The sequence below is a fragment of the Schistocerca cancellata genome, chromosome 3 (assembly GCF_023864275.1).
Source record: "Schistocerca cancellata isolate TAMUIC-IGC-003103 chromosome 3, iqSchCanc2.1, whole genome shotgun sequence".
NCBI lineage: Eukaryota > Metazoa > Arthropoda > Insecta > Orthoptera > Acrididae > Schistocerca > Schistocerca cancellata.
The window spans coordinates 240,822,185-241,110,542 of record NC_064628.1 but is presented as its reverse complement, the minus strand read 5'-3'; the positions used below and the strand labels follow the sequence as shown (position 1 = coordinate 241,110,542).

Sequence of the window (288,358 nt, the reverse complement as noted above, 5' to 3'; positions counted from 1 at the left end):
CCAACTGATCTAATCTCTTTTTAGGTTGGTGATAAGACCATTGTGGTAGATCTGTAGAGCTTCTTGATGTCTCTGAAATACTACCACAGTCAGCAAGTTTACACAGTGTATGGCTCAGCATTTATCTTCTCAGTGATCATCGAACCAGAGTATTTTAGCTACTGAATTGCACTACAACTGATAACCCGCATAGGCCACTACTAATTCACACTGAAGTGACCCTGTACAATTATTGATATTTGTTGCTTAAGAATGAACAAGGTCTGGAACTAGTAGTGGTAACATACGCGATCATGCTTGGCATTTATATTACTCCTTTGCTACTAACTCTATCCGCAACACATTTCGTAGACAGTATCCCGATGAGTGTACCTACGCAAACATATCACTGTGCGACACATACTTCAAGAGGTATGACGTCATAAACACTGAAATGCGTGAAAAATTGACGCATCATGCATGAAGCTTTAATACATTTATTCTTTACTATCAAGGCACTCCCACAGTCTACTCAAATGAAGAAAATGCCTGAGACACCTGGCAGCGCTTTTGACAGTTTTAAACTGCGGTTGTAGGAGAAAAAAGATAGCCATCTATGGTGCTATGAAGAGACTTTGCCTTAAAGACGTCTATAAAACCACATAGTACACATGCGAAGAGGCTGCTCCCATAGTGCAGAAACAGGGTGTTTTCACGAATACTTAGAAATAAATTTTTGCAACCTTACCTTAAAAACACAGCTCATTTTCTTGTTTTCATTTCTGATATAAATTTGGCGAAATGAATACTCGGATATGCTTCGTTTGTCAGCTAGTTTATACTACAATGTTACTTGTATTTTAACAGAGGATTTTATAGGATGATTAAGGAGCGTTTTTTATGCTCGTGGTTTATTTTGGGAGTGGAAAAGGGGCAGAATGGGTCAAATTTCAGTTAAGGACGTTACCTCTCAGTATACACTTTCATATATTTAAACCATATTCGTCTCTAAAAATATTAGTAAAGAATCTGCTGACCGTGATAGTCAACCATACCACCATCACCACCGCTTGACAGTGGGCGACATGAACAGAATACCCGCCTTCTGGAAGCAATTTCTTATCTTCCGGTCACATTGAAGGACACGGCAGCACGACGACATTGCTACCTAGAGAATGCAGTACGGAACAACAATGATTGAAAGTAAGAAATATAACCTGATCTGCCATTTTTCAAGTCATATCCACCAAGGGATACCGCTTATGTCTCGCAGATCCATGAAGAAACTGTGTGATGGTGTGAAGATATTTCCGCAAGCTCCCGCGCATTCAGTGTATCGTAGTGGTTAGCGTTGATGCCTGGCGTGCTCGACATCGCCAGTTTAAACCCGACTGACAGCAAATATTTATTAGTTAGTATTTATAATATCTGGAAGGTTTTGAGATGTCTTATGTTTTTACATTTGTATAAGTACCAGCATTCTTGAATACGCGATGTTTGTATAAATAGTTGCATTGTCCATCCAGGAGGGCAGTTCTGTTCTGGCTTTACGTTGGTGTCAGTAATAAAAGTCCTTTCAGTTGCAAGTGAGATATTTTGTTGACTATCCTGCCCTCGGATTTGGACTTGACTGTAGCTGCGAGGTGATAATACAAGAGGAGATCGGAAAGTAAAGCACAATAATTTTATTACCAAAACGTTTAATAGGTAACTAAATAAAAGAAAATTACAAATAAGATTACATCTTGTACCTGCTTTTATACACAGTCATCAAAGTTGTCAACAAATTTCTCCCATCGTGATACTAGTTTCAATAGGCCTTGTTTGTAGAAGGCCGTTTAGTTGGAGTATAGCCAACTGTGGACTGATGATTTCACTTCCGCCTCTGCCGCAAATCGTTGGCCGGCCAGGAATTTCTTCGTGGAATGAAAGTCCGAACGGCGCAAGCTGCGGACTGTATGGTGCATTCTGGAGCACGTCCCTCCCAAATTTGGCGATTTTCTCACGAACAGAAGTGGCAACACAGGGGCGAGCATAGTCGTGAAGTAACCTGACTCCATCAGCATTAACGTTGTGGCGTTTTTCACGAAGGGCACGACGCGACTTAACCAAAGTTTTGATGTGGCCTACAGGATTTACAGCCGCGCGGGGTAGTCGCACGGTCTTGGGCGTCTTGCCACGCTTCGCACGGCTCCCCCCATCGGATATTCGCGTCCTCCCTCGGGCATAGGTGTGTTTGTTGTGCTTAGCGTAAGTTAGTTTCAGTTAGATTATGTACTGTGTAAGTCTAGGGACTGATGATCTCAGCAGTTTGGTCCCATAATTTCCAAAAACTTTGCCAGTATTTACAGCACTTCCGTGTTCAGCAGAGTCCACCAGTAACACACTATGCATGTCACAGAAAACAGTCACAAGCACTTTCCTAGCAGACTGAATCATTTTGAATTCTTTTCACAATGATGGGGAACCAGTATATTTCCACTCCATAGAGGTCTGCTTGGTTTCGGGCATTTAGCGATATTGCCTCCCCCCCCCTCCCCCTCATGACTCATCGCTCATCGTCAATGACGCTTGCTTTCAGAAAGTCTGCGGAATAACGCGTTAAGTGATACACACTTTTTTTCCTGTATGTAGACTGAAGCGGCGAGTGATAATTCGTACCAAGGGCGGGAATAGAACCCGGGCCTCCTGCTTACTAGGCAGGTGCGTTAGCCACTAAGCTACCATGGCAAAGGTGTTCATGCAACTGCACGGATTACCCTGGCACGCCTCACCTCTCGATCCAAATTCTCACTGCCGCCCTAACCTACTGTAAGGAGAAATTTATAATAGAGAGAAGACAGTGAGAATTTGGACTGAGGAAGGAGGCATGCCAGGATAATCCGTGCACTTGCGTGAACACCTGTGTCATGGTAGCTCAGTGGCTAACGCACCTGGCTAGTAAGCAGAAGACCCAGGCTGGATTCCTGGCCGTGGTACAAATTTTCACTCGCCGCTTCAGTCTATATACATAAAATCATGTTTGTATGAGACCAATAAAGTCTCTGAAGTTGTTTCTTTTCATTTGATACAAGGTTGTCATCATTCGGGCTCTTGTGGTTGTCAGTCGGATTCTTAGGCACCCAGCGAGCACTAACTTTACGAAATTTCAGTATGCCGTGAACAATATCGTAGACCGCACCTCAGGAAATGTTAAATCCTGCGATGAGGCTCGCAGTTGCACATTCCGGTCGTTCAAAATTTCTGCCTCAATAGCTCCGACTTTCTGCTAAGTTGCAGTTGTTACCGGCAGCTGGAGCGTGGTGCATCACTAAGGTTCACACGACCCTCTTGGAAGACTGCACACCACTTGGAGACATTGCTATTCCAAATATTTTTTTGTTTCCTTTACTGCTTGCTCAGTGTACAGATGGTGATAGGCTACTACCCAGTCTCACTCCCTTCTCAATCACTGCCTCCCTTTCATGTCCCTCGACTCTTATAACTGCCGTCTGGTTTCTGTACAGGTTGTAAACAGCCTTTCTCTCCCCATATTTTATCGCTGCTATCTTCACAGTTTCAAAGAGAATATTCCAGTTTAACCATACAGTACAACTGCATGGCTTTTGAAAAAGTTGCGGCCACAGTTTCCCCTTGCTGCCAGCCGTTCGCAGTACCAACACGGTAAGTTTATTTTGGTTGATGTTACAAGGCCAGACCAGTCAATCATCGGGATTGTTGTCCCTGCAGCTACCGAAAAGGCTGCTGCCTCTCTTCAGGAACCACACGTTTTTCTGGTCTCTCAACAGATAACCCTCCGTCGTGGTTGCCTACTGGTTGTATCTTCAATCTTATCTTGTTTACACATAGGGTAACATTTGGAAGAGATACAATACTAAATTTTCATTCACGAATTTTGTTGTCAAATGAACAATGAACATACAGGCTAGAAGTTAGCAGTTTACGATTAATGTACGCGCTGAAATTACAGGCGACTATTTGGTAGATTCATACTTACGTATCTCAATATGCCTTAGAACAACTTTATTTAAAAGCATACTTCCAGAATTGCTACAGAATGAGTCTCTGATAATAAGAGGAAACAAGTTGTTTTTGCTTGATGAGGCTCCATCACAGGGCTTCAGCCCCTTAGACTATCGTACAACTTGTACGTGCAATAAACATTCCTTATACAGAGACATTTCATTAAAGTATTTTGGAAACCTGCAAAAACATTAGACACAATCAAGAGATGTTTCAAAGTTTGTGACTCCCCACGATCCAAGAAGTGCTTTCTGAGCTGAGAACTTCGATTTAAATATCTCCTTATGTGCTGTTATAAATCTAAAGTTGACCTCAGCTCCGTATGGGAGCAATATGTAGGGGATTGAAGTATGTTCCGAGGGTCATCATCTAAAGCCGGTTCTTGGAAACTTATAAATAGGCTTTCTAGGGATAGTTAACGACTATCTTCAAGAGTCTGCCAGTTCAGTTCTTTCAATATCCCTGTGACCATACGTGCTGCCCTACTCTCTTCACGTTCAACATCCCCTGTTAGTCCTTTTTTACAGGTCCCACATGCTCGAGCATACATTAGGATGGGTTGTACAAGTGACTTGGAAGCGATAACCTTTGAAACTGATTGCATTTCCCCAGTATTATATCAATAAACCGAAGTCGTCTAGCTGGGTCACCAATGACTGAGCCAATCTGATCGTTTCATTTGATGTTATTTCAAAGTGTTACACCCTGTATTTGCACGACTTGGCCGATTCCAACTGTGAGTCTTTAATATTGTAGTAATAGGGTACTACATTTTGTTTTGTTTTGCGAAGTGCACAGTTTTACATTTAATAACATTTAAAGCAAATCGCCAAACTTTGCATCACTTTGAAATCATTTCAAAATCTGACTGAATATTTGTGCAGCTTATTTCAGGCTGTACTTCTTTATAAATTATTGCATCATATGTGGAAAGTCTGAGGTAACTATTAATATTGATCGAAAAATCGTTAAAATACAACAAGAACAGCAAGGGACCCAACACACTTCTCTGGGCACATTGGAAGTTACTCAAACATCTGTCGATGTCTCTCTGTCCAACTTTTCTTTCTGAGACCTCCCTGCCAAAAAAAGATCCACGATCCAGTGACAAGTTGCGCTTGATACCCTAAACGATCGTACTTCTGATAATAAGAGTAGGTGTAGAACTGAGACAAATGATTTTCGGAAATCGAGAAATACTGCAGCTACCTGACTGCCTTGATCCATGTATTTCATTATCTTATGTGAGAAAAGTGCGAGTTGACTTTCATATGATCGATATCCTCGAAATTCGTGCTGGATGGTATGGAAGAGATCGTTCTGTTGGAGATACCTCATTATGTTTGAGACTAGAACATGTTCTAAGATACTGGACAGTAGTTTTGTGAATAACTTCTGCTTCGCTTCTTGTAGACGGGTGTGATCTGTGCTTTCTGTCAACTACTGGGCATTAATTTTTGTTCCAGGGATCTACGATACATTATAGATAACAGACGGGCCAACTCAGTCGTTATAGATTATGATAGGAAAACCATTGGGCCCAGGGGTTTTGCTCAGTTTTAATGTTTTCAGTTGTTCCTCAACGCCACTGACACTAATATCTATTTCAATTATCTTTTCAGTAATACGAGAATTAAATTTGGGCAAAAGCCCTGGGTTTTCCTCTGTAAAAGAAAATTTGAAAACTGAATTAAGCTTTTCTGTTTTTGCTTTTCTACCCTCAATCTCATTTCCTGTCTCGTACGTGACTAGGCACTAACCTTGGTGCCATTAACAGGCTTTAAGCACGTCCATAATCTCTTTGGGATTTGTGAAAGTTCTTTCGGCATTATTCTCCTACAGCTTGACAGGCAAATGCGTTTCATTCAATATCTCTTCATCTATAGCCCTACGCTTTGTTTGATACATAATATTAGATAATACCTATTTCTTTAGAAATTCCTTTACGGCTGCTGTATTCTACTGGATGATTATGAACCGTTCTACTGTGTACATATCTATCCAGTGCAAGGTCAACTTTTCTTTAAGGAGAGCCATTTTTCTTTTACATTCTCCTGTCCTGTGTTACAAGTTTCATGTTCCTCGTTTACAAATGGCACTACTGATTTTTTGTCCAGTTTGCTGAGCATATAAATCTTTCAACCTGTTTTAGTTGTCCTTTGTTCTTTGGTTATTATTGTTGTTTATGGTCACTGATGGTCATTAGACCTCACATATTCCCATCATGCATGGGAATCGGATAATGCATTTAGTAATGTTTCACAGGGAGCCTCGCCATGCCCACCACTAATAGAACTATACTACTGATTCTTGGGTGTTTAACGTCCGCGTCGATGACTGCAGTATGGTTATGGAACTTACGTAGAAGTGAACTTGCGTTTTCTTTTTCTTTTTTTTTTTTAAGTTTTTGGTTGCGTGTGGTGGCCGATAGAAGGATTCAATTATAATTTTATACCAAATCTTTGGTACTGAGTCTTTCCCAAACAATTTCGCACGCGTCTTCAGTTTCCCTCTCGGTCATGTGATTCTTGTCTCAGTAGCGTTCTCGCTTCCCGCGCCCGGGTTCCCGGGTTCGATTCCCGGCGGGGTCAGGGATTTTCTCTGCCTCGTGATGACTGGGTGTTGTGTGGTGTCCTTAGGTTAGTTAGGTTTAAGTAGTTCTAAGTTCTAGGGGACTGATGACCATAGATGTTAAGTCCCATAGTGCTCAGAGCCATTTTTTTGTTTCTTGTCTGCTGAGACAAATACACCACCTTCATTTCCCATTAGCTTATCCTTCCGGTATATACTTATATTTCACCCAAAAAATTCCACTGCTGTCAACTGCAGGTTTTAAAAAGTTTTTTATTTCTTGTATCATGTGAGCTTCACTACTTTTTAGGAGCGCTTCAAGCCCTGGCACCCTGCTGAGAGTGTTTCAGCAGTTAACTACTGGGATTTTAGTATCGTTACATGAGGGGTAGAGGAGAGGCTTATGTTCGCGTCTTACATTGATACTTCTGGGTTTCCTACAGCTATCGATAACTGGACTGGATGGAGAGTCTCCTAATTTAAAATACTCTCGCGTACAACACAAACGCAGCCTGCTACTTGGGTAATAGCCGCTGATGTGTACAACGAATCTGACGTGTTTACGGGGACCCTACGGTTTTCAACAGTATGACGCAAGTCACGGCCTAGTTCGCTACAGAACTTTCACGGTCTCTGGTTCAGACCTTCCTCTCGACTCAAAAGCGACCTGCTCTGGGGACTATGCTGCAGATCATGAGCTTCATTAAAACTTTGTTTGCAAGGCTAGTATTCACAACCTTCTTTGCTAGTCGCTGGAATGACTCAAGATTGGCATGCACCGTTTTTTTCCAACGTGCGCCACAACCTGTAGTTGGTTGCACCCTGTTCCCACAGTGGTTGCCGCAATAGGCTCTCCAGCGCTGAATGAGGCCGTTAGGCCCACACAAAGAGTGCATTTCACATTCCTCCCCATTTTCTGCTGCCATTTTCCTAGAGGGTGTTATTACTCGCCTTATATTTGAACTGCCAATGATTAATAGACCCCCTACCCATTTGCATTCGCTTCCTCTTAACGCAGGACACAACAGGTTTCGCAACAGGTGAAGTGTACCTCACTAGATTATTTTTATTGGAAGGCAGCACCTCGAACTTGTTGACTGGTTGCATGGGTGTAACGTCCTGAGTTCTCTCTGATCCCTGTCTCCCCTGTGCAAGACACCTAGACCTACCATAAACATGCTACTCACAGTTAAGTGGACGAGTAACTACTGATCCTGTATTTCCTGCAGAAGCAACAATACGCACAGGAGAAAATAGTTCTTGAGATACCTTTGGTACGTGTGGCACATGATTCTCTGTAGCCCTCCCGAAAAATCATTTCGCAGCAACTTCCAACGACTGATAGTAGGCAGGGCGATTTCTAGCTGCTTATTTATAGCAATCAACTCATCCACTGCCTGATAACAACACAGGGAGGCTGCATTTTAGCGGAGTTAGAAAATCCGGTTCTGGGCGAGGTACTGATCTTATCACTTCCGGTGTTAGGATACACAACCGGTGTCAGATTACAAACTTTGCTGACTTACATTCAAGGTGACCCCTCGCCCTGTCCCTGGGGAACCACTAGGAACTGATCAAGGTCACCCGAGGAAACCATCTCCCCCTCCTCTTACCCCCTCTCTCCTCTGGGCCAATAGGCAGACTGGACCAATAGGGGACGACCTCGCCCCTCCCGTTCTTATATCACGAACCCAGTTGTTGGGGTCTAATATTCATAGTGAGAGGATAGTGAAATGCCAGCAGCTGCGCCCAGCCATTGCTCCTAACCACAAGAGAAATAATACTGTTGGATTTGAAAGTAAGTACCTATTAATAATCTAATTAATATTGTTATTAGAAACTGTATGTAATTTTGGACATACTTGTGATTTGTTAATGTTACAACAGCGCATTGCAGCCCCTTAACCAATGATAGCGCAGCTGCTGGATGAGGTCATCCACTTACTACAGGCCACACTACAATAGCAGGAGACTGCAGATGGGCTTCCTGATTTATCATTCGTGGTGTCGTTCAACTATACTGTACCATTGCCGCAGCAGCAGCAGCCGCCACCCATCCATTGATGGAGCTGCAACAGCTTACAGAACAATAGGCAAGTACCACCTCAACAGTACTACTGTTGGCTAGCACATATATGAGCAGTAATATGGGTTGTATATAGAAGAAATTGACGCATGGGTATCCCATACACCAACTGATGTTCAAATTTTAGGATGTAAAGTCACCATAGTCGTTATATATGGCAAGGCCATGTCAGAATCAACGTCTTGTGGCCGGAATATATGCTAAAAACATTCAAGTGGTGTGACAGTAGATGATATGTACTGTGCACGCAACAAAAAGATTGTGCCACTGGCAGCCAAATGTAAGCGCCGCTTACTACGACTTCATAGACGATTTGAGCAAAAATTGTGGTACAGTAAGGCTAGCAGAGTAGTGTACAAATTGCTGTATATCCGCTGTGTCAAAGTGTATAACTGTAGAACCAGTCTATATTGTAGACAGTGTGTTCACAGATGGAACTCCTATGTGAATAATGCCACCTATTGGCTTGAACGCCACACAGGCCAAATTTAGCGCCTACAGATGGCAACTACACTCCTGGAAATGGAAAAAAGAACACATTGACACCGGTGTGTCAGACCCACCATACTTGCTCCGGACACTGCGAGAGGGCTGTACAAGCAATGATCACACGCACGGCACAGCGGACACACCAGGAACCGCGGTGTTGGCCGTCGAATGGCGCTAGCTGCGCAGCATTTGTGCACCGCCGCCGTCAGTGTCAGCCAGTTTGCCATGGCATACGGAGCTCCATCGCAGTCTTTAACACTGGTAGCATGCCGCGACAGCGTGGACGTGAACCGTATGTGCAGTTGACGGACTTTGAGCGAGGGCGTATAGTGGGCATACGGGAGGCCGGGTGGACGTACCGCCGAATTACTCAACACGTGGGGCGTGAGGTCTCCACAGTACATCGATGTTGTCGCCAGTGGTCGGCGGAAGGTGCACGTGCCCGTCGACCTGGGACCGGACCGCAGCGATGCACGGATGCACGCCAAGACCGTAGGATCCTACGCAGTGCCGTAGGGGACCGCACCGCCACTTCCCAGCAAATTAGGGACACTGTTGCTCCTGGGGTATCGGCGAGGACCATTCGCAACCGTCTCCATGAAGCTGGGCTACGGTCCCGCACACCGTTAGGCCGTCTTCCGCTCACGCCCCAACATCGTGCAGCCCGCCTCCAGTGGTGTCGCGACAGGCGTGAATGGAGGGACGAATGGAGACGTGTCGTCTTCAGCGATGAGAGTCGCTTCTGCCTTGGTGCCAATGATGGTCGTATGCGTGTTTGGCACCGTGCAGGTGAGCGCCACAATCAGGACTGCATACGACCGAGGCACACAGGGCCAACACCCGGCATCATGGTGCGGGGAGCGATCTCCTACACTGGCCGTACACCACTGGTGATCGTCGAGGGGACACTGAATAGTGCACGGTACATCCAAACCGTCATCGAACCCATCGTTCTACCATTCCTAGACCGGCAAGGGAACTTGCTGTTCCAACAGGACAATGCACGTCCGCATGTATCCCGTGCCACCCAACGTGCTCTAGAAGGTGTAAGTCAACTACCCTGGCCAGCAAGATCTCCGGATCTGTCCCCCATTGAGCATGTTTGGGAGTGGATGAAGCGTCGTCTCACGCGGTCTGCACGTCCAGCACGAACGCTGGTCCAACTGAGGCGCCAGGTGGAAATGGCATGGCAAGCCGTTCCACAGGACTACATCCAGCATCTCTACGATCGCCTCCATGGGAGAATAGCAGCGTGCATTGCTGCGAAAGGTGGATATAGACTGTACTAGTGCCGACATTGTGCATGCTCTGTTGCCTGTGTCTATGTGCCTGTGGTTCTGTCAGTGTGATCATGTGATGTATCTGACCCCAGGAATGTGTCAATAAAGTTTCCCCTTCCTGGGACAATGAATTCACGGTGTTCTTATTTCAATTTCCAGGAGTGTATTTCCGAAATTCTGTACTACCACTAAGCAATGGAAACTGTACAAAAATGATGAATAAAGCAAGGTGTGATTTCTACAGAATCGTTTCAGACACAGATCCCCACATCCTTGTCCTAAATCCGACTGCCCGCTAAAAGAACGTGTAGGTTCTTACCAGGAGTCAGAGTCACCTCCAGTCCAGCCGGCATCACCACTGCGCCACAGTCACTACGGCTACCACAACCGACGTCACCACTCGCTGCTGCCACCTGCTGCCATCCACCACCGCCCCCTGCTGACACCGCCGTAAAGTTGAACAGATGTGAGTGATAGTGTGATGGGGAGCAAGTGCTGAGAGCCGCAGCCTAGTGGCCTGTCTGGCCCCCAATAAATGGCCTTTACTTGACCCTGAGCTTGTTCATATCTCAGTAGTGGACTGACTGGCGCAACGATCAGCTGTGTCTCATTAAAATTATAGTTGTGGCTTAGTTGGTACTTGCTAAACCAGTGTGTCCACACACACACACACACACACATAATTTTAAGAAAATATATTGAACAGAAAATAAATCGTTTATTATTTTCCGTTTTACAACCAATTTAGTGCAGTCTATTGGGAGGCCATCAAGCATTCATAATATATATAGCATGGCTCATATATAGAAAGAAGTACATCATTCCAGAACGAAATTTTTACTCTGCAGCGGAATGTGCGCTGATATGAACCTTCATGGAAGATAGAAACTGTGTGCCGGACCGAGACTCAGAACGGGACGCTTGCCTTTTGCAGTCAAGTGCTCTTCCAAATGAGTTAACCAAGTACAATTCACGACCTATTCTCACAGCTTTACTTTCGCCAGTACCTCATCTTCTACCTTCCAAACTTCACAGAAGTTCTCCTGCGAAACTTGCAGTACTATCACTCCTGGAAGAACGAATATTGTGGACACATGGCTCAGCCACAGCATGGGGGATGCACTTGCCTATGAATGATAAAGGTCCCGAGTTCGATTCTCGGTCCAGCGCACAGTTTTAATCTGCCAGGAAGTATAATATCAACGCACCCTCCGCTGCAGAGTGCAAATTTCATTCTGGAAACATCTCTCAGGCTGTGGCTAAGCCATGTCTCCATAATATCCTTTCTTTCAGGAGCGCTAGTCCTGCAAGGTTCGCAGGAGAGGTTCTGTGAAGTCTGGAAGGTAGGAGACGAGTTAATGGCGGAGGTAAAGCCATGAGGACAGGTCATGAATCGTGCTTGGGTAGCTCAGTTGATAGAGCAATTGCCTGCAAAAGGCAAAGGTCCTGATTCAAGTTTCGGTCTGGCACACGGATTTAATCCGCCCGGAAGTTTCACGAACATCACTTTTAAATACTTAGTAACGTAAATCAGTGTGAAATGTCACATAGCAGAGGTATTATCTGTATAGGAAACAGGTAGTAGTCTCCAGCTGTCAAATTCTTACATCTTTCAGTAAGTTTCCTATAAAGGTCCAAAACGAATTACAAGCATTTCGCGGTTTCAGCCACTCGAACATGGAATATGCAGTAGTCAGTCACCGTCTTGGAAGCCATGGTCCTGCAGAAGAATCCCTATAACATATCCAGAATATGCAGAACGTCTTGGTAAAGTAGTTTTCTTGAATACACCAAAGTTGTGCAGTCAGTGTTCTCCCTAAATTGCGAGATAATGGTTTGCACATCAGCGGACCTCACTCACCGCATACACTCACTGCCTTCACGTAAGTTAACGATAAGCACAATGGCTCCGCAAGAAATGTAACCATATTTAAGTCTGTTCATATATCCTGCAGTATGTAAGTGCTTATAAATTTATAAAACTTTAGGAGCCACATGTGTTGTTTTCTGTAAAATACCCTGAATGCCAATGCGGGTGCATAATCATCGTCATGACGAAATGGACGAAACATCCCCTTCACAAGAGTCTTGTGGTAACCGACTGCTCCTGTACCGATGATAGAAGCCAGAGGAAGAAGAAGAATAGTTCATTACTTCCCGGTAATATATGTGCTTTAACTATAGGACCTTCAGACTGTAGGAAGAGTAATCTTCTAACTTGTCAACACATCCTGAGGCGCTCCACTTTCAGAAACTTTTTTGTCAGATACTCGTCTCACCCAAAATATCAGCTACTGTAGGAGATATTGCATGGCTTGAAGGAGATACATACTAGACGTTCAGTGAAAGCAGCGATATTCCACCGCCTGAAAAAGTTAAGCCAAACATTGTATTCATATTTAAAGACACTACTGTGGAAATCCTGGGTGAGATCCGAGAATATTTTTCCTTTGGCCGTCATATGTAGGTCAATACATTTCATTTGAGCCAAACGTACCCTAGGATGACAAAGCAATTGATCGAGAAGAATGCGAAACTTATTATCTCTTTCAAACAGGATTGTCTGAATTTAAGGCATGTTTACCAACAACATGTAGGAAGTGACATGTCATTCAATGAATTCGTCACAATATGTGGCGATTGCTGGAATAACTCGCAATATGGCTTTCTGATTACTGATAAAACTAGGAAATTGAATGAGTATTCCAAAATGTAACCCCGTCAGTATACTGTGGGCTATTGGCAAACATGCATGGATGCAGTGTGCTCATCCCAACGGGATAGAGCTCAAGCCAAACATACGTTTATTCGATGACAGGAAAATGAAGACAATCAACGCAGAATAATAGCAGTGTCAAGGCATCAGTTGTGAAAGCTAAATCACAGCTGAATGATAAAATCCAGCGAAATGAGCAAGCAATAAACACAAAGTCAAGCGAACTGGATAGCATTATCAAGGCAGCAGTTGAGAAGGTTGAAGAGTTAAATGACAGAATCCAGCGATGAGAGACATACAGTATATAGAGGAAAAAATTCAAACAGGCAACAGAAGTGTCAATAAATTACTAACGGAACTGAATGTTTATCAAGCAAATGGCTGTAAAAACTAAGTTGTAAAAGTCCCTCATGGGGAAGATTCCATCGGCATGACTCTGATATAGATTTATGAAGGTGGGGTTTATAGGGTGAGTCACTAACTATTGCCACCAAGAATAGCTCCGAAAGTATGACAGAAGTTGAAAAGTTTGTGGGACAAAAGTTGCATGGGACAACGGGGTCATCATATGGCGTTGGTTTTTTGTTGCTAGGTGGGGTCGCTTCAGAGATATGACAGTCAACTTCGTTTCTTTTAAAATGGGATGCTATAGTTTGGTACTTATTTTCTGATAGCGGCTATCGAGACGAATCCAATGAAGTGTAACAGTAAGGTCTTTGAAGGTCAACGAAGGTCACGAAGGTGGCATGAACGTCCATTTACAGAAGGTGTTCGAAGTTATGACCATTGGTATCAATGCAGTGCTGCAATCTTCTAATCGTGGATTGAGTGGTATTTCTTGTCACTTCGGTACTTATCAAAGTGCATGCTCTGACAATTCTCTCTCGCATATCTTCAGGTGTAGTTCGAACGTCTTTATAAACAATGTCTTTTACGAATCCCCACAAGAAAAAATCCAGGGGCGTCAAGTCTGGCGAACGAGCTGCCCACGACGCATCTCCTCCGCGTCCAATCCAACGATTTGGGAATTGTCTCTGCAACTCATTTCTAGCCATCAGCGAAAAATCCGGCCACCCATCGGGCTGATACCGCATTCTGTTCCTTGTTCCTAAAGGTATTTCTTCCAATAACAGACCTAATGTTTCTTGCAGGAATGTGGTGTACTTCCTACCATTAAGATTTCCTTCGATGAAATAGGGGCATATAATAACCACGGTTTTTGGGTGCAACTTGTCGCAGCCAACATGGGTTTTCAGTTGCCCAATAATGCATGTTATGCGAATTAATATCTTCATGATTCTTGAACGTAGCCTCGTCAGTAAATAAAATCAAATTAATAAATGTGTCATCCCTCTGAATCTGAAGTTGAGCCCATCGGCAGAATTCAATGCGACGCATACAATCTGTACCAGTTAATTCTTGGTGGAGACTGATACGAAAGGATGATATTTATGGCGATACAGAACACGAATAACACTACTTTGGCTCATGCCAGATCCCTTGCGATTTGACGTGAACTAACACAAGGATCTCGAACCAAAGTGGCAAGAGCACCAATTTCAGTTTCCTCGTTAGTAACTTTCCTTTGCCGGATATGTTTGGTTCAAATGGTTCAAATGGCTCTGAGCACTATGGGACTTAACATCTGAGATCATAAGTCCCCTAGAACTTAGAACTACTTAAACCTGATTAACCTAAGGACATCACACACATCCACGCCCGAGGCAGGATTCGAACCTGCAACCGTACCGGTCGCTCGGTTCCAGACTGAAGCGCCTAGAACCGCTCGGCCACACCGGGCGGGTCGGATATGTTTCCGATGCGTTAAAGATGCAGTTGTTCTCAATTTATCGTAAACATCTTTAAATGTACGACCTGTAGGGTGAGTACGTTGAGGATATCTTTCAGCGTATAAGTCTACAGCTCTCACTGAATTTCGTTGGCATTCTCCGTAAATGAGAAGCATATCGACTTGTTCTTTGAAGGAATACAGCATTCACATTCGCTTGATTGGACGATACTAGTCTTACTGTTCCTATTAGTGTTGTATTCCGAAGCCGTCAAATGCTGTTTACATGTCGATGGTACGTTAGAGGGGTACGTCGTATTCGGCGAATATTTACTATTTGCATAATGTACGAGAGAGAACTGTCAGAGCATGTGCTTCTATAAGCGCTGAAGTGATAAGGAATACCACTCAATCCATGATAAGAAGATTGTAGCACTACACTGATACCAATGGTCACTTATTCTGTAAGTGGGCGTTCATGCCATCATTTGACCTTCGTTGACCTTCAAATACCTTACTGTTACACATCATTGGATTCGTCTCGATAGCCGCTATCTAAAGGTGGCAGGGGTAAAATACAGGGAGAGAAAGGCTATTTACAATTTGTACAGAAACCAGATGGCTGTTATAAGAGTCGAGGGGCATGAGAGGGAAGCATCGGTTGGGAAGGGAGTGAGACAGGGTTGTAGCCTCTCCCCAATGTTATTCAATCTGTATATTGAGCAAGCAGTAAAGGAAACGAAAGAAGAATTTGGAGTAGGTATTAAAATCCATGGAGAAGAAATAAAAACTTTGAGGTTCGCTGATGACATTGTAATTCTGTCAGAGACAGCAAAGGACTTGGAAGAGCAGTTGAACGGAATGGATGGTGTCTTGAAGGGAGGATATAAGATGAACATCAACAAAAGCAAAACGAGGATAATGCAATGTAGTCGAATGAAGTCGGGTGATGCTAAGGGTATTAGATTAGGAAATGAGACACTTAAAGTAGTAAAGGAGTTTTGCTATTTGGGGAGCAAAATAACTGATGATGGTCGAAGTAGAGAGGATATAAAATGTAGACTGACAATGGCAAGGAAAGCGTTTCTGAAGAAGAGAAATTTGTTAACATCGAGTATTGATTTAAGTGTTAGGAAGTCGTTTCTGAAAGTATTTGTATGGAGTGTAGCCATGTATGGAAGTAAAACATGGACGGTAAATAGTTTGGACAAGAAGAGAATAGAAGCTTTTGAAATGTGGTGCTACAGAAGAATGCTGAAGATTAGATGGGTAGATCACATAACTAATGAGGAAGTATTGAATAGGATTGGGGAGAAGAGAAGTTTGTGGCACAACTTGACCAGAAGAAGGGATCGGTTGGTAGGACATGTTCTGAGGCATCAAGGGATCACCAATTTAGTATTGGAAGGCAGCGTGGAGGGTAAAAATCGTAGGGGGAGACCAAGAGATGAATACACTAAGCAGATTCAGAAGGATGTAGGTTGCAGTAGGTACTGGGAGATGAAGAAGCTTGCACAGGATAGAGTAGCATGGAGAGCTGCATCAAACCAGTCTCAGGACTGAAGACAACAACAACACAACAACAGCCGCTATCAGAAAATAAGTGCCAGGCTATAGCATCCCATTAAAAAAAAGACGAAAGTTGACCTTCATATCTGTGATATGACCCCACCTAGCAACAAATAACCAACGTCATATTATGGGCCCCATTGTCCCATGCAATATTTTTCTCACAAACTTTTCAGCTACTATCATACTTTCGGAGTTATTCTAGGAGGCATTAGTTAGTGACTCACCCTGCATAAGATGTGTACTGTCTTGAAGTGTGATCAGTATGCGACATATGTCGACAAAATGGAAGGTCACAGAGGTAGAGAAAGCCATTCATCGCGAAACTGTGACTCTTAAAATTGGGAAACCTGGATCGTGAACAGTCTCTTTCTCTCTGAAATGTTTAGACCCATAACGGAAAGTACTAAAGTACTCACACACTCGCCTGTTAGCGTCAGATGGTAGCAGAAGAGGAGGAGGAGAAGAAGAAAAAGAAGCCAAGAAAGGATAGTCTATCACTTATTTCATCAAACGTCACAATGTTAGCGAATTAGATACGACATATAGGATCATTTAGGAACAGCTGTATATGCTAAGAAAGCTACCTATATGCTTAATGAAGGACATCATCCACGTTGGAAACAGAGACATTGAGCAGGCACCTGGTTTAGTGGAGCTAATATTTCTAAAAACATCGAACTCTCAAAAGTATTTGCCAAAAATAAGAGATCATATGAAGATATTACCAATGACTAAGGCACATAGATGAGACAACGCTGCAAAAGGACGATTAAAAAGCACAACAATAGGAAATTCACCAGCGTTATTAAACCAGTGTTTGGCGGTGAACATAGCGAAGGCCGTGGCGCTGACATTCAGCAAAAGAAGCTGAACACATTGCCTCTGGAGTATATACAGGGTGAGTCACCTAACGTTACCGCTGGATATATTTCGTAAACCACATCAAATACTGACGAATCGATTCCACAGACCGAACGTGAGGAGAGGGGCTAGTGTAATTGGTTAATACAAACCATAAAAAAATGCACGGAAGTATGTTTTTTAACACAAACCTACGATTTTTAAATGGAACCCCGTTAGTTTTGTTAGCACATCTGAACATATAAACATATAAACATATAAACAATACATATATACAAATACGTAATCAGTGCCGTTTGTTGCATTGTAAAATGTTAATTACATCCGGAGATATTGTAACCTAAAGTTGACGCTTGAGTACCACGCCTCCGCTGTTCGATCGTGTGTATCGGAGAGCACCGAATTACGTAGGGATCCAAAGGGAACGGCGATGGACCTTAGTACAGAAGAGACTGGAACAGCACATTACGTCCACATTCTAACACCTTTTTATTGGTCTTTTTCACTGACGCACATGTACATTACCATGAGGGGTGAGGTACACGTACACACGTGGTTTCCGTTTTCAATTAGGGAGTAGAATAGAGTGTGTCCCGACATGTCAGGTCAATAGATGTTCAATGTGGTGGCCATCATTTGCTGCACACAATTGCAATCTCTGGCGTAATGAATGTCGTACACGCCGCAGTACATCTGGTGTAATGTCGCCGCAGGCTGCCACAATACGCTGTTTCATATCCTCTGGGGTTGTAGGCACATCACGGTACACATTCTCCTTTAACGTACCCCACAGAAAGAAGTCCAGAGGTGTAAGATCAGGAGAACGGACTGGACAATTTATGCGTCCTCCACGTCCTATGAATGCATTCCAGACCTCGATCTTCTTACTATGAGTGGGATGAATTTGGATGTATGCTAAGCCCACGGAAGTTTAAAGAAATAGCACCAGTTGCTGTGATTGATGGTATCAAGATATAATCTTGAAGATTATAAGTGCCCAACTATTTGGAGACTCAGGAAAAATATGGTGACGGACATTTAAGTGATTATAATTGTGCCTCAGAAAATGTAAATATACTTTTAAATTAGATTATGGGTAAAGGATAGTGTCTTTATTTTAAACTGTATGTTTTTTAATTCACATTGTCTTCCTCCTCTTACAGGGTTCAGTATTCATTATAAACTGCCTGTCTGTTTCACTAACTACCGGAGTTACAATTCTTGAAGCTTCCTCAGTATGTTTTTGGAAGCACCACCTCTTCACAGCTGCCTGCACCCAAAGACCACCATGAATCTCTCTGCACACCGCACAATCAATTAATACTTGAGCTGAGTACACACCTCTGCAGGAAAATTTATGTTCTTTCTCACCATCACTGCGATGGCTACTCGTATGTGAGCGCAGCATAAATGTGAGCGCAGCACAACAGAGAAAGTGCTCGGCACAGAGCCGCCTCGCTCGGCCATGCCCGGAGTAGCATTCAAGTCTGCACTGGCTGCCGGCGACATCGCAGCCAAACGGGGGTGCCTCTTGAGACGGCGATGGCCGCAAGGCCGCTGGCCAATTGCCTGCTGGTGCTGGCACATGAACAAGTGGGTCGTGATTCAACCAAATCGGATAAGTCCCGCAAACTATTGGAAGAATATTCGCCGGATGCAGTGCAATACATGTAAGACCTTGAATATGATATAATGCACATCTTCATTGAAATATAATAACAGTACTGATGTTGGAAAGCGGCGGAAGAATGTACTATTACTTTGATCATAGGACTGAACCTGTAATACGTGCGGGAGGAAAGGGTGTAGATATGCAGTACTAGCCTTTAGCACTCGAGACTGTATAACACTCCCTAGACACAAAAACGGGGCTGGATATTTAACGACCGTGTGCCTAAACCCACGTACCTGGTCCTTCCCGCAGCAGTTGGTCTGCTGCTCTCCGCACTGCCTGTCAAGATGTGTCCTGTAATAACTATTGTCTAGCAGGAAGAGGAGCCACTCACACCAACAACACCACGCTGATCTGGTAGAATTCACTGTATTCTGTTAAACGCTCACACAGGGTGGAGCTGCAGCTGCACTGTTCACAATGGACCTGATCAGTATTTGTACTCCAAGTACGTCTCCATTGCGACGTATAAAGTTGTTGTCTAAACGATGGCATCCAATGCAAAAAGAAAAAGAAAACACGGTGCGTAGAACATAAAATAATCACTGTTCAAAGGACGTTTTATCAGTCAACGATTGGCACAGTTCTTACAACAGTACTAAACAATTCAATGGCCTGTAACACGATCATGCGCGTGACCGAATCGCGACGCGGATGCTCCATAAAATTTCGGGTACGATACACGATCGAGAAAGTACCTGCACCCGTGATATGCAGCCTGTCAAAACGATATGCGTTTCTTTCACTTAGAACTTGTAATTAGTATCATACTAGTCCACATTATTTTTCCGTAACCGTCGCGATGCGGTTGATTGTTGTTTTCCGACATGACACACGAAACCGAGAAACATCACATTTTGGATAAACATTGATACTACGTCGTGAGCACTGAAATTAAACGCAAAACTTGTGTGGCAAACATTTTCAATTACTTCACCATAACATGTAAGATACGTGCTGCAGCCACGGCATCAACACAACATAGAGGCGACTATCGATAGTCAACGATAAAATGCTTACATTCCCGCACAGAAATGTTTTCGAAATCTACTAGAGAACTGCGAAAAAAAAAATTAACCCCTCTGATGGTGGCGATTGGGGAGGGGGGTTTGTGGAACACTCCGTCCCATGGATAATGTCACAGTCGACTGATTACCGCAAAGCCATACCATGACATGCAAACAAATGTCAAGAAATTTAATATTATAGCACATACAAGAAATCATAAACACTTAAAAACCTACCTACAGCGCAGCCAACTACGGAGAAGAGTAATTACAATTATAAGATAAAGACAAATACCAAAGCAAAGTAGAATATCATTTAAGTTCCTGAAGAAGAAGACATAGATGCATAAACACAGTGATTTTAAATACACCGCTGACACCGTCAGAACAAGAAAAAAAAAATTTTTTGCACTTACACATCAGCACTTGGTCTTCCACACGCACAAAAAAAATTCATTAATCACAGTACTGCACTCCTATGGCGTTCATTACACGGAAAAATAGAGAAAGGGTTGGTCTTTTGCAGCGCTGCCAGCTCGCAGCTGCAGATTACATGACCGCTGAAACAGCAATACCGTACTTGAACAACCAGACATCAGATCCCCACCCTCGTCTCATGGTGTACATGAAACAAACGTAACAATCCCTTTTCAGTGTTGACCTACTCTTAAACTACGCATCCCATCTTCAACTTACATCTACTCACAGTAGCCCTTACAGTTTGCTCAACTAGCTTTAACGGGAATCCGTGAATTAAAGTAGTATCTACAAAATTTTAAATGAGCCTACGCCCACTGCAAATACTGTGCCCACTGAAAATGTACTTTGCTGTGCCTAAGCACGATTGCACCTGGTCGCCATAGTGGAGCGAGGAAAATGCCATAATGCCATATTTCAGAGACCAGTGAAAGATTTACGTTTGGATGAGGTAACATCTGTCCGAAGTGATATACTTCTTGCAGTAGATGCACAGACCTTCATATAACTGTTTGCTTGCGCGTGTCCTAATGGCATGACAATGTGTAGTTACTTTCATTCTGAAGAAGGTTGGGCTATCCCAACTTAAACCTAGATAAATCTAAGTAAACTTTGCAACTGAGGCTGTTGGTTTTTAAAATTTAAATTAATATTTATACAGTTGCTGACAGGGCCGCGAAATGTTGAAAATATTGAAATTCGAGTGTTCCACAGCCATCATCTTCAAGGTCTTGGGCGCAGACAGTGCGACAGATCACTGGTCACCTACACATCACCGTGCTTCAACCATTTTCCACAGATGCTCACGACAGCAGCATGCATGAGTTGCTTGGTCCCAGGCGCCAGGCCACAACAACTTTTCTTTCGTATGTCAGTGGATTTCCCCATTTGTGGCCTGTATCGTCGCTAGAATAGTTCCCCACTGGTCTCTGCTCTACTTCATACTATCCTTACTGCCTCATGTGCCTATGATGCCATTTGGCAACATTAGATCCTACAGTAGGCACACGTCATAAACTTATGGCTCATCAGTGTCATTTAGTGCAAAGACTTCATCTTCTGTAACAGCCTCAGCCAAAGCCGGTGCCAGTGCCGTTCTGAAGTTTGACACGTTGCCGTCTGATACTAGAAGGACGCCTGTCACCGACCCTGCCCCAGATGGTTCAAGGGGACACACGGACATTGCCCTTTCGCATGGTCAGCGCCGATCGACAGCATTTAAACCCCGGCCCAGCCGAGTATACCAGACTCGGCACAGAAGGGCTTCATAAGGCCAAATACATTCTGGGATGCAGCCAAAAAAGGGTAGGGCGGGTCAACGCAGAGAAAGAAATACTTTTGCGACACAGTATGTGCGCATATTGGGCCTTACGGGGCCTTCCGTGTGTCGGTTGTCGTTGTGAGGTCTACTGACACAGCCACTGACACTGCTGGGACATCTGCCTGACTGCCCGTGCCCTTGTAGCCAGCACGCTACCGCCGTCTCGACGGGACTCCTCGCCATCGCTGGAGTCCATCAGCCACCTGACGCCGCCCTCCAACTATCGGTTTCGCGTTGATCTCCTGGCAGTGCCACGACCTGTCTCAGTGGAGAAGAAACTGCTGTCTGTTCCGTGCCGCAACGCAGCTGAGCCGTGTGCGTTGTTACGGACGCCACTGACGACACAGACCCAGCGTGCCTTTGTGATGCCTGGACAGTAAGCCACCGCTGAAGCAGCGCTTAATGTCCGCGCGCCTTTTATCCCTTGCCTGGTGCTACAAGACCACAATATCACGAGAGAACATTGGGCCATGCCAGAGAGGAGGATGCACTCAAAAAATTCAGTAAACTGATTAGATTATTGTTTGTATAACAAAAATATGTCCATGCAGAGCGTAATTACCCTGAAAAGGAATAGTGACGATGCAGTGAGGTCTGGTGCTTTTTATGGAGTTGCTTATGAGCACCATAGGAAGCAAATGATTTCCTTATGATCAAACTGATCTCTGCTGTTCTTGGGCTGTGAGCATCAACATCACTGCCGTGGGCACCCATATCAGTGATTGACCAAGGGTGATTCTAGTCAGTAGATCAAGCTGGTCACTCCGTACTGAGACAGGTCTATGTACTAGAGTGTTGTACACTCCTGGAAATGGAAAAAAGAACACATTGACACCGGTGTGTCAGACCCACCATACTTGCTCCGGACACTGCGAGAGGGCTGTACAAGCAATGATCACACGCACGGCACAGTGGACACACCAGGAACCGCGGTGTTGGCCGTCGAATGGCGCTAGCTGCGCAGCATTTGTGCACCGCCGCCGTCAGTGTCAGCCAGTTTGCCGTGGCATACGGAGCTCCATCGCAGTCTTTAACACTGGTAGCATGCCGCGACAGCGTCGACGTGAACCGTATGTGCAGTTGACGGACTTTGAGCGAGGGCGTATAGTGGGCATGCGGGAGGCCGGGTGGACGTACCGCCGAATTGCTCAACACGTGGGGCGTGAGGTCTCCACAGTACATCGATGTTGTCGCCAGTAGTCGGCGGAAGGTGCACGTGCCCGTCGACCTGGGACCGGACCGCAGCGACGCACGGATGCACGCCAAGACCGTAGGATCCTACGCAGTGCCGTAGGGGACCGCACCGCCACTTCCCAGCAAATTAGGGACACTGTTGCTCCTGGGGTATCGGCGAGGACCATTCGCAACCGTCTCCATGAAGCTGGGCTACGGTCCCGCACACCGTTAGGCCGTCTTCCGCTCACGCCCCAACATCGTGCAGCCCGCCTCCAGTGGTGTCGCGACAGGCGTGAATGGAGGGACGAATGGAGACGTGTCGTCTTCAGCGATGAGAGTCGCTTCTGCCTTGGTGCCAATGATGGTCGTATGCGTGTTTGGCGCCGTGCAGGTGAGCGCCACAATCAGGACCGCATACGACCGAGGCACACAGGGCCAACACCCGGCATCATGGTGTGGGGAGCGATCTCCTACACTGGCCGTACACCACTGGTGATCGTCGAGGGGACACTGAATAGTGCACGGTACATCCAAACCGTCATCGAACCCATCGTTCTACCATTCCTAGACCGGCAAGGGAACTTGCTGTTCCAACAGGACAATGCACGTCCGCATGTATCCCGTGCCACCCAACGTGCTCTAGAAGGTGTAAGTCAACTACCCTGGCCAGCAAGATCTCCGGATCTGTCCCCCATTGAGCATGTTTGGGACTGGATGAAGCGTCGTCTCACGCGGTCTGCACGTCCAGCACGAACGCTGGTCCAACTGAGGCGCCAGGTGGAAATGGCATGGCAAGCCGTTCCACAGGACTACATCCAGCATCTCTACGATCGTCTCCATGGGAGAATAGCAGCCTGCATTGCTGCGAAATGTGGATATAGACTGTACTAGTGCCGACATTGTGCATGCTCTGTTGCCTGCGTCTATGTGCCTGTGGTTCTGTCAGTGTGATCATGTGGTGTATCTGACCCCAGGAATGTGTCAATAAAGTTTCCCCTTCCTGGGACAATGAATTCACGGTGTTCTTATTTCAATTTCCAGGAGTGTATTTTGATGATGATGTCCTCCTCGCCGTGTCCGGCGACAGCGACTCCGTCAGTCTTCTCTGTCCTTGTTGTGGTAGGCTCGGATGTGGCTCGCGGATACGAATTTCGCTTTGAATATCCTGTTGCATGAAGCACAGTGAAGTTGACCAGCAGAGTTGTAAGTATACGTGTAGACAGGCTTGAGCTGAGATTTTCGGAGCTCTCTTTTAGCATCCTGGTTCATTAGACGCTTTTGCTCGAATTGTTCGATGCTCTTATGTACAGTTGATCGCCACTCCGATCGGCGCAATGCTAGCTCCTCCCAACGGTTGCTTGGAATGCCACAGGCTGCAAGGTGGCGTTTAATGGTGTCTTTATATCGCAGGTGTTGACCACCTTTCCTCCTCTTCCCGCACGAGAGCTGCGAGTAGAACACCGCTTTAGGTAGCCTACTGTCATCCATGCGTACTATGTGACCACTCCATCTCAGTTGATGTTTCATTATTAAAGCTTCAATACCAGCCAGTTTCACGCGGCGCAAAATCTTCGTGTTTGTGACACGGTCTTCCCATTTGATGCGCAGAATTGATCTCAGACATCGAAGATGAAATTTATCTAGCTTCTTAATGTCAGCTTTGTAACAGCACCAGGTTTCCGAGGCATAGAGTAAGGTGGATAATACTACTGCTTTGTAGACTGCAATTTTTGTTTGTAGTTTGAGATCATGTGATTTCCATACTCGGCCATTAAGCTTACCGAAGGCTGAGGCTGCGCTGGCTATACGCGCTGCGATTTCCGTTGTCAGGCTGTTGTCACTTCTAATTTGGCTTCCCAGGTATGTGAAATTTTGACACATTTTGCAAGAGTTTGTTATTTATCTCAATACTGGAGTTATCTGCATTAAGACCTCTAAGTGGCTGTTTGAGAACTTGCGTCTTAGTGATGCTAATGGCTAAGCCAAATCTTCTGCAGGAGGCATTTAGCAGATTTACGTAAGTCTGAAGAGTTTCGCAAGAATTAGCCATCATGTATACATCATCCGCGTAGAGAATCTCTAAGATGGATAGTTTGGTTACGCGACTTTTTGTTCTGAGGCGAGAGATGTTGAAGACACTTTTGTCTGTCCTTGTGTCGAGACTAATTTGATTACGACAGGCTTTGGTTGCGTCTCTCATAACAACTGCGAAGTAAAGTGAGAAGAGTGTGGGAGCCAGAACACAGCCTTGTTTTACACCACATGTCACGGGAAACTGTTCTGAGTGCTTGTCCTCATGGCGGATTTTTGCCATCATGTTTTCATGAAACTGCCGAATCAAACTGACAATTTTGTCAGGGCACCCAGTTTTCTTTAGTATGATCCAGAGAGCTTCCCGTGGGACACGATCAAAAGCTTTTTCCAGGTCTACAAAGCACATGAACAAAGGCCGATGTTGCTCTAAGCTTTTCTCTTGCATTTGTTTGACAAAAAATATGTCATCCACTGTGCCTCTGTTTGGGCGAAAGCCACACTGGGTCTCTGGTAGCAGTTTTTCTGCAAAGTGTGTTAACCGGGTGTTAATTATGTGGGCAAGGACTTTTCCCGCTGCTGAGAGAAGAGAAATGCCCCTGTGGGAGCTGCAGTCTGATATGTCACCCTTGCCTTTATAGATCTTGGAAATACAAGCATCTTTCCAGTCTTGTGGAATCATTTCATACTCCCAAATCCTTAAGATCAGAGCAAACAGTGGTTTCTTGATGTTTGGCCCCCCATATTTATATAGCTCTGATGGCAAGTTATCTAATCCTGCTGTTTTGTCATTTTTCAGCTTAGCCAGTGCTGAAATGAATTCATCGTAGGAAGGGGCATCCGCAAGTTGTTCCTCAACTGGCAGGTCTTCAAGTGCTTCTATGTATGGAATATCGGTTGTCTGATGGTCGGGATTAAGAACGTCATTAAAATGTTCCGCCCACCGAGACAGGATGTCACTCTGTTGCGTCAGCCGACAACTTTTATCTTTGTTATAGACTGGTGCTATCTTCCCAACTCTTGGACCAAAGATAGTTTTCAGGGACTCAAAGAATCTGCCCGTTTGGTGTGTGTCGGCATATAACTGTATTTCATTTGCTTTATTTGCCCACCAACTGCCTTTGAGAGCACGTACCTTCACTTTCAGATTGTAATGCGCTGCTCTACGCTTGTTATCATCAGGGGTGCGAAGAGAGGTTCTGAAATCATTAATTAGCTTTCTGATCTCTGGATCTGAGTCATCAACCCAGTCCTGGTGCTTCTTCTGAGGCTTTCCCAAGACTTCTGAAGCACAGCCACGCAGTCTGCTAGCGTATGCACTCCACTGTTCATCCACAGGGGCAGATTCAGATATCAACAGACCATCGACACCAAATTTTTCATCCAGTTTAGCTCCCATAGTCTGATCATTGGCCAAGATTTTGCAGGACAATTTTGTTGGTATTTTGTGTGAAGCTCGGCGTGGTGCCTTCAAAGTTATCTTTAATTTGGACCTCACGAGTCGATGGTCTGTCCATCCCTGAGCGCCTCTCATTGCACGTGTGACCAGTACGTCACCATGATCTTTTTTCCGTACTATCACATAATCCAGAAGGTGCCAGTGTTTAGATCGCGGATGCATCCATGTCGTTTTATATTTTTCAGGCAGACGAAAATATGTATTTGTCAGACAGAGTTCAAACTCGGCACATAGAGTTAGAAGATCCAAACCATTCGAGTTGCATTTTCCAATCCCATGGCGACCGAGGACTCCATTCCAAGCACTGAAATCATTCCCAACACGAGCATTAAAATCACCAAGTAACAGAAGTTTATCTGCTGAAGGAATATCCCTAAGGACACGTCGGAGGTCTTGGTAGAACTTGTTCTTCTCTTCATCCGGAGATGGCAATGTAGGTGCGTATACATTGATCAAGTGAAGATATTTCTTGGATGCCAGGTGAAGTCTGAGTGTTATTATTCTGTCACTGATACCTTTTGGGAGTTTTGTTAGTGAGCATGCCAATTTATTGCGTATGGCAAAGCCTACCCCACTTTCCGCCCTTTCAGTGGATGATTTTCCACTCCAGTAGTAGGTATAACCTCCGAGCGGTTCACATAACTGTCCAGAGTCACTAAGATGTGTTTCACTTATGGCGGTAATGTCGATGTTATATCTAGCCAATTCCTTTGCGATAAGTCCTGTCTTTCTCTCTGGGCACTGATTATGGTCGTTATCCTGTAAAGTACGGACGTTCCAGACTCCAATCATTAGATATTTAAGGTAACTGTTTATTTTATTATTTTTTTGACCGCATATGTTAGTGAACAAGTGACCGCAGTTTGCCACTTGTGCTGGGTTGAGACGGGCTATGTTTAGGCCACCTTTTCTAGGCCCCTCCCTGGATTAGGGAAAGCAGAGCGATCCTAAATAGGGCTGCTTTGTCGTCTGACGTGCTGCCGAACCAGTCCTCCCGTCTCTCACGAGTACCTGAACGACCGTCACCGTCTGACCGCCTAACGTGCAGAGCACCAACTAAGGTTCAGGTACACCAAACCCTTGCCTCACCATCAGTACTCCATCGCCGCAGGACTTTCAAAGCTCACAGTCCATTGAAACTTTGCCTTAGTCATCTGCGCGTGAAGGTATTTAAAGTGGACAAGCAGTTGCACAGATGCAGATCCACTCTCTCGTCCTCTGCCTCTGGTTGGCAGTGGATCGTAGGACCGATACGACTGGCAAGAGGCAGGGGATGCAGTGAATGGCCATATGCCACTGGAAGTATCCTGACATACGCCCTTAAGGCACATCACAGGTGCCTTGCTTCGTCGGTACAGAAGCCGTGAGTGTTTACCTATCGATATTACCCGCCTCCTACACCGATGAAGAGACTGACAGAAGGGAAGAAGGAAAGGGAAGGGACTGGAAGGGAAAGGGAGGAAAGGACGGTAGGTCGTTGTGAGGCACACTTCGTCTGGCTCCTCTGCTGAGACCTGACCGGCTAGGTTGAACCTGCCAGTAGCTACGCTACCACCGGTATAGCTCTCAGCATCACAGGAACACGCAAACTCTCCCACCCGCACGGACAGTGCTACGATAAGGTTGTGCCTCCAGGGAGAGGTTGTATTTTAGGTTGTAATCCAAACACATTGTCATACCATTAACACACGTGCAAGCAAACAGTTTTATGTAGGTCTGTGCATCTACTGCAAGAAGTATATCACTCCGGACAGATGTTACCTCATCCAAATGTAAATATTTCACTGGTGTCTGAAATATGGCATTACGTCTTCCTGCCAAAGAGGACCGCATCTGTTGTCAGGCCCTGCTATTATAATAATAATAATAATTGTTTGATATGACATTACACTGCACTTCAGTAGGTGATAGGAAAGCTTATTTTACTACTGTGGTCTATACCACCTACTGGAGACATCAGTACACGCTTCTCCTCCTTCCTTGGCAATATCCTATACAGAGATGCTGAAATATTTCAACACAATGTGAAGTTCGACACTGAGGGAAATGTAAGACAGTTCTCATGACATCGGCTTTGATCATACAATGAAGTCTTTCACGATCAGAATGAAGTTTTCGCGATCAGATGTCTTAGTCGCCAGCGAGTCTTCTAGGTTATATGACCAAAGCCCATGAAACTTTTCCGTTTCTAGTGCTTCATCCAAATTTGCACTGGACGTCTTCAGAAGGGCTCCTGGGTCCGCTGATTCGGCAAGACTCAGCAGAATGAGCGGTGATTCTGAAGACATCCATTTCAGATTTGGACAAAGCACTGAGAATGGAGAAGTTTCATGGACCATGGCCATACAATCTGGAAGAGTCATCGCCAAATATCAGTTCTATTCTGAGATTTGTTCTTTATCAGGCCGACACCGTTCACAGACTGTCGTCACTCAAAAATGTGAGTCACGTTTACAGCCAAACCACACAAGTCCACTGACTGATTTCTCATAAGCATTATGACAAGCCTCCTTGTTCATCAACACGTCATGGCCGATGTATAGGAATATACATTTGTAATATACAGAAATTGGCTTAACTTGTGCACTGAACGCATCGTTGGCACTATTACATGGCACACACGTACACTCACCCAAGTTATTGCCATTTACCACTCAAATAAACTTTTTAACTTTCCATTATTCTCTATAGGGGAATCCCAAAACACCTTTCCTTTTTGCGGCAGCCTCCAGTGATCGCGCGCCACAGAAAGCAATGCAGCGCTAACGGCAGACTGACGATATATACGACGATATGCAGCTTAAAATCCGGATTCATGCGTGAAGGGAATGGTCCTCCATTCATCTTCAACAAACTTTGTATGTTGCCAGTGTGAAGCAGTGAGCACTATACTTGTGTACTTATTTTCCCAAACAGCAAAATCTTTCTGGGCAAAGATAGTAACTGTTGCTATGAGGCAAAGTGCGGGAACCGGCTGAAGGTTGCTGAAGGTTAATTTTGCCGAGGTATGTATTTTGCCAGCCAAAGATACTCATTATCAAAAATCATTGTGAAACATTTTACAACCTAACATAGTGCTACTGCCAGACAATATTGTTGTGAGTATGCACATTTCCAATAGAAATTTAATCTGTCATTTTAGGTTCCTGGCTAACCACATCATCGGAAACTGTGATATATTCAGAAAAAATGGCCAAATATTTGCGACAGTCAAGGAACACGAATATCATTCCTGGTCCTTTCACTGCTAACATTTAAGCTGCATTCTTAGGCTCCTGACTAACCATACCTATGGAAATCGCGACATATTAGAAAAAAAACGGCCAAATACTTGTGACAAGCAAGAACGGGAATGTTATTACTGGTTCTTTCACGCACAGGAATTTCATCCTTCGTTTTCTAATTAGAGAAAAGTTACAAAATCTAAGAAATCCATTCCTGAGAAGGCGCACTCTTATATGTAAATTACGTATCATATTGTACAACAAGCTTCTGTTACATGAATAAGGAAATCCCCAGAATATGTTACAAACGCTAAGATAAAAAAAAATAGCGTGTAGCAGGACCTGTATCTACTTCCCCACACCCCATAATACACAATTTACAATATTGCCAGCGCATTACACTGAAGGTTTGCAATCTGCAACTTCAGGATTGTCCCTCTAAGAGCCACTTGATGCTTTTACCTCTAACGCACCATTATTGGCATTTAATTGTAAGAAACCGGGCCGATGGTGAGGTTTTTGTGATAAATCTTCAGTGTGCCGTTGCCTTGAAACGGCAAACTATAATAAAAACACTGCGAAATACAACGAATCAACATGGTGTCTGTCCCATGGACGCATCGAGTGACATGTCATTTTGACGTCAGCTCCTAGTACACTGAGTATGGCGCTACGTTCATCCTCTACAGAAGCTCTTGGTACAGAAACTTTTAGCTGAGAAGCCGCTCATTGGCTAACAGCAGAGCGAATTTATAACAACTGCACTGCATACCTCACTGCGGCCCTTTACAGACGCGTCACTATCAGCGCACAAAGATACTACTCGCCTGGTTGCAACAGCAGGGGCAGGCCACAATGATACGAGTAGTTACATACCTCGTACTGGATTACCGACAAGCACTGATAATTGGCGGGCGTCGTAGATGTTGGTCACTCTTGGCTGATTCGCTCCGAAACCGAAATCGACGTCAGAAATTGTTGCCATAATCTATGAATAACGGAAAGATAAACACTTAAACAACAGAATACTTCAGTGTTCGAGTTGCTTCTATTCCGTCAATGACCTTCCATCGCAGCTGCTCCAGCAAATGTCCTCTCGACATTGTTCGATGAGACTGACTCTCCTACCCGACTTACCTCACCGTCACAGCACTGCTGTTCTGTGTTGTTCACCGCTATGTACTGATGATGCCAGAGAGATGGGAGCCGTTGGTTTATACCTGGTAATTTTGTGCAATGCTATTGTAGAAAAGTACAAGTAATTTTATATTTTCCTGAGTGTTTTTTCATGATTTACAGCAAAGTTATTAAAACCTGTGCATAATGACAATAATGTCAGAAAGTTACGCCCCGTCTGTTAACCAGGAAGGTATCGAGTTAAGTCTGAGAGTCGTAGAAGTTTCCACATTTTTTACTACCGAAAATTACAATCTGTCTGCACTGCAATCCTTCCAGAGGTTTCTCACAGCTGTTAACGGTCGCTCTAGATCTCTTGGTATGCTGTTTTCGCATTTGGTCTTATCTTCGCCGGAAACGTCTAAGCGGACTCTACCGGTCTTGATAAGCCCTCCAGGTAACTCAGATCAGTATTTGCTGCTGTTTATAACACTGAGTCACTTTACGATTTCTCATGTCCTCCTCCTGATATGAAACTGGAAAGAAAAGAAGCAAAGATCGGTTACCATTGACACAATTTATAATACACTAGCTTAGCGCCCCTTGCTTTACTCGTGTGGATTGTATGATCTGCACAGATGTTTTCTGTTCCTCTATAACCGAATTTGTAAGTTATTACGCCCATTGCTGATGTGTAAATCTACAAGCTATAAAAGAGTTTGTGATTTGTTATATGGCTGCCAGTCTTTGTATAATTAAAGTGTCTCAACAGGTTCAATTCAACTGCATATCGCAAGTTAAAGAACGAAAGAGACAAATCGGATAAATGGTGCTATCGTTACTAGCGCAAGTCATACACCTGATGCCGAATTCTCTCATCTCAAATGGATGTTACAGTACATGGAATCGCGTTTAACTACGTTGTTATATTTGTCACCAGTAGTGATTAATTTGCACAGTAATTACAACAAACACTACTTTATAAACATATATTACGCCCTCTGAAAAACTGATGTATTTAAGATCCGTTTTCTTTCTATGCAATTCTGACAAAACTGATTTATCGTGGTGACTTTCAAATAGCTTTCTCTTATTTAGTTCGCAAACTGCAACACCTTCTGAACTTTTCACGCTAATTAAGGCCGTAGAAGCATGTTCTTTTCCGAATGTATTTCTCAGCAAAAAGCGAGACTTTTCATCTTGTATTTCACCCCTTTCGGTGTTGAATTTGGAAAAGCACTGAGACATTAATTTTTTTATTTGTAACCAAATATTCAAATACCAGTTTTCGTGTATGTACCTTTATAATGATTTGGTATTTCTCCAATAACGACTAATTTTAAAAAAATTCACGTATTATTTCAGCCCCTTAGGAGCTGAATTTCCAAAAAAGCTCAAGCACGTCTTTCTTGATTTCTGACCGAGAAACCAAATACCAGTTTCCGCAGTTCCAGCTTAAAAATTGCTCCAATGGCGACATATTTTCAAACCCTTATTTCACCTCCTTAGGAGTGAAATTTCGAAAAATCCCTTCTCAAACAATACCTGTAGTATGAGATCAACACCCTTTATGTCTGAGTTCAACGAAATATTTTAATAAAAATTTTCATCCCCCATTTCACCTCCTTAGAACTTGAATTTCCAAAAATACTGAAACAAGTTTTTTTTATTTACTATCGAAAATCCAAATACAAATTTTCATAGATTAGCTTCAAAAATGCTTCTAAAAGGAAATATTTCGATAAGAAATAGATTCCCTATTTCACCCCCTTAGTGGTTGAATTTCGAAAAACACAGAAATACGTGTTTTTTTTATTTCTAACAAAAAATTTCACGCACTGTTTCACCCCCATAGGGGTTTAATTTTCGTAAATGCTGAAGCACGTATTTTTTATTTGCGACAAACAAATCAAATTAAAAATTTTCATAGTTCTAGCTTCAAAACTGCTTTAATACCAATATTTTTCAAAAAGCTTTTCAGCCTTTATTTGGTCTCTCACGGGTGGATTTTCGAAAAATCTCTTCTTAAACGATGCCTTCAGTGTAAGATCAACATTCTCCCAAAATTTCAAGTGTCTGTCTTTAGCGATTTCGGCTGGACGGTGATGAGTCAGTCAGCCAGGAATTTCCTATTATATACAGAGAAGATGTTTCAGAAGTATTCGTCCGATTCCACGAGAGTATATCATCTACATGAATGAACGCGCAAACTAGGACTAAATTATCATATTCGAATCGAAAATGCAAATATAGCTTCGGGGCAGTTGTAAGCTTCTGGTTCGTGTGGTTACCGCTAGGGTTTCCTTGGTACAGCCAACATGCTCGTTCTTTGCCAAGTGCGCTTCGAACTGACATGGCGCTCATACAGCGGCAGAAGGCGTTCTGCGTTAACTGATTCAACTGGCGCAATCCAGTTACAAACGTACGACGTAATTTTCGTAAAGGGTGTTGCAGTGCAGATCCTACAGCTCAAAGCACTCTACGATGGCACCAGCATTTTCAAGACCGGTTGATTATGAAAAGTAAAATCCACAAATCGTCCGCGTGTGCTCCTGGAAGACGTACAGCACATTCAACAGCTGATACACGAAGCCCACAGAAGTCTACTCTTCGTTTCAACAGACATCCATTCATCTAATATCTGTTTGGGATGTTTTGCCTTTAACATTTGTGCTTCAAACCATATAAGGTTCAGTTATTGTAGGCCGATAACAATGATAATAGACACTAAAGTGTTGAGTTCTGTTCATTCATTCAGGATGCAGAGAGGGAAGATAATACACACATCAAAAAAAGTTTTGCGTCACCCTGGTTCCCAGAACTCCGGAAGATAGACGTTGACTGTGGATATTGTATCACAGACACAGTCCCTTTGACTGTTCAGAGATGTCCTAACTAAACCCGTCCAAAGATGTAAACAACTATGCATGAGGAGCGCTTTAGTCAGCTGTAGTGCCAGTACTGCCAGTGTCGTCGTAACTGCAGTCTGCTTCACATCTCCTTGCAGCAAGCTACGTAAATTTAAGTATTAACTGTGTTTTTCTTACTTGTCACTTCTTTTCCCGCGTGTTTTTGCTTTTAGGAAGCTTTAATTTTCGATTACTAGTAATAGTGTTCCATAGAATAGAAGCTTTCGAAAAGTGGTGCTACACAAGAATGCTGAAGATCAGATGGGTCAATCACATAACTAACGAGGAGGTATTGAATAGAATTGGGGAGAAGAGGAGTTTGTGGCACAACTTGACTAGAAGAAGGGATCGGTTGGTAGGACATGTTCTGAGGCATCGAGGGATCACCAATTTACTATTGGAGGGCAGCGTGGAGGGTAAAAATTGTAGAGGGAGATCCAGAGATGAATACACTAAGCAGATTCAGAAGGATGTAGGTTGCAGTACGTACTGGGTGATGAAGCAGCTTGCACAGGATAGAGTAGCATGGAGAGCTGCATCAAACCAGTCTCAGGACTGAAGACTACAACAACAACAAGAGATTTCGTGTTTGTTTCGAATACAGTCCAGAGACAGTTAGTGCTTATTTTCATTCTTTCCAACAGGAAGTATCTAGTGACCACAGTTTAGTCAGCTATTAACCGCCTTTAGTGAATTAGCTGTCTAGTTAAAAGCTGATTACTTAACTCTCCACAGTAAACGGTTGATTTCTTAGGATGGATAGGATGTGAGACTGCTGTGTACGGACGCAGGAGGAGCTGGCCACTGTTGGCGGACAGCTGAACGTGCTGATGGCCACGGTCAGCCGGCTTCAGGCTGCTGCCTCGGAGTGTAGCTGATTCTTACAGAGTAGATTTCTAGCCTCAAGAGAAGTCATTATATTAGAACATAATAAGTGTAAAATTCTACAACTTATCGACATTAGAGATTTTGGTCTATAGTTCTGCACATCTGTTCGACGTCCCTTCTTGAAAACGGGGATGACCTGTGCCCTTTTCCAATCTTTTGGAACGCTACGCTCTTCTAGAGACCTACGGTACACCGCTGCAAGAAGGGGGACAAGTTCCTTCGCGTACTCTGTGTAAAATCGAACTGGTATCCCATCAGGTCCAGCGGCCTTTCATCTTTTGAGCGATTGTAATTGTTTATCTATCCCTCTGTCATCTATTTCGATATCTACCATTTTGTCAGCTGTGCGATAATCTATAGAAGGAACTACAGTGCAGTCTTCCTCTGTGAAACACCTTTGGAAAAAGACATTTAGTACACTATTGGATATTAAAATTGCTACACCACGAAGATTACGTGCTACAGACGCGAAATTTTACCGACAGGAAGAAGATGCTGTTATATGCAAATGATTAGCTTTTCAGAGCATTCACACAAGATTGGCGCCGGTGGCAACACCTACTACGTGCTGAAATGAGGAAAGTTTCCAACCGATTTCTCGTACACAAACAGCAGTTGACCGGCGTTGCCTGATGAAACGTTGTTGTGATGCCTCGTGTAAGGAGGAGAAATGTGTAACTTCACATTTCCGACTTTGATAAAGTTCGGATTGTAGCCTATCGTGATTGCGGTTTATCGTATCGCGACATTGCTGCTCGCGTTCGTCGAGATCCAATGACTGTTAGCAGAATGTGGAATCGGTGGGTTCAGGAGGGTAATACGGAACGCCGTGCTGGAGCCCAACGGCCTCGTATCACTAGCAGTCGAGACGACAGGCATCTTATCCGCATGGCTGTAACGGATCGTGCAGCCACGTCTCGATCCCTGAGTCAACAGATGGGGACGTTTGCAAGACAACAACCACCTGCACGAACAGTTCGACGACGTTTGCAGCAGCATGGACTATCAGCTCGGAGGCCATGGCTGCAGTTATCCTTCACGCTGCATCACAGACAGGAGCGCCTGCGTTGGTGTACTCAACGACGAACCTGAGTGCACAAATGGCAAAACCTCATTTTTTCGAATGAATCCAGGTTCTGTTTACAGCATCAAGATGGTTGCATCCGTGTTTGGCGACATCACGGTGAACGCACATTGGAAGCGTGTATTCGTCATCGCCAGACTGGCGTATCACCCGGAGTGATGCACGGACCTTGCTGAAGGAGCGGCCACTTGTCCACTCACAGGCAGAGCGGGCGATGCCACACGGCCAGCCTCCACATTGACCCTCCGCCTCGTGCACCGCGAACGCCGTTGAACCCGCCACTCCCCTTGGGGAGAGGGTGGCCCAACCGCGCGCGGTACCCGCGAAGATTTCTCGACAGCAGGGACCGTGGGTGAAGCATGTAACACCTGAGGTGTACCATGCGACGCACCAGACTCCCCACTGCCGCTACACTCCGAGGCAGCAGCCTGAAGACGGCTGACCCTGGCCATCAGCACTTCTGAGGTCATCAGTCCCCTAGAACTTAGAACTGCTTAAACCTAACTAACCTAAGGACATCACATACATCCATGCCCGAGGCAGGATTCGAACCTGCGACCGTAGCTGTCGCGCGGTTCCAGACTGTAGCGCCTAGAACCGCTCGTCCACCCCGGCCGGCGGTAGGAAGACTTTTCTGTTTAGCAAATGTGACAAAAAGCAGATTTCAGAGTACTTTACGGCTCAACATACAAGTTTTATCTCAAGTACAGATAGTGTTGAGGGTCAGTGGACAAAGTTCAAAACCATCGTACAATATGAATTAGATGAGTATATGCCAAGCAAGATCGTAAGAGATGGAAAAGAGCCACCATGGTACAACAGCCGAGTTAGAAAACTGCTACGGAAGCAAAGGGAACTTCACAGCAAGCATAAATATAGCCAAAGCCTTGCAGACAAACAAAAATTACACGAAGTGAACTGTAGTGTGAGGAGGGCTATGCGAGAGGCGTTCAATGAATTCGAAAGTAAAGTTCTATGTACTGACTTGGCAGAAAATCCGAAGAAATTTTGGTCTTATGTCAAAGCGGTAGGTGGATCAAAACAAAATGTCCAGACACTCTGTGACCAAAATGGTACTGAAACGGAGGATGACAGACTAAAGGCCGAAATACACTACTGGACATTAAAATTGCTACACCAAGAAGAAATGCAGATGATAAACGGGTATTCATTGGACAAATATATTATACTAGAACTGACATGTGATTACATTTTCACGCAATTTCGGTGCATAGATCCTGATAAATAAGTACCCAGAACAACTACCTCTGGCCGTAATAACGACCTTGATACGCCTGGGCATTGAGTCAAACAGAGCTTGGATGGCGTGTACAGGTACAGTTGCCCATGCAGCTTCAACACGATACCACAGTTCATCAAGAGTAGTGACGCGTATTGTGACGAGCCAGTTGCTCGGCCATAATTGACCAGACGTTTTCAGTTGGTGAGAGATCTGGAGAATGTGCTGGCCAGGGCAGCAGTCGAACATTTTCTGTATCCAGAAAGGCCCGTACAGGACCTGCAACATGGGGTCGTGCATTATCCTGCTGAAATGTAGGGTTTCGCAGGGATCGAATAAAGGGTAGAGCCACGGGTCGAAACACATCTGAAATGTAACGTGCACTGTTCAAAGTTGCCGTCAATGCCAACAAGAGGTGACCGAGACGTGTAACCAATGGCATCCCATACCATCACTCCGGGTGATACGCCAGTATTGCGATGACGAATACACGCTTCCAATGTGCGTTCACCGTGATGTCGCCAAACACGGATGCAACCATCTTGATGCTGTAAACAGAACCTGGATTCATCCGAAAAAATGACGTTTTGCCATTTGTGCACCCAGGTTCGTCGTTGAGTACACCAACGCAGGCGCTCCTGTCTGTGATGCAGCGTGAAGGATAACCGCAGCCATGGCCTCCGAGCTGATAGTCCATGCTGCTGCAAACGTCGTCGAACTGTTCGTGCAGGTGGTTGTTGTCTTGCAAACGTCCCCATCTGTTGACTCAGGGATCGAGACGTGGCTGCACGATCCGTTACAGCCATGCGGATAAGATGCCTGTCGTCTCGACTGCTAGTGATACGAGGCCGTTGGGCTCCAGCACGGCGTTCCGTATTACCCTTCTGAACCCACCTATTCCACATTCTGCTAACAGTCATTGGATCTCGACGAACGCGAGCAGCTATGTCGCGATACGATAAACCGCAATCACGATAGGCTACAATCCGACCTTTATCAACGTCGGAAATGTGATGTTACACATTTCTCCTCCTTACACGAGGCATCACAACAACGTTTCATCAGGCAACGCCGGTCAACTGCTGTTTGTGTACGAGAAATCGGTTGGAAACTTTCCTTATTTCAGCACGTAGTAGGTGCTGCCACCGGCACCAATCTTGTGTGAATGCTCTGAAAAGCTAATCATTTGCATATCAGCATCTTCTTCCTGTCGGTAAAATTTCGCGTCTGTAGCACGTAATCTTCGTGGTGTAGCAATTTTAATGGCCAATAGTGTACTAAATGTCTTTTTCCAAAGGTGTTTCACAGAGGAAGACTGCACTGTAGTTCCTTCTCTAGATTATCGCACAGCTGACAAAATGGTAGATATCGAAATAGATGACAGAGGGATAGAAAAACGATTACAATCCCTCAAAAGATGAAAGGCCGCTGGACCTGATGGGATACCAGTTCGATTTTACACAGAGTACGCGAAGGAACTTGTCCCCCTTCTTGCAGCGGTGTACCGTAGGTCTCTAGAAGAGCGTAGCGTTCCAAAAGATTGGAAAAGGGCACAGGTCATCCCCGTTTTCAAGAAGGGACGTCGAACAGATGTGCAGAACTATAGACCAATATCTCTAATGTCGATAAGTTGTAGAATTTTACACTTATTATGTTCTAATATAATGACTTTTCTTGAGACTAGAAATCTACTCTGTAAGAATCAGCATGGGTTTCGGAAACGACGATCGTGTGAAACCCAGCTCGCGCTATTCGTCCACGAGACTCAGAGGGCCATAGACACGGGTTTCGAGGTAGATGTCGTGTTTCTTGACTTCCGCAAGGTGTTTGACACAGTTCCCCGCAGTCGTTTAATGAACAAAGTGAGAACATATGGACTATCAGACCAATTGTGTGATTGGATTGAAGAGTTCCTAGATAACAGAACGCAGCATGTTATTCTCAATGGAGATAAGTCTTCCGAAGTAAGAGTGATTTCAGGTGTGCCGCAGGGGAGTGCCATAGGACCGTTGCTATTCACTATATATAAATGACCTATTTGATAACATCGGAAGTTCACTGAGGCTTTTTGCGGATGATGCTGTAGTATATCGAGAGGTTGTAACAATGAAAAATTGTACTGAAATGCTGGAGGATCTGCAACGAATTGACGCATGGTGCAGGGATGGCAATTGAATCTCTATGTAGACAAGTGTAATGTGCTGCGAATACACAGAAAGAAAGATCCTTTATCATTTAGCTACAATATAGCAGGTCAGCAACTGGAAGCAGTTAATTCCATAAATTATCTGAGAGTAGGCATTAGGAGTGATTTAAAATGGAACGACATTTACATTTACCAAATAAAATTAATCGTCGTTAAAGCGGATACCAGACTGAGATTCATTGGAAGAATCCTAAGGAAATGCAGTCCGTAAAACAAAGGAAGTAGGTTACAGTATACTTGTTCGCCCACTGCTTGAATACTGCTCACCGGTGTGGGAGCCGTACCAGATAGGGTTGATAGAAGAGATAGAGAAGATTCAACAGAGAGGAGCGCGCTTCGTTACAGGATCATTTAATAATCGCGAAAGCGTTACGGAGATGACAGATAAACTCCAGTGGAAGACTCTGCAAGAGAGACGCTCAGTAGTTCGGTACGGGCTCTTGTTGAAGTTTCGAGAGCATATCTTCACCGAGGAGTCAAGCAGTATATTGTTCCATCCTACGTATATCTCGCGAGGAGACCATGAGGATAAAATAAGAGAGATTAGAGCCCACGCAGAGGCATACCGACAATCTTTCTTTCCACGAACAATACGAGACTGGAATAGAAGGAAGAACCGACAGAGGTACTCAAGGCACCCTCCGCCACACATCGTCAGGTGGCTTGCGGAGTATGGATGTCGATGTAGATGTATTAGACGGAGGGTGTCCGACAGCCGATCAGTTCCACCAGGAAGGAGGTACACGGCTCGTGTTGTCTGTAGTTCAACCATGCCTAGACGATCAATAACGCGATTCGATTACGTCCGCATTGTCACTTTGTGCCAGGAAGGGCTCGCAACAAGGGAAGTGTCCAGGCGTCTCGGAGTGAACCAAAGCGATGTTGTTCGGACGTGGTGGAGACAAAGAGAGACAGGAACTGTCGATGACATGCCTCGCTCAGGCCGCCCAAGGGCTACTACTGCAGTGGATGACCGCTACCTAAGGGCCCAACAACATGCCGATGGACCGCTCAGGATTGGCATCACGTTCTCTTCACCGATGAATGTCGCATATGTCTTCAACCAGACAATCGTCGGAGACGTGTTTGGAAGCAAGCCAATCGAGCTTGACGCCTTATACACACTGTCCAGCGAGTGCAGCAAGGTAGAGGTTCCCTGCTGTTTAGGGGTGGCATTATGTAGGAGCTACGTACGCCGCTGGTGGTCATGGAAAGCGCCCTAACGGCTGTACGATGCGTGAATGTCATTCTCCGACCGCTAGTACAACCACTTTGGCAGCATATTGGCGAGGCATTCGTCTCCATGGACAACAATTCGCGCCCCCATCGTGCACATCTTGTGAATGACTTCCTTCAGGATAACGACATGGCTCGTCTAGAGTGGCCAGCATGTTCTCCAGACATGAACCCTATCGAACATGCGTGAGATAGATTGAAAGGGGTGTTTATGGACGACGTGACCAACCAACCACTCTGACGGATCTACGCCGAATGGCCGTTGAGGAGTGGGACAATCTGGAGCAACAGCGTCTTTATGAACTTGTGAATAGTATGCCACGGCGAATTCCGGCATGCATCAATGTAAGAGGGCGTGCTACTGGGTATTAAAGGTACCGGTGTGTACAGCAATCTGGATCACCACCTCTGAAGGTCTCGCTGTATGGTGGTACAACAGGCAATGTGTGGTTTTCATGAGCAATAAAAAGGGCGGAAATGATGTTTATGTTGATCTCTATTCCAATTTTCTGTACAGGTTCCGGAACTCTCGGAACCGAGGCGAGCAAAACTTCTTTTGATGTGTGTAGTTCCCCCTAGTGTTCAGTGTTCAGTGATGAGGCAAGGTTCCATTTAAGTTGAGAAGTGTATTAGTGCTGCATGTTTTACTAACTATTTCTATCTTTTAAACATCAGTTTCATTGGCTATTTTTGCAACGCAGTTCATATCTGTTCATATGATGCAATCGGACTTTAGTAAATGTGTAGTGATAGATTCTGCGATATACAGGGTGAGTCAGGAGGAAAGGTAAATGCTTTGAAGGGTGATAGTATTAGTGATTCTGAACAGAAGACTACATATGGAAGTATGCCCTATTCCGAATGGTTTCCGAGATAGAACATATTTAATATCATTTTGTACGTTTTATCTTGAATAACTCGAAAGCTGCACCCTCCAGCGAAAACGTGTCGCAGTTCAAAATTGAACTACATTAAATTTCCTACAAAAAAGGTCCGACAGATTTTTTTTCTCTAGAGCTAATCGTTTGTGCGAAGAGAACGTGAGAATGTTGAAAAAACTGCTCGACGCGCATGCGTTGTAGCTTACGTAGTTTTTGTAGGCCAGTCTGAGGTCGTTTCCCGACTTGATAGACCAAAAGTGTACCGTATCAAACTGTTCGTGTCAACTTGCTACCTCAATATGCTACCTCAAACTGGCCTACAAAAACTACGTAAGCTACAGCGCATGTGCGTGGAGCTTTTTCAACATTCTTGCGCTCTCTTCGCACAAACCATTAGTTCTAGAGAAAAAAAAAATGAATAGGACCTTTTTTGAAGGTAATTTAATATAGTTTACTTTTGTACTGCGACACGTTTTCGCTGGAAGGTGCGGTTTTCGAGTTACTCAAGAAAAATAAACAAAAGTGATATTACACATGTACTATCTCGGAAACCATTCGGAATAAGGCATATGTCCGTATGGAGTTTTTTTGTTCAGAATCATTATCACCCTTCAAAGCATGTACCTTTCCTCCTGACTTAACCTATATAATATTTGATCTCGAGCGATGAATTCCACAGTCTTTATTTTGAAAGAGTGTCCCGATTTATCTTCTATACTTGGACAAGTATTCTCTTACATGTGTGTATATTCCCTTTGTTACCTGCAACGTGTTAGTAACCTCTGGTTGAGTACATCAGGACGATGCTTAGTAAAAAACGATTCAGTGAATGAAGATACCTACGATTATAACTTATTATTTCCACTTTGGTGGCACCAACTGTTAACATACACAGTCCAGTCACATTAATATGACCACCGCCATGTTCGACGTTACCGTGCAATAGTCACTCGCAGATGGCAGCACTAGCAGTTGAAGTCATATAAAGCATTTCGGGGGAAGCGGAAAACAATGCAGTCGTCGTGATACGGAAACTGAGCGATTTATCTGACGTCGAAAGGTGTGTGATCGTTGGCTTCGGGCCAAGGATGGAAGCATTTCCGAAACCGCTAACTTTGTAAACTGCTGGCGTGCTGCCGTGATTAAAGTATAATGTGCATGGCAAACTGTGGCTATCCAGAACCAGCAACGAGGCAACTGTGGTGCACCCCGGCGATAGATCACAGGGTGAACGATGGCTGCGTCGAAGTGTATGGATGAATAGAAGTGTTAACTGTTGAGTAATTGATTGTCCAGGGCTACCGCGAGTGTTTCCTCAATGACCGTTCAGTGAAATTTGCTGCGTATGAACCTCCGCAGCAGGTATCTGGTTCATGCAGTTATGCTGACCGCTGTTCATCAGCGGCGAAGGCTGAAATTTGCATACCGGAACTGGACGTCAGCTGAGTGGCAACAGGTGGCCTTTGCAGATGAATCATGTTTTATGCTTCATCGGAAGTGAAACGTATGAAAGCAAACAACCGTTGAAAGGACCTAGGCCAGAGGAAGGGGTGTTTTCGTGGCATTCCCTAAATGATCTCGTCATTTTGGAAGGCACAACGAGTCAACACGTGGGTCCTTGGAACCACGTCCACTCCTACGTGCAGTTTGTTATTCCTCGGCATAGTGGCACCTACCAGCAGGGAAATGCAATGTCTCACGCAGCTCACAGTGTGTGTGCGTTGCTCAAAGAGCACCATGATCAGTTTAGTGTACTCCCCTGGCCATCGAACTCCCCTGATTTGAACCCACGAAACTCACACACAGATGACCACCGTGTCTGGCTGCCAAGGCCAGCTCGGCAACCAGAGATTTTGGTCATGTGTGTGTGTGAGTTGCGTTCACATCAGGTGTGTGTTGTCTAATTCTGATCAAGGCTATTTGGCCGAAACCTTACTTGTCTGACAGCCTTCTTGTTGTGCCTATCTGCGACTCAGCACCTCATCACCTAATCATTACTAGCCCTGCCCCCCCCCCTTCCACTCAGTTCCCCATTCTTCACCACCATCTCCTCCCAGTTGCTTTCCCTAGGTCTAAACCACCAATCTCATCCCCCTCCTCCTCCATTCAAATCTGTCAACATTTAACTCCACACACACACACACACACACACACACACAAACACACACAAACAAACAAAGAAACACACACACACACACACACACAAATTCATTAATAGACTGGCAATACTTACACAGAAAACAAATGAATAAATGTAGTGAGGACAGAACAAGTGCAACTACTGTTCTATTTTCTTGTGCAGTTTTACAAAAGTGAGGGTTCAAAATGGTTCAAATGACTCTGAGCACTATGGGACTCAACATCTGAGGTCATCAGTCCCCTAGAACTTAGAACTACTTAAGCCTAACTAACCTAAGGACATAACACACATCTATGCATGAGGCAGGATTTGAACCTGCGACCGTAGCAGTCACGCGGTTCCGGACTGAAGTGCCTAGAACCGCATGGCCACCGCGGCCGGCCAAAAGTGAGGGGAAGTCATGGCTGTGAAGTGGTGTTTATGTGCCAGATGGGTCAACATGGCGAGGTATAGTGTTTGGAAATGTCCATGGCCACACCGTGAACTATGTTGACTGATTTGTTGGTCTGTGAAAGTGAACTGTCAGACATGTCTACGAGAAATGTTGTACCAAATGTTCAAATGTGTGTGAAATCTTATGGGACTTAACTGCTAAGGTCATCAGTCCCTAAGCTTACACACTACTTAACCTAAAGTATCCTAAGGACAAACACACACACACCCATGCCCGAGGGAGGACTCGAACCTCCGCCGGGACCAGCCGCACAGTCCATGAGTGCAGCGCCTCAGACCGCTCGGTTAATCCCGCGCGGCAAATGTTGTACCACTCGCAGCCTTGAACACAGTGCACGAATAGTGATCGTAAAGAGATTCTAATCGAAATGGGCTGGAGACGAGTGCCACGCCTTGTCAACGACAATCCGGTTCAAGCCAGACAGGAACTGCTGCTGTTACTGCTGTCTCAGCCAGTTTCCAAGCGAATATTACGAGGGGAACTGCATGCAATGGACGTTTGGAGTCGAGTATTCGCGAAAGTCCATTCATTACTCACAGTAACACACAAAGCTGCATGTCTTCAGTGGGCCACACCAAACAGAAAATGGACAATATTTAGCTGTGGTCCGAATAGTCGCGATATTTCCTCTTTTCAATCAACATCCTTGCCGTCTGGTAGCTGCACGCGGTCTAATCATCACTGGGTGGATTCGATCGGCGTGGCGTATCAGAGATAACTTCCTCGCTGAGACGAGGCCATTATCGAGGCTAGAGTCAGTGTTACATGGTATTAGAGGCATGTCTCCTGGTGGCGACTAATTTAGTGTCTCGTGCGCTTACTCTTCACTTTAATAACATAGGTCAAGTGCGTTTTCCCTCAAAGGTTGTCAGTAGAGATTTTATTGAAACTGAGTCAAAAGCTTCACCAATATCTGTGCATCCCATTCACACTCACTACCCATCCTGTAGCTTCATTCAGGAGTTGCAAATCGTTCATTGTGCTACATGGATTTTTAAAGCCAGTTTAACCCTTTTCTGGCATTTATGTGGCTGCCTTTGAATAACGCAGCCACATCATACAAGTTCTCTGCAAACCAGGGGGCAATCCACTTTGTGCCGTTATTCGTTCTTCCTTTTGTGTTTGACTCGCGAATACGGCACCGTAGAACTGTTGACAAGAAGTTATATCTTGCTTAAGGCTGTAACAGGTTTTATTCTGCTACAGCAATTCACATTTTACACCATTGTGAAGCATAAATATTCGCTGTCTTGTCATGGCACAGGCATAAGTTGTAAATGATACTGATGACAGTAACATGTCTACTGTTGTGCTGTTAACATACAGATTGAAATACAACTAATTTAGTAACAAGTACAACAGTCAATCATTTTTGTGTTTTCTAAATTAACTGCGTCTACCCACTTTTATACAGTTTCGCGTACATTAGGCTTAGATATTTTATGGATATGTTTGAATTAAAATGCAAACCCCTAACACTGCAATGCATTATTCTAGTCATGTGCATTACTTCGAATTTAACTGTGTTCAAGAAAAGTTGGTTTCATTGCATCGAATAGCTATTACCGGTACGTCAAAGTCATTCTGAATTTTTCTACACTTAATCGACGAGGTTACTTTCCTGTCCAAAAATGAATAAAGAAAAAAACAATGTGAAAGTGGTGCTGAACAACCTGAGAGATCATGTATGTATATTGGTATCAACAGCAGCTGATTTACGCTTCTTTGGGGCACTCTCAAAGTTATCTCTATTTCAAATGAGTACTCGCCGGCCGCCGCCCAATCAGAAAGACATTTTTCAGATGGATCCTTTTAGCTGTGCTGCCAACGGCTTGGCTGCCACTTCTAAGACATTGAAAAACAGTTTTCACACATTCACAACCATTTGTATGATATGATCATGATACTCCATCATGGTGATGGACATGTGCGCAGTCCTATTAACGACTGGGATTGCTGCCGCGATCGCTCCTGCAAATTGTAGGTAAGCAATTTAGGCTGTGACTCGACTGAATGGAATGTTGTAGGGACATTGCGAGAAACGTTTGTTTAAGGACCTAACAAGCGGGCCATGCATGTCTAGGTGTAAGAAAGTGAGTGGGATACTACATACGAAAGAGGAAAGTGGGGTCAAACATTCACCTGGGAAGGGATAGGATACATTACAGTTTATATGATGTGTTGGCTTTAATGATGACTTCATGATGTAAAATGAGATGGTGATAACCTTGGTAAATGACTGGAGATGGTGAGAAAGTGGGATGTGTTGATACATGTGCGCAAAAGGTCGGGATTTCTAAAGACTGAGGATACAACAGTGTGTTGAGATTCGAGTGTACATGAGGGAAAAGATTTTGTAAAGATTTAAGGAAGTGTGGGAACTTTATGAACTAGTACAGAGTGTGTGCTGAAGAATAGTATAAGAATGGGATGGATTAAAGTCTTGCATTTGGAGAAAATTGCTGTAGAGGTTAGAAGCCATGTTCAGCTGGTTAGTAGTTTCATTGTATTGTTGACTTTGAGGTTAATATTGTTGATTTTGATGGTTAATAGGTGATATTTCAAATTAACTTTTCATCTAGTGTCAGTCCTGGGTATTTTAGTAAGGCGGTTGCAACGAGTGAACAGTTAGGTAGGGATCACAGAGTTTCACAGGGTTGATTGAGAAGTAGCACTGGTTATACAAAATGGTGAGGTCGCTTAGGTGGAGTTGAAGGGATTCTTGGAAAGAATGGAAGTTGGGATGGGCAGAGAGGAAGTCTATGTTGTCCATATCTTAGAGAAGCTGGACTGAAAGTGATGGGTTTGTGACACTATCTGTATGTACGAGATAAAGGAGTGGTGATGGAGTGAAACCAGGAATGACACTGGATGGATGTATATTGTTATATACTTTGGTCGCTCAGTTGGAAAGGCTATACGTAGATAGATGATAGCTAGTCAGAAGCACATTCCAATGGAATTTAAAAAGGAGGCAGGTATGCTACACAAGGCAGTGGGCTTTCTCAATGTCTAGAAATAGGAAGAGGGAGGATCGATGCTTGATATGTTGAAGGTTCAAGCAGTGGACTGGTTGCAATAGTTAATCACCTGCAGAGAAGCTGAAACGCAAGCCACACTTGGTGAAGAGGAGATATGGTTCGAGTTATCTGCTGATGTATTTGGGGAAGATTAATTCAAGGACCTTTTTGAAAACTGAAATCAGAATAGTGGGCCACTGTTAAAAAGTTTCATTGGGATGTTTATTTGGCTTTAGGAAGAGAAGAATTATTGAGGTCTTCCACACCTCTGGGTGGAAATACGTAGTTTAGAGTATGATGTTATAAAGGGTTACTAAGAATTTTAGGAAGGATACAGGACATTTATTAACGTGACAATACGTGATGAAGTAATGACCAGAATCTGCGTTTTTTTTTGTCTACTGTGTGTTTTATAGCATGTGCTATAATAAGTGTGTATAGACCAGCGTGTGGTATGGAGTCTAAGTGCTGGAAGTTGGGAGACAGAGACCAACAAATGTGTATGACGCTGTGGGCATATGAGGCAATGGTGGCATGAAGACTGAGACTGTGTAGAGATAAGTACTAAAAGGTTAGGTAGTCATTAAGGGTTTGATTGCTATGGAAGCGTGGGTAATGTGGAACAGATTATTTCATTATCTTGTGTGAGATACAGCGAGCTTCAGTTTTATGGTTGGGAACGACGGAGGCGGCAGGAAGATAGGATATATGTCAATACTACAAATAGGATTGTATTGTGGCCGCTTCCAGTTGGGTCAAAGAACTTTGCAGTTGTGTGTCCACAGAGTTTGGCAGATGCTGTTATCATTTCACAGCAAATCAAAACTCTGCCTTCTGGATCGATCGACTGCCACGCCACCCCCTGCCGATGCCTACATCCGATGCGCTATGGAGGGAGATGGGGTCAGCACACCACTTTCCCGGCTGTTGTCTGCTTTCTTGTCCTTGGAGCCACAATTTTTCATCCAAGTACCTACTTAAGTAGCACTATGAGGCTGAATGCACCCTGTCCCAGTCTTCCCACCAAGGAGAAATCCACGACAGTAATGGGAATCGAACCTGTGTGCATACTAGCCAGAGAAGCTGACCACTGAGCTATGGAGGCACACTACTGTGACTTCAGGTATGGAATCATTATGAGGGCAGATGTAGTAGGGTGGATGGGCTATGCCGCCAAAAAGGATAAGAATAAACTGATGCCACCAGCTGATTAGATATTTAACTGGCTGTGGATACGATAAGATTGTGTTCTGACTGTCACTCCAACTCTTCCAGCGGGCCACGTACAAGAACTTGCTAACAAACGTTTTGTGCTCATATCTCTGTTCTAAGAGTGCGACCCAGATGTAGGGATGGGGCGACTAGAGCCCATTAACATTTCCTCGAGCTTCTAGTTCTCAAGCAATTCCCGAGAAGCTCATAAGAAACGGCGCATCAGTGCGGACAACATGGGCGGGGAATGTTATTCAAAGTGAATGCTGATACCAGACAAAGACGCTCGCAGCTCGCTGCCGTAACTCCTATACCTCACGTTTCATTCTAATAAAGTTGTGATTCAAATCAATATGGATACACAGGAGTAGGATTCGTTATGAATAGGAAGTATAATGTCTCTTAGCAAAAGACATATTATGTAATAAAGAGAAAACATTGTGTGTCATGTTTTGTTCTTGTATGGAATTATGTACTGATTTTTTTTATTTAGATAATATCTGTGTCGGCGACTACTGAAACCGCCACAGACGATACTTATTAGATATCAGACAAAGATGAGAAGAGGTGACTAGTATAAATAGTAAAAAACGAACATTAATTTCTCTGTCGTCTTCTTGGGGTTACGTGAGTAGGATAGCCTGTGACGTTATATTGTACGCTAGCGTAACATTCTTTTGTCAAGATTGTGAGAGGGACGCCATTAGACACAGCCTTGGAAAGGTGTATAATAACTTGATTTGTTTAAATGTTTTGAATAGAGTTACTTAGTGAAACCTTGCATTATGATTTGTAATAAGGTTGCCTGGTATTTTATCCCATCCCTTTAAGACATTTTCAGTTATTTAAATATTATTCGTGGTGCAGAGCTGTGCTACGAACGAACGAGCCGCTGCCGCGGCGCATTCAAACTGCATTAAATGAAATCTATCATACCGCAAAGAAGCGGGCAGGTAATAGTGAAGTAAAATTATTTCTTTCAGCTTTCGGAATTGCAGAGCAGAGCAGCAGATTTAATGATGTGTTTTACAGGTTGACGCGGGCTGCTGATAATATATTACTAACAGTGTAAAAAGATAATTTACCTTCATAACATAAAAGAAATCTTGCTGTGCGTAGTTCTGGTCTGGCAAACCTTATAGTAAAAACGTCTTTTTCTCCGATAATAGTCTCATGTTCTCGTGTTAGTTGTGGTACTTATTGGTGTTTTACTGTTAATAAAAATCCACTGCAAAATTGTGATGTTGAACAATCATTGCGTACTGTAACATCAGTATTGATAACAAAGTAAGTTTCATTAACCTTTTCAATAACTATAAACTAAGGAAGATATGTTGAACTTTATAGTGAGTTACAGTAACGAAAAAATGTTCCTTTAATAAAAAGCCTGATCCATAAGAATAAGAACATAAAATATTTTGTTTTGTTGAAAATTAATGATCCAAAGAAAGTCACAGCACAGCATCACTAAAAGGTATTTCGGGGCTCTTTTCGTAGTAACATATTTTATTTCATATATTAGTTGTTACGCGAGTAATAATAAAACAAAGCAAATAACAATAGAAGAGCCAGCGAAAGAAGCTAGGGCCGGGAGTGAATTACTGTGAACAGTTCAATGATAGAGTTGTCCTCATCACAACTGACAGCGAACCAACACTGAAAATGACAATTCACGTACACATGCCGAAGGTGACAAGATAAAGTATTAGATTAGATTAGATTAATACTTGTTCCATAGATCATGAATACGACACTTCGTAATGATGTGGAACGTGTCAGGTTAATAAAAGGTGTCTGTACAAGATATTACATTACACAAAATATTGCATGACACTAACGTTTAAGTTTTTTTTATATATATATCTAAAAATTCAGCCAATGAGTAGAAGGAGTTGTCATCTAGAAATTCTTTTAATTTATTTTTAAATGTTAGTTGGCTATCTGTCAGGCTTTTGATGCTGTTTGGTAGGTGACTAAAGACTTTTGTGGCAGCATAATTTACCCCTTTCTGTGCCAAAGTCAGATTTAAGCCTGCATAGTGATGATCATCCTTTTTCCTGGTGTTATAGCTATGCACACTGCTATTACTTATGAACTGGGTTGGATTATTAACAACAAATTTCATAAGTGAATATATATACTGTGAGTTTACTGTGAGGATCCCTAGATCCTTAAATAGATGTCTGCAGGATGACCGTGGGTGGGCTCCAGCAATTATTCTGATTACACGTTTTTGAGCAATGAATACTTTTCTACTCAACGATGAATTACCTAGTATATGAGGATACCGAATGGGGAGGTACTTGGAAAAGGCCGGGAGATATGGAAAGATTTCAGTTAGATCAGGCAGAGATTCCAAAATTAGATATTGGATTTTAAGGTATACCAAAAAGCAGATATAGATGCAGATCACACTTTAGTAGAGATGAAGAGTAGGCTAAAATTTAAGAGACTAGTCAGGAAGAATCAATGCGTAGAGAAGTGGGATATGGAAGTACTAAGGAATGAAGAGATACTGCGATAAGGAATATTTCAGCGGGTAGTTCGGGTGAAGAAAAATGGACATCTCTAAAGAGGGCAATCACAGAAGTTGGAAAGAGGGACATCGGTACCCAAAAAGTTACCGCAAAGGAACCATGGCCAACAGAACAAATACTTCAGTTGATCGATGAAGGAAGTACAAAAATATTCAGGGGAATTCAGGAATACGGATATCCAAGGCATTTAGAATTGAAATAAATAGGAAGTGCAGGAAACCTAAGACGAAGTATCTGCGTAAAAATATGTAGAAATGGAAAAAGAAATGATTGTCGGAAGGACTGACTCGTGATGCAGAAGTCAAAAAATGTTCGATGAAATTAAAAGCAAGGCTGGCAACGTTAAGAGTGCATTGGAAATTCCACTGTTAAATGCAGGCGAGAGAGCGGACAGGTGGAAAGAGTACGTTGAAGGTTCCTGATGGGCAACGATTTTCCAATGACATAACGGAAGAAGAACCGAGAGTCAGTACAGAAGAGATGGGCAGCCAGTATTAGAATCAGAACTTAAAAGAGCTTTTGAAGACTTAAGGTCAAATAAAGCAGAAGCGATGGATAACATTCCATCAGAATTTCTAAAATAATTGGGGAAAATGGCAACAAAAAGACTATTCAAGTTGATGTGTAGAATGTACGAAATTGACGAAGTAATATCAGATTTTAAGAAAACATCATCCACACAGATCCGAAGATTGCAAGAGACGAAAAGTGCGAGTATTATTGCACAGTTTGCTTAACAGCTCTCGCACCCAAGTTGTTGACAAGAATAATATACAGAAGAATGGAAAAGAAAATTGAGAATCTGTTACATGACGAACAGTTTCGCTTTAGGAAAGGTAAATGTACCAGAGAGGCAGTTCTACGCCGCGGTTGATAATGGAAGCAAGACTGAAAAAAATCAAGACGTTACAGGATTTGTAGACCTGAAAAAAGCGTTTGACAATGTCAAATGAGACATTGTCAAGGTAAAGGTGGTAAGTCAAACCAATCGTTTCTGATATTTTTTATCGAAAAGGTAATAAGACATGTCGCCAAAGGCATAGAAGTAGCAGAATGTAAAAGTTGTGAGCGCTTACATTCTTACAAACGACGCAAGATGGCGCTTGTAGTTACGGTGAGCTAACATGCATATGGGAGTAAATCAACAAAGACACCGAGTTACCAGCATTTAATCTGTTCCATACAAACCTGTAAGTCATATGTTACGTCCGCAATGACACTTACTTCATTACATTCAGTGGTAAGACCCAGTTTTTTGCATTATTATGAAGTAACAGACTCGTTTACTTCCCATGTGCAGGCAACTTGTAAATGCGAAAATAACTGCAGTGGATTTGAAGAGCATGACGTACGAAAGCTACACTTAGAGTTTTTGAATCAAAACTGGATAAGTCAAGGTAATTTTCTTTTTGATTCAACCAAGATAGTGCAGATAAAACAAAGAATGCCGCGTAATATCGACGATCCTGTTTGGAACAGAAGACAAATCGATCACATACTGTTTGCCTTCAAAAGGTGGGCGTGTTCAAACGTGTGCGAAGACATTCAAAGATATCTTAGGATTATGAAAAAAAATCGCTTTTACACTTTAAGTAGAAAAGAAAGGAACGCATTGTTTTTATCAGATCAAAGGAGTAAGAGTCTGAGATCCCAGGCCCACAAAGTGAAATACACTGAAATCTCATACTTCGTCATTTCCTGCAGACGAAAGCCACCAGTCATGGCACAAATCTTCAAAACAATATTTGAATCCTGATCTTAATACCCAGGGAATGCATGGCTCATTTCTGACAGCGTACCCCGAATCAGACATCAACAAGCGATTTTATCGAAAATTTTTGAGGACATCGTTTCCCAAATTTTCCTTCCATTGCCCTTGAACTGACACTTGTTCGACATGTGACCTTCTGAAAACCGAAACAGTGTGCAGTAGGCTCAGAAAAACTGCGTCTTATTTTTAATAAAGAGTTAGCCTACATCTGAGGAGGGCTGAGAAATCTATGAAAATTTTGAGTGACGATAATGCTGCTACATGGATGCCCCGAAGTAACACACGTACCATCAGCATGGACATGCAGCAGGTGTTATTTAAGCCCACTCTCAAACACTCGGACGTTTTCCAGTCGTCACGTGTCGAACTTTAACCTCTCAATTCACGTTGGAGGTACTGGCAAGAGCGACACGTGCTTGTCGCACGAGGGCATCGCTGGTCGCGGAGGAAACGAGGTGGCCTCTTCTATTGTCAAGGCGCTCTCGTATGATTTAGCACAAACGGGAACTTCGTCTGTGTGGCGTGACAACTGCGCCGGCCAAAATAAAAATCGGATGTTTTTAATGAATTTAATCTATGCTCTTGCAAACAGTATGGTAGATAATATCAATTGTCGGGGCATTTGTACTTGCCTTGTGACCGAGATGTCGGCATAATAGAGAAGGGAAAGACGGTTTCACAGACAATGACTCTTGACGAAATAGCTCATTTGATCCGAGATGCAAAGAATGTACAACCATTCAATGAACGTTGTAAAGATGACGGAGAAAGATTTCTCTGTTTTCGACTCGGTATCCGAGACATTATTGCATACAGCACCAGTGAATGTCAGTTCTACTTCTTTGATTAGAACGGTGAGGGATACGCTGCCCACCATAGAAATAAAAGATTCGTTCAATGAACTGAAACGGTGGAGGGAGCACAAATTTTGAAAAAGGGCAAATCTGTCAAGAACATCTGTGCAGTTCGTTCTCTAATACCTACTGGACGAAGGCCCATCATTATTAGTGGTCAAAAAAGACTTCCTTGTCATATTCGACTACATAGGCATCAAATGTCACGCATTTTACATCAATCTCTGTACACCACAATCACATTTCTTATACAAATGTAACAGCTTCCTATAAAAACTCGTGTATTTATAAAGTTAATTTGGAGTTCCTGTAACCATTAGTAAACACAGCTTCGTTTTTCGTAGTGTCAAGACCGTTTTATTGCTTCTCATGTCGAATTTGCGTTTCATGACTTACTCCCTTCCCCAAGTCGACGCTTCAAACAGTACAAGACGTTCGAAATTCTGAAAAAAATATGGGTACGCTAGACGGAAAGACGAGTAATGTATAATATGTTAAGAGCCAAGAAGGAACAATAAGAGTGGAAGACCAAGAATGAAGCGCTCAGATTAAGAAGGGTATAAGATATGGATGTAGTCTTTTGCCCCTACTGTTCACTCTATACATCGAAGAAGTAACGACGGAAATAAACGAGAGGCTCAAGAGTGAGATTAAAACTCAAGGTGAAAGGATGTCACTGATAAGATTCGCTGATGAGATTGCTATCCTCAGCGAAAGTGAAGAAGAATTACGGGATTTGCTGAAGGGAATGAACAGTCTAGTGCGTACAGAATATGGATTGAGAATAAATCGAAGAAAGACGAAAGAATGAGAAGTATCAGAATTGCGGACAGCGAGAAACTTAATTTCAGGATTGATGGTCACGATGTAGATGAGTCTGCGGAATCCTGCTACCTAGGCAGCAAAGTAACCCATGATGGATGGAGAAGGTGGACATAAAAGGCAGACTAGTACTGGCAAAAAGGGCATTCCTGGCCAATAGAAGTCTACTACGTAGTATCAAACTTTAATTTGAGGAATAAATTTCTGAGAATGTGCTTTTGAGTACAGCATTGTATGGTACTGACACATGGACTGTGAAACAACTGGAAAAGAAGAGAACTGAAGCATTTGAGATGTGATGCTATAGAAGAATTTTGAAAATTGGGTAGACTGATAAGGTAAGGTATCGCCAATGAAAGAAATATATGGAAAACACTGAGAAGAAGAAGGACACCTGCTGAGCCATCAAGGAATAACTTCCACGGTACTAAAGCGAGCTACAAAGAGCAAAAATTGTAGAGGAAAACTGAGACTGGATTACATCCAGCAAAGGAAGTAGGCAGCAAGCTTAACTCTTGAGATGAAGAGATTGTCACAGGAGAGAAACTCGTGGAGGGCCGTATCGAACCAATCACAGATGATGACTCAAAAAAAAAAATGGATACACGAAAACGAAAGTCATGGAACTGGAAAAACTTTACGGAGGATGACGATAATGATTGTTGCAATATTTCTTTTAATAAACTCCGCAATGTTTGAAAAAAATACAGGAGCATGATTAGACATTTTAAATTTCACAGTTTATCGAGCACTGCAATATCACAGCGAACTGTGAGTGGAGTGGGATACACCTAATTCACAGTTTGTGGTTTTGTTAGGAGACTTCCTGTGACACAATGTCTCTCACGATCAAGCGACCCTCTAAGGTTTACAGTCACTTTAAAGAAACTCCTAAAGAAACAGTAAGTACTGCATAATAGGCGTAAAACAAACCATAGGGCTATAGATAGAGAGATACTAAACAAAACGTGTTTGGCTGTGAAAAAAGCAATGTACGAAGACTTCAGTGACTGCTGTAGTAGACTATTGTCAAAAGATCTTTCACAAAACCTGAAGAAATTCTGGTTGTGTGCAAAGGGTGTTAGCGGCACCAAAGACAAGACCCATGACCTGGATTTTCAACAGCCCCTTAATGCATATTTCTTCACAACTTCGCAAAAATTGACAATGTCGTTGAAGACACCAGCAATCACTAGCTTTAAAACAGATTTATTAGCTGTCTTGATTACATTAATTTTTTTAAATGACCAGTGTCAGTTCAACATGAAACGCCGACAGATCTGTAGACAACAATAAAACAATTAACCAGCAAATACCATGACGTAGCCGCACATCAAATGCACCAGCATGTACCCAGCTATATTAGTTATGAGTAAGCTGTCCAACTACCAGCAAAATTTACGTGTTATATCACAAAATTAAATAATGGTTTGGTAGAATCCGTATTATTACTGTAGTCCACAAGGCTACTGCCAACAGACGGCGACTGGTACATTTATCACATTTGAATAAAACAGGTTCACCCAAACCGAATTAATTATAATTATTGTTTGTTTGGTGAGCATACTGTTCTTCGGGATACGTAATTAAAATCTGCGGTTCATCAAGATTAATAGACATTATAAATAAATCATACTTTTTTTTATTTAAGAGATTGCCGCATCCTTATCCACGGCGATGTTGTAGGACTGTCTTTTAGTCGCTTACTTCCCCATATGATCGCTGTATTGTTGTTGTGCTGCAAGCTAACCAGTCGTTTGCTGACTACCACCATGGGCAGAAGGCTATGAAAGAATGACCCTTCACCAATGTCACGAGCAGCAAACATGTTACAGATGTCCCATTGCATACTTCCTTTCATCTGTTGCCGTGGACATACATATGCAACAAGTATCATCTTAGTAAGTTGTCATAAATGTTGAAATAAGCATTATGGCAGTCTTTCCCTCTCATCCTGTCTAGTAACTCTCTCCTGGCCGAGGGTTCTGGGCGATTCTTCCCATTTGGTGAACCTTACTAGTCCTTTTCCTACACCCCTCTTCCCTCCTCTTCAACCCTTATGCCAGGATGAGGAACCACTGGCTCTGAAAGCTTTCAAATTTCTGTACCTTTAAGTGTGTTTTTTTTTCAGCTGCCGCTTGGTGAGTAGATTATTTATATATTCAGTTACATTATACTTTAAGAAATTGATTACTTTCGTCGAAATAAACATTACGATCGAATTCGTTCTGTTCATTCAAAATTAGATTTGGATCTTGTTTTTTGATAGTTTCTTCTTTCTCTCCAGACTCTCCAAGACGTTAATGTATCGTCCTTTCCGAGCTCTGTGTAGAATGTCCAAATGTTGCTCAATGTTCGTGACTGAATGCTGTTTTGTTCTGAGAGTCTGACTGCTCCATTGATTTTTGAAGTTCCTCCCTGTTTGCCCCATGTACTGTTTACTGTAGTCATTAGCATTTGATCCTACAAACACATCAAACCTGAAACTTATTCCCGCTATTATGGATTGTTAGGTGGAGTCTGAATTTTAACATATTATTTGTACAAAAATCTAGTTTAATATTTACTTAACGAAACCATCTCTCAATTTTGTCTGAGGCCTTGCCATTGTATTTTTGTTATTGATATTCATAGCTGAGGCGTGTTTTCCACGTACCATAACTTGTTTTGTTGCCTTTTCTTATTATAAATTTGCACTAAATCCTTGCTCCTGCGCCCATTTGCCATGGCCACTTGCTTAACATTCAGTTCTTTTTTGCTTCCTGCTGGGTTAGCAGCAATCTTACAAGGGAACGTCCCCATTGCACCCCTCTCAGGTTCAGTGCTAAAAGGACCCAGTGGATAGCCGCCAAAAACTGGATACAGATCAAGCATGAAACCAAGGTGTATAGAAACATGAAAAAAGAAGCAAAATAGAAACTGTGAACGCTCCAAGCCCAAGATATGCAACAGGTCACGGTGCTGGATTGCAAAACAGGAGATCCGTGTTCAAATCTGCCTCATGCTCCATTTTTTTCCACAAATTTATGAACTGTCCATTTGGTCACTGATGTGCCTGTTCTTCTTCTGTAGTCTTGGCAGTCGTCATACTATACACTGGATATAGAATATGAGTCATGTGGTAAGAATATATTACCGTCGTAGGTAAATGTAATGAATAATGACAACAGGCGAGATGCTGTATACACCTCTCACAGAAATGAAAACAACAAATAAACAAATGTGAACTATGTTACAACAGAGGAATTCAAGAGTCAAAACCTCCAAAACGGAGTGCAAGATTCATTACACATGGAAGTTTACATTCTAATTTCACCCGGATTTGGTATTATTTCACACATTGTATGTCAAGAAATAGGAAAAATTGAATAATTTGGAACATTAGGTATACTTGTGTAGAACAGATAGGAGGTACGTACGTCTGGAGGTCCATCCTTCACACATCGCTGTTGCAAACGGACATTACACCATGACACACAGACAAATTTGAATATACTGAAATGACACGTCAATGACTGGGTAGACTACTCACATTTTCGTGAAAAAGAACCATTATGGTGCACAAGGGAGATTTTAAAGCTGATCTCCCCCTTCGCAGCACATGACCTAACCACAGCGCCATGCCTATTCAAATTTGCTCGAAGTTGCACATCTTGAGCTTGGACCATTTACTGTTTCTATTTTGCTTCTTTTTTTTTGCCGTTCAGTACATCTTCTTCCTATTTCCATGCTTGATCTATGTTCAGTCCTAGACGAGCTATCCATATTACTATATCTGAGGGGGTTTCAATGGGGAGTTTCCCTTGTTAGTAAACTGTATGCCATTGAACTGAAATATGCTTGTATGTTAAAATTCAGTGCACTGTTTCACAGCTGCTGAAATTCAAACCAAGCTGCCAACGTATGAAATTGTTCTTACTTGTTTTGAACACACATTAACTCTACTTGTCTCAACAGTGATGAATTTACTTACATGCTGCTGCACCTCAAAATATACCTTTAGACAGCTCACGTGTCGTATCTCTACCACATAAACTCTTAAAACTAAATGCACTAATAGTGGAAAGCAAAAAAAACGAAATACAACAAATTCATCTAAAACTGATAAGGCGGATACTAGAGCAAATGCCAGTAAAAATACAAGCATTTCCATCAACTCTATTTCACAGAAATGCATTTTGGGTTTGGTTTATTCATCTTTTCTCTATACTGCGTTGGGTTTCTGCACTGATACAAAGAATGAGGCTTTTGCCAGTTGGTATTTACTTCGACACTGCATGCCTGGGTGTGGCGTTAACTATGCAGGCATTGATCAATATGGCATGATGGCAAAGAGATTATCAATTGATGATTACTGAAATAGCGTGTGATAGGTTGAAATGATTCTGACTTGGAACTGAGTGGTCTCATTCCCTTAGTAGTCACCAGGGCTGGCTGTGTTTCCAGGCTTCGTTCCAATCATATGCCTCAACGTTTTGGATGTTCTGGTTTTTGTATGACAGGAAAGATAAAAATTAGTTATCATGGTTGTGTACCAATACTAAAATGTAGACTTTCACGGCCGGAAATATCATGTCCATTACGATTATCCGGGCTGTTATGCCGTGGTCGGTTGATGAATTCTGTGGTGATTCCCAACGTTTCGTCTCCGACTGCGGGAGACATCTTCAAGGGGGTCCGTAGCTCGATGGAAGGTCCAACACACACACTGGCTTGCTACTGACTGCCGCTAAATTCCGTGTCTGCGCGCCCCCGCGCCACGGCGTGACGTCACGTGTTTTGAAAACGTCAGTGCAATTGGCCGCTGTCCGTCGCCATCGATCGCCGTTGCCATCACCCAGTAGTGGACGGGTGGTGCACATCTTGAAGATGTCTCCCGCAGTCGGAGACGAAACGTTGGGAATCACCACAGAATTCATCAACCGACCACGGCATAACAGCCCGGATAATCGTAATGGACATGATGGTTGTGTACTGTTGGTGAAAGGGTGGGGTGTTCTGCTGTGTGATGCAAATGAGGGGCCCTGATGAAGTGTGAGGCATGTAATGGTCGCCACATAGCTGTATTCTTGCAGTTTCTGTATCTTGTTTGAAGCAGCTATAGGGATCCAATCCCAGCCTCTACAGTCATCAGGATAGAGCTGGACAGGATACAGTGGTGAGGACCTAGCTACACTCGAGATCATCACCATAATATTACTGATGATAACACATTTATTAAGCAGTAATGCAGAATTATCTCCCAATGCGTCATGCCACAGTCAGCGGCAGAGTGGCAGCCTCTTCAGCAGTGGGAGGCCGGCATGCACTCAGTTTGCAGCTTTGCCAGCACAGTGAGGCATTGGGTGCTGGTGGCTGTGTCACTGGACAGCCTTTGACGTGTGCACACTAGTGTTCGCCATCTCTGTGTATTAATCTCCCAAGTGCTCTCGTCGACAGAGAAGACTCATTCAGAAAACATGCCCCCATGTCTTCCTGGAGTACTTGCTGTCACGCAGGGGTCAGCTCTCAGCCCCCGTTTAGGAGACAGGAGACGACAACATTGATGTCTGTTACAGGAATGGGATGAGCAGCAGCAGCACTGGCCCTCCCTCTAGAAGGCGGATGATTGTCAGTGTCGTGGTCATGCAGGTCGAGCCTCCAGCAGTTTTGCAGGGTGATGGCAGTCTCCAAACTCCATCAGTGCTGCCCCAGAAGTTGTTACTGCAGCTGGCATCAGCAGTGTCCTTACAGCAGAACTTGTGGCTCCATAGACAATCGACGATGGCTAAGTGTGTCGAAGGTTGAATCCAACAGCCTCCCCTCTCCCTGGATAGCTATAACTGTGACAATTGTTAAGATGAGAGGGCTATTCGAAGTTCCTTTTCAGCCGCGCTCGCGAGTGGCCGCTGTTAACTGTTGCGCTGCACTTCAGTGTTTACATCGCTGTACTTGTGCTTCGCCGAGTGCCGTCCGTCCGTTAATCTCCGTGTTCGTTCCTGTTCCTTGTGATCTGATCGCTCTTTCTGGTCTTGCTGCTGTTACTTGGAATTTCGGTTGTTTAACCGAAATTGCTTCGCTGGATTAACCATGGCTACAAACCTCAGGAAGAATACTCTGGTATTTGCTTTTGACAAGGAATCCCGTCCTGTTCAGCCGACATCCCTGAAAATAGATGACTGGATTACACAGGTAATTGGTCTAAATTCTGAAACCGTTCATACCTGGCAACTGGATCAGGAAAAATACTGTGTTTTTGTCAGGTTAATCAGTGCTTCGACTGTTGATAAAGTGTTACGAAAGTGTGGCTATGAAGTAGATTTTGTGCATAGAAATGGTTATAAAAGTAAGGTTTCCATCTATAGAGCGGACATTCATTACAAAACCGTTCGTGTCTTGAATCTTCCCATTGAAATTGAAAATGATAAGATTAAGGAAGCTCTTTCAAACTACGGAGACGTTAAATCAATTGCAAATGAAAGATGGTCGCCTCGCTTTAAACTGCAGTGTTTTAACGGGGTCCGCTGTGTAGAGATGGATGTTAAGACGAATATTCCGTCTCACATAACTGTTTGTGGGTATAAGGCACAAATTGTTTATGCAGGTCAGGAAGCTAGATGTCATATATGTAACGAAACCGTCCACTTCAGACAGGAATGTCCGCGGCGAACTGTTGTTCTTAAAAGTAATTTCATACAGCGTCAGAAGCTTACCTTAAATGATCTGTTACCAAAGAATAGCCCGGAACAACTGGTTGAGGATGTTAACGCAGCGGGCCAAGCTGATGTTTCCCTTCACGATAACAGTCAATTTCCCCCGTTAACAACAAAAGGAAACCCTGTTGACACTACTCGTGAAACTGAAACGCAACCGAAAAATCGACCTCTGGAGATAACTGATAGTTGTTCAGAGGACGAGCTGTCTTGCCCCACTCCCTCACTTCGCAAGCAAAAACAGTGCGATGAGAAGGCAGAGGAACCTGAAGGCAAAATGCGAATGGAAACTAATGAACAGAAAGATAATACACATAAGGTACCAGAAAATGAAGGGGGTGTAAGCAGCATTAATTTGCAAGAAACAACAGGTGCAGTAGCCGATTGCAAAGATCAGCAGCTATCTATTCATAAACAAATTCAGGGAGAGGTTGCAAAACTGCCGTCTCCATTTCTTTCCCTCGATCAGGAAGTAAGTGAAATTAATAAAGAACGAGGAAGAGGTGGCCAAACTGAAATCACGGTCAACACCTCAGGGCAGGCGCCGGCAACCGAAATTGCTAAAGCGTCTGCTGCTGCTCCAGATAAGCCGCGAAGTAAAATACCGACGCAACCAAATGAGAATGTAGCTCGTAACCAAGGGAAGGGAAAATCCGGTAGGGGCGACCCAAGCCCAAAGAATGTTCAGTCCGAAATGGTCGTACACGAACCACTGGAGGAAAAATCAGAAAGTTTACCAGGAAATCAGTCTGCTTGCGGTACAAGAGAAAACATCAGAAGTAGAAAGAAACGGGACAGTAACTAATAAACTGATTGAAGTGTTATTCCATGTTCAGCCTTCCGAGAAAACTGTTACAGCTTAACTGAACCCTGAAACACAGTAAACTAAATTAGTTCAACAAAACAACTACATAGTGACAGCACAATGACGCTATCTTCTTCTGTCACCACTATAAACATAAATAAAATCACGACGGGTTTGAAATTATCGGCCCTTAAGGAATTTTTGTACGAATCCGCAACTGATATTGCCCTGTTACAAAAAGTTCTAATTTCAGATTTGGTAATTCCCGGTTATGTCAGTTACATAAATGTGTCTCCCGAAACAAGTGTTGGAACAGCTATTTTGGTGAGGGAAGGGATTACAGTAAGCGAGGTGGAACGTCTGGAATCCGGAAGGGGAATAGGACTAAATATCTATGATGTGACTATCATCAACTTGTACGCCCCTTCAGGAAGTTCTCATCGAGCTGACAGGGCACGTTTCTTCAAAGATGACTTGATATACTTGTTAACGAAATCGCCAAGACAGTTATTACTTGGAGGTGATTTTAATTGTGTTTTAAATCGAAAAGATCAGTTACCTAATTTTAATTTCTCAAGTGAACTAAAACAATTAGTTACTGGTTTAGAATTAAAGGATATATGGGAAATCAAATACCCCTCCACTGTTGAGTTCACTTACGTCACGGCAACATCACGTAGCAGGATTGATAGACTATATATTTCTAAAAATCTTGTAACTTCCGTGACAAAAGTAGAAACCATTCCTACGTACTTTTCAGACCATTCAAGTGTCTTAGCTTGCATAAATCTAACAAGACAGCCGGTTCGCCGATTCAAGAATCAGTGGAATTTGAACACTTCCTTGTTAGTAAATCATGATTTAGAAGATCTGATTAAAGAAACATGGGCAATATGCCTGCGAGCCCGTAGTAGATATGCCACTGCTATTGACTGGTGGGTTAAAATGGCGAAGCCAAAGTTGAGGAAAGTTCTTATTCAATACAGTACCCAGAGCGCAAGGGAAATGAAATGCACTACAGAGTATTACTATTCCGTTTTGAGAGATCTATATGATCAAGTCTCAGCAGGTTCCTCACTTCGGATAGCAGACATCAAAAAAGTCAACGCCAAGTTACTTAATATCAAGAGAAGTCAAATGGAAGGGTTGAAAATAAAATCGAAGGCAAATGAAATTACTTCCCTATATCATTTAGTGAAGCATATGAAAAACGGGAGAAGGACGTTTATTGAAGAAATTCGAACAAAACACGGTACGATTCTCAGAACCCAGCAGGATATCATGGACGAGATTCATCGCTATTATTGCGAGCTATATTCTGTACATCAAAGTAGTGATGCTTCCTTGGAAGAATTCCTTGACATCCTAGCTCCACAGCTAACAGAAGACGACAACGAAAATTTTCTCGAGGTTGTCAGTGAAGAAGACGTGTATAAGACTCTGTGCGCCTCATCACCAAAAAAATCCCCAGGACCGGATGGTCTGCCAGCAGAGTTTTACATCCGTTACTGGCCAATAGTAGGTGCGAAAATCACGGACATTGTAAATGAGGTTATTCAGGGTAAAATGATTCCGGCTGAGTTTAAGGAGAGTAAAATTGTTCTGGTGCCAAAAAATAATGGAAACAAAGATTTAAATAATTTTCGTCCAATTTCACTGCTGAATTCTTATTATAAATTAATAGCTAGAATAATAAACAAGAGAATTTCATGCCTTACAGATAAAATTATTAATCAACATCAGAACTGTGCGCAAGGCAGAACCATTTTTCAAAATCTAGCGGAATTCAGGAATATCACTGCAATAACTTCTGTAACAAACATGAAGTGTGCTTTATTGTTTTTAGATTTTTATAAGGCGTTCGATGTAGTAAACCATGAATATCTTCTACAGACATTGAAGAAAATAGGTTTCAACGATAGGGTTATACAGTTGATTAAGAACATAGCAACTGGAATAAATGCTAAAATAGCGGTGAATTGTCAACAATCCAGGCCGATGCAAATACAACGAGGTGTTCCACAAGGAATTTCGCTGGAACCTTTCCTCCGACATGTCCATGCTACATTAAAAGGCTTAACATTATCAGGAAATAAAACAGTTATAAGAGCCTACGCTGACGATATAGGGGCCATTATAAGGAATAATGACGAGGTAACCACGCCAGCAACAGTGATTGATTCGTACTGTAGAGCATCTGGAGCCAATGCGAACGGAAAAAAAAGTAAGATGTTAAATCTCAGAGCTTTTGATAATATCAACGTCGAGTGGGCAAAATTAGTCCGACAACATAAAACACTTTGGATCACCCTGACAGCATGCCCTATGGAAATGACGGCTTTAAATTGGAAAGTTGCAGCACATAAAGTGCAAGGAGCCATAGTAGAGAATTTAACTCGATATATGAACCAAGTTCAAAGAACACAGTATGTCAACTCATGCATCCTTGCTAAGGCTTATTATACTGCCCAGCTGTTTCCAATACCGAGAATGATAGCGAGGAGAATAATGTCCAAAATCACAAAATTTTTGTGGAGAGGTGAAGTGTTCAGAGTACCTGTTAAAGTAGCCACTTTAGATCCTAAAAATGGTGGACTAGGATTAACTTTTTATCAAAAGGCAAGTTAATTTAATAAGACTCGCGAGAAAGCATAACCAGCCAACTTTTCGAGATCATTAAACCTCCAAGCCTGCTTCCCCGATTGACGTGCAGAATATCAATAGTCGCTTAAGCACGTGACGATTTTCTATGTTGAGTTTAGTTATGTCAGTGTCGAACTCGGGCAGTCCCGACACTTAACATCAAGAGCCATAATGCGGGAACGAAAGAAAAGCGAAGGAAGAAACAAAATAGAACGACAGTTTCCAAACATTGAGTGGACTGAGATTTGGAAAAACATTAGTTCTAATGTGCTCACGTCTAATATAAAAACGTCATGGTACAAGACAGTTAACAACATAGTTAGCACCAATGAAAGACTGCACGCAATCGGACTCTGTGAAACAAATTTATGTCAACAATGCCATCTAGTTGACACAGTAATTCGTAGATATACTTGCAGTGGTCACATGAATAGTTGGAAGTGGATCCGGGAGCAAATAGCTCTGATTATAACATCCCCTCAGTATATATCGCTGTCATTGATACACAGGCCTGAAGCACGCTATTTCCCAGAAGCAAAAAATAACGCTGTGTACTGGTTGCTGGGAAATTTTGTTAACTACGTCCTTAACAAATTAGGATCCGATAGCATCTTAGAGTTCAAGGTACACATTCTGTGTGAGTTCCACAAAATTAGAAGCTATTCGAATCACAAGAAAAAGTTCGGTAATATGCTAAAAATTGTATTTGAAAGAATGGGCATTGGTTAATATAAAAAAGAAGACTGTGTTGACAGTGATGTATTGTAGTTACCTTAAGGATACTATTAAGATTTTACAGTATATTTATGATGTGTGCTTTTTCTGCTTCAGAGAGTAGTTTTTTGAAATTTGTAAGCTAATGTACAGAATTTATGTGACATTGAGATTGTGTGTCTAATAGTGCCAAACACAAAACATTAAAGGTGCATTATTGGCTTATACTAGAAATTTGGAAATAGACAGTTTTTATGGAAATGTCCTTATCGATTGGTTAAAACCATAAGACTCTATCTGATAAACGTAATATTCAATGGCTGGCACATTGCCCTGTTCATTTTTGCAGTGGAAGACTGATTATATGGATCTGATCACTTCAGATACTTAGATTCAATTAATGTCCAGAAAGTGTAGTTGGAAGGCTAGTCAACTTTATTATATATCTCCTTTCCGCCATTCTTAAGTATTTATATTTAATTTAATTCTTTCTGGTGATTTAGTCAGTAACACAATCTTCTGTTGTCTTTCCTTAACGTCAGCGCAATTGAAATGATCAAACCGTTTCGTTTAAATAACTTCATGTATGTATAACTTAGTATGTATTTGAAATGTGTAACATTTTTTTTAATAAAGGTTTATTAAAAAAAAGTGGTCAGCGCAGCAGTCTGTCATGCCAAGGGATCCGGGTTCGATGCCTGGCTGGGTCGGATATTTTCTCCGCTCTAGGGCTGGGTGTTGTGTTGTCCTCATTATTATTTTATCCTCATCAGTGGAAGGCAACTGGAAACCACCACTTTAATTACTCCACTAGACGCTCAAGCGGTGGATCTCTCTGACAAGGCTTCCCCTATGACAAGACCTGCCATAAGGCAGAACACGAAGTTTAAGTTTCAGTGTGTTCTGCGACAGTGGGGAGGCAATGAAATAATGCGTCCTAGCTTTCCCTCACTGACAACTCTCCTAATGGCTTCAGACATTAGCAACTTCATCTTTCATAGGCTCTCTTCTGCTGGTTCTGCAACTGAATCCATATTGTTGCAATGTTAAACCACCACTGTTGGGCACCTTCAACAAAGCTTCCACTGCAATGAAAGTAAATTTGATCAACTTTACACATTTGAATGTGATGACCTATTTTCTTTCCAAATTGTCAATTTAAATCCAATTGCATTCACTGCATGAGTAGTAAGTATTATGCAGTATAAACTTTTAAATTCGCTTTTATGTGCTCAGTCAAAATCTTGGTAAATTCTAACATTACAGTTGTCACATACTTATACTGAATTCACCAAATGTTACCACCCAAACCTCTGGTTGCCATGTCCATTATCTGTCGCATAGCTCAGATGATTGGTAGTAGGTTGTATGATTGCTGTAAGACAATGTTTTCTTTCTATTTTATGTAACAAAGTCAGGAAGTGCATGTCAGTCTCTTACTTAATGACATACATACACTATGTGATCAAAAGTATCCGGACACCCCCAAAAACATACGTTTTTCATATTAGGTGCATTCTGCTGCTACCTACTGCCAGGTTCTCCATATCAGCGACCTCAGCAGTCATTAGACGTCGCGAGAGAGCAGAATGGGGCACTCTGCGGAACTCACGGACTTCGTGATGAATCACAGTACACAGTGTGGCGATCCGTTGGCAGGGTGTGGGGATGGCGAATGCCCAGTGAACGTCATCTGCCAGCGTTTGCAGTGCCGCCAGTAAATACCGGAGGCGGTGGTGTTATCGTGTGGTCCCGCACGTTCACCGGATCTCACGTCCACGGAGTTCTTTCTGTGGGGAAAGTAGAAGGATATTTGCTATTGTGATCCACCGACGACACCTGACAACATGCGTCAATGCATGTGTGAACATTACGGAAGGCGAACTACTCGCTGTTGAGAGGAATGTCGTTACACATTCTGCCAAATGCATTGAGGTTAAGGGACATATTTTTGAGCATTTATTGCATTAATGTGGTATTTACCGGTAATCACACTGTGACATCATGCGTTCTCAGAAATGATAAGTTCACAAAGGAACATGTATCACATTGGAACAACCGAAATAAAATGTTTAAACGTGCCTAAGTTCTGTATTTTAATTTGAAAAACCTACCTGTTACCAACTGTTCGTCGAAAATTGTGATCTGTATGTTTGTGACTATTACAGCGCCATCTATCACAATGCGAACAAAGTGGTCCAACTAAAACATTCATATTTCTTTACGTACTACACGATTATGTAATACAAAATGGGTGTTCCTATTTTTTAAAAAACGCAGTTCATATCCGTTTGACCTATGGCAGCGCCATCTAGCGGGCCAACCATAGCACCATCTGGTTTCCCCCTTCAAGCTAGACAAGTTTTGTTCTTTGTTGTTTTTTCGTTTGACGCTTATTTCGTGAGATATTTGGCGCGGTCACGATCAATGGACCACCCTGTATATCCAGAGTGCATGCATATGGTGTGCTGCACTTTAAAGAATTCACAACTCCATTGAAACTAGTGTACTGATCCTTCTAAGGCTCTTACTATCTCTTTTGGCAGACTTGACATTTGTGCCAGAAATCACACTTTTGGTAGTTGTTCACTGATAAGACCGACCTTCTGGAATAAATTTAGCTCTCTATTTACATTTGTTCCTGCAAGTCCTCTTGTTTTCTGCTTCCATTTGTTCTTGCAAGTCCTCTTGTTTTCTGCTTCCGTTTGTTCTTGCGAGTCCTCTTATTATGTGTACAACTGAATTCCAATTTTTGGGCTGCCAGTTTCATTGGACATGGGTATAGCTATAGCCCAAAGTATTTGTGTGTTTCAACTACCAAATACCATATGCTACCTTTAACTTTCTCGTTTCTGATCAGTATGAATGCAGTTTTTAACAATTTTTTTGTCCCTGCCACTTGTTCAAAATTTTGCAATGCTTCTTGTACTCTTGGGAGGTCTGCCTTGTCTCGTATGAGGAATCCTGTGTCATCAGCATAGGCTTTATTACATTATACTGATTCTGGTGATTGTGGTACCGATTTTCTGCAGCAGGGGACCCACTGCATCGGTTTTGTATTATGAGCTTCTGTTGATGCCCTGGAGGTGGAGCTGTTAAGTGTGTTCTTTATTATTTGGATGAAAGAGTTTCCGAGGTCGAGTTTTTCTAGAAGTTTTTATCGACAGTCGTGGCTTGCTTGGAGAAAGCCTCACAGAAGTCCATCGACATGATTATGGCCTCGGTTTTGTTTACTGCTGTAATGCCTATGACTTCTCTATATTCAGCATTGGGCTCATAGATGGTCCCTCTTGGCATGGTGCACATCTGGTGAAGGCTTGTAATTTTCATCATCGCCATTTTTAGCTCGTCAACCATGAACCACACTGCTATTTTAAATCAATGTTTAGCAGGATGATAAGTCTGTGACCCTCTACTTTTCATCATGCACTTTTCTTAGAGATTACGATTATGTGTCCTTTTTTGAAATCTTTTGGTATTTATTGATCACCAATCTCATCATTCACGACTTCAGTTAAGGTCTCCCCAATGGTAGCCCAGTACATACAGTACAGTTCTGTGTGAATCCCATATGACTGTGGTGATTTTTCAGCCATGTTGGATTTAACAGTGCTATGGACATCTTTTTCTCCATGCTTTCTTCTAGATTTAATTTGTCTTCATACGCCAGAACATCGGGCAAGCTGTGTAGTGAATGTCTGTTTTATGTCACTCAGTTCCTCTCTCTTGAACAGCTGGCTGACGTATTCATGTATCTTCTCCAGCATCTCTGGTGTTGCTGTTATAATTCTTCTGTCTTCTTTTTGGAGTGCCTCAATTTATTTTGCTCTTGTCTTTCTAATATGTTGTATTGTGGCTGGATCTTCTTATATCATCAACATCAGTTGGCTTCTTGTTTTGATTTCTTTTGTTTCCTCGTTTTGCATGTTGACGAGTTTCGCCTCGATGCACCTTAGTTTATGTAAGTGCTCTGCCTCATTGTCTCTTGACTCATTTATTGCATCTTTCATGCAATGGGAATAAAAGTCTGCTGTGCAGCTTTTCCACATGGCCTTCTCTGTACTGTATTTATAAGTGTTTTTCTGACCATGCGTTTAGCATGTGTTGTCCACCATTCTATACATGTTTCTGCAGTCCCTTTCTTCCTGAGGCATAGTCTCCATGTACCGTTTATTTCCTTATGCAGTGATGAGTCTTACATGTCCCTAGTGGCCATTGTCCAAAAGCTTTTGCCTCAGCCTTCCTTTTGCATGGTAGGTATATTTTTGAAATCTGACAGCTGTGGTTTGAGAAGGCAACAGATCTGAGTTCTACAGAGGATATTTTATGGATTAGATTCTGAAATATGTACATGCTCTCAAGTCTGCTCTTTCCATTGTTGTAGAAGAATGTATTTCAGTTGTGTGTGGATGTTTTAGTCTCCATACATCTCTAAACTGTATTTTATAACACAGTTGAAGTCAGCTCCAACTAGTAAGTTGTCCTTGTTTTCATTGAAAAACCTGGCTCTTACTGATCTATTTTCGTTGTCACATGGATGTTTACAAAAAGTATACTGTGGGTATTTTTAGATACTCCCTGTCCATCTGGTAATCTTTTTACATCTCCAAGCTCAGTGTTGTTTTAAATTAAAATGGCTGTGCCACATTTCACTTCTGCACCAATGTTTAGTACCCAGCAATTTCTTCTGTACTTATTGTTATAATTTCTTGCATGGACAGTGACTGTGATTGTTATGAGCAGATGTGAGCCAAGTTGGTGACACTTCACTCTCAGCTTCAGGCTGTGATGGCTTCAGTTACACAGCTTGAGGCTACAGTGGATGGGCACCACTGTTGTGGACCAGCCGTGGGGATCCAACGGATATCCAACACGTCAGAGCCCTCTGGTCGGTCCTCACCAGTGACCAACCCAGTTCCTGCTCGTGCTGAGGCTGACGCCTCACCTGTGGTCGAGTGGGAGGTCGCCCCGGGGCGAAGCAGGCGGCGAAAGACTTCCCAGGCGACCGCACGTAAGGCCTCCCTAGTTTGTCTGACAAACAGGTTACAAGTGCTGTTGTGGCTGACACTGTCGCTGAGCCGGATGCTGTCTCCTGTCCTGTTTCAGAGGAAACCACTCAGCCTGCAAGATCCGAGCAATAGCAGAGGGTGGGACTATTGGTAGTTGGGAGCTCAAACGTCAGGCGCGTTATGGGGCCCCTTAGAGACTTGGCTGAAAAGAAAGGTAAGAAATCCAATGTGCACTCCGTGTGCATACCGGGTGGAGTCATTCCAGATGTGGAAAGGGTCTTCCCGGATGCCATGAAGAGCACAGGGTGCAGCCAACTGCAGGTGGTTGCTCACGCCGGTACCAATGATGTGTGTCACGTTGGATCACAAGAGATTCTCTCTGCTTTCGAGTGGCTAACAGAAGTGGTAAAGGCTGCCAGTCTTGCTTGCAAGATGAAAGCAGAGCTGACCATCTGCAGTATAGTCTACAGGACCTATTGCAGACCTCTGGAACAGAGCTGAGTGGAGGAGCTGAATCAGAGGCTCAGACAGTTCTGCGACTGTATAGGCTGGAGATTCCTCGACTTGCGCCAAAGGGTGGTTGGGTTTCAGGTTCCGCTGAATAGATCAGATGTCCACTATACGCAGGGCAACGGCCTTGCCGCAGTGGATACACCGGTTCCCGTGAGATCAGCAAAGGTAAGCGCCGTCGCGCGTGGTCGGCACTTGGATGGGTGACCATCCAGGCTGTAGTGCACTGTTGCCATTTTTCGGGGTGCACTCAGCCTCGTGATGCCAATTGAGGAGCTACCTGACCGAATAGTAGCGGCTTCAGTCAAGAATACCATCATAATAACCGGGAGAGCGGTGTGCTGACCCCACGCCCCTCCTCTCCGCACCCTCCACTGAGAATGACACGGCGGTCGGATGGTTCCGGTAGGCCACTCGCGGCCTGAAGACGGAGTCCACTATACGCAGATTTACACGGGTAGCAGGGGCTGTGTAGCGTGGACTGGGCAGTTTTTTAAGTTAGAGGTGTCTCGGGAAAACACAAAAAGGGCTTCGGTCACAAAGGGTGCAGGCTGAACACAGGAAGAACGTAGGTACAGGAACCATTGGTATAACAGTTGTAAATTGTCGTAGCTGTGTTGGGAAAGTACCAGAGCGCCAAGTGCTAATAGAAAGCACTGACGCTCAAATCGTTATAGGCACTGAAAGCTGGCTAAAGCTGGATATAAGCTCAGCCAAAATTTTTGCGATGAACCTAACGGTGCTCCTAAAGGATTGGCTAAACACAGTTGGCAGTGGCGTGCTTGTTGCTGTCAGAAGTACGGTAGTTTAACTTGTCGCAAAATTGAAGTAGATACTTCCTGTGAGTTAGTATGGGCCGAGGTCATTGTTGGCAACCGGATATAAAATAATTGGATCCTTTTACCGACCTCCCAGTTCAGATTACACATTTGCCGAAAGGTTCGAAGAAAACTTGAGTTTGATTTCAAACACGTACCCGACTCATACGATAATAGTTGGTGGTGACTTTAATTTACCCTCGATATGTTGGCGAAAATATGTTTAATTCCGAAGGTACGCATAAAACATCATCCGAAATTGTGCTAAACGGATTCTCTGAAAATTATTTCGAGCAGTTAGGTCATGAGTCCACGCGAATAGTAAACGGTTGTGGAAACACACTTGACCTCTTAACAACAGATAATCTTGATTTAATAACGAGCATCAAAACCGATTCAGAGATTAGTGAAAACAGGGTTGTTGTAGCGAGATTGAATATTGTAATCCCCAAATCTTCGAAAAATACGCGAAAAATATACCTATTCAGAAAAGCAGATGAAACTTCACTTGACGCCTTCCTCAGCGACAATCTCCACTCATTACAAATTAATAATATAAGTGTAGACCAGATGTGGCTTAAATTCAAAGAAATAGTATCGGCAGCAATTGAGAGATTTACACTAAATAAATTAACAAACGACGAAGCTGATCCTCCTTGGTACAAAAAACGGGTTAGAGCACTGTTGCTGAAACAACGAAACAAACATGCCAAATTTAAACAGACGCAAAATCCACAAGATTGGCGATCTTTTACAGAAGCTCGAAATTTAGCGTGGACTTCAATGCGAGACGCTTATAACAGTTTCCACAACGAAACTTTGTCTCGAAACCTGGCAGAAAAACCAGAGAGATTCTGGTCGTATGTGAAGTATGTTAGCGGCAAGAAACAATCAATGCCTTCTCTGCGCGATAGCAATAGTGATACTACCGAAGACAGTACTGTCAAAGCAGAGTTACTAACTAAACACAGCCTTCCGAAATGCCTTCACAAAATAAGACAAAGTAAATATTTTAGAATTCGAATCGAGAACAGCTGTCAACATGAGTAACGTAGAAATAATTATCCTCGAAGTAGTGAAGCAACTTAAATCACTTAATAAAAACAAGTCTTCTGGTCCAGACTGTATATCAATTAGGTTCCTTTAGGAGTATGTTGATGCGTTAGCTCCATACTTAACAATCATATACAACCGTTCGCTCGCCGAAAGATCCGTACCCAAAGACTGGAAAGTTGCACAGGTCACACTAATATTCAAGGAAGTTAGTGTGTTCGAACATTATGAATTAAGCCTACTTCGAAGAAAACGGTATATTGACACACAGTCAACATGAGTTTAGAAAACATCGTTCCTGTGAAACACAACTAGCTCTTTATTCACATGAAGTGTTGAGTGCTATTGACAAGGGATTTCAGATCGATTCAGTATTCCTGGATTTCCAGAAGGCTTTTGACACTGTACCATACAAGTGGCTCGTAGTAAAACTGCGTGCTTGTGGAATATCGTCTCAGTTATGTGACTGGATTTGTGATTTCCTGACAGAGACGTCACAGTTCGTAGTAATTGACGGAAAGTCATTGAGTAAAACGGAAGTGATTTCTGGCATTCCCCCAGGCCCTTTGTTGTTCCTTATCTATATAAACGATTTGGGAGACAATCTGAGCAGCCGTCTTCGGTTGTCTGCAAATGACGCTGACTAATAAAGTCATCAGAAGATCAAAACAAATTGCAAAACGATTTAGAAAAGATATCTGAATGGTGCGAAAAGTGGCAGTTGACCCTACATAACGAAAAGTGAGAGATCATCCACATGAGTGCTAAAAGTAACTCGTTAAATTTCAGTTACACGATAAATCAGTCTAATCTAAAAGTCGTAAATTCAACTAAATACCTAGGTATTACAGTTACGAACAACTTAAATTGGAAGGAACACATAGAAAATTTTGTGGGGAAGGCTAACCAAAGACTGCGTTTTATTGGCAGGACACTTAGAAAATGTAATAGACCTACTAAGGAGACTGCCTACACTACGCTTGTCTGTCCTCTTTTAGAATACTGCTGCGCGATGTGGGATCCTTACCAGATAGGACTGACGGAGTACATCGAAAAAGTTCAAAGAAAGGCAGCTCGTTTTGTATTACCGCGAAATATGGGAGAGAGTGTCACAGAAATGATACAGGATTTGGGCTGGACATAATTAAAACAAAGGCGTTTTTCGTTGCGACGGAACCTTCTCACCAAATTCCAATCACCAACTTCCTCCTCCGAATGCGAAAATATTTTGTTGACACCGACCTATACAGGGAGGAACGATCACCACGATAAAATAAGGGAAATTATAGCTCGTACGGAAAGATACAGCTGTTCATTCTTTCCACGTGCTATACGAGTTTGGAATAATAGAGAATTGTGAAGGTGGTTCGATGAACCCTCTGCCAGGCACTTAAATGTTACTTGTAGAGTATCCATGTACATGTAGATGTAGATGCAATAATGATATGTCAACTGTGTTGTTCTTAAGGAATTCCACTAGCGAATTTATTTTTGGCAGAATGACCACTCTGGCCAGTTTTGCTTGTTTCTGCTTCTGGTTGCTTCTTGTGAGTGGGCACATTTCTTTCCTCTCTCTCCTGCTTCCATTCCTGTTTATGTTTGTTTCTTTTGTGACATTTTGAGCTGTGTTCCTTCTGTGGGACTCAGTTTCTTTTCTTTTTTTCACCATTTCTACTTCCAGGACGTTTTATTGTGAAGTCATCTTCTTTACCTAGTTTTAGTATTTTCATCAGTTTGTTGGTTTTTTCGTTTATATAGTGCTCTCAGGTACTGTCTGTTGGTGTGTTGTTGGAACTTTCCATCTCTGTTGTCTGGCATTCCATCTTTTCTTCCGCTGGTCTTTCGTTTGTGGGCTGCATAGGCCCTTGGGCCAGCCTCAGCTGCAGGTCATTCTCCTCTGAGCTTTCCTGTCTAACCTGCCTTTTTTTTTTTTTTTTTTTAACTTGCTGGGGCAGTAACAGCTTCTACAGCAGGGACAGGTACAGGTGCAGGTATTGGTGTGGTCACTGCAGGCGTGGGCATGGCTGTGGCCTCTGCTGACATTATGGTGGCCTCTTCCACCTGCCAGCTGGCTGCGGTATTGTCGTTTATCTCATCCTCACGTCATGACCCGACAGTCTTCTTTTATGTCAATAAGAGTATTACCCTGAATATGTTTGTCCATTGAGCAGAACTCTTGGTTTGCAGTTTGCAGAACGATTCACTAGATGGAAACAAGAGACTTCAGTTTTTGATGTGCTTGGGGTCAATCTCGAGGTCTTAAAGAAAGTTGACATCTTCTCCAGATCCTCAATAAGAATTCGTTCACCATCTTAGAAATTACTGCTCTGTGCTACCAGTGCGATGTCATCAGCACAGATGAATTTAGTTGATATTGTGGTTGGTAAATCACCAATCATTTGTGACTTTTAGAGCTGCCTAGAAACACTTCAAATTGCCTTTCACTAATCATGCTAGATACTAGATCCACAATTTCTCGACTTGGTACAACTTGCAGTAGCTTGTAGATCAGTCCCTGTTGCCAGACAGTGTCATACGCAGCTATCAGGTCGATGATGACAGCTGTTGATTTCAGATGGTCTTGAAAACCTGCTTCAATATGGGCAGTTAGTGCAAGAACTTGATCAGTGCAGCTGCGTCCTTGTCTGAAGCCAGCTTGTTCAGGAGGGATAGCAGCCTCGATGAACGGTGCTATTCTGGTTAGGAGGATTCATTCCAAAATTTTGAATGTACAACTGAGCAGTGCTATAGTGCGGTAGCTTTCAGGGCTGTCTTCAGGTTTGCTAGGTTTGAGAGTGTCTATAACTTTCGAAAGTTTGAATTGTCTGGGAAGTTTGTTCTCTTTGAGAATGTAAGTGAAGAGCGAAGTGAGCCAGTGTATGCAGTGTGGGCCCATGTTCTTAATAAATTCATTATAGATGTTGTCGGGGCCAGCAGCCTTACCGACTTTCAGTTGCTTGACAGCACTTTCTACTTCCGCTATAGAGAAGGGCCTGGAAAGCGGCTTATTTCTTGGGGCACTGATTGATATAAAACATATGGACTCCAGAGTTGTCAGTACTATACAACAAACAAGAAAGCATTCGTCACTCACATCTCCCACCTCTCGGTGGCCCGCTTCTTCCTCATCTGCTTGCTACATTCCATTGGCTAACTGATCTGAAACAGACTGTACTGTTTTATGTTACACATTATCATACAGGCTGTGCATGAGTGGGAACGTAAACTGATTTGAGAGTTTATGTTGATGCACATGGCACTGGTTCAAAAGGGGAAAACTGTGCAAAATGTTAGCCTTAGAAAACTTTTAATGGCAAAGAAGCAAATGAGAGAATAGAGCTTACGATGGGACCAACAGAAAATACTATTGTTTATAACATTAACCGAGTACTAAAAATACTATGTAGAAACCAATAGGAGAAAATTATGAGCATTTAACAATGAACTCAAAATTACTATTTTCCATATATGAATTGTTTTACCCCTACTGACATGAAAACTATGGGTGCCCCTGGATCTATCACAAGCATTTCAAATGTCTCACTTGCATCCATGGAAACCAGAACATCACTATCACAGTGAAGTCCAGGATTATCACTTTTAAGAAACATCATTGTTCCTATTATAATGGGTTACCTTCCTCTAACATTACCTTCTTTTTTATAAATATAACCAATACCACGTATACTATCAGTTCTTATATAGGTGAACATTGTAACTGCTGTCTATGTCAATGAACTTCATATGATTTTGTATACGAGGTGTTATGTTTCAGGCTAAATACAGTTAAAATTACTCTTCTTTTAAAAATAATTGAAATTATGAAATTTCTGGTATACTAAAAATCTAACGTTAATTATTAAATGTAATAGTGGACTCATTTATAAAATATAAATATTCTTTTTGTGTCAAGAAAGTTTGTAAACCCTTTTGCTTTGATAACTCTTTAGAATGTTGCGAGTTCGGCAGAATGTAGGTGGTAGTGGGCATGCCTCTGATGGAAACGCACATATTTTGCTAATCTTGTTATCAACAATATGAATTAGTATTCTGAAATGGAGATTGTGAAGTCAGTGTCATTTAGATCAATGGGATAAAATAGAAAGATTTTCATAGCAACAGGCAACTCTTCATCAGTTATTCTGTCTTCAAGAACCCGCAACGTTATAAAATTACAGCCTCAAGAATGTACCCCTAGACACAACAAGATTTGGAGCCAGCAACAAGAAGAGAAAATAAAGAGAAGTGAAAAGTTCTTCTTTTGTGTATCTTACACCTCTCAAAGCTTTCTAAACTTTTTGCAGAGACATAGAACTTTTATGGTGACATATCGGAGGGTAAGATTACAAGTGTGGGCATCAGCCATGATCTGCTGACTGATAATGAAGTTTTGTTTGTTGCACAAGAAGAAAGGACAATTATTTGGGTGTGAGGTTTTTATATAAATGAATGTCAATTACTCAATGAAAGAAGACAAGAGAACTGTCCAACAAAGTAGTATCAACAGTGATGAGAATTTCATGCGATATCAACAATGACAGACCGGATGAAATGAAATGGGACTTTACAACTACGACGAAGGCTATCAGAAAAGATAAGTGCAAATCATTTGTGAAATTAATTAATTTTTTTTGTGGACTCGTGTGATTGCTAGGAAAATGAATAGAGACGAGGGTAGTGATGTAGACATGAAAGCTGTAGGACCCAGTCAAGGCATGTTTAAACCAAGTGAAAGTGTAGATGTTATGCACTTTATTTTGGCAAAATTGAGTGCAGTTAATAATCAGTTAATGGAAATAGAAACAGAAGTCTGAAAACAATAATAAAATGGACAGCAAACAGAGGTCTGCCTCAATGAAGGTCTACAGTTTTGAGGCGGGGAAACACAACAAGTAAAGGACCCTCAATTTACACTTGCATTTAGACAATAATAACAGTATTAATAATGTGGTACAGGTATCTTACGTTGGACAGAAGGAACATCAGATTTCTCATTTATATTGTGATCAACAGGTCTGGAATACTTTGTTTAATTATAATGATGTAGATTCTAATCACAAACCATAATGTGAGAGTAATGGGAATTTTGATGTAGTGTGTACTAATGATTTTTTCTCTTGGTCGTAAAACAGTGTTATTGATAAATGTAAAACAGATGATGACTGTATTGAATCTGAATTAGATGGTATTTTTTATGTAGATGTGAATGAGAGCTGTGAAATGACTGAGGTTGGTAAATCTGAGACTGGTGCTTAGTGTAAATGAATGTAGGTGAGGTGTGTGACTTTGATGGTAATGGAACTTGTGTTGTTAAAGATGTTGTACATGAAGTAATTTTGGAAGAATATGATGATGATGAGAATCAGGTTCTTGTGGAGTTTAAGAATAACTTAAGTTTCAGAGTTATTGGTGAAAAAAGGTAACGTAAGTGATGTTTGTGATGATGTACGTGAGAGTCATGGGATACCAGTCCAGTCAAAGCAATTTTTCATTAATGTCATGCAGAGTAGTGATCCAAACAGTAAAGGTGAGTAATTTGTAAGCCTAGAGAATAAAGGTGAAAACTTTTTGAAATTCGTTTGGGACCAAATTGATGCTAACATAGATAAATATGCATTCTAGAATAAGTTAGCTTGGGGTTAGTCAAAATTTATATCCAAATTGGTGGAATGAAGTGAAAGAAGATCTAGGTAGGAAATATAATTTTGACAGTAATATATTTTGTGTTCCTTCTGTAATAAGTGATTTTAGTTGTGCTATGGAACCATTCCAGTGTGTTCAATCTTTACCTGACAACATGAGTAACCAAAGTAATGCAATGTTACCAGTAAAGTTGGTAAAACCCTGCAAAAACAGTGTAGATGTAGCATTTGATGAAAATGAAAGTGATCTTTTAAATAAAGCGTCTAATAATAAAAGATGATGATAGAGATTTTGGATATCCTTACATTAATATTAAGATTGATCAATCGGAAGGGAAATGTTTGATTGATACATGTAGCCAGATTTGTGGTATATCTGAACAATTTAGAGTCAAGAAGAAGATTGCCATCTGTGACAAATGTCAAAGAGTGAAGGTAAGTAACCAAACAAGTGGAGGCCAAATGCAAAACATACTGCCTAATAGTAACCTTAATCTCATGTTTGTGGTTGTTTATAAACCTTTACCTACGTCTGGATTTTGTTGTTTTTGTGGTGGCTGATGTATTTTTGAAGTCCATAAAGTTGTTTCCTCTTAATAAAGCTACCAGTAAGCAAATACTCTCCAAGTTTGAAAACACATATTTTCATCAGGTGAATATTCCTAAAACAATTTTATCTGACAGTGGTTCTCAGTTTACTTCACAAGCTTGGAAAGATATTGTTGATCAAACAAAAACAATGCAAAGTCTAACCTGAGTGTACCATCCTTCAAGTAACCCTGCAGAAATATATGTGAGAGACATTGGAAGACTGCTTAGAACATATTGTGAATTAGATTAGATTTACTTTCATTCCAATTGATCCGTAGTGAGGAGGCCCTCCAGGATATGTAGACACACACACACACACACACACACACACACACACACACACACACACACACACACACACACACAAAGCAGTTGGTTTTACTGAGAAATTCATCAACGGAGTAGAAGGAGTTGGCCACCAATAAATCCTTTAGGCTTCTCTTAAACTGAATTTCATTGGTTGTTAAGCTTTTTATGGCTGCTGGAAAGTTATTGAAAATGTGTGTTCCTGAATAATGCACACCTTTTTGTACACGACTAAGTGACTTTAAATCCTTGTGAAGATTATTCTTATTTCTAGTACTGATGCCATGAATTGAGCTGTTGGTTTTGAAAAGTGATATATTTTTAATGACAAATTTCCTTAAGGAATAAATATATTGGGAAGCAGTAGTTAGTATCCCTCGTTCCCTAAACAGGCTTCTGCAGGATGTTCTTGAGTTCACACCACATATAACTCTTACTGCACATTTTTGTGCCTGGAAAACTTTAGCTTGGCTTGATGAATTACCCCAAAAAATAATCCCATATGACATTATGGAATGAAAATAAGCATAGTATGCCAGCTTTTTCATTTTTATATCCCCTATGTCTGACACAATTCGCATTGCAAATAGAGATTTGTTAAGACACTTCAGCAGTCCTCTGGTGTGCTCCTCCCAGCTGAATTTATTATCAAGCTGTAATCCCAAGAATTTAACACTGTCCACTTCTTCTATCTGCTTGTCATTGTATGTTAGGCAAATACTTGTGGGACACCTCTTACAAGTTCTGAACTGCATGTAGTGTGTTTTTTCAATGTTTAGTGACAAAGAATTGCCTAGGAACCAGTGATTAATGTCCACAAATATTTTATTAGCTGATCTTTCTAAGACTACACTTGATTTGCTATTTATTGCAACGTTTGTATCATCGGCAAACAAAACAAACTTGGCATCTGGTAATGTTACTGATGAAAGGTCATTGATATACACAAGAAAAAGTAAAGGCCCCAAAATGGAACCTTGTGGGACCCCTCATGTAATTATTTCCCAGTTGGATGATGCCTGATAACTTGATACATGTTTCTTTCCTAATAACACCCTTTGTTTCCTGCCAGCGGTATAAGATTTCAACCATTTTCACAGCATTTCCTGTTACACTACAATATTCTAATTTATTTAAAAGATTATTGTGATTTACACAGTCAAATGCCTTTGACAGATCACAAAGTACATTACTTTTTCGAAAATTTTTGAGAATGCTGGCAACAGTCAAATTGGATGGGAATTTGATGGTATTTCTTTCTCTCCCTTCTTAAACAGTAGCTTAACTTCAGCACATTTCAACCATTCAGGAAATATTCCACTGATAAACGACTGGTTACAAAGATTAATGGAAAATCTCATATAAAGATGTGAAACAAATACTAACAAAGAGATAGAGGGGCTGGCCAGTACTTACCTCAGCTCAGTACAGCCGATAGATACACAAAAAACAGAACAGAAAATTTATGTTCCTAGCTTTCGGAACAAATGTTCCTTCATCAGGGAGGAGAGAGGGGAAAGAAAGGGAAGAAGGGAAAGTGGATTCAGTTACTCACAACCCAGGTTATGAAGCAACAGGGAAAGGAAAATTCTTCTCTTTTTTATTTATTGATTTATTTATTTAACATTCCATAGTTTTAACGTTCATTATTCGCTGTTTTGCAGCCAACAATCTCTTCCACACCTACCAGTATCGTCCATTTCCGTCTATTTCGTGTTGCTGGCGATGTTTTTGTTCCATTGGCTATCTTTCTCTGCCACAGGAAAAATTTTTTGGTACATTTCTGCGACACCCGCGAACTTTTTTGCGGCACGCGTGATCTTTTCTGCGGCACGCGCGATCTATTTTGCTGCACGCGCGATCTTTTTTTTTGCAGCACGCGCGATCTCTGTTTTTGAGCAACGTGTGTTCTTTTCCCCTGATCTGGACATACTTGCTTGGTCTGGTCAACTTTTTCCGTATTTTTCTTATTTAGTGGCCTTCCTTTGGTATTGAACATTACCAACACAATTTCTTTCTTTCTCGTCCTTCCCTCCGTGTTTCATCCCTTCTTATGATTACTATTTTAACTTTAGTTATTTAATTTCCCTACCCACCTGTTACCCGCTATGTACCCTAATCCTACACCACATTATTTACATTCATTCCGGAAACATGCATTCACCGTAGCCAAACTGCAATCCCACATACTTTTACTCTGGTCTTGCTTAACCTTTGGAATTACCCCTAAAGGACTTACCTTAAAAGTTCCCATCTCTGGGTGCAATTCCTCCTTCCACCAGTCTCTCCTGGACTTCCAGAACCTTCAATCCTTAGCCCTTAGCCAACTTGTCCTGAATCTCTACACTACTTCATGTAACCACCACTCCCAACAGCTCCTATCTCTCTTCAAAGTCCTCCACCTCTCAAACCCTTGCTTGGAGAACACACTCAGGAACATCATCCTAGAAGCCAGCTGCAAACTTGAGTTCCATGCCACACACCACCTGAAAAAACTATCCACAGCGCTAGTGCAACACCTAAGAAGTGGGGTCCCTCTCCCTATCCTTCACAAACACCAACCACAACAGAATCTTCAACAAACCCCCCTCATAGCCAACAAACCTAGCCTAGCCACCCTACTCAATCTCCCCCATCCCAGCACATATCCCACACAGACCAAATCTCAACTATGACCACAGTCAAATGCCACATATCACCAGTCCCAATTCAGTTCTACACCTCTCATCCAGGTCCCTCTCTCCTCCAGAGACATCTGTTCTATCAAAAGGCTTAACCTTTAGCCCCACACCTAAATTCAACCACACTGCCCTGGTTAAAGATCTCCTCTCATTCACCCAGAACCTCCACTGGAAATATCACTTCACTACCCGAACACAGCCACCAAATACTAGACCCAGTGTTGAACCCTGTCTAGAACAGTTCCAACTGCCTTCTCAAAGGGATTCTCCTCCCCTCCCCCAAAACCATCCCTTGCAGACATTTCAGGAATTCCTCACATCCAGTGTTGCCTCCCAGTCCTTCTTGAAGAACATCCCGACAACCCCCAACATCACCCCAGCTGAATCCTGTGCCATTAAGGAGCTGAAAACAGACCGCTCTATTGTCATCCTCCCGGCGGATAGAGACCCCACAACCGTGGTACTTGACTGTTTGGAGTATGTGGCAGAAGGACTGCGTCAACTCTTCGACACCTCAACCTACAAAGCTGTTACCCAGGATCCCATTCCCTCCATCCAGACTGAGCTGCACAAAATTCTAAAAATCCAAGGTCCCTCACAAGGCCTCACAACGGCTTCCATACACTTACTCACTCCACCTGAGCCACGTACCCCTACCTTCTACCTATTACCCAAAATCCACAAAGAGAACCATCCTGGCTGTCCCATTGTAGCAGGCTTCCAAGCCCCAACAGAACGTATCTCAGCTCTGGTAGACCAACACCTCCAACCTATCACCCGCAGACTCCCATCCTACATCAAAGACACAAACCACTTCCTAGAATGCCTCAAATCCATTCCCACTCCTCTCCCACCTGAAACCTTCCTTGTCACCACAGATGCTACATCCCTTTACACATACCCATTGTCTCTCTGCCCTTGAGCACTAACTCTCCCAACGCCCACCAGAAGATCTTCCAAAAACCTCGTTCCTTATCACACTTACCAGCTTCATCCTCACCCATAATTACTTCACTTTTGAAGGCCAGACCTACAAACAAATCAGGGGAACGGCCATGGGAACCAGGATGGCTCCGTCGTATGCCAACCTCTTCATGGGCCGCATGGAGGAGGCTTTCCTGAAGACCCAACAGCTGCTTCCCTTGGCCTGGTATAGGTTTATAGATGACATCTTTGTGGTCTGGACTCATGGTGAAGAAACACTCCTTAATTTCCTCCATAACCTCAACTCCTTTTCGAATCTGAATTTCACCTGGTCCTTCTCCAAAATCCAAGCCACCTTTCTGGATGTTGACCTTCATCTTGTTGAAGCTCACATCCACACCTCTGTCCATATCAAACCCACAAACAAACAACAGTACCTTCACTTTGATAGCTGCCATCCATTCCACATCAAACACTCCCTTCCCTACAGCCTAGGTATTTGTGGCAAACGTATCTGCTCCAGTGACAAATCCCTCAACAATTACACCAATAACCTGACCAATGCCTTCCTCTCTCAGAACTATCCTGTAGACCTTGTCCACAAACAGATCTCCCAAGCAATACATTCCTCCCCGTCCAACAACAATGTTCCTACCCCCAGACCACACAGAAGCATCCCCCTTGTCACCCAATATTATCCTGGCCTCGAATACATCAACAAATTACTCTGTCAGGGATATGACTTTCTCAAGTCAGCCCCTGAAATGAGGTCATCCCTTGACAAAATTCTCCCCACACCACCCAGGGTTGCCTTTCGTCGCCCCCCTAACCTCCATAACACCCTTGTTAAACCCTACAATATTCCCAGACTACCTTCTCTACCCAGCGGGTCCTACCCCTGTAACCTGCCCCGTGCATCCCTCCACAACCACCTATTCCAGCCCCGCTACTGGTAAAACACACACAATTCAAGGCAGGGCCACGTGTGAAACTACACGTCATTTATCAGCTTACATGCCCGCACTGCACAGCATGACAACAACTAAACTGGCTGAGCGCATGAACGGACACAGACGAACTGTCTGCCTAGGAGATGTCCAATACCCAGTAGTGGAGCATGCCCTCCAGCATAATTCTAGGGACCTAGGGACCTAGGAACCTACTACACCGTATGTGCCATTTGGCTTCTCCCACCCCAACACCAGTCCCTCTGAACTGTGGAGATGGGAACTTGCACTCCAACACATCCTTTCATCCCGCCATTCCCCTGGACTGAACCTACGTTAAACAACCTCACTCCCATTTACTCTTCAGTCTTCTCCTCTTTCCCTTTCCTCTTTAGCCATTCACGCATATTTTCATCCTACATAGTTGTGTTTATCTTTATACTATATACCTCTTTACTTCTGTACGCATCCTCTTTGGTTTGAAGCTGGCACAGTCCTTACAGTAGAATATCTTTGGCTTCCCGGCTTCCCTCTGACAACCATGCCTCCATCCTTGCTACCATCCCTGTTTTCCTTTCCCTGTTGCTTCATAACCTGGGTTGTGAGTAACTGAATCCACTTTCCTTTCTTCCCTTTCTTTCCCCTCTCTCCTCCCTGATGAAGGAACATTTGTTCCGAAAGCTAGGAACGTAAATTTTCTGTTCTGTTTTTTTTGTGTATCTATCGGCTGTACTGAGCTGAAGTAAGTACTGGCCAGCCCCTCTATCTCTTTGTTAGTATTTGGTTACAAAGATAGTTTAATATGTTACTTAGCTCAGTATCACGGTCTTTAATTAACTTTGTTGGTATGTTGATATTTCATCATACCCACTAGATGTTTTTGATTTTAAATATTTTATGATGGACATTATTTCTGATGGGGTAGAGATGGTCAAGCCGGCCAGAGTGGCCGAGCGGTTCTAGGCGCTACAGTCTGGAGCCGCGCGACCGCTACGGTCACAGGTTCGAATCCTGCCTCGGGCATGGATGTGTGTGATGTCCTTAGGTTAGTTAGGTAGGTAGTTCTGAGTTCTAGTGGACTGATGACCTTAGAAGTTAAGTCCCATAGTGCTCAGAGCCATTTTTGTAGTGAGGGTCAAACTCGTATTATGGAAGTTACTTGAAGTAACTGGTCTGAGGTATTCCATAGCAGCATCTACCGAATCTGACAACTCCATCTTTTCAGTAACAGTTATAAAATGTTTGTTAAAAAGTTCTGCAACACTATACACATCTGTCACCAGTGTATCATTTACTCTTAATGCTATTTGTTCCTCTTCATGTCTGGTTCTAACGGTCTCCTCCTCCACTATATCCCATATTGTCTTTATTTTGTTACCTGATATGACTATCTTTTCCTTGTAATATATTTGCTTTGATGTCCATATTACAGTCTTTAATATTTTTTAGTATTTGTTGTAATGTGCTATAGCGTCAACATCGGAACTGTTTTGGATTGACAGATACCGCTATTCCTTGAGTAATCCATGACTTCTTTGTAGACTTTGGGGGAAAACATTGTTCGAATAAGGTAAGCACTTTATTAGCAAAAGTGTCACATTTTTCATTCATGCCATGAGCACTATAAACATCAGTCCAGTGAATGTCTCTGAGGAGTGCCCTACAAAAATCAATTTTTGGCTTATTGATTACCCTCCTGAGCTCAGATTTAACAGATTTTATATCCTGTTCAGTATTAACATTTAACAGAAGGAACTGCATGTCATGGTCTGAGAGGCCATTGACTATTGGTTTTGTAATATAATTTTGTTCATTGGACTTTTCTATGAAGATATTATCAATGGCTGTTTGTGAGCAATTGGTTACCCTGGGGGGGGGGGGGGGGGGGGGGATCTTTACAGTGGGAATTAAGTTAAATGATAGTGTTACTAACTCAAATAAGTTCTCATTGGGAGAGTCTTTAAGAAAATCTACATTTAAATCACCAGCAACCACTATTTCTTTGTTTTTGGTTGCAAATGGGCCAGTACAGCTTCAAGGTGGTTTACGAACAGATTAAAGTTACCTGCAGGTGCTCGATATACACTTAATATTATGAAGGATTTTTGTGAAATTCTACTTCTGTTGCACATGCTTCCATATGCTGTTCTAGGCAAAATTTATGAATGTCTATGTTCTTAAATTTATGACAGTTCCTGATGAATGTGGCAACTCCTCCATTCTCCATTTCTGATCTACAAAAGTGAGATGCTAACCTAAACCCTGTAACACTTAAAAGTTCTATACCAGTGGTCACATGATGTTCAGAGAGGCAGGTTTGAAGACTAATTCATCTATACAGATAGTTAATTCATTAATTTTATTTCTCAGTCCTTGACTATTTTGATGCAATAAAGAAAGCTGACATTTCACATTGACTAAGTTAAAATTGGGTAAAGTTAAAATATCTGCTGACTGTTGAAAATTCTTAACCAATAGCTGATGTAATAAGCTAGAATTATGTTTTTTTGGTTTCTTTCTCAAACTAAAGGTTTGTCTCAGTTCTAACCTCACTTAAAATTTGGTTTCTTTCTGTCCTCCCTACCCTAAAAAAGCGTCTTTTCTGAACCCTATAACCACTGGTATTTTTCCACTCATGACAGTGCCTCCCCCCTTTAACTTTCCTGCTATTTTCCCAGCTAATTTACCCTTGCCCTTCCTGTTGAGTTGACGGCCATGCCTAGTATAATCCCACCTATTGAGAGAATAAACAGGAACCACACCAGCGTGTGACGCTGCACATGACATTAGCAGCCATTCCAGCTCCAAATTAACTCTCTTGACAGAAGAGTTCAAACGAGGTCGGTCATGGCACCCAAGAACAGATACAACCTCAACACTAGTATGCTTCGATGCTGATGCAATCTATGCTGGTGCAATCTTTGCTGGTCATACTCTATACTGTACCCAGGATCTCTGTCAATACTGTTACCTGGCCCACCCACTAGTAAGAATCATACCAGTTGATAGATTATGTCAGTAATTTTGAGGATATTATGAATGGCTTACAACATTCTTCAACAGGTTTTTCACCTTTTGAAATTATGTTTAATTGCAGACCAGTTAACTTTATTTGTGAAAATGAGTTTCCGCCATGTAAAATCCTATCACCTAAAGAGTGTGTAAGGAAGATGATGAAAAAATAGAGGGATAGGCAAAAGCAGAGACATGATTGTAAAGGTAGATTTTCTAAGTTTGAAGTAGGAGATCTTGTGCTGGTGAAAGTCAAAGAGAAATCTAGTGTTGACGTCCGAAACACAGAAAGTTTTTGGTGTTTATGTTAGACCATTCGAAATTCTTGCAAATCCACATCCTAATGCATACAGACTTACATATACAAAGTCTAAGAAGTTGTTTGGATTATGCAATATCACTGAACTAAAAGCATACAGACATGATCCATAAGTATCTAATTTTTGTCTGTTTGTATTTTTTTCCATTGCCATTGTATGTACGATTATGTAGTTTCTCAAGTTCTATTTTATCCATTGACTGAGTTCATATCTATTTGTAGATTCATAAGAATATAGAACTATGTTTTGTTTGTCTGGAATGTGGTATGTAAGATGATGTGAACTTTAAAGTTCTGTCTTACCTATTGACTGAGTTGAAATCTATGTTACAATATACACACATCAAAAAGAATTTTGCATCACTTCGGTTCCTAGAGTTCTGGGACCTGTACAGAAAATTGGAATAGAGATAAACATAATTTCTGCCCTTTTTATTGCTCATGAAAACCACACATTGCATGTTGTACCACCATACAGAGAGATGTCCAAATTGCTGTACACACCAGTACCTCTAATGCCCAGCAGCACGTCCTCTTGCATTGATGCATGCGTGTTTTCATCATGGCGTGCTATCCACAAGTTTCACAAGGCACTTTTGGTCCTGATTGTGCCACTCCTCAATGGCGATTTGGCATAGATCCCTCAGAGTCCTTGGTGGCTAACATCTTTCATAAATAGCCCTTTTCAATCTATCCTAGGCATGTTTGATAGGGTTCATGTCTGGAGAACATGAGGGCCACTCTAGTCGGGTGAAGTTGTTATCCTGAAGGAAGTCATCCACAAGATGTGCATGATGGAGCCACAAATTGTCATCCATGAAGATGAATGCCTCACCAGTACGCTGCCGATATGGTTGCACTATTGGTCGGAGGATGGCATTCATGCAACATACAGTCTTTACAGCGCCTTCCATGACCACCAGCGGCACACGTCGGCCCCACAAAATGCAACCCCCAAACAGCAGGTATCCTCCACATTGCTGCACTCGCTGGACAGTGTGTCTAAGGCGCTCAGCCTGACTGGGTTGCCTCCAAACATGTCTCCGACGATTGTCTGGTTGGAGGCATATATGACACTCATTGGTGAAGAGAACATTATGCCAATCCTGAGCAGTCCATTCAGCATGTTGTTGGGCCCATCAGTACTGTGCTGCATGGTGCCGTGATTACAAAGATGGATCTCATCATGGACATCGGGAGTGAAGTTGCGCATCATGCAGCCTATTGCTCGCAGTTTGAGTCGTAACACGACATCCAGTGGCTGCACAAAAAGCACTATTTAACATGGTGGCATTGCTGTCAGGATTCCTCTGAGCCATAATCTGTAGGTAGTGGTCATCCACTGCAGTAGTAGCCCTTGGGTGGCCTGAGTGAGGTATGTCATTGACAGTTCTCTCTGTATGTCCTCCAAGTCTGAACAACATCGCTTTGGTTCACTCTGAGACGCCTGCATACATTCCTTGTTGAGAGCCCTTCCTGGTGCAAAGTAACAATGCGGACGTGATCGAACTGTGGTATTGACTGTCTAGGCGTGGTTGAACTACAGACAACACAAGCCGTGTACCTCCTTCCTGATGGAATGACTGGAAGTGATCGGCAGTCACGCCCCCTCTGTCTAATACACGCTACTCATGCATGGTTGTTTACATCTTTAGGTGGGTTTAGTGACATCTCTGAATACTCAAAGGGACTGTGTCTGTGATACAATATCCACAGTCAATGTCTACCTTCAGGAATTCTGGGAACTGGGGTGATGCAAAACTTTTTTTGATGTATGTATAATTATGTTCTGTATTAGATTTGTGCTTTAAAATTTGATACATATATTCCATGAGACTAAATGATTAGATCTTTCTTCAATTTTAAAATGGGACAATGTTCATAATTTGTACTGTAAAAATTAGGGATAGTATCTGAGCATATCTCTGCATTACCTTATTAGGCCATTTTTTAATTGCATTTAACTCTCTTTATTAATGTTTCATATATGAACACTTTTTAATTTCAGCTGACATAAATTCCATATAACTGAGTTTGAAAAGTTACTAAGGAGAACATATCTTGTGTGATGTGAAGTAGGTATTGAACAGCATATTTAGTAAACAAAACAATGTTTCAGGACTTGATGGATGTGATTGCTAGACAGGAAGTTAACTACCCGTTGGAGCATGTGATGAGAACTCCAGGGAGGAAGCTGAAAGATGTGAGCAGAGCCACTCCCCACATAGGTGGGGACCAATAAACTTGCAAGGGATTATGGGTGCTGAGTAACGTACTCTAGCATCAGCCGACTGGATCTGTGTTGTGACTAATAAAAAAACCATGATTTGGGGGACCGAATTTCCAATCATTATGTAACTGTAAATCAGTATGTATTTTTTTATCAACTATAAATGAATCTTCTAAGTCTACATATATGTAGGTTAGTTGTATGGACAGTTATTAAATAGTGGAAGACATTTACTAGTATGGACAATATAACAAGATTTATCCATGTCTGCTTTCATACTCAGAGTTTGGTTCTCAAGCTACTGGATTGTGTCAACATTCAAAGCTAGTTTATAACTAAGGTTACCTGAATTTATACTGAGTATTGCAATATTTTTGGGTACTCCTGGTCATTGTGACGTGTGTGTGTGTGTGCGCGCGCGCGCTTTCACTCGCTCTAGGAGAACGCACAACCACTGATTGAAGCTAGATGCTTCTCACAATTACTCTTTGCATACCGTATGATTGAACTTACTGATATGATTATGAACTTTATTCACTTTGTTGTGTCACAACTTTTTTTTCTGGTTTGTACCCGGTGTGGTTTCGATTCATGGGTCGGTCCCCAAATCGTAAACTTAGGCCCTAACGTTTTTCCATTATTTTATTCTTTCATGAGTCAACATATCTTTGAATACTCTGGTTTATGGGACTGACTGATTCCACATTTTTGCTGGTATGTACTAGTCGTCATGAGTTGTTCAAGTTAGCTCACTCGTCGTACACTCAGGCTTTGAAATTTTTTCTCTTCTCTTTTTGAAGATTTATTTGTGTAGATCTTAACTTAAAATTTATAAATTCTAGTAATTTACATTGTCTTTGTAATTATTTCTATAGTTTAGTGGTGTAATGTTTTGACCTTGTATTATTTGTCTTGTGACAGTGTGTTCCACAGATCTGAAAATCTAAATGCCATATCCTGAGATATGTATAGATTATTATTTGTATAGTAGATTTTTTCTTATGTTCTCTGTACTGTTATATGTATCAGATACTTCTATAAATCTATCTGCTATCCTGGGGATAATTTTGTTCACTTTTTGGCAAACCTTATAGTCTTGTCACAAAATGATGTAAGCACCCTGTTTCCAAATTTTGTGAGGGGGATGAGACAATGGGTCACTCACCTCTAACATTACCTTTTTTTTATATATAAAAATACCCGATACCATGTATACTATCGATTCTTATACAGGTGAACGTTACATCTGCTATCTAACTCAATGAACTTCATATGATTTTGTATACGTTGTTATGTTTTGGGCTAAAATATGTAAAAAGAAATCAATTTGATAGTACTCTGTACATACAGTTAAAATAACGGCTCTTTTAGAATAACTGAAATTACAAAATTTCTGGCATACTTAAAAATTTGCATTATTAATTGCACAATCTAATGTTAATTATAAATTTAATTCTGGACTCATTTATAAAAGAATGATATAAATGGTAAAGATTCTTTTTGTGTCAAGAAAGTTTGTAAATTTTTTGGAATGTTGTGAGTTCGGCAAAATGTTAGTAGTAGTGGTCATGCCTCAGCTGGAATCAGATGTATATATGATTTTGTCACTAATAATGTTATTTGTGGAGTGACCGAAGTGAAAATTGTAAAGTCGTCATGATTTTGAAGAATGGGATAAAATAAAAAGATATTTATCGCAACAGGCAAATCTTCATCAGTCATTTCATCTTCAGGAAACAACGTTATAAAATTACAGCCTCAAGAACATACCCCAAGACACAACAAGACTTTGTGCCAACAACAACAACAACAAGATAAAGAAGATAAATAAAAGGTTTTTCTTTTGTATATCTGACGCCCCTCAAAGCTTTTGAAAATAATGAAGAGAAATTTAATGGTGATATGTGGGAGGGTGAGATTACACTATTCCATTCTTCTTCTGGAACAATGTTGTCTTCAACAGGAATTTTTGTACAAAACCAGCCTTTGAGCAATAATTTAACAGTGTTGTGTTACAGGATTTCAGGCAGCAACAAACACAGACAGTCTGCATAATGTTGAGTCTCATCACTTTCTTTCTCATACTGAATTAAATTTACTTCTGCCACAGGCTATAGATGACTTCTACAGTTTGGCAAAAGGAACACAACATTCACATTCCTCAGAAATGATGTTTCCTTGGGATGTATATGGCATCAGCAAATAATGTGCTCAATTTTCTTCCCTGCTGCACCCATCTTGTATCTGAATGCTTGAAAAGGCTCAACATTTCTATCATCATCATCACTGCATTACTGTCTACTATTAATACAAGGTAGTACTTTTATGTTTTTGAAACATCACTTCTATCATTATTTACACACGACAGTGTTGCCATCCTTTCTTTAGTTTAAGTTTTACCTCCATGAAATTTTTCTCTCTTATTGGAATATATTGCCAAAAGTTAGTTATAAGGGACACCAGTTTCATCAGTGCTGAAAATGTCTCTGGGGTCATAACTTTGTATCAATTGTAGTAACGTAACCTCCTTCCAATAGTTTACACTCAGTATGTCCAAAGCCTCACTTTGTTTGCATAAACTTTGAAATGACAGGTTCTTATGTTTTTAAAATGAGCCAACCAGTATTTGATACACAGAAATTTTTAAATTATCTCTTGTGTGTGCGGTATCACAAGCCTTCTCTTACAGTATGTTTCCACTTACAGAAATGCTGCCTCTTCCCATTCCTTGAAACCACCTTAAAAGAATATTTTACATGGAGCTGAATGTAGCCACCAATGTTCTTCCTTTGCCATCCAGAGGGATCATTAGCTTAGGCATATATGAATGTTCCATTATTTTTAACTATGTCACACAATTAGACTTTGCTATTTTGTGTTCCTTCACCATGTTGTAAAGTTTTGTTATGATTTTCTTTGACATAATGAATGAGCTTCAGCTTGTTGAATTGTAAGCTTTCTACGTTTGCAGGCTATAACTACACTGAAACTGGTAACTTTGACTCACTGGTAATAAAACAACTACAGTTCTTGCATTTCTTAAGACTCAGTGACTGTGATGGTAGCTCACACGAACTAAGTTACATAGTTGGCAGGGCGGAAATGGATTTTCATTCTTTAAAGCATCTTCCCGGTATCACTATAAGACAGTCAGGTTACTGAGAAAAGGCTATGACCTAGGTATGTGTTGACCATAATAACAGAGTACCACTTACTGCTTAACATGCCACGAAGTACGACCCGTGTAAAACAAAGGAATCAAAAATGCACTCAGACACTTTAAGTATTGCAGAACAACTGGATTTTAATCTGCAGAATGTCTGATGTTTGCTCCTTAAAATTGGACTTTTTCTTAAATTTGGACCAAGTGAGATGGTGCAGTAGTTCCAACACTGGACTCACATTTTGAAGGCTGGCTGTTAAAATCTGCATCAGGTCTTCCAGATTTAGGTTTTTCATCATTTCCTCACACTGCTCCTGGCAAATGCCATGATTTTATTATTATTATTAAAGGGCATGGCTAATTTCCTTCCCCATCATTGAAACTATCCAATGATCGCAATGTCAATGGGACACTAAACCATAATCTTCCTTCCTTAAACATTGGTCTATTAAAAGCACAGAGGAATAACATTCTTGTTCTAGGAGTTTTGCCAGGATATGGAATGCCAGTTTTCCTTGAAAGAGGGTTCTTTAATATGGGGTTTTGCTGTAACTGCATCACCTACAAAAAAGTCTTAGGTTACTACTAAAACTGTCTGCCACTGTATTAACATACCTGAACAGCAGGGATCCCTGGGACACATCCAATATTTGGCCTACTTCTAAACATTTTGATGATTCTCCACATCATGAAAAAAAAAAAAACTTGCTGGAGCCTCCCTACTAAGACAACCCCAACACAGTCATAAATTTTGTTTGATACCTCATGTGAAATTTCATCAGTATGTGTAGTACTAAGTCAAAAACTTTTTGGAAGTCAAGGAATACTGAATGCACCTAATTGCCTTGATATATGGTACATAGCCAGTTGGGGGACAGTCTGTATCAATCTTTTATGTCAGAAGCAAGGAGCTCATCACTCAACAGTTTCTTAGAAAACTAAAGCTGGAGTTTAAGAGCTATTTCATAACCTTCCTTTTCATCACATTCATCCTATGTCACAAGTTCAATAAACCAACTTCTCTGTACTTACTATAATGCCCAGTAATTTTTAAGTGTGATGCAGAACCAAAAACCTGCTGAGTTAAAGCCCAGCAACATGTTAATATTGATCAAGAGACAAGATTTGTAGGTAGAATATTTTTATATGGAAGCAACATTCCAATTCAGATTCTGGGCCATTGTCAGTGTAAATGAGTTAACTCCTGTTTATTAACCTTCTTTTCTTCATTTAACAATAAATACTTAGGTCTGCAGCGATCTGTTAAAAGTTTTTTTTAAATAAATAACCTATTTTAGTAGCATTGTAAGTAAACAAATTAAATGTGCCAGACATACCACTCTAACTTACAACATTCAAGAAAACACACTAAAAAATTTCAATTTATTGCCTGCATCTTCCTCTAAAACAATGGTCATACATAATAAGACTGGTATTCCTGTTTCTTGTCTTTAACCAAACTTATAACTGCCGAAGGGGAAAGTTTGGAAGTATGATAAGTTATATCCATCTTCTGCACAACCACTTAGACTTTGATCAACCACAATTTTCTTTTCTTGTACTTTTCCAGATTCAAAACACTGGTTGTTGAGACCATTTTATTTTTGGAAATACATGTAAATAAGAAGCTACTATGTAAAATATAGATATAACTAACAGTAGTGTTCAGGTCTGTAACTTTCTTGGTTATGATAGTGAATGTGAAGTAAAGAAAACCAAACAGCAAAAAAGGTGTAGAAAACAGGGGGACAAAATCTTAGTTAAGCTGTAGGTGATGGCAGCTAGAAGAAACACACTTTAAGAAAGTAAAAATGGAGTGCAATAAAAGAAATTAGTTACAACAATGGTGCAAGAGATGGGAGATTGTGACTCAGAGAGAAGAAAGCAAGAATAATATTGTATATAGAAATTAGGGATGGACTGGTATGTTATGCAAAATCAGTATGAAGAGAAGTTAATACATCAGTTACACACTGAGTAAATAACTTTACTAATTTGAGTATTTTCAATTAATATATTAATAGCAAAAAATTGAAGGATAAAACATAAAAAGTGTGAAAACTATAAAAAGTGAAAGGAATTTACAGCATAATTAGGAAAGGAGAGGACAAATGTAATGGATGTGTGAAAGGGAGAAGAGGAGATGATCAATTTTCAAAATTTGATAATTTTTTGAATTTTTTCCCTGATATGAACAACATACATGATAATCATCACTATAGCTGTCATTCAGGTTATGTCTGTTTCATAATGCAGTAGTAATTAGTCTCAAATGCATAGTGCAATGAATTTACTACACAGTTTAAACAATACAGAAGTGCCAGATGTAACAAAACCTGCTATCAGTATTCAAGAAATGTTAAAAGAAGAGTTGACAGATAACGCATACTGTTAAGGTACGTCCACATGATGCCTCTTTCGTCATGTGCAATCACAGATGCACAGGAAAAAGGGGTGTGCACAAAAATTCGTTCAAAGAATGCATGTATGCATAGGCGTCTCATGTTCCCATGTTGCCTCACTATGCAAGCAGTCTGCTATGAATCTCCTTCTTTACTTGGGAGCCTGTGTTACATTTTATTGTGACAAAAGGGCAACAGAGAAAGAAAATGCAAAAGTGATTGCAGGTAAGGAAGTATATAAACAAGAGGGAAACAAGAAATACAAATCAATGACAACATTTTGTCTGCAAATTTCAGGAGGAGGTCACAATAGATTTTTGATTTTCTTATTGGGAAACTGCAGCAACAGGGTTGGCAATACAATTTTGTTAGCTAGTAACTATACACTTGTTTGAATTATTTATTCCTCATTTCAAAATAAAGCATTTCAAATCTATAAAATTTGTAGCTTGTAATGTGAAATAATTGTAATTTATTATTTGATTGTTTTATACCTCTTTTCAGTGTAGGAAGTCTACAGGCTGCTTTTTATTAGCATATTGTGTTCCTATATGATACTACAATTTGTATCTATTAGCATCTGTAAGTACTGTTCTAATGTATTCCATATCCACACAATTCTTTTGCATCCTGTATCAACAGAACAAGAATAAATCAATAAAAATGAAAGTGATTATTCCTGAAACTGAGAAATAATTAAGGGAAGTTCTTAGTTGTTATATGAAGGTTAAAATACTTTCAATGCATCACATGTATTTAATAGTGAAATACGATATGCAGACTAACACTCTCAGACTCGACAAATTTGAGAATTTCATAGACACGAGAATCCACTAGAATGGAGGCTGTATTTTTCAGTTTCATAGTTTTTGCATGGTCAGTGTGCTTCATTTCTATTTTCAGTGGTTTGTTGAGGAGCTACATACATCCCATCACTTCTTTTGTTCAGATTCAGGCTCCACGGATGCTGTCGCCACAGCATGAATATTCATCCACAGTTTTTGTATATGCATACTTTTCATAAATTTTTAGTTTTTGCTTCTTAGTTTTCCTTCTTCAAAACTTCAGATACTAGTCTTTACAGAAATTTGACTGGAGACTTTTTATCTAATAAGTGACACTCAGGGCAAGACACCTTGAATTTTTATTCAAATAATCTTCAGAAGTAGCTTTCTATACAACTTTTTTCTTTGCCTGTAATCATCTATAAACTTAAGTGCGCTTCCTTTGGAGTCAACAGACACTACTGCACATAAATCACTTTACAACATAACCTCAACACACTACGCAGACACACATGGGCCCCAGCTGCCTGTCACCTGCTAAAAGGTGCAAAGATTCTCACCAAAGGCAAGTAACAATGTGCTTTACACATGGTCTCCATTTTCGGGAAATTCAAATGCACATATGTGGATGTGTAGTGGTGCTGTTGGAACTTGATGTGCAAGTGCAAAGTTGAAGACAAGAAAGGCATAGTGTGGACACACCTTTACAGTATCTTCTATCCATATTTTCAATTAAGTTTTTGTAAGCTCAGCGTTACAACTACTTTGAAAATTAAGCTTTTCAGGCAAGATGTATGTAACAACTTCTGGTTTACAGAAAACAGGAATGACAAATACATTCTGTCTCAAGATTTTTACAATTTCGATTCTATAAATGAAGCCAAAGCTGCAACTGAGGCCCAACATGAACTTTCATGCTGCCTCCAAATACAGAGTTTATAATGAAATTAATTACAAAAATATGCAGTAACCTTTAGAGAGCTTTCAGTATCACAAAACTGCAAATGTAACAGAAACTAAAATCAATTAAAAATAAGCTATTTAACAACATTAGTCTCCAGTCTTTTAACCGCTTGCCTCAGCTGCTCTACAACAGTTTCAACATCATGTTGAGTTGTCTCTCTTCCAATACTGAGCCGGAGAGTGCAACAAGCCTTCTGTCTTGGAACACCGGAGGCAATAAGGACACCTGCCAACAAGAAAGGAAGAACTATTTCTACTGAGAAAGAACAACAGCTATGAGAGTACATTACAGCAATTTTATTGCTGGCTTGAAAACAGGATCCACTCAGTAGACCAACTTACTAGTCATCTGAGTAAGCAAACTTTCAGTTAAAATTAAAATATTATTTTTGGACGTGGCCATTCTGGAACATTAAACAAAAGTTTGTCAATAATAATAAATTGACCTCCAACAATAGAATGTGTTTGGCCTCTCACAAAAATTTCTGATGGCCTGGGAAACAGTGTATATTAGCACAAACAAGTTTCATTTGTAAATACTATTAAAATCCAATGACAATTTATTGTTGAAAATTTATACTAGCAATAGTCCAGCAAGATTAATCAAGAACATTTCATTAATATCTGGCAAATACTGAAGTGTGTTGATCAATGGTCAAAACCCATCATACATTGTGCTCTAGGTAAAGACAGTATGTAGCAAGTAAGATAATCAAAGATGACAGACCCAAATTGCTTCAAATATTTTATTTGCGGAGTGTTGCAAAAACACTGTTATACTTTGATGCAGGAAAGCCTTTGATGAAAGTGACAAAGAAACCTCAGTGGCAGCTAGTGCATCTATCAGGAGAGCTGTGTGTAAAGCCTACAATGATCTCCACAGTCAGATCTTTGTGAATGAACTTTCAAAAAATCCTAAAAAGCTCTAGTTGAGTTTAAAGCCAATTAATGGATACAAATTTTCCATCCAGTCTTTCATGGAGCAATCTCTTGTTCAGTCTTGAGAGAACAATAAGAGCCAAAACATTAACCCTTACATAGTTGTGCCTCTTTTTATTTCTTTATTGCTCGCATAGTATGCTGTGTATACTATCCTCTTGGTCTGTAGTTTAGGACCTACAATTATGTGGTTGTAGCTGTTTACAGTTATTGTAGAGATACAGTGAGTCTAGTTTAATTTGAAAAAATAAATACATCATGAATGAGTGCATTTGAAGAGCATATGAACATTAATTACTGTCTATTTGGGCTTCAAAACAGGTGCTGCATTGCACTGTGCTGTGCTCTTTGCATGTCAGTTTATTACACGAAATACATGTAATAGTTGTTACTCTGTGGTTCACCCTTCCACAAAGGTACCATCACCCACTCAACTTTTTGTGGTGTTTCTTCAATGGGCATTTCACTTCCTTTGCATCCAAAACTGTTTAGATATTTCTTTATGTTCCCAGATAAAAACATGATTTTGGCTCTCGAGGTTAGTTGGGCCATCATTAACCATAAACTCAAGTGTTTTTGAAAAAACTCTCCTAGTGAAACCTGGATGTGAAAAATTCTATATGATCTCAGCATTGATTCCTGCTACATTCAATAGGTAAGAAAATCTTCTGGTTCTTCTGGAAACAGAATAATTGGTGGCTAACTTGTCAGCTGTGTTCACACCAACTTTGCTTGAATTATAAAAGGTGATTATGCCCAGTTTGTGTGTTTCTGGATACAGTCTGGCCTTGGCAGCGAGAGACAATGGTCATGTGAGAGTTGTATTTGCATGAATGTGTGTGTTTTCTACTTTCAGCCAAAAGTTTACTTTTAGCTGTCTTTTTATTGTGTGTGGCATCTGCAATTCTACAACTCCACTATATGGTGAGTAGCAATCTATACTTTTCGTAATATTGTCATTATTCCATCCCAGATTTTAGGTTGTTTGATTTCCCCTTTATATATTACATTTATATTTACATATTATATAAACTTTTAAAAACAGGTATACATAAAAATGCACACATATTCTCATGTAACGCTGAGTCAAAATTTCAAGTTAATCAACCGACTACTTCTCGAGATTTGTAAGCACAAAGATACCTAGGCTGAATTTTATATATAAATGTAGCTGTACAGTTCGAGGGGCCGGAAGTTTTAAGGAGGGACTGCAAGTCAAGTTTACTTTCTTCCCAAGATCCACAAATTCAGTAATCTTGGTCATCCCATACTTGCTGGCTTCGAAGCACCCACTGAATGTCTATCTGTCTTAGCTGATCAACACTTGCAATACATAGCACAAAGACTTCCCGCATATATTAAAGACACCAACCATTTACTAGATCATCTGAAATCGAGCCGGTTCCACTGATACCACCTCCGTCTGTACCAACATCCCATGTTTACATGGCCTGTCTGCTGATGCACATTTCTTCAGTCATCACCAACCTAATTCCAAACCTATGACATCCTCGATTATCATCCAAATCAACTTTATACTTACCGACAAGTAATTCACCTTTGAGGAGCAGACATACAAACAGATCAGGGGTACACCCGTGGGAACCAGGATTGTCCCTTCCTATGCCACCTTTTCATGGGTCAATTGGAGCGAGCTTTCCTTGGACCCATAAGCCTTCAGCCCCTCGTCTGGTTTAAATACATTGATGACATCTTTGCTATATGGATTCACAGGGAGGCTTACCTGTTAAAATTCCTGTAATCTCTAAATACAATCTACCAAATAAATTTCATTTGGTTCTATTCTGAATCCCATGCAACTTTCCTTGTAGTTGATCTCAGCTTCACTGAAGGGCAGCTACACACTTCTGTTTACATTAAACCTGCTAACAAACAACAGTACTTACATATTGAAAGCTGCCATCCTTTCTATGTCAAACGTTCCCTCCCACACAGCCCTTGGCATTCAGGTAAACATGTTCGTTCAGATGCACACTCTTTACAGCAATACACCGTCACTCTCACCTCAGCTTCCATTGTATGCAATTAGCCAAACAACCTAGCTCAAAAGCAAATTTCCCAGGTCATCACATCCAATACTGGTAATAATGATCCCTCCAAAAAACAACTTAGTCATACATCATTTGTCACTCAGTATTATCCTTGTCTTGAATGTATTAATCGGCTACTTTGACAGGCCATGACTTCCTGTAATCAGGCCCTGAAATGAGATCCATTCTGTCTGATGGTTTTGCACAACACACCTACAATAGCTTTTTGATGTCCTCCCAACCTCCGCAATATCCTTGTCAGATGCTATGCTTCTTCTGCACGCATCTCCCTATCCTATGGGTCCTATCCTGTGACCGTCCCCACTGCAAGCCTTGCCCTATGCACCCTCCCACCATCACCTATACCAGCCCGGTACCTGGCAAAACATATACTATCAAAGGGAGAGCCACCTTTGAAATGACAAGACATATCAGCTGTTATGTAAACACTTTTTGGTCTTTTAGATCAGCATGACTACACCAAGTTATCAGTTAGGATGAATAGGTATAGGCAGAGGACGTATACTAGAAACACACAACAGCCTGTTCCAGAGCATGCACTTCAACAAGACAGTCGTGACCTCAGTGCCTGTTTCACCACATATGCCATGTTATGGTATAACATGAAGTGCCAGTACAAAGATGTGGAACACAGGAGCAGAGAAGGCGGTGAGAAAACGGTGGCCAATAGTGAGCGAAACTGGATGGCACCACGCCAAGAACGACACCTGGAAGAAGGGAATATAAGCGACACGCCTGCTAGCCTCGGCCACTCAGATCACGGACGCTAGTTATCAGTGACATGTGTCAACTTGCCTGAACAGTTCACATATTAAGGACACTGAATTATATTGGAAATTGCAACTACAATTTGTAAATCTCCAAAGTTAAGTATTGTCAGTTGTTTTATAGAAATGAAACTACTAATTGTATTTGTTTGCATCATTGTACAGCATTCCAAGAACACAACATCCCCTAGGCACCCTACTAGCGACGAGTGGGCAAGACACCACATGCCATCTGGATTCTTCCCCCAGACACCAGTTTCTCAGAATTCCACACGTGGGAACTGGGACTACAACATGTCCTTGGTTCTTGTCTCCCACCTGTCCTTTATATGTTAATTTCTTCAGTCTTGGCACTTATTCACAGTAACTGTTCTTTCTTTTCTTCACTCTGAGTTTTCTACCTCTTTCATTTTCTCACTTGTCTATTTTTCACCCCCCTCTCCCTCCACACACACACACACACACACACACACACACACACACACACACACACACACACAATGCAGTTAGCTTTTTTTGTCTTATTAACTTGTGCATGGTGTTTTAGCAGTAATCTCTGTCTTGCATTTTATCTTATCTTCCACCTTTAAGCACTCAGGTTTTCAAATCTTGTCTGGTATGGTCCCTAACAATCAGTCTTTCCTTCTCATCCTGTCTGGTAAGTCTCCTCTGACACAGGGTCCTGAGTGACTTTTCTGAACTCTACCTCTTTTTCCTAAACCTTACCAGTCATTTTCCTTCACCCTTCTTCTTTCCCCTTCAACCCTTCTGCCAGAAGGAGCAACAACTGGTTCCAAAAGCATGCATACATTATAGCTTTTATATGTGTGTTCTCCTGTTGCCACCTTGTGAGAAGATTCTTTATCTATCCATTTACATTACATTTTCAAAAACTGATTATTTTTGTTGATATAACAACAGACAGAAAGGCTGTCATTACATGAGTCAACAGAAAATACTACTCAGAATGGAGAAACATTTTAAATGAAGTTTCAGAAGGGTCTATATTAGACCCAATCCTTTTTTTAAATTTAAATCACCAATCACCCACCACAGATTTCCATTCGGTAATATTTGCACATGACACATCAGGTCTCACTGAAAATAGTAATTAAGATAAACTTCCAAAAAATTCCATAGGCACTCCAGAAAACATTCTTGTTTCCATGTGTTGTTGTTGTGGTCTTCAGTCCTGAGACTGGTTTGATGCAGCTCTCCATGCTACTCTACCCTGTGCAAGCCTCTTCATCTCCCAGTGCCTACTGCAGCCTACATCCTTCTGAATCTGCTTAGTGTATTCACGTCTTGGTCTCCCTCTTCGATTTTTACCCTCCACACTGCCCTCCAGTACTAAATTGGTGATCCCTTGATGCCTCAGAACATGTCTTACCAATCGATCCCTTCTTCTAGTCAAGTTGTGCCACAAACACCGCTTCTCCCCAATTCTATTCAATACCTCCTCATTAGTTATGTGATCTACCCATCTAATCTTCAGCATTCTTCTGTAGCATCACATTTCGAAAGCTTCTATTCTCTTCTTGTCTAAACTATTTATCGTCCATGTTTCACTTCCATACATGGCTACACCCCATACAAATAATTTCAGAAACGACTTCCTGACACTTAAATCAATACTCGATGTTAACAAATTTCTCTTCTTCAGAAACAATTTCCTTGCCATTGCCAGTCTACATTTTATATCCTCTCTACTTCGACCATCATCAGTTATTTTGCTCCCTAAATAGCGAAACTCACTATTTAAAGTGTCTCATTTCCTTATCTAATAATTCCCTCAGCATCACCCGACTTAAGTCGACTACATTTCATTATCCTCGTTTTGCTTTTGTTGATGTTCTTCTTATACCCTCCTTTCAAGACACTGTCCATTCCATTCAACTGCTCTTCCCAGTCCTTTGCTGTCTCTGACAAAATTACAATGTCATCGGCAAACCTCAAAGTTTTGATTTATTCTCCATGGATTTTAATACCTACTCCAAACTTTTCTTTTGTTTCCTTTACTGCTTGCTCAATATACAGATTGAATAGCATTGGGGGGAGGCTACAACCCTGTCTCACCCCCTTCCCAAGCATTGCTTCACTTTCATGTCCCTCGACTCATATAACTGTCATCTGGTTTCTGTACAAACTGTAAATAGCCGTTCGCTCCCTGTATTTTACCCCTGCCACCTTCAGAATTTGAAAGAGAGTATTCCAGTCAACATTTTCAAAAGCTTTCTCTAAGTCTACAAATGCTAGAAATGTAGGTTTGCCTTTCCTTAATCTTTCTTCTAAGGTAAGTCGTAGGGTCAGTATTGCCTCACGTGTTCCAGAATTTCTACGGAATCCAAACTGATCTTCCCCGAGGTTGGCTTCTACCAGTTTTTCCATTCGGCTGTAAGGAATTCGCGTTAGTATTTTGCAGCTGTGACATATTAAACTGATAGTTCAGTAATTTTCACATCTGTCAACACCTGCTTTCTTTGGTATTGGAATTATTATATTCTTCTTGAAGTCTGAGGGAATTTCGCCTGTCTCATACATCATCATGCTCACCAGATGGTAGAGTTTGTCAGGACTGGATTTCCCAAGGCTGTCAGTAGTTATAATGGAATGTTGTCTACTCCAGGGGCCTTGTTTCAACTTAGGTCTTTCAGTTCTGTCAAACTCTTCACGCAGTATCGTATCTTCCGTTTCATCTTCATCTACCTCCTCTTCCATTTCCATAATATTGTCCTCAAGATCATTGCCCTTGTATAGACCCTCTACATACTCCTTCCACCTTTCTGCTTCCCCTTCTATTCTTAGAACTGGGTTTCCATCTCAGCTCTTGATATTCATGCAAGTGGTTCTCTTTTCTCCAAAGGCCTCTTTAATTTTCCTGTAGGCATTATCTATCTTACGCCTCATGAGATAAGCCTCTCCATCCTTACATTTGTCCTCTAGCCATCCCTGCTTAGCCGTTTTGCACTTCCTGTCGATCTCATTTTTGAGATGTTTGTATTCCTTTTTGCCTGCTTCACTTGCTGCATTTTTGTATTTTCTCCTTTCATGAATTAAATTCAGTATCTCTTCTGTTACCCAAGGATTTCTACTAGCCCTTGTCTTTTCACCTACTTGATCCTCTGCTGCCTTCACTATTTCATTCCTCAAAGCTACCCATTCGTCTTCTAATGTATTTCTTTCCCCCATTCCTGTCAATTGTTCCCTTATGCTCTCCCTGAAACTCTGTACAACCTCTGGTTCTTTCAGTTTATCCAGGTCCCATCTCCTTAAATTCCTACCTTTTTGCAGTTTCTTCAGTTTAATCTACAGTTCATAACCAATAGATTGTGGTTAGAGTCCACATCTGCCCCTGGAAATGTCTTACAATTTAAAACCTGGTTCCTAAATATAATCTATCTGAAACCTTTTAGTATCTTCAGGGTTCTTCCCATGTATACAACCTCCTTTTATGATTCTTGAACCAAGGGTTAGCTATGATTAAGTTATGCTCTGTGCAAAATTCTACCAGGTGGTTTCCTCTTTCATTTCTTAGCCCCAATCCATATTCACCTACTACGTTTCCTTCTCTTCCTTTTCCTACTGTCGAATTCCAGTCGGCCATGAGTATTAAATTTTCATCTCCCTTCACTACCTGAATAATTTCTTTTTTCATCATACATTTCATCAATTTCTTCATCTGTAGAGATAGTTGGCATATAAACTTGTACTGAATAAAATTATGTATTTACAAAGCCTAAGTGATGGAATTTAAAACCAATCAATCAAGAACAAATAATTTTCAGAACCGACACACACACACACACACACACACACACACACACACACACACACACACACACAGAAGTATCAGGAACTTTCTTGGGAATGCATCCGAATGAAAACCTGTCATTTTCATCACATATTGCACACTTAGCAAATAAATTAATCAATACAAGCAACAAGCAAACAATAAAAATAGTAGCATAGTCACCCTGAATCCGCAATGAAAAAATATGAGAAGAGGAAGTTCAAGAATTTCTTGTTACCTACTATTACATGATTTGACTGTGCTGTGTGTTCCATTCCTCCACAAACACAAACTGATTCTTTTTTCACAAAATAATCCTTTTTTTTTTTACGTAGCATATGTACAAAGTCATGTTTCCCACCCACTGTCCACAGTTCCCTGTCTGTGCCCCATAGCACAATGGGAATGAAGATTTTTAACAAATTAAAAACTAAAAATGTAAGTAAGATCAAGAGCGGTTTATGGAAGAGAGAATTTTATGGCATGCTGGTCCAAAAGTGTTATTACTCAGTGGAGCAGTTCTTGAATGATAATATTGTTATTTGTAAATACTTTTGAATTAAAGGAGACCACTCACTGAAAGGCAGTAGTGTTGCCAGCTGTACTAAAAGTGCCAATGCTACTTTCCAAAAGGCAGACTGTTTGTGGTGGGGGTACTGTCAGATGGGGATGGGTAGAGAAGGACTGCGGGAGGGGGGGGGGGGGGGCGGCAGGTATATGGCTTGGAATGATTGTAGCAGCCGGTGCGATGCAGCACACGCTGGAGACTTGGGGACGTGAATTGGGAGAGGGTGACAGGTCGTAGGAAGGGGAAACTGTTGGTAGGGGGCAGTTCGTTACCTGAGATTGAGGCCAGGATGATTACGAGAGCAGAGGATGTTTTGGAAGGAAAACTCCAATTTGCCTTGTTCAGAGAAACTGGTGGTGGGGAGCAGGAACCGGATGGCCAGGGTTGTGAAGCAGCCATTATAATTCAGTATGTTGTACCACCAGTTGGTACACTTTGTTCTTGACATCCTTCATTGCTAAATGGTCAGCGCACCTGACTGTCATACAGCAGGCACAGGTTCCATTCCTGGCCGGGTTAAAAATTTTCTCTGTTTGGGGACTGGGTGTTGTATTGTCCTCCTCATCAGTGACATGCATGTCACCCAATGTGGCGTCATCTGGAAAGACTTGCAACTCAGTGGCTGAACTTCCCCAAGTGGCAATCTCTGCCATATGATCTTTTGATCTTGACAACAGTTTGGCTGTGATATCTTCGTGGTTTGGACTCAAGGCCAAGACACCCTATCCACATTGCTTCAAAACCTCAACATCCTTCCTCCCATCTGCTTCAGTTGGTCCTCCTCTACCCAGTGCTCCACCTTCCTTGACATTGGCAGCCACCACACTGGTGGCTCCACCCACAACTTGGTCCAAATTAAACCCACTGCCCACTAACAGTACCTGCATTCTCATAGCTGCCATCCCTTCCACACCAACTTACAGCCAAGGTGACCTGTGGATGACATATCTGCAGTGACAAGAACTCCCTTTCCGAGTATGTTGAAGGCCTCGTAAAGGTCTTCACAGACAGTGAATAACCCCCAAACATAGTCCACAAAAACTTTTCTCACATCATATCCTCAACACAGCCCCAATTCTGCCACTCCCAAGAACCAGCTACAGAGCCCCCACTGTCACCCAATATCAACCTGAACTGGAAAAACTGAACCATATCATTTACCAGGGTTTTGATAACCTCCCCATCCTGCCCTGAAATTTTGGACAACCTTTCCAAGGTCCTTCCCACCCCCTAAAGTGGTGTTCTGTCACACATCCATGCTCCACAAAATCCTAGTTCATTCCTATGAAACCCACTCAATCCCTTACCACAGGGGTTATATCCTGGCGGCAGACCAAGGTGCAAGACCTGCCCAATCCATCCACCGAGCACCACCTACTGCAGTGATGTTACAAGCTTATCCTAATCCATCAGAGGCCCAGCTACCTGTGAAAGCAACCGTTGGTACTCACGCCAGCTGGTTGGTACTCATGCCAATATAAATAGCTCTGCAATTTTTGCAACAGATCTGGTGTATGCACAAGGTTGTTCCCACTTAACTTTCCCAAATCATGAATTGAAATACATTAGTTTGAATTACAGCAGGCCTGCAAATTTAACAAAAGCTGATAGATATCAATCCTTCATCATTTAGATATTCATCTAAAGTATTAATGGATTTTTCTATATAAACTGCTTCAGAAATAGTTTAATTTTTGGCAGTTCATTAGTAGCAGATTGAAGTTGAGTAGGGGAGTATTTAATACTCGAGTTGGTGAAATGCACTTTTTTCTGCATCATGCTAACATTTTTAGTTCACAATGTAGGTCAATCTTTCTCCTTGTATTGTGATGTGATGCCAGGTGTTATATTTGTACAGAGATTGATTCTTGCAAATAAAACACATCAGTGTGTCTGGAATGATCATGTTAGAATTCCTAATTTTTTAAATATTTTTCTATATGAATCTCTAGGACAAACCGTGCATGAGTGATTACTCTTTCTTGAGTGGCGAAAATTTCTGTTGCCTGTGGCCGGTTCCCTGTAAGATGGTAGTGAATGGAAGTCAGTGTAGTTGCAAGTGAATTAAAAACTCCGCAAACTGTAAGTACAGGAAAGTATGCATGTGGAACATTTGGCAACAATAAGATATAAATTGGTTGCATTATAGTATGGTTTATCTATTTCTGGATGTTTCTTTTTTCTTTAACACTTTCTCTTAATACACACTGTGAGGTTGGCACAGTCATGTTACAAGTATCCACATTAATCTACTAGAGAAGAAGTGTGCCAATGACATCAAATTCCCTCACAACATCTTTGCACATACTTGGTGGTTCCGCAGGATGTATACTTAGTGTTGTAATTCAAGTTTAATGCCTTTTTTGGTACACCTTTCAACACAACACTTTTATTCCAGTATTTCGAGCAGATTAGAAGATGGTGTCCATTCTCTACCTTAATATAGGCAAATATTTAAAAGGTTTGGTGTACTAACAACAGCCCCACATATTTTAACACTTACAGCACGGTGCCCGTATGCCATACGGGCGTGGCCGCACTGACGTTGGCGACGGCGCCCGTATACCGTACGGGTGGGCCTTTATTTGGCTCCGTAAGCGCGTTTAGCACGTCTCCGAAGCAGTTTCGTCAACTAATGTGGAGGTATTTCATTCTTCTTTCGCAAGAGGCAAGCACTTATCGGCTATCTCATCCTGGGAGCGGCTGTGAGCACTGCAAAGACGAAGTTACCTGCAGTTCATTCACAGGTGTTTACGATTGCGAAAATATCGTGCAGCGAGTTGACAGAGGCAGAGATCTTAGATATTCTTTATGGAGATGCAGGATCTGAAATTGACGAATCTGACAAAGAGGATTCGTACTCTCCAGACGAAAGTACAAGTGATGATTCAGGAATGTATATGTCTCAATTGTTCATAAAGTGAAGAGGTCATTGCCGCATTTTGTATTGTGAGTAATGTTCACTACTTCACTTCCATTTAGTATCTCTTAGTAACAATCTTAGCATTATTTGTTTTTTCTATGCAGACAATGGTACAGACCATCAGACACCATCTGTGATACCTGGTCGTGTCTGGCTCACAGAGCACAAAGAGCAAGATTGGTCGGAACTAGACGATCAGCCAGCACTGCCGGATTTCCACGAAGTAGTCGGCGTAGCATCGCATTTTTCAGATGCCACTGAGGAGCTTTGATATTTTAGTTATTTCTTTGACGACGGCCTTATTCGGCTCGTCAAAAGTGAAACGAATCTGTACGCTTGTAACGTTATTACGACAATGAAACGCAAAGGTAGCCTGAAAATAAACTCTGTTTGGCATGTGGTCTGCAGTAAAATTGCAAGAGATCTACTGGTCTCTCAGTGTTATTTTGCATATGTGCGTCGTCAAATTGCCGAAAATCAATGATTATTGGTCAACAGACCCGTTTCCGCAGACAGTATTTGCGAGTAAATCATTGAGTCGCGATTGATTTTGCGCTACATTGTCAATGTTACACTTCAATGACAATGCTACATTCGTTAGCAGAGGTGAAGAAAAGCACGACCCACTTTACAAAGTGATGCCTTTGTTTGATTTCTTTGTAAATAAAAGCAAAATTAGTTTTCATCCAGGCATGAATCTGACAATAGATGAGTCAATGTGTCCCTTTCATGGTAGAACAAGCTTCAGAGTATACATGAAAAACAAACCCAATAAATATGGAATAAAACTGTATGCTCTCTGTGATGCATTAACTGGTTACATGCTAAACTGTGGTGTATATACAGGTTCTGTAGGCAGTGTTGACAATAGTATCCAGGGCCTTGTAAAAAGAATGTGTTCACAGTACTTTGGCAAAGGACATTGCATTTATATGGATAGGTACTACACCAGTCCATCTCTTTTGGACATGTTGTGGGAAAATAGAGCTCTTGGAGTGGGAACTGTAATGAAAAACAGGAAAGGTTTGCTATGAATATTCAGAACACTAAAACTAAAAAAAAAGATAGTTTTTCAAAGGAAACACCATCTCTTGGCAGTGAAGTGGAAGTCAAAACGAGATGTTTTTTGCCTTTTCACAAAGCATAAGTCTACCAGCACTAGTATTCAAGTGAGGGCCAAAGGTGGAATAGCAGAAATTGTAAAGCCAGATGTTATTATTAATCACAATAAGAATAAAGCTGGGGTTGACAGAGCACATCAGTTCTCCAGCTATTATCCGTATGCCCAAAAAACTTTGAATTGGTGGTAAAAGCTGTTTTTCCACTTGTTCATTGTGTCAACTGTCAACAGTTTTATTTTATATAAAGAGAACACTAGGAAGAATGTATCCCTAGTAGACTTTATTCACAGAGTGGGGAAGAAATTGGCTGAGAAGGGCGGAAATATTTTTCAGCGAAAAGCCGCTTCATCCTCACAAATTGAGAGGACATTTGCAAGGCACTTTCCAGATAAGGTCCCGCCCACTGCAAACAAGGTGAACACTACTAGGTACTGCAAAGTATGTTCAGACAGAGGGAAGAAGGAGACGGGTAAGCGCATCAGGAAGGAAATTAGATGGTGGTGCAAGGACTGTGATGTTGGCCTTTGCGTCCCACAGTGTTTCCAGGATTTCCACACAAAGGCTAACTACATCCGAACTATTAAAATACTCTAGTTTGCAGGTACCTGCAGTTACAGTCCAGTGATAGTTTGTTTTAAACTTAGATACAGTAATAATGGCATTACTCAAGAGAGAGATCATGTAAAACTTTTTTATCCACAATATTTTTGTGTTTTCTTTTTTTAATTATAACACCCATTTGTATTTTATATTGTAAAATAAACTCACATTCATGTAAGGCTCTTAGATTTTCCTTTTAAATGGTGCAAGAACCATATTCCTATCATTTTTCTGTTCTTTGCAATCTAATTTCAAACATCCATTAAATATGCCAGTTCACAGCCAAGTGCCGGGTGTAAAGAGGGCAGTGTTGAAAGTGTTAACTCTCTTACAAAATTTGTTGAAGAAAATCAGACATTGTTTGAAAGTAACAGCTACATCCATAAACGCACTAAGGTGACAAAAGTCTTGGGATACCTCCTAATATCATGTTAGACCTCCTTTCGCCCAGCATAGTGTAGCAGCAACTCAATGTGGAATGGACTCAGCAAGTTGTTAGAAGTCCTCTGCTGCAAAACTGAGCCATGGTGCCTCTCTATCTATCCATAATTGTGAAAGTGTTGCCAGTGAAGGATTTTGTGCATGAACTGATCTCTCAATTACACCCCATAAATGTTTGATGGGACTCACATCAGGTCATCTGGGTTGGAAAATCAGTTTCCTGAATGGTCCAGAATTTCTTCAAACCTATTGTGAATAACTGTGGCATGGTGACATGGCACATCATTGTTTGGGAACATGAAGTCCACGAACGGCTGCAAATGGTCTTCAAGTACCCAAACATAACCATTTACAGTGAATAATAGGTTCAGTTGGACCAGAGGAAATGACATGTTGAGGAAAGCTGTACATTTTCTTCTCCCTTTAGGGGTTATTTTTAGAGGTACAAAGGGTGTTCAAAAAGTTTTGCACAGTCATCTCTAATTGTTTTATTTTTTGCAGGAGGAGAATGAATTTTTTTGTGAACATACTTCGAACATTTAGCTATAAGTTGGTGTATAAAAGTATTTTCTTTTATTTACTGGTGAGCCATAATGGACCATGAAGGAGATGTCAGGTTGTGTCAACGGTCTGTGATGGAATTCCTCTTCAAGACTGGTGATGACTCTGCCACATCAATTCACCCCACAGCATTGATCAAATCATCCAAAATGACAGAAGTGTGACGACATGACAGCTTGCTGAAATGGCTCGTTTTGTCATTGGGTACTGTGGTATTACTTGTACAGTCAGCTCATCAGATTACACCATGACAATGCCAACCCCCATACAGCCCTTATGACGCAGGAGAAAAATCAGGAAAATGGGTTGGAAAATTGTTCCTCATCTTCCCTACAGTCTGCACTTGGCTCCATCTGATTTTCACCTTTTTGGGCATCTGAAGGTCCATCTGCATGGTAAAACATTTGATAGTGAGAAAGACTTTATTTCCTGTGTCAAGCGATAGTGTACAAGTCAATCCCCAGAATTTTACCAAAGCGCATTTACATCATGGAAAGAACGTTGGGCCAGATGTGTCACAGCTGATGGAGGCTATATTGAATAGACTCAATGTATAGCTAAACATTCCAAGTATGTTCACAAAAAATTTCATTCTCCTCCTGCAAAAAATAAATAAAATTTGAGACGACTGTGCAAAACTTTTTTGAATGCTCTTTGTACGATAAATCTGGGCAGATTATCCTAAGGTTATGGCTTCACTGTGACCTTTCCCACCCAACAGCATAACATTACTCAAAACATCTGCAGCAATGAATAAGAGCCTCATTCACAAGCGTATATTTTCACTTAACTTGTGTACTTTCCATTTGAGTCAATTGTCTATGCAATAATTTAAGATCCAGATTTTACCACATTTTGTTACACAATTTGTTTGTGTGATTGATTGATTGGTGGATCAATTCATTCGTTCTTTCTGGTTATTAGCTAAGACTTAGTATAAAGGATTTTTTTTTATGGTTCTGGGGTGCTACGGTCATAAGTACCCGTTCTGTGGCTTCAAGAAGGGTAAAAAAAACTGAATGGGAAATCAGCAGCAATGGGAGCAAAACTAAAGATGGAAGTAAACCTTAAAAAATTACCAATGAAGGGGGGCTTGTTTTCCCCAAAAAAGAGCTTCAAATGACCAGTGTCATCTCACTTACACTGATAAAGTCGAGGACGCAATCGGCTGAGCCACATGTCATCTGCTAAAAGGGAAGCTATATCAGGTGACAGCTGTAAACGGGCGCGTAGCAGATTAAAATAAGGGCGCTGAAGTAAAAGGTGTCTCACCATCCACAGTTGAGAGCAGTGGGGACAAAGGGGTGGGGGATCGCCACTTAAAAGATGTTGGTGGCTAAAAAGACAGTGCCCTATCCACAGTCCAGCTAAAATTACCTCCTCCCGACGACAAGGTCGGGAGGAAGAGGTCCAAGCACAGGGAAGGGGTTTCACGTCCCGTAATTTATTATCGGGAAGTGTAGACCAATGTGCATGCCATAAAAGAGCAACATGACAACATAAAACACTCTGTAGATCGGCTAAGGGAACCATGCAAACAGCGGGCTGAGGAAGAGAGACTGCAGCTTGGCCGCTATATCAGCTGCCTCGATTCCGTGGATACCAACGTGCCCTGGGATCCAGAGGAATGCCACAGATATGGCCCCCAAGTGGAGGAAGTGGAGGCAGTCATGAATCCGGTGGACCAAAGGGTGGACAGGATAAAGAGCTTGGAGGCTGAGGAGAGAGCTGAGTGAATCCAAGCATATAATATACTGTTGCTAATTATGGCGATGGATGTATTGGGCAGCCTGGAGAACAGTGTAAAGCTTCACAGTAAAAACCAAACACTGGTTGGGAATCTGAAATCTAATAGGGGTGTCGCCAAGAATTTAGGCACTCCCAACACCAAATGTTGTTTTTGAGCCGTCAGTGTAAATAATCTGGCATGCTCCATTTGTGCGCATAGAGCAGCAAATGCCCGATGATAAACTAGAGGGTGGGAGGTGGGGATACTATCCTTGGGAAGCTGACAAAGGTCACAGAGCAGGCAGGACTGGAGGTGAAGCCAAGGTGGCAAACGGAAGGTCGACAGGGCCTAGATGTAGTGAAGGCAGAGGAAACTCCGTACGACGACAAAAATTTACACAGATAGTCTTATTGGGAGAAAAGCTGAAGCCGGTTTCAGTGCTCCACGAGTGGAGATGGTTGAGACATCCTTGAAGACGTTGTTCAAGAAGACTGGTCTGTTTAGAGCTGTAGAAGATTACAAAATAGTCGACAAAGAGGGAGCCCTAGAGATTGGGAAGAAGACAATCCATAATTGGATTTATGGTGACAACAAACGGTACAACACTTAGCAGAGAGCTCTGGGGCACCCCATTTTCTTAGGAGAAAGTACAGGAGAAAGTAGTGTTCACCTGCACTTAAATGTGCGCTCTGTCATACATTCATGAATGTTGTAATCCTGTTGTAACCAATTCACTTTGAAGTTGCAGTGAAGAGGACCTCATTAACAAGACACAGCATGTGATTCAATCGGCAAAAAGCATTTATCCACATTCGAAAATTATAATGAGCAGCATACTACACAGAAGACCGGTGAGTGATAAATACATAGAATAAACTGCAGCATCCGTGATCAGTGTAATAGAGTAGGAGCAATATTTGTAGACTCAAACAAGTTTATCAGCAACAATTTTATAGCACAGGATGGTTTGCATCTAAATAAGTTAGGTTCTATAACTTTTGGCAAAATGTTTATTGACTTGTGCAAAAGTATACTAAGCAAGGGAAACTAACAGCCAGTGACAGGCCTGGGGAAAAAGAAACCACAGTAAAAAAAGAAGAATGACGTTCAAGGAAAGATGTGTTTAAAACTATAAGTAAATGTAAGTCTTCATTCTTAATGTACAGGAACATAAACGGCCTCATTGCAATGCATCCACAAGAGAAGATCACCCAAAATTGATGAGCTTCAAATTATTCTTTCAGAAGGAAGAAATATCAAAGTCAATTGCCTAAATGAACACTGACTTAAGAAAGATTCAGTCACCGTTTTAAACAAATTAGTAAACTGTACAGAAGCTACCAGTTTTTGTATGAGAAACGGAGCCCATTGTGGCTCCTGTATGTTGGTTAACAATTCTTTAGAATATGAAGAAAGAGACGATCTTAATTTTCTGAACAAAGAACTTATATTTGAAAGTTGCTGTGTAGAGCTGGAACAACATAATATTATTATTACCTCAGTATACAGGATTCCAGGTAATAATGAGACTAAATTATTTTTAGAGACATTCCAGTATCTCCTACATAAACCCACAAAAGAAAAGAGGAAAAAAATATTAATTGCCAGCTTGTCAATGAGGTTTGTTGACTTTATTGAAGAATAAGGCGTTAGAATACATTTCACTGATTTCACAAGAGTAATGGACAATATTTTAACAAATTATACATTTAAGGACACTGTCAAATTCTCTTTAGACCTACATGTCTCAGATCACTCTGCTTTTCTTACTGAATTTCTAAAAGTAAATAAAGCAAATGAAAGGAGATGTCAGGGAAAGATAGTTCAGTGGAGAAACCATATACTTGTTCTGTTGTTGACTGAGCAAGATAAATTGGTCATTACAACATGACAGCGCATTTTCAAAAAATTCTGATAAGTTTTTTGAACAGCTTTTTACATGTTTTCAATGAAATTTATCTACCTGTAGTCTACGGTAATAAACTAAAGTGGACTACAACTTGCACAATACTGTCTAGTAATAGAAAGAGACAGCTACATACTGAGCTGAAATCCGGTAACAGTCCTGATTTCATTAACTATGTTAAATCATATAAAAAGTATATTTAGGAAGGTTGTAAAAGCAACAAAGAAAATGGAAAATACTAATTTTATCATCAAGCACAGAAATAAATCCAAGGCAGTATGGACTGTTGACAAATCTGAACTTGGAATCAATCCTAACCACTAGGAAAAGTCTAAAATAAATACACATGACAAAATAATTTTAAATCCTGCTCAAATACCAGAAAATTTTAACGATTTTTTTTTTACCGGTAAAAAAATCTGACGTCGATGTAGATGTAGACTCCTATCAAGATAATGTACATTTATTTGGGTCAAGGCAGAGTAAGAATCAGAATCTAATTAAATTTGACAAAATAACAGTAAAAGATGTAGAAAAAACTACTTTAAAACTAAGAAATACAAATTCTGTGGGATGGGATCAAATACCTACCAAAATCATCAAAGCAGCTTCAAACGTAATAGCACACCCACTGTCTGAAATAAGAAAGCTACTTTCCAGACGCTCTAAAATATGCAGAAGTGAAACCATTATTTAGATTAGGCTCTAAAGAAGATATGAGAAATTACTGTCAAATTTTCCTTCTTCCTGTGTTTTCAAAAATAGTTGAAATGATCACTGCAATCTAGATTCAAAATTTTTGTCGCAAATTTAATATAATCTCAAAAAATAAAGTTGGCTTCCATAAAGGCAGAAGTACAATTTATGCAACTAATGCATTCATAAATAAAGTTAGTTCCACATTAGATACATCACAAAAAGCTGCAGGGATCTTCTGTGACTTATGCAAAGTGTTTGACTGTAGGAACCACTCACTATTATCATATAAAATGCAAAAATACAGAATCACAGGCAGTGCCTTACAGTTGTGTACATCATGTTTGACAAAGAGATAGCAAAGGGTAGTCATAACATCAGACAAAGGAAAATACTCTTTGAAATGGAGAATTATCTCACAGGGGTTCCACAATTCTCGGCCCAACCCTTTTTCTTTTTTACATAAATGACTTACCCACAAATGTAAATCATCATTCAGTTTTATTCTCTGATGACACATCAGTACTGATATAAAATAAAAATGCAGAAGAAATTCCAGAAAATGTCAAAAAACTCTAGAAAATCTTGATATTTGGTTCCATCTAAATGGCCTAAAACTAAATATTTCAAACACACAGCTTATGCAGTTTAAGAAAAAATGTCAAAAATAAATGATATTCATGGTGTGCATGGAAGTCTGGAACTAAACGAAGCAGAATGTGTTACATTCTTAGGAATGCAGTAGGACAGAAATATAGCATGGTTGTCTCATATAGACTATTTAAAAAATAGACTGAACAGCCTGTCATTTGCTATGTCAATCTTTGCCAATGTCACTGCCATAGAAACGAAAAAGGTAGTGGGTAGTGTACCATAGCTACCTTGAGGCAAAAGTAAGATAAGGTATTGTCTGTTGGGGAAATGCAAACAATTTGACAAAAATATTAATTTTATGAAAAAATTACAAGGAACATGTGTAGTGCAAAGCCAAAAGAATCTTATTGGCCACTTTTAAGAGACCTAAACACAGTAAGTGTTCCCTCATTGTATTTATATGAAATAATTCTTTTCAGAAATAATAATCCAAAATTGTATCCTCCAAATAACTTATTAGAGCTTGGATATCAAACTACAAACAAAGGAAGTTTCATGCTTCCTACAAAAACTCAATCTTTTCGCACAGACCCCACAATATATGGGGACGAAAATACACAGTAAGTGGTGATGATCTGACCATTTCAGCACAATAAAAATTAATAGGATATATATTCAGGTATTTTATAGTTCTAATAAATGTTGTAGTCTATGTACAACCTGTTATACACTCCTGGAAATGGGAAAAAGTACACATTGACACTGGTGTGTCAGACCCACCATACTTGCTCCGGACACTGCGAGAGGGCTGTACAAGCAATGATCACACGCACGGCACAGCGGACACACCAGGAACTGCGGTGTTGGCCGTCGAATGGCGCTAGCTGCGCAGCATTTGTGCACCGCCGCCGTCAGTGTCAGCCAGTTTGCCGTGGAATACGGAGCTCCATCGCAGTCTTTAACACTGGTAGCATGCCGCGACAGCGTGGACGTGAACCATATGTGTGGTTGATGGACTTTGAGCGAGGGCGTATAGTGGGCATGCGGGAGGCCGGGTGGACGTACCGCCGAATTGCTCAACACGTGGGGCGTGAGGTCTCCACAGTACATCGATGTTGTCGCCAGTGGTCGGCGGAAGGTGCACGTGCCCGTCGACCTGGGACTGGACCGCAGCGACGCACGGATGCACACCAAGACCGTAGGATCCTACGCAGTGCCGTAGGGGACTGCACCGCCACTTCCCAGCAAATTAGGGACACTGTTGCTCCTGGGGTATCGGCGAGGACCATTCGCAACCGTCTCCATGAAGCTGGGCTATGGTCCCGCACACTGTTAGGCCGTCTTCCGCTCACGCCCCAACATCGTGCAGCCCGCCTCCAGTGGTGTCGCGACAGGCGTGAATGGAGGGACGAATGGAGACGTGTCGTCTTCAGCGATGAGAGTCACTTCTGCCTTGGTGCCAATGATGGTCGTATGCGTGTTTGGCGCCGTGCAGGTGAGTGCCACAATCAGGACTGCATACGACCGAGGCACACAGGGCCAACACCCGGCATCATGGTGTGGGGAGCGATCTCCTACACTGGCCGTACACCACTGGTGATCGTCGAGGGGACACTGAATAGTGCACGGTACATCCAAACCGTCATCGAACCCATCGTTCTACCATTCCTAGACCGGCAAGGGAACTTGCTGTTCCAACAGGACAATGCACGTCCGCATGTATCCCGTGCCACCCAACGTTCTCTAGAAGGTGTAAGTCAACTACCCTGGCCAGCAAGATCTCCGGATCTGTCCCCCATTGGGCATGTTTGGGACTGGATGAAGCGTCGTCTCACGCGGTCTGCACGTCCAGCACGAACGCTGGTCCAACTGAGGCGCCAGGTGGAAATGGCATGGCAAGCCGTTCCACAGGACTACATCCAGCATCTCTACGATCGTCTCCATGGGAGAATAGCAGCCTGCATTGCTGCGAAAGGTGGATATACACTGTACTAGTGCCGACATTGTGCATGCTCTGTTGCCTGTGTCTATGTGCCTGTGGTTCTGTCAGTGTGATCATGTGATGTATCTGACCCCAGGAATGTGTCAATAAAGTTTCCCCTTCCTGGGACAATGAATTCACGGTGTTCTTATTTCAATTTCCAGGAGTGTAGTTATAAGCTTGAAGAGTCTCCTGTACAATAAATCAATGGTATGTATGTATGTATGTATGTATGTATGTTATGAGAAAATAAAATTCTGATAGGATCAGGTTAGGAGATAATACACTAAAAGTAGTAAATGTGGATCAGGTAACTAATGAAGAGGTACTAAACTGAATTGGAGTTAAAAGGAATGTTTAATGCCTAGCCCTACTAAAAGAAAGAATTCATTAATAGGGCACATCCTGAGGCATCACAGATATTCCTAGGTTGCTGTTCCATAACAATTTTTGCCATCTTTTTTCCCCTGCTGTACCTCATTATCATTACCATCATCTAGACTTCTGAAAGTATTTTTTTGGCAGTTAACTACTCAGATTTGCATATTTTTGTCTTCTATTAGACCTTCACTGTTGGTATATATCTGACTGTGTACTACTGTAATCCAGGTAATATTCCTATAACTGTATCCTCTCTTGAAGAATGACGTAGCCTTTAGTTCCACAAGCATCAACTTATGACTAACTTTCCATGCTTATTTCAGCTGAAACTTGTTAAAGCAATTTCTTCTGCTACATACCTGACAACTGCCCAAGAGCATGGCAGGCAGAGCCAGTGCTGGCTCGCAGTCGAGGGCACTCTGCCAGTATAGCGGGGCCCGTAATCCCTTGTCGACATACAGAGACACTACTTGTATTCGGAAGTCTTAAGGATGTGTCTTTAGGTCGACAATTAAATTCAACCATGTTTCCAAATGCTTCCTGAAAATTACAGATTCATACACTTTTGTGGAAGTATAATTTTAGACTGCAAATACGTCTGGTACTCTTAAATGTAGTATCTACTATTGGATAATAACTACAGTGTTTCTGATATTAATGTCACAAATACATTTACTAGTGTCAGGTGATGACTGTGAAACAGTTTCCCCATAACCTCAAATGTGAAACAATTTACCTCTAACCTCTGCTCAAGATGGTCTCTGACTTGTTGCATTTTGGAAGTCAGTTCTGGAAGTAATTTGTGTGCAAGTCTTGCAGCTTCTCCTAAACCTACTGCCATTGCAACATTTTCAGTGCCTGGTCTAATGCCTTCTTCTTGTCCACCACCATAAAGTAATGGTTGTAGTGACTTCTTGTCTTTTGTTACTAACGCACCTATTCTTGGTCCATAAAACTGCAAACACAAATAACCATCATTGCAACGGAAATATTTATGAAAGTTTCATCAAAAGCATAATGGTACCTAAGAATTAATGAGTTTAGTACTACAGTAACATAAATCTAAAGCACAAGAAAAGATATACAGATAGCCTCAATCAACTGCAAAATAATTCATGTGACTTTCTTCCAAATAAATCGTTAAGATATGTCATTTATACTACAAGCAAAATTATACCACTCTGAAAGCCTGTGACACTCAAGTGATAAAACATGTTCAGAAATCTAAGAAGAATGATGATGTAGTAGAGGGAAGAGACTAAACTATACTATCTGCAAAAACCACAGAGGAAGTACACAGAAGTTTAAGGTTAGGTTGCATCTTTCAGCCATTACTGTTTCATTTGTCAGAGAGATCATCAATGCACACTTATGCAATGTCATTTGGGGATGACTGATTCAATTACTAGAGGTGGAAGAAGGTTTCAGCATCAGTGTCTGGCCAGAAGGGGGAAGATGGATGTGACATGAAGTTACTGATCAGGCACTGACCCCAAGTCCTATGTTAAACTTGAAACCTCTCCAAAGTATTTCATGGAATGACAGCATGTAACACAGTTTATGACAATCCATCAGTCAGATGGGGACATTAAATTTCAAATCTCCGGTGGTGCTAATGCAGATGGAATAGGCTATTGTTGGCACCCCGTTTCTTTCTATGTAGTCATCACAGTCACTCTTGACACACACTTCCACATCAGACACAGTACACACAAAAGCTGCATAAAGGGGATTTCATTGAAATGTTTGAACCACATATTAGCCACATAGAAAGTAACATAATACTTGTACACTGAAGAAGTTGTGAAGCAAGAGAGAGAAAGCCTCAAGAGGAGGAATTGAACTACGGGAGGAACTAATTCTAATTCTATCGTGTACACATGACTTCCATTCTGGTCAAAAATACGCAACACTTTGAAGAACTGCTGAATAGAATGAACAGCCTAGTTCACAAAAAACATTGGTTATGGATAAGTACATCTCAATCAACATGTACAAAGAGTAGTAGAAAGGAGAATAATTACTAACTCAACACAAAAATTGGTTTAGATAAAGAAGTAAGCAGCAAGATTACACAAAACAGCTGAAAGAAGTGTAGCAGATAAAGAAAAGGTTCTTCAGCAAAAGAGCTCTGCAATAATGAAAGACTGAGATACAATAGTTGAAAAAGTTACTGGAAATATACCTGTAGACATAGCACTGTGTGGAGGTGATATGTTGGCTGTAAGAATATAAGCGAATACAATAGAACAATGAAAGCGCTGCTGCAGAAAAATGTTAATAAATAAATTGACAGGTAACATAACAAAATGAGTAACTATTAGAAGGTATAGACAAGGAAGAGAGGGTATGGAAAAAATTTATCGCAAGATGAGCAGTTTAGTAGAATAAGCATCAAGTCATTCAAGAACAGTATTGGATAATTCTTCCTAACTCGTGCTACTGCTTTCATCTCTATATTACTACCACCCCAACCCCTAAATAACATTATATTTATTATACACTTTTGGTTCTTCTCCAGGCTGCTTAGTACAATGTGTATTCCATACAGAAACTTGAAGTTCAAATATGAAAGCTAGGAGGCATACAGGCATAAAATTATATTTCTTATAAACTGAACAATGAAGGCATGGATGAAAGGAATGCAGTCAGGTTACCGATCATAGATACAGTGGAACTTTGATTTTATGTTCTCCGATTTTACATTTTTATGATTCTACACCATAAATTCGTTGCCCATGTGAAATTTTACATTTCTTCCTAGTAAGGCTGTTGTGGAGAGAGGAGACGTGAGAGAGGAAATGCTGATGTAATCCATGTTCGGTGTGCCAACACAACTTGCAACATTCAGCTCCATCGCACATTTATGATACAACTACTGCTGTGTTGCAGCGGCAATGGAAAAACAAAATAGTTGACGCGACGCATTCTGGACCGAGCCAATACGTGACGAAGGGGCCCAGCCACCACCTTCTCTTGTGCTACTTGTAACTCAGTCTCATCTTTTCACGTGTATTTTGAATTTATTGTATTCAGCAACAATATCAATCATCAACGTTTTAAATTCAAACCCTGAGTCTTGAAGAATATGCTTGGTCATAATCGAGGAAACATCACCCATTGCCGGCTAGTGAAACCTTATTGGCTAGCAACTTGTTAAGTCACCCAGTAGCCAAAACTGCCACCACACCACACCAACACACATAAAATGAGGTCGCCTACTGGGTGTGTGGATAGGGGGAGTGCCCTTCAACGACAGGCATACAGATACAGCTGAAAGCATTTACTGAACTGCTGACAAAATACTTTTCATGCAGATGATGTGCTATGATCAGAGATATCACATGGAAAGAGAACAAGGGTTTTGTGATAGCACATTTTAAAGACTTTCATGTTCAAATCTGATACAATAAAATTGCAGCAACTACAGCACTATTCACATATATACTTTGTGTCACACACACACCACACGCAGTAGATCGTAAAGATTAGCAGCGGTGATACAGGGAATGAAGCGAAACTGTAGCACCTGAGGTTTCTTTCAAATTTACATTTCACACGTGTACAGAAATTCACTGAACTGACTTCTAATACGCTTTTAATGTTAACTGAGAAAGTAAACTCACTTTTTCATGTGTCTGTTTCTCTCATCCCGCCTAAAATAATGCTTTAACGATGATGAGCATATGAAATACAGCTTGTGGGAAAAGCAGTAAACAAAAACAGCAATGGTGACAAAGTTTGTCATTAAGCAGATGTTCGCATTCATGCTTATGGTTTAACCATTTCACTGCTGTGATGTTTTTTGTTTAATTCAACATGTTCATCAATTTCTGCTTTTTTCCAGGTGACCACAAAGTATGATCTCTCAAAATCATATGTTTTGAATGTATAATTTGTGGTCATAGCATGTCAGAAAAATAGCTCGATTACCTTGTACGCAGATACCAATTTCAATTTTTTAATGAGTTTTTACTAGCTATTATACATCCGTGATTTTTTAATAACTGATGAAATTCATTACCACAAATTACTGTATAAACATTGTGTCATACATTTAATTTCCTTCACTTAGACAGATTTTATGCAAAGTATTGAGGAAAATTGCGATTTTTAATCATATATGCCAATTACAGGTGTTGTTACTCGTATTCTGCATTTTCCTCAGTATTGCATTTTTTAAGTCTGGACCACATGAAAACATAAAATAGGGGTTTCACTGCATTTTAATTTTGGTGCCAGTGATAAAATTAGAAAGAAAATACTGCACCTAGGCTCCAATCATCACAGGCTGCTCTAGTTTGTTGTTCAGACACAGTAGTATGTGGGGTACCAGTTTAAGCCAAGAATGAACTGGACAAGTTAGGTACAGCCTTGGAAAGAAGTCTGAGAAAACTGTTGTACCAATTAACACTTCAGACAGATGTAGTGGTAGCATATGTTCAGAGAGCTGCACACAAACTCTAACTCAAACCTTACAAAGCAAGAACAGTTCAGGTACTGCTCCTCAACATCATTACTGAAACCGGCTATTTCAAGTCTGCACATAATGGAGAGCTTGATCCTGTAACTATCTATTTTGATTACATAATTTTCTTGTCTACTTGTGTGTCTCTTGGGTACAAATTTTGAAATTTATTTTACACTAGCTTCTGTATGAGCCAGATACCTTAAATTTTAAACACAGCTCAGAAATGTCTTACAATATTAACCCACTTTCTTGTCTGTCTGCTACATCTAGATCCCAGAGGTGAGGGAGGTGGAGGTGAAAACTGTTGGTGATGCCTGAAATCTCAGCTGCCCTGGAGTACTGGCATATTGTAAGGTTAAAATCAGAATGCATTACAGACAGCATGATTGGGATTCTAACATGGCTGCTACATGGCACTACTACAAACTTAGAATACCATTAGACCTTTTGAATAAGATACAAGAGCTTAAAATTTCAATTTCATTTCCAAATGTATATGTAGCTATGTACATTCTTTAACACTCTTCCAGAGAATGTAACTGTAGCAGCAAAGTCATTCAGTTCTCTAGCTTGTGTTAAAAATTGCACCCAAACAACTAAGCATCAACAACATCTCACAGATTTGGGGACCTTGGCAACTGGATATAATTGGGCAAGGCAGTCAGACTTTTATGCTGTGATTCAAACATTTGCTGAATGAAAGGCTCGCAAACAGTCGCTGACAGTGTTATAGGTAAGAAGGTTACATTATGCTACTCCTTGCACAATTCATTGCAGTTGACATGTGATGTGCTGATGTCTGTTTACTGAAATGTGTGGGCAAGCGAGAGAGAAGCAGGGACAGAACACTATCACAGACATTTCGTCACTGTACAAATCAGTATAATACTCAGCCCTTTGTTCTAAAGAAGAGTTAAAGTATGTTAAATCAATTTTAAAAAATTAAATGGATCATACACATAATTTACAACAATTCATTATTAAGTGGCATCTGAAGTTGAATTGGTAAGTTTGTCGGTCTTATCGGTTTCCTTTTTTGGCATATGGGCCTCTGTCCAGCAGTCATTCAGTTCCCTAGCTGTGGTGGTCTTGGGTTCCTGATAACTGGCTTCACCACTACTTTTCAAACCAATATTTATCACTATTCTTTCACTCTCCTACTCCATGAAAGCATCATGGTGCTGGCAATCTTTCTTGATACATTTAGGCTTTGCACATTCACTGATGATTCATCAGATTGGTGTGTTAGTTCTTTCAAAGCCACAGTGGGAAGGAGTATTGTAATAATTGTTTCTAGTTTTGTGAAATAACAGAGTGTATGAAATTAAATAATTTTCGTAATACACCAATATCCAGCACATCGTTTTAAACTTGTACTGGGCTGAAAGAAACTGTATGTTGAAGAAAAAAAAAGTGCAGAAAGGACTTCACTGCAAAATGAGTGTGAAGTTTAGAGTCGATCTTAGCAATGACAAATCACGCAAGACTGCTACAAACTGTTTCCTCTCTATGAGATTATTGTAATTAAATAGTATGAAAATTGAAAATATATTTATAAATGTTATTTAAATTTCTAGCTACCACAGTCTATTCTAATTCTGATTGAAGATGTATGTGGAAATCAGAGAAGTGAATGCATAAAACGAGCCCAGAGAAAATTTACCTCCTGGAGGCAGGAAATTTAACTTTCAGTGTCAGTTCTGTAATTAGGTAGCCTGTCAATCAGCACTTTTGTAGAAAAACAGTGTTACATATTTTAATACCTGAATCTAGGTAAATAAATTTCATAGACGATATTCTGTGCTTGTAATAACAAACTAAGTTCAGTAGTTGGTTCTTTAATCATTACAACAAAACCGGAATAACCATTAAAACAAAACCATCTAAAATTAGACATTTGCAGACACAGCATTGCTGATAAGTAGCTGTTATATTCATGTCCTCTGTGACATAAGAAAATCAGGAATAGTTACTCTGATACACCCTTACATAACTTTTCTCCTCTGTGATGGAACACTGAGTGATTTCTTCAGGGGCATCGGCTTTCTAAATACAACACAATGACATGTCACATACTGCATAATTTCTTTGAATGTTTACAGACTGTATTACACATAACAATGTATCCTACATGCAACTGAACATAGCGTTGTTAACAGCCGTTCGAAGATACACACATGTATATGATCACATGCTCTGATTCAACCTACTGCACCATCAACAACTAATAGTTTATTCGAATTCTGCTGGCAGTATCTCATGCAATGTATAGTATCACAGTATAAAATGCATTTGTGAACATACACTTAGGTGACAAAAGTCATGGGATACCTCCTAATATGTCAACCTTCCTTTTCATGGCATAGTGGAGCACCTTGATGTGGTATGGGTTGAAGTAGTTGTTGGAGGTCCCCTGCAGAAATACTGAGCCATGGTGCCTCGATAGCCATCCATAATTGTGAAACTGTTGGCACTGCAGGATTTTATGCACAAACTGACCTCTCGATTATGTCCCATTAATGTTCAATGGGATTCATGTCCAATGATGTGGATGGCCGAATCATTTGCTCAAATTGTCCAGGATATTTTTCAGAGCAATCATAGACAATTGTGGCCTGGTGACAAAACATCATTGTTTGGGAATATGAAGTCTATGGATTGCTGCTAATGGTGTCCAAGTAGCCAAATATAACCATTTCCACTCACTCAATGATCAGTTCAGTTGGGCCAGAAGACCCAGTCCATTCCTGAAAACACACCCCACACCATTATGGAGCCACCACCAGCTTGCACAGTGCCTTGTTGACAACCTAGGTCCGTGGTTTCGTGGCATCTGTGCCACTCTCAAACCCCACCTTCAGCTCCCACCAGCTGAAATCGGGACTCAACAAACAAGGTCACTGTTTTCTAGTTGTCTAAGGTAAAAGCTGATAATGCTATGAGTCCAGAAGAGGCACTGCAGGCGATGTAGACAAAGGCACTCATGTCGGTCATCTACTGCCACAGCCCATTAATGCCAGATTTTGCCGCACTGTTTGCGTACGTACCACATCAATTTCTGTGGTTATTTCACACAATGCTACTTGTCTGTTAGCATTGACAACTATAAGCAAATGCCACTGCTCTTGGTCATTAATTGAAGGCCATCGGCCACTGCATTATCTGTGGTGAGAGATAATGCCTGAAATTTTGTATTCTCGGTACACTCTTGACACTGTGGCTCTCGGAATACTTAATTCCCTAACGACTTCCAAAATGTAATGTACCATGTGTCTAGCTCCAACTACCATTCCGCATTCAAAGTCTGCTAATTCCCGTCATGTGAGCATAGCCACATCGAAAACCCCTTCACCTGAAGAAACTGAATACAAGTGACAGCTCCGCCAATGCACTGCCTTTTTGTACCTTGTGTACGCGATAATACCTTCACCTGTAGATGTGCGTATCACTATCATATGATTTTTGGCACCCCGGTGTATATGATTAGTGTTTAATAAGAAATTATATGTATTCTATATTTCATCCCAATGAGTATTTTTTGTGTATCCCAATATTTCCCAAATAATGTTTAAATCATGTCAAACCTTCTTTAAAATAACAATAAAATTTGACTGCTGTATTTGAGGGTGGTGCTGTATCATATGTTCCATCCTGGTCTAGTCCTGGCTCTCAGCAGCCTTGATTGCATGTGCCCTATGTTTGTTTGAACCCTTACAGATACTTCCATATCTATTAAAAAAGAAACAATCACAAATTTTCAGAACTATCCATAAGGGACTAGGAAAATTTATTTTATACTTTTTAGTCTCATTTAAAACTTGTTATAGTAAAAATTTATTTTTATTTAAATAATCATTTTGCTGTAGCATGGCTGCATTAAGTGGGGTACATAAATTCATAGCGTAACTGATGTTGACATTCTGAAAATTGTTGGTTACATCAAAGAATCTGTGCACAATGTGAAAACAGAGTGTTGTTTGCAGTTAGCGCAACATTTATTATTGAACAATTCTCACCTCACTGAACTGTAACTTCTGGTAAATATGTGAACAATACACTGCAAACATTTTTTGAGAACTAACAACTAACAAAAAGAGCTACTGCTATCTCATGCAGGACTACGCAAGAGCACATACCATCAACAGTCTATAGCAGAATTACAAGGTGTTTTTTGATGACAGGACAGTTCCAATTGCCAATTAAAGTACAGACATCAAGCAACAGCACCTGAATTGGTCAGCTGATGCACCACTGCTACTTTGTATAGTTTCAATATGAGTTGGCGCACAGCTCCCTGGGCAGGTGCTCCTGACGAGCAGTCTGATACACTGAATGGTGCAACAATTTTCTCTAAGTTCACCTTGAACTCATCTAGTTTATTCTTGGCTAAATACAATACATAGAGAGCCACACTAAGAATCATATTAGAACAATAAGCAAGAAAGAGTGTTACCTACAGCCATACTGGTTCCCACACAGAGCCAGGGAAAGCAATTAATGATACAAGAAATGCCCTGTATTTTCTTTCTTTCCAAGTACACTTATCAGCTAGAACATTATGACCACCTACATAGTAGCCAATATGTCCACCTTTGTGGACACATCCGAGATGTGTCTGATCGGGTTCTGATCTGGCTAGCTGGGGTGCCACCACATCATCAAGTGGAACTCACCACTGTGTTTCTTGGATTGCTCCATCACAATCCTGGCCTTGTAACATCGCACATTGTCTTGTTGAAAAATGCCACTGCCTTCGGGAAACAGGATTGTTATGAAGGGGTGTACATAGTCTGCAACCAGTGTACGACACTCCTTGGTCATCATGTTGCCTTGCACAAGCTCCACTAAACCCAAGGATGTCTATGTGAATGTTCTCCAGAGCATAATCAAGTTGCCGCCAGCTTGTCTCCATCCCACAGCACAGGTATCGAGGAGCTGTTCTCCTGGAAGACAATGGATTTGGACCCTCCCATCAGCATGATGAACAAGGTATCAGGATTCATAAAACCACACAATGCTTTGCCACTGTGCTGATATGCAGTGCCAAGAGTCTTGCATCAATTTCAGTCACAGTTGCCAATGTCGTGGTGTTAACAGTGCCACATGCATTGGTCGTCAGCCAAGGAAGCCCATCATTAGGAGTGTTCAGTGCGCTGTGTGTTCACATACACTTGCACTCTGCCCAAAATTATGGTCTGAGGTTAGTTCTGCCACACTTTGCCACATGTCGTATTTTACCAGTCTGCCCAGCCTATGACATCTGTAATGAGAGGTGGCCACTCAGCACGTCATCTGGACATGGTTTCATCTCCGTTTCTACACTTGTTAAAGACACTCACTACACCACTCCCTAACCACCTGACAAGCTGTGCAGCTTCTGATATGCTTGTGGCCAACCTCCGAGCCATCAATGTGCCCTTGGTCAAACGCAGATAAATTTAAATTTATCCATGTTATATCGATGTTGTTTGAGGTCTGCAACTGTATTACAAGATTGTCTGGAATAATTATATACTGCTGCAGTCATTTTTTACTTATATTTTATTAGCACAATGCATTTCGGCAGAATGCTACAATCATCAGGTGCATTATACAGTTACTTACACATCAGTTGATAGGTTATGTACATTAGCTGTGTGTGCTGGTGGGGTTAAGAATCAAAAAATGAATCTGTTTGAAAGTATAAATCTGTTACAGAGTGCACATTATGCGAATAGCATGATTAGTTCATATAAATTAATATTTTTACTTAAATTTTTGATGGCGATTTCATTTTCTGGCACACGGAGCACAGTAACAGGTAAATCACAACTTAGCATTTTCACAAACATAGTCCCCCATTAACAACTTTCCAAAGAGTTTTAAAATCTAAGATAAACTATTTACAATTTCAAAGACAGAAATATATACCTGTAGTGAAGATGAAGACTTTTATCTAGATGTATTGGGAATATGGAGAATGTTACATGGATACTTAATGAAAACTATTCTGTCAATGAAATAAACATTCGATGTTGAAGTTTTTGATGAAGTTAATATTATTACTTTTGAGCTTATCATTTAATAATACATCTCCATGTGCTGTGCCATGAATGAAGATTTCCAGTTCTTCATGTAAGTCCATTTGGTGTCCCTTATCCGTTTTATGTAATATATGAAAATCATTCTTAATATCATGGAATGGGTGGCCTGTGTCTTATGTTGGCCTATGTGTTTTATGCTGATCTATTGTAATTTTCTCCCCCAAGAACTATGGACCTTGCCGTTGGTGGGGAGGCTTGCGTGCCACAGCGATACAGATAGCCGTACTGTAGGTGCAACCACAACGGAGGGGTATCTGTTGAGAGGCCAGACAAATGTGTGGTTCCTGAAGAGGGGCAGCAGCCTTTTCAGTAGTTGCAGGAGCAACAGTCTGGATGATTGACTGATCTGGCCTCGTAACACTAACCAAAATGGCCTTGTTGTGCTGGTACTGCGAACAGCTGAAAGCAAGGGGAAACTACAGCCCTAATTTTTCCCGAGGGCATGCAGCTTTACTGTATGGTTAAATGATGATGGCGTCCTCTTGGGTAAAATATTCCGGAGGTAAAATAGTCCCCCATTCGGATCTCCGGGCAGGGACTACACAGGAGGAAGTCGTTATCGGAGAAAGAAAACGCGCGTTCTATGGATCGGAGCGTGGAATGTCAGATCCCTTAATTGAGCAGGTAGATTACAAAATTTAAAAAGGTAAATGGATAGGTTGAAGTTAGATATAGTAGGAATTAGTAAAGTTCGCTGGCAGGAGGAACAAGACTTTTGGTCAGGTGAATAGAGGGTTATAAATACAAAATCAAATAGTGGTAATGCAGGAGTAGGATTAATAATGAATAAAGAAAATAGGAGTACGGGTAAGCTACTACAAACAGCATAGTGAACGCATTATTGTGGCTAAGATAGACACAAAGCCCACGCCTGCTACAGTAGTACAAGTTTATATGCCAACTAGCTCTGCAGATGATGAAATTGATGAAATGTATGATGAGATAAAAGAAATTATTCAGATAGTTGAGGGAGATGAAAATTTAATAGTCATGGGTGACTGGAATTCGGTAGTAGAAAAAGGGAGAGAAGGAAACGTAGTAGGTGAATATGGATTGGGGCTAAGAAATGAAAGAGGAAGCCGCCTGATAGAATTTTGCACAGAGCACAACTTAGTCATAGCTAACACTTGGTTCAAGAATCATAATAGATGATTGTATACATGGAAGAAGCCTGGAGATACTGACAGGTTTCAGATAGATTATATAATGGTAACACAGAGATTTAGGAACCAGGTTTTAAATTGTAAGACATTTCCAGGGGCAGATGTGGACTCTAACCACAATCTATTGGTTATGAACTGTAGATTAAATCTAAAGAAACTGCAAAAAGGTAGGAATTTAAGGAGATGGGACCTGGATAAACTGACTAAACCAGAAGTTGTACAGAGTTTCAGAGAGAGCATAAGGGAACAATTGACAGGAATGGGGGAAATAAATACAGTAGAAGAAGAATGGGTAGCTTTGAGAGATGAAGTAGTGAAGGCAGCAGAGGATCAAGTAGGTAAAAAGACGAGGGCTAGTGGAAATCCTTGGGTAACAGAAGAAATATTGAATTTAATTGATGAAAGAAGAAAATATAAAAATGCAGTAAATGAAGCATGCTAAAAGGAATACAAACATCTCAAAAATGAGATCAACAGGAAGTGCAAAATGGCTAAGGAGGGATGGCTAGAGGACAAATTTAAGGATGCAGAGGCTTATCTCACTAGGGGTAAGATAGATACTGCCTACAGGAAAATTAAAGAGACCTTTGGAGAAAAGAGAACCACTTGTATGATTATCAAGAGCTCAGATGAAAACCCAGGTCTAAGCAAAGAAGGGAAAGCAGAAAGGTGGAAGAAGTATATAGAGGGTCTATAGAAGGATGATGTACTTGAGGACAATATTATGGAAATGGAAGAGGATGTAGATGAAGATGAAATGGGAGATACAATACTGCGTGAAGAGTTTGACAGAGCACTGAAAGATCTGAGTCAGAACAAGGCCCTGGGAGTAGACAACATTCCATTAGAACTACTGACGGCCTTGGGAGAGCCAGTCCTGACGAAACTCTACCATCTAGTGAGCAAGATGTATGAGACAGGCGAAATACCCTCAGACTTCAAGAAGAATATAATACTTCCAATCCCAAAGAAAGCAGGTGCTGACATGTGTGAAAATTACCGAACAATCAGTTTAATAAGTCACAGACGCAAAATGCTGACGCGAATTCTTTACAGACGAATGGAAAAACTAGTAGGAGTCAACCTCGGGGAAGATCAGTTTGGATTCCGCAGAAATGTTGGAACACGTGAGGCAATACTGACCCTACGACTTATCTTAGAGGCTAGATTAAGGAAAGGCAAACCTACGTTTCTAGCATTCGTAGACTTGGGGAAAGCTTTTGACAATGTTGACTGGAATACTCTCTTTCAAACTCTGAAGGTGGCAGGGGTAAAATACAGGGAGCGAATGGCAATTTCCAATTTGTACAGAAATCAGATGGCAGTTATAAGAGTCGAGGGGCATGAAAGGGAAGCAGTGGTTGGGAAGGGAGTGAGACAGGGTTGTAGCCTATCCTCGATGTTATTCAATCTGTATATTGAGCAAGCAGTGAAGGAAACGAAAGAAAAATTTGGAGTAGGTATTAAAATCCATGGAGAAGAAATAAAAACTTTGAGGTTCGCCGATGACATTGTAATTCTGTCAGACATCAAAGGACTTGGAAGACCAGTTGAACGGAATGGACAGTGTCATGAAAGGAGGGTATAAGATGAACATCAACAAAAGCAAAATGAGGATAAAGGAATGTAGTCGAATTAAGTCGGGTGATGCTGAGGGAATTGATTAGGAAATGAGACACTTAAAGTAGTAAAGGAGTTTTGCTATTTGAGGAGCAAAATAACTGATGATGGTAGAAGTAGAGAGGATATAAAATGTAGACTGGCAATGGTAAGGAAAGCGATTCTGAAGAAGAGAAATTTGTTAACATCGAGTTTAGATTTAAGTGTCAGGAAGTCATTTCTGAAAGTACTTGTATGGAGAGTAGCCATATATGGAAGTGAAACATGGACGATAACGAGTTTGGACAAGAAGAGAATAGAAGCTTTCGAAATGTGATGCTACAGAAGAATGCTGAAGATTAGATGGGTAGATCACATAACTAATGAGGAGGTATTGAATAGAATTGGGGGGAAGAGAAGTTTGTGGCACAACTTGACTAGAAGAAGGGATCGGTTGGTAGGACATGTTCTGAGGCATCAAGGGATCACCTATTTAGTATTGGAGGGCAGCGTGGATGGTAAAAATCGTAGAGGGAGACCAAGAGATGAATACACTAAACAGATCCAGAAAGATGTAGGTTGCAGTAGGTACTGGGAGATGAAGAAGCTTGCACAGGATACAGTAGCATGGAGAGCTGCATCAAACCAGTCTCAGGGCTGAAGACCACAACAACAGCAACTATTGTAATTGTTAGTGTGTTAAGCATTTATGTGTTCATTATATCTTGTTTGGAAGTCTCTCCCAGTTTGGCCTATTTTACATTTAATAATAAAATCTATGTGCCACATAGAGGCATTGCAATAGGCTGAAGCATAACCACCTTGAGCACAAATCTCTTGCCACAAAATCAAGCTCTATGGATAAAATCATTTACTATAAATGTTATGTTGATGATACATTACTCCTAGTAGATTGTGACACAAATGATATTAACAACATATTCAAAACTCTCAATAAACAAAGTAGTAATATAAAATTCACAGTGGAATATGAGAGCAATGGTATCATCAATTTCCTTGATCGAAACATCAGTAAAGAAAACAACTGATACAGCTTCAAAGTTTACAGGAAGGCAACAGCAACAGATACCACAATACACAGCTCATCCTGTCACCCCCACGACACACAAAGTTGCTACATAAAGAGCACTAGTTACCAGAGCCAACAATATACCAATGGATAAATATGCACATCTTGATGAGCTCAGCATAATAAAGCAAATAGCTTCAGCAAATGGCTATGCTGAAGTATTAATTGATAACATTAAGCAAAAATGGAAAAACAATGATAAATCACTTCCCATACATGAAATGAAAAAGAAACCCATGGCTTGCATACCTTTCACAGGCAAACTCTCCTACAAAATAGCAAACATTCTCAGACCACACGACATTAACATTGCCTTTACAACACACAACTAACTGTAACACACACACTGAGACACAATATACTCACACAGACTGATAAACAGTCACAAACAGGCATCTATAAAATAGTATGTAATACCTGCAGATCTCTTTATATAGGACAAACTGGGAGAGACTTCCAAACAAGATATAATGAAAACATAAAATGGCTCTGAGCACAATGGGACTTATCCACTGAGGCCATCAGTCCCCTAGAACTTAGAGCTACTTAAAACTAACTAACCTAAGGACATCACACACATCCATGCCCAAGGCAGGATTCGAACCTGCGACCGTAGCAGTTGCGCGGTTCCAGACTGTAGCGCCTAGAACTGCTCGGCCACCCATAAATGCCACACATAAATGCTTACCACACTAACAATTACAATAGACCAGCAATAGCCACCCACATAAAAGACAGAGGCCACCCATTCCATGATACTGCAAATGATCTTCATATATTACATAAAAATGATAAGGGACACCAAATGGACTCATATGGAGAACTGGAAATCTTCATTCACGGCACAGAACATGGAGATGTATTATTAAATGATAAGCTTGAAAGTAATAATGTTAACTTCTTTAAAAACATCTCCAACATTAAATGTTTATTTCATTGACAGAATAGTTTTCATTAAGTACCCATGTAACATTCTCCATATTCCCAATACATCTACATCAAAGTTTTCATCTTCACTACAGGCATATATTACTGTCTTTGAAATTGTAAGTAGTATATACTGCTACAGAGGAATCCAGACTTATCCCTTTGTGAGGATGACTCATTATTATTTGTACATATAAATATCAGGTCATTAAGAAACAAAACTGATGACCTGAGTTTTTTGTTAGGAGGGAACAAGAATATTACATTATGTATCAATGAACACTGGTTAAATGAAGACCAACTGCAGTTATATATACCCCCAAGCATTGATTTAGTAACAGGTTATTGTAGACCAACACACAACTATGGGGGATCCTCTATATATGTTAGTAGTGGTATAGATTTGGATTACAGTGCCCTTAGTGTTAATGATTACTGTATAGAAAATGTACTGGAAATAGCAGCAATGTTACTGCCCAAGTTAAAACTCATAATTGTGTCTGCATACCGCACACCTGATAATGATGTTGAAGTATTTGCACAGGCCTTACAGAAACTGATCTACACCTCAATGTTGTTGTTGTTGTTGTTGTTGTTGTGGTCTTCAGTCCTGAGACTGGTTTGATGCAGCTCTCCATGCTAATCTATCCTGTGCAAGCTCCTTCATCTCCCAGTACCTACTGCAACCTACATCTTTCTGAATCTGCTTAGTGTATTCATCTCTTGGTCTCCCTCTACGATTTTCACCCTCCACACTGCCCTCCAATGCTAAATTTGTGATACCTTGATGCCTCAGGACATGTCCTACCAGCCGATCCCTTCTTCTAGTCAAGTTGTGCGACAAACTTCTCTTCTCCCCAATCCTATTCAATACCTCCTCATTGGTTACGTGATCTACCCACCTAATCTTCAACATTGTTCCATAGCACCACATTTCGAAAGCTTCTATTCTCTTCTTGTCCAAACTATTTATCGTCCACGTTTCACTTCCATACATGGCTGCACTCCATTCAAACATTTTCAGAAATGACGTCCTGACACTTAAATCTATACTCGATGTTAAATTTCTCTTCTTCAGAAACGCTTTCCTTGCCATTGCCAGTCTACATTTTATATTCTCTCTACTTCGAGCATCATCATTTATTTTGCTCCCCAAATAGCAAAACTCATTTATTACTTTAAGTGTCTCATTTCCTAATCTAATTCCCCCAGCATCACCCGACTTAATTCGACTACATTCCTTTATCCTCATTTTGCTTTTGTTGATGTTCATCTTATATCCTCCTTTCAAGACACTGTCCATTCTATTCAACTGCTCTTCCAAGTCCTTTGCTGTCTCTGACAGAATTACAATGTCATCGGCGAGCCTCGAAGTTTTTATTTCTTCTCCCTGGATTTTATACCTACTGCAAATTTTTCTTTTGTTTCCTTCACTGCTTGCTCAATATACAGATTGAATAACATCGGGGAGAGGCTACAACCCTGTCTCACTCCCTTCCCAACCACTGCTTCCCTTTCATGCCCCTCGACTCTTATAACTGCCATCTGATTTCTGTACAAATTGTTAATAGCCTTTCGCTCCCTGTATTTTACCCCCGCTACCTTTAGAATTTGAAAGAGAGTATTCCAGTCAACATTGTCAAAAGCTTTCTCAAGTCTACAAATGCTAGAAACGTAGGTAAGTCGTAAGGTCAGTATTGCCTCACGTGTTCCAACGTTTCTACAGAATCCAAACTGATCTTCCTCGAGGTCCGCTTCTACCAGTTTTTCCATTTGTCTGTAAAGAATTGGTGTTAGTATTTTGCAGCTGTGACTTATTAAACTGATAGTTCGGTAATTTTCACATCTGTCAACTCCTGCTTTCTTTGGGATTGGAATTATTATGTTCTTCTTGAAGTCTGAGGGTATTTCGCCTGTCTCATACATCTTGCTCACCAGATGGTAGAGTTTTGTCAGGACTGGTTCTCCCGGGGCCGTCAGTAGTTCTAATGGAATGTTGTCTACTCCCGGGGCCTTGTTTCGACTCAGATCTTTCAGTGCTCTGTCAAACTTTTCACGCAGTATCGTATCTTCCATTTCATCTTCATCTACATCCTCTTCCATTTCCATAATACCATAATATTGTTCTCAAGTACATCGCCCTTGTATAGACCCTCTATATACTCCTTCCACCTTTCTGCTTTCCCTTCTTTGCTTAGAACTGGGTTTCCATCTTAGCCCTTGATATTCATACAAGTGGTTGTCTTTTCTCCAAAGGTCTCTTTAATTTTCCTGTAGGCTGTATCTATTTTACCCCTAGTGAGATAAGCCTCCACATCCTTACATTTGTTCTCTAGCCATGCCTGCTTAGCCATTTTGCACTTCCTGTCAATCTCATTTTTGAGACGTTTGTATTCCTTTTTTCCTGCTTCATTTACTGCATTTTTATATTTTCTCCTTTCATCAATTAAATTCAATATTTCTTCTGTTACCCAAGGATTTCTACTAGCCCTCATCTTTTTACCTACTTGATCCTCTGCTGCCTTCACTACTTCATCCCTCAGAGCTACCCATTCATCTTCTACTGTATTTCTTTCTCCCATTCCCCTATGCTCTCCCTGAAACTCTGTACAACCTCTGGTTTAGTCAGTTTATCCAGGTCCCATCTCCTTAAATTCCCACCTTTTTGCAATTTCTTCAGTTTTAATCTGCAGTTCATAACCAATAGATTGTGGTCAGAGTCTACATCTGCCCCTGGAAATGTCCTACAATTTAAAACCTGGTTCCTAAATCTCTGTCTTACCATTATATAATCTATCTGATACCTTTTAGTATCTCCAGGATTCTTCCATGTATACAAGCTTCTTTTATGATTCTTGAACCAAGTGTTAGCTATGATTAAGTTATGCTCTGTGCAAAATTCTAACAGACAGCTTCCTCTTTCATTTCTTAGCCCCAATCCATATAGCCACCTCGATAAGTGGCCTAAATATAGGATTTTAATTTTTGGTGACATAAATATTGACATAAGGCAGAACACACCTAAACTACTTAATCTTCTGAATATGCTAAGATCACATGACCTGCACTGCATTAATGAAAACCCAACAAGACAGTCTGCCTGCCTTGATAATGTAATCAAAAATGTTGAGACAAATCGGTATGAACTAGGGCTATTCAATACTCTATTTTTATCAGACCATAAAGGTATTTGGTTAAAATTGATAACAAAAGAGCCAGCATCTGTCTCTAATAAAATTAAGTACATTAGGCTTTTGAATGAAGAGAATATTGATAACTACAGAACACAAATAAAGATGACGAATTAGAATTACATTGTGCTGGAAAGTAATCATATTGAAAAAGTGTTTACATTATTCATTAGTGCATTGTCAGATACATTTAAAACTTGCTGCCCTAAAGTAATGAGAAAAAATAAGGGAACTATGAGGTAACATGGTCTCACATCGGTGCATAACTGCTTCACACCTGACCTACAAAGGCTCAGAACTCTGTTAATGATTTCCTATGACAAATCAAAAAATAATGAAGCCGAAAAAGCAAACTACATAAGTTTGAGGAACAAATAAAAGCCAGAAATTAGGTTAAGCAAGTGCAAGGCAAATGATGATTATATTAATAAGTCCCAAAATAAATGCAAAGCATCCTGGACTGTTATCAAGACTCATCTGGGTAGAAATAAAGATGTTAACAAAAATAATTCATGTGATGTTTGTATCACATCGGATGATTTCAACACCTCCTTCATTAATGCTGCCAGTATGAATAACAGTGCTGCAAATGAACATATTCATAAATGTGACAACAGCCATATCTCAAATAATAGAAATTAATTTCTACAAAATTTTGAGAATATGGTTCCTGTGTTTAAATGGAAAGAAGTAAAAGTAACAGATATTAAAACTGCAATAGCAAAATTAAGTTACTCAAAATCAGAAGACATTTATGGTCTCTCCAATTTTGTAATAATAAAAAAAATAGCAGATGTAATAGCACATCCACTCTGTTCTCTTATGAACCGGATGTTTGTCAGTGGCTGTTTCCCTTCATCCGTTACTCCACTGCAAAGGAAAGGTGACAAGTCTTGTCCTAATAATTACTGTCCAATCTCCCTTGTACCCATCATATCAGAAGTAGTGGAATATTGCATACAGCTCCAAATCAGTCAACATCTGTCTGAATAATATTCTTAGTGACTCTCAGTATGGCTTCAGGTCCAGCCTGTCAAAGGCAAAAGCAGTTGAAGATGATGTTTCATATATATTGTCATCATTCGAATCAGGATTATCAGTTAATGCCACTCTTGTGGACCTCAGCAAGGCATTTGACTCTGTCAGTCACAGCATACTACTAGAAAAACTGCACTGCTATAGTATTAGAGGCTCAGAAATATCTCTGATCAGATCCTATCTGAGCAACAGAAAACAAATTGTGCATTTTAACAATATGAGGTCAAACGACTTTGATATCATGCAGGCTGTACCACAAGGCTCTGTGTTTTGACCTTTACTTTTTATAATATATGTAAATGACTAGCCCAGCACCATGTTGTGTAAATCCACACTCTATACAGATTATACAACTTTTGTTACAGCAGGGAAAGATTTAGAAAAATTAAACGAGGAAAGTGAGGCTCATCTCAGAGCAGCCATCAAGTGGTTCCAACTCTATGACTTGCATATAAATCATGATAAAACTGTAAATATTCTCTTTAGCTTGTGTGTTAAGAGTGATAAGATTGTTTGTGTCTCAGCTAAACTACTTGGGATCCATCTTGACTCAAAATTAATGTGGAAGAGTCATACCGATTATATTCGTACTAAGTTAGCAAGTGTGACATATTTGTTAGGTAAACTAAGGTCATGTATTAGTGGTAAGTTATTACTCAATGTGTACTATGCCTTTTTTCACACCCATTTAACATATGCCACTTTGTTATGGGGAAACTCACCCGGAGCAAAACAAGTTTTCATTTGGCAAAAGAAGGCAGTCAGATGCATCCATGGAGGCAGAAATAACAAGTCTTGTAGACCATATTTCAAAAATATAAAAATACTAACAGTTGCAGTTCTCTTTATACTAAGTTGTCTGATACACACAAAAGAAAACTAACACAGTCACAAACTACGACAATCTATCCATCACCATGACACACGTATAAAACAGCAAATTGACATCCCATTTGCTAGACTAAAGAAAACTCAAGATAGTTACAGGTACATGGGAGTAAAACTATTTAACATGTTGCCAATAGAGGCACATAATGTGTCACTGAATGAGTTAAAAAGTGTCACAAAGAAATGGCTTAGAGAAAAAGCTTTTTATACAATAGAAGAGTTTATAATGTGCACTAAAGACAATCTTAAGTACCGGTACTAATATAGTTTCACTTGGATTAAACTTATACATGTAAATATTATGCAAATACCTTGTGCAGCATCAAGGACAAATTTTTGTATCTTATTACACAATAATGACCTACAATATATTACAACATTTCTGTTAGTTATGTAAACTGTACATGTACACAGATGACAACCTCAATTGCATTTTTAATGCCTAAAGATGGATAATAAAATAAATAAATAAGTTCATCTTAGATTTTAAAACTCTTTGGAAAGTTGTAAACAGACGTTTGTGAAAATGCTAAGTTGTGATTTACCTGTTACTGTGCTGTGTGCGCCAGAAAATGAAATCGCTATCAAAAATGTAAGTAAACATATTAATATATATTACCTGATCATGCTATTCGCATAATGTACACACTGTAACAGATTTATTCCGCAAAGGTTTATTTTTCGATTCTTAACCACACTAGCACACACAGCTAATGTACATAACCTATCAGCTGATGTGTAAGTAACTGTATAATGCACCTGATGATTGTCGCATGCTGCCGAAATGCATTGTGCTAAGGCACCAAGCTCGACGGATGGCAAGGGCTATTTATTCCATAAAAATACCATTACTTTGTGCTCAATTCAAAATTACGAGCAAGGATAAGGCAGCACTGTTGAAAATATGCCTGTTATCACGATATCCTGTGTCAAGCCATGGCTCCAACGTTATTTGGCACTAAAGTACCCTACCAAGATTTGTGCTTTTTGAAGTCTGTACACAAGCATACAAAAAACTCGATAAAAGGCTCTCAAATGCAGCTTTACAGAATATAAACCAACATTTATGTAATTGGACTGACAAAGTTTCTGTCTTGTCACTTTTTGACAATGATGTGGGTCTAGAAACTAGAGTAAAAATGGTTAAAAATTTAATGAAAGGTAAGTTATCAGCTCACAGTAAAGGTTACAGCCCATCAAAGGAAAACTTTGCAGTCCATTGTATGGTTTGTTAAATAAATAAATTCAGAAGCTGTTTCTTTAGTTTTCTGTTTACATCACAATTTTGTTACCTCCCATTCTCTTTTTAATTAGAGAGAAAAACATCTGTGACTTCATTTCAGGTAGAAGCAATTCACCGTTCGGTTAATTTAAAATTGATGACAATTTACTCCATGATAATCCTGCCTTATGGCCAAATAATGCTTCATTTTAACAACCCAAAAAGAAGAGTTCAATGATGAGGGCAGTGAATGATACAACTGAAAGTGTGGACAACTTGCTGCAGGACTTTCACGATTTAATCTCAGTTGAGGAGGAACAAAAGCAACATCTGTTATGCTGCATAGAAGAACATAGAAAGATTTTAACTGACTGTACAAAGCAAACTTTGGAAAGAAAATTTAAAGAAATGATAATTAAATGGACACCCTAGCTGCAAACAGGCGTTGATGTACTTCATTGGGGACATGTTGAAAATGTGTGCCCCGACCGGGACTCGAACCCGGGGCACACATTTTCAACATGTCCCCAACGAAGTACATCAACGCCTGTTTGCAGCTAGGGTGTCCATTTAATTATCATTTCATTTCTAGCAAAGCTGCATGGTCATCCACGGTAACTGTTCTTTCGGGAACAGATACTACCGTCATATATAGATAAAATTTAAAGAATGATGTTTTTTATTGAAGAGTATATAAACACAATTAGGGTATACTGGTATTTTATTTGCCAAACAAACATGTTGAAAATGTGTGCCCCGACCGGGACTCGAACCCGGGGCACACATTTTCAACATGTCCCCAATGAAGTACATCAACGCCTGTTGATACTTCATCACTCAATACAAATTTTCATATCTCATGTTTGGCATCAAATTGGCACATCTTACCATAATTTAATCAAAACAGTATTTGTTATGGGTTATTAAGATCAAACAGAAAAAATACAGGATATGCACATTTAAATTCACAAAAAAAATTTCCCGTATGTCATGAGACACACTAATGAAGCAGTATTGTAGAGGGGCCAAACAAATAAGTAGCCCTGAAGAGGGCAGCTGCCTTTTCAGTAGTTACAGGGGTAATAGTCTGGATGACCAGCTGATCTGCCCTTTTAGCACTAGCCAACAAGTCTTTGCCATATTGGTACTGTGAATGGCTGAAAGAAGATATCGTCATCAGGAAAAACATAACTGACATTCTATGAGTGAGAGGGTGCAACATTAGGTCTCTAAATGGGTACATTGGCTAGATAATTTACAAAGAAAAAGGGTTAGGTTGAAGTTAGATATACCGGAAATTAGTGAAGTGTGATGGAAGGAAGATCAGGAGCTCTAGCCAGGTGAGTAAGGTTATAAACATAAAATCCAATGGAGGTAACATAGCAACGGCCCTAATAATGAATCAAAAAATAGGACTGCAGGTAAGCTACTACGAACCACATAGTGAAACCACATCACAGCAAACACAATAGACAAGTTTAAATGACAACTAGCTCCATAGTTGAAGAGATTAAAAGAATGTATGATGAGATCATGAAGTACAAGAAGTTATGTAATTCTTCTACGTAGCCTGCAAAGTAATCCATGATGGACAGAGCAAGGAGGACATAAACACTAGCAAAAATGGCATTTCTGGCCAAGAGCAGTCTACTGTAATCTACCCTAGGCCTCAATTTGAGGAAGAAATTTCTGAAATGTATGTTTGGTGCACAGATTATATGGTGGTGAAACATGGACTGCGGTAAAACTGGAACAGAAGTGGATTGAAGCATTTGGGACATGGTGGTACAGATGAAGGTTGAAAATTAGGTGGACTGATAAGGTATGGAATGATGTGGTTCTCTGCAGAATCAGCAAGAAAGGAAATGCATGGAAAAACATTGACAAGAAGAAGGCACAGGATGGAGACAAGAGACTGGAATTAATAGTAGGAAAAGGAAGAGAAGGAAAAATAGCAGGAGAAGGAAGGGAAAGAAAAATCAAGGGACAAAATGGATGGGGGAATGGAATGAAAGAGTAACCTGTCTAGTAGAATTTTGCACAGAACGTAAGTTAATCATCACTAACACTTGGTTTAAGACTCATGAAAGAAGGTTATAAATATGGAAGAGACCTTGAGGCACTGGGAGATTTCAGACTGATTAAATAATGAAGAGAGAGATATTTATAGAGCAGATTTTAAACTCTGCAATGCTGACAGGGGCAGATGTGGACTCAGAGTATTTTTTTTTTTGTTTATGAACAGCAGATGAAAACTGCGTAAATTGCAGAAAAGTAGGATATCAAGAAGATAGGACCTGGATAAGCTGAAAGAACTAGCTATTGTTGAGAGTTTCAAAGGGAGCATTATGTAATGACTGACTGAAATGGGTTAGGAACACAAAAGGAGACAAATGGATAGCTCTGATAGATGAAATAATGAAAGCAGAGAAGGTAAAATAGGCAAAGAGGCAAAGCCCAGTAGAAATCCCTTGATAACTCCATAGATAATTAATCTAATTGTCCTGAATATAAAAATACAGGAAATGAAGCAAACAAAAGAGAAGATAGGCATGTAAAAGATGAGACTGATAGGTAGCGTGAAATATCAAAGCAGAATAGCTGGAACAGAAATCAAGAACGGAGAACCATGTGTAACTGGCGGGGGGGGGGGGGGGGGGGGGGGCTGCAAACAAGAAAATTGAAGAGACCTTTGGAGAAACAGCTCTCTTAACATCAAGAGCTGAGATTGCGACCTAATACTAAGCTGGGAAAGGATGAGTGGGAGATGTAATACTATAAGAAGAATTTGACACAGGACTGAAAGACCCAAGTGAAAATTAGGCCCCTGGGTACACAACATTCTCTCAGAATTATTGAGATCCTTGGGAGATACAGCAATTGCTGGGTTCATGTGACAGAAAGCGCAGCAGGACCCACGGAGCAGCTCGCGAACAACAACACAAACAGGAGAGGACAGACACGACCAACGAAGAACCTTATGACGACAACAAGAATGAAACAACAGAGTCACAAGAAAACCTAGCTAGACAACCAAGTCCACTCATAAACAGAACATGAAAGTAAATACACCGCCTAAGGCGAGGCGATATGTCCAGAGACATACACAAGATTAGACTGACTGCCTGAGTGAGGAACAGGCACTTAAATCGATGATCGGGGGTGCCGCTATTGGCTGCTGGGACCATGTGTTCCACTGTGGCGCCCTCACACTAAATGCATGCCAGGAGGCGCACGCTGCCACAGCTTACAGCACAATGGTGCAGAGACCTCTAGGGGTCTTCGACGTCCTTATCGTCTGGTGTGGATTCAAATTTCACGTGTGGGACCAGATCCCTCCCCCCTGAAACTTGCATGTAGGGGCGGAAATGTCCTGGACGGTGCCGAGGTGGGCAGCTGTGGGAAGAAGAGCCAGGCTCGGCAGCCGCCGTTGGGGTGGAGGAAGGGACACTCGATGTATCCATGACGGCCGACCCAGAGCCCAGGGCAGGGGTCGGAGCTGACGATCCACCTGGGGCCAAGGAGGGCCAGTGGCAGGCCTGTGGGGAGATGGTGGCTGGGGGCAGGGGCAGCGACTCAAGGAGCATGTGTGTACCTGAAGGTGGTATGGGATGAGGCAGCAGCGTGTGTCCCGCAGGAGCACATGGGCGGAGCTGATTATGATAGCGACGCTCCAACCCTTTCAACGTCTGCACCGACGTCACATGTTGCCCATGGGCTGTGACGACCATGGTGGGCATCCAACCTGCCTTGTGCCCGTACTCGTGGGCCCACATGGCCGTGTTGGAGGCATAACGCTATGAGGGCCGGGAGTGATGGCGGGAGGGAGATGGCATCAGCAAATGGAGCAGGGTCTGCAGCTGTCACCCATGTAGAAGATCCACCAGACTGCATCCGTCAATTGGCGTAGTGCGATAGGTGCTCAAAAACAAGGCGAGGCCCGACGTGTTTGGAAATGAGTCGACCGCTTTTGTCAACTGTTGTTTAAAAGTGGGTACAAGCCTCTCTGCCACACCATTAGACGAAGGATGGAAAGGGGGGCCAAAGATATGTTTGGTACCGTTGGTCTGACAGAAGTCGTGGAAGGAGGACACCGTGAATTGGGGGCCATTATCGGAGACCAACACGCGTGACAGGCCCTCAAAGGCGAGAACCTGGGTCAGGGCCGTGAGTGTAGCCTCCATGGTGGTGGACGCCATGCAGACGACATTTGGGTATTTGGAGTAGGCATCAACGATAAGTAACCACATGGACCCCAAAATCAGGCCCGCAAAATCGATGTGGATGTGATCCCACAGCTGGCGAGGCACAGGCCAGGGGGCAAATGACTGAGGGGGGCTTGCCTGGTGACGCGCACACACGGTGCACCCACAGACCAGGCGGTCAATATCGTCATCGATGCCGGGCCAATACATGTGCCGGTGAACCAAAACTTTCCTACAAGACATACCCCTGTGCCCACGATGTAACAATCCGAGCACCCGGAGCCGCAAATCTGGGGGGATGACCACCCGATGGGCATCCGACTCCATGGCCAACAGAAGGACATCATCGACCACGGAGAGCGGAGAGCCTGTGGGAGAGGTGGTGCAAGGGGCTGAAATCAGACTGCATCCGACGAGTAACATAGGAGGGCCACCCACGGACCACATAGTGGAGAAACTGCCACAAGATAGGGTCACAGTGGGTAGCCGTGGAAATGTGAGCGGCCATGTGAGGCAGACTGTCCAGGGCATCCTGGTGAGTGGAACCAATGTGAAAGCAGAGGACCTCCTGTAGGTCAAAGGCAGGATCGGGGTCTGCTGGGAGACGTGACAAAGCATCCGCATTAGCATGGTGAGTGGTAGGCTTATACAGGATGGTGCAAATGTAATTTCGTAAAAACATAACCCAGCGCTGGAGACGTTGAGCCATCTGCCCCCGGTAGCTGAGTGGTCAGTGCGACATAATGTCAGTCCTAATGGGCCGGGTTCGATTTCCGGCTGGGTCGGAGATTTTCTCCGCTCAGAGACTGGGTGTTGTGTTGTCCTAATCATCATCATTTCATTCCATCCTCGTCACCAAAATGTTGTAACTGTGACCGTTCTGGTCGCAGGTTTGACGTGACGGATAGCGCGGTGGGACCCACAGAACGGCCCGCGAACAACAACACAAACGTGAGAGGATGGACACGACCAACAAAGGACCTTACGACGACATCAATAACGAAACAACAGTCACAAGTAACCCTAACTAGACAACCACGTCCAATCGTAAACAAAATATGAAAATAAATACGCTGTCTAAGGCAAGGCAGTATGTCCAGTGACATATGTAAGATTAGACTGACTGGCTGAGCAAGAGGCAGGTGCTTAAATCCACGATCGGGGGCGCTGCTATTGGCCGATGGGACCACGTGTTCCACTGTGGCACCCTCACACTAAATGCGTGCCATTAACCGCGCGCCGCCACAGCTTATGGTGCAGTGATGCAGAAACCTCTAGGGGGTCTTCGACGTCCGTATCGTCTGGCATGGATTCAAATTCCGCAGTGCGCGGTACCAGAGCAATGACAAAAATTTTCCACCTGGTGTGCAACAGATACACACTATTTACCCTAGGACTACCATAAAAATTTATTAAATCTAATTCCAAAGAAAGCAGGTGCTTACAGGTACGAATATTACCAAAGTATCAGTTCATTAAAGGTTGGCTGTAAAATATTTACACTAATTATTTTCAGAAGAATGTCAGAACTGGTTGAAGCCACCTCGGGGAAGATCATTTTGGGTTCCACAGAAATGTGTTGAGCAAGGCAATACTTATTGTAGAAGACAGGTTGAAGGAAGGGAACCTGATGTTTATAGCATTCATAAATTTAGAGAAATTTTTTGACAGTGTTGATTGGAACACACTCTATGAAATTTGGAAGGTAGCATGGATAATATACAAGGTGTGGAAGGTTATTTACACCTTGTAAAGAAACAAGCCTGCACTTATACAGAGTCAAAGGGCATGAAAGAGAAGCAGTAGCTGATAATGAAGTGAGACAGGATTGTAGCCTCCCTCAGGATTAATCAGTCTGTACACTAAGAAAGCAGTGAAAGAAACCAACGAGATATTTCAAAAGAGAAGTAATTTCAGGGAGAAGAAATAAGGAGTTTGAGGTTTGTCAATGATGTAATTGTCAGATGCGGTAAAGGACTTTGAAGAGCAGCTAAAAGCAATGGATAGTGTCTTGAAAAGAGGTTATCAGATGAACATCAAGTAAAACAAAGGTAAAGGAATGTTGTCAAACTAAATCAGGCAATGTTGAGGGAATTAGGTTAGGAAACAAAACACTAAAAGCAGTACACAAGCTTTGCTATTTGGGCAATATAGTAATGATGAGGGTCAAAGTAGAAAGGATATTAAAAGAAGACTGGGTACAGCAAGCATTTCTGAAAAAGAGACATTTATTAACATATAAACTTAAATGTTAGGAAGTCTTTTCTGAAAATACCTGTCATGAGTGTAGCCTTGTATGGAAGGTACGTAGATGGTAAGCAGTTCAGACAAGATGAGAATAGAAGCTACTGGTATGTGGTGCTACAGAAGAAAAGATTGAGCAGGTCCTCAATCGAACTGGGGAGAAAACAAATTTATGACAAAACTTGACTAAAATAAGAGTTCAGGTGTTAGGCCACATCTTAAGGCAGGACATCAACAATATTCTACGTCTTGTGTTGTTGGCTTCACTGCAGGCCCTCCTGGGATTACATTTCAGCAAGATGTCCACCCGCACATGACAAGAGTTCCTACTACTTGTCATGTTGCCTGCCAAACTCTACCTTGGCCAGCAAAGTTGCCGTATCTCTCCCCAATTCAGAATGTTTGGAGCATTATGGGCAGGGCCCTCCAGCCAGCTTGGGGTTTTGATGGTCTAACATGCCAACTGGACAGAATTTAGCATGTATCCCTCAGGAGAACATCCAACAACTCTATCAATGTCAGGCCAAATAACTGCTTGCATAGATGCCAAAGGTGGACCAACACATTATTCACTTGCTCAATTTGTGAAGCTCTCTCTCTTTATTATGTCACACAATTTTTATGAAACTGAAATCATTTGTTTGTCTGTACATTTACATCGCATCTACCCATTTCCATACCATTTGAATAATTCCTTCATTTTTCTTTTTCTTTTCAGAATGTATTCACTATGTACAAGAACAAAAAGAGAACAGTGAGGATGGAAGATCAAAAGAGAAGTGCTCAGATTAAAAACAGGGTAAGGTAGAGATGTAGTCTTTCTCCTTTACTGTTCAACTTGTTTATCAAATTAGCAGAGAAGCTTATAAAAGCAAAGTTCAGCGTAGGTTCGAAATTCAGGATTAAGGGGCATGAGACTGGTGAAAGTGATAAGTATTACATGGTGTGTTGAATGGGATGCACAATCTGTTGAGAACAGAATAAGATACAGTAAACCAAAGGAAGACTGATGTATTCAGAAGCTGCAGAAACAAGATTAGTAACAAACTTACAAATATTAGGGACCATGTACTAGACTATTGTTGTGTTGGAAGCAAAATAATTCATGATTATTGAAGCAAGGGTGGCAGAAGCAGCACACTAGTATAGGCAGACTGGCATTCGTTATTACAAGAAGCATTCTAGTTTCAAACATAGGCCTTATTTTGAGAAAGAAATAGTTATGAATGTAGATATAGGCACAGCATTACATGGCAGACAATCAAGGATTGTAGGAAAACTACAAAAGAAGCTAATTTTGTGTTTGATTTGTGCTGTTACAAAAGGATGCTAAAAATTAAGTGGAGTGATATAAAAAATGAGGAGGGTCTCCACAGAATCAAAGAAAACAGATAGTTGCACAACACTAACTAGAAGAAGGAACAAAATGATGGGATTCTCTGGTACTAGGTGACAAAATTAGTAGGGAAAGACAGAGACTTGGATGTGTACAATAAATAACTGAGGTTGTTGGATGTATAAGCAATTCTGGGATTGAGGGATCAGCACAGAGATGCAGTCATGATGAGGTGCATCGTATTATGAAGAAGCCTGATGGCGTAGTTTCGTAACTTCTGCTATCTGAGCAGTAAGCAGTTAGATCGTTTACATTACAGTACATAATATACTTAGTTTGAGTTTTATTTATAGTTTTTCCCCACTTAATCCCATTGCATCATTTTTGGAACAAAAGTTATGAAATATTACTGTATCTCATTGCTACCTATCAGAACCCCTCGGAGAGCATTAAAGATAAACACCAATACTAATTGCCCAATTGTAAAGTGACCTGTTTCCAAATTACATACAAAAATAACCACTATTTCCGTATACATAGAATTCGAAAAAGATGCTTTGCTGATTAACATTGTTCTTATGTGAAAAACACAATATAAATGTGAAATTAATACTGTAACTAATCGAAAGAAAAGTAGCACATGGTCAGGATGTACCAGTAAACCCATCATTGTAAAATTACTACAGCAATTTAAATACAACATATAAATAAAGCACGTTAATTGAATCTCCGATATATGTTAGCACTAAAATTCAGGCACTAGTTGATTTGTTATAAACAAATTTAGAAATGTAATTATTACCTGTAACATAATTAGTCAGAAAATGTTATATTAACTTGTAACTAAGTTGAAAATAGGTTCACCTTGTTCAGCACTGAGATTGTAAATTTTTAGCAATGTGTAGCTCATATTTGGTTTAACTTTTAATTGTGATTTTACATAAAATTGTCATTTTCATTGTAGGTAATTGTTAACAAAAGTATAATTAGAGGTCACGCAGTTGCCTTGGGGCACTCATTTTTTGGCTAGAGTTGCGAGCAAATGTATTGTAGGCTCACTCGTTTGTTGACTGTTGTGATATCTGTGTCTCGTTTGATGTCAACTTGGCTACTTGTGATGTAACCGGTACAGTTTCACCAGGCTCGGACACCAGAGTCCTGGAAATATATTGGTATTAAAACTGCACTGTACTTTGGAATTTATTTGGGAGTCTTCCGCAATCCTTTTCATAGGCTGCACAGCGACGAGACATGAATCCAGAATTTTACAAAACCCCGAGAACTAAATAACTCTCAATGTTGGTAGAATTGAGGTGAAAACAACAGCGCATCGAATCGGCATTTCACTCGAAACATTTGCAACGCGGAGGTGAGAAAATATAAACATCACAAGATGGTGGAGGAGCTGGGATCAAGTGGAAGACTGTGCAGAGGACGACTCGCAAGAATTCCATGTACAACAGGCAGGAACCATAATCCTGTACGTTGCAGACTGCACCACGGACGTCGCAAGGAGCAAAAGTGATATTCTGGAATGACATCGAGAATGAATCAGGTAAGTACCCCTTTTAAGTGTGTCCTACGATTTTCTGTTTTTGTTTCATTGTGTCCATGTGACAATTTCACTTGATAGGCAGGAAAGTGTTTTGTCTAGTGTTTAGCCACTTTGATCAAAATGAGTGAAACTCAGTTAAATCGAATTGGCATGACCACGCGGTCACGCCGTCAATTTCATGCTTCTACTCCAAATATACACTTAAACAGTGAAGCAAATTCCGCGAGCAGTAGTTGTTCGCCTTTTCATGGTTTTTCGGGAGCAAATCAGCAACGGAATTTTTAATTGATCAGATATCTCAATTGTTGAATAATAAACTAGAACAACTGGTAACTCAAAGTAACCAATTAGGTACCAACATTAAAGAGGTCACAGAAAAGCTGGACCAACATTTAAAATCATTGAGAGAAGAAATCAATGCAACAAATAACGAAGTACAAATTGTTGCATGTGACAGAGAAAGGGTAGAAACCAAAGTTGACTGTTTGGAGGCTTTCACAATCTCTGAATTTAAAGAAACAAACAAAAGCATTTAATTAGTTAACAAACGTGTCAAAAACACAAAAGTAGTCGTTTTAAATGAATTAGTGAACCGAAAAGACGAGTTAAAAATGTTGCAGGAACTCTTTATTTCAGAAAAAGAATTGGTATGGGAAAGACTGAAATTAAATTCTGAAGTTGTTTCTGATAAGATACTCATATTGACGAGAAAGTAGAAAGTGTAACAATAGAACTGCAAACAGTCAGCTCTGAAGTTTCAAAACTGCAAAATAATATAATGTCCAATTTTGATTCAAACCAGATGTTTGTGCATAGTTGTAACAATGTTAGTTTAAAATGTTACCCAGGTGAAGCGAAATTGCATCCAGTTGACTTTGTGCATCAGTGCAAAGACAGTTTCCAACCTAACATGACAGAGTCTGCTAAAGTTAAATTTGCGAAACCATTTTTGGATGGTGAAGCCCTTACATGGGCGAACCAAAACATTGATACAAATACTACGTCTTTTGCCGATTTTGAACGCCAATTCTTGGCAAAGTTCTGGTCGGAAAACAAACAGGCACGAATAAAATCTGAATTTCTTAACGGTAGCAAATATCACACAAGTCTTGCAATTAGCATGCGAGAATTTTGTGAAAAACAATTAGGGACATTGTCACATTTGAGCAAACCTTTGGACGAACTGATACAGACTGACGCACTGAAACAGTGCCTACCACACCGTTTTCAGTGGGGACTTGTATATGGACCAGATGACAGTGTTATCGAATTTTTACGTTATTGACTGTGCATGGCAGAATGATGACAGACAGTACAATCAAAACCCCAGAAACACTCACAACAGGAATGGGGGGTCACAAGAGTATAATGGACACAATCATAACAACTGGCGTGGTAACCAAAACAGTAGTTATAACAGACACGAAAACCATCAAGAACAGAGAAACAGTAACCAGCCTCACAACAGCAATTCCAACCAGGGAAACAGGTAACCATCTCGTTGGGAGCCTGTCAATTTGAGGTGAATAATTATGGCACAAACCTGGCAAATAGGAGGTTAAAGAGATGGAAACATAAAAGCAATCATAAATGTTATGTAAATAGGGACTACTACTTAGATGATACTAGTTATAAGGAAAACTTTTGGGATCACATGCTGAGTGAATTGAATAATGCACATACTCATGCAGGACCACAGTTTGAACTTAATGACCATGACTTAGCATTAATTGAGGACACATTAACATCTGATGTAGACATAACTTATGATATGTATGGTATCACTAGCTTGTTTTCTGATGAAGGTAAGGATAATGAGGTATCTGTATTAGCAGAAATTGGTAGCCAAAATGAGGAAATAACACCTGACTCAGATAATGAAACAGGTAGCAATTTCAGTAGTGTAACTTCTGGTGTTGAACACTTAGTAGTTAAGGCAGATGTGCATGCAGAGGCATCACCCACAATTTATTTTGATGATGATTTTGGTAAAGACAGTGTTGTGAAGGATGATGTATTTGATGATGTATGTACACAAGAGGAATTAGATGGCATTATTTATGTTGAAGTTATTGATAATGGTGTTGCAGCTGAAAGTAACTCTGAATGCAAAGTTGGTTCATGTGAAGATATTAAGAGTGCAAACAATGTATTGGTACCAATTTGTATAAAGGAAATCTTAAGTAAATCTACTAATAAGAAGGAACAAGCTAAGTTAATAGGTGAGAAGATTTTGGAATCTATTATCAATGAAAATGAAGTTAGTTTAGGAAATAATAAGGAAAGTGAAGTCATCAAATCAGATCCATCCACGAAAGATAATTTTAAGTCTAGTAAAAGTAAGGTATCTGTCTCATGTGTATTTAATTCCAGTCATAATGACACTCAATCTTGTGTTGATTCTGACATTGAAACCTGTAGTGAAGAAGTATGTAACAACATTGATACAACTGAATTAGAAAGTGACTTGTTGGCAGAGGATGTGAATAGTGACCCAAATATTACCTTAGGTAGCCCTTACATAGCAATAAGCATTAACAATGGGTCAGGACTTTGTTTGATTGACACTGGCAGTCCCATTAGTAGTATCTCAGCCAAGTTGAGGAACAGGATAAAAGACACTGAAAGTTACATCGAATTTCCATCACAGGTGTACAGATTAAAGGTGCCACTGGCAAGTTTAGTAAGTTAATAAATAAACAAGCTTTAATTACGTTTTCTGTTGGCAACATTAATTTTGAACATGGTTGTTTAGTTATTCCAGACCTCAATGAGCAAATGATTTTACGGATGGACTCGATAGTTAAAGCGAAGGTGAGTTTTGATTGGCAAAATTCAGAATTACTGTTCACTGAACCAAAGGCCAGTATTCAAGGAAAAGTAGTGATCCAGTTAAATTCAAGTACAAACAGTAGTAACCATATTAGGGAAATAATTTATCCAGAGTGTAGCCATTACATGGAGGAAGAGGAAAATAGGGATCACAATAACCAGAATTTGATTGATGATAGTTACTCCCTAACCATATGAAAAGGTAAAAGAAGCAAATGACTTGACTGAGTATGAAAAGCAGGAATTAGAAAATTTTCTCTGGGAAAACTGTAACATTTTTAGTGATCAACCTGGTAGGGTCAAAGATTATGAATGTCATTTGAAGTTAAAGCCACATGAACCCTTTTTCATTAAGCCTTATGGGGTACCCAGCTGTAAAAGGGAAGAAGTGGAGAGGGAACTCCAGAAAATGTAAAAATGGAGAATAATAGAGAGAAGTCACAGTCCATATAACAGCCTGATGGTCTGTATTTAAAAAAAGGATGGTGGTGTTAGGCTGGTATTGGATTCACGTCACCTGAATAAGTTTATAGGAAGAGAAACAGATCATCCTGAATCCATGGAGGAACTCTTGTACAAATTCAATGATACAAAATATTTTTCTAGCCTGGATTTGACCTCAGGTTTTCATCAAATCACATTAGCACAGGATTCAAGACAGTACACAGCCTTTTTATATAATGGTAAATGTTTTCATTATTGTGTTGTTCCGTTTGGGCCTAGTGTGTCTGTAGCTGAGTTTGTTCGAGCTTTGGACCATGTGATTGGAAGTGAACTACTATCTAAACTAATTACTTATGTGGATGATATATTAATAACCAGCAAAACTTGCGAGGAACACCTTGATACTTTGTACAAATTAGCCAATAAGTTCAGGCAAGGCGGTATGACCCTTACATTAAGTAAATGCAAATTTGGAGTATCAGACTTGAAGTTTTTAGGGCATATAATTAACAGAGAAGGGATTCTACTGGACAGTAATAAAATTTCTGCAATTGTCCAGTTTCCATGTCCAAAGAACAAGAAACAGCTAAGGTCATTTTATGGTCTATGTAATGTTTATCATCTGGATGTCAGCACCCAAGCTTTAAATGCACCGTGTTTGAGAGAGCTATAAAAAAAGAACACCATGTGGAAATGGACAGATCAGTGTCGAGCAGCATTCGATGAGATCAAACAACAACTAAATAACAGTCAATTACTCCAGAGGCCTGGCCTTTCACTACCATTTTGCCTAATGACAGATAGTTCAGATTACGGATTGGGTGTACATTTCTTCCAACAGAAGGAAGTTGATGGAAAAATAGAACACCTTTCAATCAGTTTTGCCAGCCGAGGTTTGCAGAAACATGAACATAATTACACAGTGACTGAGAAGGAACTACTTGCCATTGTATGGGGTTTCACTAAATACAGGAACTATCCAGCAGGCCATAAAGTCATAGTTTTCACGGATCACAAAGCTCTATGTTATAATCAAGACTGTAAACTTTTCAATAGTAGATTAACCAGGTGGGCCATATTTTTGCAACAATTTGATTATAGCATTCAGTATATAAACGGGGATCAGAATGTAATTGCTGATGCTTTGTCCAGATTACCTGGGGGGGGGGGGGGGGGGGGGCAGGAAGAAGAACTATTGGATAACCAAGTGTTTAAAATAATGTACATGAAAGGGATTAAGGGTGAAAAGGAAATTACTAACATTTGCAGTCAGCTTAGGAGATACCAGAACCAGGATGATTTGAAACTTGTGAAAAGCCTTATTGGTAAAAAGGGTTATGAAAAGGTTGGCATGTATTATCAAAACTTTAAAGATATTTTATTCAAAAGACATAACACTGACTCTGACATCTGGAAGGTTTGTTGGCCTATACAATGTGTTGACATTTTAATTAAGTACACACATGAGAGCTATGGACACTGTGGAATCATGAAATGCACTGACAAACTTAAGGAAAATGTCTATTTTAATAATATGTTTAGAAGAGTAAGACAGGTTATACAAAAATGTGATCGGTGTCAAAGAGTAAAAGTCACAAATCAGAAATACCAAGGTTATTTACAAAGTATTGTGCCAAAAGGCAAATTGGAACTGATAGGAATTGATTTGTTTGGCCAATTGCCGAGAACAAAAGAGTGTTATACATATTTGTTTGTAGTTGTTGACTTATTCACTAAACTTGTAAAATTGTATCCACTAAAGAAGGCAACAAGCAGGAAAATTTTAAACTGTTTCTGCAATGATTACTTCACACAGATTGGAAAACCAAAAGCCATTCTTTCAGACAATGGGAGCCAATTTACATCTAACGTTTGGAAAGATTTCATGAAAGATGAAGACATTAAGCACGTCCTTATTTCTGTTTATTCACCATCTTGTAACCCAACTGAGCGCTATATGCATGAAATAGGCAGGCTTTGTAGAACTTACTGCTCTAAAGATCATACAAATTGGTCAAGTTACATATGTGATTTTGAATTTGTTTTGAACACCTTACAACATACAACAACTGGCTTTACGCCTTATGAAGTCCATTTTAACAAACGCCCACCAAACATCTTGTATGAATTGATCAATTTCCCTGTCTGTAATGAGTTAACACCGGATGAGAGAATGGAAATAGTAAAGAAAAATATTGAAACACACTGTGCCAAGCGAAAGCTTAAACATGATTCAAAAGGAAAGTTTACACAGTACAATGTAGGTGATTTAGTCTTAACCAAAAGTTATGAGAAATCTAAGGCAATCAATAGAGAGATCAAGAAATTTTTCGATATTTACATTGGTCCATTTGAAGTTTATGAGAAACCACATACAAATGCCTACCGACTTATCTATCCCAAATCAAAAAGCTATTTGGTTTAAGAAATGTCACTGAGTTGAAACCTTATGTGCAATAATTGCAATCCCTCAAGGGGTTACAAAATCTTTGAGTACTATGCGTGTGGCTTATGCAAGATGCCCCAGCTAAAGTGACATTTTCTTCTCGAAAACACTGATGCCAATTCTACAATACCTTTCTGACACACAAGCTTCCGACAATACATACGTTAATTTTTTGTACCTATGTTTGCTTATATTTATTATGTAAGATATTTTCATATGATTTAATTTGCAATATAAGATACATTTTGTTTTGATTGAGTAATCTGCACCATCAGATGTATTGACAATTTGACATTTACATCCTACCGATTGTGACTATTACTGATATGTGAGGACTATGATTTGAACTTACGTTACCAGGAAAAACCAATATGTATTTTCTAGTGAGGAACAGTTCACATCTTTAGAGACAACAGACCATACTGTATTTATATCAGATTATCCAGAAATGAAAGGTGAATTGTGTGAAGATACACTAAGCTTATTAATACATACTTAAAGATTTTATGGTACATTTGTGCAGTTAAAAAGAACTATGTACATCTTTTCACTGGTTTTTATCTTATGTATATTATGCACACGGAAGGAATTACTATGTTTTGCTTCTCATGCCATTATACAATTGACAACTGAATTTATGTGTTACTATGTATAAGAACACATGAGATGTTGAAAGACATTATGATTTATGAAAGGGTTGAAGTGATTTATGCTGTTAAGAAGGGACTATCGCCATGATATACTATGTACATGTTTCACTCAGTTATGTACACACGAGAGAGATGTTGAAATTGCTGAATTGTTGAGGATCGTCTTGAAATAAGGTAAGTGATGTTGTGATTTGCATTTGTATTAAGAATTTGAGGCTGCAGACTCATTTCTGTTTCTGATTCACACGAATTGATGTTTACGGTTTATTGATGGAAGATGGTTTGATTTGATATTGCATTTTCGTACGGGTATTTGGATGAGGATGAAGATGATGATGATGATGATGATCATGATCATGATCATGATAGGTTTAGATTATATGATATCCAATGCTGCTGAGGTGGTTGGTGGTATTCAACCCTCATTTATTAATGGTTTTGATTATTCATTTAGTTGAGAGGATTATGATGATGATGGTACTGAGCAGTCACACATAACAGAACTAATGAATCATTTGAATCGCATGAAGTAGAACTCTCATATATTTTGACTGAAGGAAATGCTGATGTGAAATTAAACTTGAGAGTTATTTTGAGCAACTATGACAACGCATAGCACACAAATCACATTGAAAAACTATTATTTTATGCTAGTCACATCTCAGAAGACACAATCTGGAGACTAGTTTAGTATTGAGGGGTAGGAAATGACAACTTTAATAGACAGACTGAGGACTTTGACGAAATGAAATATAAGATGCCATGTGACAAGGTTATTTATATATATATATTATTATTATTATTATTAGCGAATGTCCCCATGGGAGAACGATAAGCAGGTGATTAACATTTCTTAATGTTCTTCTTATTTTCCCAGTATTTCTTCATTGCCTCCCCAAAGGCCTTCTTCCTTTCTTCGGTCCACTTTGGTCGGAAAGGTTTAGATTCCGTCTCTGGAGTAAACTTCCACTTGTCGATTTTTCTTCTGAATGTATCCCGGTCTGATGTGTTTGTTATGTCAATTTTTGCCTTTTTCAAATCCTTCTTAACTTCAGTTACCCAGGGTATTGTTGCCTTAAGTGATGTCATATAGTCCAATAGACGTTTAGTTAACCTGTTTCCAGGTAATCTGTCTATATGTCCATAAAACTTCATCCGCCTCTTCCTGATATCTGCCTCGATGTTTGATATTTTTTCGGTTGTCTCGGTAGTCTGCAGCCTGTATCCATCTTGTGTGTATCGTGGTCCTAGGATTTTTCTAATAATTTTTCTCTCTACTTTCTTAATTTCGTGTAAATCTAATTTTCTATTCAGGGAGAGTGTTTCACTTGCATATGTGACTGTTGGTTTGATGACTGTGTTGTAGTGTCTGATTTTAGTGCCTTTTGATAGACATTTCTTGTTATATATATTTTGAATAAGTCCGAATGCTTTCTTGATTTTCTGTAATCGGTTTTTTTGTGCTATTTTCTCAAGTCCTGTTGGTTCAATAACTTCACCGAGATACTTAAAGTGCTTGACTCTAGTTATTTCACCATACTTTGTTTTTAGTTTCGAAATATCTAATTTTGAGCAGATGAATTCTGTCTTCTCAAAGGAGATTTGCAGGCCAACCTTCTCAGCACATTCTTTAAGTGTCTCAATTTGTTTTACTGCTGTTTCTTCACTGTCAGTTATAATTGCCAAGTCATCTGCAAACGCTAAATAAGGGATGTTCAATTTTCCTTTACCTCTTCCTAGTTCAATTGGCTTCCACAAGCTTTGTTTCCTTAGTGTTACTTCCCACTCTTTCATAACTTTGTCCAAAACTATATTGAATAATAGTGGTGAGATCCCATCTCCTTGTCTTACTCCTGTTTTAATTGAGAATGGTTCCAAAATTTCCCCTCTGAATTTAATTTTTGATTTGGTTTCTGTTAGTGTTTGTTCAATTAGTTTTCGGGTTTTAGTGTCTAGGCCTCGTTCTTCGAGAATGTGACATAGAGACTGTCTGTCTATGGAATCGTATGCCTTTTTGAAATCAACGAATGTGCAGATTATTGGTTTTGACCTGATTGCTTTAATCTTTAACATAGTTTTAAGGTTGAATATCTGTTCCGGGCATGATCTATTAGGACGAAAGCCTGCTTGGTAGTCTGAAATTGTATGTTCTAGTTGTTCTTGTGCCCTCTTTAGGAGACATGCAGATAGAATTTTGTAGGTAACTGGTAAAAGTGAAATGCCTCTGTAGTTGTTTACGTCTGATCTCTCTCCCTTTTTGTGCAATGGGTGAATTAGTGCACACTTCCACTCCTCTGGGATATTTTCTGTCTGCCAAATTTCTTGGATGATGCTAGTGATCTCTTTTAACGAATTTGGACCAAGGTTTTTCAGTAGTTCAGCTACAATTCCATCTTCTCCCGATGATTTATTGTTTTTGAGTTTTCTAATGTGACTATAAATTTCTTCTTGAGATGGTGGTGGTGAGGTCTCATTCGTGTGTTCTGGTTGTAATCTGGGGAATCTTGTACTTGGTTGTGGGCAATTTAGGAGTTGTGAGAAATATTTAGCTAGTTCTTGGCAATTTTCTTTGTTAGTTAGTGCCAATTTTCCATTCTGTTTCCGGAAGCAGAGATTTTGTGGAGTGTATCCTTTGATTTGATTTGCGAATATTTTATAAAAATCTTGAGTGTTGTGGTTCTTAAAGTTTTCTTCAATTGTGTTTAGTTGTTCATTAAGGTATTTTCTTTTAGTTTGTCTAAGTATTTTAGCTGTTTGTTTTCTCACTTTGAAAAATGTTTGTTGTGTGGTTTCTGATTTGTCACAATTGTAATTTAAAAAGGCTTGTTGTCTCTCTTCTAATGCGTTATCACAATTCGAATTCCACCATGGATGCTTGGATATTTTCTTTAACGGAATCAAATCTCTTGCTTTCTGTATAATTTTCGTTCGGAAATCTTTCCAGTTGTTTGTTGGTTGTTTATCCCATGCTTCTGTAATTTCTGATTCCTTGATATTTTTCAAGTCAAATTTGGGAATTAGTGGTGATTTCCTTTGGCGTTTCCTTTTTGGAGTGAATTTAATTTTAACTCTGGTAAGGTAGTGGTCAGAATCTATATTTGCCCCTCTGCGGACTTGAACGTCGTGTATTTCTTTCTGGAAGTCATAGGAGATCGCAACATGGTCTATTTGAAATTCACCAAGCTGAAGGTTTGGTGATCTCCATGTTTTTTGTTTATTGGGGTCTTTTCGAAGTGATGTTGTCACGATTTTTAGGTTGTTTTGCTGACATAACTCGATGAGTCTCATGCCGTTCTTGTTTGTGAATTTGTGTGCAGGGTAATTACCGACTGTTTTTTTATATATATATATATATATATATATATACACCTAAAAACAAAGATGATGTGACTTACCAAATGACCAAATGAAAGTGCTGGCAGGTCGACAGACACAAAAACGAACACAAACATACACACAAAATTCAAGCTTTCGCAACAAACTGTTGCCTCATCAGGAAAGAGGGAAGGAGAGGGAAAGACGAAAGGATGTGGGTTTTAAGGGAGAGGGTAAGGAGTCATTCCAGTCCCGGGAGCGGAAAGACTTACCTTAGGGGGAAAAAAGGACGGGTATACACTCGCACACACACACATATCCATCCACACATATACAGACACAAGCAGACATATTTAATAACAAGCAGACATATTTAAATATGTCTGCTTGTGTCTGTATATGTGTGGATGGATATGTGTGTGTGTGTGCGCGAGTGTATACCCGTCCTTTTTTCCCCCTAAGGTAAGTCTTTCCGCTCCCGGGACTGGAATGACTCCTTACCCTCTCCCTTAAAACCCACATCCTTTCGTCTTTCCCTCTCCTTCCCTCTTTCCTGATGAGGCAACAGTTTGTTGCAAAAGCTTGAATTTTGTGTGTATGTTTGTGTTCGTTTGTGTGTCTGTCGACCTGCCAGCACTTTCATTTGGTAAGTCACATCATCTTTGTTTTTAGGTATATTTTTCCTTCGTGGAATGTTTCCTTCTATTATAACCATATATATATATATATATATATATATATATATATATATATATATATATATATATATATATATATATATATATATATATATATATAAAAAGAAAGATGATGAGACTTACCAAACAAAAGCGCTGGCAGGTCGATAGACACACAAACATACACACAAAATCTAGCTTTCGCAACCAATGGTTGCCTCGTCAGGAAAGAGGGAAGGAGAGGGAAAGACAAAAGGATTTGGGTTTTAAGGGAGAGGGTAAGGAGTCATTCCAATCCCGGGAGCGGAAAGACTTACCTTAGGGGGAAAAAAGGACAGGTATACACTCGCACACACACACATATCCATCCTCATATACACAGACACAAGCAGACATTTGTAAAGGCAAAGAGTTTGGGCAGAGATGTCAGTCGGGGCGGATGTACAAAGGCAAAGATGATGTTGAAAGACAGGTGAGGTACGAGCGGCGGCAAATTGAAATTAGAAATTAGCGGAGATTGAGGCCTGGCGGATAGCGAGAAGAGAGGATATGCTGAAGGGCAAGTTCCCATCTCCGGAGTTCAGACAGGTTGGTGTTAGTGGGAAGTATCCAGATAACCCGGACGGTGTAACACTGTGCCAAGATGTGCTGGCCGTGCACCAAGGCATGTTTAGCCACAGGGTGATCCTCATTACCAACAAACACTGTCTGCCTGTGTCCATTCATGCGAATGGACAGTTTGTTGCTGGTCATTCCCACATAGAACGCTTCACAGTGTAGGCAGGTCAGTTGGTAAATCACGTGGGTGCTTTCACACGTGGCTCTGCCTTTGATTGTGTACACCTTCCGGGTTACAGGACTGGAATAGGTGGTGGTGGGAGGGTGCATGGGACAGGTTTTACACCGGGGGCGGTTACAGGGGTAGGAGCCAGAGGGTAGGGAAGGTGGTCTGGGGATTTCATAGGGATGAACTAAGAGGTTGCGAAGGTTAGGTGGACGGCGGAAAGACACTCTTGGTGGAGTGGGGAGGATTTCATGAAGGATGGATCTCATTTCAGGGCAGGATTTGAGGAAGTCGTATCCCTGCTGGAGAGCCACATTCAGAATCTGATCCAGTCCCGGAAAGTATCCTGTCACAAGTGGGGCACTTTTGGGGTTCTTCTGTGGAAGGTTCCGGGTTTGAGGAGATGAGGAAGTGGCTCTGGTTATTTGCTTCTGTACCAGGTCGGGAGGGTAGTTACGGGATGCAAAAGCGGTTTTCAGGTTGTTGGTGTAATGGTTCAAGGATTCCGGACTGGAGCAGATTCGTTTGCCACGAAGACCTAGGCTGTAGGGAAGGGACCGTTTGATGTGGAATGGGTGGCAGCTGTCATAATGGAGGTACTGTTGCTTGTTGGTGGGTCTGATGTGGACGGACGTGTGAAGCTGGCCATTGGACAGGTGGAGGTCAACGTCAAGGAAAGTGGCATGGGATTTGGAGTAGGACCAGGTGAATCTGATGGAACCAAAGGAGTTGAGGTTGGAGAGGAAATTCTGGAGTTCTTCTTCACTGTGAGTCCAGATCATGAAAATGTCATCAATAAACCTGTACCAAACTTCGGGTTGGCAGGCCTGGGTAACCAAGAAGGCTTCCTCTAAGCGACCCATGAATAGGTTGGCATACGAGGGGGCCATCCTGGTACCCATGGCTGTTCCCTTTAATTGTTGGTATGTCTGGCCTTCAAAAGTGAAGAAGTTGTGGGTCAGGATGAAGCTGGCTAAGGTAATGAGGAAAGAGGTTTTAGGTAGGGCGGCAGGTGATCGGCGTGAAAGGAAGTGCTCCATTGCAGCGAGGCCCTGGACATGCGGAATATTTGTGTATAAGGAAGTGGCATCAATGGTTACAAGGATGGTTTCCGGGGGTAACAGACTAGGTAGGGATTCCAGGCGTTCGAGAAAGTGGTTGGTGTCTTTGATGAAGGATGGGAGACTGCATGTAATGGGTTGAAGGTGTTGATCTACGTAGGCAGAGATGCGTTCGGTGGGGGCTTGGTAACCAGCTACAATGGGACGGCCGGGATGATTGGGTTTGTGAATTTTGGGAAGAAGGTAGAAGGTAGGGGTGCGGGGTGTTGGTGGGGTCAGGAGGTTGATGGAGTCGGGTGAAAGGTTTTGTAGGGGGCCTAAGGTTCTGAGGATTCCTTGAAGCTCCGCCTGGACATCAGGAATGGGATTGCCTTGGCAAACTTTGTAAGTAGTGTTGTCTGAAAGCTGACGCAGTCCCTCAGTCACATACTCCCGACGATCAAGTACCACAGTTGTGGAACCCTTGTCCGCCGGAAGAATGACGATGGATCGGTCAGCCTTCAGATCACGGATAGCCTGGGCTTCAGCAGTGGTGATGTTGGGAGTAGGATTAAGGTTTTTTAAGAAGGATTGAGAGGCAAGGCTGGAAGTCAGAAATTCCTGGAAGGTTAGGAGAGGGTGATTTTGAGGAAGAGGAGGTGGGTCCCACCTCCTCTTCCTCAAAATCACCCTCTCCTAACCTTCCAGGAATTTCTGACTTCCAGCCTTGCCTCTCAATCCTCCTTAAAAAACCTTAATCCTACTCCCAACATCACCACTGCTGAAGCCCAGGCTATCCGTGATCTGAAGGCTGACCGATCCATCGTCATTCTTCCGGCGGACAAGGGTTCCACAACTGTGGTACTTGATCGTCGGGAGTATGTGACTGAGGGACTGCTGGAAATATCACTTTGCGACGAAGAAAAATGATCCTAATCCTACTCCTAATGATCCAACTCCCCAAGACACTATCCAAATTGAACCATGCCTGGAACAGTTCCGTCCTCCGTCACAGCGGGACCCACCTCCTCTTCCTCAAAATCACCCTCTCCTAACCTTCCAGGAATTTCTGACTTCCAGCCTTGCCTCTCAATCCTCCTTAAAAAACCTTAATCCTACTCCCAACATCACCACTGCTGAAGCCCAGGCTATCCGTGATCTGAAGGCTGACCGATCCATCGTCATTCTTCCGGCGGACAAGGGTTCCACAACTGTGGTACTTGATCATCGGGAGTATGTGACTGAGGGACTGCGTCAGCTTTCAGACAACACTACTTACAAAGTTTGCCAAGGCAATCCCATTCCTGATGTCCAGGCGGAGCTTCAAGGAATCCTCAGAACCTTAGGCCCCCTACAAAACCTTTCACCCGACTCCATCAACCTCCTGACCCCACCAACACCCCGCACCCCTACCTTCTACCTTCTTCCCAAAATTCACAAACCCAATCATCCCGGCCGTCCCATTGTAGCTGGTTACCAAGCCCCCACCGAACGCATCTCTGCCTACGTAGATCAACACCTTCAACCCATTACATGCAGTCTCCCATCCTTCATCAAAGACACCAACCACTTTCTCGAACGCCTGGAATCCCTACCTAGTCTGTTACCCCCGGAAACCATCCTTGTAACCATTGATGCCACTTCCTTATACACAAATATTCCGCATGTCCAGGGCCTCGCTGCAATGGAGCACTTCCTTTCACGCCGATCACCTGCCGCCCTACCTAAAACCTCTTTCCTCATTACCTTAGCCAGCTTCATCCTGACCCACAACTTCTTCACTTTTGAAGGCCAGACATACCAACAATTAAAGGGAACAGCCATGGGTACCAGGATGGCCCCCTCGTATGCCAACCTATTCATGGGTCGCTTAGAGGAAGCCTTCTTGGTTACCCAGGCCTGCCAACCCGAAGTTTGGTACAGGTTTATTGATGACATTTTCATGATCTGGACTCACAGTGAAGAAGAACTCCAGAATTTCCTCTCCAACCTCAACTCCTTTGGTTCCATCAGATTCACCTGGTCCTACTCCAAATCCCATGCCACTTTCCTTGACGTTGACCTCCACCTGTCCAATGGCCAGCTTCACACGTCCGTCCACATCAAACCCACCAACAAGCAACAGTACCTCCATTATGACAGCTGCCACCCATTCCACATCAAACGGTCCCTTCCCTACAGCCTAGGTCTTCGTGGCAAACGAATCTGCTCCAGTCCGGAATCCTTGAACCATTACACCAACAACCTGAAAACCGCTTTTGCATCCCGTAACTACCCTCCCGACCTGGTACAGAAGCAAATAACCAGAGCCACTTCCTCATCTCCTCAAACCCGGAACCTTCCACAGAAGAACCCCAAAAGTGCCCCACTTGTGACAGGATACTTTCCGGGACTGGATCAGATTCTGAATGTGGCTCTCCAGCAGGGATACGACTTCCGCAAATCCTGCCCTGAAATGAGATCCATCCTTCATGAAATCCTCCCCACTCCACCAAGAGTGTCTTTCCGCCGTCCACCTAACCTTCGCAACCTCTTAGTTCATCCCTATGAAATCCCCAGACCACCTTCCCTACCCTCTGGCTCCTACCCCTGTAACCGCCCCCGGTGTAAAACCTGTCCCATGCACCCTCCCACCACCACCTATTCCAGTCCTGTAACCCGGAAGGTGTACACGATCAAAGGCAGAGCCACGTGTGAAAGCACCCACGTGATTTACCAACTGACCTGCCTACACTGTGAAGCGTTCTATGTGGGAATGACCAGCAACAAACTGTCCATTCGCATGAATGGACACAGGCAGACAGTGTTTGTTGGTAATGAGGATCACCCTGTGGCTAAACATGCCTTGGTGCACGGCCAGCACATCTTGGCACAGTGTTACACCGTCCGGGTTATCTGGATACTTCCCACTAACACCAACCTGTCTGAACTCCGGAGATGGGAACTTGCCCTTCAGCATATCCTCTCTTCTCGCTATCCGCCAGGCCTCAATCTCCGCTAATTTCTAATTTCAATTTGCCGCCGCTCGTACCTCACCTGTCTTTCAACATCATCTTTGCCTTTGTACATCCGCCCTGACTGACATCTCTGCCCAAACTCTTTGCCTTTACAAATGTCTGCTTGTGTCTGTGTATATGAGGATGGATATGTGTGTGTGTGCGAGTGTATACCTGTCCTTTTTTCCCCCTAAGGTAAGTCTTTCCGCTCCCGGGATTGGAATGACTCCTTACCCTCTCCCTTAAAACCCAAATCCTTTTGTCTTTCCCTCTCCTTCCCTCTTTCCTGACGAGGCAACCATTGGTTGCGAAAGCTAGATTTTGTGTGTATGTTTGTGTTTGTTTGTGTGTCTATCGACCTGCCAGCGCTTTTGTTTGGTAAGTCTCATCATCTTTCTTTTTAAATATATTTTTCCCACGTGGAATGTTTCCCTCTATTATATTCATATATATATATATATATATATATATATTTTTTTTTCTACAGAATCTCCTTACTGCAAGGTTGCTAACTATAGCACAATTACATTTTCACTTGCTTAAGTGTATCTTGCCACTTTCAGGAATTTTTTTGACGTAATACTTATTTTGTCACAATTTATAAAATCTTGAAGCTGTTTCTCAGTGTTAATTTGATCTGACTATCTGGATGTCTGATAAACATTTTGAAACGTTATTGCATTTGATGTACAAAGCCAAGAAATATTGACTATACATAGTATATTCAGATACTTGTGACAACAACCCAGATTGGATATAAATAAACAGTTTCTGTACTTCACAATATAAATATATAAATATAATTTTGAATATTCATGTTTGATAAGATTTGTAAAATACTTTATGGTATTGCAAACTGTTAGGATAAATTTTATTCTTCTGTCTTTTATATGATTATATTATTCTAGAACATGTCATATTGACACTTTAAAAGTGCAACATAATCAATCCAATCAAATTTGTGATTTGTTAACTTAGTTGTGTTTGAGTGTTTGAAGGAGGGAAAATTAATGGACACTCTAGAAGTGACAAAAACAAGGACGCTCTAGAAGTGATAGTATTGGGAAAACATTCATTCAGAAAATTTGATGTAAATATTGATTTTGTAAAAGTTTGGAAATTTCTTGTAATCTCATATTTCCAATTCTTGTTTTCTTGAAGTATATGTTTGCAGCTATCTGGAAAATTTATCTGTATGTAAAGTTTCATGATTCAATTTTGTACCTTTTAAGATATATGCAGTTTGTCTTATTTTGTCCAACTAGTACTGTGTCACATCAATCACACTAATATTTCTGTGAGAAGAGTTTCGTCTATCAGGCTAGGCAAAACTCTTCGGGAGGGTATTTAAATATTACTGTATCTCATTGCTACCTATCAGAACCCCTCGGAGAGCATTAAAGATAAACACCAGTCCTAATTGCCCAATTGTAAAGTGACCTGCTTCCAAATTACATACAAAAATAACCACTATTTCAGTATACATAGAATTCGAAAACGATGCTTTGCTGATTTAACATTGTTCTTATGTGAAAAACACAATATAAATGTGAAATTAATACTGTAACTAATCAAAAGAAATGTAGCACATGGTCAGGATATACCAGTAAACCTATCATTATAAAATTACTACAGCAATTTAAATACAACATATAAATAAAGCACGTTAATTGAATCTCTGATCTATGTTAGCACTAAAATTCAGGCACTAGTTGATTTGTTATAAACAAATTTAGAAATGTAATTGTTACCCGTAACATAATTAGTCAGAAAATGTTATATTAAATTGTAACTAAGTTGAAAATAGGTTCACCTTGTTCAGTGCTGAGATTGTAAATTTTTAGCAATGTGTAGCTCATATTTGGTTTAACTTTTAATTGTGATTTTACATAAAATTGTCATTTTCATTGTAGATAATTGTTAACAAAAGTATAATTAGAGGTCACGCAGGTGCCTTGGGGCACTCATTTTTTGGCTAGAGTTGCGAGCAAATGTATTGTAGGCTCACTCGTTTGTTGATTGTTGTGAAATCTGTGTCTCGTTTGATGTCAACTTTGGGTACATGTGATGTAACCGGTACAGTTTCACCAGGCTCGGACACCAGAGCCCTGGAAATATATTGGTATTAAAACTGCACTGTACTTTGGAATTTATTTGGGAGTATTCCACAATCCTTTTCATAGGCTGCACAGTGACGAGACATGAATCCAGGAATTTTACAAAACCCCGAGAACTAAACAACTCTCAATGTTGGTAGAATTGACATGAAAACAACAGTGCATCGAATAGGCATTTCACTCAAAACATTTGCAACGTGGAGGTGGGAAAAGATAAACATCACAGTTAATAACTTTTTCCTTGTGCATACGGATCTTGTTTTATGTTAAGTTTGTTAACATGGTTGCCTTCTACATGCTCTAAGCTTTTCCACAAAACTGACATTTCTGGTGAGAACATATGCAGATGACAACTGTTGATGTATATTATGTAATTAACTCCAAGAAAGGGTAAGTAATTTTTGTCATATTTGACACTATATGGCAATGATATAGTTTCTAAATATGTCTTATCAATACACGAGTGTTAGAGGATATGTGGTATTTGTTCATAATTAGTTATCGCAATTGGTTATAATGCATTACAGCTGGGTGTTCCATTTTTGGAACAGTGAGAGTGAATGCGGGCATTGAAATAACTGTAAGCACTTGGTTTTAGGTTGACTGCTGATGAAATTATAGTCTTCTTGGAAAAAGATTCTGATTTTTCTGAGGCTGATTTATACATACAGCCCCTGATTACCCATGGTAGTCAGATGACAACTCAGTTGATGAGTGTGAAAGTAATGTAAAACATGCAAGTGGCACCCAAATGTTGTAGAAGCAAAAGTTACAAAATACTGAGATAGAGAAATTGTTAGCCAGGAGGTAAATATTACACTATGCTATGAACTGACGAGCTTGGTTATGAAATATGTTTATCTCTAACTATTAAAATATGATTTATGGTCTGTAGAAAGTTGATGTTTTGCATTAAGTTAGGGCCCAAGAAGTAAAGGGCCACCATGTTTAACATCCGATACCACCAGCCTCAGTAATCTTTCCACTCCAGGTTGTTCTACATCACACACTATTCCTCATACCAGCAGAAGAAAGGAGGCTGATAGGAAGTGTACTCAGAGTGATATAAACGAAGTACACATAAAAACACGAATGCTTCCAGAATTTTTGGCTGAAGAAATGTCTCCAGTACAGTTATTTGAACTGTTTTATGACGACATCGTTGTGTACATGCTATCTAATTAGACAAATACTTATGCTCATCAGCATGGGGCAATAAACTATCAATGTGTCAAATGTAGAAAGAAGAGAATTATTGGCCATATTTCTTTTGATAGGTTACAACCATCTACCAAGATAGAGAATGTATAGTGAAATGAGCAAGCATTGACATAATCTAGCTGTGTCAAAAGCAACGTCAAGGGGAATATTTGCATGCTCATGGTAACAACTGCTTATCCAAAGATGACAGATTTTTAAAAGTGAGACATCGTTGGAAACTCTTGAATGATAGATAGCTAAGTGCTTTCAATAATCAAAAGCTACTATCTACTGATGAAGTCATGATTCTGTGTTATGGTTAGAGGCACCTGTTTTTCGTAAAGTGCGAAATCAAGAAATTTTCACGAAATTTTACACATTTTGCTGAAAACACAAAACTATTTATTATTAAGCCAAACCGTGAAATAATTGACGAAACTTTGCAAAATCTCATCATTTGAACTTAACTGCAAAAATTTGATTGGAGTTATGGTAATTCAATCTGGATATAGATTGTACACCATTTCGATATATATAATATATCGAGTATTCCAAAGACATTCTACAATGTTCTGGCAGTGTATTGAGTATTGCGTGTTGGAAATCGCTGTGGATTGCCGGTGCACTGAGTGTGGTATTTCGTGTTTTGTTTTTGTGCTTCAGATGATTAATATGGTAGTGACAGTTTTCGACCGAGAAAAGTAATTTTTGTCAGAAGGATTTTATGTTTTCGACAAAAGTAGGAAGATACTTATGAGCAAATACTGCAATGTGCGTACTGAGTGGCAGAGGAAGGACACGTGCCTGAAACACATTAATAACAGTTCTTCTGACAAGAAAAGCAAGGAGAAGGCGCTAACAACTACTGGTATAAAAAAACAAGCTACACTCACGGAAGTCACTGCAGCGGCAAAATGAGCGAAAAATGATAAGAAGAATTCATTTTATTGACTACTTGAGCTTTCATTGAGGCTTGCATTCCGATGGAAAAAGTTGATCATCCAAAGCTGAGAGAATGGATGAACAAATACATACCAGGTTTGTGTAATAATTGATTTACCGTCTACTAACCACAGCAATAGATTTGGTAATCTCGATAGCCAATAATTTTTGTTGGTCAGAATAGGCCTATATTACAAATAATTTTTCCTCAAGCACCCTCTTTAAGACTTTTTTTTTAGTTGGGTAATGTGGTAATTTAAATCATTACATAGTACTCTAATAGCAGTTCTATTAACATTTTTAAGGTGCTGGAGACTTACCCTTAGTTGGAAGACTACGGGAAGGTTACATACCTCGAATGATCAAAGAGGAGGAGGAAAGATTAAAAGGAGCCGTGAAAGAAGAAAGAGGTTCAATTCTTTGTGATGACACGACAGACAGAAAAGGGCAGTGTGTGTTCGTGGTTCTGATAACAGTACTTAGTTGTGGTGATGGCGCAGTTCAGAAATTATTTGTTGGGCGAGTGAAAGTTATTGCAAATGCAAATGCTACAAAATGTGTGCAAGCAATTATGAGTGTAATTCAGAAACTTGAAATTCAGTACAGAAATGTAGTTTCTATAAATTCCGATTAAGCCTGTTATATGGGCAGGTGTATAAATGCAGTTAGGGTTTTAGTTTCAGAAGGGTTAGTACACACACAATGCTGGGCTCATAAATTAAATTTGGTTGGTAATGTGTGGGCTGTGGAACTTTGTGATTTAAACCATAGTGTTTTGCAGATAAAACACATCTCCCTTAATACCCGAAAGAGAAAGCATGCATACATTCAGTTCTTAGCTCAGAAATATGTAGGTGTACCCACAAAAGCTAAACTTTTCCCTATTCCTTTCATCACCAGATGGAACTCATGGTTTGAAAGTGCCAAGTACCTTGGAGAATATCTCTGTGATATAGTAGAATTTGTTGAAACTGTTGAAGATGAGAGTGTAGATGTCAATTATTTTAAAGCTTTGACTTCTGCTGAAGCAAAAAAAAAAAAAAAAAAATTCAATGCCTAGCTATTTTTCTTGTTGAGCACTGCTCAAAATGTTGCAGTTTGTTGCTGACATTAGAGGGCTCCAAGATACCATTAACTCATCTTCTGCACTCTAAGCTTGGTGACCTTGCAAAGAGCTGTAAGTTACTAGAGGATACCTTCCCCCCCCCCCCCCCCCCCCCAAATAAAACCCCAGAAAAACTTCTTAAACTGCCAGAACATATGCAAGTACAGGTAACATCACTCTTCCAGTCTGTAGGTAGAGCAAGTCTTACAAAACTGAACCATTTGATGGAGTGTGATACAGGAAAAAGTGTCATTTCTTCTATAGGTAAATTGTTTGATCTGAGAAACATAATAAAAGGCAATTTAGACAGTGCTGAAATCTCTCAGTTGATAAAGAAAATTCCCATTCTACAAGAACTTCCGATGTCAGAATTTCTTGTACCATACACACTGTTTAGGGATTTTGTAGTTAGTTCTTGTAGAGAAGGTAAAGATGTTGATGTGATTGGTATTATTCTTTCCCTGAAAGCAGAGTATGGACTTTTTGTGGGAGCTGCAGTGAAGGCTTTGTGGATCCCAGACAGTAACGTTGATGGTGAGAGATCATATTCTAGATATTGCAATATAATGTCTGACAGGAGAACAGCTCTGACTCCCAGTAATATGGAAGTCATGGTATACTTGTCTTTCTCAGACTGACTTGTGTGTTGTGTACATAGACTAGGACAGGATAAATGTTTTCCAAACTTTCATGATTTGGTACTTGTGTTTTAATAAGATCTATAAATTTTATGTTTTTTCAATTTATGCAAAATAAAAGATTTTTCGCTGCAAATCTGCCATAAATGTATTTCCTTTAACTTTCACTGCTGAAAACTGGAAAAAAAGTTAAATTATTGACAAAATGGGAAAAAAAACTAGTGAAAAATATACCGAAATAACTTTTTAAAAATGACGAAATCGGGCAAAATTTTTCAGAACAAACAGGTGCCTCTAGTTATGGAAGATGTGATTCAAAGCAATGTATGATAGGTAAACCAATAAGGTTTAATTATAAAGGTTGCTGTCTATGCACTAGACTTGGGGTATCTAGTTCAAGTCTAGCCCTTCCCAGGGTGCTGCAACAGGAAACCTAGACCTAAGTAGGTGGGTCAGTTACATTCAACATAGTATCAGAGCTTCCATTTGAGAATGAACAGACATGCGATTTCTTTTTCATAACTTTTTTACTTCAATGGCACTATTGGGTGCACTGAAAGAAAAGCACTGCACTGGAACTGAAACAGTTTGTCCCAAAAGGATAGAGGGTGCTCCTCAGCAAGACACCCTGGAAAAGAAAAAAGCTAAAAGAGGACCATATGATCAAGTAACTAACAATAAATCTAAACTGACTCTAGATTCGCTACCAAGACAACAGTATTGTTACCATGGCCTCAAAAGAAGAAGTGGAATTGAAGCAACTGGAAAATCTGAACACTACAGTAGAAGGGAGAGAATGTTTACTGACTTAATTACACCTTCTGCAGTCATTAGCTACAGCGCTTACAAGGGAGAGCAGACAGACTTGATGAAAATGTTAGAAAATATAGGATTAATTTCAGAACAAAGCAATGGTACTACCAGCTTCTTGTTTTCTGCTAAGCACATCAGTAAACAATGTTTAGCTGTGGTACAGATAACACTGTAGTTTAAGGATAAACCACTGGATCTACTTGGCTTCACAATGTATATGGTAAACTGCTACCTTCAGAAGTATAACTCAAGACAGTCACCTGCCCATTCAGTGCAAAAACTGAAATACTTACACAAAAGGATGCTCAGTGATGTACACTGTGACATAGAAGATCAGCTGACAGTACCATTTGGCAAACAACTAAGATACGGCCAATACAAGAAGAATGCAATGAAACAATGTCAAAAATGTGAAACTCCTTTGTGTGCAAGTTGTTTTGCACAGCATCATATACACAAAGTTGCAATAGAACTTATTAAGATAGTTTAAGGTTTTTATCACCTTATTTGGTTTAGACAGTGGTCAGGAACAGTCTGAAAAGTATGTAAGGGTGTTGCCAGGTAGTTAGTGCTGAGAATTGTTTTTAAAAATCAATACAGTGTGCCATTTCAGGGTTAATTAGCATTAAAGTTAGCCAATCAGGCTCTGTACATGCATATTCAAGCAGCCCACCGGAGACGGGAATTCCAAAACAGCTGAACGGCAAACCCTCTTGGGGTTAGAATGGTTAAGTACACTTTTGTTTGGGAGGTGTTTTGGTCTTATGTTTCTTGTGGCCTTGCAATCTTTTGATCCCCATTAATGCTTATTAGTTTCCCTTGCTTTTTAATATCCATGTTTTACTGCATCGACAGAACTATCAGTAATATGTTCTTGTTACTAGCTATGAAAGTAACTGTAACAGCACATTTACTATGTTCAAATGACTTTTTCAGTATGCAAATGACAATGGAATAGGTAAATGATATGCTGCAACACAGATCAGAAAAAGGAAAAGGAAGGCAATTTTTTGTTCTCCATAGACAGTCTATATATGGCACAATAATTGATAGTGTAGCTACACAGCTAAAAAACTTACACAATTTGGATAGCTTAACAGTAAAAACATGTTACCAATAAGGAGTTACAAGAATCAGCAATAAAACAGTAGAATGCCAAGAAATACAGACCTATGTTATATCAACTGACCAACACAGACGGAGTTTATCACTTGTTTTAAGATGGGTGGTGGAGAGGTAGTGACAGGTGCAAAATAACTGAAACAGAAGTTGAGGAACAAATGCCAATGCTGAGATTTGCAATTTGATATAGCATACCTTCGGATGACATGGAGAATGACTTAAAAACTTGAATGGAATGGAGCTGTTGCTTAACACACAATTTCTTGTTGTGAAATAAATTTAAGGAACATAAATAATAGAGGCTTTAAAATGGAAGCAAGAAAGAGAGACAGAGACAGAGACACAGAGAGAGAGAGAGAGAGAGAGAGAGAGAGAGAGAGAGAGAGAGAGAGAGATATGGTACAACATGAAACTAAGAAAGTTTTCTCATAGTTGGTCCTTTGTCCGGTGTCACCTCATTGCTCCCAACGCTATGTTTACGAAAAATGAGAGAAACAGGCACGATTCACAACTGTTGTTTGGAGAAGCAATGAAAGAGCTCAGTGTTCTTAAATCTATAGTGTGTTTTTGCCAAAGCATTTGGCTATTCCAGATTTTTTATTAATTGGTACCTGAAAACACAGCTTGCCATGTTGTAATGAAATAAATTGCAGAAAACTTCAACTAATTTCAAAGCTAATGACATCATAACAGAAAACCATCATTTTCAGATATAGCTGGGAGAAATTATCATCAGAAACTTAGAACAATACAAGACATTAAAATGCTAGACATCCTTTTGTATTTTACAAAGGGATGTTCACCTGTGACAATGCTGTAATGATATATCAGTAGAAGTGCTGCAGTATGGCCAACTATACAGACTGGGATATATGACTTTGACATCAGTTCTAAGACAGAATGAGTGCCAAACAGCAAATAGGCTACCACATGAAGCATTGTGAGTATACAATGTGACTGAGATCTTGTGAGCTTGAGAATCACTGAAGCCTATAATAATTTGACAGCATGTATGTTCTTGAGTTAGACAATTCCATTCTGCATGCATTATTTTTATGACTAGTATACTTGTCTTCTTTGGGTGTTCAAAACAGTGCCTTATGCAAGCTCAGAGCAGCAGAGGAAGATGATTACGTCTGCCATCAGAATAGTATGCATATCAAATGTAATCATTAATTCAGCTAGGAATTTTAAAAAAATTATCAATTACAATCATAAAATGTCTTAATTTCATGACAGGTTGATCTGTTTTCTTCAAACTATTCCTCCAAATGTCTTAGCAATAATTAATAGTGTTGCCTTGAAATTTCCCATCGCCACAAGAGATGATGATAATGTTTGGTTTGCGGGGCACTCAACTGTGCAGTACAAATTCCCAATCTTTACCCAGTCCAATCTCGCCACTTTCATGAATGATGATGGAATGACAAGGACAACACGAACACCCAGGTGGAGAAAATACCCAACCTGGCAGGGAATCGAACCCAGGACCCCCTGATCCAGAGGCAGCAATGCTAGCCACTAGATCACGAGCTGCGGACATGGCCACAAAAGAGAACAATACTGTTAGATATATCAAATCAGTCAAATGATAAGTACTACTGTAAACAACTCATATGTTGCTCCAAATATACTATATGCCTATTAACCAACATCTTGGTCCCAAATGCATCATATGTCAGACTTCTTAGCTCTTTCGCAGCTGCAAGGGCCAAACATCTTAGGGGCCAACCATATTGTGCACCTGGCCAGCACACAGCTGACTCAGCCCAACGACAGCTGCAGGCTGCGTCCACATGCCAGCATACATAGAACCACTCTTCAATAATAATACTTATAAAATCGGTACCAAACGTTATGGTCACAATGGTTACTGTTCTGATAATCACAAAAAAGAGCTTCAAAACTGATCTACACTTTCTGTTGTAAGTTTATTCTGCCAGGAGAAAAAATTGTTTTAGAAAAATGATTAGAATTGTTTATTTTGTAATTGAAAAATTCTGTGGCTTGAGATTTACCCAATCTATAACCTATAATCTATTAAAATTTCATTAACATCAGGCAAATATGTTTCACGACAAATAGTTTTAAAGTGAGGATTTTCTAGCGAAGATGACCAAAACCCTCACATTTCTTACTACACTCATAAATATCTAATAATTACTGAACTTTTAAAATCAAATAATCCCATATATTTTATGCAGAACTAAACAAGAAAAATATTGGTGTAACACATTTTGACAGGTCTGTTGGTTTAACTGCAATTAATGCCTCCATAAAAAAAAATCTGAAAATCGGCATCCACTGGCTTTCTGCTTGCCATTTTCTCTTTAATCTCATCACCTTCTGTACAATTTGGTTTAGTGGTTTCCTATCCTCATTTTTTATGCAAGCTTTGGACTTCCGCTGTCAGAGTTTAAAACAATTTTTTCCTTTTACTATTTTTTCTTTCCATTTTCTTCGAATACACACAGTTACTGAAACAACTTACTATTTCTGTAGTGTGTGTTACTTCTCAGTACACAGCACATTCTTTGCAGCTTATGTGTGTCTTTTTCATTATGAGTTAGCAGGACGTACTACACAGCATCTTTAGGAAATCTCCTTTGTCCCCATTACTCCAAGGAACCCTGGATAATGTTTTTTATTTTGCAATCAAAATGAAGTTTCTTCTTTTGGTATCCAAGGGATCTCAGATTTGTGTGTCTGTCCATGATATTTATCGAGCAACTGGTGGATTAGTTCCAAGCAGAATCTTGCCAGTGGCATCTTCTGTTGCTTTTGTATTTAAAAAATGTTTTTTCATTCAGCACAGGCAAGTCAATCAAATGAAAGGATGCTTTCTTGCATCACTTCACTGTCTGTCAGGTGCAGAAATTAACAGCATGTCTGTCTTAACAGCACCCATTGACTTACAGCAAACTACACAAGTGGGTTCCATTTATTTTGGCCTGTTTTATGTTTTTTTTCTGCCTCAAAAAAATTTCAGCATTTTACAGTTCAAAGAATCCAGACTTCTTCGTTGCCCATTCATTTTAGTGCCAACAGTGTTCCACAGGACTTTAATCGTATTTCCCATTTTGTCTGTCTGTCAGAGAATAAGGGTAAATGTTGCCTGTTTTTGCATGCTGTTCCAATGGAGATTGTAAATTTCTCTTGGAACCACAGGAGTAATTTGGGGTTCAAACACCAATCGTCACATGGTATGACCTTGGTTGACATATGGCAATAATAAACTCACAACACTGCCTGATTTTCCCAATTCAGCATTTCCGTATCCTAATTTCACGGTGGTGCTAGTGTAGTAAATGTAATCTAGAATATAACTGCTCTGTATGTCACAAAGGACTAAAATTTTAATGTACACTGCTATATTTCTTCAGTATATTCTGCTTAAATAAAAGCTTTCCTTTAAAAAATAATACTGTCATCTACCACTAAGTTTTCAAACAGGAATTTAAGAATGTACCCATACATAGAGGCGACACTTCCATTGTCAGTTTTACCTTGTGGCCAACTACTGTGAGGTAATCAACATTCAGGGTTTCAAAATTTACTGAAATTTTGCCAATACCCTGAGCAGCATCTGTGTGCAATAATATCTGTGGCAAGCAAATATTCGCTCTATCAGCATTGATTTTTTTCAAATACCTGAAAGCAAGAAAATAAATGTTCTGATTTGTACACAAAAATTTCAAAATTAATAATTCATATAGCAAAAAACTATTAAAAGAATTAACAAAAAACTGCAGAAAGTAACACAGACTTGGTAAGCAGACCACTGTGTTAATTTCTCCCTCATAAAACATCACTGAAAATGCTTTTGTTTAGAATGTAGTTTAATAGCTGTAGAAATACTTTAAGCTATAAATTTACAATCTGAGATGAATACTCTCTGTATTCAGTAATTCTTTAAATAACATTACATTTCCACCTACTCAACCATCATAATGGAAACAAAACAGCAGTACTGCGAACAGCATCCATACTGTGTTTAGCATATATATAGAATGTTTTCAAGTAATATTGAGAAAATATTAGAAGCAGGAAGAAAAGGTGAAGAGGCACATAGAAGAGGTTTACTTATGTAGGCTAGACAATGTAACAAAATATAAATTTAATACAAAGAAGAAATCATAGCATATACTGCCAGTGTTTGACGAATGCCAACTGTGTACTGAAATGTAAGGGACTTATGTTTAGAAAGCCCATAAATAATGTGAGCCAGCAGTCAGTTGGCTGCTTATACTGACACTAAAATGGTACACAAAGACAGAACACCTGACTGATCCTGTACTTATAAATACTTTTGGATTAAAGACCACTCATCAGAATGCAACAGTGTTGAGTTGTCGATGGAGAAAGGGGGCGAGGCTGCTACCTTCCAGAACACTCCTCTTTTACGAGCCAGTGTACAGCGCATGCATGCCGCCCACCGCCCCCCCCCCCCCCTCCTCGCATTTTGACAGCTGCCATCCCTTGCACAACAAAAAATCCATCCCACACAGCAAACTCACTTGTGGATGAAGTACCTGCAGTGACAACTCCCTTGCTCAGTAAGTTGGAGAACTTTATCCGACAGGCAATAACCTCCAAATCTATTTCACAAACAGATTTTCCAAGTCATATCCTCACAACCCCAACTCTCCCACCACCCTCAAGAATCAGCTACAAAGTAGTGCACACCTCCCTCCCCCTCGTCACCCATTATCACCCTGGACTGGAACAACTGAACTGTATTTAATTATCTCTCAATCACATCATGAAATGAGGGACACCCAATCCAACATCCATCCCACCCTCCCAAAGTGGTGTTCCATCACCCACGCAAACTACACCACATTCTAGTCCATCCCTGTACCACATTCACTCCCAACCTCTTGACACAGGTATCATACCCTGGTGGAAGACAAATGTGTGAGAACTGCCCAGTCCACCCATCCTGCACTTTCTATTCTAGCCCTGTCGCAGGCTTACCGTACCCAATCAGAGATCAGGCCACCTGTGAAAGCAGCTAAATTTTATACCAGACCTGCTGCAAACACTGCACAGCTTTTTATGTCAGTGTGATTACCAACCAGTTGGCCACCACCAAACTGTTGCCAAGAATGAAGTTGACCATCTAGTGGTACAACATAAAGATGAGCACATCACCCTCAATTTCAGGCCATCTGGCTCCTTCCCTCCACCATTAGCTTCTCTCAACTACATAGATGGGAGTTATCCTTACAACACATCCTTCACTCCCATAAACATCTTGACCTCAATCTCAGCTGACCTACTGTCCCCACTCCCTCCATTCAAGTTTCCCCTTCCTCTATCCTGTCATATTTTCACAATTCACATCTCCAAGTCACCTTCAGCATGTGTCACTCCCCTACAAAAGTGTATCACATGCACTGCCTCTATTCTATACTTATATTTTTTTTCTTTTTTGTATATGTGATCTATTTCTTTCACAGTTCTTGTCAATCTCCAGTTTTGGTTTCAGGCTCATCTGATGCTCTAATGAAACAATAATTCATTTTGTACACAGGCTTTTTGTATGTGTATGCATTTCCATTATCTCACCTAACAATTCTGCACTGAAGCAAAGAACATCAAACTGATGTCTCCTTCCAACTTCTCTCTCCCCTGCTACTGCCTATGATGAATCCTTATTATTTCATCTTAACTATGACGGAAATATTTAAAACTGATGTATCTGATAATGGAGTAATGAATAAAATCCATCTTCAGGAAATCATTATTTTCATTAATGTAAAATTCATTTTGAATCCTGTATGCTAATCTTCATCTGGTACTTAAAAGTCACCACATACTCTTATGTACATTTGTATTAATAGCTGCTCCAGGCAAAAGATGTCTTTTCTTGGTGCTGCACATCTTTGTGATTTTGGCTGAGATAAACTGACACTGCAATGTTAATATTTGGCACGCCGGTGAAGAAGTTGCACAGAATCAGCTAAGTAAAATGTCTGGGTAATTAGCACGTTTATTTATATGTAAAAGCAATATCACTTTTTTTTTTGTGTGAGACAGCATGTGCCAGATTGATGAGCCAATTTGAAATTCTAGATTCACAAATTTTTTTGTTTGTGTCACTTCTGCATAATATTTCATTAATTGTAGCAATACTCGTTTGCAATGGTATTTTGAACATTTTCATTTAAAATTTTTGAAAACAGTAGGACTATCCTCATTCAAAACAATCATTCTCTAATTTCATGGTATAATTATGTGAGATATGTAATTTTTGATAATTTTTGGATGTTTAGAAAACTATATTTTTGAAAATTTTTGTAAGTTACAGAGCTGTGGTTAACTTATTTTGTAGTACATCAGTTTTGTGATTCATAGTTACTGCTAAAGAATACATCATACTGAATTTAAATGTATATCAATGCAAATAAACATACATTTTTGAGAACTTTTGGAAATTACAATTGTCCTGTGCATAAACTAATTCATAATAAATCAGCATGTGTGATTTAATTACTCTAGCACATATTGTAACAAACATTGTGTTACATTTAGTTTCTCCTTTCGTGAGAATTATGTACTATCTACATTTATTGTAATTAACTCTATTTCTGAGTTTGTTAGCAACTATAACTACCTCAAAAAGTTTAGAAAACTAGTAATTTTACCACAGGTTTTCTTGTTGTCTTAACAGCTTCAATTATTTCACGGAATTACTAATTTTTTAGCTCAGCAGATTAGAAGATAGTCAGCAGGATTGGTTTGAAGTTATTTGTTCACTATGCTGTAAAACACTGCACCAGCCACAATGCAGCCCAAACGTGAATACTGTTTTCGAACACAGGATGAGTTAGTTGGCATTCACAAGCAGCTGGAAATTGCCCCGACCACTGTCAAACAATTGGCAGCTGTTGTGAATCGGTGCACCAGAAGAGAGTCATGTACCAGGACCTAACGTACCTAAGTTAACTCGAGTACTATCCTCACCTGTGGATCCTGTCTCCTCTGTGGGCGAACAGCATCTGTCATTCCCCACTCACTTCACTGCAAGTGGTGTGTCAACGGTAGTTCTAGGTGTCCTGTACAAGGTACACAGGGACCAGGGAGGACTCAGGGTGTTATAGCAATCCCTTTAACCAAAAGGTCAGGCAAAATTTACCAGGCAGGATGAGAAGGAAAGTCTGGTCATTGGGGACAGTACTGGACAAGATTTGAAAACCTGAGAGCTTAAATGTGGAAGACAGGATAATATTCAAAACAGAAATTACTGCTAAAACATCATGCACAAGTTAATAAGAGTGAAAACCTAAGTGCATTTAACGTAACAGAGGTGGGAGGTGAATGGTAAGAAATAGGCAGGTCAGGAAATGAAACCTATGAAAAACCAAACTGTGCGAAGAAAGGAGTAGCTACAGTGAAGAAATGCTGAGACAGCAGAAATTAATGTAAATTAAGATCAGGTAGGTGGTGGGCACCAAGGACATGTAGCGCTAGTCCCCACCTGGGGAGTTCCGAGAAACTGGGTGAAGAACCAGATGGTGCGTATGGTGGAACAGGCACTGAGGTCACAACTCTCACATTGTATGGCACACTCTGCAAGAGGTTATTGTGTGCTGCAAGTATACACCCACTGCCTATGCCCATTCAAACTAACTGATAACTTTGTGGTGTGCATGCCGATGTAAAAGGCCGAACAGTGTTTAAATAACAGGTGATATATGATGTGCCATTTCACAGGTGGCTCCCCATTTGATAGCATGCGTTTCGGCACGTACAGGGCTGGTATAGGTGGTGATAGGAGGGCGCTTAGGGCAAGACTTGCAGTGGGGATGGCCACACAGGTAGGAGCCATAGAGTAACTACTTCTTTCTTCAACCCGTTTTAGTTTTCTACATCTTTCATTTTCTGGTCTGCCTATTTTCACTGTCCCCTCTTCCACCTCTTATGTACAATGCACTTAGCTTTTCAGTCTTATTAACATGTGCACTGTGTTTTAGCAGTAATCTCTGTCTTCCATATTATCCTGTCTTCCATCTTCAAGCTCTCAGGTTTCCAAATCTCTTCTGGTGCAGTCCTCATCAATTAGTCTTTCCTTCTCATCCCATCTGGTAAGTCTCCCCTGGCCCATAGTTCTGGGTGACATTTCTGAGATTTACCCCTTTTCCTAAACCTCTCTAGTCCTTTTCCTTACCCCTCTTCCTTCCCCTTAAACCCCTCAGCTGAAAGTAGGTGCCATTGGCGCCAAAAGTTTGCATAATTATAACCTCCTTATATGTGCCACCACTTGGTGTATAGATTTTTTATCTATCCAATTACATTATATTCTCAAAAACTGATTATTTTCATTGTCATATTAACTTTGTTGAAACTTGGTATTTTTTAGCATGTGTTAGCTTTGTAAGATATATCAAATGCAAATTTGCCAGTGAAATTTTTTATAACGGCATAAATTGCTGATCATCTGGACCCAAAATTTTTGTAAGTGACTAGTCCTCAGTATTAAGATTTGAATGAGAGAGTAATGCTCCATGATTTAAGAAATTCATTGCATAATCTCACAGTAACGTAATTCATATTGTGTAAAAGGAAATTTACTTTGAAAGTAACATTTTTGAAATCACCAATCTAACATTTTTCCATGACCTGTTAGAAATGTAAACAGTTATAAAGGCGCACTCATCAAAACGAGGCTTATGAGAAAGATGCATCAAGAGCAGTTATTTGTTATGAAGTATTGCAGAGTCTTTGGATATGCTATGCTGTTGGCTCCACATATGCTTGTGTGTGTACTGTATTTTGTTGCTGTAAATGGGACATTTTATTTGCAACTAAAGTTTTATTTTGGTGTTATTCTCTTGTTTATGTTTTATTGCTACAGTATTACTCTGCAATATTGGGCTACGAGTATCAGTAATTACCAGTCAAAATTACAAAAAATGAACTGAAAACTAAAACAATGAAAAATTTCCAGAATTCTAAAAAATCCTCATGCTTTCCCCGGATTTCTCATGGATGAAAAAATTCCCAGGTTTTTCCTGCATTTCCTGGTTGTCCCAGGGCATATACACCCCGTTTCCACTGAAACGGGAACAGCACCGTGTGATTCACTTTCCCATTGGGAAACATGCTTTGTCCTAGATCAAGAGGATTGATTGATTGATTGATTGATTGGTTGGTTGGTTGGTTGGTTGGTTTAAAGGAGGGGGGAAAGGGAACAAACTGCAAGGTCATCGGTCCCTTGTTCCTGGTAAAATAATTACACAAGGGAAAGAAGGAAAGAAAGGAGATGTACTGCACAATAACAAGAGATTCAAAGAACCAGAAGAACAACAGGAGGACAACCAACACTACTATGAGCAAAATAGGAAAAGAAAACCACAGAGAGAAGCAATAAATAGGTAGAAGCAATAAAAACAAGAGAGCAGATGAACCATGGCTGGCCGACCACGAGAATAAAAGGAAAAGCCAGACACTTTGTGACACATTAAAACATCCAGCCTAAAAATATTAGAGTGGAGAGCACACAGGGACAAAGGACATGCGCAAAACCTTATATTGATAGCTTGTGGGCCGCTCAAGGAGTCAGTATGCAGAAGAAACGACTCCCCAGGGCAAGAACAGATGTGCTCAAGAGCACGAGATACAGCCACCAGCACAGCAGTGAAAATACTGCAGCCATCAGGCAACGAATGCTGTTCAGTATGTCCTCCATGGACATACGCGAAGCCAACACGATTATCAGCCATCGGTGTAAACAACTTCATGGCCTCAGTACATGTCAAGAATCAAGAGTAAGTGGCAGCAGAGAGCTGCGGGGTTAACTAAGTCCTCAGGCCCAGGTGAAGCTGCGGCCTAGGTGTACACCAAGGAGGTGTACTTAAATGGACCTCAATTATAGGTGGTAAAGGCGAGGAATTCAGTTCGGAAAGAAGGGATCAGACAGGAACTGCAATTGGAACCCTGACCTGGGCCGCCGATGTGGGAGATGAACCGCTGTGGGTGGGAAAAGGAGACGGTAATTTGGATGTGCAGGAGAACTACAAACCTGTGCAACGTAACTGGCCAGCAGTTGTGCATGCCTAACCTGCAATGGAGGGACTCTGGCCTCCACCAGACGGTGGTTACCAGAATCATCCTAAGAGCTCCTGCCGCTAAGCGAGTGCCACAGCGGTGCACTGGGTCGAGTAATCACAATGCTGAGGGCGCCACCAAACCACAAACCAGATTCCCACAGTCAAGGCAGAATGGAACACGGGCTCTGTAGAGCTGCAGCAGCATAGAGCAATCTGCACCCCAAATGGTGTTGCTCAGGCAGTGGAGGGCATTATGGCACTGCCAGCACTTCCGCTTAAGCTGACGAAGGTGAGGAAGCCAAGTTAATTGGGTGTCCCAACCATTCCTAAGAATCGATATGTCTACACTACATTGAGTGGATCGTTGTTAAGGTAAAGTTCTGGTTCTGGATGAACGGTATGATGCTGACAGAAGTGTATAACATACAACTTTGCAACCAAAAACTGGAAACCATGGGCTAGAGCCCATGACAGAGCCTTCTGGATGGCTCCCTGTAGGTGCCGCTCAGCAACACCAGTATTGGTGGAGCAGTACAAAATGCAGAAGTCGTCTACATACAGAGAAGGTGAGACAGACGGCCCTAAAGCTGCTGCTAGACCATTAATGGCCACTAAAGATAGAGATACACTCAATACAGAGCCCTGTGGGACCCCATTCTCCTGGATATGGGGGTAATTATGGGAGGCACCAACTACGACACTGAAAGTACGAAGCACCAGGAAATTTTGGATGAAAATCAGGAGCGGGTCTCTGAGAGCCTGCTTGTATAATGCGGCAAGGATATGATGTCGCCAGGTCATGTCATACGCTTTTCGTAAATCAAAAAAGACGGCAACCAAGTGTTTGCATCTGGAAAAGGCTGTTGGGATGGCAGACTCAAAGGACACAAGATTATCAGTGGTAGAGTGACCCTGGCAGAAGCTGCCTTGACATGGAGCCAGCAGGCCACATGACTCCAGGACCCAACCGAACCGCCAACACGCACTATGTTCCAGCAGCTTACAAAGAACATTGGTGAGACTGATGGGCCGATTGCATTGGTAGATAACACACCATTTATGTTAACACCGGGATCACCACGAAGAGACCATGAGGATAAAATCAGAGAGATTAGAGCCCACACAGAGGCATACCGACCATCTTTCTTTCGACGAACAATATGAGACTGGAATAGAAGGGATAACCAATAGAGGTACTCAAAGTACCTTCCGCCACACACTGTCAGGTGGTTTGCGGAGTATGGATGTAGATATAGATGTAGAACACCTTTTGGGGTCTGGTACCCAAAAACACGTTTGATCCTTGCCCAGACTTGGGAAGGTGATATATGGCACCCAATGGTCGAGACCTCTCTCTCCCAACACTCCTGCTTCCGTCGTCTGATGTTGTTGTTGTTGTGGTCTTCAGTCCTGAGACTGGTTTGATGCAGCTCTCCATGCTACTCTATCCTGTGCAAGCTTCTTCATCTCCCAGTACCTACTGCAACCTACATCCTTCTGAATCTGCTTAGTGTATTGATCTCTTGGTCTCCCTCTACGATTTTTACCCTCCACGCTGCCCTCCAATGCTAAATTTGTGATCCCTCGATGCCTCAGAACATGTCCTACCAACCGATCCCTTCTTCTAGTCAAGTTGTGCCACAAACTTCTCTTCTCCCCAATCCTATTCAGTACCTCCTCATTAGTTACGTGATCTACCCACCTTATCTTCAGCATTCTTCTGTAGCACCACATTTCGAAAGCTTCTATTCTCTTCTTGTCCAAACTAGTTATCGTCCATGTCTCACTTCCATACATGGCTACACTCCATACAAATACTTTCAGAAACGACTTCCTGACACCTAAATCTATATTCGATGTTAACAAATTTCTCTTCTTGAGAAACGCTTTCCTTCCCATTGCCAGTCTACATTTTATATCCTCTCTACTTCGACCATCATCGGTTATTTTACTCCCTAAATAGCAAAACTCCTTTACTACTTTAAGTGTCTCATTTCCTAATCTAATTCCCTCAGCATCACCCGACTTAATTTGACTACATTCCATTATCCTCGTTTTGCTTTTGTTGATGTTCATCTTATATCCTCCTTTCAAGACACTGTCCATTCCGTTCAACTGCTCTTCCAAGTCCTTTGCTGTCTCTGACAGAATTACAATGTCATCGGCGAACCTCAAAGTTTTTACTTCTTCTCCATGAATATTAATACCTACTCCGAATTTTTCTTTTGTTTCCTTTACTGCTTGCTCAATATACAGATTGAATAACATCGGGGAGAGGCTACAACCCTGTCTCACTCCTTTCCCAATCACTGCTTCCCTTTCATGCCCCTCGACTCTTATAACTGCCATCTGGTTTCTGTACAAATTGTAAATAGCCTTTCGCTCCCTGTATTTTACCCCTGCCACCTTCAGAATTTGAAAGAGAGTATTCCAGTCAACATTGTCAAAAGCTTTCTCTAAGTCTACAAATGCTAGAAACGTAGGTTTGCCTTTTCTTAATCTTTCTTCCAAGATAAGTCGTAAGGTCAGTATTGCCTCACGTGTCGTCTGATAAGTTGGCAAATACGGGCACAGAGCCATTTAAAGGCTATTAGGTGCTCCAGGGAATGGTGCTGCTTATGCTGCTGCAGAGCTCGTCAATGGTCCTTAATTGCTTCAGCGACTTCCAGTGACCACCAAGGGACTGCCTTTCGCCGGGGGCACCCTAAAGAGCGAAGGATCACATTTTCTGCTGCAGAAAGGATTGTTGTAGTCATCTGCTCAACCATCATATCTATGTTCCCATGTGGTGGAGATTCAACGATGACAGCAGAGGTGAAAGTTTCCCAGTCCACCTTGTTTAAAGCCCATCTGTGCAGGCGTCCGTGGGTCTGATGCCGGGGCAGTGACAGGAAGATGGGGAAGTGGTCACTGCCACACAGGCCGTCATGTGCTCTCCAGTGGATAGATGGGATAAGTCCTGGGCTGCAAATTGATAAACCAATGTCCGAGTAACTACCATGAGCCATACTGAAATGTGTGGCAGTCCCTGTATTTAAGAGGCAGAGGTCAAACTGAGCAGTAAAGTTTCAACATCTCTGCCTCGGCCAGTAAGCACGGTCCCACCCCACAAGGGGTTATGGGCATTAAAATCTCCCAAAAGTAGAACATGTTTAGGGAGTTGATCAGTCACTGCAGCTAATACATTTAAGGGTACTGCACCATATGGAGGAAGATATACATTGCAGACAGTTATGTCTTGAGTTATCCTCATTCTGACAGCCACAGCTTCACGAGGGGTTTGGTTCAAATCAAATGGCTCTGAGCACTATGGGACTCAACATCTTAGGTCATAAGTCCCCTAGAACTTAGAACTACTTAAACCTAACTAACCTAAGGACATCACACACACCCATGCCCGAGGCAGGATTCGAACCTGTGACCGTAGCAGTCCCGCAGTTCCGGACTGCAGCGCCAGAACCGCTAGACCACCGCGGCCGGCCCACGAGGGGTTTGAAGGAGGACAGTTTCACTACAGAGACCGAGTTTAGGACGTAAACGCAAACTCCCCCTGACACTTGATTATAATCACTATGGTTCCTGTAATATCCCTTATAGCCACGGAGAGCAGGGGTCTGCATAGCTGGGAACAACATTTCCTGGAGGGCAATGCAGAAAGCAGGTGTAAAGCTTAGTTGCTCTATCTCAGCCCTGCGGTGGAAAAAACCACCGCAATTCCACTGGAGGATGATGTCATTGTGAGGCTGGGAAGGCACCGAACATTCAATGAGGCAGTTTATGCCTCAGGATCACCTGCTAGCACCGAATTTTTACCGCGGCAGTCTATATCCATTGTGTCTGAGGGTCTGGTGAGATCTAGGTCTTCAGCAGACGCCAGAATCTCCACCTCACCTGCAGACACAGAGCTTGTAGGCAGTGGTGGTGACAGCGCCACCGCAATTCCCTTGGTCTTGGGGATCTTCTTTCTAGATTTCTCTCACTGCTTCTTGGGTTTCCCTGGCTGGGAGGACTTCACTGATTCAGTCTCCAGGACTGAGGATGAGCGTGAAGCCCAATGACCAGCTGCTTTTGGACTAGTCAGGCACTGGCGGGTGTCATCTTTCCCACTAGTGGAAACCTGGGAAGGGAGTGACTCGAGGGACCCCTTCCTAGCAAGAGGAGCCGAAGAAGACTTACACTTATCTAGCGCAGAAGTGGGATCAGATATTCCCGATGGTTGGGGGTGTGTTGCTTCCGAAGTAGGTGGTGCAGGAGCAACAGGGAGGGAAGTGCCCCCCACCATCAAGGGGGCAGGTGTAGTCTTCCGGCTCTGAGAGGTGACTTGGGTTGGTGGAGCTGATAGAGCTAGAACTGTTGTAGCGGCAGCATAAGACGATGTCATACGTACAGGATGTAGGCATTCAAATTTCCTCTTAGCATCAGTGTAGGTTGGTCAGTCCAGGGTCTTGTACTCCATGATTTTCCTTTCTTTCTGGAGAATCCTGTAGTCAGGCGAGCAAGGCGAATGGCGCTCTTCACAGTTGACACAGATGGGAGGTGGGACACATGGAGTATTGGGACGTAATGGGCGTCTGCAACCTTGACATGTGATGCTGAAAGTGAAGTAGGAGGACATGTGGCTGAACTTCCAGCATTTAAAGCACCACGTTGGGGGAGGGATATAGGGCTTTACATCACAGCAGTAGACCATCACTTTGACCTTCTTGGGTAATGTATCACCCTCGAAGGCCAAGATGAAGGCACCAGTGGCAACCTGATTATCCCTCGGACCCCAGTGGATACGCCAAACGAAATTTACACCTCGCCACTCTAAATTGGCATGCAGATCATCATCAGACTGCAGAAGAAGGTCCCTGTGAAATATGATAGCTTGGACTATATTTAGGCTTTTATGGCGCGTGACAGTTACAGAAACATCCCCCAGCTTGTCACAAGTGAGTAATGCCTGTGACTGGCCAGAGGATACTGTTTTGATCAAGACAGACTGAGATCTCATTTTGGACAAGCTTTTCACCTCCCCAAACCTGTCCTCTACATGCTAAACAAAAAACAGAGGCTTCATCATCATGAAAGATTCCCCATCAGCTCTCGAACATACAAGGTAACAGGCCGAATAAGAGCCACTGCCATCCTTAGCCTGACGTTCCTCCCATGGTGTGGCCAGGGAGGGGATCAATTTGGGGTTGTACTTATGTGCATTGAATTGAGCCCATGAATGCTTAGAGACTGCTGGTGTTTGAGCACCAGCAAGAGATGATGTACTATGATTCATCACGTATCATCCACCCTGATGCCACCCACTCCCACCAGGGGCCCTCCCCGTGGGCGCCACCCAGCCACAGCAAACGCCACCTGGCAAGACGGCCATTGCCGGGAGTCCCAATGCCCCAGGGTGTCAGGCCTCTAGTCCTCGGCATATGTGGGGAGTTAATGCCGCAGGCATCCACAGAGCGATTCCTGTGTGGTCAGGGGACTACAACTAACAGGGTACATGGCAGCCCCACCACAACGGACTGGCTACCGTGCTGGATATCAGGTGCAACCAAAGCAAACAATTCCATTATCACCGTAAGCGTAGAAAACAATAATGCACAGTTGATGGAAAAATACGCACCCTGTAGGGTGACCCCGCCCAACAGTTGAAAAATGAGCACAAGTGCAGATCCACGTCGACGAAGGATGCGATGGGACTCAGTGCACAATGGACACAATGCACCATGTAAGGCGCCCTTCCCCAACTGGCTCAGGTTCCTATAAATGGGTCAGGTGTGCACTACACATCACAGGCTACTACCCAGGTAGATGACAGTGTGTGATGTGTACACAAGGATTTTTTTTTTAGATTAGGCAACACTTTGTATCCATTCTAGATGTGACAGCTGTAAGAAACATTTAATTTTAAGATTCAAAAGAAAGTAGAAAGTGACACATATGTTCAACAGACTAGATAAAGAAGTAGTGTCATATATCAATACAGAACTTGAAACTTTTAATGCAGAACAGGAGCATGTGGAGGAACTATGACTCAAATTTAAAGGAATAGCTTACCACACACTGGCTGGATATATCTCCAGTAGAACAGTTCATAATGAGAGGGGCCCTCCATTGTATACAGCCACCATAAAGAAACTTCAAAGGAACAGAGACTACTGCGTAGTATGTTTAAAACAAGGTATAGTGCTATAGATGGAGAGAGAGGCTGAACAGAACACATCTGGCTGTCAAGAGAGCAATGGTAAAGCCTTTGCTGACTAACACAGAAAAATACTGTCAAATTATTTTTCACAAAATGTAAATCCTGGTCATGTGTAACAGCTGTTAGTGGCACCAAAGGTAATATCCAGTCACTCGTGAATCAGATAGGAACTAAAATTGAGGGTAGCAAGGCAAAAACTGAAATGCTTAACTCTGTTTTCACATGTTCCTTTACAAAGGAAAACCAATGATATGAGTATCAGGTATCAATGGAACCTCTATCAGATTCTATACTGAATTTGTGGCTGTGCTAGACCCTCTTAACTATAATATATCATAGATCCCTCTAACAAAGAAACTGCACCCAGCAGTGGGAAGGGAGCACAGATCACACTGATTTACAAGGAGGATAGTAGAAATGATCCACAAAACTACCATCCAATAACCTCAATATTAATTTGTTGTACAATCTTAGAACATATGCCGAAACATAATTAGATATCTCAAACAGAATGACTTACTTCATACCAAACAGCACAGATTTTGGAAACACCCACCATGTGCAACCCAATGGTTACTTCTCTTACATGACGTACTGAAACCTTTGGGTCAAGATCATCAAGTACATATATTTCTTGATTTCTGAAAATCATCTGACTCAGTATTATATTACCAAAAATATGATCATACAGGGCATGAAGCAAAATTTGGGACAGGACCGAGGATCTTTTGGTAGGCAGGAGAAGCACGTTATCTGGGATGGACAGTCACCACCACATAAAGAAAGAAATTTGGTTGAGCCCCAGATAAGTGTGTTGGGATCCTCGCTGTTAATACTGGGTATTAATGACCTTGCAGACACAATTAATACACCATCAGACTTTTCGCAGATGATGCAGTTATCCTTAATGAAGTACTGTATGAAACAAGCTGCATAAATATTTTACGAGACCTTGATATGATTTCAAAATGGTGCAAAGACTGACAACTTGCATTAAAGGTTCAGAAATATGAAACAGTGCACTTCACAAAACAAGAGATCTGTAGTACACTATGACTATAATAATAATAATAATAATAATAAGATTGACATATATAGAATACAAAGACACAAATACAGACATTAGACCATTCTTGCATAGACCACCAAACAACCCACAAGTTGAAACAACAATAACAACTATCAACACAATCATACACAACAAAATAAATGAAAATACAACTATGGAAGAGTTACAACTACTGGTTTATGTAGGAGCACTCACTACACTAAATATACACACTAGGCAGAGATCAGAACCAACCAACACACAGAAGAAACCCACAAAACCAGCATGGCAACACAGGCTACAGATCAGAATAGAAAAACTGAGAAAAGACATGACAGCTAACACAATTTATAAGAACTGAAATATCAGACAAAAAACGAAAAAGGTTAGGTAAAATCTCACAACAAGAAGCAATAGAGCAATTAGATGAAAAGAAGCAGAAATTACAAGCATTGGCCAAATGACTTAGAAGATACAAAAAAAGTGAAAATAGAAGGAAACAAAACCAAACATTCAACACAAACCAAAAGAAATTGTACCAGACAATAGATAACACACACATTAAAATAAACAATCCACCAAACATAACAGACATGGAACACTTCTGGAGCAACATATGGTCAAACCCGGTACAACATAACAGGCATGCACGGTGGATACAAGCAGAAACAGATTCATACAAGATGATACCACAAATGCCTGAAGTGATAATTTTGCAACATGAAGTCACACGAGCAATTATACGCACAATTGGAAAGCCCCTGGAAATGATAAAATAGCAAATTTCTGGCTAAAGTAGTTCACCTCAACACATTCACATCTAACTAAATTATTTAACAGTTTCATTGCAGACCCATACACATTCCCTGATACACTTACACATGGAATAACTTATCTGAAACCTAAAGATCAAGCAGACACAGCAAACCCAGCTAAATATCGCCCCATAACATGCCTACCAACAATATACAAAATATTAACTTCAGTCATTACACAGAAATTAATGACACATACAACACAGAACAAAATTATAAATGAAGAACAAAAAGGCTGTTGCAAAGGAGCACGAGAATGTAAAGAGCAACTGATAATAGATGCAGAGGTGACATATCAAGCTAAAACTAAACAAAGGTCGCTACACTACGCATACATTGATTACCAAAAAGCTTTTGATAGTGTACCCCACTCATGGTTACTACAAATATTGGAAATATACAAAGTAGATCCTAAATTGATACAGTTCCTAAACATAGTAATGAAAAATTGGAATACCACACTTAATATCCAAACAAATTCAAATAATATCACACCACAGCCAATACAGATTAAGCGTGGAATATACCAAGGAGACTCATTAAGTCCTTTCTGGTTCTGCCTTGCTCTGAACCCACTATCCAACATGCTAAATAATACAAATTATGGATACAATATTACTGGAACATACCCACACAAAATCACACATTTGCTATACATGGATGATCTAAAACTACTGGCAGCAACAAATCAACAACTCAAACAATTACTAAAGATAACAGAAGTATTCAGCAATTATATAAATATGGCTTTTGGAACAGACAAATGTAAGAAAAATAGCATAGTCAAGGGAAAACACACTAAACAAGAAGATTACATATTGAATAACCACAGTGACTCCATAGAAGCGATGGAAAAAACAGATGCCTATAAATATCTAGGATACAGACAAAAAATAGGAATAGGTAATACAAATATTAAAGAAGAACTAAAAGAAAAATATAGACAAAGACTAACAAAAATACTGAAAACAGAATTGACAGCAAGAAACAAGACAAAAGCTATAAATACTTATGCTATACCAATATTGACCTACTCATTTGGAGTAGTGAAATGGAGTAACACAGACCTAGAAGCACTCGATACACTTACACGTTCACAATGCCACAAATATAGAATACATCACATACATTCAGCAACAGAAAGATTCACATTAAGCAGAAAGGAAGGAGGAAGGGGATTCATCGACATAAAAGACCTACATTATGGACAGGTAGACAATTTAAGAAAATTCTTTCTAGAACGAGCAGAAACTAGCAAAATTCACAAAGCAATCACTCATATAAATACATCGGCTACACCACTGCAATTGCATAACCACTTCTACAACCCTTTAGATCACATAACATCAACAGATATGAAGAAAGTAAATTGGAAAAAGAAAACACTACATGGTAAGCACCCGTATCATCTAACACAGCCACACATCGATCAAGACGCATCCAACACATGGCTAAGAAAGGGCAATATATACAGTGAGACGGAAGGATTCATGATTGCAATACAGGATCAAACAATAAACACCAGATATTACAGCAAGCATATTATTAAAGATCCCAATACCACAACAGATAAATGCAGACTTTGCAAACAACAAATAGAAACAGTAGATCACATCACAAGTGGATGTACAATACTAGCAAATACAGAATACCCCAGAAGACATGACAATGTAGCAAAAATAATACATCAACAACTTGCCATAAAACATAAACTAATAAAACAACACGTTCCCACATACAAGTATGCACCACAAAATGTACTGTAGAATGATGAATACAAATTATACTGGAACAGAACCATTATAACAGATAAAACAACACAACATAACAAACCTGACATCATACTCACCAATAAAAAGAAGAAATTAAAACAACTAATCGAAATATCCATACCCAATACAACAAACATACAGAAGAAAACAGGAGAAAAAATTGAAAACTACATCCAACTGGTTGAGGAAGTCAAGGACATGTGGCATCAGGATAAAGTTGACATTATACCGATTATACTATCAACTACACGAGTCATACCACACAATATCCACCAGTACATCAATGCAATACAGCTATATCCAAACGTATATATACAACTACAGAAATCCGTAATTATTGATACTTGTTCAATAACCCGAAAGTTCCTAAATACAATGTAACATATACCGTACAGTTAAAAGGAAGTCACGCTTGATGAAGGTCCGCGTCACTTTCCATTTTTAACCACACCTAAGGTCTGAGAAAAATAGAAATAATAATAATAATAATAATAATAATAATGTCACAGCTGGAATCAGCCAACTCATCCAAATACCTGTGTGTAACTCATTGTAGGGACATGAAATGGAATGACATGTATGCTCAATTGTGGGTAGACTTTGGTTTATTGGTTGAATACTGGGGAAATGCAATCAGTCTAGAAGGGAGATTGCTTACAAATCACCCATTCAACCCATTCTAGAATACTGTTCCAAAGTATGGGACCCATACCAAATAGGACTAACAGGATAAATTGAATGTATATGGAGAAGGGCAGTCTGAAACAGGAAGAAACCCTATACCTGGATCAGAATAACAATGTGATCAAAGTATAGCTGTTTACAGGACTATTACCATAGTAACAGCCAATCAAAGAACACTCTTGGCACACCACCTGTTCCATTCACCATTGGCAAATCTCTCTGCTACTGCAGATAGTGGCTACTGTAGTCAGCTGCAGGCACACTCGCGGCCGGTAACGTAAACAATTGTGGTCCGTTTCATTGTACGCTTTATCTCTCTGTGTGGCGAGTTTATTTTGGGCCACATAATGCCTGAAGCTTGTAGAGGAAGTGTGCAAAAAAGTGTGACTGCTAAACGGAAAGTTCAGCTATCTGCCCATGTTTTGTGTGGTCGGACATGCGAGTTTGTGTGCTTGGTGCGGGTGCAACTCTACTGCCTCTAGCGAAGGAAGTCGAAGGAGCTGTAGATGCTGTGAAGATACACGAAAATACTGTCATCAAAGTTTGTAAGGAGAAATACTGTGCACAAGGGGAAGAGCCTGTTTCAAATGGCTCTAAGCACTATGGGACTTAACATCTGAGGCCATCAGTCCCCTAGACTTAAAACTACCTAAACCTAACCAACCTAAGGACATCATCACACACATCAATGCCCGAGGCAGGGTTCAAACCTGCGACTGTAGCAGCAGTGCGGTTCTGGACTGAAGTGCCTAGAACTGCTCAGCCACGGCGGCTGGCGAAGAGCCTGTTTTATCCAAACTGCAGACCTCCAGTAAAAAGAGGACAGAACTACGAATAACAAACTTGGACTCTTCTCACCACATACATGAATATCACAAGATATAAGAACATCCAACTAAAAAAAAAAAAAAAAAAGCTCCACGAGGCAGAGTTGTTCAGTGACAGAACAACATCTTTGTAAACAGTTATGAGAGCCCTAAGTTTTCAGTACAAAAGAATTAATAGACACAAATTATAATGAAGAGAGATGACATCATAGCCAAGTGTTGTCAACTTTAAAGAGGTATTGTTGAAGTGCCATTTGAAGACATAGTGTGGCTCAACGAAACCTGGATAACTCTAGTCATTCCATCAGAAAAGACTGGACAGATGATAACATATGTGTAAGTTCTGTTGTTCGGTGAGAAAGGGTACACAAATTATTGTCTTGCATACTGGAACTGCATCTGCTTCCACATCTAACATCTCCTCATTTACAAATCGAGAATAACAAGTGAATACGATGGGGAGATGAACCACGACAGTTTTCTGACATGTTTTAAGGGCCAACTAATAGGAAAATCTGAATCAGCCATATGTCTTTGTAATGGATTCAGTTATTAGAGATAAAGCTCCAACAATGGCAATGATAAAAGCAGACATTGTTGTATGGCTGGAATAACACAATGTGGAAAGTCTTGGGGAAAAAAAGAGACCACAGCACAGTTTTAACAGTATGTTGTGGATGAGGTAGCTAAAAACTGTGGCTACAGAGTTCTTAGGCTCCACAATATCAATGCCACTTAAAGGTCATCAGAATTATTTGGGCACAGATTAGACATTAAATGGCAACAAATAACAAAACCTTCACTGTGGCAGATATTTGAAGACTGTTAGAGGATGCAGTGGCATAAATAACACCAGAGAAATGGAATAATGTTGTACATCACACAGATACGGTTGTTAAAGAAGTGTGGAAAAGTGGAGTAATACTGAAAATATAATTATATCCTTGGGCAATTCCAGTGACTCGTCCACGGACCAGAGCTCAGATAATGACAGTGTCGAGGAAGAAAGTGATTCTACACTAAATGGCATTTACCTTTTGCCTTTAATTTGTCTTTATTTTTGTGTTTGTATTTCGGATTTTTGACTGCATGGTGTGTAGCACATTTGACAATATATCTCATCTCGTTATTAAGGAATGTTCCTCCGCACAAGTATAACACACTGTATGCACACTACAGTTACCGGTAAGTACTCCAGCAGTTTACAGTATTTTAGTGTTGTTAGTTATTGCATTTACATGAACAATTCAGATCCATTTTAACATCCCTTTCCTATCAAATATGACAACGGAACAGGATTCATTCTGGTTACAGTACAGGACAATGCACTACCTGGTGCTTTTGTTGAGATATACAAATAATAGGAACATGGGATCATTTTATACACAGGAGTGCACTTATTAAGCCACCAAGATATTACAATCCTGTAATGCGAACTCAGTACCGAAAGTTAAAAGGTGCCGCGAGATGGTAGTCTAGTAAGGAACTGCTAAGCTGTTCCTGCTGCAGCCTTACTGCACATGCACGCACCAGTGATCCGACATCCCCATCCCATTCCACGCTAAGCTGTGCTATGGTGTCAATCACTTTTTTATTCTGGTCCGGGTATAGTAACTGGTACAATAATACGTACCATCTGTCATGCACTTCACAGTGGTTTGCAGAGTACAGATGTAGATGGATCATTTTTTTTTTTTTTTTTTTTTTTTTTTTTTTTTTACAAAAATATTCTGAAGCTCCTGTATTTTTTTCATTGGAATACTCTTAATTGTTGAAAGTACAGCTTCGGTGAATATTTAGTTAAGCTTTCATGGTTCTTTAATGGTTTACAGTGTGGATACTGTATTCATTTGAGGCTTTTCCAGTGCAGAATGGCAAAAATGTAGCTATCTGGCAAGTGTGTATTTGAAACTGTATACATTTTATTACATGAAAGTGGCTTTTATTTATCACTGGACAATTTATTGTTATGAGCTGCAACAGTCTAGTGTAATTATTCAACAGCTTCCTAATTGTAAAACAGTAAGAAGAAGGAAGACAACTGTGACACGACCAATAAAATTTAGAACATGGACATTTACAAAAATCAAAATGAAGCATTAATGAAATTAGAAATGACATGCCACAACACTAAAAACTTCTCTGCTATTTGTCACCTAAGTAGTCAAGAGTCAAAATGTATGAAGTTCTACAAATAACTCCTAAGGCAGTACTCAACACACAATGTACTGCTAACGCTCAGTTACAGGTTTAAAATTATTTTTCAACACATTATGTTATAGGCCATAAATCAACATTATATAGGTGCATAAAATGTGGAAGCATAATTATTCATTATTTATTTCAGCAGCAAATGTAAATCTTACAATGAAATGAATAGCATGTTGGTTATTACATTTCTTATTTTTCATGTATGTAAACATTAATCCAACAGTGATGATAATATGTATATATTTTACATACTTTGCAATTTCTTCAACAGGCTGAATGATCCCAGTCTCATTGTTAGCCAACATGACAGTAATAAGACAGGTGTTTGGCTGGATAGCAGCAACAACATCCCCGGCAGATACCATGCCTCCATTTTTGGCACTCACCTCAGTAAGTTCTGAAATTAAGTAATATTATTGTCTCCCTAATTACTTGTGAATTACTGTCAGTGTGCATTAAACTCAAAATTAGAAACTAGTCTGTCTCTATATTTCAAACATTTGTTTAGCTGTCACAGATATAATCAAGGCCACTGGAATTTATTTGGTATGGAATGAACAAGAGAAGATTAAAAGGTGCGAAAAAGTACTTGTTAGCAATAACATGTCACTGTTTGCAAGATTGTTCATTTCAATATTATAGGTAATATAATGCCTTGGGTTATATTTAACATATTTTGGATAAATGGCAACATCGGCCATAAATATTGAAATCCTTTAGTTTACGGATCGATTTCAGTCACTGTGTGACCTTCCTCAATGCAAATTATTCACACCTTGTAGGCCAATATATCAATGGTAAAACATTTTTCTATGAGGTGCAGCATGTATTGTGATGATTACTTCCAACAGATATCTTCACTTTTACGAAATACAATAATTTTTAAATTTACAGAAGAGCCTATCTTGTAACCTTAGCAGTTGCCAATCCAACATTGGAAGAAAACCTGTACATATTTGTCAAAAAAATATATAGCCTGTGTCTGTCTCTCAGTGTTTATTAGAGCACCATGTAAAAATTATAAGAGGTACTTGCAGTTAGACACTCATGTTTAAAGAATAACTTTAACATAATAATAGGTCTACTTCAGTCCTTACTCACACTTGTCATTTACTTTACAACACTATTTTCAGTGAAGTTAGTGTCACATTACTCATGAAAATTATTGAAGCTTAAACCAGTTCTTGTTTAGATCAATTACCATTTCTCATCACGAGTGCACAATTGTTAATGTTAAACACTTGAGCCACTTGAATCTGAAACTACTTCCATAACTTCAACTTATGTTGCCTTCCCCAGAATTCATTAACTAGTGCACTCCTTTTTAAATGCAACTTCTTGTTTTCTGTCAACATTTATTACAGTTTTGAGAACCACAATATTCAACATAACTGTTTCAAGATCTTCCTTTGGCTCCCCTTGTTCTGCCATGCTTCCACAGCTGACTCTCAGCTCTTCACCCCTCTCTCCATGAAAATGCACAAACACTCAGCTTGAAAAACTGAATGTCTATCTTCTAAAATTATTGGAACTCTAGTCAATGTGGTACCCTTACGGTCTACAAACTAACTTAAAGTCTTGGAAAGAGAGAGGGTAGTAAACCTCAGACATATTTTTTTACATTCTTTTTATATCATTATTAGTTTAAAATACTGGGTGACAGTCTAGTCACACCAGCATTCATAAAGTAGGTAGGATATCTGGATAGGCTGGTAAATGTTAAAGAAAATGTACTGTTCTCAAAGGACTTCCTGTTGGTGTCCATAATGGAGATCTATTCTTCAAAATTATTTGACAAGAAACAGGCAGCAACTGCCTTGCTGTATTTGTTAATGGCTTTGATGTTCTAAATCAAGTAGCACTAAAAGTGTTATGGTGGCTGCTGGGAGATGTACATTTTCTTTGGCTTGTGAGTTTTTAGCAAAATTGGAGATAGTCTACAGGAGTGCTTAGGTATGAGTGTAACAGAACCAGAAGTGTATTTTGGACTCACCGTGTACTCCAACCCGCCTCATGAACCACGGACCTTGCCATTGGTGGGGATGCTTTCATGCCTCAGCGATACAGACAGCTGTACTGTAGGTGCAACCACAACGGAGGGGTATCTGTTAAGAAGTCAGACAAACGTGTGGTTCCTGAAGCAGCCTTTTCAATTGTTGCAGTGGCAACAGTCTGGATGATGGACTGGTTTACCTTGCAACACTAACCAAAACGACCTTGCTGTGCTGGTACTGCAAACGGCTGAAAGCAAGGGGAAACTACAGCCATCATTTTTCTCAAGGGCATGCAACTTGACTGTATGGTTAAATGATGATGGCGATCTCTTTGGTAAAATATTCCGAAGGTAAAATAGTCTCCCGTTCGGATCTCCGGGCATGGACTACTCAGGAGGAGGTTGTTATCAGGAGAAAGAAAACTGGCGTTCTACGGATTGGAGCATGGAATGTCAGATTCCTTAATCGGGCAGGTAGGTTAGAAAATTTAAAAAGGGAAATGGATAGGTTAAAGTTAGATATAGTGGGAATTAGTGAAGTTCAGTGGCAGGAGGAACAAGACATCTGGTCAAGTGACTACAAGGTTATAAATACAAAATAAAATAGGAGTAATGCAGGAGTGGGTTTAATACTGAATAAAAAATAGGAATGCAGGTAAGCCATTACAAACAGCATAGTGAACGCATTATTGTGGCCAAGATACATACGAAGTGTACGTCTACCACAGTAGTAGAAGTTTATATGCCACCTAGCTCCGCAGATGATGAAGAGATTGATGAAATGTATGATGAGATAAAAGAAATTATTCATATAGTGAAGGGAGATGAAAATTTAATAGTCATGGGTGACTGGAACTCGATAGTAAGAAAAAGATGAGAGGAAAACGTAGTAGGTGAATATGGAATGGGAGTAAGCAATGAAAGAGGAAGCTGCCTGATATAATTTTGCACAGAGCATTATTTAATCATAGCTAACAATTGGTTCAAGAATCATAAAAGAAGGTTGTATACATGGAAGAATCCTTGAGATGCTAGAAGGTATCAGATAGATTATACACTCCTGGAAATTGAAATAAGAACACCGTGAATTCATTGTCCCAGGAAGGGGAAACTTTATTGACACATTCCTGGGGTCAGATACATCACATGATCACACTGACAGAACCACAGGCACATAGACACAGGCAACAGAGCATGCACAATGTCGGCACTAGTACAGTGTATATCCACCTTTCGCAGCAATGCAGGCTGCTATTCTCCCATGGAGACGATCGTAGAGATGCTCGATGTAGTCCTGTGGAACGGCTTGCCATGCCATTTCCACCTGGCGCCTCAGTTGGACCAGCGTTCGTGCTGGACGTGCAGAACGCATGAGACGACGCTTCATCCAGTCCAAAACATGCTCAATGGGGGACAGATCCGGAGATCTTGCTGGCCAGGGTAGTTGACTTACACCTTCTAGAGCACGTTGGGTGGCACGGGATACATGCGGACGTGCATTGTCCTGTTGGAACAGCAAGTTCCCTTGCCGGTCTAGGAATGGTAGAACGATGGGTTCGATGACGGTTTGGATGTACCGTGCACTATTCAGTGTCCCCTCGACGATCACCAGTGGTGTACGGCCAGTGTAGGAGATCGCTCCCCACACCATGATGCCGGGTGTTGGCCCTGTGTGCCTCGGTCGTATGCAGTCCTGATTGTGGCGCTCACCTGCACGGCGCCAAACACGCATACGACCATCATTGACACCAAGGCAGAAGCGACTCTCATCGCTGAAGACGACACGTCTCCATTCGTCCCACCATTCACGCCTGTCGCGACACCACTGGAGGCGGGCTGCACGATGTTGGGGCTTGAGCGGAAGATGGCCTAACGGTGTGCGGGACCGTAGCCCAGCTTCATGGAGACAGTTGCGAATGGTCCTCGCCGATACCCCAGGAGCAACAGTGTCCCTAATTTGCTGGGAAGTGGCGGTGCGGTCCCCTACGGCACTGCGTAGGATCCTACGGTCTTGGCGTGCATCCGTGCGTCGCTGCGGTCCGGTCCCAGGTCGATGGGCACGTGCACCTTCCGCCGACCACTGGCGACAACATCGATGTACTGTGGAGACCTCACGCCCCACGTGTTGAGCAATTTGGCGGTACGTCCACCCGGCCTCCCGCATGCCCACTATACGCCCTCGCTCAAAGTCCATCAACTGCACATACGGTTCACGTCCACGCTGTCGCGGCATGCTACCAGTGTTAAAGACTGCGATGGAGCTCCATATGCCACGGCAAACTGGCTGACACTGACGGCGGCGGTGCACAAATGCTGCGCAGCTAGCGCCATTCGACGGCCAACACCGCGGTTCCTGGTGTGTCCGCTGTGCCATGCGTGTGATCATTGCTTGTACAGCCCTCTCGCAGTGTCCGGAGCAAGTATGGTGGGTCTGACACAACGGTGTCAATGTGTTCTTTCTTCCATTTCCAGGAGTGTACCGTACTTACTCGAATCTAAGCCACACTTTTTTTCCGGTTTTCGTAATCCAAAAAACCGCCTGCGGCTTAGAATCGAGTGCAACTGCAAAGCAAGCGGAAGTTATGAAAAATGTTGGTAGGTGCCGCCACAACTAACTTCTGCCGTCGAATATATGTAGCGTGACACAGATATGCTTTGTAGGCACAAAGATAAATACTGGCGCCAAAACCTCTGCGTCAGTAAATAAATTAAAAAAAAAAAAAAGTGGAAGACGAGCTTTTTTTCTCCGCCGCGAGTTTCGACCACTGCATTTTCATACATTATCCAACGAAGTAAATACAAATTCCGTATTGTTCATCTTCGAATGTAGCACAATTTCAGTGTACTACGAAAATCTGACTGGCAAGGCTGTTTGGGATGTTTGTCAATATGGCCAACTCTACGTTCTGAATTTTTTCCTATCTGTGAGAAGAGATGGTTGCTAATAGGAACCTGATGAAATTTGAATCACATACAGTATTCTCTTCACCATAAGAATAAAACAAATATAAACATTTTGCCATGTATTCTTTTGTGTTTGCTGCTATCTCATTTAAATTCTGTCTGCCTAATAAACTACGAAACTAGAGTGAGACAACAGCAAACGCGGAAGAATATACGTATCGTGTCATGTTTATATTCGTATTATTCTTATGCCTAATAATGATACAGTCTGAAATGAAGCACGGCAAGTGACTAGATTTTTAAATCTAAGATGACTCTAATTTCTGTGCAGAATTTGATGTAATAAAGAAGCGGCCGCAAAGATTTTCAAACGGAGAAAAATTTTCGCCTAACTCTCGTTCAGAACATGTTCTATCATACGCAGTCTATTATTTGATTCCTGTTGATCATTATCAAAGAAAGCAGCAGTGTAAGTAACAACAAATAACAGTCTCTTGCCATTGTTTCGCTAATGAGACGATTCGCCTCTTTTTAGTTGTAAGCGGCAGTAGCGCGCACAAAAGCAAGCCATGCCGCGAGCCGCGACATGCCGTAAACACGCACTATCAGAATGCGACAAACAATGCATGACACAGTGCAGTAATGCATTTTCAGCTTAAGAGTGACGCAAACACCTATAGCAAAGAAAACGGCACTTATCAGATCAAAGCAAAATAAGCAATCGCTTCAAACCAGACGAAGCACGTGAAAAAGGAAGGGTACCCGTATAAATACGGACAGAGCGCCTGACGCATAGCAATGGCTACGTCGTAAAGCTTAACTGCTAAGCTTACGACTTGAACCAAACTACTGTAGCTGTATTGTCATTCATTCGACCTAAATTGTGTCTCATATTACAATGGACCAACTTTGTTTCGATTTGGAGGTGTGGCCTAAAACTTTTCTCTCCCCTTGAATTTCGAGTCTCAAATTTCAGGTGCGGCTTAGATTCGGGAAATTTTTTTTCCCTTGATTTCGAGTCTCATTTTTCAGGTGCGGCTTAGATTCGAGTAAATACGGTATAATGGTAAGACAGAGATTTAGGAACCAGGTTTTAAATTTTAAGACATTTCCTGGGGCAGATGTGGACTCTGACCACAGTCTATTGGTTATGAACTGTAGATTAAAACTGTAGAAACTGCAAAAAGGTGGGAATTTAAGGAGATGGGACCTGGATAAACTGACAGAACCAGAGGTTGTAGATAGCTTCAGGGAGAGCATTAGGGAATGATTGACAACAATGGGGGAAAGAAATACATTAGAAGACGAATGGGTAGCTTTGAGAGACGAAATAATGAAGGTAGCAGAGGATCAAGTAGGTAAAAAGACAAGGGCTAATGGAAATCCTTGGGTAACAGAAGAAATATTGAATTTATGTGATGAAAGGAGAAAATATAAAAATGCAGTAAATGAAGCAGGCAAAAAGGAATACAAATGTCTCAAAAGTGAGATCGACAGGAAGCGCAAAATGGCTAAGCAGGGATGGCTAGAGGAGAAATGTAAGGATGTAGAGGCTTATCTCAATAGGGGTAAGATAGATACCGCTTACAGGAAAATTAAAGAGACCTTTGGAGAAAAGAGAACCACTTGTATGAATATCAAGAGCTTAGATGGTAACCTAGTTCTAAGCAAAGAAGGGAAAGGAGAAAGGTGGAAGGAGTATATAGAGGGTCTATACAAGGGCGATGTTCTTGAGGACAATATCATAGAAATGGAAGAGATTGTAGATGTATATGAAGATGAAATAGGAGATATGATACTGCGTGAGGAGCTTGACAGAGCACTGAAAGACCTGAGTCAAAACAAGGCCCTTGGAGTAGACAACATTCCATTAGAACTACTGACAGCCTCGGCAGAGCCAGGCATAACAAAACTCTACCATCTGGTGAGCAAGATGTATGAGACAGGCGAAATACCCTCAGACTTCAAGAAGAATATAATAATTCCAATTCCAAAGAAAGCAGGTGTTGACACATGTGAAAATTACCAAACTATCAGTTTAATAAGCCACGGCTCAAAAATACTAACACAAATTCTTTACAGACGAATGAATAAACTAGTAGAACCCAACCTCGGGGAAGATCAGTTTGGATTCCATAGAAATGTTGGAACACGTGAGGCAATACTGACCCTGTGACTTATCTTAGGAAATAGGTTAAGGAAAGGCAAACCTACATTTCTAGCATTTGTAGACTTAGAGAAAGCTTTTGACAATGTTGACTGGAATACTCTCTTTCAAATTCTGAAGGTGGCAGGGGTAAAATACAGGGAGCGAAAGGCTATTTACAATGTGTACAGAAAGCAGATGGCAGTTATAAGAGTCGAGGGGCATGAAAGGGAAGCAGTGGTTGGGAAGTGAGAGAGACAGGGCTGTAGCCTATCCCTGATATTCAACAAAAGAAAAATTCAGAGTAGGAATTAAAATCCATGGAGAAGAAATAAAAACTCTGAGGTTCGCTGATGACATTGTAATTCTGTCAGAGACAGCAAATGAACTGGAAGAGCAGCTGAACGGGATGGACAGTGTCTTGAAAGGAGGATTTAAGATGATCATCAATGAAAGCAAAATGAGGATAATGGAATGTAATCGAATTAAATTGGGTGATGCTGTGGGAATTAAGATTAGGAAATGAGACACTTAAAGTAGTAAAGAAGTTTTGCTATTTGGGGAGCAAAATAACTGATGATGGTCGAAGTAGAGAAGATTTAAAATGTAGACTGACAACAGCAAGGAAAGTGTTTCTGAAGAAGATAAATTTATTAACATCGAGTATAGATTTAAGTGTCAGGAAGTCTTTTCTGAAATTATTTGTATGGAGTGTAGCCATGTATGGAAGTGAAACGTGGACGATAAATGGTGTAGACAAGTAGAGAATAGAAGCTTTCAAAATGTGGTGCTACAGAAGAATGCTGAAGATTAGATTGGTAGATCACATAACTAATGAGGAAGTATTGAATAGAATTGGAGAGAACAGAAATTTGTGGCACCACTTGACTAGAAGAAGGGATCGGTTGGTAGGGCATATTCTGAGGCATCAAGGGATCACCAATTTAGTATTGGAGGGCAGCGTGGAGGGCAAAAATCGTCGAGGGAGACCAAGAAATGAATACACTAAACAGTTTCAATTGATGTATGTTGCAGTAAGTACTGGGAGATGATGAACCTTGCACAGGACAGAGTAGCATGGAGAGCTGCATCAAACCAGTCTCTGGACTGGAGCACAACAACAACAACGTGTACCACAAATATATGCTACATTATAATGGGAAAACCGAGAACCTGCAACAGCAAAAAAGAACAGTGGGCATGTGAGGCCTTATTTTTTGATGCCAGGGAACACGTACGGTCCCAGTTGCAAGTAAGGAACTGCAATACCTCAAACCAATAGTTCTGAGTGTGAAGGCATGCTACTGGCAAAAAATATAGACAAAATTAAAGAGAGAACTGATATGTCAGAACAGAAATCTAACCATTGTAGGGCTCCCTATTGATTCTGAGAAAAACCAACCAATTTTAAAATTGACAGTCAGTAGGTACCAGTGAACTAGAACGCTGTATAGGGAAAAGCATGCGACTACTTTGAATGACAGAAAGTGATCAGGAGAACAGAAATTAATTATTCACAGTGACCATACATGAAAGGCTTCGTGAACAAGTAAACTTTGTGGACCTTCATAGAATTCACTCAGGACATTATAAATCTGTCTCTCATCAGAAAATAGAGGTAGTCTTTAGCAAGAAAAGGAAACTTGCAATGTCTGGAGTAACTGTCAGGGAAGAATTCACTTGCAGAAGACGAACATTTTCTAGAACTGTCATGTATCAGCATGGTTTACAGCATTTGTATACTGGATCACAGTGAAGAAAGCAAGTAGTTTTGAAGATGAGAGAATGAAACCCATCAAGTCTAGAAAGATGCACATTCACATGTTTATAGTGTAAGTTTCACTTAATCCCATTTTACTGTGAATCATTATTAATTTCCTTTTTATTTTTATTGTGATTCACATGCATGCCTTGTTCATAATGACTTATTATTTCAACTGTGCTATCCATGATATACCATTACAACTACATAATTTCAACTTTCCCTACTACTACTATTACTTCCTTGTTCACATTTAAATGGAAGTGAAAAAGCCTAACTGTTTTATTTCACATTAATTTCTTATTTTGGTCTACCTGCATTCATAGCAATACACAATTTCTATGTCACATCCTTTAAATTCTTTAATTAGTTTTAATTAAAGCCTTCACTCTACCATCTATTAATTGCTGTTTATGACAGGCAAATGAAATCTGATGGGTAAGTACGCCTCTAGACTTTATGACTGCTTCTGGACACTGAACGTTCTGCTCCTCCTTCAAAGCTAATTCTGCCAATCTGATATTTGCTACAGCCAACAGGTTTCTATTAGACAGCCTGAATGAGTGCATCTTTAGTCACATCTGAAGAATACAGTTCATTCTGTGCCTGGCAGGCAGCAGTTGCACAATAAAGCCTGCTAGCAACCACACTAGAACATACTTCAGTGTCAGTAGTCATCCACACAATAATATAACGATAAATGTTTAAAATTGAAAAGCTTCATCACCTGTTTTTCCAACTTATGTATTGTCAGAGGCATGGTGCTTACTATGCCCTTCCTCAGACTGTTGTCTCATGTTTTCTGATCCCTTCTTTCCTCATTTATGCAAATGCCATAAAATACTGCCCCACAAATTCAAAGTTAATTCTGTATGCTGACAATACTTCTATTGTGTGCAAGCACGTAGATTATCAATTAAAAATACTGTGCAACCATATTACAAATTACATAATTCGGTATTTCCATGAAAGTCAGCACCAAGGTAACAGCATAATACTGATTTTAACATCACAAGACAGATTTTTAAATTCAACTGTGCATTGGTACTAACATTGCCATTAAAGAGAACTATATAACATTCCTAGGATGTATGCATGTTCATTCTCTGGCAAGCAAGCAGACTGAAAATACACTTGCCATAAATATGCTTAGCAAATACTGCAGTGATCCTCAGGTACTATCATGAACTGCTTATTATGCACTGGTGTCATCTAATAAAAATCTATGTAGCAGAAGTATGTGGTGCCACAACTGAAGTTAATCTTTCCAATCTTTCAAAGTTAAAGAAGAATTGGTGCAAAACCAAGATACTCATGCCAATCTATTCCCTAAACCCTGGATATTAATGCAGGACAGATACTTGCCAATGCTTTATTGAGTTCAGTCACATCACTCCACATTGCAAAATTTAAAACCAGACTTAGAAGAATTTTCATCGTCAACCTACACTACTCACTAGATAAGAATGTTTCTTTTGGACTGAATAAAGGCAATTTTATACAGGCTTCATTATGTATGTTAGTTGAAGGCAGATCACTGCTGTCAGCTGCAGCGGGCCATTAAACAGGATCGGCGGTGGAAAGTGAAAATGTGTACCAGACCGGGATTTGAACGCAGGATCTCCTGCTTACTAGGCAGGTGTGGTAGACTGTGCCATCCAGGACACAGCATTATCACAACTGCACCGACTATCTCAGTATGCCCTCGACTGATCCACACTCCCACCGAGTGCCACAGGTCCAAAAGAATAGACACCGCACATTACTGTAACAAGTTTTATATGTTTAGTATCCTTTAATATAAACACTCAGTCACCGCAGTTTTTTGTTCAGTTGTTTCTTAAATGACTAACCTAAAATAAGAAAACTTGTTGGTTTGCAGTTAATTGTCTTTTACTGGAAGACACGGATGCGTGCATGCAGGCACACATGCATGCTCATGCACTCATATATGCCCCTAAATGGCACCAGCGGGACACACAATGACAGTGCTGCATTTCAATGGGTGAACTAGTGTGGGAGGGTGGGCAGCTGGTTTGCATGCTAAGAATGCAGGATGGAGGGGTGGCAAGTGCACAAGCTAAGCATATGATGCATAAGTGTTAGAACTGGTGGGCATTGATGTGTGCTGAAGCGTGGGGACATGAATGGGAGGTGACGACAGGACGAAGGGAGTGGAAACTGTTGGGATGGAGCAGTTGGGAACAGAGAGTTAGCTGAAATTGATGCCAGGATGATTATGCAAGAGGAGGCTGTGTTGCAAGGGTAATTCCCATCTGTGTTGTTCAGACAGACTGGTGCTGGAGTGGAGCGTCCAATTGAAATTGACCTTGTTCTGCTCAGCTGCATACTGTGCCACTGAGTGGTCAACTTTGTTCTTTGCAATAGTTTGGCAGCGGACAACTGGTTCATTGTTCCACTGACATAAAAATCTGTGAAGTGTTTGCAGCAGAGTTGATGTAACAGCTACTTTCACTGGTGGCCTGGTCTCTGATTGGGCAGGATAAGCCTGTGACAGGAGTAGGAAGTGTTGGGCACGTGGGCAGGGCAGATCTAACACCTTGATCTTCCACAGGGATATGATTGCTGTGGCAAGGGGTTGGGGAGTGGAAGTGGCACAGAGATGGACTCGAATGTTACATAGTTTGGGTGAGTGATGTAACATCACTTTAGCATGGTTGGGATGGATATTAGGTATGATGTCTCTCATTTCAGGCCATGATGAGAGATAAAGCTCTGAGAGAGGATATAGTTCAGCTGTTCCAATACAGGGTGATACTGGGTGACAAGTGGTAGTGGGGGAGTAGTTCCTTTGTAGCTGATTCTTGGTAGTGGGAGAGTTGGAAGTGTGTGAGGATATACAGGAAATACGTTTATGGACAAGTTTTGGGTGGGGAGGAGGGGTAATGCCTGTCTGCAATAGCCTTCAAGGGACTTCCAGCAAACTGAGCAAAGGATTTACCATCACTACAGGTACGTCCTCCACTCCCACTCCCAGCCCCTTGCCACAGGAACTGTATCCCTGTGGAAGATCAAGGAGAAAGACATCCCCAATCCAAACTACCCAACACTACTTATTCCTGTCCTGTCACAGGCATAACTTAACCCATAAGAGGCTGGGCCACCTGTGAAAACAGTCATTTGATATACCAATTCTGTAGCACACACTACACAGCTTTTTATTCTGGTATAACTACCAGCAAGCTGTCCACCAGGATGAATGGCCATACCAAAACTTTTGCCAAGAACAAAATTGACCACCCAAAGGCACAACATGCAGCTGAGCATAATATGCTCTATTTCAATGGCTGCTACACAACCCAGACCATCTGGATCCTTCCCTCCACCATCAGCTCCTCTGAATAACCCAGATGGGAGTAATCCTTACAACACATCCTGCACTCCCATAATTGTCCTCGTGTCAATCTCATTTAACCCTCTGTCCCCACACCATCCATCTAATGGTTTCCTCTCCCTCCACACTGTCACCACCTCCCAATTCACATCACCTTCAGTGTGAGCTGCTGCCTACCAACTCCAAAAACTGTGCATCAACTGTCTAGTCTACCCACCTACCATCCTTTCTTCCCACATTCTTAGCTGGCAAACTGGCTGCCTCCTTCAGAACTGCTAGCCACCCATCCCCAACATCCCTCCTTGCCACCCACCTCTCCCCCCTCTACATGACCCACCCTCGTCCACCTACTGAAAAGCAGCACTAGCAGTGTGTGTGTGTGTGTGTGTGTGTGTTGTGTGTGTGTGTGTGTGTGTGTGTGTGAGGGGGGAGTGGGGGGGGGGGGACAGAGAGAGAGAGAGAGAGAGAGAGAGAGAGAGAGAGAGAGAGAGAGAGAGAGTGTATGTGTGCGTGAGTGAGTGAGAGAGAGAGAGAGAGAGAGAGAGAGAGAGAGAGAGAGAGAGAACACGTGCGTGTGCGTACTTTTGTATTCTATCTTGTAAAAGGATTACTCCAAAAGTAGACAAGTTTGTTTTCTTTCTTTCTTGTGTATCCCCTTTGACAATTCCATACTTCTGCCTTTAAGTTCATGGTCGCCCATACTTCTGAAGTATATACATTCTATCAGAATGTTTCCTATGAAATTAATCTAAAATAAATCTTAATTGCTAAGGTGAAATGCTGTCTACCTACCTTCTCATATCATTGCTTATCATAAAAAAGTTACATCTTTATATTCACTTGTTATGAAATAATGAATGCAGAAAAATGATCCCTTTGTCAGCTGATGAATAAAGTAGCAGTATTTGTTTATTATTATTCATTGATGTGGGTTACTTGCAGAGTTGAGAAAAACCTGGGTATTTTTTAAAAAAAAATACCCAGTGGGTTAATTGTTTTGTTTTTTGGAAGTTTTTCATATTGACAAACAGTTCAGTTTAAATTCTTATGATTAATTTATACAAAACTTTAACTCATTCTTACAACTACTTTATTAGTGGAACAAGCTGGTAAATTAAACAGTCAAAAGTGGTAAATTAAATTTTCCTATGTTGACAGCCAGAGCCTTGCACAATGATCACAGTCCCTTGTTGAAGCACACGGTTGTAAAGATGATGTAGTTGTGAAAATTCATGCTTTGATCCAGCATTGGATCCATATTATGCAGGTGAGTTTAGTTATGCATATTTCTTGTGTTTCTGTTTTTCCATAAAAACAAGCAACATAACAATTAATTATAACAGAAAATAACCTACTTTATAGTACAATTAACAACAGTAAAATTATTTTCTTACAGATCAATTTTCAACATCATGTCATTTAATGCTGGAAGAAAGGTATCAGGCAGAGTCAGTGGTTATATATTAGTAGGTCATGGCAGTCAACATTCAGCTTCAACACCACTGAAGAAAGAACAGACAATCTGGGTGACATTTTAATTAAAATCAGTGATTAACAGAAGCAACAACTGTATCTATTGATAGCGAAATTCTTCTATGCTAGTAACACAACCTTCAATGTAGCTTCAGCTCCAGAATACACAGACAAAATTCAAGCACTTTCAACTGGTTATGTTAGTCCTGATTGCTTCAAATTAAGTGGGAAGTTGTCTGATGAAGTTGCAGATAAGGTTATGCAAATATAAAAAAAAATCAGTTAAATAGCATTGTATTACTACAAAATGGGTGGTCTCATAAAAAGAATGACCCAATTATAGCAATCAGTATCCATACAAGCCAAAAAGCACTTCTATTAAATATAACTGATTGTGGAACCAACCAAAGGGCTGCTAATTATGTTGCTGAGTCTTTGAGAAAAATCAATTAAAATGCATGAAGCTAAACTTAAAAAAAATATTTGCAGCTGGCAGTGATAATGAAAATAAAATGATAAAAATGTGATGGCTTTCAAAAGAATACCTGCCTCACTTGTTAACATATGGTTGTTTGGCTCATTTCATTAATCTAATCAAGGCAAAAATGACACCTACGAGTATAATAAAGCATATTGGTGAGGTCCATAATTACTTTCAGAACCATCAAAAACATGTGACTGGCTAAAGGAAGCAGTGCTCTTATGCCACAACTCCCAAATCCTACTAAATGGATTTCCCAGCATGATTGCCTATGCAACTATTCTAAGTATGTGAAAACTGTAACAGAGTACTCTGAAAAAGTCCCTGCTAACATTGGCAAAATCTTGGATAATGTTATGATTTATAAAGATGCCATTCATCTTCTCCGATAACTATCAGAGGTTTCTAGAGTCTTGGACCTCCTTCAAGCACACAGGACAAATATTCAACAAGCTGTCAAACTATGATTTGTCTTTTAGGAAGTCCTGATATGGAACCCTATAAGAACATAACCAAAAAACAGTGTGTTTCAAGTGTTACGTCTCTTTAGGATTGTGGATTCTGGTTATTTTCCTGCCATTATGTTTCCTGATGCAATTGTAACACAGTTCTCTCCAAACAAATGGTGGAAGATAACGGAGCTAAAAAAAGCAAAAAAAAGCAAACTTACTAACAGGATTTATTACTTTTGTGAAAAGCCTTACCTTTTGTCCTGATAGCACTGCACCCATTGAGAGAATTTCCTCCATCTATGGGCTTGTTTGGTCAAATAAAGAAAGAATTTAGGAGAGAAAAGAGCCAAGAAATTAGTGAAGATATATAAATTTATGCATATTTCCAAACAGGACTAAACTGTGCTTTACAGTAAGTAGGATTCTACATCAAGTTGTTTTTTTTTTTGTAAATGTTATTTAACTGTGCTTCTTACACTGCAATAAAAGCTAGAACACAATCCTATTAAAATAAATCCTTGTGACAGTAAATAGTTGCCTTCGATAATCATGACGACTCTTTTTAATTTGAGAAAGCTTACCAATGTAATGTTTTGTATTTTAATTAAATCTTCATTATTAAATATAGTTGAATTTTTTTTTTTTTTTAAGTGGAACACTATGGTTTTTTTTTCACCAGATTAAATTACAACAACCCTGGTTACTTTTATTCTGGCGAGGGGGGGAGGGGGTAACGGGCATGTGTGTTCAAGTTTTATTTAAATCTGAATTTATTAATTAGAATAGGGGAATGACGTCAATAACTAAAGAGTGGCAAGCTTCTTGTTTCTCAAAATAAATGTACATAATTATAAATGTTTAATGAAGGTCATCTATTACCCACACCAAATTGGCGTAGTAGTATTTCCTACTCATGTTGCAATTGTTATTCCCTCTGCAGATAACTCGAATAAATGGTTCCACTTCGATATAAGCATTAAACACCTAGATTCAATCTACTGTATACCACAGATTCACATCCATTAATAGGTGTGATTTTCTTCAAGCAATATGTAGGCCTATAGGAGACATTAAGAAAATAATATCACCACCAGAAAGATGGAGGTCAGAAATACGGTCTCTCTGCCTAAAATATTGTGTTTATGTCCCCTGTACACATTGCCTGAAGAAAATCATACATAATAATGTATAACAATATACACTACTCTGAAATCTGCAAAACATGGTACCTTAAGAACTATTTTTCAGATATTAAATGGTAGTAGACTGGCAATAACCTTCCAATACTGTTCAAAAATTCACTTGCTAACTTGCTGCTCTGTAAGATCAACTTGATAGTTGGCAAGCGTTCAGTTAAGGTAGAGAGAGCCCCTGTTCCTTGCCTGAATCCAGAGTAAAGCCAAATTACGAATAAATGAGGCTCTGTACAAAGAAAAATCAAGCAAAACTCAACATCTGAAATTTATGGAGTACGCAAGAAAACTGCGGAACAGAGATATGCACATGTGCAAAAGCCAGTATCAGGTATGCCTGTACTATTACATTCAGAGAGTGAAAAGCTGCAGCCCTGTGGAAAACTGTGCATCTTTAACATAGTAATGATAAAGTCTGATTTAACATTTTGTCAATGCCAGTCAACTTTCAGTATGAAAAGACACTAGTAGAATCTCTTCTGAGACAATATGTGACACAGAATGAGCATAGAAATGATTAAGAAGTTCCTCTAATTATTATCCCAATTTTTATAGATATTTCAACTTTTCTCCTGTTAGCAGCACATATCTTATTGAGTACAAACAGCTTAATTCCAGTAAAGTGTCTGTAATCAGTGACTTCAAAACCTCAGTTTTGAAAATGGAATAGTTTAATTTCTCACACACATTGTGGGTCTTGAGTTCAAGTCTCGGTCTGCCACACAGTTTTTATGCATCAGCAAGTTTCATATCAGTGTACACTCCGTTGCAGGGCAGAAAATTCATTCTGGAAATATCCACCAGGCAGCGGTTAAGCTCTGTCTCCGCAATGTCCTTTCTTCCAAGAGTGCTAGTCTCTCAAGTTTCACAGGAGAACTTCTGTGAAGTTTGGCAGAAGTAAAGCTGTGAGAACGGGTTGTGAATTGAATGGGTAAAGCATTTGAACTCAAGGCAAATGTCTCAAGTTGATAGTCTCAGTCAGGCACACAGATTCAATCTGCCAGGAAGTTCCAATTATCCTGGCATTTATGTAATCACGATGGCCAGCACAAGAAGTTGAAGCAGATTGCTCCCAAAAACAAATTCAGTTTCTTAAGAGCTTTGCTATCTCCCTTGGCATAGTACATCTTACTACTGGAGTCAAGAAGACAGATTTTTAACAAATAGGGGAATTAAAACCTACCGATAACAGCAATCGTTAAGGTAGTCATATAACTACATTTAATGCTCATTAGTTACAAATTTTCCTTAAATTTGGACGCCACAAAATAACAAATTGCATTCTTTTCAATTATTTCAAAGTTTACGTTCTCTTTTCCCTTGCATTACATATGCAATTTGACAGAATCTCAACCTCTATTTTAGCGGCATTTAAATATGGGAAACAATGCATGTTGCTGAAAACTACCTAGTAATACAGAGTGTACATAAAGTCCAATAACACTTTCAATTATTTATTGCACTAGAACTAAACACTGTACAGATGTCATGCATATTGCATTTTGAAGAGAAACTCTGAAAGCATGTTTTACAAACCATGAGTGACCTGCAGTGGCAGACATCGATACAGTAATCGAATTCTTGCCATACCCATCACAGCATGGCTTCGTCAACTGTGGCTGTCGCTTCCTGTATTCTCTCCCGGAGCTCTGCCATATCACATGGTAGAGGCACTACATACCCCAGATCCTTAATGTGTCCCCACAGAAAAAAGTCAAATGGAGTGAGATCTGGTGATCGGGGAGGCCATTTCATAAAACAGCTCGACTAGACACACACACACACACACACACACACACACACACACACACACACACACACACACACTCTTTCAGTGTCTCTCTTCAAAATGACATATGTACGATATCTGTACAATGTTTGGTTCTTGTGCAACAAATAATTGAAAGTGTTCCTGGACTTTAAGTACACCCTGTATAATATTCAGTTAAGTACCAGCCTAAAAATCATGAACATGCTTTCTCCCATGAATTAAGTATCACACACAAGCTATTTCCAAATAAATAAAGCATCAAAAAGCTTTTGAGGAAAGGCTAACATCCAGTAATTTGAATATGTTAATTAGATGTCATCTTAGTTAACAATGCAGGAAACTGCTGCAGTGTAGTTATAAATGGCCCCAACACTGAATGGTAGCTACACTTTTTTCACCTGGGACGTTGAAAAGAAATCATCTTAGAAGCAGATGTGGATGACTCTTGTTGCCGTAATGGAGCAGATTAACAATAGTTATAATTTTTGGTTTGTTTTCTTTACGGAAGTAGCCTTCCAGACCTTTTTTGGTAAGAAAAAGTATGAGTTACCAATGTGGCCCTTGCAAAAAGTAAAGGAGGAGTTTCACTGCTCTATTCATTCATCTACACACTGTGTTCCATATGTCATCATGATTTAGAGTCTTCAGGGATGCGTAATGAATCAAGCTACACATTATGTGGCAGATATCTGATCATGGTTCATAATTACAAACTGAAAATTTTGATGTCTTATCTCAAAAATTTAGCAGAAGTTTGAGAGCGAGTACAAGACCTGGACATATGTTACATGCATTTGAAACCAAACTGTATACATGAGGTACATTAACTCCAACCAAAAAGGTGCATGCTGTGTACAGGAAGCACATCTGATTTTAAGTCCTAAAACTTGCTAAATTGTAAGCTAAAATGATTTTTTTAAGAAAAATATGTGAAATAAGGGACAGCAGTTGCCTGTATTTAGACTGTGAGGTGGCATAATGAAATATAATTCTGTTTGATACGATAAAGAGTGGAATGCACAGTTAAATTTTTGCTTTGCTGTCAGATCACAAACTAGCAAGTACCTTGGGAATTGTGACATATTCCAAAAGCAGTGTCACAAGTGTGTGACAGTTATGACTGTAAATATTGTTACTGCTAGTTTCACTTGCAGCAACGTAAGGTGTGTTATTAGATCCCAACCTAAACACCAACTCATATGCTGCTACATATTCAGAGAGAGAGAGAGAGAGAGAGAGAGAGAGAGAGAGAGAACTGTATGCTAGACACCACTTGATAGGGTCTCACTGCAAATCAAAGTTAGTTAACTTTTTTTATGAAATAACATCCCAAAAATTCCCACATGCTTCATCCATTTTCTGTTACAGGTGCCACATGCGATATATTTTGTAATTAGTTTGCATATTATTCAGAGAGAAGATGGTACAATTTTGATCATTTTGGACAAATGCTATTGTACTCTTAACTGAAAACATATTGGGGAAAGAAATAATTTAAATTATGGCACTTGTTCTTTGATGTTTAATGGATATGTAACAAATATTACACAGTTATATTTGTTGATTTGAACACAAGAAAGGTTTCAAAATTGAGCAAAATTATTTGAAAACATACCACACTAGGTACAATCGTGATCACTTCTTGGTACAGTTGCGATCATTGACATATTCCATATAAAAAGCACTTTTTTCCTTGGGCACTAATGCAAGCTCCATGGTACCAAACATTACAGTTTCGGTAGGGAATACAGCCACCCACTGCTAATGATTCCGCACTATAATTATTCAAGAAACAAAATTCACAGTTATTCTCATTGTTTGCTAGCAATTTGAAGCTTTCAATTCTTCTTCCATTATTACTCATAGATCTACATTTCTCTTTATTGTTCTTGTTGCATTTGTTTATTTCTTTCCTTTGTTGAAAAAGATCTCTCTTACTGTGGAGGTTATCCAGTTCTCATCTGAACTGAGCTGAACTGATGTCTGTTTTTTTTTCCTTTTCTGAGACAATACTTTTTTCTCTGGACTTGGCAAAATGTCCTTGACAGCATCGTGTTGAAAAACAGCACAGGATGCTGGTGTAAGGATTTGCCATGATCTTCAGTTAAATCTTTTAAAGATATGCACTCTTTGGTCAGAATTCTGGTACTGGTCTGACTGGTGAGGATTGAAGGAGCAGGAGCTTCCAATAATGCTGGAGGTACAAATTTCTCCTTGGACAAAATATCTTTGCAGAATGGCATTTTCCTGTGCACTGGAACTCCTTGACTGCACATCCAACAGATACAATTTTGCTCCAGGCATTACAAAAATAGTACAGAATCGTGTATTTTAATGCTTTCATTGGGGTTATAATGAATCTACTCAGTTGCATTTCTGTGACATTGAGACTTCAGAGACTTGATGGAAGTTCTGTCTACTGTGCGGAGGCAATTCCAAAAATTATATCCCATTTTCCGTACAGTGCTCTACAGCATCCAAGTTGATATGGTTGCCAATAATAAAAAAGTTTAATACTACCCATTGTTTCGTATTTCTCGAATGTCGAAGCCAGATCATTGACAGTTCTTCACTGATGTACACTGATTCACTCATCTCCGTAATAGAACCAGGAGATAAGCCATCTTGAAATTGAAGGTGTTTTCTTACTCCTTCAAAAATTATCATTTGTGGTAAAAACATCCCAGATACTGCAGAAACAATCACATTTTGTCTGCTTTCCACATTTGTTAGTGAAACAACTTCTCGCTTACCTTTACGAATAACTTTTTAGGGGGTCTGTTGTTAAGAGGAAAGGTGGACTCATGCATACTATAAATACACTCTGGTTTATCAAATAAATCATTTCCTTTAACAGTTCTTCCTCATTCTGGAAACATGATCTTACTTCTGCTGTATTGAAGTCTTCAACTGTGGCTCATAAAAGACCCTTGGGTTTTCGCAGGCTAAGGTTAGTGTATGTCTTAATACCGTATTTACTCGAATCTAAGCCGCACTCGAATCTAAGCCGCACCTGAAAAATTAGACTCGAAATAAAGGAAAAATGATTTCCCGAATCTAAGCCGCATCTGAAATTTGAGACTCGAAATTCAATGGGAGAGAAAAGTTTTAGGCCGCACCTCCAAATCGAAACAAAGTTGGTCCATTGTAATATGAGACACAATTTAGGTCGAATGAATGACGATACAGCTACAGTAGTTTGGTTCGAGTCGTAAGCTTAGCAGTTAAGCTTTACCAGGTAGCCATTGCTATGCGTCAGGCGCTCCGTCCATATTTATACGGGTACCCTTCCTTTTTCATGTGCTTGCTTTGGTTTGAATCGATTGCTTATTTTGCTTTGATCTGATAAGTGTCATTTTCTCTGTTATAGGTGTTTACGTCACTCTAAGTTGAAAATGCATCACTGTACTGTGTCATGCATTGTTTGTCGCATTCTGATAGTGCGTGTTTATGGTCTGTCGCCGCTCGCGGCATGGCTTGCTTTTGTGCGCGCTAGTGCCGCTTACAACTAAAAAGAGGCGAATCGTCTCATTAGCGAAGCAATGGCAAGAGACTGCTATTCGTTGTTACTTACACTGCTGCTTTCTTTGAGAATAATCAACAAGAACCAAATAATAGGCTGCGTATGATAGAACACGTTCTGAACGAGAGTTAGGCGAAAATTTTTCTCCGTTTGAAAATCTTTGCGGCCGCTTCTTTAGTACATCAAATTCTGCACAGAAATTAGAGTCATCTTAGATTTAAAAATCTAGTCAGTTGCCGTGCTTCGTTTCTGACTGTATCACTATTAGGCATAAGAATAATACGAATATCAACATGAAACGATAAGTATATTCTTCCGCGTTTGCTGTTGTCTCACTCTAGTTTCATAGTTTATTAGGCAGACAGGATTTAAATGAGATAGCAACAAACATGGAAGAATACATGGCAAAATGTTTATATTCGTATTATTCTTAAGGTGAATGGTGAAGAGAATACTGCTTGTGATTCACATTTCATCAGGTTACTATCAGCAACCATCTCTTCTCACAGTTAGGAAAAAATTCAGAACGTAGAGTTGGCCATATTGAAAAACATCCCAATCTTGCCAGTCGGATTTTCGTAGTACATTGAAATTCTACTACATTCGAAAATGAACAATACGGAATTTGTATTTACTTCGTTGGATAATGTATGAAAATGCAATGGTCTAAACTCGGGGCGGAGAAAAAAAAGCTCGTCTTCCACCTTTTTTTTTTAATTTATTTACTGACGCAGAGGTTTTGGCGCCAGTATTTATCTTTGTGCCTACAGAGCATGCCTGTGTAGCGCTACATATATTCGACGGCAGTAGTTAGTTGTGGCGGCACCTACCAACATTTTTCAGAACTTCCGCTTGCTTTGCACTCGATTCTAAGCCGCAGGTGGTTTTTTGGATTACGAAAACCGGAAAAAAAGTGCAGCTTAGATTCGAGTAAATAGGGAACGCTCTAAATCAATCTATTCCAGCAACCTTGCTCTCTAAGTTTTATGTATGTTTCAAATTATTTTTCCCAGCCAACTGAAATGCAGCTCTTCTTAACTGAAGTGGTAACACACCCAGTCCTCAGTGTTCTAGAAATAAAGCTCTCTGGACCAAAGCACCTTCCATTTCTGAATTTAATAGCATTGGATGACCAATTCTGTTTAATGTAGTTGGTAATCCAGCTTGCATTTTCTTTTTAATTAGTACTTTACCACATGCAGAGCACTGAAAGGAATGCTGCATAATTCTGATGCAGCTCAAAGGCTCAAATGTCTATCCATTACACTCTCTACTGCCCCATGTAATGCAGTTGGACTCCATTGTACATTTTCTTTCGTGGTCATTTTTGGGGCATCTTTGAGAAAAAAATATGTGTGTTTGCTTTAAAAACTCATGACAGAAAATATGTTTAAATATACAGAACTTATTTGTAGTAACTGTGTATAATGTGTCTAAAGTAACCAGTCATGACGGACTAAACTAAAGAATTGCATTGATTGAAATTGTAGTAGGGTATCAGATTTGTATCTTTTTTCTGATTGAAAATGTACTACTGATGAGAGTGGAATCATGAGTAAACAGTACTGAACTGTGCCAAGAGATGGCAGCACATGTCTCACAGCCCCTTTCCATAGATGCCTCAGAACACACGGGAATGGAAAACAAGAGTCCAACTCTACTAATATAGAATTTAGAAGGACACAGAAACTAGTCAGTTTATAATAGAGCAGAAAACTAACTAACTCCATTTACCTCTTAACAAGAAAAAAATTTATATCTATGGAACACAAACTGGTGTATTCAGGGAAAAGACAAGGGGAACTGCAGAAACCTTCTGCACTGCAACGCCACATGAAGGCAAGTACTATCAACACTATGAAACTGAAAAATGACACAAAACCTTATGTTGATCAAAATTGTACTCATTTTGAATGAAATTGTACCACCTTACCCTAGTAATTGTTATGTGGGCATTGTTAGGGCACAAAGCAGTAGGATGTGAACTGTAATGACTTAACAACTTCTACCATTGTAAAGCAAGGGAGTCCAGCACTCAAGAAAGTAAATTCCATAATGTTTGTAAACACAACTTGAAAGCTAACACCGTATTTTATTTTTTTCCTCAATGTACATTGTTTCATTAAGATTATATCATGGGAGATCTATAACTACAATAATACAAATGGGGGTGTGCATTGTCAATGTGAAAATAGAATATTTGAAAGGACCAATAAAAAAAATGTTGTCAAAAAACATTGAATCTTTAATTCTGGGAACATAAAAGCAGGGTATACTGTATTAGTTTTTCTTGTGATACCACAACTGTAAAGATGGAGAAAATGGCCTTAAAACTCAATGCTGAAATGGCAGTAGCACAGGAAGAATTGTAACTGTTGAGAGTTGCCGGTAATAGCAGTATGATTAAGAATAGGATAGAGGACTTCTCTGTCACCAAACCTGATAAACTAAGCTAGAAAAAATTAAGAAATTCTGCAACGTTGCTAGCTTTAGTCCAGGCATTTCCATCAGCTTCACTGCTCTGGAAGCTGGACAAAAGCAAGCAGACTACTCAAGGAGTTTAAATATGAACATTTATGGCTAGGTTTTATTGTGCTTATTATTAATATTGACTGAAACAAGGTTAATGTAGAGGACACACAATACATTGGGAGTCGCAAGAGTAAAGTACTTGTTTCAGTCTTCACCTAAAATGTTAAAAATACTAAGAATTTCACTGACAGCTGACAAAATTGTTGTTTTATTGCATGCAGCCAGTTTTGTGGCCTATACCCGCATCATCAGGTGCAACACACACAATAAAGAGTAAGACACAATGCCTCAACAATGCACATCATTAAAATTAATAAGGGTAATATCTAAAATATACTCACCATGTTAGAAGATCATGTGAGTACCCATTACAGACTAGTCAAGATATATTATTCAGTGGATACTGTCTACATCACATTGGCAAACAAAGGGTAACAAACATGTGATCCACTTATTTTCTTAAAATAGCTGGCAGGTGGATCATGTAGCCACAGACTCTTGATTTAAGATTTGCTGCATCTAAAAGAATAAAAATATTTCATAATGAGAGGAGGCAAGATAAATTTTTTAAAGAGCAAAATTGTTCATAAAATAGTCACTACTAATGTGATTAGTCAGGGCACAATGCAAATTACTGTGTGGAATGGTATGAGATGGCACTTACTAAACGATGTGACAGCAGATCAATCTGTGTTTTGGCAAGAGCAGAAGTGGCCTGGACACGTGACTAACACAGCCTAATAGACTAGCAGAATGGAAACTACCTTGCGGATGGTGTGATGTCATGTACATATGACTAAGAGCACTGGGTCACTCCTTTTACAGGCTTGTTTAGTACTGAATTTTACTATGAACTAATACTTAATCATATAACAATCAAAATTAGACAGAATGCTACAGTGTTTTATTTCTAATTCTTTATTCAATGTGAAGTGAACATTTTCTTTTTTATATCTAAAAATTTCTAATTACTCCCAATATATTCAAAATACAGCTTTTTCTTGTTTATGAATTATTTTTAAATTTTCTGAAAGGCTTGTGACACTAGCTTGAAAAAGAAGCGACTCAGTGCTCTTGGTCCTGAGTACACTTTGTCACACTATCCACAAGATAGTTTCAGTTCCGCAAGCCCATTAATCAATTTTAGTCGCTTGTGTGGGCTGCTGCTACTCTTAACCAACGCCTGGGTTGCCCTGCCATCACACCAGGAAGGAACTGCCACCTTACACCATTCCACTCAGTAATTTGCAATGTGCCATGATTAATCATGTTAGTAGTCACTGTTTTATGACCAATGAGCTTTTTCAAAAAATCTTCTCTAGCATCCTTTCACTAGCAAATATTTTTCCTTCTTTTTACATGAAGGCAAATCTTAAAACAAGGGGCTATAACAACATGATCCACCCTCCAGCTATTTTAAATACATTAATGGGCCATGTCTGTCACACTTCATTCGCCAATGTACTGTAGACAATGTTCACTGAATAATATATCTTGACTAGGAGCAGTGGGTAAACCTACGATCTTTTAACGTTGTGAGTGTATTTTACATATTACCTTTATTAATTTTAAGAATCCACACAGCTGAGACATTGTATCTTACTCTTTACTGTGTATGTTGCACCTTATGATGCAGCTTTAGGCTGCAAAGCCGATTCTGTGTCAATAAAACAACAATTTCATCAGCTGTCAAAAGAATCCATCATAACATCATGCCCTTTAACAACTGTGGATGCCCGGAATATACAATATTTTGTGTAAAAATACCAAGAAAGTCTTCTGCAACAGAATTTACTTGTATAACTCATTTTCAGTCGTATTATGTGTAACTAGTGCACTACTTATAAAATCCCTGTAATTTTCTCTAACAGAGCTGCTAAACAGTTGTGGTGACACTTTCAACACTCAATGGAGAAACAAAAAATGGCAGTTTGGACATCAAAAAGGCAACAATCATAATTCGTTTAGACTATTCCAACAAAATGGAAGCCTACTAAATGAAAAAAGGGGAGATTCTCACATTGCTAAAATAATCTACTAATGTTCTATGATTATCAGATCACCCTCACCCATCCAAGTTACTATCAAATTACTGCAGCCATAATATAAAGAAAAGTAAAATAGCTACTTAAACAAATAGTGGAGTATGTGCAGTAAGCAGCTCTGAGGGCTGCGCTTCAGTAACAGACTTAGGAACATATAAAACACTGGTTCTGACAATGTATAGGCCCCCCACCACACACACACACACACACACACACACACACACACACACACACACACACACACACAGGAAACAATAAGAAAGGGTATAATAATATTAAATATAAACAACTTTGAAGTGGTTATATGAAGAGATTTCAATACTGATTTCATCTCTGTTATATCTGATCAATTGCCCCTAGAGTTACTGATGTCCAGATTTGATATGATACCCACAGAAACATTCCTAACGAAAGTACATTTCATCAATGATTGATGATTAGTAATTTATTTCTAAATCAACAGACTTTTACAAAATAAGTATGTACATGCCATAACATATGATTTATCAGAAATGATGGTCAAATTGCAGCAAGAAACATCCCCCATCTAAAAAGCAAAAAATATGATTTCACAGATCATAAATGCCCCTGGTACATTATTCAGGGTCAATTTACAAGACGGATAAGGGGAAGAAGTTTACCAAATGATAATCAGAAAATGAGACATTCAATGCTTTCCTAAAAATATTCTTTTGACACTTTGAGTCCCGTTTTCCTTTACAACAGGTCAGGGGCACCGATAGCAGAAACACCATGCATGAAAGAAATGGTGACTAACATCAGGTATTGAAGTACTCATGCCATAAAGAAAGACCTAAAAAGGGAAACTACCACAATATCTAAAAATTCTTCACTTCATCATGTAAAGGGCAAGAACAATGTGCTACACACATGAAATTCAAAATTCCTACAACAAAACAGTCTATTTCGCGCATTATCATGCACGAAATGAATAAATTAATTAAGGCAAACGAGCTGCTTGTAACATGAGGATAAATCCAAGGTATGAACATGAAGTGTTCAATGTAATAAAAAGCTTGAAACCTAAAATGGCAGCAGTAGTAGATGAGGTGTCTGTTTATATCGTAACAATGACAGCTGCACAAATCGCAAGGCCCTTGACGTACGTAGCCAACTTATCATTTAGTGAAGGAGTGTTCAAAAGTAAAGCCATTATTCAAAAACAGCTACAAGCTTAAGGTAGAAAACTTTCGGCCAATATCCCTCCTTCCAACGTTTTCCCAAATAACAGAAAAATTAATGAATCACAGAATCAACAAATATCTAAATGACCATAAGTTACCAAATAGAAATCAGCATGGCTTCCAGGCAGGTCAAAAAGAAACAGCACTAATGTGCTACATTGTTGTTGTAGTCTTCAGTCCTGAGACTGGTTTGATGCCGCTCTCCATGCTACCCTATCCTGTGCAAGTTCTTCATCTCCCAGTACTTACTGCAACCTACATCCTTCTGAATCTGCTTAGTGTATTCATTTCTTGGTCTCCCTCTACAATTTTTACCCTCCATGCTGCCCTCCAATGCTAAATTTGTAATCCCTTGATGCCTCAGAACATGTCCTACCAACTGGTCCCTACTCCTTGTCAAGATGTGCCACAAACTCCAATTCTCCCCAATTTTATTCAATACCTTCTCATTAGTTACGTGATCTACCCATCTAATCTTCAGCCTTCTTCTGTAGCAACACAATTCAAAAGCTTCTATTCTCTTCTTGTCCAAACTATTTATCGTCCATGTTTCACTTCCATACATGGCAACACTCCATACAAATACTTTCAGAAAAGCCTTCCTGACACTTAAATCTATACTCGATGTTAACAACTTTCTCTTCTTCAGAAACGTTTTGCTTGCCATTGCCAGTCTACATTTTATATCTTCTCTACTTCGAGCATCATCAGTTATTTTGCTCCCCAAATAGGAAAACTCCTAAACTACTTTAAGTGTCTCATTTCCTAATCTAATTCCCTCAGCATCACCCGACTTAATTCGACTACATTCCGTTATCCTCATTTTGCTTTTGTTGATGTTCATCTTATATCCTCCTTTCAAGACACTGTCCATTCCTTTCAACTGTTCTTCCAAGTCCTTTGCTGTCTCTGACAGAATTACAATGTCATCGGCGAACCTCAAAGTTTTTATTTCTTCTCCATGGATTTTAATACCTACTCCAAATTTTTCTTTTGTTTACTTTACTGCTTGCTCAATATACAGATTGAATAACATCAGGGCGAGGCTACAACCCTGTCTCACTCCCTTCCCAATCACTGCTTCCCTTTCATGCCCCTCGACTCTTATAACTGCCATCTGATTTCTGTACAAACTGTAAATAGCCTTTCGCTCCCTGTATTTTACCCCTGTCACCTTTAGAATTTGAAAGAGAGTATTCCAGTAAACATTGTCAAAAGCTTTCTCTAAGTCTACAAATGCTAGAAATGTAGGTTTGCCTTTCCTTAACCTATTTTCTAAGATAAGTCATAGGGTCAGTATTGTCTCACGTGTTCCAACATTTCTATGGAATCCAAACTGATCTTCCCCGAGGTTGGGTTCTACCAGTTTATCCATTCGTCTGTAAAGAATTCGTGTTAGTATTTTTCAGCCATGGCTTATTAAACTGATAGTTTGGTAATTTTCACATGTGTCAACACCTGCTTTCTTTGGAATTGGAATTATTATATTCTTCTTAAAGTCTGAGGGTATTTCGCCTGTCTCATACATCTTGCTCACCAGATGGTAGAGTTTTGTTATGCCTGGCTCTCCCGAGGCTGTCAGTAGTTCTAATGGAATGTTGTCTACTCCAAGGGCCTTGCTTTGACTCATGTCTTTCAGTGCTCTGTCAAGCTCTTCACGCAGTATCATGTCTCCTATTTCATCTTCACATACATCTACAATCTCTTCCATTTCTATGATATTATCCTCAAGAACATCGCCCTTGTATAGACCCTCTATATACTCCTTCCACCTTTCTGCTTTCCCTTCTTTGCTTAGAACTGGGTTTCCATCTAAGCTTTGATATTCATACAAGTGGTTCTCTTTTCTCCAAAGGTCTCTTTAATTTTCCTGTAAGCAGTATCTATCTTACCCCTATTGAGATAAGCCTCTACATCCTTACATTTCTCCTCTAGCCATCCCTGCTTAGCCATTTTGCACTTCCTGTCGATCTCACTTTTGAGACATTTGTATTCCTTTTTGCCTGCTTCATTTACTGCATTTTTATATTTTCTCCTTTCATCACATAAATTCAATATTTCTTCTGTTACCCAAGGATTTCCATTAGCCCTTGTCTTTTTACCTACTTGATCCTCTGCTACCTTCATTATTTCGTCTCTCAAAGCTACCCATTCGTTTTCTAATGTATTTCTTTCCCCCATTGTTGTCAATCATTCCCTAATGCTCTCCCTGAAGCTATCTACAACCTCTGGTTCTGTCAGTTTATCCAGGTCCCATCTCCTTAAAGTCCCACTTTTTTGCAGTTTCTACAGTTTTAATCTACAGTTCATAACCAATAGACTGTGGTCAGAGTCCACATCTGCCCCTGGAAATGTCTTACAGTTTAAAACCTGGTTCCTAAATCTCTGTCTTACCATTATATAATCTATCTGATACCTTCTAGCATCTCAAGGATTCTTCCATGTATACAACCTTCTTTTATGATTCTTGAACCAAGTGTCAGCTATGATTTAGTTATGCTCTGTGCAAAATTCTACCAGGCCAGTTTCTCTTTAATTTCTTACCCCTAATCCATATTCACCTACTATGTTTCCTTCTCTCCCTTTTCCTACTCTCGAATTCCAGTCACCGATGACTATTAAATTTTCGTCTCTCTTCACTAACTGAATAATTTCTTTTATCTCATCATACATTTCATCAATTTCTTCATCATCTGCAGAGCTAGTTGGCATATAAACTTGTACTACTGTAGTAGGCGAGGGCTTCGTATGTAACTTGGCCACAATAATGCTACACTGAACAAATAATAAAAAAAAAGACAACTGCGTAGTAGGAATAAATTTAGATCTCTCCAAAGCATTTGACACTGTCAATCATGGTATCCTTTTACAACAACTGGAAGCATTAAGTGCTCATGGGACACAGAAAAAGTGGTTTGAATCATACCTACAAAACCGAACACAGATTGTACGACTGATGTCAGATTACTGCAACCACACAATAAATTTAGTATCAGGTGGAAAAAAAAGAAAAGAAAAAAAATTGGAAACAGGAGTCCCACAAGGCAGTATTCTGGGTCCCTTATTGTTCCTTGTCTACATAAATGACTTTCACACTTCAGATGGAACAGCAAAGGCTATACGATTTGCAGATGACACTAGTGTGATAACAGGTGCACAAAAGCAAAGGCTGCAAACAACTACTGATCAAGTAATAAAGAATGTAAACACCAGGTTCAATGCAAACCAGTTGACATTAAATGCAAATAAAACAAATTACGTGCAGTTTGGGAAAATATGTTAAAACGTAAATCTTGATCTGTTGTTGGGTGACAAGGCCATAGACAGAATGGCATCAACAAAATTTCTGGGGATAATTTTGATGACCATGTAATGAAACTTGTGCAGAAACTTAACTCAACCTGTTTTGCCTCTTAGAATTATTGCAAATGTTTGTACTGCAGAGGGTGCCAAGACGGCATATTTTGGGTATTTTCAGTCAAAAAATGTATGTGAATTCCTAAGGGACCAAACTGCACCGTCATCTGTTCCTAGACTTACACACTACTTCAACTAATTTATGCTAAGAATAACACAAACACACCCATGCCCGAGGGTGGACTTTAACCTCCAGCGAGAGGGTCTGCGCAATCCGTGACCTAGTGCTTCAAACCGCGTGGCCTATTTTCAGTCTCTTGCAACATACAGAATAATATTTTGGGGTTCCACCACTTGCCATCTGAAACAAATCTTTCTGTTACAGAGGAGAGCTATCTGAATAATAACACGCACTCATCCACAAACACAATGAAAACCCTTATTCAACAAGATTAAAGTTCTAACAATACCTCCCTTATATATATTTTTATAAGCTAGGGCCCACCTTGCAGATTTTCAGATAAATGCCGACCTGCAGTGAATATAAGGACTTCCTGTCTAGGGAAGACAAAAGTAAAGCCTTAGGGCAAATAGACTAAGCAGTTAAAATACTGTTAGTATACATGTATAAAAAGTTGTATTACTGTATCTTATATGACCAAGTGATATTCTGTGTACTTTTTTTGTACAATGTTGTATGTATTTTTCTTTGTACTACTTAATGTAATATTTTGTATGTTTCTTTTCCATAAATTGTTTCTCATAAATTTTCATGCACTTTTGGACAACATGCATACAATATTTATTGTCTACAGATGGATAAATAAATAAAAGAAAATAAAAAATAAAGACATTACACCGAACAACTGTAGCAGAGAGACGTGATATTAAATTCAAATCATTATCCACAAAATAGGACAAGCAATTCTGCCTCATGCAAGACATCTGTTCAGTTTTGTTTTACCCAGACATGTTTCAGCACTTTTTGTACTATCTTCAGTGGGTTATTTTATTTTCTTACTGTATAATTGTTGTTACATATTAACATTTAGAGAAAGTTTTGATACAAAAAATTTATAATTGTGAATTAATAATTATAAAATATTATACATCGCTTGTTTACAGTTCACAGTTGAGATATGTATTAACAACCCGATGCACTGTATGTTCTTTATTACTTTATGAGTAAAGTTCTAGTTATAGTTTAATTGGCAAAAGAGTGGATACATGCATTAGTTTACATACCTTACATGAAGCTATTGCTTATTTATGTTGGTGACTAGTGTGCTACACAATTTACAACTTGTCATCTGCAAACAGCAAAATGAAATTTTTATTTTCCTCTTTATTATGAATTTATGAACAGAAATGAGTATATATCACTTTTTCGTGTATAACTTACGGCTTTGGTGTTATGGGTTTGCTCATATGTTTTGGCGAGGTGAATGCGCTGATTTCTGTGACTTATGGTCAATTGACAGTGCACTCCCACAAATTTTCAAACATTGGCAGAGTTTTCGCCACCATTATGTATTGTTGTAGCTGTGTGGATTCATTTGTCCTGTGGTGTGCTTGTCTGCATGAGGTGCACAAGTTTGAAGTGTTTTTGGCATCTGTGGTGTTTGGTTTGTGTGTGCATGTGTGTTCGTGACTGGGGCAGAGAGAGAGAGAGAGAGAGAGAGAGAGAGAGAGAGAGAGAGAGAGAGAGTTTTTTTTTTCATGAGTAGTTTTAGTGTGGGTGTCATTTGTCTAGTTCTTCAATTGTGACAAAAAAGGTTTTATTGCACAGTGATGTGTATTCATTTAAACAAATAATTTGGCCTAACCCTCGTATTAGAAGAAGCTGTTAAAAGGAACGAATTTTTTGATGTATTCAGTTAATTTAATGAGTTAAGTTTTAATTGTAATTTCTGTAAATTTAACTTCAAACAATGTGTAGTTTTAGAACCTATTATTGTGAGCATATATATATATATATATATATATATATATATATATATATATATATATATATGCTCACAATAATAGGTTCTAAAACTACACATTGTTTGAAGTTAAATTTACAGAAATTACAATTAAAACTTAACTCATTAAATTAACTGAATACATCATATATATATATATATATATATATATATATATATATATATAGAGGGAAACATTCCACGTGGGAAAAATATATCTAAAAAGAAAGATGATGAGACTTACCAAACAAAAGCGCTGGCAGGTCGATAGACACACAAACAAATACGAACATACACACAAAATTCTAGCTTTCGCAACCAACGGTTGCCTCGTCAGGAAAGAGGGAAGGAGAAGGAAAGACAAAAGGATATGGGTTTCAAGGGAGAGGGTAAGGAGTCATTCCAATCCCGGGAGCGGAAAGGGCATGGAATGTAGTCAAATTAAGTCGGGTGATGCTGAGGGAATTAGATTAGGAAATGAGACGCTTAAAGTAGTAAAGGAGTTTTGCTATTTGGGAAGCAAAATAACTGATGATGGTCGAAGTAGGGAGGATATAAAATGTAGACTGGCAATGGCAAGCAAAGCATTTCTGAAGAAGAGAAATTTGTGAACATCGAGTATAGATTTAAGTGTCAGGAAGTCTTTTCCAAAAGTATTTGTATGGAGTGTAGCCATGTATGGAAGTGAAACATGGACGATAAATAGTTTGGACAAGAAGAGAATAGAAGCTTTCGAAATGTGGTGCTACAGAAGAATGCTGAAGATTAGATGGGTAGATCACGTAACTAATGAGGAGGTATTGAATAGAATTGGGGAGAAGAGGAGTTTGTGGCACGACTTGACAAGAAGAAGGGACCGGTTGGTAGGACATGTTCTGAGGCATCAAGGGATCACAAATTTAGCATTGGAGGGCAGCGTGGAGGGTAAAAATCGTAGAGGGAGACCAAGAGATGAAAACACTAAGCAGATTCAGAAGGATGTAGGTTGCAGTAAGTACTGGGAGATGAAGAATCTTGCACAGGATAGAGTAGCATGGAGAGCTGCATCAAACCAGTCTCAGGACTGAAGACAACAACAACAACATATAAGGGCACGATTTTTGGTCCCGAGACAGTCAACCCGTAACTGAGTTTCAGAAGAGAAACCAGTGTTTGTTAGATCAGCAACAATGCATCCGTGAAGTAAGTGTAACACAATTAGGCTGTGTGTTAAAACAATGACAGTGTCTGCTCCATACGTACTTTGTTGTTCTTCAAGAACTGTGTGGTTAGGTTTTTGCTGCTCGTTGATGTTCAACAGTAAACTATTGTAGCAGGATGTGGGTGTTCACTTGCAAACTTTTGATGACGCTTATCGAAAGTTAAACAATAGAGCAATGGCCATATTAAATGTGTATATGGGGGGGGGGAGGGGGGGGGGGAGGCTGGGGTTGTGAACAATCAAAGTAAACAACTGTGAAACACACATGTGCACCTGTCGGCTACATCATTTAAAGTAGTCCGTGTTTAAATTCCACACCCCCCATATTTCAGCCGGTATAGCAATGCAGTATGTCAACACTGAGGACAACAAACAAAGAAAAAAAAGCAGGCAAACACCACACTTGGTGCCCTGATGTGAGAACTATTGTATGTGGGCACAATAAATTAGGACTCACGAACTCTGACAGTGAAGTGTGAACTCGAGTGGTTTGTAGTACAGTTTTAAATGGAGGAGATACAACAGCCAATCGGCACTGGGGTTTCATGGCCACAGTAGGACAGCAGCCCATCAGCTAGCAGCTTATAAATCAGACATGAATGTAACTTTGAATGAAGGGGATGGAAGTCCTATTGTAGATGAAATGATAAAAGCGTCATCTACATTGTGTGCTGATGTGAGCGAAATGGATGAAAACAGTACTGAAGTTGATGAAATCATTAAGATTAAGGAGGAGGAATCTAGTAGCGAAAGTCAGCAAGGGCAACAGTTTATGGCAGACGGAACCTTGGAAGTGGTGTTAAGGCAAATTATGAGTAGTATGTGTATGAAAGAGGACATTATTAGGGTGGAAAATAGTATGCAAGAAGACATTAATAGGGTGGAAAAGAAAACTAATAGCATTAGAACTGACATGGTTAGCTTAAAGGATGAACTGAAGAAAGTAATTAAAAGGGTGATTCACGTAATCAGGTTTAATCTTTCAGAACTAAATAAGAAGGTTGAGGCAGTAGCTAAAGACTGTGATGAAAAGATAAAGAAAGTAGTACATAACACTAACGAGAAATTAACATTAATGATTAGTAAATTTGTAGAAGAGAGAAAGATACTTTGTGATGACTATAGTAGGAGGGTGGAGGCTTCTGAAAAACAGTCACTAACGTCACCTACCCCGTCAAAGGCAGGGCTACCTGTGAAACCAGTCATGTGGTTTACAAGCTAAGCTGCAACCAATGTGCTGCATTCTATGTAGGCATGACAAGCAACAAGCTGTCTGTCTGCATGAATGGCCACCCACAAACAGTGGCCAAAAAACAAGTGGACCACTCTGTTGCTGAACACACTGCCAAAAATGATATCCCTCATCTCAGTGACTGCTTCACAACCTGTGCCATATGGATCCCTCCTACCAACACCAGCTTTTCTGAATTGTGCAGGTGGGAACTTTCCCTGCAATACATCCCACGTTCCTGTAACCCTCCTGGTCTAAACCTTCGTTAGTCACTGTCCTCACCCATCCAGCCCCTCCCCGTTCCCATTCCAGCACTACACAGCCATCATTTCACCGCCACACCCAGTCTTTTAATTTCTCTCCTTTCCGCTACTTACCCCCTCCACACCTTCTCTCCTGCCCTCCGTCTAAACTGTAACACTTCACTGTCTGCCACTCCCACCATACTATCCCTCCCCCACCCCGCCCCAGTCGCCACTCCCATCATGCTCTGGTGCTGCTGCTTGCAGTGTGGTTTCAGTTGTCAGATACTGCAGACGTGTGTGCAAGTTGTGCTTGCATGGGTGGGTGGGTGTATGTGTGTCTAAAAATATTGTCATTGTATAAAGTTCCTACTTAGTTGAAGACCCACATGCATGTAAAATTACGTGTTATGAGCAATAAATTGAATTTAATTGTATTGAATCGAATCTTCAGTATTCTTCTGTAACGCCATGCTTGAAAGGCTTCTATTTTCTTCTTGTCTAAACTGTTTATCATCCTTGCTCCACTTCCATACATGGCTACACTCCATACAAATACTTTCAGAAAGGATTTACTGACACTTAAATCTATACTCGATGTTAACAAATTTGTCTTCTTCAAACGCTTTTCTTGCCACTGCCAGTCTACATCTTATATCCTCCCTTCTTTGACCATCATCAGTTATTTTGGTTCCCAAATAACAAAACTCATTTACTACTTTAAGTGTCTCATTTCTTAATCTAATTCCCTCGGCACCACCAGATTCAAATCAACTTAATTCCATTATCCTTGTTTTCCTTTTGTTGATGTTAACTTATACCCTCCTTTCAAGATACTGTCCTTTCCGTTCAACTACTCTTCCAACTACTTTGCTGTCTCTGACAACATGGCAATGTCATCAGCAAACCTCAAAGTTTTTATTTCTTCTCCCTGGACTTTAATTCCTACTCCAAATTTTTCTTTTGTTATCTTTACTGCTTGCTCAATATACAGATTGCATTACATCAGGGATGGGCAACAGCGCTGTCTCACTCCCTTCTCAACCAATGCTTCCCTTTTGTGCCCCTCAACTTTTATAACTGCCATCTGGTTTCTGTATAAATTGTAAGTAGCCTTTCACTCCCTGTACTTTACCCCTGCCACCTTTAGAATTTTAAAGAGCGTATTTCAGTGAACACTGTCAAACGCTTTCTCTAAGTTGACAAATGATATAAACATAGGTTTGCCTTTTCTTAACCTATCATCTATGAGCATTTGTAGGGTCCGTATTGCCTCAAGTATTCCTACATTTCTTCGGAATCCAAACTGATCTTCCCTGAGGTTGGCTTCTATGATTTCTTCCATTCTAGTGAAAGGATTCTCCTATTTTGCAGCCGTGCCTTATTGAACTCTTTCTTGTATGTATCCTTTTTGATATGAATATTCCTTTAAGTATTTTAGTTTGAAAAAAAAAAATCTTTGCTAGGTTTTCCAGCACTTTTTCTGACTGACTGGTATGCATTTACCAAGATGGCTGTAAGCAGTTTGATTGTTTTCTGCAGTGGCACTCAAACAGGAGATCAGAAGTGTCCTGCATTTTCTTTGTAGGTCGCTAAGGCCTCCTCCTCCTCCTCCTCCTCCTCCTCCTCTGTCTACAGGGTGGTCCATTGATAATGACCGGGCCAAATATCACATGAAATAAGCATCAAACGAAAAAACTACAAAGAACGAAACTCGTCTAGCTTGAAGGGGGGAACCAGATGGCACTATGGTTGGCCTGCTAGATGGCGTTGCCATAGGTCAAACAGATATCAACTGTGTTTTTTATAATAGGAACCCACATTTTTATTACATATTTGTGTAGTACGTAAAGAAATATGAATGTTTTTGTGCTGCAGTGTTGCAGTGATATTTCCAGAGGCACCTCTTCTATCAAAAGGCTTAACCTTTAGCCCCACGCCTAAATTCAACCACACTGCCCTGGTTAAAGATCTCCTCTCATTCACCCGGAACCTCAACTGGAAATATCACTTCACCACCCAAACACAGCCACCAAATACTAGACCCAGTGTTGAGCCCTGTCTAGAACAGTTCCGACCGCCTTTTCAAAGGGATCCTCCTCCCCTCCCCCCAAAACCATCCCTTGCAGAGATTTCAGGAATTCCTCACATCCAGTGTTGCCTCCCAGTCCTTTTTGAAGAACATCCCGACAACCCCCAACATCACCCCAGCTGAATCCTGTGCCATTAAGGAGCTGAAAACAGACCGCTCTATTGTCATCCTCCTGGCGGATAAAGACCCCACAACTGTGGTACTTGACCGTGTGGAGTATGTGGCAGAAGGACTGCGTCAACTCTCCAACACCTCAACCTACAAAGCTCTTTACCCAGGATCCCATTCCCTCCATCCAGACTGAGCTGCACAAAATCCTAAAAATCCAAGGCCCCTCACAAGGCCTCACAACAGCTTCCATAGACCTACTCACTCCACCTGAGCCACGTACCCTTACCTTCTACCTATTACCCAAAATCCACAAAGAGAACCATCCTGGCCGTCCCATTGTGGCAGGCTTCAAAGTCCCAACAGAACGTATCTCAGCTCTGGTAGACCAACACCTCCAACCTATCACCTGCAGACTCCCATCCTTCATCAAAGACACAAACCACTTCCTAGAACGCCTCAAATCCATTCCCACTCCTCTCCCATCTGAAACCTTTCTTGTCGCCACAGATGCTACATCCCTTTACACAAACATCCCACATACCCATGGTCTCTCTGCCCTTGACCACTACCTCTCCCAATGCCCACCCAAAGATCTTCCAAAAACCTCGTTCCTTATCACACTTACCAACTTCATCCTCATCCATGATCATTTCACTTTTGAATGCCAGACCTACAAACAAATCAGGGGAACGGCCATGGGAACCAGGATGGCTCTGTCCTACACCAACCTCTTCATGGGCTGCATGGAAGAGGCTTTCCTGAAGGCCCAACAGCTGCTTCCCCTGGCCTGGTATAGGTTTATAGATGACATCTTTGTGGTCTGGACTCGTGGTGAAGAAACACTCCTTAATTTCCTCCATAACCTCAACTCCTTTTCGGATCTAAATTTCACCTGGTCCTTCTCCAAAACCCAAGCCACATTCCTGGATGTTGACCTTCATCTTGTTGAAGCTCACATCCACACCTCTGTCCACATCAAACCTACAAACAAACAACAGTACCTTCACTTTGATAGCTGCCATCCATTCCACATCAAACGCTCCCTTCCCTTCAGCCTAGGTATTCGTGGCAAACATATCTGCTCCAGTGACGAATCCCTCAACAAGTACACCAATAACCTGACCAGTGTTTTCCTCTCTCAGAACTATCCTGTAGACCTTGTCCAAAAACAGATCTCCCGAGCAATGCATTCCTCCCCGTCCTACAACAATGTTCCTACCTCCAGACCACACAGAAGCAGCCCCCTTGTCACCCAATATTATCCTGGCCTCAAATACATCAACTAATTACTCCGCCAGGGATACGACTTTCTCAAGACAAGCCCTGAAATGAGATCATCCCTTGACAATATTTTCCCCACACAACCCAGGGTTGCCTTTCGTCGCCCCCCGAATCTCCGTAAAATCCTTGTCAAACCCTACAATATTCCCAGACCACCTTCTCTATCCAGCGGTTCCTACCCCTGTAACCGACCCCGCTGCAAAACCTGCCCCATGCACCCCCCCCCCCTCCCCCCCACAGCCACGTACTACAGCCCTGCTGCTGATAAAACACACACAATTCAAGGCAGGGCCACATGTGAAACAACACATGTCATTTTTCAGCTGACATGCCTGCACTGCACAGCCTTTTACATTGGTATGACGACAATAAACTGGCTAGGCGCATGAATGGGCACAGACGAACTGTCCGCCTAGGAGATGTCCAATACCCAGTAGCAGAGCATGCCCTCCAGCATAATTCTAGGGACCTAGGAACCTGCTACACCGTAAGTGCCATTTGGTTTCTCCCACCCAACACCAGTCCCTCTGAACTGCGCAGATGGGAACTTGCACTCCGACACATCCTTTCATCCCGCCATCCCCCTGGACTGAACCTATGTTAACCAACCTCACTCCCATTTACTCTTCTGTCTTCTCCTCTTTCCCTTTCCTCTTTAGCCATTCACGCATCTTTTCATCCTACACAGTTGTGTTTATCTTTATACCTCTTTACTTCTGTATGCATCCTCTTTGGTTTGAAGCTGGCACAGTACTTACAGTAGAATATCTTTGGCTTCCCTCTGACACCCATGCCTCCATCTTTGCTACTCTCCCTGTTTACCTTTCCCCTGTTGCTTCATAACCTGGGCTGTGAGTAACTGAATCCACTTTCCCTTCTTCCCCTCCCCCCCACCCTCTCCTCCCTGATGAAGGAACAAAGTTCTGAAAGCTAAGATACATAAATTTTCTGTTCTGTTTTGTGTATCTATCGGCTGTACCGAGCTGAGGTAAGTACTGGCCAGCCTCTCTATCTCTTTGTTAGTATTTGTTTCACATCTTTATATGAGATTTTCCATTAACCATCTACTAGATATAATGAATGCTTAGACAATATAATAAGTAATATCCATGAAAATAATGTTGAAATTGGAGTGGTCAAGTTAGGCCTAGCTGACCATGATGACCTATGGATTACAGTCCCAGTCAGCATTCCACATGAACAACACAAAACTGTTAGACCTACGAATGAATGCAACATAAGAGAGTGTAGAACTAGAATAAGGTCAGTTAACTGGAATGCCATCTTATACAAAGATACGTGTGAGAATAAAACAAGCAAATTATTGATAGAGGAAATGGCAAGAATATTTGATGAGTGTTGTCCCAGATTTAAAAAAACAGAATAATAACCAAGCTCATAAACCACAGAGACTAAATAATTGGTTCACACCATACCTCAACAGCATCAGGATTATGATCCTTATGTTTAAGGACAGATCTCATAACAGCAGTGAGCACAAAGAGATGTACATTAGAATTAGAAAAACTTATAGATCTGAAATAAGCTTGGCAAAATGTAGGGCGAATGATAACTATATTCTTAAATCTAGAAACAGCTGTAAAGCTGCCTGGGAAGTAATTAAAAGTGAAAAAAGTAGACCAACAACTCAACTAGCTATACCCATAGCCCCAGATATCTTAAACTCACACTTTGTTAACTTCAGTATACAACAAGATTTGTCTCACCCCAAAGCCATGCTTGATGCTAAAACTCTTTTAGGTTTAAATAAGAATGTATTTCATAAATTCTGCTGGGCAACAGTAACTGAAATGAAATGAAATGTCGTGTGACGAGGGCCTCCCGTTGGGCAGACCATTCGCCTGGTGCAAGTCTTTCGATTTGACGCCACTTCGGCGACTTACGCGTCGATGGGGATGAATTGAAACTGATGTTAGACAAGCTAAGTAGTTCCAGAGCATAGGACTTCTATGGTGTGTCAAACTTTGTCATAAAGAAGGTATCAAGTGATCTTCTGTCCCCTCTAACCACTCTCATTAACCGTATATTACAGCAAGGGATTTTCCCTGACCATTTGAAAATAGCAGTAACTATTCCAAAATTTAAGAAAGGAGATAAATCGGATCCAAGTAACTATTGCCCTATCTCATTAATCACAATAATATCTAAATTAATCGAAGGCTGTGTTCACCAACACATGAATCACTATTTTGAGAGGAATAATTTGTTAAGTAACTCAGAGTATGGATTCAGGTCTAAACTATCAGCGACTGAAAATATTGTTAGTGATCTACATGATAGCTTTGAAAACAAATTAATCTCTTGTGCTACTCTCCTAGACCTGAGTAAAGCATTTCACACTGAATCTCATAGCACTTTAATCATAAAATTAAGACACTATGGCATGGAAGAGGACACCCTGAAATTATTAGAATCCTACTTAAGCAACAGAGTACAATTTGTTAGTGTAAATGGGCAGCTGTCAAACCCACAAACAATAAAAAGAGGTGTGCCACAGGGCTCCATACTTGGGCCCTTCCTGTTTGTAGTGTATGTTAATGATATGCCACAGTATTTACCCTGTAAAACAGTCCTCTATGCGGACGATACAACTTTTATCAATTCAGGACCGACTCTTGAATATGTACGAGAAAAAAATAATATAATATTTGAAAAATCAGTTCATTGGTTTAGTGCCAACTCCCTATACATAAATGAAACAAAAACTGAGGAAATATTATTTAATTTGAAGGTATCAAACAAAGAAAATAAGTCTGTTAAAGTGTAAGGAATGATGATTGAACAGAAACTTAGCTGGCATAAACGTATCACATACGTCTGTTCTAAACTTGCATGTGCTATGTTCCTATTTTATAAGCTTAGGAATAATGTCAGCCAAAACTTACTGCTGCATTCATATTTTGCTTATATCCACCCCCATCTTTCATATAATATTCTGCTCTGGGGAAATTCTCCCAATTCAGTATCAATTTTTAGATGGCAAAAAACACACACACACACACACACACACACACACACACACACACACACAGAGACAGAGAGAGAGAGAGAGAGAGAGAGAGAGCTCAGTATCCCCTTAGTTCATCTATCCACACCCAAAATACAAGACGAAACCACATAATTGTTCTGCCATACTCTACATTGTCCAACATACATAATAGTTATAAATATGTAGGCCACAAACTGTTTAATATGCTCCCTAAAGTTATACAAACAGTATCTAAAAGTAAATGTAAGACAACATTGGGTCAATGCTCAGAGGTAAAGCATTTTACTCAGTTGATGAATATGAAGATTGTAATATGGCAGATTTACTGTTTTAACTTAGAGAAAGGTACCTCTGCCTGTAGTAGGACCTAAATTTAGAAAAACAAGATTTAACATACAGGCATAGACCTACTTCGAGTGCTCTATATTTGTATCAATATCTTAGGATAATGACATAGTGTTATCAACATGTATATAATAATGACATAGTGTCATCAACATGAATACTCCCCACTTAATATAAATTTGTATAATGTTTTCTTTTTTATTGTGAAATTAACACTATATAAAATTCCAAATGTGTGCTATTGTATTACACTAACATTGGAAACATTCCACGTGGGAAAAATATACCTAAAAACAAAGATGATGTGACTTACCAAACAAAAGCACTGGCAGGTTGATAGACACACAAACAAACACAAACATACACACAAAATTCAAGCTTCCACAACCACAGTTGCTTCATGACTCCTTACCCTCTCCCTTAAAACACACATCCTTTCATCTTTCCCTCTCCTTCCCTCTTTCCTGACGAAGCAATCGGGGGGGAGCTCGAAATTTTGTGTGTGTGTTTGTGTGTTTTTTATTGTGTCTATCTACCAGCGCTTTCCCGTTTGGTAAGTCATGGAATCTCTATTTTTAATATATTTGTGCTTAGTTTTATGTACGTATTTTATTTTCTCATTTATTTCGACTATCATAATTAATACTATTGTTATAGGGTGAAATCAGTAACTGTTTCGTAACTTAAATTCTATTGTTGACTTATAAACAAATATAGATTCTGTAGTGATTATAAACATTTGGAGGAACAACTAATAGTATTCTGAAAGGATATATTTGGATCTATTCAAAAACTTGTTAGCAAAGCCAGCCCTTAATTAATTCCAAAGTAATTAACAGTTTTGTCAAAAGTATTGTTTGTGTAATGACATTTGTTAATTTCATCATTTAAACAAATAATTTGGCCTAACCCTTGTAGTAGAAGAAACTGTTAAAAGGAACGAATTTTTTGATTTATTCAGTTAATTTAATGAGTTAAGTTTCAATTGTAATTTCTGTAAATGTAACTTCAAACAATGTGAAGTTTCAGCATCTATTATTGTGAGGATATATAAGGGCCTGATTTTTGGTCCCGAGACAGTCAGTCCACGGCCAGGTTTCAGACGAGAAACCTGTGTTGGTTAGATCAAAAACAACGCATCCATGAAATAAGTGTAACACAATTAGGCAGTGTGTGAAAACAATGACAATGTCTGTTCCATACATACCCCATTAGTCTTCAAGAAATGTGTGGTTAAGTTTTTACTGCTCTTAAATGTTTAACAGTAAACTATTGTAGCAGTATGTGGATGTTCGCCTGCAAACTATTAATGAAGCTTATCAAAAGTTAAACAATAGTGCACTGGCCATATTAAATGTGTATATGGGGGGTTGTGAACAGTGAAAGTAAACAACCGTGAAATGCAAATGTGCACCTGTCTGCTACATGATTTAAAGTAGTCCGTGTTTGACTTCCACCCCGCCACTTTTCAGTCAGAATAGCAACGCAGTACGTTGCCACCAAGGACGAAAAATGAAGAGAAAATAATAATAACAGGCGAACGTCACACTGTGTGACACCATTGTGTTTATGTTATGTTTGGGACTGCTTTCTTGTTCAGGTAATTTAATGTCTGTTAGATTAATCACTCCTTTGTGAAAGGTGTGTTTGTTATATTGGTGACGGGACTGGTAGGTGTTTGTGTGATTTATCATTTTGGTGAGCTTCTTTCTTTGGATTGTATGTCTTCTGTCTATTATGGTGTCTGTGTGTGTCCTAACCCTGTACATTAATTCATCAACAAATGGTGGATACTTTATATGATTTGCTAGTTCTATATTCAATATGTATAGTTCAATATTCAGAGCCTGATCTTTCTGAATACAAAGACTGGATTTCTCGCTTTACCCACATGATGATTTTAACCTTCAGGTTTGTCTGTTGCACTGCAGATGACTTGTTGTTTACAGTTATGGTTACATAGTTGGGTACCATTTTATAGGCCAAACATAGTTTGTTAATTTTATGTTGAGTCTGCTTTCTTTAAGTTTGATGGTTGTGTTCTGGAATTTGTTGAAGAACTGCGAAGGAAATACCTGGCTTGGCGTGGAAATAATTGGCTTGTGGTGTTGCATTTCTTCTTATGTCTGTGCTTGCTATGAAAATAGGATGAGGAATTTTGCCTCATGCAAGACACCTTTTCAGTTTCGTTTTACCCAGACGTTTCAGCACTTTTTGTGCTATCTTCTGTGGGTTATTTTCTTACTGTAAAATTGTTACATATTAACATTTAGAGAAACTTTTGGTACAAAATATTTACAATTGTGAATGAATAATGGTTGTAAAATATTATACATCACTTGTTTACAGTTCACAGTTGAGATATGTATTAACAACCTGAAGCACTGTATGTTGTTCATTACATTATGTGTAAAGTTCTAGTTATAGCTTAATTGGCAAAAGAGTGGATGTATGGATTAGTTTACATACCTTACATGAAGCTACTGGGTATTTATATTAGTAGCTAGTCTACTACACAATCTACAATTTGTCATCTGCCAACAGCAAAACTTTATTTTTATTTTTTGTTTAATATGCATTTACTAACAGAAATGAGTATATATCACGTTTCTTTGTGTGTTACTTGCAGCTTTGATGTTGTGTGTTTTCTCATATGTTTTGGCAACATGAACATGATGATTTCTGTGACTTATGGTCGTTTACAATGTACTTTCTACAAATTTTCAAACATGGACAGTTTTCGCCACCATTATGTATTGTTGTAGCTGTGTAGATTCATTTGTCCTGTGGTGTGCTTGTCTGCATGAGGTGCACAAGTCTGAAGTGTATTTGGCGTTTTTGGTGTGTGTGTGTGTGTGTGTGTGTGTGTGTGTGTGTGTGTGTGTGTGTGTGTGTGTGTTTTCATGTCTGGTAGAAAGGTAGAGAGAGAGAGAGAGAGAGAGAGAGAGAGAGAACATTTCTTTTTTTAATGAGTAGTTTGTTGAACTGCAACACCACCACAAGATGATTATTATCCACTAAATTCAATGAGTTCTTTCTAACAATAGTTGACATCATGGGGAAAAATGGACCAAGGTACAAAAATCTTAAGCTATCTTCAAAACGCACCCTTCAGTATTCTTTACAGCGTCAATGAGTCAAAACATATTTCTAGAAAAACTGAAGTATGCAGTATTTACACCCATGAAAAGTGGTGATAAACAAGCAACGTGTAATTACACACCTATCTCCTGCTTTTCCGCATTCTCAAAATTTTCTGTAAGGTAGTTTACGACAGAATACTCAACCAACTTTCTGGGAATAATTTTTTTTTTAATCACCAGCTGTTTTTTGGTTCCCTAGAGCATTTATTTCTGGTAGAATTAAACATGGAAGTTACCCTTTTGACATTATTTGTTATCTTTCAAAGGATCTTGATATTTTAGATAACAAAAGTCTACCGGGGAAATTAACACAACATCGTTAAAAGCATTTCCTTGCATGGTGGTGGTTGTAGTTTATTAACAGGAAACAGGTCATATTAGATTCATTGCTGTCACAGAATTTGCTAAATTGAGTTTAATCTCCTGCAAGGTTGAGTGCATGTCACACTCTTGTTCTTGGTCAACACAAATACTGGTGAAACAGTCAAACATCTCCACCATTTATCTTACAAGCATGTACTATGCAGTTCCAAACAAAAATGACTTACTGGTATCAGAGCAATGGGCAAACACTGAATAGGGTTTAATATGTTAATTTTCCTATGGATCCACGTGGACCAATAAACTAATGGGACATAAGTATATGGGTAAGTTAATCTACAATACCATTTTTCCTTGTTTTGCATTTAGTAATTTTGTGTTAAGCTACAGACAGCACTGCTGGCATATTTTCACTCAGTACTGTCCAATGGCATAAGACAGCTAAGGTAACTTAAGTTTTTATGATACAGAAAGATATAAAGATATGGTATAAAGCTGGTAACCATTTACCTTGCTTCAGTAACCTAGGAATCTTACACATGCCACTACATACACTCCCTAACTGTATTTGTAATCAACAGCAGAAGTGAATTTAAGATGAACTGTACAATTTACAACCACAATGCTTGAAGTAATTTTCATAGAGACCAGGCTGTTCCAACTTGCATGCCAACTGGTGGACAGAAAAGTTCCTACAAGCACTTGTGGGGGAATAGTTGACAAACAGGCAGTCAGAGATCCAGCCATAGTTTATGGAACCTTACTGCACCAGATGGACATACAGGGCTAGGAGTGAAAGTGGTTGGCACATATGCACAATGTGTGCAAATGGGCAGGTTGTCTATACTATTTGTATCTGCCTGAGAGCAAGCTGGGGGGGGGGGGGGGGGGGGCACTTGAGAGTGCTCGTGTCCATTGGAACAGCCTAGTATAGACTATGCATCCATTTATAGCATCCAGAAGGGAGCTTTACATTCTTGTGCAATAGTTTACAGTGTGTTTCAAGTGGTCATCAGGAAGGAAATTAAAAATCCCCAAATAGTCAAAAACAAAGCAATGAATAACGTGTCAGCCACTCACACAATTTATCTGAATATTTGGATGTAAATTCATATTTGTAGTAAACAGATCTTTACTTTATAACATGCAAAAACATGCCAATGGTCTGTGCAAAGTTGCACAAGTGCTCTGTTTGAGCTATCAGATTAAAAAAGCAGCTGAAAAATGTAAGGGTAGTGGCATTTGATTTTTCTCAAATTAGCTGGTATTCTCCTAGTATACAAGCACAAAGTAATCTAGAAGCAATTCTCAAAATTGTCAGTGAAAGTAGATTAGCACTAGTTATAATACATTGTTGGTATGCTTCACAGAAGTACACTACTTGTAAAAAAAAAAAAGATGGAGATAGAGATAGAGATAGAGAGAGAGATAGAGAGAGAGATAGAGAGAGAGATAGAGAGAGAGAGAGAGAGAGAGAGAAGCACCTAGATGACATGGTCAGTGTCAATGTGACTTCGTACACCATCAGTCGATAAGTATATGATTAAGAGTTAAAATTCTCTGTAACAGGTAGAATGGCCACCGAAGTGCTTAGTGTTGTCTGTGTTTATTGTTAATACTGGGCTTGGTAGGGAATATAAGGAGTGTGAAAAGTGTAAGATGCTGAGTGATCACCATGGAGGACACAGAGATGCTGTGTACTTATGTGAGACAGCATTACCAGCACATGACAGGCTCAAAGAAGCCTCGCTGTGGGTTTCCGTTTTGCCAGCTGGTCAAATCGGGCAACATTCAGATTTTTGGGGTAATCTGCCATGACAGTGGTATGATGTTGGACAGCATGGCTACATGAGGGCAGATAAACTCATCATCAAAGTTCTGGTTGACAATATCTGACCAGCACTATGGAGGATCATTGCATTGTGCACCAAGAATATGTTAAACCCCTTCAAATCTGCACTTACAATCCAAGAACAAGTAATAGACTCCATCCAATGGTTTATGTTGTCCTGCACCACACGTAAGAGACTAGCAGCAGCCACACTACGGAATTACCATCCCACATACAGCTTGCCATAAACATCACAACACAAATGGAAATCATCAAACAATGGAAAATCCAATATGGAATGTAATCAGGATGGAATCTAACCAATGTGCTGCTATCTACGTAGGCATGACAACCAATAAGCTGTCTGTCCACATGAATGGCCACCGACAAACTGTCACCAAGAAATAAGTGGACCACCCTGTTGCTGAACACACTGCCAAACATGATATCCTTCATTTCAATGACTGCTTCAAAGCCTGTGCCATATTCATCCTTCCCACCAACACCAGCTTTTTCTAAATTGCGCAGGTGGGAACTTTCTCTGCAATACATTCTATGTTTCTATAACCCTCCTGGCCCCAACCTTCATTAGTCACTGTCCTCACCTATCCAGCCCCTTCTCTGATCCCATTCTAGTAATACACATCTGCCATTCTACCATCACACCCAGTCTTTTAATTTCTCTCATTTTCTGCTACTTCCCCTCATCCCCCCCTCCCTCGTCCACCTCTTCCCTGCCTACCGTCTACCCTGCAGCACTTCTCTGTCCACCACCTCCACCATACTATCCCTCCACTCCCCGCCCCGGTCTCCTTACCCCTACTCAGTCGCCACTGCCATAATGAACTGATGCTGCTGCACACAGTGCGTTTTCACTTGCCTGAGACTGCAGTCATGTGTGTGAGTTGCGTTTGCGTCAGTGTATGTGTGTGTGTGTCTATTGTTGTTGAAGGCCAATGGCCGAAAGCTCTAATGTGAAAGTCTTTTTGTTATGCCTATCTGCAACTCAGCATCTCTGTTATATGGTGAGTGGCAACTTTCTTTCTCAAATATTTTTATGACACAAATGGCTGTGTTTGAAATGGTGTAATGACTGGGAAACTTGGACTGTTGATACATGGTGTCCCAGTGTGTTCGGCAATGACTTCCTGCTCTCCACTACCATGGATGACCATTGTTGGCAAGTATGGTGGTAACCTGGGGAGGGGTCCAATTCTTCTAACATTTTGGAGAATCACAGCAGTAGTACTGCTGACATTATGACATGTGGAGCTACCTGGTATGACTTCAATACATCGCTGATAGTGATTGAAGGAAATGATGGCACAATGGTATGTCACACACATTCCTCTCATGCAATATTATTGTGGTACCATTTTTGAACAGGCCAACATTCGTTCACATATGGCATATCTACATATGCACAGTCTACATGAAATAGATGACTTCCATGGCTAGAAGGATGCCCAGATCCGTCTGAATGGAGCATGAGGGACAGTGCTTTATGGTACCCATCCGATTTTGTAAACATTAAAATAAAATCACAGACCCTCTGGTTTATTAAGCTCCATTTTATTTCAGCCTCCCTTTTTTTTGTCAAGCAATGAAGTTTGCAGTGACTGCTTCGGTCTGTTAATGAGTAAATTCACTTTTTTCATATCCATGAATATCCTGCTGTATAGTGCGATCTATGCAACATGGTATGTGAATGAATACAGAGTAAGTGTTCACTAGTTGGTGAACTTATGAAGAAGAATATCACAATGAAGTAAATAAACTGTGTACTTCCTCTCAATAAACATGCACTGAAACTTATCACAACAAGCTTGTTAATTTAATAGCCTGATAACTTACTTACCAACAAAACCATCTTCCTTTAGTTTCTTTAGTGGCAAAATTACAGAGTCATGCTCAATGTCAGTAGTAATTACATGAGGATTTGATTTTTTTAGGTCTCCATCAGGATACAAATTTTCCTGAATCCTTGACTTGTACTTACTGACGGTACTAAATATTACCATATTGTTTGCCTACAATCAAAGAAAAGATATGATGATCAACTTAGAAAGATACTGTTCTATATATGTTTATGATTCAGCTTTTGTAAAGGCTGAATCAGCATAACCACACACACACACACACACACACACACACAAACACACACACACACACACACACACACACACACAACTTGAGACAAAAACAAACTATACTGCACAGAGCAATGAAGATAAATATATAATGGTATGTGTAGCCCTACACAGCAAATTAATAACCTTGATCATGTACTACATATCTTAATATACGGGGGCACATAATTTATGATACTATATGACTAACCTAGAAATACTATAGGACTATTTTCAAGAACTCTAAAATTTGTCAGATGTTATGTAGACCTACATTAGTTTAATAAGAACCACTATATCAACCACTGACAACATCCGCATAACATGCATTGTACTAAGGATGAATAAAACGATCAATCAATTGCATAATCACCTAGCTTGTGAGTGGCAAGTTTGATTACAGTAGTCGTGAAAACTTAATTTTTGATTGTATCTTTGTTTTTTTGTGTCCGATTCCACATTTTAAATAGTTTTTGCAGTAGATTTGGTAAGCACCATATTATGGGTTTCCATGTACAGTGAATTTTCAATACACTTTCATAAGTCTGACTCTCATTTACATACTGAACATGACACTTGTAACTTATGGTAGTAAAAGACTTAACCCATTAGCAGAGGCTGTATTCTTTTTATAGTAAAATAAACATTATACATTTCATAATATTCCTTTACTGTTTCACATTTAAGCTTTTTCCATCACTACAGATATTATTTGACCGTGAGTGGACCATGTAGGCACTGTTGTGGGTGGGTATCAATATTTATTGTGGGAACTGTAGCAAATGGCTTCACTGGGGAAATGTAGTGGAGAGGACTCTGGAGAGATCGCTGAGGCTTTTTCATGGAACTGCAAAATTTTCAACAGTAAATAAGGTAGAGTCAAATTGGTCTGGGGGAAAAAACTGTTAGTAGGGCAAGTTTGGTACTTTTATGGCTTTAAGTTGGCATCACTGGGATGAGCCCTGATCAGCTAATGTATCAACATTGTTTTGTTTATAACTTCAAAAAGACATTTCAAGATGGTGAGTCCACTTGAAATGTCCACATTAGTTGAGCAACAATCTGTTATTCATCTTTTACTTGCTGAAGGTGAGAAACCTGTGAATATATACTGTAGAATGTCTAAAGTTTATGGTGGAGGTTGTATGAATCGTGCAAATTTTGATAAGTGGGTAGAGCAGTTCAAAAATGGTCATGACTCAGTGACTGACTAACACCGTTCCGACCAAGCAGTTGCAGTTTCAACTCCCTTACTTGAAAGTCGAATTGATGACATTATTCGTGCCGACTGCCGTGTGACTGTGGAAATGATAGTTGATAAGTTTCAAGTTAGTACTACTACAGTTCATAACATTATCTGTAACATGCTGTAGTACCGCAAAACGTGCAAGATGGGTCCCAAAGGAGTTGATGTGGCTAAACAAGGAAACAAAGTTGAGAGTGCACAAAGCTAAAGGAACTTTATGAAAAGAAGGTGAGCACTTCCTCAACAAAATTTTAACTTGTGATGAAACTTGGGTTCACTATTATGAGCCAGAATCAAAAAGACAAAGCTGGAGTGGGAGCACACCAACTCACCTGCCAAGAAAAAATTCAAAACTCAAGCATCAGCAGGGAAAGTCATGTTGACGGTGTTTTGGGATGCTGAAGGTCCAGTTTTTTGTAATTATCTCGAAGAGCAGTGTACAATGAACAGCCAATACTATTTGGATTTGCTTTTAAACAAGCTGAAGCCAGCCATGAGAGAGAGAGACGTTGTGGATCTCAAAGGAGAGGTGTGACTCTCCAGCAATACAACGCACATCCTCATATTGCTCCACTAACCTGTGAAGCCATCAACAAAATGGGCTGGGAAGTACTGCCTCATCCCCCTTATAGTCCTGATTTAGCACTTACTGATTTCCATTTGTTTCCTGCACTGAAGGAGGCATTACGTGGGAAGAGGTTCCAGGACAACGAGGACATGAAAAAGTTTGTGGAAAATTGGTTCAAACAGCAAGATAAGGAGTTATTTGCAGCCAGAATAAAAAAAGTTTGTAGCCACTTGGAACAAGTGCATATATGTTGAAGGGGATTATGTTGAAAAGTACAAAAAGTATTGTTTTGTAAAAATTAATGCTTTTCTACAGACCAATTTGTCTCTTTAATTAATGAATGATCTTCATACAAGAGATCTTATTAGGACTAGGAAAGGTACTAATTGTGGGATAGTTGGGAGAAGGCTAGCAGGAATAAGATGCAGTCTGACAATATTGTTGTAGTTACCAGCAATAGATTTCAGCTGCCGGAGGTGACAGGAGAGGAGTCTTACATGATGTAAGAGTAGGATGTGTGCAGCAGACTGTCTGTGATTAGAAAGGTTAACAATAACGCGAGTGTTAGGAAGACGAGAGTACTGCTGCTAGGTAACAGCCATGGCCAAGTGCTGTGCTGGGTCAGCTGATTGTGGATTTAGGGTCTTTGTGTAAGGACATGATCAGGTAGTGACAGTGGGTGGAGCAGAGAACAGCCTGGAGAGGGACAGGGCACACAGTGTAGAGGATGACCTGAATAAGATAGCTTCCCTAACTGGTGGCAACACTGTGAACATGGTAGCACTGTTCCAGCAGCTTGATCAGCCTCATCATGGCAGTGCTCTAAGGCATGTCAATGCACAGCAGGAGATGGTGCTGATGACTGCTGGCCAGGTGCACACTGTGATGGTGCCAGTGGAGACTATCAGGAGATGGAGCTGCACTAGGCATGATCTACACCTCAACAGGTTTGGGAATGGGAGGTAGGTGGAGTTGATAAAAAAGACTATAGTAGGTGGGTGTGGTGTCACACATGGTCAAGTATCTGTTGTCATTGGTAGGCCAACTAGGGCTCTTTAGGATAAACCATGGCAACAGGCTCCCCCCTCTTGAAAGGCTATTAACCAGCTTAAAGACGTCTAAACCGTGCATGTGGGAAAAAGAATGTGCCACACTGTAGTGTGCAAGCACCATGGAATTTTGTCCAGAATTATCCATTATTCATTAATATGTGCTGTCCATTAAAAATAAAGTACAGCAGCTTGAAGTTGAAATACAGTCTTTGAGCAGCATGGCAGTATCCATTACAGATCACTACTGTAGAGATGATTAATTGCAGCATATAGTGATATAATCATATCAATGTGCAAGTTGTTACTTTAAGTCTACATTAAAGGGTAGGGAATTGTGTATTTATAACAGGGGTGGCACACATTTTAAAGAGAGAGAAGAGCTGCAACAATCAGTGTAGACAAACATTTTGAACTGTCTGCCACTGAAGTAACAAAGTCACATGCCTATAAGAAGCTAACCATTCTGTGTGCTTACTGCTCTGCTAGTGGCAATATGGACAATTTCTTCAACAAATTAACTGAAGTTGTTGAAACCCCCCCCCCCAAGTACTAGCATAATATATGGGGACAAGAATATTAAGAAATATATTGAGGGTGAAATCAGTAATAACCTTCCAAACACTGAGCACTTTCGATGTGGCCCAAGTGGTAAAGACTGCAATAGGAGTTTCAGAAAGTTCACCTACAGTTATAGATAAGAAACTTATGGACACGGACAATGAAAAGTAGTTATAAGAGAACTTGGTATTTTGGATCTTTATTGTCAGATATTAAAGCTACGCTCAGTGAAACCTGCAAAGTTGATGGCCTACAAAAGAATTTTCTCAGATCATATACTTCTTTTACAGTAATGTCAAATCAGACCTGGGATGAAGCGGATATGGAAAGCAATATAGATGCTAAGTTCCCTGAATTTTGCAGCTTACTTAAATTACTTTTTAAGGTCACATGTCCAAAAGTAGCCATTTCTACTGCTGCACATAGGGCAAACATGTGAATAACTGTGGTAGGAAACTTCAATTACTCAGTTCCTTGCAAAAATGTTGCACTACTCCACAATTGCTTGAGTACTACCACAGATATAAAAAATATAAAAGATAGTACTGCTGGCAGCTAAAAATATCATTCAATGACAAATTAATACATAATGCAGAAAATAAAATCAAAGTGGTATGGGAGGCTATAATACAATAAACTGGAAAAGACAACACACACATAATGACATTCAAATCAAAGATAGGGACAGAACAACAGAAAGAGGTCAGTAAAAAGCAAATTTTGTAAATTACTATTTTTCTGGCATCATAGAGCTGCAGAAAAATCTTCCTAAAACACATATGTGTTGATGTTGTTGTGGTCTTCAGTCCAGAGAGATTGGTTTGATGCAGCTCTCCACACTACTCTATCCTGTGCAAGCTTCTTCATCTCCCAGTACATACTGCAAACTACATACTTCTGAATCTGCTTAGTGTATTCATCTCTTGGTCTCCCTCTACAATTTTTACTCTTCACGCTACCCTCCAATACTAAATTAGTGATCCCTTGATGCCTCAGAACATGTCCTACCAAGCAATCCCTTCGTCTAGTCAAGTTGTGCCACAAATTTCTCTTCTCCCCAATTCTATTCAATACCTCCTCATTAGTTATGTGATCTACCCATCCAATCTTCAGCATTCTTCTGTAGCACCACATTTCGAAAGCTTCTATTCTCTTCTTGTTTAAACTATTTATTGTCCACGTTTCACTTCCATACAGGGCTACACTCAATACAAATACTTTCAGAAACGACTTCCTGACACTTAAATCTATACTCGATGTTAACGAATTTCTCTTCTTCAGAAACACTTTCCTTGTCATTGCCAGGCTACATTTTATATCCTCTCTACTTCGACCATCATCAGTTATTTTGCTCCCCAAATAGCAAAACTCCTTTACTACTTTAAGCATCTCATTTCCTAATCTAATTCCCTCAGCATAACCCAATTTAATTTGACTATCCTCGTTTTGCTCTTGTTGATGTTCATCTTACATCCTCCTTTCAAGACACTGTCCATTCCTTTCAACTGCTCTTCCAGTTCCTTTGCTGTCTCTGACAGAATTACAATGTCATCAGTGAACCTCAAAGCTTTTATTTCTTCTCCATGGATTTTAATTCCTACTCCAAATTTTTCTTTTGTTTCCTTTACTGCTTGTTCAATATATAGATTGAATAACATAAGGGATAGGCTACAACCCTGTCTGACTCCTTTCCCAACCACTGCTTCCCTTTCACGCCCCTCAACTCTTATAACTGCCATCTGGTTTCTGTACAAGTTGTAAATAGCCTTTCGCTCCCTGTATTTAAACCCTGCCACCTTCAGAATTTGATAGAGAATATTCCAGTCAACATTGTCAAAAGCTTTCTCTAAGTCTACAAATGCTAGAAATGTAGGTTTGCATTTCCTTGATCTATTTTCTAAGATAAGTCACAGGGTCAATATTGCCTCATGTGTTCCAACATTTCTACGGAATCCAAACTGATCTTCCCTGAGGTCGGCTTCTACCACTTTATCCAATCATCTGTAAAGAACTCATGTTAGTATTTTGCAGCCGTGGATTATTAAACTGATAGTTCGGTAATTTTCACACGTGTCAACACCTGCTAAGGTATTGGAATTATTGTATTCTTCTTGAAGTATGAGGGTTCGCCTGTCTCATACACCTTGTTCACCAGATGGTAGAGTTTTGCCAGAGCTGACTCTCCCAAGGCTATCAGTAGTTCTAATGGAATGCTGTCTACGCCCAGGGCCTTGTTTTGACTCAGATCTTTCTTTGCTCTGTCAAGCTCTTCACGCAGTATCATATCTCTTATTTCATCTTCATCTACATCCTCTTCCATTTCCATAATATTGTCCTCAAGTACATTGCCCTTTTATAGACCCTCTATATACTCCTTCCACCTTTCTGCTTTCCCTTCTCTGCTTAGAACTGGGTTTCCATCTGAGCTCTTGATAATCATACAAGTGGTTCTCTTTTCTCCAAAGGTCTCTTTAATTTTCCTGTAGGCAGTATCTATCTTACCCCTAGTGATAGGCGCTTCTACATCCTTACAGTTGTCCTCCAGCCATCCCTGCTTAGCCATTTTGCACTTCCTGTCGACCTCAGTTTTGAGACGTTTGTATTCCTTTTTGCCTGATTCATTTACTGCATTTTTATATTTTCTCCTGTCATCAATTAAATTCAATATATCTTCTGTTACCCAAGGATTTCTATTAGCCCTCGTCTTTTTACCTACTTGATCCTCTTCTGCCTTCACTATTTCATCTCTCAAAGCTACCCATTCGTCTTCTAATGTATTTCTTTCCCCCATTATTGTCTGTCATTCCCTAATGCTCTCCCTGAGACTCTCTACAATCTCTGGTTCTGTCAGTTGATCCAGGTCCCACCTCCTCAAATTCCCACCTTTTTGCAGTTTCTTCAGTTTTAATCTACAGTTCATAACCAATAGATTGTGGTCAGAGTCCACATCTGCCCCTGGAAATGTCTTACAATTTAAAACCTGGTTCCTAAATCTCTGTCTTACCATTATATACTCTATCTGAAACCTTCCAGTATCTCCAGGCTTCTTCCATGTATAAAACCTTCTTTCATGATTCTTGAACCAAGTGTTAGCTATGATTAAGTTATGCTCTGTGCGAACTTCTACCAGGCCACTTTCTCTTTCATTTCTTACCCCTAATCCATATTCACCTACTACATTTCCTTCTCTTCCTTTTCCTACTATCGAATTCCAGTCACCGATGACTATTAAATTTTTATTTCCCTTCACTATCTGAATAATTTCTTTTATCTCATCATACATTTCATTAATCTCTTCATCATCTGCGGAGCTAGTTGGCACAAACTTGTACTACTGTGGTAGACATGGGCTTCGTATTTATCTTGGCCACAATAATGTGTTCACTATGCTGTTTGTAGTAGCTTACTCGCATTCCTATTTTGGTTCGTTATTAAACCTACTCCTGCATTACCCCTATTTGATTTTGTATTTATAACCTTTTATTCACCTGACCAGAAGTCTTGTTCCTCCTGCCACCGAACTTCATTATCTAACTTTAACCTATCCATTTCCCTTTTTAAATTTTCTAACCTACCTGCCCGATTAAGGGATCTGACATTCCACACTCCAACCCGTAGAACGCCAGTTTTCTTCCTCCTGATAACAACATCCTCCTGAGTAGTCCCCGCCTGGAGATCCAAATGGGGGACTATTTTACCTCCTGAATATTTTACCCAAGAGGACGCCATCATCATTTAACCATACAGTAAAGCTGCATGCCCTCGGGAAAAATTATGGCTGTAGTTTCCCCTTGCTTTCAGCTGTAAAACACACATAGCACAAACAATGACTTACACAACAAGCACAATGATGGTTCCCATAACAAAGCTTTAAGTTAGGACTACAGCACAACAATTAAAAAATATAAAGTCGGGAGGAATATATGAGGTACCTATCTTTGTTCTGAAGGTGTGCATGGATAGCATATAAACCCCACTAACAAAAATAATAAATGATTCTGTTAGTTTAGGTGCCTTCTGAGGATACCTAAATAATTTATGAGTAGTACCCTTGGCTAAGAAGGGTATTGTAGAAAGCACCGAGAACTACTGCTGTTTTCATTCTAAAAAATAACTGAAGCAATCATAAAAGATAGATTTCACTTACATTAGTAAATACAACCTCATTAAAGAAGTACAGCTGGGTTCCAGAAGGGATAGAGTACAGTAAAGGCCACTCCAAAGTTCTTGGAATTGGTACTTGAAGCTCGTGGTAGAGATGATTGTGTTAGTAGCATCATCTTAATCTTGTTGGAGGCTTTACTGTAAACAACTATTGAGTAAGCTAGAATCCTAGACATAAGGGGGGGCAACAAACAAGTGGTTTCTGTACTATTTGGAATACAGGGGGCAAAAGGTGGAGTTTGTTCATACATCTGCTGATGATAATTTTTTAGTAAAACAAATGCCAGACAAGAATATAAACATAGGTATTCCTCAGGGTAGTGTATTGGGTCCAATTCTTTTCTTCATATACATAAATGACTTTCCACACAGTGTAAGACATCGAGAAAAAGTTCTCTTTGCCAATGACAGCAACATTGTAGTCCATGAGAGAACTTCAGAACCCCTATTGGAGAAAGTAAATGAAACCCTCAAGGATGTTTACAATTGGGTGGCACGTATGCTAATAAATTAATGTTGAATATAAAGAAAACCAAAAGTATTCATTTCAGCACAGAGAGAGGAAGCAACTCAGTCATTTTAAGCATGGATGATAAATCTGTAGATGGTGTAGCAAACACAAAGGTTTTAGACATGAACATTGATTGTCAGAGAACACTGAGTGAACATAAAAAGATTCTGGTAAAAATAATGTCATCAGTGTGGTACACTCATAGGGTGTTAGCATCAGTTTGTAACAGGCAATGTCTTGTGGTGACCTACACAAACTCAATTCTTTGTTATTTGATTCATTTCTGGGGATCAAAGGTACAAAACATGGACATTGTTTTTAAAGTGCAGAAAGGGGCCACAAGAATAACAATTGGAAGCAGTAGTAGGGCTCAATGTAAAGAGCTGTTTAAAAACTTAGGCATCCTCCGTGCATTTTACAAGATGGCGCCGATAGAAAAGTGTAGTGGCACTGTGCTCTCGTCCAAAAGGCAAAAAATAAGCAGTTCGTCGTGTAAAGAATGTGAAAAGCGAGTTATGAAAGGTATTTGGTGTGCCAAGTGCAACTATTGGTTACACGAAAAGTGCGCGAAAATAAACTTAAAATACATCAGTGAAGATTTTCCGTGGACGTGTCACGCTTGTTTACGTAACGAAACGGCCGATCTTGCAACTATAGTGGACTCCAAAAATGAAATTATAAAATTACTTCAAAATGACATTCAGGCATTAAAAACTGAAATACTATGTTTAAAGGAAGAAAATTCTAGATTAATACTTGAAAAACAGTCCGATGTGGGTGAAATACATAAAACAAAACAGCAACAAGAATTGAAAACCACGTGTGAAAGTGCAACTGCAAATGCAAGTAGAGTCACCAAAATTACAAAAAGTAGTCCTAAGGTTAAACAAGCTCAATTTCAGTGTAAAAAGAATGTTAAAATTTACAGAGATAGTCATGCACGCAATATTTCAGATTGTATGTCTAACTCGACCACAGAAAACGTGCGCATTTCATCCGTTATTAAACCTGGGGCGAAGTTTGTTGATGTAACAAGCTCTGTAAACAATGACTGCACCGATTTTACAGAAAGTGATGTCGTTGTTATTATAGCAGGTTCAAACGACGTTTATTGCAACGAGGCCAGTTCATTTATTAAAAAGTTGATTGTTATGTTAATGATGTTGTCCCATACAAATGTGATCTTGTCAAATATTCCGGCGAGATTTGATCTGCCAGACTGGTCGTGTGTGAACCGAGAAATCCGATCTACAAACAAAAAATTAAAACATTTCTGCTCCAAGTTAAAAAATGTGAGACTGCTGGACCTTAACAGTTATCAAAGAAGCAGCTTTACTGTACATGGACTACATCTTAATCGTCTGGGTAAGAATACTCTAGCAACTGACATCAACAGAGCTACTGAGGAAACAAAAATCGATAATTCAAATCTGATACCTTGTACCTCAGATGTCATACACATGAAAGACGGAAGTGATAATTATATATGCCTGCAGAGCAAGCAAATGGAAATAATTCCTCACTGCAGTGTCAAGACTGTTGATTTTTTAGGATAAAGTCCCTCAGTGTTCCCAATTTAGAAACTATCAATTTGTGTGACAATGTTAACCTTGAGAAGGATATATCCTCTCATGATTGTACTAATGTATCATTTTTACATTATAATGTTGAGGGCTTGGGTAACAAAATCAATGTATTTGAGGCCTTAGTTACAGATCTAGCTCCATATGTAATCGTGGTTACATAGCATCAAAAAGCTGAACAGAACATAAAGGAGGGGGTGTTGCTACTTGTAAAATGTAACCTAATAAGTTCTGTAGAAAAAGTATCATGGGTTAAGGATTATTGTATCAAGAAAGACTTTGAAGCAGTGATAATTAAGTTAATGATTGTATCTGTCCCACTTATTGTGGTAGGTATATATCGAGCCCCTTCTGGTAATCTCGAGGTTTTCCTGGAAGCACTGGATACTGTATTGGGGAAGCTAAGCAAGGGTGGTAATACAGTAAATATTGTAATGTTAGGAGACACTAATATAAACACACTAAGCAACAGCCAGGAATGCAAAGGTTTACAAGACTGCATAAGATCCTATGATATTAAAGATCTACTTGGTCATGTGCCCACTAGAATAACTGAGTCAAGCAGCAGTTCCATAGATCATGTGATGACCAATTATGAAAATGTTGTGTCGGCACAGACTGTAAACGGGCACATATCTGATCATCTAGGACAATTATTAGTGATTGGTTGTCTTAATAAACTTAAACAAAACAAAAAATATGAGAAAAGAAGATTATTTTCTGAATACAACATCACCTTGCTAAAGAAAACTTTGGGTCAAGAATCTTGGGAATCAGTTTATAGAGAAAGAGGAGTTGACAGCAAATGGGAAGTATTTGTAAAAATTTTAGCCAGACATATTGATATTACTATCCTGGCAAAGAAGATCAATGTAAATAAAAATAAACCTCCAGTAGTCAAACGTGTAAAACTTGATGAAAAAACGAAAAGACTCAAAGAAGGAATGGAGTATATGTATAAGCTACACAGAGAAACCAGTCTTGATTCATATAAAGAGGATTATAAAAAATATAAATATGAGTATCGCAAGGAAGTAAGGAGAAGAAAAGTAGAACATATTAGTAAACAGATCCGAAATTCTGAACGTGTCTCAAAGTCGTGCTGGGCAGTAGTTAATGATATGAGGAACACTGATTCAAAAACTAAAATTAATAATATAGAGTTAAGTATACATAATTATAATTTTTCTGATCCTTATATAGTTAGCAATATATTTAATGATTACTTTATAGATGCTATTGAAAATCATACTTGCATGAAACAGGAGAGGCAGTTTAAATATGATAAGGAAAAGGAATGGGACTCTTGTATGCTACCTACAGTAACCATCAAGGACGTAACAGAGCTAATTGACAACCTAAAACATAAAAGATCAGCTGGATGGGATGAATTCTCTCCTTTTCTACTGAAAAAATGCAAGGGTGAGTTAGCCAGACCATTAGTCCATCTAATAAATTGTGTACTTGAAGAAGGTGTGTTTCCGAAGAAACTGAATCTTGCTTTAGTTAAACCTTTATATAAAAAAGGGGAAAGAAAACAACCACAGAACTACAGACCAGTTGCCTTAACGTCAGTGTTTGGTAAATTAATTGAAAAAATAATGCTAGAAATCCTAATTGAAATCCTAATTGAGCACTATAATATGAATAACTTAATAGGAGATTTCCAACACGGCTTTAGAAGTGGTTGGAGCACCATATCTGCAGCAGTACAGTTTGTACACTGTCTGATGGAGAAAATAAATGAGGGTTACGAAACGGCAGGAGTGTTTTTAGATCTTTCCAAAGCGTTTGACAGAGTCCATCATGGCGCTCTTTTAAGTAAACTTGCTTATAATGGTGTCAGTGGGAAACTGTTGCTTTTAATAGAATCTTACCTTAAAGATAGACAACAATGCACAGAAGTTGTGTATGATAATGGAGAGGTAATTGCAAAAAGAAGATCAAAGATAAGGAACATAAATTTTGGTGTGCCACAAGGCTCTATCTTGTGCCCCTTCTAGTTTATTTGCTACGTGAATGATTTCCCAAAAGTATTAGACACCAGTCATCATTTTACTATGTATGCTGATGACACCTCTGGAGTTTGCTGGGCACGTAGTAATGATGACCTAAATTCAGTGGTACAGAATTTTGTTGAAAAAGCTCAAACACATTTTGAAGAAGAAAACCTGAGGGTCAATATTAACAAAACTTATTTAATTTATTTTAAGACAAGTAGTTCAAATAAAAATACTATTCTAAATGAGGACATTCAGGAAAATACCTGTTCAGAATGTAAATTTCTGGGGATATATATATAGATGACAGACTTTCGTGGAATCAGCAAATAGATCATGTCTGTGGTAAAATAACATCTAGTCTGTATTTACTAAGGAGATTAGTTCAATATTTAGATATCGAAGCAATAAAAATAGCGTATTTTGGGTTGGTGTATCCCCATCTATCTTATGGAATTGTATTGTGGGGTGGGTGTAGCCAATACAATATAAAAAGGGTATTTGTATTGCAGAAAAGAGTAATAAGAACTATGGCAAAAGTAAGACCCAGAACTTCATGTAAAAACCTGTTTATTAAGTTTAATATTATGACTATATATGCAGTATATATGTTTCAATCAATATTATTAGTGAAAAAAGACAAAAAAGTGACAAACAGGAATATGGAAATCCATGATTACAATACAAGACAAAAATCAGACTTTCATATGGTGAGCAGACGATTGAATCTAACAACAAATACCCCATTCATTAAGGGAGCAATATTTTAGAATTCTCTGCCAAACAACCTGAAACAGCTTTCTGGTAGAATTTTTAAAAACGAGTTAAAAAATGGCTTGTATTGAAGTGCCCATACAGTATGGTGCTGACATGATTTGACCTCAGGAATGCTACATTAAACATACTTAAATGATATTTTACTTAGTAGCATGTAATCTATTTATATTGTGTATCAATAATCTGAATGTAATTATTATAACATTGCCCATGCATGTTAAATATATGTTTCGAGCTGTAAGATAAATAAATAAATCAAATGAATACATATAGCAATCTGTGGTACATATCAGGGAAAATACTACTAAATACTGCACTAATACATCTATTCATAATCATGGAACAAGGGCTAGTCTGGAGTAACATTTCCCCAAGAAAAGCAAAACTCAAAATAGCATTTCATACCAGGGGATCAACTTGTATAATTAACTGCCACAGTAAATTAAAACAACTGCTAGAACACATTTATTTAAAAAGGTAGCTAAAATCTTCTTCACAAGTACTGCATATTACACAATTAAAGATTTATTACAGGACACAACATAATAGGTAGTAATGAAAGGGAATACTACAGCAGCCTGTCACATTTCAGTACATGGTTATGGTTTACTGTTTTCAGAAGGCTCATGTGTCAAGATATATAATGGAGGACAATAATGTGCATTGGGCACAGTTTTTCAGGTGCACTGTTGAGTGTGAAGTCCAGTATTAAGGTAAGGGACACAGCAGCATCTTCTCAGTCAAGCAATCATCGGTGGGTTTCTTAGTGTGAGCGGCAGTGAAGAGTAGAATTATGTTTTACTTTGCCAGTGATCAGAAGCAGATGAGCAGAAATCAGTGAATGTCCTCAGTGTGTGGGCAAAGAAGGAAACTATGTTTGATTTAGCAAGTTATCTGAAACAATTTATGCATAAATGAAGGAACATTATTCAAAAGAGAATTACTTAATAAGGCAGTTTATTGGTTGGTTTGGGATGATGGGGGGGGGGGGGGGGGGGGAAGGGGACCAAACTGCTTGGTCATTGGTCCCTCGTTCCTGTTAAAACATCACGAGAGAAAGAATAAAACAAACTAAGCCAAATGAGACGTACTGCACAATACCGAAAGGAAGGAAAAACCACAAGAACGACAGAAAGGCATCAAACACTACAAGGAACAAAAGAGGACAAGAAAACCACAGACACAAACAAGAAACAGGTAGAGAGTTAAAACAAGAAAGCAGATTACCATGGCTGGCTGACCACAAGAATAAAAATGAGAAGCCAGCCACTCTGCAACACATCAAATCATCCAGCCTAAAAGCACTAAGGTGGAGGACACAGAGGGAAGGACATGCACTAACACATAGATCAAATGATAAAACCCAACCTCACGTATAAAACATAAAACTAAATCAGCCGAAGAGGTGTTGTCAAAATTAATGGCAACAAGTCCAGTAAACAAAGATTTCGTCACAGGGCAGCCAAAGAATGACAGCGCAACAGAATATGGGCCACTGTCAACTGGGTGCCGCACCGACACTGAGATGGGTCTCTACGGTGCAGGAGATAGCCATAGGTGACCCCTGTGTGGCCAATGCAGAGCTGGCAGAGAACCACAGAGTCCCTACAAGAGGCCCGCATGGAAGACTTCCACACGTTTGTAGTCTCCTTAATGACACGCAGTTTGTTGTGCATACTGTTATGATATTCTGTCTCCCAAAGCCAAAAAACCTTGCAGCGTAATAAGAAACGCAGGTCAGTTACAGGAATGTCAATCGCCTTAAGCGGTTTGCATGTAGCCTGTTTGGCCAGCCAGTCAGCAAGTTCATTGCATGGGATGCTGACATGTCTTGGGGTCCAGACAAACACCACTGATTGACTGGACCATTCCAGGGCATAGATGGACTCCCGGATGGTCACTACCAAAGGATGCCGAGGGTAGCACTGGCCGATAGGTTGGAGATTTCCAAGTAGTCAGTAAAGAGATGAAAAACTCGCCAGGGCATGACCAGATGAGCTCAAGAGCACGAGATACGTGCACCAGCTCTGCAGTGAAAACACTGCAGCCATCTGGCAAGGAGTGCTGTTCAATATGACCTCTGTGAACATAGGCAAAGCCAACATGACCATCAATCAAGTTGTTGGTCCAAACCACTTCAGAGCCCTGGGACATTTCAAGAATCGAAAGGAAGTGACAGCGGAGAGCCACAGGGTTAATGGAGTCTTTAGGGTCATGTGAAAGGTCCAGACATAGCTTCACTCTAGGTTTATTCCATGGAGGTGTATGTGAATGGACCTCGAGTAGAGGCGGTAGACAGAAGGATCCAGCTCAGACAGAAGAAATAGGACACGACCCACAATCTTAAGCCCTGACCCCGGCCACCAATGTGGGAGATGAGCTGCCATGGTTGGGAAAAGGAGACAGTAATTCAGTCACTCAGGAGAGCTACAAATGTATGCAAAATAACTGACGAGCAGTTGTGCACATCTGATCTGCAATGGAGACTCCACCAGTGCGCTGGTCACCGGACTCGTCCTAAAAGCTCATGCCGCTAGTCGAACTTCGCAGTGGTGCACTGGGTCGAGTAAACGCAACACTGAGGGCACTGCTGAACCATAAACCACACTCCCATAGTCAAGGTGGAATTGAACAAGGGCTCTGTAGAGCTGCAGCAGCATAGAGCGATCTGCACCCCAGTTGGCGTTGCTCAGGCAGTGGAGGGCATTGAGGTGCTGCCAGCACTTCCACTTATGCTGATGAAGATGAGGAAGCCAAGTCAATTGGTGTCAAAAGCCAGTGCTAAGAATCGATATGTCTCCACTACTGTGAGTGGATTGTCATTAAGGTAAAGTTCTGGTTCCGGATGAATGGTACAATGCCGAAAGAAGTGCATGAGACACGACTTCGTGGCTGAAAACTGGAAGCTGTGGACTTGAGCCCATGATTGCACCTTGTGGATGGCTACCTGTAGGTTCCCCTTAGCAACACCAGTACTGGAGCAGCAGTACAAAATGCAGGAGTCATCTACACACAGAGAAGGTGAGACTGACAGCCCTACAGCTGCTGCTAGACTGTTAATGACAACTAAAAATAGAGAGACACTCAACAACAAAGCCCTTTGAGAATCCATTCTCCAGGATATGGATGGGGGGGGGGGGGGGGGAACTATGGAAGGCACCCACATGGACATGGAAAGCACGGAGCAACAGGAAGATTTGGATAAAAAATTGGGAGTGGGCTCTGGAGAACCCACTCATATAAAGTGGCAAGGATATGATGCTGTCAGGTTGTGTCATACGCTTTCTGCAAATCAAAAAAGATGGCGCCTGGAAAAGGCTGTTTGGATGGCAGACTCAAGCAACAGAAGATTATCAGTGGCATAGCGACCATAGTGGAAACTGCCCTGACATGGATCAAGTAGGCCCTGTGACTCCAGGAGCCAACACAACTGCCAACTTACATTCTAATACCTTACAAAGAACATTGGTGAGGCTGATGGGTCGACAGCTATCCACATAAAGCAGGTTTTTACTGGTTTTGAGCACTGGAACGATGGTGCTTTCCCGCCATTGCGATGGAAAGGTGCCATCACACCAGATCCGGTTGAAGATGACAAGGAGATGTCACTTGTAGTCAGTCAATGTGCAAGGGCACTGGGAGCTCCCACTCTGTAAATGGGGCATTATAGGGTTCACTGTGGTGTGTAGTGAACGAGAGTCTTCCCTTCCATCTGCAGTTGGAGGGTGTGAAAGGCTGGGGGATAATTCTCCGATGCAGCCGGAGGCTTGAGCATAGTGCTCAGCAAAGTGCTCAGCAATGACGTGGGCGTTGGTAGATATAACGCCATTGATGTTAATGCCAGGGACACCTGTTGGGGTCTGGTACCCAACAACATGTCTGATCTTCGACCACACTTGGGAAGGTGAAGTATGGCAGCCAATGGTCAAGACATACCTCTCCCAACTCTCCTGTTTCCATCTTTTTATAAGCTGACGAACACTGGCATGGAGCCATTTAAAAGTTATTAGGTGCTTCAGGAAAGTGTGCCACCTATGTCACTGTAGAGACCGCCTCAGCAATTTCTGGCAACCACCAAGGTACTGTCTTTTGCCGGGGGCACCCAAAGGAGTGAGGGATCACGTTTTCTGCCACAGAAACATCGTCTCTTGGTGACTCTCTCAACCACCACATCAATGTCACCATGTGGGGGAGATTCAGCAGTGACAGCAGAGGTGGAAGCTTCCCAGTCTGCCTTGTTTAAAGCCAATCTGGGTAAGCATCCGTGGGTATGACGCCGGGAGAGTGACAGGAAGATGAGAAATGGTCACTATCACACAAGTCATTGTGGGCGCCCCAGTGGACAGATGGGAGAAGTCCTGGGCTGCAAAGTGGTAAATCAATGGGTGAGTAACTACTATGAGCCATACTGAAATGTGTGGGGGCCCCAGTATTTAAGAGGCAGAGGTCAGGTTGAGACACTAAATTTTCGACATCTTTACCTCTGTCAGTAAGCACGGTGCCACTCCTCCACAAGGGGTTATGCGTGTTAAAATTTCCCGAAAGTAAGAAAGCTTTAGGGAGTTGATGAATCGTACTGCACCATCTGGAGGAAGATACATGTTGCACACAGTGATTTCCTGTGTTGTCCTTATTCTGACAGCCACAGCTTCAAGAGGTGTTTCAAGGGGTACAGGTTCACTACAAACCAAGTTCAGGACACAGATGCAAACTCCACCTGAGACTCTATTCTAGTCACTACAAATCTTGTAATATCCCCTATAGCTACGGAGGGCAATGCAGAAAGCAGGCATAAAGCTTAAGAGTTGCCGTAGCTCAGTCAGGTGGTGGAAAAAACTGCAGCAATTCCACTGGAGTATGACGTTATCATGAGGCTGGGATGGCATGAAGCGTGCAAGGAGGCACTTGATGCCTCGGGGTCACCTGCTGCCACCGACTGAGTACTGGTACCCATTCCTATTGCAGATGAGGCATCAGTGAGATCCAGATCCTCAGGGGGACACTAAAATCTCCACCTCTTCCTCAGATGCAAAACCAGTAGGGAGCGGTAGTGTTGGGGCCACCAAAGGGTCCTGTTTCTTAGCAGTCTTCTTCTTTGTTTGCTTGCCCTCTCGCTTCTCTTTAGGGTCTTGCTGCCAGGACTTCTCTGAAGTAGCTTCAGGCACGGAGGAAGACCATGAAGCTCTTCGTCCAGCAGCTTTTGGCTCCTTTAGCCACTAGTGAGTGTCCGCTTTGGCATTAGTGGAGACCTTGGAAGAGAGAGTCCCAAGGGGCCCCTTCCGCACGAGGGGAGGGAACTGATGGCCCCTGAGTTTGAGGGAGTATTGCTATTGCTCCCAAAGTAGGTGCTTTGGGAGCAACGAAAGAAGATTTTCCCCCTGCTGCCAAGGGGGCAGATGTATTCTGGCGGCCCGGAGGGCTCACTGTTCACGGCACAGCGTGTGGAACTACTGGCACTTGGGACGATGGTGGTGAAGTAGCTGCAGCATACAGGGACGTCAACCAAATGGGGTGTAATCTTTCAAATTTATGCTTAGCCTCTTGGTAAGTCAACCAGTCTGGAGTCTTGTACTCCACGATTTTCCACTCCTTTGGGAGTACTGTGCAGTCTGGCGAGCAGGGAGAGTGGTGCTCTCCACAGATGATACAAATGGGAGGAGGCGCACATGGAGTATCTTGGTGCAGTGGACGTCCGCAGTCTCGACATGGGGCTGTGGAAGTGCAGCGAGAAGGCATGTGCCTGAATTTCCAGCACTTAAAGCACCGCATAGTGGGAGGGATGTATGGTGTAATGTCACAGACTAAAAACTGAGATGAATATGTCTCTCTTCTTTCTGTAGCCCTACGCTCCTCCCATGGTGTAGCAAGGGAGGGAAATGATTTAGGGTCATATCTGTCAGCATTGTATTCGATCTTTCCCTTCTTAGAGACTGCTGGTGCCGTTTGCTCACCAGCAAAAGATAACTTAATCCACTTCATTGTGGGTCATCTGCCCTAATGTCACCCACTCCGATCAGGGGCTCTCCCCATGGGTGCCAGCCAGCCGTAGAAAAGGTCAACTGGCATGATGGCCACTGCTGGGGTCCAGATGCCCCATGAAGACAGGTATCTACTCCTGGGCATACATGGGGAGTTTACAGTTCAGGCATCAGCAGTGTGATCCCTGTGTTGTCAGGGGGCTACCACCAAATGGGTACATAATGGACCCACCACAACAGGCTGGCTACCGTGCTGGCTATTGGCCACAGAGGAATCGAATATTGTCATGGAAACGAAAGAGGACAGGAGACAGCGGAAGATGATGATGTACTCCGGAAAGTGCCCTCGCCCAAATAGTTGAATTGCAGGTGGAGATGCAAAACCATGACGAGAAGAGGTTAAGGAGATCGAATCTAAGGGCACTATGGATAACTCACGCACCATGTAAGGCATCCTTCCCCGTATGGCCCACACTTCTGTAAAGTTTAGAAAGTAGCAGGTCAAACCATAAAATGGGACCTGAACTTATAGGGCCGATAAGTGAGAGACTCCTTTTAGTCACCTCTTACGAGAGGCAGGAATACCTTGGGCCTATTCTAACCCCCGGTCCTGCAGGGCAACTGTTAGAAGAATGACCTCAAATTCTGGAGGATGGAGTTGCTTTGTTTGGCCATTCTGATTTGGATTTTCTGTGGTTCTCCTGGATTGTCAAGGTAAATGCCAGGACGGTTTCTTAGTCTAGGCCACAGCTGAATACCTGTACTATCCCCTTAATGCACGTTATGTATGCTATGTATTATATTTTGGCCTACTGATTGGCACTATATTATCTTGACAAATTCTCTATCACTGTGAGATAGTCACTGGGTGAATAAAAAGAAATAAATAAACACTTCCAATAAGACACTCACACTACATCCCCTCTCAAAGCCATGTACTCTAGGCACTGTAGCCAAACATAATTGGAATAGCCAATTTAACTTACACACAGTGCTTATGATTTATTACAAATGAAACTTCCAAGACTGTAGGGGGGGGGGGGGAATAAAAAACCTGCAGAAATCCTGTCACAGTCTTAAAACTGCAGTAGGCTACACGGAACACCTCCAGTTAGGAAAGAACCAATTAAAGGTTCAAATTTTCTCTATCTGTTCTTACTTGAAAATGTGAGTAATCACATCACACAATTTTCACAAATTAGTGGAAGCTTCATAAACAATGTGTAATCTATCATACACTATCAACCAAAAATTTGTGTTGAGATATGTAAATTGATAGTCGACAGTTTTTTTGGTTACTTCTTTGGGTTTCAATTACTTAGTGGTGATTATGGGTTCTGGGGTACGTAGCAGTTGTTATAAGCATGCTGATTAATTAATAAAACATTATTTCAGAAAGCTTTCACATTTATATTAAAAACTGTTCAATAAAAGGTTACAGGCCTAGGCACAAGTATGAAAGTACGGTTTTATAAATATTAAAATCGAAGTCATATGCGGAAATCTAGAGCTAGTTCAGAAATTACACACGTGTCGATCTCTCATTTTTTGCCGACTGATTAGTCGTGTGTGCAGACTGCTGATATATTTTTCTTTTCTTTTTTTTTCTCACTCAATGCTAAAAATTAGTGGTACTGGACTTCCAGTGGTTGAAAAGTATTTGACATGTAAATTTGCCATTAAGATGTATTTTGCCCATGACGAACTGTGGGATGTTGTTGAAATCCCTCCTTTGGATCAGACGATATGGAATGACTCTTGGAAGAAGAAAGACAAAAAGGCACATTCCCGGATTATACTTTTCTTGGACAAGATGAGTCATTCCCATATAAAGGGACACAAATGCAGCAGCAGAAGCTTGGGTGGCCTTGGAAAAAGAATTTGAAGACTCAGGGCTTACAAGTAGAGTGGGCTTGCTTAGATCAAAAGCTAATTAGATAAACATAAGTCAGTAGACGACTACTACAATTGAGTAATAACAACTGCATTTAAGTTAAATGAAGTGTAGTTTCCAGAGAATGAATAGTGGATAGAATCCTGGCTGGATTACCTGATCATCAGCCAATGATCATGGCAGCTAAGAACAGTGGCACACATATCACGGGATATGCTATTATAGTGAAAGGTGACAGAAGTGGAAATTAAGAATCTGCTCTATATGCAAACAAGCAGAGGCCTACAAAATGCATGATTAAATGCTAAATCTGCAACAAACCGAACCATATTGCTAAATACTGTTCTAGCAAGGAGAGAAAGGAGAAAGCTCATCAAAAAATAACAGTAACATATATGTATTTAGAAACAGTCTAAAGAAAAAAGAGCTTTTCTTGCAGTTGATGTTAAATAGTCTCACAGAAAGAATACATAGTATTTAGAGTCCTGTGTCCTGACTCACATCACTAATGATGGAAGGAAGCTTCATAACGTTAAGCCACATACTAGTTCAGTGGCCAATGTGGGAGGTGATGGCTTAGTAGCAGAGACTATTGGAATGTTCATCTGATTATCTGACCTGCTGATAAAACAGCAGAAGTAGAAGCATCTGATGTCATTCATATCCCAAACTCAGCTGTAAACTTGCTCTCAGTAAGATTGTAAGCAAAGAGCTTAGAGTGACTTTTAGCAAAAAAAGATGGATTCGTCTCTTATGAAGAAGGTGAACTAATTGCCAACACATTGCCTAAAAGTGGAATCTATTGTCTGAGTACAACTGAAATGAAACAGTGCTACTATACAAAGATAGTGGATTCTTATGGCATCACAGGATAGGACATATGAATTGCAAAAGTATGCTGAAGTTGTCAAAGTTTTCGATGGAACTAAATGAAGATACTGTGATTAAGGATCCCTGCAAGTTGTGCATCATGGAAAACAGTCACGTCTTCCATTCAAACTTAGCAAAGGGTATTCTAAACACATCTTAGACTTAGTACATTCCGATTTCTGTGGGCAAATGGAGACAGAGTCTATTGGTGGAAACCATTATTTTCTCACATTCGCTGATGATTTTTCAACATTCAAGTTCGTTTATTTCTTCAAGAAAAAAATCTGAGTAACGCAGATATTCAAAAACTTCAAAATCATGGTGGAAAAGCAGACAGGCAGAAAAATCAAGAAGTTGAGCTCTGACAATGGAAAGGAATGTGTCAATGATTAACTAAAAAGATTTCTGACTTCTGAAGGTATCATCCACCAGCTTACAGTATGTTACAGTCCACAGAAAAATGGTGTTGCTGAGAGAGCTGACAAAACATTGGTTGAGAAAGCTCATACCATGATGTACAAAGCAAACCTACCAAAGGAGTATTGGACTGAAGTTGTGTCTATGACTGCATACATATCAAACTGTTTGCCTTCCACCACACTTGGCTATATGACAACTTATGAACTTTGGCATAGAGAAAGCCTTGTTTCTCACAATTAACTTTTGGGTGCAGTGCTATGGTTCACATTCCAAAACCCCATGACAAGAAGTGGGATAAGAAGTCATGGAAGTTGACATTTGCAGACTACTGTAATGCAATAAAGACTATAAATCCATCAGTAGGGAGCCTCCAGAAGTGTAAATAAAAAGGGATCTCAGGAAAAGTAAAGCAGATTTACTCTGCAGTAAATTAAGTATAATAAGCTGGTCTGTAGACCACAATAGTTCAAGCTTGATGAACTATGACAAATTCTTAAATAGTTTCTTAAACGTATTTAATGAATCATTTCTTCGTAGATCTAAGCAAAAGAAAGTAAATGGTAAACTCAAATGGATTACAACAGGAATAAAAATTTCTAATGCCACAAAGAAAGAGCTCCACAATGAGTTAAAATCAAACAGAAATCTGGATCTTGTTACTTATGTCAAACAGTATAAAGCTGTATTTAGGGAAGTTGTAGTGGCAGCTAAAAAAATTGCAAATAATAAATTCATACGAGAACACAGAAATAAGACAAAAGCAGTGTGGTCAGTTGTTCAGTCTGAATTAGGAGCCAAAGTAAAAATTCATGAGCTTTTGAAAATTAGATGTGAAAATGTAATTACAGTAAACCCTGTTCAGATGGCAAGTTGTTTCAATGAATTCTTACTAAACAAAGTAAGATCAGATGTGGATATGACATTCTATCAAGGCATCACAAATTTGGAAAACGGCCAGAACACATCTTTTAAAAAATTTGAAAAAATCACCCAAAGGGATGTGGAAAAGGAAATATTGTCTCTAAAAAACAAAACCTCACATGAGTGGGATGAAATAACCACATCTGTAATCAAGTGTGTGTACAATACTATTCCTCAACTGCTGTCAATTATTATAAATCAATCTTTTGAACAGGGATGCTTTCCAAATGTATTTAAATATGCTGAGATCAAACGTCTATTCAAAAAAGGATCAACAGAAGATATGGGAAATAAGCACCTTATCTCTCTTTTGCAAGTCTTCTCTAAAGTGTTTGAAAAGATTGCAGCAAAACAAATAAATAAATTTCTTTCTGTAAATGATAATTTTTAAAAACCAGTTTGGATTCCAAGAGGGTGAAAACACTGTGAATGCTATAAATGAGTTTATCCAAAAATTATGCTCCACGTTAGATAATGGTAGAAAGGTCACAGGAATATTCTGTGATCTAACTAAAGCTTTCAATTTAGTGAACCATGCATTACTCCTCCACAAATTACAGATGTATGGAATCAGGGACACTGCTTTAAAATGCTTTGGCTCTTAACTGTCAGATAGGAAACAAAGAGTAATTTTAACTTTAAATGGAATCAATTATTCCTCAGACTGGAAAACATTTCCCTAAGGAGTCCCACAAGATTCGATATTGGGTCCCTATCTGTTTCTTTTTTACACAAATGACCTACCACTTGCTATTGATGTTCATTCAGTCTTATTTGCTGATGATCCATCAGTTCTAATTGAAAATGATATATCTGAAAGTATTCCAGAAAAAGCAAAAAATACTTTAGAATAACTTGAATCTAGGTTCCATCAGAACAGACTAAAACTAAATGTAACTAAAACCAAAATGATGCAATTTGAAGCTAAATCAGTAGAAATTACTGAAATAAAGATAACTTGCAATGATCAGGATATCACAGAAGCAAACCATGTGAAGTTCTTAGGCCTAAATCTTGATAAAAATTTAAATTGGAAGGCACACACAGATTACTTAACAGACAAAATGAACAGCCTGGCATTTTCAATGTGTATTTTGTCAGGTGCCACAAACATGGATACCAGAAAGATATTTTATCACTGCTACTTTGAGTCAGTTATTCGTTATGGCACAATTTTCTGGGGAAATTCAGCAAATGTCACTAGGCTCCCAGTATTGTCAAAGAAAGTAATTATAAACATGTGTTTTGAAAAAAAAAAAAAAAGCGTGGGGGGGGGGGGGGGAGGGAGGGGTGAAATCCTGTACTATCTATCCCCTCACTTTACATATATTTCTTATTTAAAAATCATCATCTTATTTAAAAATCAACATACACTAGACACTTCTAATTTCAAACTTCCAACACACAGTTTAAAACTTTATGCCCAAATGCCAGAGTATATGGGGTTAAAAATTTTCAATAAAATAAAAGGCAGTAATATATTTAAGATGGAACTTGGTTCACTGAAAAGACTGCTCTTTACTCTTCTGGTGGAAAAGTGTTATTATTCTGTCGAAGAATTCATTGAGAACAGCTTGACAGTCTGAATACAGGGATTGTATTACATGTATTATTTTATGTACATGTGTAGCTGTAACTTAGAAATGTAAAATATTATGTAAACTTTTGTATTTCTCTTAAAAAAGGAGAGAGAGAGAGAAAAGTATCTCTTTGTAAACCTTGATATGTCTCATGTACATCAAATCAAATGCTTTGAAAATTGTATGTAATGAGATGAATAAATCACACATCGCTGGCCAGATAACTGTCAGCAGGGTTGTAAAATTCCTTGAGGATGAGAATTTTTCAAGATCAAAGACAGAGGAAGCTAAGACCACAAATGCCTTAGGAGTGGAACAAGAAGCAGTTCTTCAGGTCATCAATACTTCATAAACTGAAGAAAAAGTTAAATGAGAAGAGAGTAACAATAAACCCTTTTATGGCTTTGACAGTGATTCATAAAAACTGAAGTTCAAGACAAGGGTCATGAGAATAAAAACATAGTTGAAGAGGTTACACCTCGAAGGTCACACAGACAATCAAAACCCAAGACATGACCTGATCATGTTAGTTACTATTTGAAAGAACTTCCAAGTGAAGACACTGACATAAAAGAAACCTGGAAGGTATGAATAATGAAGAATGACAAAAAGTAATGAAAAAAGAATTCTCATTTCTAGTTCATAACAACACATTTGAAACAGTAGAGCTACCCAGGGGACACAAACCACTCAAGACTAAGTGGGTATTGAAAGTACAGTGGTCAAGCCTGCATCCATTAGATATCTCTTGTCAACAGCAGCTTGAGAGAACAGAGATCAACCATGTTGATATCACTACTGCTTATCTCTCTGGAGACTTATATGAAGACAGTTATATCATTCTACCAGAAAATTTTGCAACTCCTGGAAAAGTATGGAGGCTGAAAAAAGCTATTTAGGGACTCACACAGGCTGGTAGGAATTGGAATCAAAAAATTGATGAAGTGTTAAGAAAATTGAAATTTAACAGATCAAACATTGACCCATGTATCTATTTTCACAGACCTGGCATCAAATCAGTCATCATACCTTTATATGTCTATGATACGATACACTACTGGCTATTAAAATTGCTACACCAAGAAGATAACATGCTACAGATTCAAAATTTAACTGACAGGAAGAAGATGCTGTGATATACAAATGATTAGCTTTTCAGAGCATTCACACAACGTTGGCGCCGGTGGCGACACCTACAACATGCTGAGATGAGGAAAGTTTCCAACCGATTTCTCATACACAAACAGCAGTTGACTAGCATTGCCTGGTGAAACGTTGTTGTGATGCCTCGTGTAAGGAGGAGAAATGCATACCATCACATTTCCGACTTTGATAAAGGTCGGATTGTAGCATATCACGATTGCAGTTTATCGTATCGCGACATTGCTGCTCGCGTTGGTCGAGATCCAATGACTGTTAGCAGAATATGGAATCTGTGGGTTCAGGAGGGTAATACAGAACACCATGCTGGATCCCAACGGCCTCATATCACTAGCAGTCGAGATGAAAGGAATCTTATCCGCACGGCTGTAACGGATCGTGCAGCCACATCTTGATCCCTGAGTCAACAGATGGGGACGTTTGCAAGACAACAACCATCTGCACGAACAGTTCGACGACGTTTGCAGCAGCATGGACTATCAGCTCGGAAACTATGGCTGCGGTAACCCTTGACTCTGCATCACACACAGGAGTGCTTGCGATGGTGTACTCAACAACAAATCTGGATGCACAAATGGTAAAATATCATTTTTTCAGATGAAACCAGGTTCTGTTTACAGCATCATGAAGGTCGCATCCCTGTTTGGCGACATCGTGGTGAACGCACATTGGAAGCATGTATTCGTCGTCGCCATACTGGCGTATCACCCGGCGTGATGGTATGCGGTGCCATTGGTTACACGTCTCGGTCACCTCTTGTTCACGTTGACGCCACTTTGAACAGTGGACATTACATTTCAGATGTGTTACGACCCATGGCTCTACCTTTCATTCGATTCCTGCGAAACCCTACATTTCAACACAATAATGCACAACCGCATGTTGCAGGTCCTGTATGGGCCTTTCTGGATACAGAAAATGTTCGACTGCTGCCCTGGCCAGCACATTCTCCAGATCTCTCACCAATTGAAAATGTCTGGTCACATAAGGCAGTCACTACTCTTGATGAACTGTGGTATCATGTTGAAACTGCATGGGCAGCTGTGCTTGTACACGCCATCCAAGCTCTGTTTGACTCAATACCCAGGCGTATCAAGGCCGTTATTAGGGTGAGAGGTGGTTGTTCTGAGTACTGATTTCTCAGGAACTATGCACCCAAATTGCTTGAAAATGTAATCACATGTGAGTTCTATTATAATATATTTGTCCAATATATACCCGTTTATCATCTGCATTTCTTCTTGGTGTAGCAATTTCAATGGCCAGTAGTGTATTATTCTCAAATGACAGAAGTGTTTTGGATCAATTCAATAAGTTCTTGAAGATTGAACAGATAAGACAATGCCTAGGCAAGGAAATTACATGGGACTGTGAATATGAAATAATTTGTATCTCCCAGAAATCTTATGGAAAAAAAAAATTGTGGGGTTGTGGGGAAATCTGGAATGAGCGAAGCCAAGCCAGTGTCAACACCACTTAAACTTGGTTTGGATTTTGAAGCAGTTGAATCAAGTGATATCAATGTAGCTTATCAAGAGGCAATAGGAAGCCTTTCATATCCATCCCAAATCTCCAGATCTTACATGTGTGTCATCTCTTTAGCAAATATAATCATCGTCTTAAGAAGGTTCATTGGCTGTCGGTAAAAAGACTGTTCAGACACTTAAAGGGAACAATGGACTATGAGCTAGAATTTTCTACAGATGATGAGAGAGAGATAATGGCCTCCGGTGATGCAGGTTGGGGAAATAAAATCAATGACACACACACTGTAACTAGTTTATGCATAAAAATGCAAACTCTAATTTTGTGGTCTAGTAGAAAATTTTTAAAAAAATTGCCACTTTCTACTTTTAAACCTGAATACATGGCCTTGACATCAACTGTTCAAGATTTACTGTGGTTAAGACATATTATGTCTGAGGTACATCCGAGCAGTGTCATAAGGTCACTTACAGTATATCATGATAAAGGAGCCATTTAATTAGCCAAGTATCTAGATTTACTTTCATTCCAATTGATCTGTCATGAGGAGGTCCTCCTGGATGAAGAACATGTAAGAAAAACAACAATACATGACAAATATTTACAACTGAAACAAATAAGCTAATGTATCATTCTACAGGTCACAAGTGGAATGTTCGTCATTTTACAAATACTAATGCACTGAATTTAAAATAGAAAAGTTTTTTTATTTATTTATAAGGTAATAAACACGTAATACAATTACTGTAATACTTATTTACAATGAACACACAACTGCACTGAAATCGTGCAGAAGTTAGATTTACTTTATACACTCCTGGAAATTGAAATAAGAACACATTGACACCGGTGTGTCAGACCCAACCATACTTGCTCCGGACACTGCGAGAGGGCTGTACAACCAATGATCACACGCACCGCACAGCGGACACACCAGGAACCGCGGTGTTGGCCGTCGAATGGCGCTAGCTGCGCAGCATTTGTGCACCGCCGCCGTCAGTGTCAGCCAGTTTGCCGTGGCATACGGAGCTCCATCGCAGTCTTTAACACTGGTAGCATGCCGCGACAGCGTGGACGTGAACCGTATGTGCAGTTGACGGACTTTGAGCGAGGGCGTATAGTGGGCATGCGGGAGGCCGGGTGGACGTACCGCCGAATTGCTCAACACGTGGGGCGTGAGGTCTCCACAGTACATCGATGTTGTCGCCAGTGGTCGGCGGAAGGTGCACGTGCCCGTCGACCTGGGACCGGACCGCAGCGATGCACGGATGCACGCCGAGACCGTAGGATCCTACGCAGAGCCGTAGGGGACCGCACCGCCACTTCCCAGCAAATTAGGGACACTGTTGTTCCTGGGGTATCGGCGAGGACCATTCGCAACCGTCTCCGTGAAGCTGGGCTACGGTCCCGCACACCGTTAGGCCGTCTTCCGCTCACGCCCCAACATCGTGCAGCCCGGCTCCAGTGGTGTCGCGACAGGCGTGAATGGAGGGACGAATGGAGACGTGTCGTCATCAGCGATGAGAGTCGCTTCTGCCTTGGTGCCAATGATGGTCGTATGCGTGTTTGGCGCCGTGCAGGTGAGCGCCACAATCAGGACTGCATACGACCGAGGCACACAGGGCCAACACCCGGCATCATGGTGTGGGGAGCGATCTCCTACACTGGCCGTACACCACTGGTGATCGTCGAGGGGACACTGATTAGTGCACGGTACATCCAAACCGTCATCGAACCCATCGTTCTACCATTCCTAGACCGGCAAGGGAACTTGCTGTTCCAACAGGACAATGCACGTCCGCATGTATCCCGTGCCACCCAACGTGCTCTAGAAGGTGTAAGTCAACTACCCTGGCCAGCAAGATCTCCGGATCTGTCCCCCATTGAGCATGTTTGGGACTGGATGAAGCGTCGTCTCACGCGGTCTGCACGTCCAGCACGAACGCTGGTCCAACTGAGGCGCCAGGTGGAAATGGCATGGCAAGCCGTTCCACAGGACTACATCCAGCATCTCTACGATCGTCTCCATGGGTGAATAGCAGCCTGCATTGCTGCGAAAGGTGGATATACACTGTACTAGTGCCGACATTGTGCATGCTCTGTTGCCTGTGTCTATGTGCCTGTGGTTCTGTCAGTGTGATCATGTGATGTATCTGACCCCAGGAATGTGTCAATAAAGTTTCCCCTTCCTGGGACAATGAATTCACGGTGTTCTTATTTCAATTTCCAGGAGTGTATATAGTCACACACACACACACACACACACACACACACACACACACACAGAAGGAGTTGGCCACCAATAAATCCTTTAGGCATCTCTTAAACTGAATTTCATTGGTTGTTAAGCTTTTTATGGCTGCTGGCAAGTTACTGAAAATGTGTGTTCCTGAATAATGCACACCTTTTTGTACAAGACTAAGTGACTTTAAATCCTTGTGAAGATTATTCTTATTTCTAGTATTGATTCCATGAATTGAGCTGTTGGTTTGAAAAAGTGATACATTTTTAATGACAAATTTCATTAAGGAATAAATATATTGGGAAGCAGTAGTTCCCTAAACAGGCTTCTGCAGGATTTCTTGAGTTCACACCACATATAACTCTTACTGCACATTTTTGTGCCCGGAAAACTTTAGCTTGGCTTGATGAATTACCACAAAAAATAATCCCATATGACATTATGGAATGAAAGTAAGCATAGTATGCCAGCTTTTTCATTTTTATATCCCCTATGTCTGACTACTCGCATTGCAAATAGAGATTTGTTAAGACGCTTCAGCAGTTCTGTGGTGTGCTCCTCCCAGTTGAATTTATTATCAAGCTGTAATCCCACAAATTTAACACTGTCCACTTCTGCTATCTTCTTGTCATTGTATGTTAGACATATACTCGTGGGATACCCCTTACAAGTTCTGAACTTCATGTAGTGTGTTTTTTCAAAGTTTAGTGACAAAGAATTGGTTAGGAACCAGTGATTAATGTCCACAAATATTTTATTAGCTGATCTTTCTAAGACTACACTTGATTTGCTATTTATTGCAATGTTTGTATCATCGGCAAACGAAACAAACTTGGCATCTGGTAATGTTACTGATGATAGGTCATTGATATACACTAGAAAAGGTAAGGGTCCCAAAATGGAACCTTGTTGGACCCCACATGTGATTATTTCCCTGTTGGATGATGCCTGATAAATTGATACATGTCTTTTTCCTAATAACACCCTTTGTTTCCTGCCAAAGATATCAGATTTGAACCATTTTGCAGCATTTCCTGTTACACTATAATATTCTAATTTACTTAAAAGGATATTGTGATTTACTCAGTCAAATGCCTTTGACAGATCACAAAATACACCAGTACCCTGCAATTTTTTGTCTAATGAATTAAGCATGTTTTAACAGTAAGTGTAGATAGCCTTCTCTATATCAGATCGCTTTAGAAATCCAAACTGTGACTTTGACAATATGTTACTTGAGATAAGATGGTTATAAAGCCGATTGTACATTACTTTTTCTAAAATTTTTGAGAATGTGAAATTGGACGGAAATTTGATGCTATTTCTTTATCTCCCTTCTTAAACAGTAGCTTAACTTCAGCATATTTCAACCATTCAGGAAATATTCCACTGATAAATGACTGGTTACACAGATAGCTTAATATGTTACTTAGCTCAGGATCACATTCTTTAATTAACTTTGTTGATATTTCATCATACTCACTAGATGTTTTTGATTTTAAAAATTTTATGAAGGACATTATTTCTGCTGGGGTAGTGACGGTCAAATTCATATTATGGAAGTTACTTGAAAAGTCTGGTCTGAGGTATTCCATAGCAGCATCTACCGAACCTGACAACCCCATCTTTCCAGTAACAGTTAAATGTTTGTTACAAAGTTCTGCAATACTACACACATCTGTCACCAATGTACCATTTACTCTTAACACTATTTGTTCCACTTCATGTCTGGTTCTACCAGTCTCCTCCTTCACTACATCCCATATTGTCTTTATTTTGTTATCTGATATGATTATCTTTTCCTTGTAATATATTTGCTTTTATGTCCGTATTACAGCCTAATATTTTGCAGTATTTCTTGTAATGTGCTATAGCATCAACATCGGAACTGTTTCAGATTGACAGATACAGTTTTCATTTTGTTTTACACGATACCCCTATTCCTTGAGTAATCCATGGCTTCTTTGTAGACTTTACTCTAACCTTGGTAAGTTTTGGGAGAAAACGGTGCTCGAATAAGGCAAGCACTTTATTAGCAGGTGGTGTTGTGCTGAAAATCTTCCTTCTGAGAAAATGTCAGCTGGTGCTTTCAAAAAACCACTTTGCAATGCCAGACCTGAAACGTGTAAGAAGCTGTGGCCTTGTGGAATAAGTGGAGGAGTGACTGTACATTTTGATTTCATACTGAGTGCCAATGTCAATTTAATGGGACATGTTAAGATATGTAAATTGATATCTATAGTTCTTTTTGTTTACTCCTTTGTTGTGTTGTAATTACTCTGAGTGAATATGGGTCCTGTGGTATGAAGTAGTTTTTATGCATGTACCGATTAATTAATAACACATTATTTCTGAAGGCTTTCACATTTATATTAAAAATGCTCAACAATTAGCAACAGAATTTGAGAAAAGCAACTGTGTTTCAACTTCAAGAATGTTGAAAGTTTCAACTTACGGAATATAAATATTGACTTGTTCTTGAGTAGGGCCTATTCTGTTTTATCATCACAAAAGCTAACAACAGCCTAATGCTTGAATACAGCACTTAGCAGGTGTGGTATCCACTGTGTAACTAACTGTAGAAAGTACATTCTGGCTGCCAATAGATCTAGGTGGCTTTGTTTAAATTTGTTTGTTTTATTCGCCGACCGTTGTGGCCTAGTGGTTCTAGGTGCTTCAGTCCAGAACCGCGCTGCTACTACGGTCGCAGGTTCGAATCCTGCCTCAGGCATGGATGTGTGTGATGTCCTTAGGTTAGTTAGGTTTAAGTAGTTCCTTAGGTTAGTTAGGTTTAAGTAGTTCTAAGTCTAGGGGACTGATGACCTCAGACGTTAAGTCCCATAGTGCTAAGAGCCATTTGAATTTTGTTTTATTCACAGCAAAAATAAAAATGTTTTTTCCAGATACTGATACATTAAAATGAATTACCAATATCTACTTGAGCCTTTTCGTTATCACTTGGGCCTACTTGTTTCACAACTGCTTGCATACTATAAAATGACCATAAATCTGATGAAATGTTTGTCACAGCAAGCAAACAATAACAACTGAGCATATAGGTAACACATTTATGCAGCAGAGAGAATAAGGTATTTAGTATCTCACATACCTCTGTACCACCAGATGTAAAAACTATGTTATCTGCTTCACAATTAAGGAGCAAAGCTATATCTGTTCTGGCTGATTGCAATGCTGTTTTTGCAGCTATTCCTTCTGGATATGAAGAACTTGGATTAGCCCACACATTTTGGAGACTATCTGTTATTTTACGTACCACCTCAGGGGCTACTGGTGTCGTGGCATTGTAGTCCATGTAAATTATGTCATTCATCCTGAAAGCACAATATGTGGCAATACAAAAACAACCCTTTGTGTTAATTAACAAAGCACTAACATAACATTTCCGATAAGCACAAATAGGCTCTACATGACACACACAGGAACCGGATATGACGATTTTGAGGATGCAATAACGTTCAATGTTGCTAAACAGTAAATTCTTGAATTTTTATCTTTTGTCAGTGTCATGCTGTCAGTGAACCGGCAGTAGCATTTTCCTTTACGAAGAATGCAAGACAACGGTTCAGAACCATGTTTTCTTCAAGATCCACTTACACAGAACATATAATAACTCAACAGCAGCATGACACACTTCAAATCACTCATATCAACAATTTTCATTGTGTAAGAATTTCAGTGAATTGCGTGTTAATGACTCGGCAATTAAGACAATAATATCACCTGTTTCACGGTCGTGACTTCGGATCAGTCAGTTTCAGTGAAATCCAAGTAAGCTGGAACTATATTTCGACAAATCGCAATTTCACTTTTAATACATAACGTATTTCTTTGGCTGATTTTGATTTTGCTTGCGTGTGACAGTTCAAACCCACGCTCGAGTGGATGCCAGTGCTGCCAACACAATTGCTGTCGTGATAGGTTAAATTATTACCACGGCTCGAAACCGCGGCCGTGCTCGAAAGCTTTTCCATTCTAGCCTACTTTGTGCTTCAAAATGGTGAATTACTTATGTACTTCTACACAAGCAATTCCGTGTATAACAGCTTCTGCTTTATGGCTGTTCGTTTTTTTCATTTCTATTCACATATGCTTTCCTCTCCGGTCCATACATTACTCATAGATTAGATAGTAATGTCTTCACTTCGAGCCATAGATAATAAAACAGTTCTGAGTTCCGGATAAGCGGTATCATTGTACATTAATATAATTGAATGTGATTTTAAAAGAGATCGCTTCATATTGCTGAAAATATTCTTCGTGTGCGTTTATTGGTTGTTTCTAATTCATTCGGTACTTAATTTCATTCGTAGTGATATTGAGGTAATTTGGACTATTAGTTTCTTATTTTAGAACAATTTGTAGAATCTCATTTTCGTTTGTAGGTATGGATTTATCAGTTGCGATGAACCTTGATGATTCACGAGAGGCTATGGGCGAAGACATGTTGGCCACGATTTGTTTTTTGTAAATGTGTGGTCGCATTGCTGAGTCGTGAGTGCAGCGAACATAATTTAGCGCCTCACAAGTGTATCTCGTCGCCGTACTCACGACTTTTTCGTATGGCGCTGCAGCAAAGATCGGTTGTGGCGGTCCATTAGACGAGGTACGTGGTTAGAAAAATCTAAGCTCGCCTTGAGAGACATTATGAAAACCACGTACTGTTGGTTTTTGAGATATCCTGTGTGGCTGTGTTATGGTCGAAATTGACAAGTCGCATTTTGGCAAAAGGAAGTACAACAGGGGGGAACCTCCGGCGGGATTATGGGTTTGGAGGGCAGTAGTTTCAGGTCAGCAGTGTGACGATGTAGTGTTCAATGTAGTACCCAATCGAAAGAAGGAAGTTTTGGTCAGCTTAATTGAAGATCACGTTGCAGCGGGTTCCACTGTAATTTCAGACGGGTTTTCTTCATATAGGGATTTAGGGGAAAGGGGTTATCAGCATCTCGTAGTAAATCGCAATATTGAATTTAGATCATTATCCACAGGGGCTTCCACAAATACCATAGAGAGGGGTCAATTCTAGTGTCCGATACTACTCGTCGGCTTTGAGCAATGACGTAATGCGTGATGTTATTTTGTTTGTGCCTAGGATTGCTGTCCATGGACGTTAAATGATTTCTCTGGATTTTTTCGTTACGCACGGATATTAAAAATTCGATTCCCATTATGGTGATGCCAATGAGCAGGGACGAAAACCCAGAAACACACACAGAGGAATAGGAAGAACAGGATCGGGTTCCAAAAGTGGTTACAAGAGCAGGTAGACAAGTGAATTGTAAATTCCCTGACATACCGGGAGCATCCGGTTTTTAAAAAAAGGGGAGCTAAAGCGGCAATACGTTGACTTTCTTTGCCACGTGAGTTTAGCGCGATCGTATCGCTGCCGTATTAGAGCATAATCTTTGCCGCTGTTGGCCTAGTGACTTAGAGTTGTTTGTTTATCGTTGTTTTTTCGCGTGTTAAAATAATAAAAGTTATTCTGAACAACTGCGTATTATTCTATAGTTCGGGCATACTAGAAAGACCACACACTACATTCGTTTGTTTACGAGTATGATCCGTTCCATTCATAGATTGTCCATTGCAGCATCTTTGCCTTACGTATGATGTCATTGGTCAAAGCCGACGAGTGGTATCGGACAATAGAATTTATCCTAGAGGGTTATTGGTCAGCTGTGGAATCTCTTGTAGGGAAAAGGAAACGCCAGATTTCCACACTTCAAAGTCACCTAGACGAGTATTCGTGGAGACATAGTATTCCCCGAACATATTGCCCATTTAAATGTTTTATTAAACATGTTGGGTAAATGTACCGTCCGAAATATGTTAGCTAATTTCACATTAGGATTGGGGGGGGGGGGGTTGAATGTGTGTGTCTGTGCATGTACATGTGTGTGTGTGTGTGTGTGTGTGTGTGTGTGTGTGTGTGAGAGAGAGAGAGAGAGAGAGAGTTTTCGTAATGTGTTTGTTGTGAATGTGGGTATGTGATTTATGTTGATGTCTTTCTAGGGGAGCTTCGGTTATTCTAGGAAGTTCCCGTCTGGTAAGTTCACTTTTCCATTTTCTTCTTTTACTGCATTTGACTATTTTGACGTATTTTATTGTTGTATTACACCAATACGTATGTTTTCGTGTAATCTAGTACGTAACAGAAATTTCGCAGCTATCGTTCTTCTTTCATTTCCCAGCACTAGTATCAGTACGATGTTTTCGAATCTGTACTAGCAACATTGAAGGCAAAACGGCCGACACAACTGAAATTTCTTTCGCGTCCTTCAGTTGACCTTTACGCTGACACTATGTATTCGAAAAGAACGACATATGTAACATTGATGAGATTTACCAATATATGTCAACTGGAGAGCAGGATGCAAATGTTGTGTATAGCTATATACACTCCTGGAAATTGAAATAAGAACACCGTGAATTCATTGTCCCAGGAAGGGGAAACTTTATTGACACATTCCTGGGGTCAGATACATCACATGATCACACTGACAGAACCACAGGCACATAGACACAGGCAACAGAGCATGCACAATGTCGGCACTAGTACAGTGTATATCCACCTTTCGCAGCAATGCACGCTGCTATTCTCCCATGGAGACGATCGTAGAGATGCTGGATGTAGTCCTGTGGAACGGCTTGCCATGCCATTTCCACCTGGCGCCTCAGTTGGACCAGCGTTCGTGCTGGACGTGCAGACCGCGTGAGACGACGCTTCATCCAGTCCCAAACATGCTCAATGGGGGACAGATCCGGAGATCTTGCTGGCCAGGGTAGTTGACTTACACCTTCTAGAGCACGTTGGGTGGCACGGGATACATGCGGACGTACATTGTCCTGTTGGAACAGCAAGTTCCCTTGCCGGTCTAGGAATGGTAGAACGATGGGTTCGATGACGGTTTGGATGTACCGTGCACTATTCAGTGTCCCCTCGACGATCACCAGTGGTGTACGGCCAGTGTAGGAGATCGCTCCCCACACCATGATGCCGGGTGTTGGCCCTGTGTGTCTCGGTCGTATGCAGTCCTGATTGTGGCGCTCACCTGCACGGCGCCAAACACGCATACGACCATCATTGGCACCAAGGCAGAAGCGACTCTCATCGCTGAAGATGACACGTCTCCATTCGTCCCTCCATTCACGCCTGTCGCGACACCCCTGGAGGCGGGCTGCACGATGTTGGGGCGTGAGCGGAAGACGGCCTAACGGTGTGCGGGACCGTAGCCCAGCTTCATGGAGACGGTTGCGACTGGTCCTCGCCGATACCCCAGGAGCAACAGTGTCCCTAATTTGCTGGGAAGTGGCGATGCGGTCCCCTACGGCACTGCGTAGAATCCTACGGTCTTGGCGTGCATCCGTGCGTCGCTGCGGTCCGGTCCCAGGTCGACGAGCACGTGCACCTTCCGCCGACCACTGGCGACAACATCGATGTACTGTGGAGACCTCACGCCCCACGTGTTGAGCAATTCGGCGGTACGTCCACCCGGCCTCCCGCATGCCCACTGTACGCCCTCGCTCAAAGTCCGTCAACTGCACATACGGTTCACGTCCACGCTGTCGCGGCATGCTACCAGTGTTAAAGACTGCGATGGAGCTCCGTATGCCACGGCAAACTGGCTGACACTGACGGCGGCGGTGCACAAATGCTGCGCAGCTAGCACCATTCGACGGCCAACACCGCGGTTCCTGGTGTGTCCGCTGTGCCGTGCGTGTGATCATTGCTTGTACAGCCCTCTCGCAGTGTCCGGAGCAAGTATGGTGGGTCTGACACACCGGTGTCAATGTGTTCTTTTTTCCATTTCCAGGAGTGTAGCTCAAGTAAAGAATGGGATACTATTAGCATTAAAGGCGAAAAAAAAAACTGTTCCCCGTAGTGAAATACGGGATACAAATTGTATATGTGTTGTATTATTGCCTCTTCGCATAGTTCAACTGACGTACAAGTTGCAAATGTAACGTACGTTCATTTCCACGTTTTCGTTAGTAATGTACATATATAGAGGTCAACGGAAGTATGGTATACAAATATGTACGTGTCCCGTTCTGCCATCGATAGTATAAATATCTACGTAAGAACAGACTGTTAGTGATAGCCGGAGGTGAAATAAACAATATGTAAAATTTGTATCCCGCGCTTCATTTATGGTTTAGTGAAGCAGGGGATACATAGTTCACCTGAACGACAGGACACTAATGCTAGTGAAAACGAAGAAATCGATGTACGCCAAACTTGTATCCCGTATTGCACTTAAGCAATACAGTTCGAATGAAGTTCGAGATACAACTTATATATATGTGTCGTGATGTATTCTATGCTACCAGTATTTTCCATCCATTTTTTCCCTTTCATTTTCCACAGAAATAATACGATAAAAACACGCGGTATCCTTAATGTGAAAATACTACTGGTCTTTATATAATTATGTCAACTATATTTTTCGTCTCTCGTATCCCTTTGTTTCTGAACATTCTTGTCAGCTCTTTCTAATCTGTGTAATAAATACTCTCTGGCCAATTCTGACGTCACTGGTCAAAGCCGACGGGTTGTATCCCCCCACCACTAGACCCCCCATCTCCAGCAGTTTTAAGAATCGAGATTTACTGAAAATTAGAAACACAATCTGCTTCCTAAGGGTCGATTAGTACTTGACGTAACGGAATATCGAAACATGGTGCAATGCATTTCGAATGCCGTCATTCACACAGTATCTCAATGCAACGGGACATTACCTTCAAGTTTCCTTGGCAAGGGAGTTTTGCATTGACAGTTGAGGAAAAGGAGGTATGGCGTCGTCGTTATAACAGTCGAATCATCTGTAGATGAGTTTTACAAGGATATTGAACACGTTACAATTTAAGAACAACGAAAATATAATTCATATAAATAGGCATGTCATAAGACCCTTACAGATCTAGTCTGACAAAAATGGAACACATAGTTGCCAGTAGCTTCATTCCTGAATTTGTCTGAAGTAATTAAGGGAAACCACAGAAAATCCAAATCATATATCACCATATGAAAAAGTTACAAATATCCAAACAGGAAACTGCATCTCAAGAAAACTGTCATTAGTAACTATGTTGTACATTTGTTCTTCTGTTGGCTATAATTTTGTATTAAAGAAACAATGGTGAAAATATTAACACTGTAATTAATAATTAATTAATAATTAATATTAATAAATTTATTAATTATTAATTAATAATTAAGTAACCATACAGTACCGTAATAGTTCATGTTTAGGAAACGAATTCTGACATATTATTATGTTCACAGGTACCTGAGCTACGTTTTAGTCACTCAGTATAGTGATAATTCAAAATATCATTGTCAACAGATCTGGAGAAATTGCCACTGTGCCACTGCGTCTTTAGACTGTCTTCGTCAGACGAGAGGTTAGTTTCCATGTGTTACGATTAACTTAATTACCTAAGTGAGATCGTTCTTCGAAATGTAAAACGTCGCCCATCGAGTGGCTTTGATTACAGGAAATATTAGCAATACTACTCTATCAATTACATTGCTCGTAATTAGTGACAGCAAAAATGTTCAATAATCCTTGTGTTTTTGCAGATGCTGTTCCGAATCTGATTACTGTAGAGTGACATGCCCTCCCCCTTTTTACGCGCAATCTTGCTGTGGTGATACTGACCTGTAACATAAAGCCCGACGTCTAGAGTATGCATTAGTAGAGGGACTAAGTATGTGCCACCCCACTCTCCATTGTTGCCAAATTTATTCAAGATGGCGGCGATGACGTCATCCAAGATGGCGGCATGTAGACTTGGCAACATCGCATGACATCATCCAAGATGGCGGCTTTTGACTGGAAAATTGGCCAATTGTGCTACGTTCACTAACCTAACCTCAAGAAAAAATGGCGGGAAATTTGAATTTTGGTGGGAAAATAGTCCAATTGTGCTACATCCACTAACATACGCCTCCAGAAGAAAAAAATGGCGGGAAGTTTGAATTCCAACAGGATAATGCAAGCAAAACTGTACTTGACTTTATTATTATTCATTATAATTTATTAACATTCGTTATCATTTATTATTATTTATATCATGCATGTGTGTATGCAATCCAGCTGTGTTAGTTCATACCCTTGCCACCAGAGGGCGCCACCGTGACGTCATTAAAGATGCTTGATTTTGGCGGGAAGAAAGCCAATTGTGCTACCTCCACTGAACTACCATTACCGTTCTCCTGCACATTCAGTCTTTGCTCAGCTCACAGTGCCATGTGTTTGATTCCAACAGGATAATGCATGCAAAGACCGTACTTGTCTTTATTATTATTATTGATTATCATTTATTAACATTCATTATCATTTATTATCGTTTATTATTATTTATTATTATTGACTGCCTCCACTAGAAAATTCCCTCCAAATTCAAATTCCAGCACTATAATGGCTGCAAAACCTTATTTTTGTTTATTATTATTCATTGTCATTCATTATCATTTATTATTATTATAGGCCTACCTCCACTAAAAAATTGCGCCAAATTCAAATTCCAACACGATAATGTCTCGAAAACTGTACTTCTATTTATTATTATCATGTATTATTTATTCAAGATGTCCGATTTTCTCGGCGAGAAAGCCATTTTCCTTACATCCATAACAAAAATCTATCACAAGTTCAAATCCCAACACCATAATTGATCACACGTACTAGCTTTCTCCGTCACTTATCTTTTTTTTCACTGGTAGCCTATCATAATCGCGTCAAATAATAAACTGCTCTTATACTAACGTAAGTCACGTCCTTTGATTTTGCAGGGGGAAGGGACTAAAGACTTTATTTCAAGCAGTGCGGTCATCACTTGTTCTCCAACACAGTCAGCACACACATCTTTGATATCGCAGTGCAGTCGTCACGACGTCCGCGCTCCAACTGAATTAGTTCAAATCCTCAACACCCCGTGGCCAGCGCGCGGAGACACTGCCGACACCTGTCACGTGAGGCGGCCGCCCGCCGCCCGCGCTGCGGCCGAGCCCAGCGATCGCTCCCACGTCGTAAACATGTTTTCGCTGGACACGCTGGAACTTGCCGAGTTTGACGTCACAGTGGCCCCTTGTCCGCTCACCACGTGTATTCGTCGCCTCTGCACGTTTCCTGCCAAAACTGTTTGCCACGGAGCTGAATCACACAACGGTCGATTGTTCCCAGCCCCAAGTTTGGCGCCAAAAGTGTTTTCCTGGGCACGTTCAAACCTGTCGATGCCGACCGCTCACTGTCCACCTCGTGTCCCAGTGCGAGCGAGAACGCAGTGCTACACTTTTGTTGACAAAGTTTGCTCGACAGTGGAATCCGCCATGACTATATAGCAGCACGTTTGGACTGCACTAGAACGCTTGCTAATTGACTCTCTCTCGCGCGCGTGTAATAACTGTACAATCGCTGTGCGTCTGCCCCGCTTACGTCACACACCCTCCATATACGCGACAGACATAGCCTTCTGTAAATACCTGGAAAATGACTCTTTCTTTCAGACATTATGGTCATGCAGGTGTGTCCCAACTGACTTCTCCATGCTTACACAGTGAAACTCCAGGGCGCAGCTGACGTATGCGCGGCGGGCTGAGCCCGCTCCATCGGCAGCTCCCTGGCCGGCTGACGTCAAGCGACCAGCAGTGCCCGCACACCCCCACAGCCAGCGCGCCTGGTAGGCGGCGAGCGGCGCCTCAGGGTCCGGCCACAAACGGTCAGCCGTACTCGCCTCAGAGTCCGACTACGTAAACATCTTTCCGTGCCCGCGAGCACTTAAAGCTGGACAAAATGTAACCTGTCGACTGCGTGCCGGACAAAGGATACGTTTGGCACCAGAGTTTGACCGACAGTGGGATCCACCATGACCGTATAACAGAGCATTTGCTCGTCACGAGAACGCTCACTAATTCACTCTCACCATCCCGCTATATTAAATAATTCAATTTACTATTTCATATACATATGCAAACGTGTTCAACTCCCTAATTTCAACTACTTTTCGAGGAACAGACCGCCACCTCCTCCTCCTAGGAACCAGTATCAAGTTTGAAATCTGCCAGTAAACATAGCTCACTTGCGCTTCCGCCACCAACCTAAGAAAATTGTTTCAAACTAAGCCACCAGCACTCAACCTCTTCCTGCATGTTTATGGTAAACGGACTCACCCTGCACTAGGTCCATGGATGGAGGAACGAATTTACTTTATTTAGGAATGGAGTATATGTGTCACACCGACATGTCCCACATCATACAGACCTGCAAAACACTCCTACATATCTCATTTATAATGTTCTAGACACACGCTTGCTAATTGTAAACAGTTAAAAATAACTCATAGCACAGCCTACAGACATGCGAACTGCTCGTAAATAATGCAAAACATTTACCTCCAGATAGCCAAACAACTGCTAATTTTTGGAAATAATTTCAGCGCATAGGCTGATGGAAGGAGGAACGAGTGTACTTTATTTATTTGTGACATATCTTTTTGAAACTTTTACTTCTCATAGGTTTCGATATGTAAGGCAGTTTCTGAACTCCAGTAGTGTCCAGTAGAACAAGAACGGAGCGATAGAACAATACTTTACACATGATAGATTGGATGATTTGCTTAAAAATCTATCGAACAGCCAAACGTGGGGCTGGGAACAATCGACCGTTGTGTGATTCAGCTCCGAGGCAAACAATTTTGGCGTGAAACGTGCAGAGGCGACGAATACATGTGGTGAGCGGACAAGGGGCCACTGTGACATCAAATTCGGCAAGTTCCAGCGCGTCCAGCGAAAACATGTTTATGACGTGGGAGCGATCGCTGGGCTAGCCCCCAGCGCGGGCGGCCACCTCACGTGACAGGTGTCGGCAGTGTCTCCGTGCGGTGGCCACGGAGTGTTGAGGATTTGAACTAATTTAGTTGGAGCGCGGACGTCGTGGTGACTACACTGCGATATCGAAGATGTGTGTGCTGACTGTGTTGGAGAACAAGTGATGACTGTACTGCTTGAAATAAAGTCTTCAGTCCCTTACCCCTGCAAAATCAAAGGACGTGACTTACGTTAGTATAAGAGCAGTTTATTATTTGACGCAATTATGATAGGCTACCAGTGAAAAAAATATAAGTGACGGAGAAAGCTCGTACGTGTGATCAATTGTGGTGTTGGGATTTGAACTTGTGATAGATTTTTATTATGGATGTAAGGAAAGTGGCTTTCTCGGCGAGAAAATCGGACATCTTGAATAAATAATAAATGATAATAATAAATAGAAGTACAGTTTTCGAGACATTATCGTGTTGGAATTTGAATTTGGCGCAATTTTCTAGTGGAGGTAGGCCTATAATAATAAATAATAACAACAATAATAATAATAAATGATAATGAATGATCATAAATGATAATGAATGATAATAAATGACAATGAATTATAATGAATAATAATAAACAAAAGTAAGGTTTTGCAGCCATTATAGTGCTGGAATTTGAATTTGGAGGGAATTTTCTAGTGGAGGCAGGTAAATAATAATAAATAATAATAAACGATAATAAATGATAATGAATGTTAATAAATGATAATCAATAATAATAATAAAGACAAGTACGGTCTTTGCATGCATTATCCTGTTGGAATCAAACACATGGCAACGTGAGCTGAGCAAAGACTGAATGTGCAGGAGAATGGTAATGGTAGTTCAGTGGAGGTAGCACAATTGGCTTTCTTCCCGCCAAAATCAAGCATCTTTAATGACGTCACAGTGGCGCCCTCTGGTGGCAAGTGTATGAACTAACACAGCTGGATTGCATACATACGTGCATGATATAAATAATAATGAATAATAATAAATACTAGTATGGTTTTGCTTGCATTATCCTGCCAGAATTCAAACTTCCCGCCATTTTTTCTTCTGGAGGCTTATGTTAGTGGACATAGCACAATTGGGCTATTTTCCTGCCAAAATTCAAATTTCCCGACATTTTTTCTTGAGGTTAGGTAGCACAATTGGGCAATTTTCCCGCCAAAAGCCGCCGTCTTGGATGATGTCATGCGATGTTGCCAAGTCTACATGCCGCCATCTTGGATGACGTCATCGCCGCCATCTTGAATAAATTTGGCAACAATGGAGAGTGGGGTGGCACATACTTACTCCCTCTACTTGCGTTTTGAGGCTGTTGGTATGAAAGTGGGAAGTATGGATCATCCAGTTAAATCAGGAGTATTTTGAGTGCAGTACTTGATGGTAACAGAGGAAAAGTTTACTTGTGTAGGTGGTTGTAATGGTTATAATGTCGGCAAAAAGTTCTTGTGTGTGCAGTTGACAAGTAGAACACCAGTTGTAAAATTTTTTTCCAGAGTCTTGAACTGTGTCGGAACAAAAGTGAGGCATTCATATGACTAATAATATTGTTTTCATTTCATTGTACTTATAGGTATTTCTGAGTTCTGCTGTGTTAGCATTGCAAAGTCGTATAGGCATGTTGAGTATTAAGCACAACTATCATATTGGAAGTAGAATCAAACACATTTTTTAGGCTACTTGTCTCTAAATGATATTTTCAGGAAAAAAAGGTAATGTTTCTTCTTATTGATATAATAATTCAGAATCACAGCTGTGTTTGACCAACCATTACTGGTGCTGAATGTGCATGTCGTCATATAATATGGACACACAGTACATCGATCTCGTGATGCACAAGATTCTTATAACAAAGTACGAACGTCGGTTAACAGATGGCACTTGGCAAAGAATGTCAACTGCGCTTTTTAGTTACTACTTGCGACTTCTAGTTGCGATTTGTCACGGAAATCGCAGTTGGACTCGATAGCATTGTAACATATACGCTATTTCCTGCCCACCACTAGCCTAGTACTACTGTTCATTCATTTCTCACTCTCAGTCACTGCAACAGTGTACAGACAGTATTTCAGATTATCAACCAACAACAGTACCATAGCGACGATGTTAGATTTCCATGTTGTACCCCACAACTTAACAGTTGCTTGCCTGAAACACAGTAAGATACTGAGCTCAGAAAGAGGATAAGGTGTGAGTATTATTACAAACTGCATATCTTCAGAAGCAGGTTTCCCACAAAAAAAGCTGAAGAAAAACG

At 40.5% G+C, this 288,358-nt stretch overlaps 1 protein-coding gene across 1 annotated transcript; it reads right to left on the bottom strand.

Annotated features, from left to right (window-relative positions):
- Positions 1-95,538: 95,538 nt before the first annotated feature.
- LOC126174873 (selenocysteine lyase-like) lies at positions 95,539-277,264 on the bottom strand. The gene is made up of 8 exons (XM_049921285.1): positions 276,967-277,264; positions 276,335-276,557; positions 243,945-244,116; positions 195,375-195,519; positions 175,021-175,165; positions 118,118-118,336; positions 117,741-117,921; positions 95,539-96,538 (listed from the first exon to the last, which is right to left on the bottom strand). The coding sequence occupies exons 2-8, from the start codon at positions 276,554-276,556 to the stop codon at positions 96,387-96,389; spliced, it is 1,236 nt and encodes a 411-aa protein (XP_049777242.1). The 5' UTR covers position 276,557; positions 276,967-277,264; the 3' UTR covers positions 95,539-96,386.
- Positions 277,265-288,358: the final 11,094 nt, after the last annotated feature.

Bases quoted from the DNA above. Each gene is read 5' to 3' on its own strand.
- LOC126174873 (XM_049921285.1), bottom strand. From the start codon at position 276,556: ATGAATGACATAATTTACATGGACTACAATGCCACGACACCAGTAGCC. The intron at 118,337-175,020 runs GTAAAACTGACA...TTGTGTTTGCAG, and splicing joins TCACAGTAGTTGGCCACAAG to TTTTATGGACCAAGAATAGG. The intron at 96,539-117,740 runs GTATGTAGCAGA...TCTTGTTGGCAG, and splicing joins TGCTCTTGGGCAGTTGTCAG to GTGTCCTTATTGCCTCCGGT.